The sequence below is a fragment of the Apus apus genome, chromosome 2, assembly GCF_020740795.1.
Source record: "Apus apus isolate bApuApu2 chromosome 2, bApuApu2.pri.cur, whole genome shotgun sequence".
In the NCBI taxonomy this organism is placed as follows: domain Eukaryota; kingdom Metazoa; phylum Chordata; class Aves; order Apodiformes; family Apodidae; genus Apus; species Apus apus.
In genome coordinates this window covers 16,643,912-16,914,413 of record NC_067283.1, presented here as the reverse complement: position 1 = coordinate 16,914,413, position 270,502 = coordinate 16,643,912, and the positions used below count along the sequence as shown (strand labels likewise).

The window sequence follows — 270,502 nt, the reverse complement described above, 5'->3', positions numbered from 1 at the left end:
GCCTCCTGGTAGTCTGTGCTAACGTGCTTATTAAGGGCTTGCTGCAGAATGCACAGCTCCAATCATTGCCATGCACAGCTGAACTGTTTAGGGCTTGGGAAGTATTGTTATAATTCTATTACATCAAAAGGAGACTGAGAAAGTGACAGGCTTAACCAAAAACAAAGCTCCTGAGGGCTCCGGCTCACTCCAGCAAAATGGAAAGGTGATCTCAACCATTTGCAGTCTCATACAAGTATCTGCCCTGTTGTCTTCCCATTCACCTCTCCCAGCCCCTTGAGCTCAGCCCTGGGGTAGGGCAGGTGCAGGCTTTGGCCCCCAGCTCCCAAGGGAAGGTGCGGATAGGGCAGAGCAGGTTTCTGTGGGCCTTGAGGTTGAGGCGGGGTCAGCTCATGCACTAGCAGGATAGGGAGCAGCTGCCCTTCTACCTGTCTTGCCATGGTGGGATGGATGCTCATTCCCTGTGTGGTGGCTCAGGAGGAACTGGTAAAGAAAAATAATCCTCCCCTTTCTCTTCTGATGATGGTGCTGCTTGGGCATGGACTCAGGGGATCACTGTCTACACTTGCAGGGTACATGGCTGTCCTCAAGGATGTCTGTGGCTCCCAGGAGTGACAGGGCTGCATGCTGCATGCCTGTCTGCCCAGAGCTGGGCAGGGCACAGGCAGCTAGGGCAGCAGGTTGCTGAGACCTTGGCGCATCCCACACCAGCACCCAGAATAAATCACAGCAACAGGAGCCAAGGGCAGAAATCAGCATTTGGAAAGTGGCTCTGGAAAAAACCAAAAGCCTGTGCGGGGCAGACGCTGCCAAGCGCGGTGAGGCAGCGGCAGGAGCAGTTGGCACCACGGCGCCTTACAAGCCTCTAAAGCAGCGAGATCTCCCAAATCATCACATGTAAATCTCACACATGCCCGCCCCCTCCATATTTTATTACTTAGATCACAGTTGAAAGCTTAAATGAAAACAAGGTTTCTATTTCCAGAGCTTGTTTAACATCGTGAATTTGATACAAACTGTAGGCTTCATGTTTTTAATTAAGGTTACTTACCCAACCAGGCACGGAAAAGTAAGTCAATAGCTGCTGGCTGCATACCCTGGCCTGCAGCTGGCTCCCCGAAGGACGGTGCAGTGCCGGCCGATGGGAGCCCTCAGTATCCCATGCATCCCATAGAGAGGCAGGGGCCCAAGGTGCAGGGGTAGTTGGGGCACCTGGGGCTGGAACTGCAAGAAGGCACTTGCTGGTCCTTGCAACACCCCTCTCCCAGCCCTTGCCCACGTGCTCAGCCTCAGGCAGCCATTAGGCTGGGCTGGCATGCCAGAAAGTGGCAGCAAGGCAACTTTTGAAGGAATATTGTGCAGAAAGAGCCTTGAAGTGGTGCTCTGCACCTAATCTGTCTTATGGGAGGAGCCAGGAAAAATTCAACCATGCTGTCAAGCTGAGAGGAGAATTTGCTCCCAAGGCTGCAAGTGATGGAGCTCCCCAGTGCCAGCCCTGCTCCAGCCAGTGGTGTGGCTGCAGCCCGAGTCCGGCTGCCCATGGTGGGTGGTCGCCCTGCAGAACCCAGCTGGCATGGCTGGGGCAGGCTGGAGAGCTGCTCTGCCCATTCCCCTTCCCCAGCAATACAAAGCCAGTTTGGTAGAATCCCATCTATGCTTCTAAATACAGTCCTCATTTCTGGTTTGCACTCCCAGCTAGAAGTTGCTTTTGTCCCTTGCTTTGTTCTCTGGTTATTTTTTAAATGCTTTCAGCAAACATTTCCTTGGCATTGCATTCTCACAGCTCTCCCCTCCAGCTGCAGATTCCTTCACAGCAAATGTGTATGTTTGAAATTCAAAGAATTTCCTTATGTCCCTGGTACACTCTGCACTGTGGCATGCTGGGTGGCTAAATAACTATGGTTGTGGATTTTGAAGGGCTTGAGAAGTCGAGTAGGTGAGAAATTGTTTAGGATTATGCAAAATGAGGTGTTATCTACACCGCAAAATAGCCACACTCGCAGGGAGAGCAGCTGCCATTCATGGCAGCAGCTGGGTCAGCGCCGACCAAAGTCCCGAGGCACACATAGACAGGGATGAACCTGCTTAACTAAGCTGGCTGAAATAGTGCCTCAAGGGTCTGCTCTGCTTCTCTGGGCAGACAGAGCTGGCAGAGCCTCGGACTTAGCAGGGGCGCTTCCTGCTCAGCCTGGCAGTCCCCAAAGCACTGGGGTGAAATGAAGAAGGACTGAAGCTAAATCTCATAATATGGAGTTTTGTTAAATATAGTCCTAAGGAAGGAAGAGGAACTGTCTTCTTAGAATATTATGCAGGACCAATGCCTAGAATTTCCCCTCACTTAGAGCAAGGGGGCTCAGTGCTTCATCCTTGGGAGCAAGGTTGTCATCATACGGGCATATGACATCTAAGGGGGGAGATAGGCTCTGAAGTTGCCACTGAATTACAGGCATTTTTGCATGCAAAGACGTGTGGAGAAATGGTCTTCGGAAGGTTTCTCAATAGCAGTGAAGGAACACCTGAAAGGTAAAATGTGTGCTTGCTTCTGTTCTCCATGGCTATTTGGTTTGGAGGAATTGGCAAGAGGGTGTGCTGAAATTGCACATGTATGCAGGAAGCAAACACACCAACATCATGTGTGACCATCCCTAAAGCAGCTTTGCTGGTGGTGCTGCAGCAGGTAATACTGTCAAACTGCAGGGCCAAAGGCTATGGGAGCAAGGACCACAACATCAGCAAGAAGGTGAAATGGGGATGTTGTCAAGAGGACGTCCAGAAGCTTGGCAGTTGTGACCATTAACCAAATGCTGGTTTCACTTCAAGCTCCAGCAAAACTAGGCTGAAACAAAATTACAGACTGTAGCTCCAGTGTAGCACTCAGCATAACTCAGGTATTTCCTTACCATTTACATCCAGGAAAGGTGTTCATGAAGGGAGCTCATCTGCTGTCTGCAGGCTGCTGAATGCTGCAGGTGGACCAGACTTGCCTGATGAGGAAGCTGAAAGCAAGAACTGCACCAGGCTTTGCACAAATGTGGTCAGGGGGCTTCAGCTGTAGGGAGAGGCTAACCATGAAGCTGTGCCTTGAACATGACCTCACACACAGCTGCCAGGCATGGGGGGATCTGGAGGCAGGGAACTGGGTTAGCAGACATGAGGAGGGGGCAGGTGCTGCAGCAGGTAGTGTTGTCCCCCATTTCTGCTAAGAAGCAGCATCCCCTGTGGAGTAGCATCCTTGGTGACACCCTCAAACTTTGGAAAAGGCACTGGGGTAAGTGGTAGTAAAAGCCCCAGACAAACCACAGAACAAAAAAAAAAACAACCCTTAGCTTAATCTAGGATGCAGGACCCAGTTCTGTTCTGCATCTTCTTGATGTGTTTTGTCCTAAGAATTAACAAACAAAAACATAACAAGATGTCGAACTGAAGATTAGATCTCAGTTCTTTCTACTTTCATGTGAACCCTCCAAAAAGCCAGAAAAACAAGGTCCTGACTGGTACTCAGGGGCTTTATTTTTCTCGCCACTTTGTTTCACCTCCATTTTTTATTGCATTTTTGAGATTTCCATCCCCAGGGCCATGCAAAACAAAGCACCCTCCAGAGGGTCTCTGCTGTGCCTTGGCTGCTGCATGCAGTGGACATGGGGAAGAGGAGAAGGGCTGTGATGTTTGAAGGAGCCACGTTTTGCCAGCAACCCTTCAGTCAAGCTCTGTTTGAGCTCTGTGAGCACCCATGAGGGCAGAAGGGCTCCAGAGAGGGGTCAGATTCTCTTCTTGGGTGTGACAACAGTGGTTAACAAAGTTTTAATTAGGGGGAAACATGGTTAGTAGGAGAAGCTCTGTAGTTTGGTCTGGAACAGAGTCAGTGGCTCCAGGTTTGGCTTTTTGGTTACCAAGGTTCATTTGTATGTGTGAACTGTTCTCCATTTCATGCCCTGACGACCCAGGTGGGATCTGTGTGTGCCCCACAGGACATCTCACTAGTGGGTCTTATGGTCCACCTGGTATCTTCAGTTCTCTGCTCTCCTTTGAGTCAAGCTGTGTGGGTTGCTCTTGTCTTCATCATCTCTCCTCTGCTGCTCAGTTTCGCTTAGCCCCAAGGAATATAAAGCCAGAGACTCAACCCTTTATTATGTACATGACCCCTAATTTCTGTATGAAGAAAAGTTAAAGCATCCCAAAAGAGACTGATTTTATAAATTATATATATCAATATAATAAAAATCTGTAATTTTGCTAAGTTATATATATATATTATTCTTTTTGTAAATATATTTCTTTTAACTAAGTTCTAAAACCTGTATTTAACACTCTCTGAGGAAATTCACATCTTCAGTGCCTTTACTGGCCAGGAAACAATTCAGTTCCATTTAATGTACTTTCTTAGATGGCTGGTGTCTGCTCTGCATTTGAAAAATGGATGTGGGTTTGTTTGGATTTAACATTAATGGTTGCAGGTCACATTGCAAAAATCATTGCTTTGAAAAGTTAAGGATAAACCTTGAACAGCTGATAACAATAATAATTATAATTCTAATATTTTTTCAGCCACCTGTGCAAAAGTAAACATTGCATGCTGTGTTATTAAATTCCTTAGTATTTATTCCTGTTCTTCCATCTAGTTCCACTGGAAAGCATAAAGTCATGTATTTTTACTAACGATATTCCTCAGTATACAGATATAGAGCTCAATCCATAATTTTAAATAATTATTTGCAGAATGGTTCAAACCATGAGGAATTTTTTCTCAAGTCTCTCTCTTCTGGGCACGGAGAGAAGAGGATGTGCATGTGTGTATGTGAGCAAAGCAGTTCAGTAACTCAGGGACACCACAATCCATGTGGCATCTGCCTGTCCCTTGAGACTTACTCCACCAGCCCCAACTCTCGAGTGTCCCCAGTACCTGAAAATGTGAACCCACCCAGCAAGGTGGGGAGACACGTGTGGGCTGAGGGGACTGAAGGGGCAGCTGCCAGGGGCTGACTCCATCCCTCACTTGAACTGCACACAGTTTTGTGTGACCTCGAGTGTTTCACAATCCCCGTGCCTCATTTCTGCAGCTGTAACATGGGAATAATAATGCTTCCTCCCCTTTCTCTGCTTCCTACTCTGCTTTTGGCACAAAGCTAATACAAGAGGGCTTGATCTCAGTTGGAATCTATCAGTGGTACTGACATGTTAATAATACCAGAAAAACGTTTCCTCTTTCCTTTGCACTGACAAAGCTCTGCAAGGGTAGCAGCTCCCAACATGTCATCCCAGAGTGTATTCACTTTCAACCCCAAATCTGAGGCATTTTCTGGAGACAAGACAGAGAGGATACAAGACACAGACTGACTTTTAGGATTTTAAACAGGGAGAAGTAGTCATAACATGCTTCAGTTTGATGGCCCTCCAGTTATTGCAGAAAAAACCTCCGAAATATCCTGAGCCTCTTGGCTGCTTCCACAGAGTATAAAACCTTGTGTGGTTGAATCAGGGTTTCGAAGATTTTCTGTCTAGAAGGTCCCTCAGTAGATGTGGGGTTCTGGAGAGGACAGGCAGGGTCAGCGTGTGTTGCTCAGGCAACACAGATGTAGTTGAGGGGATTTAATGTCTTGAAGAAAAACCCCAAAGTTAATGCCAGTTTCTATAAAAATTGTACAGGGTCGGCACCTGGGCTTGGGGAGAGCTCTCTCTGGGACACAGGATCCTTCTCTTCCTGGCTGTGCTTGGGAGTCACTCAGTAGTGGGTTGTTTCCAGCTGAGGAAGCCTGAGAAAGTCTGAGGATAAAATAAGGTTGCAGAAAGATTTTTCTAAAGATGACTTGCGATTAATGTTTTTGGCGTGAGTTTGAACATCTCCTTCCTTTTTGCTTGCAGTCATATAAAAACATCTCTCCAGTTGCTCTAGCTTTTACATAATTGAAAATTTATAAATCTCTAATGATTTAGAAGTTTTCTTAAAGTTTTCCAATAATAATAAATATGTTTATTCAAGCAGATTGAAGAGTCAGGCTGATCGTATTAATCTGTTCAACTAGTGCTCATAGCTGTATTATTTTCCTTCTTAGTAGAACTGAAATTAAAGCTCTGTAAATAGTTTGAAAATACACAAACGCTATTTTAGCAGAGGCTAAAAGACTAAAAATGCATTTTGGCTTTGACAGCTATTGCCAGCCTTGAATGTTGTTACCCAAGGAGAGGCAACAAACTCCTGCTCTGTCCACACTCTCCTGCTTGTGTACAGAATGGATGGGCCCTGCAGGGTGCCAAACATGAGGTGTAGCAGCATAGCTCATGTACAAACCGTTACTATTTATTATTGGTGAGGCTGAGGCATGTGAGCCAGTGAAGGAAATAGCTGGCACATCTTCATTAATTCCTTCTGGTTCTAAAGTAGTTTTCAGGAAATAATTCCCCAAGACCTTGGCTACACACACAGCATATTTATTCGGAGTTGGCAGGGGCACCAGGAATCCTATAGTTCATAGAGCCCTCGTTTCTTTGGATCCTAAAAGTGTTTATCAAGATGATTTTTAGACACACACGGTATCAGTCCTATGACATTCGCTGGCGTCATCAAGCACTTCAGGTTTAATTCCACCCCCCATCCACCCTATTAATAAGTTCTGAAAACTCTCCAATGGCATGAAGGGTTATTTTGAGAGGAGCCATTCACCTTGGCAAATCAAGTGAATATTGGCTTTTCAGGTGTTTTTTTTCCTCCAAGTTATTTGAATACAATTGTTATATTTTCTTCTGTATTGTGACTATTTGACTTGTGACCTCAGGGACACTTTTCTTGTTGCTTTGAGATGTAGCTGTGACTAAAACCAGAAGTTTAGATATATATTCAGTCTTTTTTTTTTTTTTTTGTCTGAAAAATAGACTGAAAATCTTGAATATCAGTCTCTCTCATGAGATGTCCTGATTTCATGCATTACAGCAGGGCCAGAAATAACATGGGAAAAGCTTTTCTCACAGTATTTTGGTAGTTCTTTTCTGGCCATTGCCAAAAGCAAGATGTGAAGACATGCACGAACATTAAAGCAAGCTCTTATTAGAATAGTTCAAGTTCCTTCAGCATTGTGGTAAAAATTTGTGTCAATTTTCATTCTATTCAGACTATTTCAACCCTTTCATTATTTCAAAAATCAGTCAGTGTTTTTTCATAATAAATCATTCTGCTAGCTTAAATGTGATTTGTGGGGTTTTTTCCTTTTTTTTTTTTTTTTTTTTAACACAGGCCAAGAATATGACAAAGTGCTCAGAGTGAAACTCCACATTTGATTGTATGCATAAGTGTTGACTATCTAGCTGGCTATCCCATTGGCTTTGCAAGGATTCCTCATTTGTGTAAAATTATGCATCCAGTAAGTGTTTGCTGGACTGGGACAGAAGCTGCCCTCAGATGCCCGGGGTTGGGCTGCAGCTGCCATCAGTGGGGATGTGCCTCAGGGAACAAGGACAAAATAAGTTTCAGGTTTTTATAATTAAATTGTTTCCTTCAAAGCTGTCAACAAATTCAGGTGCCCATCATCTCACAGCATTTCCACAAAGTAGCAAAACGATATAAAGTTACCTATTCCACTGCCAGGGTAAATACTGGAACTAAGTGCAAGCAGGAAGCAGGGTTGCAGCCCGGTCCCTTCACCGTGGGATGTGCCCAGGGCAGGCAGCTCTGGCAGGGCCAGGACAGATCTTAGGGCTGTGCCTGCCTTGTCCTGGCAGTGCCTGTAATGGTACTCAGGGCAATGGCATGAAGTGCTCCTGCCTCTTTTCAGAGCAACAGCCTACATATGTGCTTTGCCCAGGCAGTGGTTTGGCCCCACCTGGAGAGATGCTCTCCACCTGCACCAGTGTGGTGGTGGCATCAGCCAGGGCTATGGAGCTCTCCACAGAGTGAGGCTTTCCAGACCTCTGAACACGGGTGCTTCCCAGGCCGCTGCAGAGCTCAGCAGAGCCTTGTTAGTCTTTACCTTCTCCATCCAGCTGAAACAAGGCAGCCTGTTTTAATAGGCTGTGGCAACCCTTGCTTGCCTGTTTCCTCTTCTCCAGTTCAGTAAGGAAAGAAACATGAGGATGTGGTAAGCAGCTTCACGTAGCATCTGCAGGGACACCTGTCTGTCACCAGCAGGCTTTTCCTGATGAGGAGCCCATAGACTAGGTTCTCCAACCAGAGGGAGGTGAACAGCACTTTGCAGTGCCCAGGACAGGAGTGCAACCCCCAGTCTACTCAGCTGATCTCTTCACTAGCTGCTAACTCCAGACCACCAAGGTGGTTGGCTCAAGCACTTGGTTTTCTTAGGAAAGCTGTCACCCTGTTGGGTCCTGGGTGGAGTGGGTCAAGGCACAGTTACACATAACAAGGAGATATCTGATTTTGAGCCTAGACTATCCCTGAGGACAGCTGAGGTATCAGTGTCTTACTCCAGATGGGTGAATCAGAGTGTGAAAATAACTGCCTGGCAGCCACAAGCTGCCAAGCAATTCAGGGTCCGTGGATCAAGCCCTGGGATTATGAATCCCAGCATCTCAGATCAAGAAGACTTCAGGAGCAGCCAAATCTTACTAGAGGATTTTTCTGTTTGCCTTTGTCCAGACAGTAACAGGGCTAATACCATGTGGCTACAAAGTATTGGAGTTTAAAATAGACCTCCTTCTCAACATTTGTTGACTCTCCTTCAGGGGCCTATAACAGCTGCCTCTGGGTTGGGATGCAGGTATCTGGGCAGGAACAGGGGGCTTTTTGCAGTGCACAAGTGGCACACTGCTGGTTTTATTGAAAAAGCCCTTGAGGAAGACACCCTCAATAGCTGCTGGGCCTCCTGCAGTTCAGTGCACACAAGGATGGGACCTTTTTCAATGTTGTTGCAGCCACTGTCCTGTAAAAGGCTGTGACTGAGGTGTCTGGGCCTGCTTGCAGCACTTTACCTCAAAAAAAAGGCACTTTGATTCATGTCCATGTTTATGTGGGAAACTCTCCATAGATTGAGCTATAAGGTCCCAGTTAAGGTAATTCTGTCTGGCAGCAGGACTAGTTTGCAATTAACATTTACAAACTGTCCAAGAAATACGATTTCTTACACAAAAAAATCCAGTTTTTCAAGGTTCCTACCCATGGAGCTGCTTCAAGTAGTCCTCATGCCTTGGATGGACTCCGCAGCCCTGGACCAGGTGGCTGATAGTACAGAAATGCTCAAAATGCCTGGAAAGGACACAGTCGTGTCAATTGTCTCCAATGAAGGTAGCAGTCACAAACACACAGGTTTGCCAAAAGTCTCTGACTCATTCCAAGGAGCCTTAGTTTGTTTGCATTGCTAATCTACCAGAGACTGAGACTGCTCGGGGAGATATCAAGCCTTTTGTAAGCCTTCTTTCACCCTGCTTCTGTTGGGATCTGCAGGACAGCAGCCATCTGAGAAGGTTTTGGGAGACTGCACAGTTATCAGGCTGAGACAGAAGGAAATCGTCTGAGCTGCAGGCAAGGCAGCCCATGGAGCTAAATGCATGTTTTCATTCTGCAGGTCTTCTTGCTTCCCCTGTGGCTCAGCTGCTTGCCAGGGCTGGCAAACTCAAGGCCTTGCTGCAGCAGGGTCTGGATGCCCTCCTGATGAATTTAAGTGAACACCATGACACTAGGAGGGCATTCGACTCCCAGATCCTATTGGGATCCCCACTGCAAGAAAATTTCTGTAAGGTTTTTTTTGAATCTCCCTTCTCATGGCAGAGCGAAAAAGATAATTTATATTGCCATGTACTTTGAAGTCTTTTTGGAAAGGGGAGCAGTATGGGGGTAGGATATGGCGTATAGGACACAAGCCCTTGGCTGGAATAATTCCCCAAAAGAGGTGTTGCCTTTGGATCCTGACAGTCTGGGTTGCCATCCCACCATCCAGCATTGCAAAGTCTGCAGTTATCAAGCTAAGAAACTGACTCATCACTCTTTGCTTTTTAAAAAAATCCTTCTGTTAATAAATCTTTCTTTCCACCTCACTTTATTCCACACAGTGATATGACTGGCAAGCTCCTCACCCTGCAGCTGAGGATGCAGCTGCAGTCACATGGGCCCAGCAGCAAAGAGCAAGGTGAGAAAAACAGAGCTTGTGCCTTGGTGCTCCCAGGGCTGGAGGACGTACCTACACCATCAGCTGCACAGGTGGGAATCGCTGGAAGGGACTCCTCCACCCTTCACTTAAATTTTCCTTGGGCGAGAGTGATATCCTGCAGTCCATGTTTGGATTTTCATGCAGGTACCTGTCACCCAGAGGTGCCCAAGGGAAGTGTTCCTTGTCACAGCAGGCTTGGTTTGCAGCCCATCCTCAGCTGTTGGGAGCTCTCCAGAGGCAGCCTGCAGCCCCTTTGCCTCTCGCTCAGCTGTTTTCCCATCATCTCATTTGCAGTTATTCAAGTCATCTTTGCTCAAATCACACCTGCTGCTTGTCAATGCAAAATGTTACCTGCCTTAGCAAAGTGAGATTTCTTGTATTTTTCCACAGATCTTACTGATTAAAATCTTGAAGGGGTACCTGCAGGTGGCAGCCAATTTTTGTAACTGAGTTCCCTCCACATTCTTACTACTTTGTAAAACTGCTACTGGTTGATTACAGAATCACAATCTTGTTACTTTGTTGGCCTGTTTCATTTTAGAAATGTAAATCTGGTGGACTTCTGACAATTACTAATTTTCTCGTTGGATTAAATTCTTAGACAGTTTTATTGTTTCATTCTGCAGGGTTTCCCAGGGTTTTCTTTGGCTGTGTCAGCCTTTCTAAACTGCCACTTAGATTTGCTATGAAAACAGATGTCTCTGAGCATCCAGTGCACACCCTGCCAGAGGCACAGAGGAAGCCGTGAACCTCAGCTGCTCACCAGGCCCCTGTGTGGCACTGCAGGATGCTTACAGATCTCCAGCAGGGTCCATGCACTGGGAAACCCTACGGAGAAGCTCTGTCCTTGATTTCAGCCCCCTCAGGGATGTAGAGACTTACTTTAGGTTGCAAAGAGATGCTTCACAGCCCTAAAGCTGCTCCTGGAGTTGAGCATTTTGGCCAGCATTTTCTGAGGCCCCAGCACCACTGCTGAGCTTTGTCCTAGCTGCAGTGGTTTTCCATTATATGGAGCAGCTGTTCCCAGGTCAGGAGTGCCCCCTCTCATGTTGGCTTTCTCTGATGAAAGCTTTGAGGCTTCACAGAGTGTCTGAGGGAGCTATGCACTTGAGCCTGTATTTCCCATCTCCCAGGGCCAGAATGTGCTGGGTAGAGCACAGGGTATTTTCCTCTTAAAACTGAAATAGGTTTCAGCCCTTTGGGATGGTGTGTGTGGATGTGGCAGTCACGTAGGAGAGGAGACACATGATTCAAATTCAGTTCTAGCAAAAATTAAAGTGGTTTCTATTACACATTCCTACAAAGTTCAGAATGGATTAAGTGGTAATTAGATACCGGTAATTGCCAGTGGAACTAAAATAATAACATAGATCTCAGTAACTGTGGTGATGTAGAAACGTGGACAATACTGACTCTACACTGGTTCTTGTAGAGCTGTAAGACTGTTGAAAACAAACATGCTCACATAATGGAAGTTTCTTAAAGACACGCAAAAGTCCGAAAAGCAACATGGGGTCACAGAAGAGAGTTATATTTTGGGGTTTCATTTTGGGTTGGTTTGGTTTTTTCTAATACTGAGTTTGGAAATAATTAGGCCTCAGTTTCTTCAGAGAAATCATTCCTCTTTGTTTTGTACCTTTTCACACAACATCTGATCCAGTGCTTGGCAGTTACCTATATTCCTTAGTTGCTGCACTGGAAAACATTCACCTAGTTATTACATTCTAGGAAGCACACCAAGGCTGGCCCACAGATGTCCACTTTTCCCAATATTTTTCCTTTTACATGACATCCCACCACAGACAGTTGTGGAACAGGTTGGAAGGAGGCATCAATCTGACCATAACTCCTGCTTCTGAACATATTTTGCCCCTCATCTGCAAGTACACGTGCAGTATTTCTCACCAACAGTTGCTCCAGCTTCACTTCAAATATTTTCCTGCCTAACCTCATAGAGGAGTAAGGACTAGGTAGTCTGCTTTCCAGTTGTGTAATTAAAAAACAGTCGACCATAAGCGGAGTACAAAGAAGGTCTGCAGAGCAAGACTGGCAGCCATGGGGATGTGAATTTTCCATATACTGGGCAAACACAGCACAGAAAGTGGCAATCCTAGAGCCTCTGCACTACCGCACTCCTTGTGACCGAGCACAGTTACCGAGGACAGTGTGGTCTGGTTATCAGACTGAAGCAACACTGATCTCCTCTCTCAGAACATTAGGAGCTGTTTTTCCTTTGGGCTGGTTGCCCACTGGGAAGTGGGGAGAGAAGACCCACTGGTTCAGTACATGGTATTGTCCTCCAGTAGGTCTCAGCTTGGCCCTAATCAACCCCAGTCCCACAGCCGAGGTTCACTAAACTGCTGACCACCAACCTCCTTCCCTTTTGTTTTTGCTTTTTAAGTGTCTGTTTGTCCCAATATGGGCTCCCCCACCCTTCCGTCATTGGAAGGTTTAATGCTGAGTGAAAAACCACGAACAGCCTTTGAACGTGTTCTGCCAAGTATCTTTACAGTACAATACTGGCAGGGATAAAACACTGGGGCCAGGCAAATATGCAGGCTTCATCACATTAAAGGAAGCAGAGCAGCACGGTTATTGCATCATTCTATGGCTTCCCAGACGTTGTTGTTATTTTTTCATTAGAGCAACAGAACTGCACTTGGTGCTTTTTGCTGGAGAGCCAAGGAGGCCCCAAAAGGCTGTCAATTGGAGAAGAGAACGCAGCAACTGGAAAGATGAGTGGTTTACTGCACTAATTTTATAGCACAGCCTTTACCAGTCTGTGGTAAAGGGAACCAGCAACATGATCTGTGTTCACATTTTTTTAAAAAGAAGACACGTAGCCAAATGCTTAAAACTATTTGCTTGTTCAAGACAAGTTATTTGGAAATTTAACTACTACTGAATCAACCAACATTTTTCAACACTAAATCATTTCAATTCCCTATCATATGTTTTTAATTTTATCAGCATCTGTAACTTTTTAATTACCATTTCTATGAAAGCCTTTTTCTTTTTTAAGAAGCAATACACAAATCTCTAGTTAGTTAATCTGGGTATTAGAAAGCGCAATTCAAGGCTTGGCCATTGGAGCAAAATTCTGCAGCCAGAGGCACCCACTAAGTCAGAGGTGCTCTGTGCTGCTCTCCTGCATTCACCAAACTCCTTGGAGAAGTGAGGTGTGCCACAGCATGACAAAACCTGAGCTCCAAGATTTTAATGACCAATTTTGCCTGCCCCTTTCTCCCCTGCCCCGTGTTTCCAGGCAGATTCTCACCTAACAGAGAGTAGAGAAGCTTTAAAGGCACTCCAAGATCCTGGCGCAATGAGGAGTTGACTAAACACTGCTGGTTTATGACCTATTGTTTCATGGTTCAGTATTAGTATAATGTCATTTTTCTGGCCTTTCTCCAATACACACACAACATTCCAACAAGCAAAGGTTTTGACTGGTCAGCTACTATCATGTCACCACATCAAGATTCCCAAATGATGGAAGAAATCACAAGAAATCGGTTAAGATAGTTTTGTGCCACTGGAGCACTGCAAAGGTGATAGGATTAGGCCATATCATATAATTTGGTATCCAAAGTCACAGATTCCTTGTGTGGGTTTATGAACTTTTCAGGAAGAAAACATTTGTGTTTGAAGTAGACTTGATTACAGTCGCAAAAGAAAGATCAAGCAGCTGAGGGTACCGCGCTCCATGTAGCTGAGGATAAAACACATAACTTGCCAATGACATCAACTGGAAAAGAAAGAGGAACTTGCCAACTGAAAGGTGTCTGGCTGATAGCACAGAAACGAGTCAAGAGGATAAACACAAGCCATGGAGATGCTGTCCATAGAAATCCTTCCCAGCAAGTAATATTACTGAGGTCATAACTAGGCAAAACGATGAAAAGCACACATCACAATGTAAAAGTGTAGCAAAGGAAAAGATTCATCAAAAACAATTACTTTTGGCTGGCTTCAATAGCTGAAGCAGCAAAATATTGAACATTGAGGAACATCGCTGTTTAAGCAGGGGTTGGGAACAATAATTTGTAAAATTAACTCTTTCAGAAGCAGTGCAATGTAACTTCCCATGGCAATTGCTGACCTTGGCATGTGCCAGGTCACCCAGCAGCAGCAGCAGATTAAGTTGTGTGAATTGAGAAGTGGCCAAGATGCAGCATTGCTTCCTTCTGTTGTTCTGAGTCCCGAAAAGCGTGTGGCAAAGCTTAAGTGGCTAAAGAAGAGACAAACCACAATTTACAGTGGGGGAGCAGTTAGCTTCTGACTCTGGAAATAAGCTCTGCAAACCACCCGCATGGAAACTTGAATACACTGCTGAAGAAACAGTTTACATGTTTCCGTTGCAGTCATCCTGCTGCCGTGTAAAACAGATATTTTGGTGGAAATGTGCAAGGACCAACCACTTAATTTATTATGAGATGAAATTCTTAAACAAACATATTATCTAGTCAAGTCTCCTGGGACAATTCACATCTGATCCCCGGCATCAGCAGCTTGTTTGATTCATTTTAGGAGACCAGGAATGGAATAGGTGCTGTGCTTTCACACAAAGCCATCACTTAGCCTAAAGCAAATTAGTGAGCCAGTTTTCAAGACAGGCCTGTGAATCCCCGACTCATTTACTCGCCAAAGAAAAGTTTCAGTGACAGAGCAGAATAACAAAGCCCCTAATATATCACAGATCCATTACACCCAGGCCGTGAAGTTTATATTTCCCTAACAACTTGGAGACAATATTGTGTGTCAGAACACATGCACTTGTCATTAGCATGAACGTTAAGAGGAAATGAACATAAATCCCAGATTCAAATGTGCAGTTTGAACATCCTGGGACAATTAAATTATTGATAATGGTTATCTGTCAGCAAGCAATAAATCATAAAGTCATGGAGTGGTAGAAGAAAAGCTATCTTGCTGCTGACAGACGTGTAGACTGAAAGAAGTGGTGGGCCTTTAGGGTTCCAGAAATAATTACATAAAGGTGAAAGATTTCTTCTCTTGCTTTTTTCACATCAACTATAGTATTTCTATACTCAAAACTTTTCTTACTTGGCCTCAACGTTTTCTGATATTTTAATGAAAATGAGGAATGAAGCTGAAAACCAGCAGCAGGTGAAGAGCACGCCTGGCTTTATGGCTGTAAGTTGGAGGATGGTGCCCCACACAGAGCTGGGTGCTGGCTCCCAAAATTCTAAAAAGTGATGGATGCTCCCTGCTGATGGCAACATCAATGTAAATCAAATTTTAAAAGACTATTACAAGACTGTGAAAATACAGGAATCACACAAAGAGAGCAAGGAGGGAGCAGACTGAGCAGGCATTGGCAAATGAACAGGGTAGAGGCTGATCCTCCTTTTTAAGTCACTTCATTTTTGTAAATGAAATAAGAGCCTATATTGAATTTTTACATCAAATTGCACTGTGCTGGATATAATACTGAGCTCCAGTGCTAAGTATAACCTTATTTCCTTAGAGGCTACAGGTTTCTGTGGACAAGTAGTAGCTGGTGGAAAGAGAAAGGAGTGAAGGCATTTCTCTTCAAGTCAGGGAGAGGCAGCTGCCTGGAGCCTGGCTACACACAGTGGCAATGCCGGGTCCGGCTGGCTGCGACCACTCAAGTCAGTGCCAGGGCTTGAATAGGTTGTCGGGTGCTGCCAGGAGGGGAGTGAGCAGCAAGGGGCACCCAGCGTTGTAAGGATCCATTTTCAGAGGGCTGCAGTGCTGTGAAACTCAACACAGCCTTGTGGAGAAAGTGGAGGCTTTTCAAATGTACACCCTGTACTGCGCTGTTCAGAGAGGCCAGGGATCACATTCATTTATTCATCTTCCAACAACTAAATCTTTTTGTAGTAATTACATGGAATCAAGCAGTTTTGGCCAAAAAAAAGATGTATTTTTAAAATACTGATCCTTTGCCTGTGTGATGATCTGTATCGATTGCAGCATTTCTTCACCTTGTACCGAACTTAAGAACTGCAGGCGTGGCAGAGGAAAAGAAAACAGCATAAGTAAATCAGTGTAAGTCTGGGATTAACTGTCTGAGGCCTTAAAGTAAAGACTTCAGATCAACTGCTCAGAGGCAAAAGGGCTACCAGTGCAAGAGAGGCAGGCTGAGGCCATCTCTGTCAGGAGCATGACATTTATTGCCCTGACACCTGTATCATAAAATTAAGTTTACTTGAGAATTTACTCCATTTGAAATCTACACTAAATGGTCAAGAGTGCCTTGACAGGTCATGTTAAGGACAACAGTTATTGTCAGGGAGTTTTTTTCCCCTCAACAGTTAGAAAAATAAGCCATCAGTTTATGTATTTTTCAGAAGCAAAACTGTGATAAAATATGTCTACAGCTTCTCACACAGAAAAGACAAAAATAAAATCAAGTCTCTTATCTTCCAAATGAATTTGGCAGTTACTATTTATTTTAGATGTATTTTTGGGTATAGTGATGAAGCACATGATACCACTACAGCTGTGACATCAATATAACAATATGGATATATTTATTCAAAATAACATAGCAGGCCTATGGGGCAGAGCCAGAAAATGCCTAAAATAGTATTTGCTTGGTCACCGGTTGCTGATGGAATTGGGACAACCCCATGACTATGCTGCTGTTTGCATCGATCGAAAAAAACTACTTGGATTAATATTTTGATCTCCACACTGTCAGCACTGGTACGTAGTTTTTTTTCCATTAAAACATTCTCTACACCTTCCCTAAGGGATTAATGCAATCCTCCTTTTTCAGAATTGCACCATTCTAAAATGAAATCTAAAGTGAGCCTTCATGTCTGTTTCAGAGAAAGCACAATGTTCCATTTCCATTATATTTTCCCTAGAAGCTTCTGTGAGCAGTATAAGTAGTTGCCTTGAGCAGCCATGCTAGTTAGAAGAAAAATAATGAAATTACAAACTGCTTCCAAAACAATAAAATTGTTAATTATAAGGGAAGCAAAAAAATAATTCAGAAGTGAGTACTTGACAAACACAAGTTATTTAAACATTCAGGTTTTTCCAGTTCTGTCAGCAGTCTATGCTTGTAATTAAGACATTACAGCTCTCAAGGAAATGCCTTCATGTTATTCCTTGAGCACGGTATGCACAGTGGGTCTGTAATCTATCATATCAATCATTGTTTCTGTGGTTATTGAAAGCAACTCTAATTCTGAATATAAATTTATGCAGAAAAATAAAGTAACTACCTCAATACAGTGCTGTCCTCAGTTTAAAAATGCAAAAAAACCCAGTAAGACAATGTGTAGATATAAGTCTAATTCTCCATTTTTTATTTACAGCTGGTAAATTTAAATTTGAGTTAAACAAGTGTTAATTAAAACACATTTCACCAGCTACTTATAAAATCAAGCACTATTTTGTTTGATGTTGGTAGAAACAGGAAATTTGGAGTGATGTCTACTGCTACAGCTGTTTGCAGTCCTTATATCACGCCAGATGTGAGACTGATGTATCTGTATTTTGTCCTCTCCTGTGAATTGCAAGTGATCAAACAGGCAAAAACATAATGACAAGATGACTGGGCAAGTTTAGCACTCAGGGAATTGTTCAAGACATTCATAAATTACTGCCCAACCACACATGCAGTGAAGGAAAATCTACTGTAATGTCACAGATACGCAAAGGCATTGCTATCTACAGTGACTTGCAAATACAAGTGTATTAATTGTAGAAAATATCTTTCACATGTCTTAACTGATATTCTATTGAAAGATGTAATACTAAAAGACACAGAACTAGGTATGACTGTTTTATAAAACCTAGGCGTGACAAATGAGTAATGTAAAAACAACCATAATTTTCCACAGATTTATTTGCGTCGTTACATTATCCTCATACACATAAGTTCTGCTTTGAAATATGAATGTTAGAAGGAGTCATCGTGTATTTAAATGTAGCTGTATTGCAGAACAAGTGTGTTGGTAAAAGCTGCTGAAGCATCAGCCATACTTGGCTTTTTCTGTTGCTAGAGCCAATCTGCGAATGTTTGCTATGCAACCAGCTGCTGACTCCTGCAGAACTTCATCTGTAGAGCTTACCATTGTCAGTAGGAGCTAGCAAGAACACAAACAAGAAAAAACATAAGAAAAACTAATAAGCATGCTATTATTTCAATAATATTCAAATAAGATCTAGGACAATCACATGAATGTATTCACACACATAATAAACCACTAAACATCATATTAACAACACTGCATTATATCTGTATGTATACCTATTACACATACTTTTGTATACCTCTATGTATTAACCCACACATAGACCACAACACTTTATATTTTATCATATTTGTACCCGCAATCTGATATTTTTGTGCCTGATTTTCTGATTCTTGTATCATGCCTGTCTATTGGTTGTGACTTGGATTTTTTCTTGTGAGTAGAAATTGCACATGCTTTCACCAACATGCTGGTTTACCCCCCAGGTACACTAGTATGTTTTACATATATTTGTACATGCTCAAGATTTTTAATAAAAAAAGCCGTACATATATATATATATAAAAAATATTTTTTTCCTTGATCATGAAACTGGATCCCTCTGAAGGGGACCCTTGTGTGCCATTGACTGCACGAGGTCACTAGGTTTCTTTATTGTCACTGCAAACCACTTACATTCAACTGCTTGAGGAATACAGATCCAGACATATTACTCTTAAACATTTGCATCTGAAGTGAAAAATGAAAGCTCAAAAAAGGCACCAAACTTTTGGATCTGATTCAGTTTTTCAGTCATGTGGAGCAGCTCCCTTTCTCTGGAAGTCATTCCACTTTTCAATGGAAATTCCCTTGTAGTAAGGTATTGTTAAACACAAGTATGACATAAGACAGGCCTTCATAATAAAACATTTTCACATATCAGAAAACCATTTAAAATGGTTTTGGATCTCACTTCCCCAGTGTGTTGCAAGTCAGTGATGCAACTGCAAATGTAATATACACTGGAAAACAGAAGACTCTTGCTTAGCTTAAATCAGCTCCATGCAATCCTCGGATTTCTGAAAATCTGCCAAGCTTAATGGGAGTTCAGGTATTTTGAAGCTCAGACAGCTCTAATTAAAACCTCTATTTTCAGTCTGCAATACTTAGGATTCTGTGTTCACCCAAACAATGTTGAGTCAAACCACAGAGAAATCTGTTATCACTCAACTCCAATGCATGTTTTTCATACAGCTAAAATATTACACAAAATTATGAACTGCTAAATATAAAAGCAAAAATTGAATGCAGACATCAAATTCGTATGCTACCTTTTTCTAGCCTTCCAGCAATTGTGAGGCATGGGCCACAGCTGCACACATATGGCATTTGCTTATAGAGATCAAAGCATTTTATACTTGAGGAAGTATTTGTGTTAGCCAAATGTACAAAACAAGCATCTTGCCAGTCACCTTTCACCCTTTGACCCCCACATGCAACATGTAAAGGTGCCTGTGATGGGTCTGAAATACGTCAAAAAGAGTATTATGTGAATTAAGCATAAATTGTATTTTTTCTTGCAGTTGTTGCTATAATTTTTATTAATGTAACCAGGTGTCCATGTACCAACAGATAGATAAGAACTCTTGAAGACTGAACACTCCTAAAGGGATATGCCAGACTTAAAATTACGTGAGAAAAAAATTTATTATAATGCTTTATATTCTTGTATATGATTTGCTTGCAAATGTTGGGCCAGGGTACAGCAAGCAGCAAGACCAAGCAGCACATCACTGTGTGGTGATGAAGCTTCTCTACACAGCACCAAGGCCAGAATGCAAGTCTTATCAGATGCTTAACTTCTTTTTCTTCGTCAGAAATATTGCTGCACCAAGACAGACCTTTCTTCCTTGCTATTTTCCACCAGCTGATTTCTCATCAGCTTCAACTATAAAGCATTCCTCTGGGTGCCTCAAAACTTCCTTGTATAACTTACAGAGGAAAACTGGTATAGATCCTTCATACGCCTGACTCAAACCCAAAAATATGTATGCACATACTGTTCATATAGTGGTTTTGGTAAAGCTGTCAGTTTCAGATTTGAGGGCAAGGAAACTTCACAGATGTAGTGGAAGGCTTTTTCAGCATAATGAGTGTGGAACTCAAACTTTAATCATTTCAGTGTAAGACTTGTTATCAGTTTGTAAGAGCAGAATTTCTGCTTGCTAATGCTTTGGAGATACATTATCTAGTAGAAATATAGCAAAAAGCAAAAACAGACCTCTGCCTTTATTATGACTACATGTTAGGTAGGACTCAAGTCAAGGTTATTTATTTCTTTTAGCCAACACTGCTTCCTAGGCTCAGAAAACTTAGGAAAATAGATGTGTTTTTTTTTCACTTTCCATGCAGAGCTCAATACTAAGCAATGCTCTCTACTGCAGGTGCATTTTGGAAAATCAGAGTTAGGTATCAAAGAACAGCTTATGTGACACTAATTAGAAGTACTCAAATAGATGTCTAAACAGTTAGTGGTGCAAACAGAATCACTGCAAATAGCAGTTTTTATAAGGGTATTAAATACTGGGTTTTTTCCGTCAGAGTTTGGGAGATCAAGGATTAGTTCCTCCCTAACTCATTGTTCTGAATCACTTGCCAGTGTTAACAGCTGTAAGAACTGCCACATCACACCAAATCCTGTGCTACCCTGTGCCTCAGGATTTTCACAGTACGACTTCAAAGAAATATTCTTGGAAACACAGTCTGATACAGTAGCTGCCTCTGCAGCCTGAGGATATCCAGCAACACTTGTCAGTCAGCCTACTCCTTTTGTGCTAACAAAGAGGCAGCTGAAGAGAAGATTACTGAAAATACAAAATATTTCAATATAAGTAGGTAATTCCGTATTTAGAAATCTAACTTTGAGGATTTTCATATAAATCCTGCCTTAAATGCAATTAAATTTTATTATTTTTTTTTATGTACCAAGAAAGTTGTAATTCTTTTCTTTCCTGACTGCCACTCCTTGACCCTTTCATGGGTTCAGTTCCATTTACTGGCAATATGGGTCATCCAATTTAGGTATGGAAATGTATTTATAGATAGTATACACAGACTATACCCACATATTAGATATATTGGACAAGTCCAATAAATCTTTTCTTTTTATTCGAATGCACCACTGCAATATAACATGTTCCTGATGCAATGCCCTTGAACTTCATATATCCCTTCCCTTTACTGTTCAGGTATTGTTTTCTGACAAATGTAAATGTTAACAGATGTGAGAAGCTGTAAAAAAGCATGTGGTATAAATGCTCCTTTCTGGCACGTAAGAGGCACTTTCCATAACAGAGAAAGCATTTGCAGCACTATGTAGCCTTCATTTTCTGTTGGCAGGTATCTATATTCTAAGGCAAGAGTCCAAAATTTTCTGCACAGTTAGCACGTCATACCAGCAAATAAGCACAAATACAAGCTGTTTGGAAAAGGTACAGAGCATATGTAGCATCTCTGGGTTCCAAAAGCAGGAGCAATGCACAGCCAAATCATTTAAATATTCAGAACAATTAAGAAAATTTTGCTATTACTATCCCAGCTTTAAAATAGCACAAAATTGTTACACTATATTAGAATTGCAGTCATAGCGTAATTCAGAATAGAAGGGCTCTCAGGAGGTGTTTATCCAACGTCATGCTGAAAGCAGCACCAGCTACAAGGCTGGATCAGGTTGTTGAGGGTTTTATCCAGCCTGATCTTAAAAACCTCTTTGGGGAACCTATTGCAGTGTTTGACTGTCTTGTAGATAAAAAGGTCTTCCCTACCGTCAGTCATTCTTGTTCCAGTTTATGCCTGTTGACTCTCATCCTCTGGCCAGGCACCCCTGTGAAAAGCCTAGCTCCACCTTTTTGATGACTGACCTTCTTGTAGATACTCCAAACATGCTATTAAAGAAGCAGCTTGAAGCTGTCTCTTCTCCAGGCTGAAAAAGCCCAGTTTCCTCAGTTTCTCTTCACAGGGCAAATGCTCCAGCTCTTGCCCATCCTGGTGGTGCTCTACTGTACCTATTATCATCTATCCATGTCCTTCCCATACTGGAGAGCCAAAGCTGGGTGCTGTATTCTAGGTGTGGTCTAACGAGTACTAAGGGGAACAATCACTTCCCTCAATCTCCTGGCTGTGCTCCTGCTCATAGAGCCCAGTATTGTGTCTTCCCTACTGTTAGGACACACTACTGGCTAATGTTCTTTCCAGGTCACTGACAAACACATTAAATGTGACCAGTACGAACAGAGAGATCCCTTTCACAGAATCATAGAATGGTCAGAATTGGAAGGGACGTCCAGAGATCATCCAGTCCAACTCCCCCACTAAAGCAGGATCCCCTGGAGCACTCAGGGCTGCATCCAGGTGGGATCTGATTATCTCCAGAGAAGGGGACTCCACAACCTCTCTGGGCAGCCTGTTCCAGTGCTTTGTCACCCTTATAGTAAGGAAGTTCCTTCTCATATTTAAATGGAACTTCCTGTGTTCCAGCTTGTGCCCGTTCCTGTCACTGGGAACTACTGAAAAGACTCTGGCTCCATCCTCCTTGCACCTACCCTTTAGATACTTGTAGGCATTAATAAGGTCTCCCCTCAGCCTTCTCTTCTCCAGGCTAGAGTCCCAGCTCTCTCAGCCTTTCCTCATAATGGAGACACTTCAATCCCCCAGTCATCTTTGTTGCCCTCTCTGGACTCCCTCTAGTAGTTCCCTGTCTCTCTTGAACTGGGGAGCCCAGAACTGTAGACAGTATTTCAGATGTGGCCTCACCAGGTCAGAGTAGAGGGGGAGAACGACCTCCCTTGACCTACTGGCCACACTCTTCCTTGTGCAACTGAGGATTCCATTGGCCTTCTTGGCAATAAGGGCACATTGCTGGCTCATGGACTTACTTACCAGGACTCCCAGATCCTTCTCCTCAGAACTGCTTTCCAGCAGGTCCACCCCTAACCTTTATTGGTGCATGGGGGTTCTTCCTTCCGAGGTGCAGAACCCTACACTTGCCCTTGTGGAACCTCATTAGGTTCCTCTCTGTCCAGCTCTCCAGCCTGTACAAGTCATGCTGAATGGCAGCACAGCCCTCTGGAGTGTCAGCCTTTGGCACAACCCTTGTCACCAGCCTCCAATACAACCCCTTGACTATTACCCTCTGAACTGGATCATCCAACCATTTTTAATCCATTTGGTTGTTCACACATCTAGAATATAATACATCCTAACTTGGACAGAAGTATGCTGTGGGAAACAGTGTTGAAAACCTTACTAAAGCCAACGTAAATTACATCCACTGCTCTCCTCTCATCTGCAAATGTAGACACAGAGGGCAATCACTTTCCCTTTGGTAAATCTATGCTGACTGTTTCAAATCATCTTCTCCTTCATGTGGCCAGAAATGAGTTCCAAGAGGATTCCCTCCACAACATCCCCAGAGACCAACGTGAGGCTGACCAGTTTGTAGTGTCCCAGACTGGGAGGAGGAATTGTTGCTCTGAAGACACACTTTGCAGACTCTCATTGTTGAGTTTTTTGCTTTCTGGCATACCAAAGGTGTAACAAATGGGGGAGGTCTTTTGTTCCTCAGGGCAACAGTAAGAGGTAAGTGGGTAAGGCATAACGTTTGCTTGGATATTAATGAATCATGAATGATGCCACTTTCCACTGTCTGATAGTACAGTTTTCTTAAAACACTATCTCTACAAGCACAAAATAAGCAATTAAAATTATTTCCAACAAGATAACATAAGCATCAATTTAACAAGTTATAAAGTATTCATTTCAAAATGGGTATGGATCCCTGGGTGAGTAAGATAGTAAGAAAAATGGGCTAGTAATTATCTTTCCTATTAAGATGTCTTTCTAGAATTTTTCACTTCTACAAAAGAAGTAGCTCAAGGGGACTTTAAAGCAGAAAAAGCTTAGAAAAGTTTTGTAACAGTAAATCCTGAATCTGACAACATCTCAGATGTTAGTGATGCTCCATGTACGGGTACAATAATTTATAAGTACTCAGATTCCTTTGGTCACAGTTATTGCAGGTGAGAAGCAGGAAACATAGGAGCTGAGTATTTCAGAAAGAATACCATTTTTCATGGATTAATCTTAAATAAGGGGTTAGTCACGAGATGTTCCTACCACAAGTTTTCCAAAACAGTGGAAAGTGTAGAACAATACTGCTGGAAAGAGCTTCCTTGCTCATATAAAACAGATAAAAGACCAGCCTATTCAATACTCTTGAGTCCTGTGAACATGAATGCAAACAACGAATAAAGAACAACTATAAAAAGAATATTTAATGCACTTTTTTTCTTTTTTTTTTCCTGGCTTCTTTAGGTTTTCTGCCCTGTAAAACAAATGCTATTAGTTTTTTTTCTAGTCAGAGGGAAATATGGACAAACTCCTTCAACAGGATTCCTATCTATACAGGGAAGTTAGTCAGAGTTCACACCGAGATTAGCATTCCTGGAAGTAAAGACATTTACTTCAAAACAAATGCTGCTTCTGTCTGCTGTGATGACATCTTGTAGATTGACAGCATTTCCAGTTGGTGGTAGGACTTGCCCTTTTTTTTTTTTAATTTAGATTTAGTAACTGATTTCTTTTACATGCAATATTTCCTAATGGATGCTAAATATCTAGCACTGTCATTTTCTAATTGTGTAACACTTCTTTTCCAAAAAAAGACATTTCTCACATACTTTTTATAAGTCTAACTTAAAAGAAAAAAAATACTTTAAATAAAAGCATATGGTAGAAGCTTATCCAAGACAGAATCAGTCTAGATCCAGCCAGCATTTTGCTAACTTTCAACACCATATTGCACACTGGAAAATATTAAAGCACCTAGTTTGAGTGTTATGTTACACATACTCCTATGAAAATACTTCTCATAAAATTAAATTATAAATAATAAAACATATTCCACAACCAAAGCATAATGAAGGTTAAACGAAATCACTGTTTTTAAACTAAAATTTGGGTTGATTTCCTGATTTCCCCTTTCAGCTGAGTGAAAAGATAAGACAGCATGTACCATACACGGCTTTCTAAGAAGATGCTTGTGTAAGGTCTGCTGTGTTTTCTGTTAATTTTGTTTTTCTTAGGTGGCACAAAGAGAACAGATTTCAGACATTAAGTCCTGTGAGCCAGGGAACACTTTGAGCTAAGAGATACAAAATCTAGTACCAGGAAATTGCAGTAAAGGCAAAAGATGGGCAGGGCAGACACCTACTGTGCTGATACCCTCTCATACAAGGTCTTTCCTCTCTGGGATTAAAGTCAGAGCAGCCCCTGGTGTAGCCTGGTTCTCTCATTTTGAATGTAAAGAGGTGGGAAGTGAAGCTCTTGGGCTGGGGTGGGAGAAGTCCTAGTAAGATTACACCTGGCTTCTTTTCCCTTCCTCTTATTCCTGACTTCTTTCTCCCATGAAACACATATCCATATATATTCTGGCAGCCACGGCAGAAGGATAACAAACTTTGGGAGTCACGCAAGCATGGCTGGTGGGATGAAGAGGTCCAAAGGAGGCAGCTTGGTCTAAGGTACACCTGGACGTGATGGTGGTCAGCAGACTGGTCAAGAGCTGCCACTTCTTTCTCATCTTTCCCTTTCTCCCTCAGGAAACAAGTGAAAGAGCACAGGGGCAGGCAAACCTGTGCACATTTTGCAAACAGGTGCAGGACATGTTAGGATGAGGACAAACTTTTCTGTCATTTCTGGTGCACTTCCAGACATGAAACCACTTCACCTATCTCAGGACTTATGAGAGATGACTTGTCCTTGACTATGTTACTTCTTGTTACTTTTTCCTGTGTGACCATCTGTGACAAAACAGCTGCTGGTGAGCTGAATCCCACAAAATGCTGGAAAACATAGAAGAAAGAATAGTAGGGCTTGATAGATTCAGTGAAGTATCCTGAACATCTCATTACTGGTACCCTATCATGAGATGTTTACTATTTCTTTAAAATATACAGCTTCAGTTGAAGTTCAACTGAATTTATGATAAATTTGAAGTTGAAAATCCTTGAAAAAGCTGGGTACAGCTTCATTTCTTTGTTTTTCCTACATGCTGTCTGTCCCTTTTTGTCTATTTGATTTAGTCACCTCCTATATTACAACAAAACCAAAAGGTGTTTGGGACAAGGACTGTATTTCTCTGACTTGTGCCTATTGCAGTGGGGTCAGCACTCCTGAGAAGAAATCCTCTTGAGCACATAGTAGTTCTCATACTCTCCAGCCAGGTTAAATGTTGCATTGCATCGCTTTGGAGAAATACATTCAACCTGTATGACTAAAGGGAATTATAATACAGTGCACACTTCAGCTACACATCCATACTTCCAACTTTTTTTATATCTACAAAATATTAATAAACCCTATAGCTCTCTCTCCACCTTGTCTGTATTAATTGCTTATTTTTTATAGAATTAAAGATGCCCCTCCTGCTGTGTAGAGGTGTAATAAATAGGCAGAGAAATCTGAGTATCATTGATAAGAAGTGAACAAAACGCCAAGTTGTGAAATGTAAAATAGTTTAGAAACTGTAAACTTGCAGGTCACTTTAAAATACACAACATTTAAAGGTCTTCCCATCTCAAGTTGTTACTCACAGGACTTCAGAGGGGTATTTCCAACAATTTCAGATGTAAGTCTAAGGACATGTAAACACACTATGCAAAGGTAAGGTACCAAAATAAAACTACTAATAAAAAATATTTCTAATCTTTGTTTAAAAGGTATGATTACATGTAACCAGTTGGAGTCCTTAAAGGCAGATAGTTTGAATCTACCTTCAGCTGTAAGAAGTTTGGTGCAATATTAAGAAAAAATTCAATCATCATGAACATTCCAATGTACAGAGAGTCTTACGGGATATGAAATTCATCCCACGAAAAGCAATAGGCAGATCTGATAATCCAGAAGTGATGAAGCCTAGGGTCTTACAGCACATTTTTATTTGAACCACTTTCTCAATTTTCTTTTTTTTCATTGTAGTTTTAAAGAGAAGATTAACATATAAAAGGCTTTTTATGGGAGAGAGAGAATAAAGAATTTTTTTGTAATCTCAATAGAGTGACATTTTTTAAAAAGCTTTTTTCAATTCACTTGAAATTAATCTTATTAAATCAGGAGTCTGCTTACTTACTACATGTAATGGTCATTCAAAACAGTAAACTTATGTCGTGAATGTTCCTTTCCTTTCATAATTTAGTTTGGCTCAGCAACATGTTGGGGATTATCCTTCCGTTATATGGCTGCCAGCCTTATCAATCTTTCATCTTTGTATGTCCTGCTTCTTTTCCATCCTTACCAGCTTTTTCACATGTTGCTTTCTTTTCCAGTTTATGGGACCATGACTTTTACTTTGCTTTTCCTTCCCCCAAATTACTGAGGAGGTAGCATGGGAAATTTAGAAAGAATTGCTAATTCAGTTTTGGTTAACATTTGTAAACATAATTTGTTAACATTACTTTTGGTTTTTTTTTTTTGTTAACATTTGTTAACATTACTGTCAATCTGAATACTGTGATTTTGTCTATCTCTAGCAGTCCCAGTGAAGACTGCACACAAGTTAAGAGGGCGTAGTTGCAAATAAACTACCAGCTGCAAGTCAGAGGAAATAAAGGAGGTTTAAGCTGTCCATGAGTCTGCACACAGTGAAGGGTTTTGCCTGACTTCTCAGCAATACCCTGAAAACCTGGTATGCTTTTTTCTGTAGTTTGTCTGATATTCCTGAAGTGCACTATAACTAGTCTGTCTTTGAAGACAACATTGCACTGCAGCAGGGGCAACACAGTTCCCAGGCTATTGACAAATTTTGCAGTGTTTCTCTCAAGTTGCATCTTATCCTAAGAACAGGGTACAAAATCTGTACTAGTATGTTAGATCTACTGGTATGTGTGAACTGACTTCAAACTCTCTTTTGTATTCAATTCCAAGTACTGATTTTGATCTCTAAAGTTAATATAGCTTTAGGTCCAACGGTCTAAGTATCTGTCCCTCTGCCTATATATGATCATTAAAATAAAAATCAGTGGGGTGCCTTTGCTAGTAAACCTTACATAAAAGTCTGGGTGTAAAGGCAGGATATTCTCACTGTATATCCATGCTATACATTTATTTCAAATAATGAGCCAGGATATTTTAAAGCTGTTTTGTTTTGTGACATGCAAAAAGACCGATCTATAACAGAATATTTTTAGATGTGTGGGTGGCAACTGGGTATACATTTACATAAAGTAGAAGATGAGAGTTATTGTTCAACTCATAGTCTGTTTTTAACTAGTAAATATATCACAAATCTTTCAGTTAGAACAAAGCATAAATAAATGTTTGTTCCTACAACTATGAAACTCTGAATGTCATGAAGCAAGAAATGAACTGGGGCTTTTCATGGGCAAGGGTCCATGTATAGTCCATATATTCATTCCTGTCTGTAGATTTGGAAGTATGATAATAGAGAATTAATTGCATGATATCAGAAAAAAAATCAAAGCAATGATGAACACAGAGTGAAAGGTACTTTTCAAGATTGTCAAACTGCTTCTTTTTAGTTATTAGAGAAAAACATATGGAATAAATTATTTTAAACTGAGAAGTCAACTTCAGTATATGACTTCAGGTGTTCTAAATACCTTCTGGAGATTTTTATCCTTTCTGTATTGCCACAGAGCCCTAATTTATGTATCTTAACCTGAATCCAGTACTCAGAACTGTCATATCAGCATGGAAGCACCATTGTGTGTGCCTGCTTTCTCAATCTAAAGCCATGGAGAGTTGGGGGTTTTTTTATTATTTTAATCTCTATATTCAACACAAATGCAATGAGTAAACTACATACAACCTAAATTCACTTTCCGTCTAGCTTTCCAGTTTCCCCAGATCTGAAGATAATGTGTAATTTGCAGTGTGTTGTATTCTTTTGATGATTAATTAGCAATACTGACCAATTAATAAAAATACAATATTTTTCTTTAAAAATTCCAGAGATTAAAAATTACTGTAAACTGTTGAAAGAAATCCTGTACTGATTAGCTGCCTGTAAATACAGACAATTATCATCCCAGGAAATAAATGCAAATAAAATTTCCAATTAAATGGAATGTATGGACTTCCATTCACGGTCTAGGAGAAGATACATTTTAGCTTTTACATACAATTATTAATTGTATGTAAATTTTAAATAATAATAATTGCACCTGACCCTGCCCTCACACATGTCAGAAGGGAATTCTCACTAGCCTCATGCCCCATCAAGTCTTTAGGGTTTATGCCAAAGTACAAAAAAGTGACCAGGACCATTAACACTAGAGCCCATCTCATAATCTACATACTGCAAAAGGACTTTTCCCTAGCACTTTTACCTTGAAAATGACAGCAATAAGATGTGCCATAATTCCTGAGAAGATACCGTAGAGTGGTCTTTGAAATGGCAACATAAAAGAGACAACAATGACCAGGGCTTGAAGCCAATTTGAACTGAGTGAGAAGGTAAAAGAAGTTTTCAATTATGACAACAATGAATGCATAATTTGGTACAATAAGGACTCCTGAGTAGCAATTCAGCTTCTATTTACACATGTATGTAGATATATGTGAACATTGTTCTTGCTATTTCTTATGTTCAGCTTCTTTGAATAGGAAACTATTTTTGATCAGCTGCATGCCAAAAATAATTACATGGCATTCTGCCCTTGTACATTAAGCTTGGTATCTCTCAATTAAGAAAACTAATTTTAATATCTGACAATTTAACTAAGGCATTATTCTACAAACATACAAATATTTTAACATTATTCTTTCTTATTATTGCCAAATTTGAAAGAAACATTTTGCACAGTCACAAGGATAAAGCTGGTGCAGGAAGCTAAACAATGGCAAGAAGCTGCTCTGTGTATTTCTGTGGGTTGGAAATAGTGCCAAGTCGGAAGGAAAAGACATTCTCTGCATTTTCTAAAGCAAGATAAATACAGAATAGAAATATAGATGAAAGATGGAACTGCTATCTATGAACTCTGCCAGATTCCTTGGCTTTTTGGCACACCTATTGGAGCTGGCAGACTTAGCCAGTAGCAATCTTTTCCATTAAAAGAAGCAGCATATATTTTGCTTTAACATACTTTGTTTGTGCATTTTTAAGCTTCAAAAATGTCTTTTTTTTTTAAATGATTCCTTCTGCACAGTTGGCTCCAATGGCACTTATTTGAAGCAGCCCATTTATCATTAAAAGAGCTGCAGGGCACAGCTACTGTTAAACAGATCCAACAAACCTACAGCTTAGTGGGACAAGCTTCTTTTTATAAGACTAAAAGATGTTTAAAATGTGCCAAGAGGAGCTTTATGCCAGGCTCTAGGTTTGCTATCCAAATGTTACTAAATTAGAGGTCTCCTGAAGCATAGAGTTTGGGCAAAGACAAGCTGATCTCCCTTAGGCTGCTGGGTTTTGCCATCCAGGATCAGCCAGATTTTAACAGAACACTTGCTACGTATCATAAACTTCACTAGTGTGAAATTTTGAAAAAATAGTCTTAAATCTGAGGGTTAATCTACACTGAAGCCAAACTTCATTACCTTTGGCAATGATGCAGAAGCAAAAATCTTTTACATGGAAATACCCCTACTTTATGAATGGTGAAATCCTGCTTATTCTGAAGGTAAAGGCTTCCTGGTTTCTGCCCCTTGAAGCTGAAACTGTAAGGAAAGTGTTCACACCTGGCAGCCGCTAACACAACAGAAATTGCAGTGGTACAACATTGTCAATTTTCATTAGTCCTTCTGAAATGAAACAAAACATGCCAGTATTTGACTTAGTTTACGGAGCCTTGTATCTGAAATTTTAAAGTGTGATGTGATCAGCAAATTTGTGGGTGAAGGCATTGGGCATACCTTCTGTAGTCAACAGACATGCAGAATTTTTGCCATCTAGTGCCCTCTTTCTTGACGACCAAGAACTGTCACAACCAATTTATAAAAAGAACAGACATCAGCTTGGAGTATGTGCCAAACATACTGCATACCCAGCCTGAACTGTGCAGCCTGATTAGAGCCAGCCATGACAACTGAAAAGGGGGTTCTTCTGAACTAAAACAAAAAATATGTACAATACGCAAATACATATTATTGTACCCTGATAATTTTACTATGCAGATATTATACATTTTTGATTGATTTATAAAGATCTTAAGCCTTCCATAGTGATGTAAAACTCTGCATTCTCTGTATTCTCACTAAATGCTCCCCACAAAAAACAACCAACCCCATAGCCAAATACCCCCAAAGAAATAGGTGCCAGTGCTTTTGTGTTTTTTTAAAACTTCATATATATATATATATATATATATATATATATGTGGTTTGTAACAAAAAGCTGGTTTTAAAGTATTTTCAGAAGTTACTAGTAATTGTCTTCCACATTTTTTCATTCACAACTATTTATTTTACAAAGATATGAAGGACTTCAGCAAACAAAGACCAATATTTTGGAAGCTCAGCACAATAAAATACACAAAATGTATGCTTTAATACAGTCATTATAAGAAACTCTAAAACAACTCTACAAATATTAAATCTACATTTCACCGTAAGTTTCATTAATCACGGTTAAGAGAACTGTTTTTTTATCTTAGATTATTACAAGGGAATGGAAGAGCCCACATATTAACCTTTCTACTATTAATAACAGAAATCAAAAGGCCCAAATACCTCATTAATTCATCACAGAATTCAGAAAATACTTTCTAGCCATTACACCTTATTTGCAAAAACCAAACCAAACTGAACTGAAAAAACACCCATGCATCTCTTCAGGCTACAGTCTGATGAGAAGACAGGAACAAATCATAGGACAGGTTTTCAGCACCCCTGGTGAAGTTCCTACAAGCTACAACAACTGATATTCTAGAAGGCACCCACTAATATTTTGTAAAATTAAGAAAACAGAGCACATCCATGTTATGCAAATAGTTCAATAAACCTGATCACAGAGTCAGGTTAAAGATCAGTTCCATGGACTGGTAGGTTGGACAGATTCTTTCAATATTAAAAAATGTCAGAACATCAACAGAAAATCTGACCTTCAGCATTTCAGATATGTACTGTAATCATTAAGTTAATGGTTCCTCTAGCTCAAAAATAATTAGTTTTGTACATACAATGGAATAAGAACAGGAGAAAATGGACTTGTTCATAGTGCAACACAGCAATACTATCTTTAAATAAATGTGTTTGCACAATAAAAGCAGCTCAGAACAATGCAGAGCTCAGCAGAGGCTAATTAACTTTGACTTCATCTAGCCTTCAGCACAGATACAGACATGCAAAAAGCTGCCAACAGCACCAGTTATAGTTCCCATATGCTATAAGTGCCTTAAAGTCTGGGTGATTGGCTCCCATCCAGTGGTCCTGTTCCCTCAGTTTTCACAAAAAACTTACAGTCAGTGTTTGGTATTTATGCTTTTCTTATGATAATTGAGTTGCAGTAATGAATTAGAAGTAATTGTATCTTGCTTTGCTTGAACTATCAAATATGATCAATACAAATTTTTTATTTATTTTTTTTCTACCACTCCACTCCTATCTTTGCTCACCTCCACATAATTGTGTGCCAGATTTTAATTCAAAGCTTTTCTGGTGTCTTCTTCTCATCTAGGCATACACCACTGCCTAGCAAAGTGAGCTACTTATCTGTGATCAACAGCTTTAAGCATCATTACAGTATAAAGCAAAAAATAATAAATGCATAAAAAATAAATACTATTTATTATTTCATTATTCAGAATTCAAGCACAAACTAAGTTGAAGCATCATGATGTCCTCCTACGAGATACTGAAAACTACCTTATTGGGAGGATTTCCCTACATGTTCTAGAACATTAATGTATCACCTGAGCAGGTACTTGCAAATGAAGAATTTCATGGATGAGCAGAACAGGCATTTTTTAGCTTCATACTTTACAATCAAGGCCACAATTATTATTTTTACCAATCTTAATGCATTTGCATCTACATAATTCAAAAGTATTTTCCACTTTCTCAGCCAGTGAACAGTTTTCTGACTAATAATATCTCTGTTTGACCTAGAATCACCCATTGTGGAAAGGCAATATTTTGTTTTAAATGCATTTACAAGAAGAGTCAGTGTCTTGGTCTTTCATAATTTTCCTCTCTAAAACAATAAAATGCTTGAGTAAATTTTTTGGCTGCTTTAATTGTGAATTATTCTTATAAAAATGAGACCTAACTCATATTGACAACAATTCAAATCCGATTTAATCTCCTGGGGAAAAAAAATCAACTTGTATCACATGGTCTAAATTCACTGGTGATTTACATTAACAACATTACCTATTTTTTTACTCCTGTGCATGAAGGCCAACATTATAGCATGTGAAGGTCTAACCTGAGGAACAGTTTCCAAAAAGACATGGAAATCAAAGTAGAAAACTGGCTGAATATGAACTTTAAGGGCAGTACTGTGGCCAAACAGAATAATGAAAAGCTCTGAGGTTCAAGCAGAGCTTACATAGAAACAGGGATGTTATTTTACCTGTTTCAAGTATTCATACAGATATTACTGGAATATGGAAGCCTGTTTTGAACTATGTTGGAATTCAGTCCAAACGGGAAGTTCAAAAAGAAAAAATTTAGAACTGACACACAAATATAATTAAAGAATTAAAAAGACAGAAATTCCATCCCATATTACACTATCTTAGCTAATTTAAAACTTGACAATGTGACAATTTTATCTTACTCAATAAGAATGTATCTGAGAACAGAAGTTACATAGGGCTTTTCAGTTTACCAAGCAACAGTATCATACATGGACTTGCATAAGATAAAGTTAGACAAACCTTAGACTACAAATAAGGTGAAAATGTTTTTATGGGGAAGGTATTTAACTACTGGAACAAGTTCTGATGGCTCTAGTAGATTTTCCATTGCTGGAATTTTTTAAGTAAAGAGTCAGTGTTTTTCTAAAAGATATACTCTATTCCAAACAGAAATAAATTGAAGCAATGTCTTTGGTTTGTATGAGCAAGGCTAGTCAGACTAGATCAATAAAATGATCTCTTCTTGTATTATAATGTATGTACCTACAATTATTTAATGTGAGAACACTGTCCAGTTTACAGGGCTATAATCTTATTTAGGCTTTTAAAATATTGGCACATTACCCTTCTTCCAGCCCTGTAACTTCCCCTGTACTGCACGGCTTGTTGAAAAACAACATTCAGGAGGATATTAATTTAAATTCAGCTGTCTGAAAGCTAGATGTTTAGTCTGAGCTCGTCACCTAGGTCCTTTCTATACTCAGTGGAGAAAACTAGGAACTTTCATAAGCCTATTCCCTCCAGATATCTTGAGCATCTACTTTCAGATAGCACAGGTTTGCAGGTGCCTCCCTCACTTTCCACCGACTACAGGAGGTGTCTTAGTTTAGACTGCTTTAAACTTCATACCTAAAAGTGGCCAAAGTTAGATGAAAGGAATCCATCCTTAATACTCCAAAGATCTTTTTCAAAATCCCTGGACTCAAGTTAGTTAGATCCACTGATTTAAAACATCTGGCTTTATTAGAACATGTTCAAAATGGGCTTCAGTTACTGCTGGGCAGATAGTGTATCATCACCATCACAGCACATAAATGCACCTCATCTGTATTTTTCTAGGAAGAGAATAAATTATTTTTTAATAGCTCTTTCTTATTGCACTATTATTCAGAATTCTGTCATTCCTATCTAATAGTGAACAGGACTGTATAGTAATTTAAACAAGTTCTTCACTGCCCTGGGATTAAACACAGATAACTACAGTGTGGATGTGCAGGGCTGCACTTCGAACTTGCACTCCCATTATAGCCTAAGAAGACTAGAAAATACTGCCAGTAGAGACTTAGATGCCTATCTTTTCATAAATGTCTAAATTAGGAGAGATGAAGCACAGTAAAGAATCTATTCCTCTTCCTTGACTATATTATAAGACTGAGTAAATTTCAGTTGGGCATGTCCACAATGTAAGCATTTAAAATGAAGATTAATTATGAGTTTGATTAATTTTGTTCTTCCACAACTTGATTTTGGGTGTTTATTTTCCCTTTTCTTCATTTCTTTAATAACCTCCTCAGAGGGCTCATTAGCCTTATCTTAAAAGACTGGCCTCAACTCTGTAGGTAATGAGGCCATTCAACTTTCCTATGCCTTCTTTACACAGAAATAATGATATGCCACAAAAACAAATGCTTTATATCCCTAACAAAGTCAGAAATCAACTTCCACAATAGATTACCTTTTATCTTTCCTCATTTTCAAAGAAAGAATGACCCATAATAATCAGTTATATGGTTTTCACTTGCATATACTTTGGATCTTCCAAAATCTGTGGTATTTTAGAAGTAATATTATGAGCAGTTTTGTAAGGTGCCTATACATCCCACCATCCTCTCCCACTCACTTCAGACGCATATCCCAATCGATGCCTTGCCAACATAACCAAGAAAAAGTGTGACCAACACAGAGAAGCACTGGATTAATTTAGAAACAGTGACTTGGTCTCTAGGTCAGTGATTTAAGTATTCCTTCAGGATCTTCAGATGACTCGAATTCGTTAAAACATGCTTAGACTCATTTTTTCACTAATAAAGAAGTTGCACCTTCTCATCTGTGTGTGCCTTGCAGAACAGTTTTTCTACAATTAATCTTAAAAGAGCTTCCCCATAAAAATTCTGTACTCTTCAGTGGACAGCTGGAAAACTACATGAACAAGTTTGATTGTTCTAAGGTTTCAGAAGCAGTCAACAACAGGTAGATATCTTTGTTCCTTTGCAACAGCTACATTTTAAGGGAATTTTTCTGCTGTTTCCCTCCAGAATGTGGTGATAGCTGGATACTTTCAGTTGTCTGTGACTTTTCCTATTTCTCTTTCCTCTAATTGTGACAGACTCCAAGTGTGAAGAATGTTGCTGGTTAATCCTCCTGATCTTGGCTATAAACTGCCAGTCCCCCCCAGGATTTCTCTTCTCCCTTGGTTTGTGGAAAGCTATTTCCAATCTTGAGTTCAGGTTGATGCCTCTTCCTTAGTCTGATGTCTAAAAATTTCTCCTGCTTTCTAGTGTCACACATGTCATTACTGGGTCTTTCAAAATACAAATCTCTTTTCCAGCACAACCATGAATTTTTACTTCAGAAAGAGGAAACATTTTTTGGTGTTTGGTTGAAAGAAAGCATTGATTCATCTGTCACAGGTCATAACTATTGTTTCATTCCCAGTCATAAGAATATTGAGTGTGGAACTGAACATAAAAGAAAAACTCCATAAACTGTCTTTTTAAACTTCCTCCAAAATCACCCTGTTTATCTACTCTGAATTTCATGTGGCAGATGATATACAGCAGTATTTCCAATATTTTTGTCACATAGCCTTGCTTGAGAAAACAGAATGTGTTTTGGATGTACTTACAAATAGGTGAAAGCTTGGAACCCTGGTTTTCTCTCACAACCGTGCACATATTCCTGTTGTTTTGGGATTACCAAATATGTCTGTAGCAGTGGCAAAATGTGAAATTAGAGAATCTGGCTGAAATTACTTTCCCTATGTATTTTTATTCCTGGTTTCCTGAATAGTAACATGTATGTACACATTGTGTAGCGAGTGGTCATAATGTCTGATGCTTTTAGAGTCTCTGACCAATCGTTCAAGCAGTCAGCAACTGTGTCATTCACACAGAGTAAATGTTTCCCTGAAGCATCAGGCTTTCTGTGCATATGAACACAGCACATGAACATGTGCTGAAGAACACCTGGGATTATACATGTATTGCAAGCTAGTCAGAACCACACCAGCTGAGACATTAATCCAACCAGGCGTGATTACTGAAACACCAGATATCTGGTAAAAGGATGAAAAAATATTAAAGGAACCCAGGCAAATTTTCCAGAAGGAAAAATATTATTGGTCCTGGAAAAATCTGTACATAAAACCCCCTACATAAATACAAAGTATGCTTTCAGTCAACTATTCACTGAAGAGGCTAGAAGAATGAAAACAACTGGGCATTCTGACATCACTGGGAAGTGTGGTGCAAAGCTCCCCAGTAGCACAGACCCAGCACTGCTGTCCCACCTGTGCCGGGCAGGACAACTGCATAGGCCTGGCAAGATTCAGCACTGTAGAGACTCTAGCATTTGAGCAACTAAATCTCCTCCTCCCACTCTCCTTGCCATCTGGGAAAGCCTCTTTAGCCTTTCTGAAAGTCCAGCACTTGATTCTTGATGGGAATTCCAACAGTGCCAGCACATAAGCACTGGTGGATTGGCCAGCTATGCCCTGAGCTGTCATGGTGTGTGTGTTGATTTGCTTCATGGTTTGCTCAGCTCTGGCTACACAGAACAGAAGCACTTGGACTGGCACACCTGGAGAAACTATTGTAGGTGCAACAGAACATATTTTCTCAGCCTGCCCACCATGCTTCTCTTAATTATATGGGCACCCTCACTGGATAGGAACCACTATGCCTCACTGGTCTGATACATCTTCCAAAAAGGCCTGTTTGTTGCTACACTTTGCTTGGCAGCTTTGCCATTCTAGGTATAATACAACATACAAGCATTACAGAGTGGTTTGGAACATCGCAGCAGGATAATTGCTAATTAAACTAGGCTTTATTTAGGGTTAGAGGCTCTAGACAACCACGGGTATTGTCCTCTTGTGCGTGGGAGAATTCTATTCCCCAAAAAATCAGGGCAAAACCAAACTACTCACTTTTTCCAAAATGGATATGCCTATAGTGCAGTCATAGTGCTAGAATAAGGTGAATCACCTGATACTGAGCTCCCTGCTGCCAAAGCTAGACTGCTAAGAATGCTTAAGATAGCTCAAGAGAGTTAGCTTTGATGACCTCTCACTGCACTTCTGTCACTTTATGGCCTAAGGAGAACAGGTTTTTCACAGTTTATTAACATGGATCTCCAAGCCTTCTTAACTTAAACACATACACTGATAGTGGATTCTCACTGGCTACATCCTAGTTGAAAGGCAAATGCATTTTGCAATATGGCTACATACTGTGGTTCCAGTTCTGCATCTGCTTTTTTTCTTTTTTTGCCACAGACCAGAATGTATGCATCCAGGTTTAGTCCTAATGTGCAGTCAATATGTGGCCAGGCTATGACACTTGGACATAAGAGCTGGGAACTGCTCCAGAGTCCTACTGCTTAGACTTATTAATTTTATCAATTTGCCTTTGTTAAGGATTTCTTAAAGGCTTAAAGGAATAAAGCTTTAATAACAGCTCCATTTATACTTACTATGTTAGAAAAAATGCTATTTTAAAATATCTGGATAATTAAAAATACACAAACATTATTTGTGAAGAATGTTTTTGTTTGTTTATATATAATCACTTCATATTCTCCAGATTAATGTCTGCAGCACTTGTAATTAAGCACTTCCATGAATGTTCACTTCAATATAATTGAACAAACACAGAAAAATGAAATATGTGCAGGTGTTGAATAAGATAATTCCATGTAGCTTGAATACTTATCTGTAGCTCTTATACTAATTATGGCATGGGTTTAAAGAATTTCTTCAGCTGGATGGATTTCTTAAAGTAATTAATATATTCTGATTTTAGAAGTACCAAAGTTGTTTTCAAGGCTCAATTTACAATTGTAAATTGTTACACCTCATTGTTACAAATTTGTTGGGTGACCCTAGGACATCCATTTCTATGCTATACAAATTGACTTCAGGAAGACACGGAACAGAACATAGTTTACTTGAGGAGCTGGACAGATCTCTTCTTAATCATCATAGAATCATAGAATGGTTTGAGCTGGAAAGGACCTTGAAGATCATCTAATTCCAACCCCCTGCATGGGCAGGGACACCTCCCACTAGACCAGGTTGCTCAGAGTCCCATTCAACCTGGCCTTGAACACTTCAGGGAGGGGCACCCACAATTTCCCTGGGCAACCTGTTCCAGTGTCTTACTTAATGATTTACCCCTACTCAGGACATTTGTCTGTAATTGGCTGACAGTCTTTAGTATGAATGACATCAACTACCTGACTAGTTTGATTTAGTTTATCTGAAAACACTCCAGTGAACTTCAATTATTTTTACTTTTTGGGAGACTAGTGAGAACTACTCCTTCAGGTAAATTAGTGTCTTCCAATGATATTTCATTGTTTGCTGTCAGTAAGGAAAATTAATAGTAAGGAATCATAATGTTTCTTTTTCCAGATATGGATTTGGTTCAAAGTAATCTCCTGGCTATGAAGAGATTTCAGTCTACCAAACCGAATGGCTTATGGTGTGAAGCAACGGTGCAGCCTTTTAAATTTAGAGATTTCACTGATATTCTGAACCACTTCCAAAAATACTTCCCAAGACTTATGCATATTGTGATACTTAGCAGGTATGAAGAATTATTCCAGGTCCTTCATGGCAACGCACAATCACAGGTGTTTTTTATCTTAACACTCTTTAACCTCTTAATTCTTGATCAGATTTGGCTGCATTTTAAATATTGACTACAGAATGAGTTTTGTTTGCAGTCAGTTCACAGTAAAGAGCCTGCCTTTGTCACCTCAATAAGCTTCTCTTAGGTACCGGCAGACTGCTAGTAAGCACTGCTGCCCAAAGCCCTTTCTCAAAGCCAGACAAGCTCAGTTCCTTCACAAGTCCTGTGCTTCAGTCCCCAGCCATCTCCATGGCCCTCCACTGGACTTGGAGCCCAAACTGAACACAGTTCTCCTGATGTGATTTAGTAAGTGCTAAGTCACTAACCCTGACCTACTGGCTGTGCTCCTGCTAACACAGCCCAGGATCCCATTAGTCTTCATCACTCCCCGGGCACCCTGCTGGCTTGTGTTCAGCTTGCTGAACCTACTCTCCAGGTCCTTTTCAGCAGAACTGCTACCCTGGCTGTTAGTCTCAACACGGACCAAATGCAGCTGCTTCCCATCATACTACTAATGCACATCTGCTTATATGATACAAATGGCACAGGTGATGAGAACTGGTCATATATCCTCTTATGTGTTCAGACCATCCACCAGTTATGAAAGGTACTACTACTTTAGTTCTGTGACAGACCCACATAAAAACCCACATCCGTTGCATTAGAAAAATATAAGAGATGTGCACCCTAGACAGAAAGTTTAGATGCAATAAACATAACCCAAGTTCCTTCATTTTGTAGTTTTGCTCTTCTTTTTATCAGTTCTCTTTTTTCTGTCCCTTAAAATATATAGTAATTCCAGAATACTGTGAATAATAAAAAATTAAACACCTGTGATACTTTTCTGTACATCCCTATTTGTCTTCAAGTGCAAATAAATGCTTTTAATTAGTCTAAATATTTTAACTAGGACTGAAAAATAAAGATGAACCTAGACTCAGATGGAATTATTACAAAAGTATATCATAAGAATCAGCTTTATACAGTATGTTCAGTGTGCTACAACTTAGGAAACCTAAAAACTCCAAATAAAATGAATGAAAAAAACAGATGACTGGAGGGCAGAAAATGGGTTATGTCAGTTGACTGAAAAGATAAGCAACATTAAAAAGCCATCAGACACTAGTTTCAAATTGAGCTGTTGTACAGTACATATTCCCCTGTGTTGTGTAACCAGTGCAATGCAGCTGTGATCTGAGTCGGTTCAAGTAACTGGCATTTAAACTGAGCCTTTGAACATTTTTGACCAGTGGATCTTTTTAACCTGACTACAGATACAGCAAACTAAAGATATCTGTATGATAATGCAGGACCATTAGACTATGCCAGAATTGAAACTGCTCACAATAAAGTGCACAGTCATTAGTGCAGGCATAAAATGAATATTAATAGTAACACTACATCATAACTCAACTCTTATTTTCAGTACACTTACCTGAACATGAAGTAAAACAAAAGCCTGCAAACAGTGAAACTTTCAGGAAATTTAAGAAAATTGAGAGCTCCTGCAATCTCCAGCTCCAGGCCATAATACTTACCTCTTCTGTGCCAAAGGAATAACTCCACTGGCTTCAACTAGTGAGATGAAAATTTGCTAGAAAAATCTTTTTGAGAAAAAAATTATTTCTAGAGTAAGGTCTTTGCAGATGGGCCCATACTTAACTCCTAAAATAAGATTTTTTATTAGTAAATGCAGAATTCATTGAAACAGGTGCAGACGAACTACGCTGTTCTATTATTTTATCTTAATTTGTCCCCAAATCCATTTACACTCAGTTCCTGGATGACTTTTTGCCTCACTAGGCAGCTATCCATTAAGATACCCTAACTTCTTTTGCTAAAGTCACTTGAGAATGACAAAATGGTGATGTGGCATCACTACCATCCTAGGTCAGAGACAAGTTAAGTACTCTAGAGGTGAATGTCCACATTGTGTTTCCATTCCTAACAAGCACCCAGCTGTAATCTTTAGCACCGATATACTGCTCCCTAATTCACTACTAACCCAAACATTTTTAGGATAAACTTCAGAAAAACTGAGGTAAACAGCAGTATTCAAGGACTACTTCAAATATAAGACCTCTTCATTTAACCATGCCAAACCTCTTCAATCATTTCAATTCCAAATAAGAAAAACCTTCCATCTCACCTTCACCACTCCGTTTTCATGCATGGTGATACAGTTGTTGGGATCCTCTGAAAGCTGGTACAAAGCCTGAGCTGTAGCTCTATGAACTGATGGATCATCTGACTTCAAGTAACGAACTAGCGGGGCTACAGCCTTGGCCTCTCCAAACACAGCTCTGTTGTTCCCCCACACAGAGCAGTGGGAAATGGCCTCGGCCAAGTGACGTCTTAATTTGTTGTTTCTCTGAAGAAGGTAAAAACATAATAAAGTAACAACAACACATCATAAAAATTTCATGGGAAACAAAAATTGTATTCTCAAACATCCTTAAGGCATCCCGATTTAACTGCAGTACCTGAAAACTGGAGAGAGCTGTAAGGCATGGAGCTAGTAGTCCCTATTCTCTTTGTAAGAAGTGCTATGAATTTTTATATTATTTCAAAGGTGCTTTTAGACTGACTGGAAATTAGATAAGATTAGCATTAAAATGTAACATACAGCCTTATCATTGAGATTCTCTGCATGGTTTAGATTTATTACTCTCTCGAACCTTTGTGCACTTTTCATACAGCAGCTGTATCTCTCAAAAGCAATATTCAGCAACAGATTCAATTGAAATGAAGCTCATCTTCCAAGGCAATTTTAGTACCAGCCCCAGAGTGGCTTCCTGTCCAATATGCATCTCACAGAGGAAGGATTCTACAGCTCTTCCCTGTAGCTGCTGCAAAATCTATCACTCTTGTCATAATGTTTTAATTGGGTATAATGCAGTGTGACATAAGAAACTCATATACTTAGTATAATATGTTTAGCAGTTACTTACTGTGTTTGCTAGCTTGGACAACAGAGGGATGACTCCATGGTCTGTTAAAACAGCTAAATTTTCTTCATCTTTAGCTATATTTGTAATGGCTGCACATATACTTGTTAAAACTTCTTTATTCTTTGATTTTAGCAAACTGACTACCAGTTCCAAGCCACCAACAAAGGATCGAACCATTTCCCTAGCATCCTAAATGAAAATCAAAAGAAACATTATTTTCAAATATTCAATCTGTATTTACATGCAATTGTTAAAAAAAAGAGATTGGCATGACATAATTATTCAAAACTACAGCTATTGGTGTGTTGCCTTCACCAGAAATATGGTTAATTTGGTACTCAGGGCTCTCTTGATTGACATATGAGAAATAAGGCTGTCTTACATGCCATCCTCTAGGCAGAAATGCAATGCTTAATTAAAGGCATCTAGTGTCATTTTAGATAACATAGGGCATACTTCATGGCCTCCAGCTGTCACTCCAGAAGCATGCAGGTCTCCCTTACCTGCTGTATCATATTTGCCAGGTGGGTGGGTGCCTCACATACCTTGGGACAGGTAATATAGCAACAAACACCCCTGTTTAGGCTCTCATAATGTCTTTTATTTCCTACATTAAGTCTGACAGCTAAAACAAAGGAGTGGTAATATTATTTTCTTTTATCAATGCAAATGATTATTCAGGAATATTTAAGAGAAGAGGTCACACAAGTCATGACAGCAAGTGTGGGAGAACCATGGTGCATCTCAGAGTACAAGCAATCCACATAAAATGTGACTACAAGATGGAAACACGACTCTGGGAAAGTGGCCAAGTATGCTCTTAGAAAACAAACAGAAAACTAAACAGTGTGCCTTGATCTTGAATACTATATACAGATCTGGTCCAACTTTTCTATCTTGAAAAATCCATAGTAAAATTAGAAAAGGTGTAGCAAAAGATGACAAAAATCATCAAAGGTAGGGAGCTGCTCTGTAGAGGAATGACTAACCAACTAAGACACTCAAGGCTATGAAAGAGACAAACAAGGAGCTGTATGATAGAGGTGTAGAGAATCTTGAGTAGAATGGAAAGGGCACAGAGGGATCTCTCTTCTAGAAAAAGACCTGGGAACATCACGTGTTCAAAATAAAACCAAGTTATTTTCAAACAAAGTATAGTCAAGATGTTGAAGTCCTTGGAGCAGGACTGCAGTAGCTCTTAGAAGTTTACATGTTAGAAATTAACTAGACAAATTCTAGAAACAAAAATCCATTAAGAGTTATTCAGTACAGAAGTATTCCCTCTGATTTAGAAAGTTCCTGAGTCATGGATTTCTTGAAGGTGGGAGAGCATTCTAAAGAGGGGAACATGGCTACAATTTGCCCTGTTCTTCTACCTTAGGCATCCCTTGAGGGCCACTATGAGAAACAGAACAGTATGTCAGTGAACCTTCGGTCTGACACAGCATTGGCTGTTCTCACACTCTTGTGTTAATTAGTCAAATTATCAAGTGCATGTTTACAAGTCAATGTGTAAACCAGAGAAAACCAGCAGCTTTGGCACTGTGAGACTGAACTGACAGGTATGCAATTAATTTGGCTGCCTCAAGCAAAGAGGAACTGACAGCATTTCATAAAGTGACATGCAGCACACAGTGCTTCATGTACCCTTAAAAGCACACAGGTTATAAGCCTAATTTTTGTTTAAGTATAAATTCTTAACTGATTAATTTACATAATCACTGACCAACACTGTACACCAAGATCCATTGCACTCCATTAATCTGAGATGCTTGAAAATAAATGTATCTCTTTCTTTGGTAAGATGTTCCACTGAGTAAGATTACATTATTTTAGACAATGTCTTTTCAGTTTCCTTGTGGACAGAAACAATGCCAGAATAGAAAAACACCTACTTTGTTGAGTGATTTTTCACATGTTCATTCAATCTGTGGGTAATGCTGAGCAACATTTTGCCAACAACCATCTAGAAGGGGTTCTCAGGATGCCTAGTTATATAGAGCTGGAAAGACAACACTGCAAAATGCACCAGCACTTTCAAAAACTTAATTGTAAACACAATAATTAGCAAAAGGGTGGGTGATACTTCAAGTGCGTAACCTAAGAATATCAAGTATTGCAACGTAATTTGGAGAAATCACCTTTTCTACTTGAATTGGCCCATCAGTTACTTTAATTGAGAGGACCTCTATACTAAGCTTAGATATTTCTGTTTATCAAGACTTCTTTATACAATCTATAATCCAGTTCAGTATTTTTGAGAGATTTTCAGCTTTCAGATGTGGATCGGGAAAGATGAGTATTTATCTTAGAGTTATTTGCCTAATGAATACATAAACTAGCAAATTACTTAAGACAAAACACTTAAGGAAAGCACATGAACTATTGCTTACTACATAGTTACAGGCCAGAAACCACCAGGAGCAAGAACCTCAGGTGCTATTTGACAGTAATCTAATTTTTATGGAACTATTTACTAAATTAGCAAATGCCATTAGTGCCTAAATCATAATCTTCACAGAGCCAACTGAAAATAGTCAAGAGGAGATTCTTGGTGATATTGTGGTGACATTGCAGGTGGCTTCAGATGGCCTGGTGTCAAACTGTTATTACACTGCAAAGATAGAAAAAAGTGACTGACCAAATGATCAGCAGTAACTCAGAGATGGAATGTAAGGTCTGCAAGTGTAAGTCCTTTTGCTTGCTTCCTTCAACAGGTCAACAGGACAATTTTGAGTAAAAACTACCAGACTGTCTCCTGAAGCTCTTTTGGACTGAAAGGTTTTAGGACTACATGAAAGTGCAAACATGGTTAGTATGAACTTTCCCAGGGCTAGGAAGTCATCCTGAGACCAAGAATGGTTTTGATTACATTTACTTCTTTTTGGGGGTGGATTTATGGACAGAGTGAAGTCCAATTGTATTGTGTTAGCTTTGCTGAGCAAATCCATCAAATTGCTCATGGACTTGGTACATAAAAATTCCAGAGGATGCTGCAGTTCATCTTCTGTATTTCTGAGTCCAAATGCCAAACAGAACTCTTAGCTGTGATGTTTCCTTCTAACAGAAGGCAAAACCAGTGGGTAGGGCCACCACAAGCAGTGCAATTCTTAGACTGGAACTGAGAGGTTAAAGCCCTATATTGTCAGGGTCAAAACCAGAAGCCACAGCATGTGGAAAAAGAATAGTATCCAAGAGCAAACTTTGTGCTGAAGTCCTACAAAACCCAGAATAAACCCATAACAGAGATCCTTGCGCAAATTAAAAGAGGATCTAAATGCTTATGCAGAAGATGGACAATAAAGGTTTGTGACTCAGCAAAGCAGCTGAGAGAAACAGAAGGAAGGGTAGTGCTCTGCCACTTCTGTTACCATGTGAGCTGCACGTGAAAGGAGGTGAGTTACAGCGTGTTTCCCATGGATACACTAAGATACAAGTTCCTCTATCATTGCTAGTGCATACATAGCACCATGTAAATGTAGCTACAATCACTTGAATAAAAAAATATTTCTTCATCTCAGTTTTCATGGGCAGTAGACGGTAGGTTTCTACACAGAAATTTCTCACCTATGACAGCTAGAGAGCTAAACTAGCAGACACAGGAGAAGGAAAGAAAATAAGATGTTTTACATTTACTTAATCTCCTTAAAAGTTACTGCTGGAGCGTGCATTACCTTGAGTCTAGATACTGGCTCAACAAATGAGAAAGGCTTCTGTTAAAGGTAAAAACTCCCTAGTAAAGTGTTTAAGAATCAAAAGGGGCCCTGTTATACATGAAAATTATTTTGCTTTTCTGCATGGATCAGATGTCTGTGTATTATTATTATTAATGTTCTTGAAAGATGTTCCATGAAGAGATAAGATAATTCATCTTAATGAACTAATATGCATATTTTATATTTTCCTACCTGTACACGTTTTCTTTCCAGGTGATGATAACCCTACTTGTCATATTTCTCTTCTGTCAAGCTTATAATCTCCACCATTTTGCAAAGGAGTGTGGTCAAATTAAACTGACAGTATAATATATAAACAATCCAGCAGTAAGTAAAAGAAAAGAGTTTCAATAATCATCTGTGAAACCAGCTAAACACAAGGATGGAACCTTTGACCAGTGATGAAAAGCAGAGGGAAACTGCAGAAACCACATGTCAGGAAAGTTTCCCAAATGTGATTGTGGGTGTAGTCTGGTGGTCTGTGCAAGACAAAGAGAAAAGTAAAGAAGTAAGAAATTTGGAGAACAATGAGCAGAAAGGAGGAGAGAAATCAGAGCTATAAAATCTGTTCTGTTACTTACAAGATTATTTTTTTTTCTCCCCCCAGAGAAATTTTAACAACAAATTCAATCTTTTTGGTATCATTTAGCAAACCCACATACTTGAATTTTAAATCAAATTTCTATTTATTCTTTTTTTTTTTTACTGATAGATGTGTAATTATCCTATACAATTGCCATATTTTAAAGCTATTTAAAGAAGAAATTATATTAAGTGTCTGTGACTGCAGGGGTCTGGATTTAATTATTTTGAATCTATGTTCTTTGAGAAAACTTGTATTAATGATCAGATAGCTGTTCATATTATAAAGTCTAAAGTAATTTCTGTGATTTTAGTTTCCAAAAACTCTTGGACATTTTCATGCATATTATTTTTGTATCATAAGGGTAGAAAAAGAATATATATAACATGTCTTTGGAAATCTTTTTTGTACTTTTTGTTTCACATAGGAAAAAATTACAACCTTTACATTCCCCCTTATAGACTAATCAACATACAACTTTTTCTGGTGAGACTTAACCCAAAAGGTTTGTCATGTCCAGCTACTTGTGTGAGATAAGATTTCGTATTTAACTGTAGTCTTTAAACTTCATTGTGGAAATGTAAATGTCATTCTTTCAAACACTGGGTAGTTGACTATTGGGTTATGACAAGACTTCGATATGGAACTTGAAGTGGAAAGTGTTTCATTTCCAGTTCAAGATTATGCTTACACTTCAGTATTTACATACTGCAAGCTATAATCTATTAATATAGCCATTAAACTGCATTAAACTGCATTTACTTCCTTGGATGTTCCATATGAAGTTATTCAACAAACAATGTGTTTCAGAAAGCTTAGAGAATCTTAGAATACAGCTAGATAAAAACAAATTGAAAGAAAAGAATTTAAGTGAATTTACATAATTCTTCTTAGAATCATAGAATCATTGAATGGTTTGGGTTGGAAGGGACCTAGAAGATCATCTAGTTCCAACCACCCCGACAAGGGCAGGGACACTTCCCACTAGACCAGGTTGCACAAAGCCCTGTCCAACCTGGCTTTGAACACCTCCATGGAGGGGATATCCACAACCTCCCTGGGCAACCTGTTCCAGCGTCTCACCACTCTTACACTAAAGAATTTCTTCCTAATACCTAACCTAAATCTCTTCTCTTCCAGTTTAAAACCATTAGCCCTTGTCCTATCACTACACATCCTGGTAAAAAGTCCCTCCCCAGCTTTCCTGTAGGCCCCCTTCTGACTTAACAAGGCTACTCAGTTTGAGTTAGGCAGGGAAAAAAATTGTATGGTATGAATAAAGCCTAAGAAACACCCTTTATAGATAAAAATACTGATAAAATCACTCCCACTGATAAACAATAAAATAGACCATTTTATTGTATACATCTGAGTATATGTGTTAGCAATAGGCCGAATGCTTCTGTTTTAACAATAGTATTTCCTGAGCTAAACAAAAATGAGAGGCCAAACACAGACATCTAAAGAAGTAATAAAAATGTTTAAAAAACTGGGGGGGAGGAAAGCAGTATTAATAGGAAATCTTTTAATTTTAAACCTTCACTGTTATTATAACTTTTAATGTAATATTTAACCTGAGGTGACAGTTATAAAGAAATATAAATTGTTTAACTATATTTTAAGTAGCTGAAAAAGATGGGCAGGATTTTTCATGATGTCACATAACCTCATCTTCTAAATAGCAGGCAGCAAAGTTTTAATACTCAGAAACTGATAAATATTACTTCAAAACGTAATTCAAAGGGAGGAGTTTTCAAACACAAGCAGTAAAAAAACACCTATCTGGCAACTACTATCTGCTGAGGTCAGCAAAGTTACCTGCTATGCTAACGAAAGCCTCATCCTGCTACTCTTTAATCCCATATTTTCATCTTGTTGGAATTCATGACCACTAACAAAATGTAGTTGACTTTCCTTTTTCATTTATTTCTACACTGGTTTCTGCCTAGAGCAGAGATACTGTGAGATAGACCAGCTTTACATGTTTTGTTTTTAATTAGGAGCAGAAAGCATTATGATATTTGCAGAAAGACGGATTTGGAAAAAATCACTTGATCTTTGCAGTATTTATACAAAGAGAACATTCAGGATTTTTGAGTTCTCTTGTCATCATATTATATATGTTTTTGGTGGTTATTTTCATGAAGTAAATAAAGTTCATCCGCCTTAAGTTGAGACATAAAGTTCTTGTAAAAGAACTACTGAATTCTCTTGTAATATAATTCCTTTCTTATTTCTTACAGAGTGAATACTAGTTTCTTTATTTGAAAGATTTAAAGCTAAACACCATATTACAAAACCACATTGTGTTTATCTTTAAAAATAGTTCACTTGAAAGATACACGTTTCTCCACTAAAAATAAGTAGTATTTCTCTCTAAGAACATCTTAAAAAGCTTAAGGTGTCAAACCTAATTTGTCAAATTGATTTGCTTTTGCCCAAAAAAGTGATGGTATGGCTCTGCAAATAAACTGTAGTTATCAGGAGTCATCTTTAAACTACCATTTTTACTTAAGGAAGGAAGCTATTTCCATCACCTGTTGCCAACCGAATAACTTTTCATCCTAATGCACAACCCAATTTAAAATCCAAAATAAAGACATAAAACAGATGAATTTCTATATTATAGGGAAACACAAATTATATAATGAAGCTTCTATTCATTTTTCTTATTAAGCAATTCAATGGTATTATTAATGAAATTATTTTATATTTAAAGGCTAATTTTATTCCTGTCTATACAGCTGTGGAGGTTTCCACTATAGCAGAACTGATGAAGAAAAACTTTGTAAGATGAAACTTCTTCATTACACCTCACGAGTCTTCTGTGTTGCAAAAATGCAATGTGTTGGGAAAACAACAGCAGACAATCAACATGGATTTTCCTGTCTTCTTCACCTCACTGAAGCAGCTAAAGCCAGAGCAGCAAAGGAGAGCAACTTTAACATGGCTCCAATGCTATTCTGTAGCCTGGAAGAGCAGAATTCCTTACTTCTGACCCTTCAGGGATGTGATCGTCACACAGTTACACACTTGCCAAATAAATTGCTATTGATAGTTTCAAGAAACAGAAGTACATTAGGCAAGAAAGTATGCAGTACATGTTGTCTAAAAGATGGTGAGGGGAAAAAATATCTACATAGTCACTCATGTGACCGCTAGTAGTCCTTCTGTCTATTGTTTTCCTTACTTTTCAGTCTGGTGACCTATACCCACTCTTCCTCCTCCTCCTCCACAAAACTCTCACTGAAGTTCAGTTCTGAGTAAATGGCAAAATCCTACTTTTTTTTTTTTTTTTTTTTCACAGAAGCAGTGAAACTCATATCATACTGTGCCCTCATATTTTGAGGGCACAGTAGGGAAAAGGTCATTATCTGCTTCAGGTTATTTTGAAAAACATTTGATTAATGGATGTATGAGAAACAGGTAATATTAAACAACTGGAAAAAAATAAACAAGTTTCAATTATTTTTTGATTGAATTGAATTTAAATAAGTGTCTGAGAAAACTTCTTATAATTATTAATATGTTTATGAGGTAGTAATCACTAACTCATAGTTTAATATTATAGAGATGCAAGACAGCAATATTGGAATGTTCTGATGGCAGTCTAAGTAAACAATCAATGCAGTGACAACACAAACTAATAAATTGTGTCTTTGTAACTCTGGCACATTTCCATAATTGGCCTGCTATATGAGAAGGCAATCATATCACATTTTACATGTACCATTACAGACCACTGAGAATCTGAGCAACAAGCATGAAGTATAAAGTATGTTTTAGTTCAATCAAAAGCTTCTGTGCTAGATAAAATGATTGCTTGAAAATTTCTGGTTTATATTACGCAGCAAATCAGACACAATGATCTCCATGCTCCTTTCTTGCCTTAAAACCTATGAAGACCCATGTGGCAAGTGAGAGGGTAAAAATAGGAAAAGAGTGAGATGGACAAGAAGCAGAAAAAAAAAGGATGAGAAAGAAAAAAGTGAGAAGGATGGGGTTTAAACATTTTATAGAGTTTTAACATCCAATTAGGAAGTCTAATTTAAACGTACAGAAGCTACATGACAAGTTGTTGACTAGCATGTGAAGCTTTTATAAACTAAGTTACAAGGAAAGGCGGTCAAATATTTTCCAGTGGAACAGTATTCCATCAGAAAATGCTAATGGAATGGAACCAAAACCTTCCATAAGAACACAATGACTTCTTGAAAAGTTTTGACAGAAACCAGGCAGAAAGGCAGGCTAAATTACCAACGTGCCTCTTCATCTTTTCTCTTGTCAGCCAGATGGCTGGTGAGTAGCCTGCCAGGCTGCTTGGCTTCTGGTTTGCACAGAATCCCTGACTTCTTGCCTGATGGGCTGCCAAACAGCTGGAAAGCCAGGTCTCCAGGAGCTCCTAAGCTATTTGGCTTTTTATGGTCTCCAAGCTCTCAGGAAGCAGCTTTGCATGGAACTCAGGATGGGAGGCTCCCCAGTGAAGGAGATACAGGTTGTGCTCTTCGTTTCCCTTCAATTCCCAGCTTTCCGGTTATGTGTTTTACAGGACCTGGAGTCCTACATTTGTAGACATTAAGAAGCTCAGGGCAAGTTATGGCAGTCCATTCAGGATCTCTGGGGTAACACATCTATAGGAGGCTGAAACTTCTCAAGATACTTGATTCACTAAAGTTCTCTGTGGCCTGTGTCGAGAACCATTGGATAGGCTGGTTCCACATGCACCCTGGCAAGCGTGCAGCCAGCTGTGCATCCACCAAGTCAGGTCTAAATTGCTGGGCTTCCCAAACCTCTGGTGCTCGAGAAGGCCTGAGGGGCAAGTCAAAAATTCCAAAACATTTTCTCTCCTCAGTATGCTTTTGAAGTTTACTTCATAAGAAACACTTAACAGTTGGAAAGTCTACATCCAGATACCAGGGACTAAAAACTGAATACAAATTAGATCAAATATAGAGATGTAGGTGTGATTTATGTTTAAAATTATAATGTTTAGAGAAAACAAGTAGGAATATGGAAAGTAAGCTTGAACTGCCAAAGTTCCTGTGTAGAATTGCAAGAAGCATAACAAGGAAAACAAAGAAACTGGAAAATGCTGCTCCTACTCAAGCAGGGAACTTCAGCGTCACAGGCTTAACAAAGAATGGTAAGTAAGCAAAAATGTATTGGTGCTACTCACATCATTTTTTTTTTTAAGTATAGAACAAATGAAGAGCAGTTTGTATTATGAGTCATGACTGTGTAAACAAAGCATCTTAATTAATTAAAAACTGTAAATAATGTTATTTGTTAAATACCAGAAGAATTTCCAAGTTCAACTACCTTTCTCTGTTACTTTTAGTAAAGAAATATTCTCTGTGGTTTTATACATATGGTTACATCAAAATTTCCATAACAAGCAAAATTTATGTAAGAATCCTAAATAGCATGGGTCATCAGCAGCATATTTTCCACCCACAGGTTAACACCAGACTGCTGGCTTCAGTAGAAGTCACTTCCTCAGTATATAATACTTTTGCAAGACTGAGGCCTGCTTGACCTTCACACACGCCCACCCTATGGCCTTTCCTTCTTCTACCTGGTTTAGTTTTGATTATTTTTTTTTTGGTGTCAGCATGGATGCGCTGTTTCCCTGTACAAAATATACAGACAACTTTAGATGGCTGATCATGCTTCATCACAACCATGACATTCCATTGCAGAGCTGAAAGGGATGCAATAACTTAGGGCGGGAATCACGCTTAATCAGAAAAGTGTGAGATGTCATTTTACAAGTACATTTTAAGAAAATAGGAGAACTTTCTCTCTCTCTCTTCCTTCAAATCCCCAGTCTCAGATTGTTCAGTTAAATAATTTTGACAGGCTTTGTACATAGCTGGCTCCCTGAAGTTCTTTAAGAAAGACTTTATAGTTGTAGCTATAACAAAGGCTAAAAATGAAACTTTGAAAGTTGAAAGCTGACACACAAGCTCAAAGCACAGAGGAAAGGATGAGGTCTGACACTACCATTCCTATTCTAATGCTCCCACCCAAAACTCTACTAAGTAAAAGGAAGGAAAATAACCTCTACAACTTTTTACTTGCCTTTTTTTTTTTTTTTTTTTTTTTTTTTTTTAAGACATACTATTTAAAGGTTACTCTGTGAGAAAATAGGTATTTTCATACAAACTCAAGCTGGCAGTGTTCCCTTTATTGGCAACATGCCTTTGGATGAATTTTATAATAGCCCAAATAACACCTTTGTAGAGTTTCTCTAAATTTTTCTGTTTGGGCTGGCGTACATTGGGAGAAGACTATAAATCCTGTTTTTCAAAGAAGCATCATAACCAAATATTGCTGTTCCAACATCAACAGAGTTGAGTAGACTTTTCTTAGCCATTTTTCATAATAATTTGTGTTTCTTGGACAGTGCACTTACACTTTGTCATTACCAATGTGCTTGCAGTAGTAATTTTTCCTTTTGGATGTAAGGAACTAATTAATAAGAACCTGCTTCTATTAAGATAATTCTTCTGAATAAATTACAATCTTGTCTCTATCTGTTTTAAATTTTAAAGAAATGCAAGGACTAATTTAACAAAAATAATGAGATATTTGTCTGAGACTCACAAGTAGCACTCACAGGTGCTGTGCAAATTTTCTCAGGAGAGTTCTACTACCCAAATTATATCACTGCCAGCCTACCTGTAAGATCGTTATTCTACAAGACATTCTTAAGGCTAAAACCATTTAGAATTAATGCTGGTATACAGAAGTAATGACTGATACTAAACCAATATTGAGGCTGTCAGAGCTGTTACAGTTTATGTACTACAGTGTACAATTTATATCCTCTGTTTTAAAAGTCTTAGATCTGTCATGGACCAAGTATCACTGAGCTGTATCATAATGCTTTAACAAATAATATCACTTAGCTATATCATACTGATAAATTTTATTCTATGGGAAGTAGTCTGAACTAGCTACTGTCATGTAACTCTAAACATATGTAATCTAGGGTTGCAGGAATTTGGATTCTGCTCCCTTTCCAATCAACTTCCTGTGTAACAGCAGGCAAACAAGTTAGACCCAAAAGTTCAAAACTGACTAGCACTTGAACATCTTAGGAATTCAAGTCTTGGCCTTTTGTGACCCTTATCTCCTAAGGGTAAAACAGAAATGGTATAAACCAGAAATGGTAGACTTTCCAATCTTAAACAGATTATGGTGAGAGCAAGTGCATGAAAGATAATAATGTACTCGCATACTATGACAATAACAGCGCCATCAATATGATTAGCTTCCAAGATTTTACAAATATCCTACAAAATAACCTTTGTTATATTTACAGAAAATGTCTGTACAGAAATATGGATGGCATATTACCTTCTTATAAAAGTTTATTTCTGATACTGTTAGTAAATTCAGTTTCATCTATTAATCTCTACAGTACAGAAGAGAACCACTACAGCTTCCACAAAAGAACACAAAGAGAAACCAAATCCAGATTCCAAGCTCACAGCTATTTGAAACATGGTTTGCAGTCCCAAACACAGGCTGGGAAAAGCCAGAAAACACATAATCCTTTTAAAGTAATATACTTACTACTGCTTTTTGAATCAAGCACTGCATAAACCAAACTGCTTCTTGAAAGTTCATATAAATTGTTGAATATTTCTAACTTTGAATTAAAAAAATCAACATTTTGTTTTGATAGAAATAGTTACTGATCTTCCACAGTGTGGCTATAATAGCTGCTTTCTACATATTTCTTTTCCATTCAGTGTCAGAGGAAAGGGTATTATTGGTAGGTTTGTTTCAGTGTGCCATTCTGCCTCAGTCTCACACAAAGAACTCTTTGTGGGGTCACAGATTAGCATTTGGGCAGGCAGCCAAGAGAGATGAAAGGAGGATGGCTACACTAAGGATGTACATAGCTTACACTCATCAAATACCAAGGGGGAAAAAAAAAACAACCACGAAAAAACCCATGTAGTCTACAGTTTCAGTAGCTGTCCTCTATCTCCTTAGTTTCTGAAAAAGTGCTTTTGATGGAAGCTCTAGCAATGTGGAGTTCTACTCTGGCACTACAGGTTGCAGAGTCTTAAATGCAACAAGTATTCAGTTCTGAGATAAAGTAATATTTTAACATCCAGTTATAGCAATATTGTCCAAGAGAGGGCAGGTATAGTCCTATCTTGACAGGTGAGACATGTGTACACAGCACCATTATGTAACAAAGAACTTTATTATACTAGAGTGTATACTTTTTAAAAAAAGATGGAAAGATAATTCACAATAATCAGCATGCTTGAAAAACAGCAAGAAAGCTGCCATTTTAGAAATCATTGTGAAGACACAGAAAATGCTTAAGTTATCAAAATCAAGACCAAATGTTCTCAATATCATCCATATGTTTGTATCCATCTATATAAATCAGTATCAGTGCTCAGTTTCAAACAGGAAACACTGTCTGCTAAGTATATCTAGCACTTTGAAGGAATTCCTATTCTTTAGGACATAGTCAAATGGTATGTTAAAGGATTCATATTTGTGGAACAGCAGAGAGAAGACGCAAAACCTGCATTAAATATGGAGGTAAAATAAAACTGGGAGATATTACTATACAAGGATTAAGGATAGAAGTCTACTTGGTATTCCAGGAAACTTCTAATGGGAAACAAAACCTTCCGCGTTTATTTTACCACAGCTCAGTGGTGAGAATTCACTGAAGATGACTCACAGCTTATACTCACCATTTTATCTCTATTTGGAAACTGACATGAAATGAATTAATAGCTCAGACTTCTGTGTACAACTGACCTGCACAACAACCACTATTCACAACTGGCACTTTTTGTTGGCAGTCTGAGCAGAAATTCTAAGGACTACATTGGCACGGAGTCTGAAATATGCTCTGAAATCAAATTATGGCCTCTTGAGGACATAGCTGAAGTTCTTCATAGTGGTAAACAACTACAACTACCTGTGCTATAAATAGCCTGTGAGTAGAAGTCTTCTGTTCTAAGCATTGTCAGATATTAAGCATGCTTTACTTGGGTACAGTAACTTTAGGTCCTGATAAGTTACTGACATATACTTTCCAAATAGAGTAAGCACTATAAAAGCAAAACAGAATGCTATAATTAGTGCTAGATGGATGGCTATTTCACTTTTGAAAAGTGAATACGTTTTTTTTTAAGCAGTTAACTGAATGAAATAAAGACAGTGTAAGTGGCAAAAGGGAAGAATTATTGGAAATAATACAACTATAAAAATCATATGTAAGTATATGTCTCTTTCTCTATATATATATATAAACCAAAACTATTACTTTAAATGCTTTCTTACCTTAGCATTTTCAATGCAAGGACAAATAGCCCAAGCTGCACTTGCTTGAACTTCTGGATCAGAATGTTTCAACAATGACCATAACAAACGAACTCCATCAAGACGGTCAATTATTCTATTGCAGAAACAGACCCAAAAAATATATATAATTAATTATGGAGGAGACAATGTTAAATTTTAAATTGTATCAGTTTGTTTGGAACACTGCTTAAATAAATATTGGTATGAATTTCCTAAACATACTGCTTTGCTTTATGTAAGTGCTGTGTTTTACTGTCAGCTAATCGCCATCAACATAGTCTAAATATACTATAGTAGTAAAAATAGTGATGTAAAGACAAAATATGTTTTCTAACCAAATCTCATTAATGCTGTTTACTTTCTTGCTCAGAACTGTCATTAAAAGTGCTTATAGAAGATAAAGTAAACTACATTATAAACTACAGAACTCATATAAATGTGAAAACAAGCATGTGACTTTTTAATGATCTACATGCAAAGTGAAATCTGAATTCAAGCATACTGGCTTCTTTCATATAGCAACAAATACTTTCCAAAACAAATATTTATGCCTAAAACTATGTACTTAAATTTTTATTCAGTCTCCGCTTAATATATTTACCTTACTCTGTGACATATTTTAAAATACTGTTTCTAATCTAGCATTAGAAATTAAAATGGTCACACCACAGTGCATCCCTTGTTGGGAATGAATAATGTGTAACTTGTTTCCCATGTGTTTCTTACCAACAAGACTTACACTGAACACTATGTTATAATTACTTAAACACACTGTAATCAAAGTATCTTCGTGACTAGCTAAAAAATGAATTATCAGAATCATCTCTACACCATCTGTGTTATGTTTACATATCAATCAGGCTTGAGATCATAAGTTCACATTAGGGTCCAGTGAATACCTTAAACGGAAAAGAAGATCAAACAAAACTTAATAAACTCTACAAACATGCCCTTTTCCACACAGATACGTTAAATCCAAAGCAGATGAGCTAAAGATAAAGAAAAGCAAAAATATCTTCATTTTCTGATTTCAAAAGTAAAATTTCAGTTCTATAAAACTATATGTAATTGTATACTACCCAATTTATTTAATTCAATATTTAATTGCAAATACAAGAGAAATTTAAATACCCATTGTGCTTGAAAACATCACATAAATCATCTCATTTGAGTTCATGATACATAGGTTTGCCAGGAAATTTTTATATTATAAATTCAGCTTCATGTGTAATCATACCACCATTTGAAGCAGAAAACATAATTAAGGACATGAACTCTGTAAATGTAATGAAGGATTTTATTCATAACACTTTTATGCAAACTGGTTAAACAATTATGTTTTTCATAACAATACTTCTTTGCACAAAGCTATGGTTGAGACACGCTAAGTTACTTAAGATCTGATTATTTCAATACATCTTATTTTACATACTTAGCTCCAAATCAATTGCAAGAAAACCATCAAAGGACAAATCCAAAAATCTTAAGCCACCAAAATAAAACAGCATAATCACACATTACACAATTACATATATATGTTTAACACAGTATGGATGACTTAAGTAAAAGCTTCAAAACAAGATTTTAGATCCTTCCAAACTCCCAACACTTTAAGCAATTTTAACATTACTGTCATTTCATTAAGGACAAGGATTTTTTTTCCTATATTGGAATTAATTAAAAAAGAACCCATGAATCCTTCTTCTAGTCAAGCAGAGTACTGACCATTTACCAACATAAGGTACTTCCTCCCGAGGGGCTACATATAAATGACCCAGCTCCAATGAGTATATAAAAATCAAGAGATAGAAGCCAAATACTGAGCTTAGATTTTTCCACCACACTTAAAAAAAACCCTCTAAGCTGATTTATCTTTCCTTTCTATTTTTTGAAAGCTTCCTTTTCAATCTAAAGTTTACTTGCATTTTCTTTTCAGTTTTCTTATCTTCTCTTCAGCTTTTCAATGTAAACTAGCCTCACTCTATGGTACATTTTCTAAAGAACAGTTTTGCCTTTTGCTTGAACACCAGAAACACTGGTTGTCTTACAACTAACGGAACAGCTCAGAATATCTGAAAGTGCAGTTCTCTGTCCATTCAATATGTATAAAATCAAACTAAAAGACAGTGCAGACAAAATATAAACCTCTAAAGTACATTGGTCATCACTGATTACTGCTTTCTCTCAGTTACACTACATTAATTGAAATGCAAAGAACTCTAGATACTGGAATGATGCTCTTAAATTCTCATACTGGAAGAATTATCATTGTGTAATCACCATAACAGCACAAATCCTTTCAGTTTCATCTTGTTGAGAACATATATTTGTCAATTAAAGAAAGCATTGCTAAACAAGTGACTAATGTTTTCTCACTGAAATTATTTTTCTTTCTATGGTTTCATATGGTTGCATTCTGCAAAATGTAGCAGATGAAGAAAATGGGTGTTAAATGAGCAAATATGCTGTAACAGTAAAGGGAACATTAAAATAAATGGCCTTGAAAAACGTTTCCTCTATAAAAGTGATTTGACATTAGTTTCCTTTTTATGTCAAAAAACCTTTTTAAAGTGGACAAAAAATACACATTTAGGTTTCTTCACAAATAAACAAAGAGATGAGAAAATCGATGTGCAATCTTGAAAATTGCAGCTCTGATGGCATTACACTAAACAATATTGATTTTGTATTTAGTTTTTCTCTTAAATTTTCTTCAAAAAATTGATTGTAATATTATCAGCAGGATGCTGTAATAAAGCTCCTTAGCACAATAAATACAAGCAAACATATCTTAAAATTTACTTTTGTTGGCATTCAGTCCTGTATTTGTATTCATCCATAGCTAGTATATTAGCCATTCTGTGGTTAGCCACTCAAATTATATAATTTTTAATAATTTGTTTGCATTATTATGATAAAACTAAACTACAGCTAAACCTGTACTAAACAACCACTCACAGGACTGCTAGAGGACAGTTCTTTCAATAAAGATGCAGAGATCAAGGGGAAAGCAGCTGACACCACTACTACAAAAAGACAGCTGCAAGGTGTGTGAGCAAAGCATCTTCCTGGTTTCCAAACAGAACAGCTGAAATACTGTGTATCTAGAATATGTCTTATAGGCAAATAATTTTAATGCAATTAAACCCATTCAGAGATTACTGGAGTGTCTAGGACAGCCTCTGGGAAATTTCGGGCACAGTGAATTTATATTTCCTATTTGACTAGAGAAAGTAATTTAGCAAGATAATGTGTTTGATTATTTTTGTTGCCTGTTTACAGTCAACAGTTGTTTAATAAAGACTTTTCACATTATTTCATTTAAGAACCTTGATATCATGACATCATTGAACATCATGAGATGTCTGTGCAAGATGTGTGTTACAATTCCAGACATTTGCCTTGGTTTTTTATACATCTGAGACTAGCAAAACTATTAATCTGAAATACTACTTCTCTTTCAAATTCAAACATAGTATTGAACATTTACAGCAGAATTTTCATCATATATTGCTTAAAAACACATGCATATACACAGTCTAGACATCTGTTTGTCATATCTATAATCTTTTTCTGTTACTGTGTCATTTGCCAGAATTTTTGAAAAGTCTAGTTTAATAGCATGCCAATTTATGCCACAAGTGCAAGTGTAAATAAACAAAGTTATACTGATTCTGTATTGTGCTGTTAAAATTATAGGGTTTAATTCTGGCAGAATGTAATCTTGTCTTTTTTGCAACCATAATTTAGCATCTTTCTTAAAACTTTCACTAAGTTGCTGTCAACTGCATTGATAAACAGCATTATATACTGATATACCAATGACTCAAACTCCATCTGTTTGGCTAAAATAATTGCACATTTTAGTTTACAGGATTCTAAACCTTCAGTTTTGAATGCTAAAGTGTATGGGTTTTCAAATGAAAAGGGCAAATGAAAATCTAGTGGGAGTGAAAGAATATGTACTTATTAAAAGTTCCTCAAAAAGCCAAACATACATAGAAGATGTTCAGCAGCATCTCTGTCATTGGCCATGCAGCAGACTGAGTGTGGAGAACAGCTTCACACTGTCCACATAGTAAGGAAGTTCAGTGATAGTTATCCTTTTTTAAGATAAGCCAATTTAGCTTTTGTTGTGAGAGAAGCTGGCTGCTGTTCTTTGTTTTACGTAGCTCAATAGAGTCAATAAGAATAACTTAACTGCTTGAAGATGCCTTAAAGTAAAGGCTTGGTGCAGAAAAGTAAAATTATTGTACTTTCCACTCCGTAGTTGTAGAAGTTAAAGTGTCAGCTAGGAAACATGGCAGAGATAAAATACTGTAGCAGTAGGTTCACCTATGCTGATCTACTACTCTTTCTTCCTCCATGGAACATATGATAAACATACAATACTGCCCTCAGAAGTTAACTGCATTGTTTCATAGAAACCATGTATTTATAATCCATAATAATATTGTATTTCTTATATTAATCCTCCCTTGCATCATTCACAGAAACTACACGAGCTGCACTCTTGGTCTGTATGGATTCCATATACCTACTGCTGCAAGTATAACAAGATTCAACATTCTGCTCAACTGAGTATTTAGTCTCTACATCTTACTTCGTTAAGCACACATGCAGCTAATGAAATGTAAGAATATATCCAAAATTCTCAATCCTTATGAGGGTTTAATACTCCCTTTAAATATTTCTACTTTGTTTTGGGTTTCTAGCACATACGAAAGTCAATGATAGCAGAATCCAGAAAAATCATCATTGGTTTCAGAGTTTCTGTAGTGTCAAACTAAAAAAGTAACTCCATAAACAGCGCTCCTCTCTACCAGATGACAATGAAAACAACCCTCAAAACCTGCCAGCCAAACTTATCAGGAAAAAAGCTAATAGTTTAGAGAAACTGATCTTCTAGACCCTGTCAAGCCATTCTAAGTTATTACAAAATAAGGAACATGATAGGGGTCCAGGTAGATGAACCAGGAAGCCCAGAAACAGCAAAGGACATCCTGCAGTACAAAGTTCTCATCACAGGCTACAAGCGGCTTTGCTTTCCTTCCTTCTAGCAGACACTCCTGGCACATATTCACATCCTCCTTAGTATGTGTCCTTTTGGTTAAGAACTTCAGAAAATGTTTCCAGAAAGAGAACGAACTCCACAGTAGTTTCTAACAAGGCTACTTACTGGTTTAGTGACAAATTCTACAAATGGAACAAAGTGATACTACAGACTATGTATCCTTTATGTCTTTGGTGAATTTTCCCAAAAAGGAGGAGAGAAGTTCAGATAAGGACCAGTAACTTCAATTCCTGCTGTACTGGTCAGAAACAAGGGAGAAGGGAGAGGAATGGATGTCTTTTTTTTCTTCTTTTTTTTCTTTTTTTTTCTTTTTTTTTTGGGGGGGGGGGGGGTTGGGGAGGGCAGGGGGAAAGGAGAGGGGTGCTCTTAAGTGCTCTTAACCCTGTGAGAGGCAGGAGGCAGAGCACTCAACTAAGTAAATCTTACAAACATCTGAACAGTTGCACTTTTTAACTAACAATTGTTCTTAAATATTTTGCTGGTATCAAACTTATCCACACCTGGATGAATAAGGAAAAGACAGTAGCATTATCTCTTCTAGTACTACAAGTCTAACTAGCATAATACATCAGCTACATGTCATAGTCTTGCTAATAATATTTATTTATGTGTAATGTTTTTTAATGATAGTAAAAAGTATATTTTGCTCAAAGATCTTGCTTACTTGTTAATGTTTTATAATATTTAAAGAAAAACAACAAACATTTTAAATGTTGAGAACATTCAGGAGATAATTTTTTCGTATGAACCAAAATTGGTATTTTATTCCTTTGCCCACTCTATAAAACTTTGTCCTAAGCAACCTGTACTTTCTCCTTGCTAAAAACAAGATGGATTTTGTTGTATCGCAATTTTAGCAGCAATTTGTGTTATTTTTCATGCTTATACTGATCACATTCCAGTATGAAGCTATCCATGCTGGATACTACAAGTGACAGCCCTGAGTACTGGATTATGTTTGAGGTTTTACATAAACATTTTACATTTACTGGCATTTAAATCTCTTAGTTGATTTACAGTGTTAATTCTGTTAGGTTCATACATTACTCTAAAGGATGATTTTTAGTGAAATATGTTCTGAAAGTGATTTCTTTAATTTATAGTTTTATGCTACATGACTAACTGTTCATACAGCCCATGTTTACAGTTGTGTACCATCTAGCCTTTTGCCACTGGGTGACAGCCAAAGCATGAAAACAAAAGCCCTATTCAGGAAAAGAATCCCCTGCACTGCTATATGAATATCAAGTGAATTATGCAAATCAGAACAGGAGGAGCTTAATAAAACTCTCTTTCTGACCTTCCTTATGTATGAGGAGGAAAATATGCAAAGAATCTTGAGGTAAATATCCCTGTAAGGGAACAGTAAGCACAGTAAATGCCGATCTCAACATTTAACTGAAACACTTCATCATAAAACTCAAGGATCTTTGTAAATTGTACCAATCTACACCACAAAACCAAAGAGGGCAGCAACTCTCTCAGTAAAAAGACAGTTGTTTTTTTGTCGTTGTTTACTAAAAGAATAAGAGGGGAGAAAAGGGTCAAAAAAAGTCTGAGCTCATAAAAGGAACGATGTAGAGGAACAAAACAGATAAAATACAAAAAATACCCTATTTTAAATTTTTTTAAAATTAGATTTCATGACATTAAATGTGCACATTTCCTTTTATAATTACTTTTGCTAACTTAGGCTATTATACATGATTTGAGAACAGATGTAAAAGGAGAAGGCAAGACAGGTACCCATCATAAAGCAATTTAAAATGCTTTAACTTGAAATTTTAACTTCAATAAAAAGCAATTCACTAAAGGTTTAGCTGATTGCATCCCCAAAACACAAAAGCTTTATGTTCTATATATTTCCTTAGCGATTTTTTTAATACATACTGCACATTTTACAATAGGATGCAAATAATCCACACAGCCCTGTGGAAAACAAAACATAAAATGTCTTTTAAAGCCAGATTAGAATCCAATATATTTGTGCTAGAAGTACAACATTTTTTTTTTTTTCAATATTTAAAATGCTATGTACATGAATGGCTTACGTCATATTTTCAGGCTCTGTTGCACAAGCTCCCACTGTTCTGGAGGCATTCACAAGTAGTGACTGATTAGTTCCAGTAAGTAACTTCACTAGAGGTGGTATTCCACCACATCTACGGATAATAGATCGATTTTTTGGCTCTTGGCAACATTCTGCCAGTGCTCCGACAATATTTACAAGGACTTCTTCAGGCTGATCAGTAAGCAGTTCTATCAAAGCTTCTACAGTTTTACATTCGTGAAATCTAAAAGACAGCAAAGACAGCAATGGAATCAAAGTTGTTATCTTCAGTAAATTACCATTATAAGTTTAATCTTATGATTAAAGTAACATTTACATTGAAGTACAATGTTTAATTTCTGTATGTAAATTATCTTGTTGAAGTAATTATGAGACTGGTAAACCATTCCAACCAGTTCTAGAATGTGTGACATACGCCATAATTTCTTACCCTACCTTTTAAAACACATTTCTCTAATTTAGCTTATCTAGGAATCTGCAGAGTATTCTGAGGGTTTTTTTAAAACTTTACATGTGAATGCAACATTTATAAATAGCTAAAAGCAGACTGGAAGACTGGCAAGTACTGCAGCATCCTAACTTCCAGTACTTTTTCCTATGCAGTACTTAGAGGACTTTTAACACTTAAAAAATACTGTATCTTCTTTTCATGTATTTTCTATGATACACCTGAACAATTCCATTTGGTATATCAAGCCAGATCTAACCTGTATATTATCTAATAACTGTGCTTTGATTTATACCTTTGTGTAAATACACATTGTTCCTCCACTAAAGAGGTAATTTTTCTGAGGGTACAGAGTTCTCATTTGAGCTTTCCCCACAGTCCCTAGCTTCTGATGTGTCTACTAGAGCTACAAATATATTGTACATGTGGCTTTTCTTTCATACAAAAAAACTGTATTTTTTAGATTTTGATGGCAGAACTGGAACTGTTTCAATAAAAGTTAATTTCTGGCTTATCAGTATCACAGGTAAAGCAACAGAGAAATGAGGAGCTTCTTTTTTAAATCATTCAAGGCTTTGCTTAAATAGGGATCTTCCTCTCTCCGTTCACTACAATTTGGAAGTATCCCTATACATTTTTTTTTTCAGGAAAAAATCTTCCACATGAAAAAAAGAGCAATAAAACAAGCAAACAAATGATTTTAAACCAAAACAAACCCCTGATTTTCTCTGGCTGCTGTATCTGTGCTGCATATCAGCTGCTTCACAGACAGAAAGAATTGAGCTGGCTCTGCAACGGCAGCTGCCCTGACAGAGCTGCTGGCTCAGCCATCTTGTGTCCAGAAGCAGTAGGGCTGCTTGCACCAAACTGGAATCTGAGGGTTATCAGCTCACTGCTGAGTCAGCACAACGTTCTTCAGGTACAGGAAATCCTGGGGAGTCCTTTGAAGACAATTAAGTGGAACTGCAGGAAGCAGCAGGATTTCTTAGTTCTAGTTTCTCGCCAGACTCAAGCTCATCCCTCTAGATGCAGTAGATACGTGTTTCATATCATCCTCCCTCCCTCTTCTGTAGTGTCCTCCCATCCTGAGTTTGAATAGGGTTTACTGCTTCAGCCTCAGCACTGCATAAAACATTAATTCAGCTCAAGCCTGGAGCTGTGCCTGGCTAGTAACCTTTGTGGAGTGTCAAGCACTTGCCAAAGATATGCAAGTAGCCCAGCAAAACTCTGTTTGCATTTGGACAGAATTACTGGCTACAGCTACACTAATAAATAAAACAGGCAAGGACTCATTCTCTGGCCCTGAGGACAAGAAGCTCAACATAGCATCCATATGGCTAAAATCTCCTATCCCCACAATTCAGGGTGGCCTCACCCATTCTGTCTAATGGAAGCAATCTGTTGCCTGCACTGTTCCCAAGGAGTGTCTGGGCATTGTCTGGGAGAGTGTTTGCTGGCACAGGCCAAATTGGGTAAGGGACTGTACTAGCAGCTAAACGGTACAGATAATCACAACACAGTGCCTGAACCATTACAGGCTTGGCCTTCTTTAGTTTACTAGGATAGAGAGAGCCATTCAGTCCATCTCATCACTGACTGATCCAGAACCAGGGGCCCTCTGTGCAGATGCCCAAAGCTCACACAAAAGAAGGATGAATCTTTCTGAAAAGGCAGGTTGCTGTGCAATCAAAAATGCAAAAAGTAGTAGGATAGTGTTAGAGTATGTAAAGACCATGGCTCTGTATACCAATACTTAGGGAGCTCATTTAGGACAGTAAAAAGTCAGACTGTAAACCTTTATTACTGGAATTATTTCTGAGTTTTATCCAGCAGTTATCTACCATATCTGCAGCACAACTTCAGCAGGAAACCTAGCACATACTCCAGCAGATCAGTTTTGGGCTGTTTTTTTTTGTGGTAAGGTGCATGAATCTGATTAATTTTAGATAAGGGGATTGAGTATTCTCAATCATTAAGCTGAAAGGTGGAGGGTAGTAACTCTTGCTGTTACATTCTCAGATAATCACGGAGGACCCTGATACTGAGAGGTTGTAGGTACTTGTGGTAGAACTCTCATCAGTTAATTCCATTCAATTAGAAGCTGAGTGTCCAGATAATCCTAGATTCCAGTATATTTCTAAAGCAGGTGGATCTAATGTGTATTAGGTACCTACCCTAGAAAGAGATAACCTGCTTTTGTCTCTCTTGACATAAAACATTAAAGCTAAATGGGCTAATAACTGTCTCTACCATGCAGCAATGATTCCAATTTGTAAGCTACAGGGAAGAGCGGGGTTATCAGATATGCTTACATGTCAAACATGTAGTATGTCCTAGTACACCTTCTGACTCAGTGTCCTACATCTTAGCTATTCTTTAAAGGCACCAGTTGTCCCCACTGACTCTTAAGATTCCAGGACATTAACGCTGTCTACACTGTACACAGATGAGGTCAGGTGCCAATTTTTTAAGTACTATAAAATCTAAGTTGAAAGCCCAACTGATTATAAAGTATGGTTTGAAGAATCATTACAACAATTTTGAAAACAATAGAAGCCCATAAAATCAAAACACCATAATGTAAAAAATGTGTATAAAATTAAACTGTTACTTTGACACATTTTCTCCGCTGATTGCACATTTCCAGATTGCTCCTGTCACAGCTGCTAAAAGTTGTTTGTTTTCAGAGTTATCAAGCAGAGCAGATAGTAGCTGTAGACCTCCATGTTGTCTAACCAGGTCACGTGTTTCTTTATCTTCTGCACACTAAGAAAAAAATTTAAATACATATATGATGTTGCAACTAGTAAAAGCTAATACAGAAGAAAACACATATTTTATTAAAGTATCTGAAAATGCTAACAACTTATTCAGGGAGTTTGACATTAAACTGCTACTGTATAGGCAGCACTGCTTGTACTGTCAACATCGTCCACCCTGTGGGCAAACAAACAGCAAAACAAAAGCAGCACTTTGCACAGAATGCCTGGCCTCTCTCCCTTGATTACCTCTGCACGTTAGGCCTTGCACACAAGAAGAACAATTAGGAACTTAATTATAACAGTAAATATACAGCTGAAATATTGCTGCAAGAATTATCCAAAGACGATCAACATTTTTATTAAGTGATTTCTTACGCATTAGAGAAATAGTAAAACTAAGAAGTATTAAAACTGACAACCACATGAAAACAAAGGGCTAATTCTGGCTCTGATCTCCTGATTACAATAATACAATTACCTTAAATATGGCACTTGCACAATGCAGCTGTAGCTCCTCATGTTCACTACTCAGATTTTTCACAAAGTATTCAACCATTCCTTCTGTCCTTATTGCAAGTTTGTAACTTTGCTAAAAAGATAAAATGCATCTTTTAAAGTCTGCATATTAACTAGGCAAAATAATAAAAGTGTACTATAATTCTAGGCTTTGATACTAAGGAGTCTTATATTTTTTTAAGCAAAAGTCATCCGCATTGCCTTGAGAACACTATTCCTGTTGTCAAAATTAATAAAACAGATGAATTTTCTACAGTGCTCTTCAAATCTCTGTAAAACCAGGTGCTGTAATGCCAATTTTGTAGCTGCCTGGCTTAAACAGAACTCAGAATATTCTGAAAGGTGTCCAGACTCCTTGTTCAGAGCCAGGGAAGAAAGAGATGCTTCAAAATGGGCTCAAGAAGTACCCACTCACTCCACTGAGAGCCAGCAGCCAAAACAACAGATCCATTCCCAGAACAAGACTAGAAAAACATGTTCTTAGAATTACAATATTTAGTGATATTTTCTTCCAAATTTTAACCCACAGGCCTTGTAACAGGGGACCATTATTAAAGAGAGAGGAAACATCCATGTAAGAAACGTGTTTAGTAATTTCCAAATTTGGCCAGATAAGAAACCCTCAAAAACTTCACCTTCTCAATACGGACTTACTGATGCTATAATCTGCCAGGTTACTCTCTCATGGAGCATGCATAAACTTGTGTAATTTAAGAAGCTAATTTTGGAAATACAAATTGTTTTATAATGCAGAATCCTTTGAAATGTCTTCAATGTCTAAAAATCATCAAGAAGACTTAGGTATTTTTCAAACTTCAGTGCAACACACTTTAATTTCAAATAGGCTACCCCAAAAGGAGAAACAACCACTCATCTTATATGGAAATAGCAAAAATACTTGTATTTAAATTTAAAAACTGAATACACTCAAAGATGTGAAACCTGCCAAGGAAATACATATTCCTTTCTCATTTTAGCATTGATCAGACAACATCTTACCCACTTCACAAGGACATTGTAAAACACACCGTCCTGCACATCATTGGATTTTCTTGGCCACAGCTGCAGGTTAGTTTTGTAGAATTTAAATGCTCTGGTTAAACAAAATATAGTATCTTGCTAAATTTATGAAGAATTATGAAAAAAATCAGAAATAAATTGAAACTGATTAAGGATTTAATGTCTATATATTTTCTTTCACAAACTACTCCTACTTTTTCATAAAAAGTATGTGGTCTTTACTTCATTACAAGCTGTGACCTTCTCAAAAACACTTTGACCACACAAACTTGTACTTCCTGATGGGATAACTGGCCTGGTTTGAATGACAGTAAAACATAAAGCTTCCTTTTAGACACTGATTAGAAATAACTTAGCTATATGTGTTCACCTACCTCTGAGGCACATTCTTGCAGTGTCCCTGCTACAGGGATTAAGATGTCTGCAACTGAACATCTGAGCCATCTAGCTAGTAATGGAATGCCACCAGCTTCATGGATTGCTTTTTTATTTTTGGTGCTTTTGCTGCAGCTCCAGAGTGCCAAAGCACCACAGCGTGCCATTTCAGTATTTCTTGCTTGGCATAGTGTTAGATTGGTTGATGCCACTGAAGTACCTTTCAACAGCCCAACCTAAAAAAAACCACCATTATAAAAATTACCTACAGGGAAGTCTGATATTACACTGCTTTTTAATGATGGTAAACACCACCACAAGAACCATGTAAACAACACATGACATTTTTTGACAAAAATATGATTATGAGAAGGGTACACATTTCAATTTCTGTTTACCAGTTTCTTGATTCCTGCACGCTGCCTTACTGTCTTTCGGGCTTCTTTAAATCTAGCAACATAAGCAATTGTTTCAGCTGCCAAACATTTTACTTCTTCATCTGGAGAGTCCAGTATTTCCACCATGATCTCTAAACCCCCAAGATCTGCAATTGCATGTCTGATCAGTATATTTCGACTAATTTCCTTCAGGATTTTTAATGAACCAATCTAAACAATGGAAGAAAACAGAAGTCAAACAGCATTTAAGTATACATGAACAGAAAAATTATTTAAAATGCTTTATCTTTTACATTTAATCAGAAGAAAAGAAGGAAACTGAAAGTCAAATAAGTAGATTTTTCGAAATAGAGCAAATACCAAAATAAGGAAATAAATCAATTTTCTTTATACTCTATAACTTCAAAAATTGAAAATATATTCTAATAGAAAAGGCGTATTTGTTGCTCTATTCAAAAAAGCTACTTACCTGGCATCTAATTTCTTCTGTATCAAGTAGATTAATTAACACTTCAAGACATCCAAGTTCCCTGATGGCCAGCTGACAAGTTTCTTCAGCCAGATTGAAATCTCTCAAACAACACAGTGAGATGACAGTAGCTGTTGGATTACCTCCCTAAAATAAACCAAACAAATAATGTTCAAAGTGCATATAATTTACAGCTTGATCTCTTCTACCAGTACTAGCAAAACTACTACCAAAGAAGAAAGATGTTACATTATTTTCATTCTATGGTGTTAAATAATGCAGACATAGTAAGAAATTGAGTTATTAATAAGTGTGCAAATGGCATAACGACTGAAGGGATAGAGAACAGCCCAGGTGACAAACTACTAATGTGGCTTGCTGTAAATGGACCAGTAAATTAGACAGTCAAGTACTGTGAGCTTTGTATGAGTGTTTGCAGATATACACAGTGAAGATACAGACATTTCAGAGAAGCCATCTGGGTTCTCTGCGTTGGTATTCATTCTGGAAGAAACAAGATGTTCCAATAGGAATCTTCCATTGTAGATATTTCAGAGGATTTTTCTGAAACTGAAGCCACTGTAGAAGGTTTTATTAAAATAAACCCTGATATTGTGAACAATAAGAAATTTATGTTATTAGTATTCAACTGTGTTATAAAGGAAATAGGGTAAAATAGTTGATTCAGTAGAAGTGGCATGTACCCTCTTGCTTCAAACTGCCTTGATATCAATGTCCTGAGAAACAGCAAATGAAACATCAGCTTGGAAAAGAGTTCAAGGTTTATCCAAGGCCTTTTAGCCAAATATCTGTGATGGATAAATTGGTACTGTAATAAAGAACAGCACTAGCAGACATCTCTCTAAATATATTATTGCAAGAATATGATATACTTAAGAGTCACCATGGATCTGCTAGAGGTGTCCTACCCTACCAAACTTATCAAGCTTGCAGCAATGGTGATCTAGCAGCTATGTCTAACAGGACTCCATAAGGATTTTGACAAAAGGACCAAAGAATAGGAAACTGAGGGCATGTAACGATAGGACAAGGGGTTATGGTTTCAAGCTAGAGAAGGGTAGATTTAGGTTGGACATTAAGAAAAAGTTCTTTAGTATGAGGGTGGTAAATCACTGGAACAGGTTGCCTGGAGAGGTTGTGGAGTCTCCTTCGCTGGAGACATTCAAAACTCGCCTGGACACGTTCCTGTGTGATGTGCTCTAGGTGATCCTGCTCTGGCAGGGAGGTTGGACTAGATGATCTTTCGAGGCCCCTTCCAACCCCTAAGATTCTGTGATTCTGTGAGAGGTGGTGGGGGCTCCATCCCTGGAGACATTCAAGGTCAGGCTTGATGGGGTTCTGAGCAATCTGTTCTAGTGTGAGATGTCCTTGCTTATTGTAGGGGGGTTGGACTAGACAACCTTTAGATGTCCCTTCCAACCCAAGATATTACATGATTCTATGATTCATTATAAATTAGAAAGGATATCTTCAGGTTAGGGTAAATGGCAGTCAAAAACATATGGAATATTAGGACTTAGGGGGAAAAAAGGTAACACAGAATGTCAGTATAAATCCACAGTTCACATACACCTTAAAAACTTTGTGCAGTTCTGCAGCCTCGTTTCAGGAAAGCTACTACAGCACTGGAAAATGTTCAGAGCTAGAACAGCAAAGATAATCCAAGGGTTTTTTAAGATTAGAAGAGAGGTGTCTGAAGGGATATGATAGAGGTCTACAGTGTCAGGAATGACACTGAGCAGGATATACAGGGATTGACTGTTCAATGTCTCCTTCAATACAGATACAATCTATTTTCATAATAAGGTATAGTAGGATTCAGATTAAAAATAAACAGAGTTGGTTCTTCAAATGAAGTCACAGACCAACAGAACTAATTGTGAAAGGATTCTGTGAAAGCTAAAAGTATTCATTGGTGGTCAGTAAAAACATAAATATCTCATTCAATTTTAAACTCCCTGAGGGAAAGACGAGTGGTGGCTTGGAGACTATTGGAAAGCTGTGTATTTGCCCTCTTCTTACTTTGCTCTAGGCACTCATTTATGGTCCTGGGCTTCTTCTGCCTTGGTAGAATATGAACAGAGTTTCACACAACTGTAATTTATGCAGTCAAGTTTCCCACACTTGTGGAAATCAGAGGTCAGGACATCTGGAGTGCAAAAGATGAGCTTTAACCGCAGAAAAAAAAGATTAATTTTGGGATATATGATTGAAAGTATTGGTTATTGTCTCTTCCTAGGCATCTCTGCAACTACTACTGACATTCTGTGTCTAGTTTTTCTTTTTACAATTCTAGAAGGCAAATGAAAACATGGAGATTACTCAGAAACGAGAAATAAAAATGATGGTAGGCCCGGAAGATAGTTGCATTAAGACAGACATGAGAAACAGTATTGAGTTTATTAAAAAGTAAATTAAATATGATTTCCTCACAGTGAATGAATAAATCTACGAGGAATAGGAATGTGGCAACAGAGAGCTCTTCTGTCTAGCACAGAGGCTTGATAATTTGAGGTTAAAAGGTAGTAAAATTTAGATGAGGAGTAAAGTGCAAGTTTTCCATTGTGTGGTTAACTATCCTTTGGAAGAATTTACTTAGAGTGATGATAAGTTTTCCAGCAGTGTAAATTCTTCAGTCAAGATTGGATGTTTTTCTAAAAGATAAAAGTTCTGTTTCAGTAATAGCAACTAGACTAAAGATCAAAGAATATACCCTACGGTATGCAGAAAGTTAAACCGTTTGATAACAGGTTCATTTGAACCTATAATATAGATTTACTATTAATCAAATCAGGGATGAACCCAGCTGCACAGAAATTATGAGGGCTGAGCTACCATGTAGCTGCCACAGAAGCTGGCACGCATGAGCAATGCCAACTGATGCTAATGAGGAAGCTACAACTTAGAGCACCTAGTAAATCAAACTACAGTATCCACCTCTCCCATGCCTCAGAATTCCACGGAAGCTTTGGCTCCCATCCAGATCCAAACTATGCTGCCCAAACCCATCCCTTTCAAATGGCAGTTTTGACACTAAATTGTGCACATCATACTGAAATAGAGAATATTGAAAAACTGAGTGCTTGCTAATATGAAACAAGTAGATCTAGCAAGATCTAACAGAACTTTTGCAGCCTATTTCTTAAATGTAAACAGAAACAGTAAGATACATACTATTTAAAAGTCTTCAAATTTAACATGCTCTTAAACAGAATCCAAAGTGATAAAATACATCCAAAAGGAATGTGAGAAAAACACTTCATAAAGTTTCAGATTAGTAACTTACATTAGACAAAACACTTCTGCTAATCAATAAAGTTTCATTGAGAATTTCTTCTTACATTTCTAGTGACTATAGATATCAACAGAATTTCCCCACAGAAAACTGGTTAAACACAATGGTAAATTTTTAACATCTGTGACATATAGTACCCTAAAGGAAGACTCCTACAGTTTTTTTATTATGTCTTTTTTTAATCACCGTTATCATCTTGACTTCAGAAGAAAATGAAATGTGTCTTGCTTTAAGAACATATTTTAATCTACTTTGAAAATATGTCGGAGGGAATAAAATATTGTATCAATTTCTCAAATATTTTCCTAGAGAAATCAGATTATCCACTCATTTCAAAGTCTAAATTATTTTTTTTTTAAATCCGTAAGATTATTCCAAAACTACACAGAATATTCTGTAGCTCAAAAGGACTAACAGCTGTCCTTTTATGAAGTTTGTGGTCATAGACTCTTAAGACTTTTGAGATTTACTTTGCTTTGTATTGCAAAAATTTTGCAACAGGTGTTTAAAGAGAAAAACTTTTTATTATTTTACATAAATGCAAGAAGCTAACCTGACTAGCAGTCTCCTTCTGAGACAGCCAAAGTACGTTTATACATAACATAATAATTCATCATTCGCTTATCTTACATGTATAATGGTTGGCATATGACATTTAATATGGACCAGGATTTTAAAAAATAAGCAACTTTGCATTCTCTTATATTAAATAGATAGTAGAACTTTATATAAATATATATGCATTTTAATTTTTCAGCTTAAAAAATGCACATGCCACTTGGTGTGTTTTTAAAGTAAAACCACAATAAAATATTTTTCATATGTGCTGAAACATCAGTTCTACAAAATAAGAAATATTATTGATGGTTTCAACAATTATTTTTTTCTTCTTGAAGTTATCATTACAGCAAGTCTTGCAGTACTTACAGTATGTATTTTAACATGTATGGAAATAGTTACCTCTTCGTTAAGTTGACATAAAATCTACATCATGTTGTTACACCATTTGAAATCTGATATGTTGGATGCAAAATAAAATTTACTGGCAGATCAACAATCAATTTTAAGGCTTGAAATTAAACACAGATTTAGTTTAAAATGTGCTTCTCTTCCTATATAGTTATAACTTATATATCCACAAATTAAATGAAAATAAAACAGTATCACTGCTTCATATATCATATCATATCTTGGGTTGGGTTGGAAGGGACCTTAAAGATCATCTAGTTCCAGTGGTTTTATTATGATACTCACAGCTCACAACTGAGAATTACAGAACTATAAAGAAAGTGTAGCAAAGCCTGTTTGCCTCTTATTTTTATTTTTGAGACGTTTAGTAGACTCCTTGTCTAATACAATAATGCACAGATTAATCTATTAAGAACATACACAAAGACAACTGGTTTAGACAATGATAAGATTATATACAAATTTGGTATCTGTGAATCCAGATTTGGATTTGGAGTGAACACAGAATCACAGAATTGTCTGGGTTGGAAAAGACCTTCAAGATCATCAAGTCCAACCATTAACCTAACATACCATCTAGTCCACCACTAAACCATCCCCCTAAGCATCACTCCTACACATCTTTTAAATACATCCAGGAATGGTGACTCAACACCTTCCTTAGGCAACCTGTTTCAGTGCTTTGCAACCCTTTCAGTGAAGAAATTGCACCTAATATCCAATTTAAATGCCCCCTGGCACCTCCTGAGGCCATTTCCTCTTGTTACTTGGGACAAGAGATCAACACCCCCTTCACTACAACCTCCTTTTGGGTACTTGCAGAGAGCAATAAGGTCTCCCACCAGCCTCCTTCTCTCCAGGCTAAAGAACGCCAGTTCCCTCAGCTGCTCCTCATAGGACATGTTGCCTAGACCCTCCACCAGCTTTGTTACCCTTCTCTGGACCCTCTTCAGCACCTCGATGTCCTTCCTATACTGCGGCACCCAAAACTGAACACAGTACTCGAGGTGTGGGCTCACCAGTGCCAAGTAAAGGGGCACAATCACTTCCCTAGTCCTGCTGGCCACACTACTGCTGATAGAAGCCAGGATGCTGTTGACCTTCTTGGTTAAGCCAGCTGTCAACCAACAGCCCCAGGTCCTTTTCTGCCGGGCAGCTTTCCAGCCACTCTTTCCCAAGCCTGCAGCATTGCATGGGATTGCTGTGACCCAAGTGCACGACATGGCACTTGGCCTTCTTGAATCTCATACAACTGGCCTCAGACCATCAATCCATTCTGTCCAGGTCCCTCTGCAGAGCCTTCCTACCCTCAGACAGACCAACATTCCCACCTACCTTGGTGTCATTAGCAAACTTACTGAGAGTACACTCGATCCACTCATCCAAATCCTTTAATAAAGATTTTAAAGAGAACTGGCTCAATACTGAGCCCTGAGGAACAGCACTTGTGACCAGTTACCAACTGGATTTAACACCATTGACCACAACTTTGTGGGCCTGGCCACCCACCCCGTTTTTTCCCAGCAAAGCTTACACCCATCCAAGCCACAAGCAGCTGGTTTCTCCAGGAGAATGCTGTAGGAAACCATGTCAAAGGCTTTCCTTAATTCTAGGTAAACAACATCCACATCCTTTCTCTCATTCACTTAGCAGGTCACCTTGTCATAGAAGCAGACTAGGTTAGTCAAGCAGGAACCCATGCTGACTGGGCCTGATCACCTCATTGTCCTGCATGTGCTGTGTGATGGCACCCTTAAACCTTCCCTGCACCAAGGTCAGGCTGACAGGCCTGCAGTTCCCTGGATCCTCCTTCCAGCTCTTCTTGTAGATTGGCATCACATTTATTAACCTCCAGTAACCTGGGACCTCCCCAGTTAGCCAATACTGCTGGTAGATGATGGAAAGTGGCTTGGTGAGCACTTCCATCAGCTCCCTCAGTACCCTTGGGTGGATCCCATCCAGCCCCATAGACTTGTGTGTGTTTAAGTGGCATAGTAGGTCACCACCCATTTCCTCTTAGATTATGGTGGTTCTATTCTGCTCCTTAACCCTATCTTCCAGCTCAGCAGGCTGGGTACCAGGCTATCAACTAATCACTGATATAGACTCTGGTGAAGAAGGCATTAAGTACTTCAGCCTTTTCCTCATCCTTTGTCAGTGTTTCCCCTTGCATCCAATAAAGGACAGAAATTCTTCTTAGCCCTTCCGTTGTTGCTAATGTATTTATAGAAATATTTTTACTTGTCTTTTATGGCAGTAGCCAGAATAAGCTCTAGTTGGGCTTTGGCCCTCCTAATTTTCTCCCTGCACAACCTAATGGCATCTTTGTAGTTTCCGTGCATTGCCTGCCCCCTCTTCCAAAGGCTATAATGATTTGTTTGGTTTGTTGTTGGGTTGTGGTTTTTTTGTTAGACCTATGCCTGAAGTTTATTTTGCCATAGTAAAAGTTAATTTTATTTCATGTAGTAAATAAGTCCTGGATAGATACCTTAACATGCATGTCTGTCATAATAAGCCTATGACTGAATAACAGGAAAGAAAATTGCTGTTTGTGGGCAATTTTCTCATTCTTATATATAATAATACTCTACTGATTATGAGTACATATGATCTGAATGGTAATTACAATATACTTGACAAAACTAAGACTAAATATACTAAGTCGTATTTTTAGAAAATACTGAACAAACAAAATAGTTCTATGTGATATCCAAAATAAAGCAGGTCAAATTGTAGAAGCCTTTACAGTCATACAAGAAATTATTTCATTAAAATTCATCAACAGAATAAAAAAACTCCTGGAATAAAACTATTTAGATGGCATCCCAACCCAAAATCTTATTCAAATATTGCCACTTTTATAAAACAATAAAGTAAAAATAAGTAGTAAAGTGTGAAACAAAATTACTCATTTACACCTTTCTGACCTTTTGATTTTCTGTTGAACTTGACTCTCTCAAATCACACACGATTTTGTAATTTTCTGCTGAAAAATACTTAAAAATTTAAATACATTTTTAAAAAGCTTAATGCAAGACTGAGGATTGCATTGTAATTGTAGTGTAATATGTATAATACACTTCAGCGAGACAATTTTTCTACGCTAGTGAACCTCTAACCACTCTGAGTTTTGTTTTGGTTTAAATACCAGTTCCAATTTTTCATTTTAGTTTATAAAACATACAAGCTGCAACTTGTTAAGAGATGAGTTATGGACAAGTATAACTGAGTTATGGAACAATTCCCTGCACCACTTCCTGAATCTTCTGGCATTCTTCGGCTACAGCCTGGCATTATGTAAACCATACAGATTAATGTAAGTAAAGCCAGTGGAAAATCACGGGCATCACAGAATCACAAAATTCAAAACCTTCACATTGGACTAAAACCATGCACAGAAGCTGCATGGGTTTAGTTGCAGATTAATACGCTGACCCTTCACAATGGCAGAAGTGACATATGTGTTATGGCCCAGACACAAAGAGTACACATTTTTACCATATTTTACGGAATTGAAAATAAATTAGTTCCCAAACAAAAGAGTAAGTCTATTCTCTGGGTGAATCAGAAGATTTTGTTGATTCTCCCAAGACATATATCCATTCTGTTAGCTTTCCTTTTGTGATTCATAGTAATTGAATTTTACTAAAGCAGAGGTAAGAGTCAGTGTAGTTCGTACACAAACATTTGAACTTTTACTTCATTGGACTAGGAATAGTAGAATGTTTTTCCCAGTAACTTCTCAAACCTCAAACTTGGAAAGAAGTGAAATGCTGACCCATAAAATACAGAAGAGCTGGCCAAGGTAATACATAATACCTTAACAGTAAAGGTTTATTTTCTCATTTGTGAAATTTTCAGTTTAGGAGTGTATTTGTTCCCCAGTTGCATCCAGACAATTTTGTAAAGACAATAGATCACACTCTTTTCAATTCTAGATAAATTTGGAGGGAAAGATAAAAGATTGTAATGTGCACAACAAATCCACAATCCTACTGTAATTTCCATATGAGATGATTGCAACAGATGCTAACCTGGGATTTAATCTAATTTATCCATCAGGAACTACGATTACTGCAAAATGTCACTATTCAAGGCAATGTGTGAGCCCTGAGGTAATTCTGTGTTTTAGCTCTGGTTTAGGTTGTAGTTACCACAGGCCACCTGAGGTACTTTTGTTAGCCTTGCTGGAGTACTCAGAGTGCCTTGAGGTAACTGTACTTACACAGTAAATCTTTTATTGTATCCAACTCAAACCATAGTCTCCCAATGACATTCCAGTGTAAATGAACTCAGCTTCAGCTATCATACTTGACTTCCTCTGCCCACCATGACACTCCCTTTTAGCATATGCAAATTGCTTTACTTAATGCTCATACCATGACTTTCCACCATTCTCTTTAAGAGAAGCCACCCTCCTTGGTACCATCTTATCCCTCCAGCAGGACATCGCCTGCAGCTGCCACTATCACCAAAACAGATGTAGTCCCTGAACAGGTGATTTACCTTAGCAGCCTTAATGATAGGGCCACATTTTTGAGATTCACAGGCCACACATTTCTTCAGCCTCAACTGAAGGAAGCCTGCTCACTCATTTGTTTGGATTATGACGTACTGAATCTTGGTCACTGTCCTGGCCTCTCCTTGCTTTCCAAAGAGGTTGCTTGGGAGAACAGAGACTTACACACTTGATAAGTCACACACGATAAGAGAGCTGATCCGTTCAATACTCTCTGGTATTGAAATGCAAAGCTTTCTGCATCTCGTGGCCCAGAGGTCAGGTAACTCCCTCTAGAATTGGTCATGCTAGCTTCTACTATCAAGTAGAAAATTGTGTTGGGGTGGGAATGCCATTGCCACAATAACTGTAACAGCAGAGTGCAACAAGCATTCTTTGTACACTCAGCCAGCCTGAGGGTGTGAAGATACTTTGCAGCCCACTACCTGACAAGCTCCAAAGACAGTGCAGCATATGGTGATAAGAAAGTCAAGAGCTGTGCAACGCCAGTAGGTCTGGTCTACTGAAACCCTTCTGAAGAAGGAGAAGCAAGATAAACCTATAGGATCCTGATTACATGCATATTGTCTGTGTAACTCAAGCACAGTCACCAAGCTGGCTAGGCTGAAGTTGGAGCAGATCTATCTAGCAGATGCCCATCAATTAATTTTCCCATTAACTGCTAATTAGTTTCTAAAGCTGTTAACAAGAAGGCTGATTTTTACAAAGTACTCCAAGAAAGTGTGCAAACCCCTATTTCCAAATACATTAAGAAACTGAAGTAAGAGTAGGCCTTCAAAAGACTACTGCACGTTACACTCAGATTATTCACAGAGATTATTCACAGAATCACAGAATATTAGGGGCTGGAAGGGACCTCTGAAGATCATTGAGTCCAACCCCCCTGCCAGAGCAGGACCAAAACAATCTAGGACGCATCACTCAGAAAGGCATCCAGACAGGTCTTGAAAGTCTCCAGAGAAGCAGACTCCACAACCTCTCTGGGGAGCCTGCTCCAGTGCTCTGTAACCCTCACAGTAAAGAAGTTCTTCCTCATGTTGAGGTGGAACTTCCTGTGCTTGAGTTTGAGTCCATTGCCCCTCGTCCTATCACAGGGCACAAGTGAAGAGAGGTTGTCCCTGCCTTCTTGATGCCCAGCCAGTCTTCTCCCCTCTAGACTGAAAAGCTCCAGGTCTCTTAGCCTTTCCTCGTAAGGCAGGTGAGAACCTCCCTCGATCTGCTGGAGACACTCCTCTTAATGTACCCCAAGATACCATTGGCCTTCTTGGCCACAAGGGCACATTGTTGTCTCATACATAGCTTGTTGTCTACCAGGACTCCAAAGTCCTTCTCCATGGAGCTGCTCTCTAGCAGATCACCTCCTAGCCTGTACTGTGCATTTTGTTGTTCCTTCCCAGGTGCAGGACTCTGAACTTGCTCTTGAATCTCAGTAGGTTCCTCTTTGCCCAGCTCTCCAGCCTGTCCAAATCTTGCTGAATGGCTGCACAGCCTTCAGGTGAATCAGCCAATCTTTCCAGCTTCGTGTCATCAGCAAACTTGCTGAGAAGACACTGTCCCATGACCAAGGTCATTGATAAAGATGTTGAATAGGACTGGACTCAGCACTGATCCCTGAGGAACTCCACTAGTTACAGGTATCCACCTGGACTCTGCACCATTGACCACCACTCTTTGGGTTCTATTGTATAGCCAGTTCTTAATCCATCTCACTCACTCCATCATCCATTCTTTTATCCCACATATTCTGAGCTTGCTCACAAGGATGTTATGGGAGACTGTATTAAAAGCCTTGCTAAGTTCAAGGTAGACTACACGCACTGGTCTCCCTGCATCCATCCATAGGCACCGGACTGTGGGGACAGGAGTCATCTGTCTAAATTCACTCATCTACACCCATCCTACATTCCTGATAATTAAGACCAAGTCATCTACAGCCATCCTATGTTCCTGTTAAGATGAAGTCAACAATGAAGTTGAAAATATGATCCATCTCACTCTGAATTAGATGCTTAAAATATCAGATGAATCACATCCTTAAAGTGCCTATTATTTCCATATCATAAAGGTAGCCTTGAACGCCCAGCTCAGCTACAAACACCTACTCTGTTTACATTTAGAGCTAGGTGAGATGAATCCTGATCTAGGTACTGCCTTTAATGTCTGGGCATTAGAACAAGAATACAACCCCCTCCTTGCCTTTGGCTACTTTATCTGAGGAAAAGAAACCATTTTTAATTTCATTTTAAAGAACATGCAGAAATTAGCAAGAAATGAGAAAAGAATGAGAAAGGAAAAGTCTAGGATTTAATTTTTTTAGAAAAATCACTACACAAACAGCACTATTATTTCTTAATTTAGCACTGATCCTTGTAAATCTTGACTGCAGACTTGAAGATGCTGCCCATTATACAAATGTACTACTGACCTGGTGTGACAGTGCCAGACTTACCGAAGCAATTTTGATTTTGCCTAGTACTTGGCTCACAAGGAGGAAAAAAAGCCTTAATGTTATTACAGCTATTTTATTTTTATGGATCCAACTCATATGGGAATCCAATGGAAGTGAATCTGTGAAGGAAATTTAATGAGGTTGAACTAGGAAGGACCTGTGCCTGTATAGACTCCTGGAGAGCTAGCATGCTGTTGAAGCTTCATAAGCACCAAGCAAACAGAAAAGACTGTGTCATTTGAAACCAGCCAAAAAAGATTTTGCAGGAAAAACAAAATTCTATCAATAGTTTTTGAGAACGGAGACAAATGTTCTCTGGAGAAACAAAACAAGCTTCAAAATCTGAGCAAGGAGAAAGCATGGGAAAAACAAATACAGATGAAGACATGACAGAAGCACAGGCATGCTTCTGAAATAACTATATGTATAGTAAGCTGTGATTAAATTGAGTTTGGATTCAATGTGGAACACTTAAAACCAATGAAGAATGCTGTTCTCACTTCTTAAAACTCTTCGTAGCTTTCAGACACAACCATGTTCTAACTCTTTAGGAAAGCCAACAATTTCATCACCATCCTCTTAATTATTATAAAGTCTTAAGTCAGATTGAGAAAAATGTGGCAATTTACAATTATTTTAGTGGTACAATAGTTATAGCATCAAAACACTAGGTCATTAATTTAATTACCTGCTTTTACAAAACAATACAATTCTGCAGAAAGAGGAGAATCAAATATCAGTTATTTTACATTTTTTTCCCCAGCCCTTATTTTTTCACATACTACCTTTTCTCTCTATTTTTTTGTTGAATTCTACTTTTTTTTACTTTTTAAAAAATTTCTGTCTTGTCAGCTATGAAATTACTAGGAATGAGTGATCCTCAGAACATTAATTAAACTTCCACTACAGAGAAATTCATCCGAGTTGCTGTTAATGGTCAAAAATCAACTGGCTGTTACAAATTTTACGTGTCTCTTGTGATGAAGAATGATTGTTTGTACAGTATTTTGAGGAGAGAGTTATGCAAGTGCTTCAGAGTTGCCAATTATAATAACTTGAGAGTCCACCACTTGCCAGTGTTTCCTACCCAGTAAATTTATCATAAAAGATTTCATGATCAGCACTGGCTAGGTTGTTAAAAATACATATCTTAACTCCAAAATGCAGTTTTCCTGTATTTTTATTTCTTTTTTTTTTTTTCCCCACTAATCACATTCTTTACTGAAATTTAAAAAAATAACCTTGACTAATACTGGAAGACAGAAACAAGATATGCTCATGAACAGTGGAGAAGAGAGTGATATGAAGGCTGACAGGCTGGCCAAACATGTGCCTAGAAACACTAGCAGGTGGCACATGATTATGTCTCATGCATTTGGTATTTTCTGAAAAATAAGTCTACCACTTAGCCAATGACAGCAACATATTATTTTTCACCTTCATCTTTCAGTTCAGTTGAATAACCTCCTTCATATTACCCCACCATACATTTTAATAAGGGAGAAGATTTATTGTTAGATATTCTACTTGTAAGGTCAGATAAATTATCTGCAAAGTTCATCAGTCCTGGAAAAATGTATTACACAGTGGCAAAATTATTTTATATACAAAATTATTTTATATGCACTTCTGTAGCTAAAATATAATCTCATGCAAGTCTTGCTAACATAATATTATAAAGAAAAAACAGTTAAGTCTTATCCACAGAGTATGGAAAAAATAATATAATGTTCAATATATTTCCCACAGAGATTAGATACTTCTCCTTCTATAAGATTCTAGTATTTGCATGTATGCCACACCCAGGGCCAGATTTTAAGATTACAGATAAATGTCTTTGATAATTTTGCACACAAAATAATATCTAAATTGGTTATGCATCTGATCAAATTAATAACTTCTTTGTTAATAATCTAAGGATCTGATTACAGCTGTAAAGTTCTACCCATCAGTAAGTCTTCACGGGAAAACAGAAGCAGAATAAAGAAATAGAGTTAGTTCCTCAGAACTTAAATTTGTAGACCTCTGTGCAGTACATGGCTCAGGAATATCCAAAACCACCAGATATTTTAGACTTTATCTATGACTACCACAAACCCCCTCACACACACACACACACAGAGGCAAGTGCCATATAAGATTTGGTACTCAAATGCTCTGAAATAGGCTCCCTGTTTCTGCAATAGTTTGGACCTTCCCTGTCCACATTCCTACTTGGATTTCCTGCACCCTGGTTTGCTCCAAGCCTCTAAATTCCAACCTCTAGATGTCTCCCTGTCTTTTCCTGTAGAATTGTGTTACACTGTTTATCAACAATATCTACATGAACCTCTCATTTCAGATCCTGCATCTTAGCTCCTGGCAGAGCCTCCCAGCATCATTTCACTATTTGACTTTCTGCATTTCTAACCTGTGCCTTTCTTCCCCAAGAATGCTAGTGCCCTTCATGTTCAAACAGCTTGGCTGGGGATCCATTATTTCTTCCTGCTAGCAAACAGTTACATTTCCCACACTGATAAATTTGTGCTCCCTGAGAAGAGGAAATAAACTCTGCCTGCAGTGCAGCATCCACACTACATCCTTCTTGCTCAGCTCTACTTGCACAGCAAAGGGGAAGCAGAAGTCATGGGCAGCAGGTCTGGCTGAGTCAATGCTCACTGCAACACAGGCACTGTGAGAACTAGACCCACAGCTTTGATCTCTCAAGGCTTTCATTTCCTTGACCCAATTGCTTAGAAATAAGTGAGGCCTTTTAGAGGGAGCTGGAGAGAAAGAAGGGAAGAGGCATAGACCAGAAGGAATATTGTAGTACATTGCTACCTCCCTGGTCTGTTTGCCATCTTTATATCAAATAGGGCCAATATAGAAAGGCCTCCTGACAGCTACAGAAATGTTGCTTATAACACAGCAGTCTTCCAAAGGTCTTGCCAAAATGCAGCTGTGGTGCAGACTTGAATACACCCAGTGTATCTTGCAGCTCTTTCAAACCTTTTCCTTGTCTAGGGAATCAGATTTCCCTGAGTCATGACAGACTTCCTCCCTTCCCAGCCATCCTCTGCTACACAGCACCCAGGCATGCGGGCACCCGGGAGCTGGTGTTCAAGGCCATACCCAGGACACATCCTCCCTAGCTCCTATGCAGCACCATTGTCTTTCCCAGGCTCCTGGACCTGGCACAAGATGCAAGCAGATGGGGAGAGACAGCAGGTTTGTCTACCTATGATTCCAAAGTAGAAAAGAAACACAGTGCTGTTCTGGGAATGAGGTTGTTCAAACTGGAGTAATTCAAAACAGAAATTAAATTAGTGGATGCTTTACATGAAGTGTGAGATTTGACCAGTTTCACTAGTGTACCCTTGAAATATAGCCAGAAGTACAATGACTTTCGAGGTAAGAAACTGCAGGAAGAATTCTGTAACTGACATGGTCCTGCAGAAATTAATCCAGAGCTCACCCTAGCATAGGTGTACATTTAAATCACACCCTTACAGGGAACCAAAACCTAGCAGCTCAAGGGCTTAAGGGCTTGAAGACTTAATCTGGAGACTGGAGTTATTCCTGGCACAGTCACCAGCCCCAATTCACCTTTCAACATCTCAGTTTTATCTTAAAACTGGCAATAATCAGTGCTCAACAGCAGGCAGCACAAAGTATTGTGCCCAGCTCTCACCTTTTTTTTTTCCTTTTTCTTTTTTCTAGCAAACAGCTACAGCTCTGCTGCAAAGAAGATTCTGCATTTCTACCTAATTTCTCCATTTCTAGTAAAAAGATCATTATAAAATGTGACCTCTTCACCCTATTCCTAATTTTCTTTTGTATGTAAAATGTAGTCCTTCCTCTAGAAATCTAATACTTCAGAAGCACTACTTCAATAAATAATGTGGAATTTGAAACAGGCTCTCCTGAGTGAATCTCACTTTTACAAACATAAACAGAGCACTTCATGCCAATTTTATCTGCTCTAGCCCTAAAAGATGCCATCACCAAGCTCACTGATCTCTTTGCTGCCCACTCTTAAGTGGGTGGAGAGATATGGCAAGAGCACACATGCTCTATCTTCTGTTTTACAGCCCTGGGAAGGAAGGACAAGGAGCCAGACCACAGAAGCAGCTGCTTCCCAGTGGAGCAATTCCAACATGGCTGCTCTTTCTTAGAAAGGAGGGGGAATCGAGAAGGGCAAAAAGTCAGAAGGGAATTTTACCCTGCACTGGAATTTTCTCTCCATGAAGAGGTATAGCCTATAGGCACAATCCACAGGAACTGGCAACTTTGCTTTATACAGGAAGCAACCGTCTTTTTAAGTTTTCGTGACAATCTAACATTGGTACAAAAACCAGGCAACTTTCAGGTTTTCTGGAAGCTTTGTGTTTGCAAATTGTCTTGCTGAATTGTGACTCACATTTATTTTAATAGACATTTAAAAAATTGTTGAACCTATAAATTACTATATTTTGTAACTTGGTATCTCAAACATCTATCATTTAAGGAATGTTATTAAATTTTTAAGATGTGCAAACAATGTATACAACCTTTGAAGACACACCAAACCCTCCAAAATTTGTGCTTCTATATAAATATGCTTGTAGATATTTAAATATGCCAGCTTTAAATTTATTTTTTCTTATGTTCCATGTGTCATGAACAGTTGCCTACATGAACAACTAGAATGCCAAAAAATCTTCTAAGTCTGGCCAGAAGTGCAGTATTTATACTTGAATTAAAATGAATTCCATGTGCAAGCTGAAGTAGCACTCCATCAATAAAACATTTCAACCACTGTCTGTGGTATGGCACTGAGGCATCTCTTTTCAGCTTTATCTGACACTAGGGATTTCTTGCTTTACGTAGCTAAGAATCAACAGAGAACTATTTTAAGTATATCTTCAAGTACGTTGTTTAATTTATATCTAATTTAGAGAACTACTGGGAGACTCAAGTATGTATGAATATCTAAACAAGTATACATTTGAACTTTCATAACAAAACTTCTTCATGTTATGGAATTTTGTATTGTAAACACTTCTTAACAGGTACTTGTAATTTGATAAAAAATGCTCCCCTTTCTTTTTATAGTTCTAAGTCATTAAGTAATTTTGCTTGTTGACTATTGGAACAAAATATACTAATTTCTAAAACCAAGCAGTATGAAAAATATATTTTCCTGTTTGTCATGCTCACTTTATGTTCAGAATGGTTTCATGCAAGTTTAGATATGTTTCAGTGTTGAATCAAGTCCAATAGTACAATCTAAACATGGCTATATGAAGGATCTAGAGAGGAAAGGGAGTTTTAGAATTATGGAACCTGGAGAGAAGAGCCTTGTCTGTAAAGAGGGTGGTCCATAGATGGGCCAATGAAATGAGTTTGTCAACTGTAATGAATTTCCAGTCTCCTCTCCTGGAAGACCTTGGATCTTCACTAAAAAGTAGCATGGATATTTCTCAGAGCTCTCAGTAAAATAGAAAGAGGTTGTCCACACAACAGACAGAAGCAAGCTATTAGTAGACTGAAAGATTTGAAAACAATGACTTGAACAGTAATTACGTGCAAATAGAAACAACTGTATTGTATAAAATGTATATATTGCGTGTTCAGCATTAGCAGATAGGCTGAGCAAGTCACATGCTGAATGTTACACCAGATTACACTGGTAAAGTGTTATTTTAGCATAGCCACAATGACACAAATATGTAAGTCCAACCTAGCAAAGCTAAGGCACAAATTGTAGAGACTTGTATTATCCATGCTTTTCTGTGTCTCTTTGGCTACAAACACTAGCACAGGTCCCACACACCTGTACTGAGAACAAGCAGTGTGAATGCACTGAAAACTGTCTAAAAGACTGAGTCATTCTTCTACAATGGTTGAAGGACTGCAAGGAGCCAAAGATTTACTTAATACTCACAAGTGTTCCTGCTGCACCAAATGCCAGCATCATCATTTTATCAATCGATGTGTATACTCTGTAGCTGTACTCAAGAAACCAAATAAACCAGCACTTTTATTAGTAACTTACAGTACATAAATTCCAGTACAAACTTGTAAAGGAATTTCTCCTGAGGGAAAAACATCATTAGTTCTCGACTTTTCCAGAATAGTAGAGGGTTGTTGGTTTTTTTAATGTGTTTCAGACATACTCAGAATTCTAAACATCTATATTTATAGGTTCCAAAAGATTTTCAACAAGTCTGTGTAAAAACCTTTTTTTTTGCTTTAGAGGATGCCTGTTTATCATACATTTTTTTGTCCACTAAGAGCATCTATCCAGACACAAGACCACGTTAGAATTACTTCAGTCATGCATTAATCATAGTTGATGAAAGACTTTAGGCAAGTATTCAGTTTTAATAAAAACTCTTGAAAGTTATTATCCACATAAAGAAATATCTTGGAAAGTTTCACCCAAAAAGCAAAACAGAAACTCAATAATTAATAAAAGAAATGATACCATCTTAAGTTTTAAATAACACTGAACAGATGGTTTAATCTAAGGTTATAAATAAGCCAAAAATAGCAGATAAAAAAATGCAAGAGAAATGGGTGTGTGATAGGAAAGTCCACAGTTCCAGGATTTGAACATACTACATAGCCTGGCTATTCTAAAATAGATGGAAGATGCAAAGCATCAGGAGCTGGTCTGGTGTCCTCAGATGTAGAATTTAAAGAGTAGCTTGGGGTGTTTTTAATAAAATTTGTTAAGGCTTCTTACTTACCTTTAAATACTTTGCAAGTTTCTGAATTCCCCAGTATTCTGATGGCAAATCGGAGCTTCCTTCCTGATGATATACAGGCTGTTCTTCATCTTCCTCAGTCTCTGAGGAACTTTCAACAACATCTTCAAACCTGCCTGGTGTTGTACTAAAAATAAACAAACAGAATCACCCATTTTAAACAGCTATAAATTAATATGAACAAGCACATTATAAACAGGTATGAATACACTGTGTAATAACAGAATTAGAAAAAATATAATTCACATTACCAAATACTAACCATGGTGACAATGACTGTTGATACTGAAAATAAAAATAATTTTAAAATTTAGGAAGAAAATATAAGTAACACATACCATTTTGAAGATGGTCGTATTCCAACAGGTTCAGAAGAAATGGCTTTAGTTTTGGTTTTACGAGACGCAGTACTAATTCTCCCTTCTTTTTCAGTAATTTTTCTTGCGGCCTTGACTCTAAAAGATTTGGGTTTATTTACAAAAAGAGAAATTATATATAGACGTAGAACCAAAAAGCTGTGGTTGGACATGTTATGTCAGTACATACAACCTTATGGACCTACACAATGAACTTCATCAAAAAGAAAGTATCCTGTGTCTTAGCTGAATAATTTTGCTTTAATAAAATAGTGGAATATTAGAAAAAACTTACTATCCTGACCTGTATGTGATATAAGAACAAAGAATGAATACATGCAGAGAGATGACAAGTCCATTTATCCTAGGCTATAATCTCCAACTATGACCAATAACAGTAGAATAACAATGAAGAACACAAAAGTTGTTTCTTCCAGAAGATTCTTTAGCAAATTGTGATTTAGGAAACTTCTGATCATCCCTGCATTTACAGTTTTGAATGGATTTTTCTTTGATGAATGTGCCTGATTGCTTCTTGAACTCACATAAACAAGTGGCCTCTACCATCCTGTGGCAAAGAATTTGAGAGCTTAGCCACGTGTTGCATGAGGAAGTTGCTCCCTTTGTTCTGAACTGGTCTCTGGCTCATTTTCATTTGATGCCCTTTACTCTTGTAGCAAAATGGACAATTACTATCTGTTCCCTCTTTACTATTTCCAGTTACTACTTTTTATAGCTGTCTTATTGTCCCCCAGTCATCCTTTTTTCCAGAAAGAGTACTATTCTGCCTTGCTCTTCCACACACTGAGATGTTCCATAGCTTTGATCATGCTGAATACAATGTATCTTGCTTTCCTCATATTCCAAGAAGACTCCTAGGCCTAGCTGGGCACAATCTCTGGTGCTTTTTTGTCCCTAATTTACAATGTTGTGAAAACAATTTTTTTTTCACGCCTGGGCTGGTCTTACTATCACTGTAACAACAATAAAAAAGAATACTACTCATTATTACAGCCAATTTCACTACATCTAGATTCTAACAATGACTGTGGGAAAAGATAAGCTTTTGTTCCTAGAAAATCACTTTTTTTTAACTGATAAAAGTAGGTGACATCCAAAATCTCATAAAAAGTTTCTTGCAGCATGTCAAATTGGCGGACTTGAGACGACACTGCCTTTCCTTCAGATACTTTTCTTCCTTCATTAAGACAAAATCAGGACACATGAAATCAGAACAGAATTCCAACAATGTCCAATATATGGATTGTCTATTTTTGGGTGTCCAAACTTTGAGATAATCTCATTAGTAAAGACTGTTGCTAAGCAGAGCTAGACAAGAGGCTCATATAACATGAAATAATTAAAAATTGGTAGTATAAGTAAGAGTCATGCTGATTTTCCATCCTGGATCTCCAAAAGTGGGGTTTAGAATAGATTGTCTATTCTGTCTTGCTTTAAAGGGCATTTTACAACAAAAAATATTACAATATCACAGTCTTGGAGGATTAGTACTGCACATGGCTGCAAGATATTTCCCTGCCTTGCTGTGGAAATGACAAAACATCATCAAAGTTGTTACATGACACAAGAAAATGGAGAAATCTCTTTGGTAGTCTTACTGTCTTGTTAGAAATGAACATGTAGGAATTTTAGTTTTCTTGCTGCTAACTTGAGATAATAATGCAAACGTACAGCATGCAGTTCAATCATAAGCACAGTTTAGACAGACCCACAGGAAATTTCAATTATAAAGATAACTGCTTATCTGTGGGAAGCTGAAAGCCCAACATTCTTCCACTTCGTAGATGGTTCTAATTTCTTCTTCTTTTCAGTGGTTTTCCTTTCTGCAGAACTTTTCACTTTCTCACTTTCATTATTTTCTTTAAAATCATGAAGGCTCTTGGATTGGCCAGACTCGTCAGCATCAGCTCCCTCCGCATGCTGGTAACTCTTCTCGTATGTTGGCTCTTTAAAAAAATTATATTCCTAATAAAATAAGATGTGATTTGTCAGTCATATTGCTATATGAATAATGCATATTATTACAATAAGTTACATGCACAAGTGCAGGATTCTGTGCTTTAAAAATTTATGTATTAAATGTAGAACTAAATTATAAGCATAAAATCAGATTGCCTTTAAAAGAATGAATGGAAATCTAGAAAGTAGCTGTTACCATGTGCAAGTTTAAGTTTTTGAAATAAAGGAACTAGCTAAATTTGGAACTTCCTGGACAGGCTTGAATACTGGGTGTTGTTCAATTTCTAATCTTTTAAATAACTTGTGACATAAGCACTTTTTTTTTAACCTCATTCCAAATGAATTTTAAAATCTAGAATTGCAAAGTCACACACTCTGCTTTCAATGTGTCATTTACATAAAAACTACTTCCCTGCATAAAGGATTTTAAAAGATTGCCACAAAAAATAATGAACAAGAAACTGAAAACAGACTATGATAAACTGCTACATTTCAGTTCCAAATAATCTAATTTGATATAGTTTAGAATTAATATAAACACATTCCATTTCATTTTTTTCATCTTCTGTCTCTCAGGACAAAACATTTTTTTAAAAGTCACATCCAAGAATGGAGCTGAGTGGCACCGACCAATCCTTCAGCTGTCTGTGTCTAGTACCACGGCTGATCAAAAATACCCAGAACAGAAAGGACTCTTGTCAACTCTTATTCTCTGCTGGAACATATTCAATTTTTACAGGAAAGGCAGCATACAATCATTATTTATTATTATTATTGCAGCTGTCACTACCAGAAAGGTGAAGACATTCCTCTATGTATCTGATTTAAGGCACTTTTGAGGAGATTGTCACAGTATGGTCTGTTTTCGACTCCTCCCTGATGTGAATCAGCTGGTCCAAGCTTGCTGACCCTACCATCTAGCCATAAACTAATTCATGCTAATTATCTTATTCTGAAAATGTGCTCTAGACTAACACATGATAAACTAGACAAATCACAGGGGAACTGATGCTGTAGCTTGACCAGCTAAGCAAATGTTTAAAAGTATGTTTCCTACAGCACTATATGCCAACACAGCAATTCACAGCAACTGCCCTTAAACAAGGCCAAGAAGATATTATAAAAATTAATTGATTTTGCAAAATATGTGTACATGACATTTTTGAAGCTCTCCTCTCCTCAGAAAATAAATCAAAACTATTTCCAGTCATAATTTATTTTATGTAGGCAACCTTGGAAATACAGCTTTTCTCTGCTTTTCAGAGTTCCGGAGTAGAGAGCAGTTTCCCTCAAATACAAACCCTCTGCAGCTCTACTTATTATCTTGTTCCAATTCTAGTTTTGGAATGCAGAATGTACTAAACCAGCTCTTCAGCAAGGTAGTATGACATATTCCTAAACCATTAAAATGGTGTAATTTATACTCTTCAGCATTAATTTATTTACACAGTCAGGGAATAATAAGGAATTTATACAACAATTGAAGGAAAATAGGATAAATTCTATTTATTTACTCTTAATTAGTAAGTGTATACATTTCTTGAATAGCTGCAGTACCTTTATAAGAGCAGAAAAACAGTCAAGAAAGGTATTCCTGTTATTAACATGAACAATAATCTATATTAACATTTAGGATTAGAATTGTAAATATATATTACCATATTTTACCTTACATGACACAAATGAAGCCAAAACACTTTGGAAATACATCAAACTAGTAATTATGTCCAGAAACATTAACATATTGTCACATTTATAAAATGTAAACCAATATATAGATATAATACTAAAAAAATACTTGCCTTTGAGATAAATAAAAAACATTTTGGAACTTACTGCACTTGAAAACAGCACAATTTACAAAATTAATTCATTACTGTCGATATAAGCTGTTACAACTACACTAGAAATCTGAAAAAAGAGATTTTATCACGAATGTTGAAACAACTAAAATTGCAGTGGCACTGTGTGATTCTAGCTAATATAGAGCTCTAAATAAAAACCAAAATGCTTGCATTTTAGAGGATAAGCTGGATGCTAAACTCTCTGCTCTGACATTTAAATCAGGCAGTGCTCATTTAAAAGTTGGGCTACTATTTGTATTTGGGTTACAAAGAATGAAGATAAAAATTCAAATGCTTTTTATCACAGAAAAATATTGTCATAAAAAGCTGACCTTTCCTGTAAGGGTATCATATTTTCCTGCTTTAACATTTCCAGTGCTCCATAAAGAATAACACCAAGACGAGCAGAACGTTTTATGCAAAATAGAAGTTGACCTTGCATGTTGAATCAAACCTCATCTTAAACTATGATAGAACGATACGTGAAATAGTGTATTACTTGCTATTTTTAAAAGGAACATATTCAGCAGAAACTGAAACAAATCCAAAGAAAAACAATAAATGCATTTCAGAGTCTTCGAAATTCTTCAGTTAATCAGAAATTTATCTTTGATAAAGAACATAAGCGACCAGTCAGGTTTATAATGCAATTCTCAACAATGTACAGTGTATATTTGTAACAAGTAGAATATAGACCCAGTATCAATAAATACATACCTGTTTAGCCATATTTTCTACAAATTTAGGTGATCTCTCCCTTAGAAATGTGACAATATCTTTATATACATCACTTTGTCTTTCATAGTCAATGTCATTTTTACCCTCTAGCTGACCCTTAAAAAAAGAATAAGTTTAAAAAAATTAATAGTATTGCCTTACACAGGTAATTTAATCTGCATCATAAAAGAGTCCTCAAGGGCACAGAGGTTCTACTGCAATGAGTTAGGTACAGAAGTCTCATGCTCAGTAGAGTCCATCAATCTTCAATAATGCTTTGTAAAGGTGCATGGATCATCCCCATGGATCCCAAAAGATAATTAAGATCTTTTGCAGCACTCAGCATGTGATTATTATCAGTTAATTGTACTGTGTGTAGTTCCACTGCAAAGAAATTTATGGCTTACAGCAAACAGCCAAGTAAACACGAGCTTCCAGTGCAGAATGGCAGATGTCTAAAAGGATCAGAAAATAATGACCAGCCTAAGCTTTATGAGCTTCATCCATTAAAAATGTGCTAAGTCAAAATTTCCCTGGATTTTTTAAGTCTTAGGAAATCAATTTGTGGAGTTATGCCTGATGGACATCATTCCCTCTTCAAAAGGAATGTAAGAGCTTTGGTTACTGCTTAATTCACACCAGGGATTATTATATCTAAATGAAACCTATCCATAAGGAAAGAAGTAACCAAAAAGAAAAGTAGAAGAGATAAATAATTTCTAAAAAGCTTCCACCAAAAGGAGAAATAACTGCTTGTCATTTCACCCCAGATCAAGTGCAATGAGGCACTAGAGAGACATCAGTACCTTTAAATATGAGCAATATAAAGGACTGTTAGGTCCTCTTTAAAGACTAAACAAACACTGCTAACAAAGAGTACGGAGTACCCTCCTAGAATAAAACTTACAGAAAAAGCACTCAAAAGCATAGGGGAAAACTAGAATATGGTTATAACTGTCTTCTCCTTCTGTACCAATAAATAAGCTCTGCAGGTCTTGCAGCCTCAACATCACTATCCTAAACCTGATTGAGTTTTTATTTTAGCACATAAAAATACTCATTACTCCATTGTATACTTTATTGTTACTTACTCCATTTAAAAACACTCCTGCTGTGCTGCAAGTGATGGACAAAGGATCAGTGTCATGTGGTTTGATGACTAAATAACAAATTTCTCCATGTACTTGTCTCCAGGGAGGCGCTCGGCATCCATTAGAGAATATGTAATCTGTAACCAATTAGTGTTAGTGTTTTTATCCAGTTTGAAAGTATTTTAAAATAGTTATGCTTGATGATAAATATAACGTGTATAAATCAAATTCTGAAAACAATACCTTACACTTCAGAATTCATACTGTTAGGAATTAATAATGGGAAGCTCTGTTAGCCGTGGCTCAAATCAGACCAAGAACTGCAACTGTGCTTAGCACTTTTCAGGTTCTGAAAATACTTGTTATGTTACTTTCTAACTTTAAAGTAGGAACACTTCAAATTTATTATTGAAATTAATTTAGCAAATTTCACACGGAAGTCGAGTACTTTAGTAAGGGCACATATAAATGTAAGATATAATCAGATCTGAACCTGATGTATATTCCAGTGATTCCAGTACTGTATCTTCTCCTTCTCCAGAGAAATTCTTGAGAAGATTCACTTCATCATTTACAGCAGCTGGATTTAGTCTTACTTGTCTGAAATTAATAGAAAATGGTCTAAAAGCTTTCATCAAAAAAGGATATATCCAGAGAAATAGAAAATAATATTACATTTTTTTTTCTTTTACATTGAGTCTTAATAGCAGCAATAAAAATCTAGAAATGGGTCATCTCCCATTGTTTTTCTTAATTTTATCTGCTAGTTTAGTGAAATTTTAGTTCCACAGCTAATAAGATGTATAAGCTATGTAACTAAGATACAGGCTCAATGTAATACTTAATACACTTCCATGAAGAAATAAACATTTCCTTGAAAATAATTAACTGTAACTTTGTTGTTTGCACAAATTACTTCAATTTGCTACCAAAACACAAAACATATGCAATAAAAAAACCACATTTGAGGGCACATACTTGCATATCCACCTACAGCAAAATCTTTGGAAAAAAAATGTTCTTTCAGTAACTTAGTGAACAGTGAAAATTATTTCAATAAATTTATTTATGTTGCAACAAAAGCACATGTTATGGGTTGAATCCAATCTGATTTAAGAATTAAAGAAAATCCAAAAAAAACCCCACTGGCTGACATGCTTAACTTCCTTATTTGAAAGGCACTTACTGTGAAATCTGTTTCAAAGCACTGTTAAGCAGTTGCATATCAAACTGATGAAGAAGAACAAGGATTTTCATTTTCATCTCTGTTTCAGGGTCATCATCTTTTTTCACTTTTTCAAGTAAATGCAACACGGACGTATCTTCTCCTTCAATAGTTCCATATTCAGGGCCAAGAATTTTCACTATAGGATCTCTGTTGGCTGTAAATATGAAATAGAATCATATAATACGACACTATGTTAAAAATATTGCACAAGACAAACATTTTATCTCAATTGCTGAATAATTTTGGTGATGTTAATTTACAACAAGACTTTTAATAATGTGCCTATTTATTAATCAAATATTACTGTATAACATCTTATTTCATATTCCTGTGTTGTAACCTGAAATGCGTTTCTTAAAATATTAAAACATTAAGAAAAGAATCTTTTATAACAAACAATATTTTTTTTCACAGCAAAGATTGATTCATTCAACCAAGAGAGCTATATTCAATACTTTATAAACAGCCTCCTTTCCAGAAAATATTCCTGGCTGATGACCAGAACAGGAAATCAATGGGTTTAACTCACTGAAAATTGATAATTTTGGAAATATGATTTAGTGTTAAAGAACATCTTTATCGTTTTCTAGCAGCATTCCCAATGGCCCTGTTACTTCCTCAGCTATGCCAGCTGTTCTTTTTGGTAAACAGCAACATAACTGCATGTCAATGGGTTATAAAAAAACATTTTGCTCTGTTCCTGCAAATGAAGCCCCGTGCATCTGTAAGTGCCTCTGCATGATACCCTGTCCATACTATTCTTCCCTATTAGTCATGGTTGATCACAGTCAGTGACAGGACCCTGGATTAGGTGGATCTGAAGTTTGATCCAGTATAAGCATTTATATTCTAGTATTGCAGATGCAATTTCTATTAATATTACCAAATAATATTACTGATCTTTTCTTCCTCCAAAGAGAGGAGGATATCCAGTCTAGCATTCCAAGGGTGTTCCTGTCAGTTTGAAAATCTAGGACTGGAATATGACACAGTAGAAATTCCCATACCTGTATTTTAAAAGCCATTGTGAGAACAACCTGGAAGGGCTCAGTGTGAATCATGTGCAGGTAAGAGTGTCTTAAGCATGTAAATATTTCTGTGGCTATTTTTAAAGGATGCAACATTTTAAAAATGATTAAACTACAAACATAGGAAAAACTGCTATTAGCTTCCAATAAGACATTGTCTTTCAGAAATTTAAACCTACTGTCTGTTGCAATACCTAGGGTATTACACAGTATGCATCTATTTGTATATGAGACTCAACAGTTTTATTTTAACTTTATTCCAGCACTTCTCTGTTACTGATTTCTATGAAAATACAGGAAGAAATAGAAGCTTCATTAAGCATTTTTAGCCACCTTCATGAATCAACACCTTCACATATACTTAAAATGGAGGCATGCCTTTCTTCACTTTTCATAAAAATGAACTGAAGAGGAAGATGTTTTTTAACAGAGGAAAGATGAAAAAAAAAAAAAGAACAAAGGAAACCTTCAAGGCATGCCTGTGCTTCCTTTAACTTTTTTTCCATAGCAATTTGTAGCAAACAGGACAGCTGGTCAAAACTGCGAACTCTCAGAGTTGATGCCGTGAGGAGCAGCAATGGCTGGCCATCTTTACCTTTGGCTTCAGACTGAACAGTTGCTTCACTGGAAAAATTAAATTATATATATTTTTTAAAAGAAATGTAATAAACAGCAAATTTTAGAGGAGAATCTTGAATGTTATTCAAGCTTCATATTGTGGGAAACAGTTCTTCCCCACATAAGTCTAAACAAAACGCCCACACGATAAAGCACACACATTTTCTTTAAACAGTAAAACAGTTCCCATTTATTCACTGCAAATCTGCAAGGGGATACATCTGAAGCAGCCCGGGATCCCATGAAGAGCCTGCCCTGGAGCAGGCTCCTGGCAAGATCTGTGACACTGTGGAGAGGAGCCCATGCTGAGGCAGGTTTGCTGGCAGGACTGGTGAAGAGCATGAGGAGGAAGGACCACCAGAGGCAATGCATTATGAACTGACCACAGCTCTCATTCCCTGTGCCACTTGGGGTTGAGGAAGCAGAGAAAATGGGGAGTAAAGTCAAGGTTGGGAAGAAGGAAGGAGTGTTTTAAGATTTGTTTTATCTCTCATTATCCTACTGTGAATTAAGATTGGTAATAAATTACATGAATTTCCATGAGACAAGCTTGGTTTGCCTGTGACGGTAACAGGTGAGTCATCTCCTTGTCCTTTTATCAACCCACAAGCTTTCTGTCATACTTCTCCCCCCTGTCCAGCTGAGGAGAGGAGTGATAGAGTGGCTTTGGTGAGCACCTGGCATCCAGTCCAGGCTACCCCACCGCAAAGGAGCCGTGTCTTAACACCAACAGAAGTCACAGGGTTAATCACTGTTAGACACACGTTGTGAAAAGTCTGAGGAATAGTCAGTGCAAGTTGTTTAAATCACTAACCAAACGGGTCTGTATCACAACCAACACAGAATAGTTTCAAACTCACCAAAAACCTGCCAAATTTAGACTAAAAATGTTCAATATGTTATCAGTAAATATCCTATCCATTTCAGCCTCCCAAATACACTAAGGTTTTCTTTATACTAAGTGAGCACAGTTTTCTTTTGTTGTTCACTTTAACACTTCAAAAGACACTGCAATTAAAACTTACTTGATCTCATACCCCTCTCCAAACACCGAACAGTCCAGTTGTGTTTTCCACTCGAGGGGCTCTCTGAAGACAACTGCTGCTTCCTGAGGATGTCTAGCGCTAAAGTCCTCCACAAACTTAATAATCTGATTTAAAAGAGATTCGTTCAAAGGGGTGATTTCAAGTGTGCCAGTTCCAGAACCAGCAGCAGTCCACTGAGCTGCTCTTGCCAATGCTGCTCCCATGGTCTCGTCTTCTATCAAACTTACACACCTTAGCAAAGAAACCGAGTCAGAGAACAATCCAACTGAGCTCTCAAACTACAAATGCAGTATTTTGTGGCTGCTGTAATTTGACAGAAACTTATTATTAGATTCTTTTAACTTATTTAAATCCCTGAAATGGGGAAGGGGGAAGAAGACAAGTAAATGTCAAAGAAATAGGGATGCCAGGTTATAACACAGGGTTTTTTTTCATCCTGATTAATTCCTGGTGCTATTAGAAACCCGGGGAGCCGAAAGCAGGTGGCCTCTGTTGTGGCTGGAACAAAAAGCTCCCAGGTTCTCCTCGTAAAGTTGATGCCACTGCTAAGAGCAGTGTAGGCGGGCTAACAGGTACAGCCCCAGCAATGACGCCCCTTCCCCCAGTACCTTCTTTAAATGGTGGAAGGGCCGAGAAGCCACCGAAGCGGGGCAGCCGGGGAGAGGCCTCGTACCCGAGCAGAGCCCGGGTCAGGGCTGCTGGGGGGGGCGGGGGGATCGCGGAGCCCGCTGTCGGTGTGAAGCCCCCCGGGACGCCGGGAGCCCGGCGGACGGACTCCCGTCCCCTCCCCGCTCGGCCCCGTACCTCGGCCCCGGGGAGCCGCGCCGGGTCCCGCCATCGCCGCTCGGGCTGGCGGCGTTGCTATGGCGGCTGTTACCGGGAGCAGCAGGTAAACACGCCCGGGGCCCCGCGGCGGGGACGGGCCGGCCGCTGCCTGAGCTGGGCAGCCCGGTGCGGGGCAGGGTGGCCGGGGCAGGGCGCGGGGTGCCCGGGGCGGGGTGCGCGGGGTGGCCGGGGCAGGGCGCGGGGTGCCCGGGGCGGGGTGCGCGGGGTGGCCGGGGCAGGGCGCGGGGTGCCCGGCGCGGGGTGGCCGGGCAGGGCGGGAAGGCCGAGGTGCTGAAGCGCCGCGGGCGGTTCGGGCTGCGGCGGCAGAGCCGCTGGCACAGCGTCCTTCCAAACCCGGTGGTGCTGAGGTAGGGGCACCTTCGTAAGGCTTGTGCTGTGGAAAACGCGGATTTCTGGTTTGGGAGAGGGGGCTTGGCAGCCGAGAGAGGGAGGCACTTGCTGCTGCGCAGAGGGGTCTGTGAGCGGGGCCGAGGCTGAAGGGGTGGGACGCTTCTCATGAGGCGGTCAGAGGACTTATATTTACAGTATAAAACAGACTATATGTTTTTGGTGTGGACTTAAGTAACGTATTGAACAGAGTTACTTTGTTCCGAGGTTTAAAGAAAGACCACGTTTTTAGCTTGAATTTTAGCCAGTAGAGCTTAAACCTTTCACTGGCTTTCAGCCACTGCAAGACAACACCTTTAATTAATAAGGTTAATATTGGCTCGTTTTAGTTCTTAAGACAGCGTGACAGATTATGCTTAGCTTATATATTTTATTTTATTTATTTGTTAAAGAAAATGTCATGTGAAATTAGTGGCTCTTGAAATTAGAGGAAAACAGATATGGACAGTGCCAATGAATAAAGTCCTTTCGTATGTGGAGGGCAACACAACATAATAAACACTTGAATAGAGCACCCCAAACCCTGTTTGGTAATTTGCGTTATTTCCTCAGTCCTGTTCTTGATCCAGAAATGTGAGTGAACTGTCACTCTGGATCAATTTTTTAAGTTATAAAGCTGCTACTCAACTCTCACTTGCCTGTCTCTTCTCTTGTACTGCTGAGCAGGTAAGAAAGCTTTTTCTTTCCAGAGGCACAGGAAAATAATCCTTTGAAGGACAGTCCAACAGAAGTACTCATCTGTCCCAACACCATAGAGATAACATAGCCGAGACTTACTTTACCATCTCAAGGCTCAGCTGGGTAAGAAACCTTTAATAATGAGGAAGGCCATGGAATGTATGCGGGATGTATCTCACATAAGAACAGTGTGGGATGAATGCATTTTTTTCATGGAGGTGATTGTTCGTAGACGTTTTATGTACTGAAACTTTCAAACAGGAGCTATGGGTAAATACATGCAGTCTGCACAATAAAGACTTAAGAATAGCATTGGCTTTTCTTGTTTCAGTGCACAACTTTGAGAAGATAGAAAGTCAATAGTTTGATTAGGTGAAAATGCAGGAGCATTTTTAGTAAAAAGCCTGAGTAAAGACTTCATGCAGTTACTTTTCTTTATTGAATACTACGTATAAAGGCATTTCCAGAGAGGATTAAATCTCTTCTTTTTTACTGAGATAATGACTATTAAAGAGTTGAATTTGATGGGCAGAAGGTGCCAATAACAAAATGTGAAAAGGAGTAAAAGTATCCCCACCATGGGTGGTGGGGAGTGAAGACAGTGAGTTTTCACACACGGCTGAGTATTTTAAGCAAGAAGTCGGTGGAGTAAGAAATAGAATTCCTAAATGAGATCACACTGTTCCACTGAACAGCAAGAAGGAAAGACATTTCAGTGAAGATAAATGGGATGATTTGCCCTGAATAAGTGTGCATCTCCAAAGAGTACAAAACTCCATAGAAAGCATTTTGCTACCTAGCTTAGGGATTAGTTACCAGCAGAACTTCCCGTGGACAGGCAAATAAAAAAAAAAAAAAAAATGCAGAACACATCCTGCAAGCCAGCAGGGAGGAATGCTGCTGGATTCTGGCATTAGAAGCTAAAGGGCTAGGGATGGTCTAGAGGTTGGAGGTGGCTTTCTGCTTTCTTCTTTGGGACAAGCAAATACTGAGATTGAAGCTCAGCTGTAGTCATAGGAAGACTGCTCTGACTCTTCTGAAGACTAGAAACCATCTGATGCAATGATTCTATTATTTCAGTCTTTAAGACTTCACTTTGCTAGGCTAAACAAGGTCAGTTCCCCTAGTGTTAGCCTGCAAGTTATACATTTCTCTTACCATTACCTTCCTTCTTACCATCCCTTAATTGTAAATGTTCTAGTCTGAGCTTGTTCTTAAATATATTTGACGCTATTTCTAGGGTCACTTCACCAGGGACCATTACAATGGCGTTAATATTCTTCTGGAAGTTCCTGTTACTATGTTCTAGGATTGCATTTATTATTCAGATTATATTAGGGATTGTTTTCACCTTGCAGTTGAATAATACAACCAATTATTAATCAGTTAATTTTATATTCAGCTGATGAGTTTGTAGTTTCTTACTAGATTTCAGCATGTAGTATTGTGGTTTGCCCTTACATAATCAGACTCCGTTTTGTAAGGAAAATATTTCTAGCATGCAGTCTCTTATCTTTTGGTCCCCATCCTCTTTCTCTTTCCAGAGTAATTTTTGAACCTGACAGCAAATTTGAACCATATTTCACAGGGAGTTGTGGACTTGGAAATAAGCTTCAACTAGTTCTGTAGAAACCTGAGGAGTTGAATGAAAAGGAAAGCAAAATTAATGTCCTTGCTGAGGCAGAGGTAGGCATATGAGCTGCAGATCATGTTCTGTAGCCACTGGCCAGCCAACTGTTTTGTTTATACTGAGCTGGCTAATTAGAGCATGAGTAAACTCAGCCTTGTCCAGTGGATGTTTTATGGAGAAGGTGGACAACAGAGAAGTAAGGGACAAAACACATAATTCTGTAAGAAATCAGCTCTCATTACTGTTTCTCTTCATGAGCTCTTCCCCTGACTTTCAAGTGAAAGGAGAAGGTTAATGAGCCTAGGGCAGAGTTTGTGGTCTCAGGGACTTCCAGGTGGTGTCAGTTCACACACAAGTACTGTGCCGTGCCTGCCCTGCACCTTGCTGGGTTCTGTGAACTGCATTCTCCAGTACAAAACCTCTTCACTCATTCCCTTATGTGATATGAACTATTTCTGTTCCTGCTCTCTGCTTGTGGTCTTTGTGCTTTTACATGTTTTCAGACATGTATTTGCTGTACCTAGGCATTACTGCAGTTATTGCATTGGTAGTTAAGCTCTGGGTAGCATTCAGGCTTGTCTTGCTCGATGACAAGAAGACATGTCTTCTTACATCAGCTGGCACTAACAAATAAGCATTTAAGACCTCCCTTACTTAGCCAGAGTGAAGGATATTTAATACCACCTTTTGCTTCTACCAGATTTGATTGATCAATGCTGTTAGTACCTCCTAGCATGAGAGTATAAATGGTTATCTTAGAAAATTCTGACTGAAGACTAAAGTGTTAAATAAAGTAATAACTTAAAGAACTATTTAAGTATCCTCTTGGTCACTCAAAATCAGTGGGCAAAAACTGCCAGGCAGTAAAGTTATAATGTATTCTCAGAAGCAGCCTACTCAGGAGCTGGGTCCACCCAATAATGGCATTTGCACCATGTTTGGCTAATTCTATCAATTACTGGTTATACATTTAAGTACTAGGGATTTTTTTTTTAGTCCAAGTTATTTTTGCATTTTTAACGTAAAAGACATTTTGTAAAACAGTAGGTGAAATGTTTGCTTGAGCGTAGTCAAAGATAAGATCACTTATTACTGGCACAAAGAAATGGAGAATATGAAGAATTTGTTAACATGGAGAGAAGGGGAATTGGAATTTTTTTTTTACAATCTCAGAAGTTGCAGCCAGAAAGTGTAAGCAATTTTTGGTGTATATTTTTTCTCACATTATTGTAAAATAGGCTGTAGATTATTACTGTTAAAGTAGAATGGTAATACAAGTTGTAAAAAACAGTTGTAGAGGCTTATACACACACAAAAATATCGAGGTAAATAGTACCAGCTATTCCTTCTGTTAAATAACAGTTTGGCTGATAAGCTTCATGGGCACTTTGTCAGACAAGCTGAAAATCGGGAGAAAACAAGATCATATTTGTGGATTTCCTTTTATTGTTCATTAGCTTGCTTTTGTTGGAAATTTTACATTTTTGGCATTCACAAAGCAAAAGTTCTACTGCTTTGGTGAAAAGGAGTTAGAGAAATAAAAAATCCAATTGTACTGCATTTATTTAATTCTGTAATGGTATAAATACACTACTTAGGTGCCTACAGTTATCAGTGAATATTTTAGTGCATCTCACATTCCTGTAATCCATTGTTAGTTTGTTGTGGGGTTTGTTTCAGTGTTTTTAGGGTTTTTTTTTAATTAGGGAGTAGTGTCTTGTGGAAGGGCAGAGTTTGAGGTCAAGAGATGACCTACATGTAAAAACAGGGAGAGGACATGATGATTCTGTGGATTTACGCATGATTTTATGGACAACAGTGTTCAAAACCTAATGCTTAGAAAGCAAAGAAGTACTCCTTTTTCACTGAGTCTCTGATTTCTGTGTCACGATCTCCTGCTTACCTCTTGTTTTCTGGGTAATTGTGTGCTCCACAAAATGCCAAATTACCTGAAGTGAGGATTTTTACAGATTGGACATTGTGCAATGCACTGGCTTGGCCCTAGAAATTAAAAAACAGAAAAGAACATTTTTCAAATGGGACTCGATGCAAGGGACAAAGAGATATGCTAGAGGTGTGCTGTGCATGGGCATCTGGCAAAAAGGCACTGACTGCAAAAATCTCCAAGGAAAATGCAGCAGATGCAGCAGGAAATATTTTGGTTAAAAAGTTCTAGATTAATAATATCAGGATAGTTATTTTCCAAACAATGACAATGAGAGAGGTTGCTGTTCTTTTTTAGAAATGGCTTCCAGATGGGAATCCTGGTTTACAGTCCCAAGATTGAGTGTGATCTAATAAGTTTTTATCAGCAAAGAATATAATATTTCAGAATATGAACTGTATTACTAGACTGTGCTTCCCTCTATTTGTAGATGGTTGTTATTCCCTTTTGTTGATTTCTATTTACTACTGACCAGGTCTTTTGGATATAATTTGGAAGAAATAATCCCTGTGTTGTAATAACCAAATGACTGTGATTGTGTCAATAATATCAGGAGTGCCAGGTTAGAAGGCTCTGATTTTGAAAGATGTAGTAAATTCATTCACATGTTTTCTTTGTAGCATCAGAACAAGATATGGGTCAGTTTATCAGGTGCCTTAATATAGTGGGCTATCTTTTAAGTGAAACCTGTCCTGGGTCTGTAATACTTTACTGGGAGATAATTACATTCAAGGATTTTTGATTTTTAATTTGCATTCTCTTTCTGCATCTTCAGCTTTGATTATCTCTGTGTAATGTTTTGTCGTGAAATTTCTGCCATTAAAATATATGTGCATAACATTGAAAGAGAAGTCTTCAGAGAACGATATTCTGGAGCAGAGTTATTTAAGTATATGAATAAGTTTTGAATAGTTTTAAAATGCTGACTCCTATAAGAGTCATCACCCAAGTACTGACTCCATTAGACACCCTAATTTGTTCAAGTACCAGTACAATCCCTTAGACACAGGATTAATGGCTGATTCTCTTTATTTTCCTGGCTAATTCTTCCCCACATAAAAAATGGTATATTTTGCTTAATTTTTCCAGAGAGAGAATGTCCATGCATTTTGATGTTTATGTAAAATGCTTTTTCTTAAACTAGTTAATCATTATGACCTTTATAGTACAGCAATTCAGTATTCATAGAAGCAACATCGTTTAAAACACGCTCACTGGTTAGCTAAATCAGTTTTATGAGTGGATTATAACTAAAAAAATAGTTTCCATACAGCCATCAGAAAGATGCAGAATCCTTTTAAGGCTTTAATGTAAATCAGGCATTCTAATTTATAATATAAAAATAATGGAATTTCAACAATTTTTTTTTTTTTTTTTTCTTCAAAGTAGTAGAGATTCAATTAAAACAAAACCAACAGAACATTTGTCCAAAGTAGGGTGTTCCAAGTGGAACGGACAAAGTGGTAACCCAGCAAATAGAGCACCCTGCTCTAAGTCAAGGGTATGTTTTCCACCTTTGCAATTCAGAGAAGACTTTTACTTTCTGGCTAATGAAACAAAAAAAAAAGAGAAATATTTTTAAACGTAGGAAGAGAAATTGCCATCTATACTTATATACTTATACATTTAGCCTGTGGTGCTAGACGCTGAAATAACTTGATAATAAAAGTAATACTTGAGACTGTGTCTTGTACTGTGATTGAAGACAGTGCTTTTAGTATTCAAGCATAAACCCTTCACAAGCAAATGCTACTGACTTGCCCAAATGCCTTTTGCTTTCTCTGTGCTTTCTAAAAATTGCTTCCTCTTTCAAGGAGAAAAAGTGAGAAGGGATTGGGCTGTTTGCTTTGGGGAGGGAGTGTGAAAGGGAGATTGTTTTAAAATTAGAAAGTCTTAAGTAGTCTCCACTTATGGATTTCTTTTCCTAGAGGAAAAATGAGAGGTATTGGTGGAAAGTATCTTGGACTGTAATGTGGTGGGATTAATTGGGAAAGAGGGTGTGGCTGTTTAAGGAAGACAGGATTCTCACACTAGGTGCTAATACAAGTGTGCAGAAGACACTGCATAGTTAATGAGAATTTTAAATCCTTTTCAGGTGTTCAGCTTCCAGTTATTACTGTGCTGGCCCCATTTCACTACTTAGGCAATCACTAGTAGTAATTCTGGGTAATTCTCTGCATAGTTGTTATTAAAAGTAACAAAAAATAAAATAATAAGAAAATCCAAATATTTTTTTCCCCCATTATATAATCAGAAAGAAAGCCGATACTGACATGAGGGCATTTTCTCTTCTTTGTAGGTCATTTTAAGGCAGAAATTCAAGCACCTTGCAGCAATCACTGGTTTTGAAGAGGCTGCTTCTATCATTTATGGTGGTATGGTAATATTGTATGAGAAAATGTGAAATTGTTAGAGGAGAGGGGATCAGTATAAAGGCAAATCGCTACAAGGTTTGAGCAGCAACTGTCTGTAAAATTAATATGGACCAACAGTTGGATGTTGCAAGGTTGAGCGTTAATTCAGTGCCTGGTAGAAAAATAACTTATCTAAATTTCTGTTTCATAGTGGTTGTACTGTGTGAGCTATTAAACAAAACAAAATAGTACCTCTCCTTCAAGTCCACAGAATGTATTTGATGATACTGACATCTTCACTTAACTTGGAGGAAGAATAAATCCTGTGTGGATAATAGAGATTATAGCTCCATTCCAAATCCCTTTACAGTAGAACTTCAAACTGGGGAGGAAAGTTGCCTTTTTATCAAAATTATTTTTATTGAGAGAAGCAGAAATGCGTGTTACTTATACACATCTTCTCGCATAGTGTACATTCTGATACAGTTAATTCAGCCAATTTTCTGGTATTATTCTCATGATCTGTGCTATGGCTATTAGAGGCCTCCATATGGGTACATTTTTTCCTCTGATTTTTTCCATTTCTTCTATTGGCAATAACTGTATAAAATCAAGCATTTTAGTTGAAATTTAGAATCATTAAGGTTGTTGTAGAGGAACTGGAGCTCTCCCGAATTTTGGTAATTTGTGTTATTTTATTGTACATAGAGTTGCATCTAGCTGTTATATCTTCATTTGTTTTTTAGCTTAAGCAGAGATGAAGTTTAAAACTATTTTTTAAAACCCTCTATTCTTTTTTGCATCAAATTTATGCAGAAATCAATATTTCAGTTTACTACAAGAGCTGTTGATTTCTAGCAAGCCTTCAACTCTGAATGTAAAATCTGGGGGATGAAGCAGGCCACTTTTTCAAATTGCAAGTGCATGTGCTCTGTTTAGATTTGGGAAGAATAACACTGAATAATTTGAATGTATTTTTTCCTGGAATATCATGTTAGTATCGATAGCTTTTGTTTTGAAAAGGCTGCTGATTATGATGCCAAAAGACTGGTTTACTGGGTGGTTTGGAATAATTTCTGAGATGGAAGTGGATTCTGTCTCTATTGGAAAATCCTACATGGCAAAACTTTAGTACTTAGTATTGTCATCAATAGATTTCTGTCATCAATTTCATGGGAGGAAAAATTTGGCCCATCAGCAACACTGTCAGCAGACAGTTAAGCTTAATTTTTACCAGTCTCTGGAAAAATAGTCTAGCACCTGTGATATTCTAAAATACAGTTTAGTTACATTAATGACATTTTTTCTGCTGATATTTCAGTGTAAAAGGTTTGTGACTTGTTCTGATTTTGGCAAAGCTTTTCACACTGGAAATGGGAACAGTCTTTGCATGCCAGGGGTCAGAAGCAATTAGGCTTGAGATTCTGAAGAAATCTACCAGCAATTAGCAGTTTGCTACTGCTGTCAAGGAAATGGAAGCATATTTAAGCATGGTAAGCCCAAAATAATATGCTTTAGTGATTTATAATGGTATTTTATTCTTTTGATATTTTGGTTCAGTAACACCACTGAATTTGAAACAGTGACATTTAAGAGTTACTGAAAGTTTTGCTCTGTTAAAATAAGTGCAGAATAAAAATTGAGGATCTAGGTCTGCAAATGTTCATGCAAGCAGTCCTTTGCATCTCCTACTAGATGTGCTGCTATACTGCACAGTAAGTACAATGTGGAAATTGGTGCCAAACCCGTCTCGTGGACTGGAAGCCAGTTAGCCTGTTTGTGCAGTGCTTTGCCAAAGCTGATTTACTTTGCTAAAAAACAGAGTAAATTAGACAGTGTGTAGCATTAAGCAATGTGGTTAGACTGCTTCCAGTTACCAAGCTGGCCCATTTTGAGCTGCTTTGGCTATCTCTCCACAGCACTGGGTTGTGCAGGACAGACATGCTTGGACTAAAATTGATGTGTGTGAAATTTTATTCATGTAAGGAAGGACTGACGAATTGTACCCATCCTTTCTGCTCCAGAAATCCTGCCCTCAGATACATGCAGAATGTACAACTAAGCATGTCTTCAAATAACTACAGTATTACTGTCATTGTATTTGACCTCAGAAATGTGATTCTCTGAGTAAACACAGAAAATGGAGGCACTGCAACTGATTATAATTAAAGTGGCTAAGCACAGATCTGTGGTATAAATAGATGTTACGGCTGACAGTCAAAGTTTGAGTTCAGCTTACGTGTGAGCCCTTGCATTAGTCATGTAAATCAGTGTTCTCACTTACAAGAGAAACCTCATAATTTACCACTACCCATAAAGTATCCTCTCTGTAATCAATAGTGATTCCTATATGGAATTACTGTGCAGAGCAACCTTTCTTCCATCCATATGCTCAGCATGATTGCTGTATGGTTTGGCACAGTGACAGAAAAATATCCTGTGAGCTCAGTAGTGTTTTGCATGGAAGGACTTAGCTGTCCTAATTTGGTACAAAAATTCCATTCAGTTTAAAGTAAGCAAAACTGGAATTAAATACTCCACATGGTGAAGGATTGAGTAGAATCTTCAGGGGGAAATTGCTTGCAATCTCACTGTATTGAGACTCTACAGTTCTGCTTAATTTTATTCTATATAGTATAGAGCTATAGTCTATGTTGAATACAGCAATTAAAAATACTTTGTCTGCTCCGTTTCATTTCCACTTTTGGTGATAATTACGTATGGTGCCCTTGAGACCAAGAGCAGACCATATTCAAATAAATTTCAAAACATTATACACCTTTCTAATTATGTGAACAAACAGATGTGCTGTGCTTACCTCTTCAGCCTGTCAAACAGGAATGCTGAGCACAGTGGTGTTTCTGAACCCCTCGTCCCCTCTCAGGAGCCTGGTGGTGCCCACACAGGGGTGCAGCACTTTCCCAGAGCACTTTGTGGAGCTGCAGTCCCTGCCTGATAGGCTTCCTGTCTATAAAATAGGCTGAAGCTTAAAATAGTAAGGCAGTGACTCTGAAGCATACAGGAACCTGTGTATTCCATAACTCCCTACTGTACTAGGCAACTCCACAAGTTCACAGGAAATCGTGAGTATCCGTGAGCCCAGGATATCAGCGAGATCCTTTCTGGAAGTGGTGTCAGTGCTGTGTATGCTCAGGGCATCTGGACTGGAAGTGAAGCCTTCAGGGAACCAAGTGTAGACTTGTCTTTTAATGGGGTTAAAAGAAGCTGGAGATGGAAGTTCAGAGTTTGATGTACTCGCAGAAACCTGAGCTTTGGAACTTTGGAGACTGACATGACCAAAAAAAATGGAGCAAAGTGAATTCAGATTTTACAGTCAGTAAAGCAGAGGTTTTCTGAATCACTTTTGTGGATTTGGATTGCTTGAATTCCACTTTTGGTGGCTTGTATGCATCCTGTGTGCATGGCTCTGTGTTCCAACAAAAATATAGGCTACATCTCAGATAAACAAAATCTAAAAAATAATTGGTTTTCCATTTTAGTATGTGTTTGCAATTACTAGAAATAAAAAAATAAATCCTGTTATTTTCTAGTCACCTATGTAACTAACACCTCTGGTGGAACTGAGAGTACCTCTTCCAGTTACATAAAACAGACACTTCCAAATGTAATGTTCTATAAAGCTGGGATTAAATACTGGGGAATAGAAGAGTTTCTAAAAAAAATATGGTAAATATTATAAATAAATGGCACTTAAAAAAATTCTGCTTGCATTGGATTACAGCATCAAGAAGTGACAAAATATTTAAACTGAGAAAGCTATTTATGCTACAGAAACAATGAAGTTATTTGATTTTCTGCTCTCATTTTTCCAATTCTCATATGAAAACTACTTATTTTTGGCCTTTCCCATCTTGATGTAAGGATAGATGTGCACTTACACACTGTAAATTTTTAATATAATTTGTGATTTATAAGCTACACCACATTAATCTTCATGTCTTATTTTGAGATTAAGCAGAAGAGTAACTCTTCAAGAAGTATCTCCCATGAAGTATCTTATGTGTCTTTTTTGACTTTTACCAACAGAACAGTGTAGTAGTTTTAAAATGGGTTGGTTTGGTTGGTTTTTTTGCTGCACAATGTTAGAACTATGGAAAAATACACAGAGGCTATTGAATCCCTAATGATTGCTTTGCATATAATCAGTAAAAAGATGCATGTACTCACAGTATTGCTTTATTTGTGGATTCTCCAGTGACTGCTCAGTGATACAGTAGTACCACCACTTAAAGCAAGACAGATGAAAGGCAAGTGCTAGACAGTAACTTTACTAATGCTCGGATTAGCAGAAGTATCGGAAACTCAGCAATTGTTTGCAAATACTGCATTTTGCATTTGTATTTAGCTTGACATTTGCTGTTCTTATTTTAGGAAGGACAAGTTTCGGAAGGACAAGCCCCTTCAAGCTCTTCTACAGCCATACAAATTGAACTGAAGAAGGGTGATTTTTGTAATCCCTGCCTCTGCTTTTCTGACCACCTCAGTGAGATGCACGGTGCCTGATGTCCCAGTACTGGTGGCACCGCAGCGCTCCCGGCGCAGCTCCCGCTCCCACTGCCTGCACTTGTAAGTGCTCAGCACCCCTGCAGGGTATGCTTCGCCCGACCAAGCACCAAGAAAAACACAGGTAACAACCACATGTGCAAAGTGACTAGTATCACACAGGAAATCTGTGGCAAAGGCAGGGATACGATTCAGTTCCCTGGGGCTGCACTTGTGCCTTAATTATGAAAACATGTTCTCTCTCTCTACAGTTGTCTGCTTCATTCACTCCAGACTTCCAACGGCTGCAACAAAGAAAGCAGATTCCCCAGGGCACACTTGCTTTTACTGTGCCATGAGTCCTCCAGCACAGGTCTTTTCTATGCAGTTTCTTAGCAGAGAAGACCCACGGAAAACTTTGCTCTCAGAAGAATCACCTGCAGTTCCCTCACTCTCGCCACTCGCATAATCTACCAAGTCCATGTCCCTTTGTCTGCCTCCTCTACCATCAAAAGAGTGGGGAGTGGGATGCACGGGAGTGACAGGTTTCCTGATCCAATTCCTGTGCTTAATCGGGCCCCACATTGCAGCAGCACTGAGCAGCAGGATCAGGGAAGACTATTTTGAATGCCAGTAGCCCCAGGGCTGGAGCATGCCCAGATGTTTCATGGAATGGCTCCACAGGCCAGTCACACACAGGTGTTTATTGGCTTGAAGGAAAAATCAGGAACACTGAGAATAATTCATCCACCACTTGGCTTTTAAAACAGAGCAGGAATGAGGACAATGTGCAAATCTAAATGGCAGATAACAGCAGCTATTAGCTAACAAATGGGCTTTACTCAGAGTTGTTTGTGTGATGAACTTTTCCTGGATTTAACTCATTTTAGTATGTTAAGTGATTATATACTTTTTTCACTAATATCTGTAATTTTTAGGAACAAAATAAGCTGCTACTAACTGTAATAAGCACAAATCTATTTCTTAGAATTCTGATTTGTAGTTTACTTTCTCTTTACACTTAAAAGCTATTTAAAAGCAAAGCCGATATAAGCAAATCAAAAGCAGCATTGTGCACTTAGATTAAATACCTTCATTTTCACATCAAAATTACTTGAAGGGGCAAAGAATTGCTATATGTGAAAAATCAAAGGAGAAAGGTAAGAAACTATTCCAAAGAGGTTTGCTACGTTGCACAGCAAAAGCTCTGCACAGCCTCTCCATGACCTAGACCTCAGCCAGCTCTGCACCGTTTATTGGTTATCTCTAATAAAGCGAAATCCGAGTACCTTTTCTGTTTTGTTACTTCCATTTTAACACTAGCAGTAGCAGACAGACAGACATAATTTCGTTTTAGCCTGGGAGCTAAAAGAAATACTTCTAACATATATATGTACTGTTACAGTCTGCCTTATAAACCCTCAGTAGTAAAGTCAGCAGGAATTGAGCACTAAAACTGGAGAAGAGTAAATGGAAAGAGACTCTACTGTATTTGCAGACTCGTGGTAATAAGGAAAGCACTCCTGACTGCTCTTGGAAACTTGTCATGTAAGTGAGCGAGGGGAGAGGTCAGGCAGTGACAGACTGCTCTTCCAGCCTGAAATGGGGGGTTGCACCAACTCTGGAAAACCGAAAACAGTTTGAAACATGTGTTTAACTAAAAAAGAATGTTATTAAAACAAATTATACCCATAATTTAGAAATGTAATCTGAAAGTACCGTCGCTCCTGGCTTCCATTCAGATGATGTCTGGCAACATGCTGTGTATCATCCACAAAGTATCTTCCAGAATCCCCAGCACCCTGGCTTCAGGGACTGTGCTAAATCTCACTAAATTCTGATGATTCTGATGTCATTTTCTAAGCTTACAGTGTTCTTTCAAGTGACATCAATCATGACTCAACCTGGCCTCTCGTGCCATATATGACAAAGGCTCCTATTTTTAAACTCTTAGACAAATAGAGTCTGTATAACTTTCTGTTTGCCAAAAATATGTCAGTTCAAATCTCACTCTTCCAAGCATATTTTGTTCTTTTGGGCTACTTGTCAGCTGGCCTATTTATATCAGGTTTGTAAGACATAAGATGTTTTTCTGGAAGTAAAATAACAGAGAACAGAGCTTCCACCTTGCATTATTAATAGAATTCATGATAATCTGTGGTTATATTGTCAAGAAGCACAGAGACTAATTGCACAGAGCCAACAATTCGTTCAGCGTAGTGGTTAAAATGGATAAATGGATAAAAATGATTTGTTTTAGTGCCTGCAGTCTCTAGTAAATGTCAAATACTTTCTTGACATTCTAAAACCCAGGCTGTACAGCAAAAGTGGGAGAGTAGCATTTTGTATTAATTTAAAAATGCATAAAACTGATTATCCTCTTCTAGCACTCAGTATTTCACTGTTTCATGAAGACCCTTGATACTGCTCATAACTGGCTGTACTTTTCAAGTCATGTCTCTCATTTTTCTTTCAGCAGAGGAGTGAATGTTTTACTTCAAATATATCGATAAAATTTAACTTCCTGCATAAGATGATCTTTACAGAGATTCTCCACAACCAGTTCTCCCACTTGGAGAATGCTGTAAATATTCATCTGCCCTATTTCCCATGCATGGCAATCTTGCCAGTCGCATGAACCTGCTGTTCCTTTTGTGTCAGTCCCAATCACATGCATGGATCTTCATATATTTCAGTATTATCACTTCAGCTTTTTATTATTCACTTTAATGACCTCGGAGGGTTCAAAGAACACCTGGACATACTCTCATCTGCTAGTCTTTAAAACATTCACAAAATGTTCTAGTGTAAAGAATTTATGATATTTCCTTTGTTCACCCCATTTGTGTACTTACATCTGCTAGACTTTTTTTTTTTACTCTGCTGTAAGATGATGCACAGGTGTAATGGAACTGACAAAAGTGTGAATATTTTTCTGAAAGAGATCACTTATATTTAGTACTACTGACATTTTACTCATTGTTCTTGTTAGTACCCACATTTATTCCAAAGGAATTGTGAAATTAAATCATCAAAAAGCTACCACCTGCACAAGTCTTCTGAAACCTTTCGTCTGTCTTACACATTACAAAACCAGGCAAAAGGGCTTAGAGATAGTTTAAGAAAAAAAAAGAAAAAAATACGAGAAACGGAATATCCAGGTGGCTTTTTAACTGGGATACAATAAAATAGAGTTTGGAAAGTATTGCACAGAAATATAATAACAAAAAAAACACAAGATACGCAGTTTACAAGTTGAAATATGTAGTGCTGGCTGGCTTCAGCTGAAATCAGCAAAGCAGGCAGAGCTTTTTATGGGCCTACTAGTTGCTTGACAGCTCCAAGTTTACAAAGGTATGACTGGCAGCTTACAGGTGTGCTGATCAACACTAGAAAATCTTTTAAGGCTTATGGTTAATTAAAGTTAATTATTCTGAAACACTGTTCTAGAGATTTCAGTAATAATTGCTTAAAGTGACAGAGATTAATTGCTGCCTCCATTTTGAGAGCACTTGGGAAATTAAACTGTGAGAAGATCTATCAGGAACATGTAGGTGTAAAGCAATGAAAGCCTGGATGAAGAGCTAGGCAGCAAAGGGCTGCCAGTCAAGCCCAATCCTACAATTTGAAGTAAATAATTTAGAAAAGGAGTCAATATATTTAGCAGCAATACATATTTACAGTAACATGCTTGGCAGGACTTAGGTGCCTTTGCATTGAAATTCACTCCCAGATATTAATCTCAAGATACTAATGCAAAGATAATAACTTGCCAGCTCTTACGTATTTGATTACTCACCGAAATATTTATCATCTTTGCTGATTGCATCTTATCTCAAAGCCAGACCCAGAGAAGTCATCAGCTTGGTTCCAGGGCAAGAGCTGCCAGCCCCATTGTGAGGAGTGTTATTGAAGTCAAAGGGACCACACACGAAACAAGGCACTGAAGCTCAACAGTAAAAGTCAGCAAGACCTGGCATTAGATTACAAGGTCTTCCGAGCAAAGGCATTCCTAATTTCCCAGGCATGGAAAGGCAGGAGTCACAACCCTGATAACTGTTAAAATGCAACTTTCCTGATACCTTCACTAGCCCCGCGGGTTTATGCCCTGCCACCTCGGCTGTGCCGCGCTCTTTAACTGCATCAGCAACCCTGTGTTTCCAAGCGGTACAGATGAAAGTGACTTGAGGCGAGCTATGGGAAGAGTTCCTACTATCACTCATTTGGGGGCTGAAGTGGTGTCAGCTCTCTGCTGATATTTCATAGTTATCCCATATACATAATACAGAAAGCAGCAGCAGCTGTTAGGTTCTAAGAGCAAAGCAATCCAGGCTAAGCACTTTCCAATAGCACAAAATGAGGCAATTTACCAGGAAGAGAGGGAGTTGCATTAGCATGAAAAAATTCTAAGTTATTCACAAGATGCTAAAAGAGAAGGAAGAATCATCAATCCTCTGAACACTGGAACCATGAGGATCCATAAGGATTTTACATGACGCTAGTGAGCTCAAGCCAAGTAACCACTGCTCTAACCAGAGCTGTGCAGGGAGCAGAGTAGTAGCACTGACTCCCTGCAGTGCTCTCTCAAATCTCAAGAGAATCTGGCCCCTTGTGTTTTCCACTTAGATTTTGTGACAGACAAGTTTCTGTAGCTGGGACCAACCCAGGAGTTTCTGCAGAAAACTGGAGCACGAGTGTCTCATGGAAGTACTTCAATGTGGTTGCAAGGACGATAACAAACATCAAATCTATAAATGCGTCACAGTTTTCCAGCAGTAGTGGTGTTAATACCAGCCACCACCTCTGGTACAAAGTAGGTGAACGTGAGGAAGGCTCAGGATTAAGAATGTACCCACCTTGTCAGCGATATGCAGACACTTCAACCACCCATGTCTCAGGACTTTTTGGACTTGAACAGACTGTAAGAGTAGGCAGGTTTAATACCATTTTTCAGAAGATTCCTTCTGGAGTCCACAGTCAAGACCTCTGTTCAGACCATGACACTGAGAAGGGAAACCATATGCAGTCTGCCATAATGGAATAAAGAACTGCCCACTGGGAATGCTCCACCTGGCACAGAGGGTAACTTAACTGCTCCTTGCTAAATGCTTAATGCGAAGGGTACAGGTGTGAAGATTGCTCCTTCTTATAGTTAAGAGGGAACACATGACACCTTGCTGCTTAAATCATCTTCCCATGATGTTTTCACCCATGGGTTGCTCAGTTTTGTGCCTGCAGACTTCCCAGTGGTTCAGAGCCTGGCAGTGCCCCAGCTTCTCCCTTCCAGCCATTCCTGGCCAGGCTCTGCTCCACACCACCCGTGTTAAGCTAATGGCTCCTGACATAGAGAGGCTTTTTGAGAAGACTGGTTAGGAAGAAAGGAAACAAGATTAAACAGAATAGATCACTTGAGAACAGTTGCAGAGGCTTTGTCTTTACTTGCTTGATCTGGTAGCTTTGGAAGATACGAACTCCACATCGTTTATGGTTACATTGATAGAAGGAATAAAGGCTTTAATTACAGCAACTCTTGCTTTCGAGCAGGCAGTCAGGAAGCCAAAAGTCTGCAGAGTAACAGTGTCTGATAATCAGAAGCGTAACACAACATTCTGAAGATTAGAAATGGAATAATAAAGTATTTGCCTCTTTTACTAAGTTACTGTATAATCTTACAAATAGCATCTCTCATTTCAAATGCTGTGGTGTCACCTGTCACAGTCTGTACCATGGCAAAGAGTGGCACCTCATGCTTTGCTTGGAGCAGCTTCCCTGTAGCCCCCCTGCAAGGGCAGCATCCCCCCAGCCCATGCAATGGGCTGGCAGTCAGGGAGAGCACAGTTTCAGAAGCAGGGTACATATGTAGTTGGACTTTTGAAAGGAAAATAGAACTTGATACTTCAGTTCCCACAGGATGCCACCACAGAGACTATTTTCTGTAAAATGAAACCAGTAGAGTGGTGTTTTACACCACAGTATCACATATAAGGCAAGACAGTTGGCCCACTGATACTCCTACACAGACAAATTCCTGTGTGTCCTGACAGGTTCACATTTCTTTATCTGGCAAGCATAAAATTATAGCCTATGTACAAAGCAGCCTTTTCATTTAGGGAACAATTAAGCTAATCCCAGCAACATTTCATGTTTAACTGGGTTTGCAGTGAACACGTTTGCAGTCTGCATTTAATCAAGCTCTTCTGACTTTCACAAAATAGGGGCAAACAGTATATTAGAAATGTAACGTTCTCAGCTTCCTGAGATGTGAGTCCTGCCTGAGTAAAACTATGCATCTGTTTGCTAAAACTTTGATACGGCATCAGTACACTTCCTTTCTTTAGTTTGTCATTAATTGTCCGATTAAGCAATGAGCTGTGTTTTTGCAAGTCTTTTTTCATCAAATAAATTGGTATACTCTACAGCACTTGAAGAATACATAAACATACATACCTGTGCAAACATGCACAGAGAAAGTTGCTATTGGCATAAAGGTAACATCAGCTGCATTCATTACAAGATGCAGACTCTTGGCCTTCAAAGCCTCACCTATTCAAAAGCATGTTAGAGTCTGTGTTTTTTCCACTCTGGTTGGAGCTGGGGTTGGATCTAGCTGTGGCCAATGATGATCTGAATTCAATGAAGTCAAAATAAGACAATAATTCAGGTTCAGTTCTGGTTTTTGACAAAACAATGGTTCAAATCAATCTTTGGTTTTGGTTCTACTTCCTGCTTAACAGCTGTGCAAAGAAAACCATCTGGAATAATACCCCAGCAGGGCCAATAACTGAGGTTGCTCTTTCATACTCTCCAGATAACACCATTAATAACAAAGCTTTCAGGCCAGTTTTCAACAACAACAAAAACCCAACCAAACAAAAATACTTATTTTGTGCCTCATTATCAATAGTAGCCAGGACTGCAATCAGGAATTCAAACATTCTGCCTCCATCCTCACCTGTCACTAAAATGGGCCAAGACTTGTTGTTCTGGCTCTGGAGGCAGAACACAGCTCATGTATACACAGACACATTTTCTCCCCCAGTCAAGCTGGCCTCACGACTGCTGGCACCAACCTTTCGCTGCCCCTCAGCCGTGTTGAGCACACCCCACCAGGGGTTGAAGCTCCTCCAGGAAGCCTCCAAACCACCTGAGCCTCCTGTGAAATGCTAAATCCCAGCCCCATTATGCCAGCACAGCCTCTAGTGCCAGTTGCTGAAGAAAAGTTGCATTCACTGCATCCCTTTGAACCTTCCTGCTGGTCTGCACTGCTCTGCTGTCTCTCTGGCCTTTTTAGTTTCTTGGAACCTGGGACTAATCTTTGTTCCATGTACATATGGTGCCTAAAACAGGGCAGTCTGTATTTGGGAGTGGGGCTCCAGAAGCTGCATCAAAGTAGGTTTAATGGGGAAGCATAACCCATCCATGGCAAAGCTCTCATGGAGAGTAAAACATGCAAGGGCCTATATGCACTATGGAGAGGTCTCAACCCCCACTTCCACCTGGGCAATTGCCCCAGCATAAATGTGCACCTTGATTGCGAAACATGACCATTCCCACCACTTGAAGCCTAGACCAATTTCAGGGAAACATCATTTCTTAAAAATAAGCCAGTATTGCAAATCTAGGAAAGGAAGGGGAGACACCATGGAATGTCAAGAGATGCCACAGAAAACAAGCAGAACTGCTCCCAGTTGCCATTTTCTTAAACAAAAATCCCTGCAGCCAACAATGGCTGCATAAAACTTAGAACTGGTTTTGGTCTCTTTCACCATGTGCTGCTCCCATCTATGAAACAAATGCTGTTTTCATGGGACAAAACACCGTTCATGTGCTTCTCCATGTGGATCAAACACTAGCTCTTCACCGCTGCTTCAGAAACACACCACCTCTAGCATCCACTGGGAAGGAAATAAAAAATGTCCTTGTATCAAATTTTTGGTGTCTCACTGTTTTTTCAAGACACATTAATGATGTATGACTGAGATTACTAAACTAAAGCTGGATAAGGTCCAAGTGGAGAAAAAGAATGAAATTATTAAACACAGATTGTGTAGTTTGTGTTAAAGCTGTGATCCCTGTACTCTTGCTGTAAAACATAACAAAATCAGAAGAAAGTAAAGCAACAGCTTTGCCAACATCACCAAAATCCAGAGTACTCCTTCTGGGTACTACATTTCTACTCTTAATTCCAACAATGTTGGCTTTGCTTACCAATAAAGATTTACTGGCCCTTATTTGTATTTATACTTACCGAGGAGGGAACAGAAACCACAGAGCATTTGCAGCCAACTTGCTAACCTCCTTGTTCAGTGTCTTACAAAAACAAAGATATATTTCCAGGGCAGTACTGGTGTTTGCAATGTTCTCAGTCCCTCTCTGCCATACCCACAGACTCTGCCTTTTAAACATGTACCAAATTCCTTAAAACTAAGTTTCCATGAGCCTGTGTATAATCCTATAGAAAGCTTGTAACATCTTTGTTAAACCACTAATCTAGATTTCACTTGAGGAAACTTACAGCATGTCTTTTGTTTTTTTAGCATATTCAAATTGTGAATATTAATATGGTGGCTACTGAAAAGAACTAGACATAATTACAAAAGACATTGTGACCCAACTTGCTCTATTTATTTCTTATCGAGAAGTTTTCAAATACTGTTTGTGCCATTTGAACTCTTTTGGAAATCCTGAAGATATTTTTCGTGTATTGAAATGTGAAGCTGGCAGCTTCGAGCCACTAAGCCTTTAAAATTTTGTTTAAACAGACACATAAAACTAAAATAGAAGCAAAACAAAGTCTCAATAATCACCAGGGTTTACCCTCTTCATTAAAATGTTGGATGTCCATGATGCAAAATACCATAGTATTTTATTATAGAGATGTAAAATCATTCCATACAGCCTTCCAAATACACAACTTGTATTTCAGACACAGATACTGAGAGGGGAAAAGTCTGCAGCTGTCTAGCGCTCCAAATTCCCTCATTTGTACTGTCATTTAACATAAGACAAAATTTAAGACCAGACTTTAACTGTTTCCAAATGTTTTTGTGTATGTTTCTGCTGAAACCTTTAACCATTATCAAGCACCAGCACTCTTAAACAACAAATACACCCACTGTTTTCTTTTACTTTTGTGTTCAGATGTTTTCCTGCTGAATGGTTGGTATCATATATTAATCACGATAATACATAATAAATACTTAATGACTTTGAGAGCAAAAGGATCTTGGACAAATTTCAAGTACAAATGGTTTTAAGCATTGATACATAGAAAATTCTTAATCCTGTAGAGAACGGACTGTAGATACTGCAGTAGCAAAAATAGACTCAGATTATAACTTGAACTGTAAATCTCTGAAGAAACTATTCATCCTTTGAAACAATCTCACAAAAACTAAATACGAGCTTTACCAAGAAAAAAATTCTCCACGCACAGTAGAAACCTGAACCTAAGTACATGTGGGAAATGCAGAATACTGCACTGAAACAAAACAGAAGGGGCTTAAAAGTCTTCTCTCTAATCCTAGTACGTGTTAGGCTTCTTTCTGGAAAAGACATAACACAATGCAAAGAGTAACTTAGCTTAAGCATTACTTTCTTTGAGTCCTACAGATGCACACAACCTCCCACTGGACTTGTGAGTGGCCTAGGAGCATCCGTGACTGATGAAACACTCCAAGCAACTTCGCAAGCCCAGGTGACCTCATGTCTCGCTTTGACCCACTGACTTAAGCTCTGCGTCTCAGAAAGAAAATGGTTTATTTTGGGGTGGGCTGCAGGAATATTTGGAAGGGAAATTTGGTCACAAAAATGAAAAATTAAGAATGGTAGTGCTTGTTCTATGTTGCTTTATTTTAAAGATATTTGGAGTATTACAGTTAATAGAGAGACCGATCAAATAACTTACTACTTAGGCATTTTACCTTTTAAAGTCATTACACCTAGATATATTATGGTGCAATTTACAACAAAATAAAAAACACCTTCAGTGATATATCAATAATTTATTGTTTTGCATAAGAAGGTAAGATCAGATTTCAGGTAAGACATCAACAGAAGACCTGATGGCAAATTCAAGTACAGAACTTGGTACAATATTAAAAAATACTACCATTTGTTTGACTATGGCAAACAGCTAAAACACAATAAAAACATCTGGACTTGACTGTCAAAACATACAGTTCTCTAAAAACCCACACAGCACAACTTGAATATGTGGAATATTGGAAACATGTTTAGTTTTCTTCATTCCCAAATTCTTAGGAGTCAAAGGAACACTTCCCTGCCCCCCTTACCGCCCCCTCCCGCCCCCAATATCCCAGAACAATTCAGCACATGGTCTCAGTGTCCATCACGATAAGCAGGCTCCTGTCCCACTGAAACTGTTGGGTTAAGGTATTTTTCTGCCTTGACCTACTAGTATCTCTGCCTGCCTCATGGAGGCCAGTGGCTTTGATTGGGTTGTTTTTTTATGCAAACACTACAATAATGTTGATTTTCAAGAGCAATCTAGTAATTTCATTAAAACTACTTCTCACTCCTCAAAGACTGTGTGCACATTTTACTCTGTTGGTTGGGTTTGCATTTATGTTTTTGTGATTCCCTTTCTTTTGCAGGTGTTACAATTCAGGAATTAGCTCCTGGCTTGGAGATGGGGCAGGCAGCCATCAGTCTAGGAAACTCCTGCCAGGACTGCACTGAGGATCAGAGGGTCAGTGTCTGTAAATGCAGCAAAGCACTGCACTACTTACTGCTGCCCAGCACAGCAAACCTGTTGGAGAAGGTCCTCCTAGACCACACTGACCCAGGAATGGGAATGAAATTAATTTCAAAAGGACAAGAAAAACAGCCTGCAGGACCACCAGAACCGTTTCTAACAGGGAGTTTGTCGATTATTCTAGCATCTATTTCTTAAAGAGAAAAGCAGGTCCCCTATGTGAGTGGTTTTGTGCACTATTGCTCTGAGACAGCCCAGGTCAGAAGCAGTGTTAAGTGTTTCAGTAAGGACTAAAGCCCCTCCTGTTGGAAGTGGCCAGATCCTGAGAGATGCCGAGTGCCCTCTCGGTTTGGGTTCGTTGCAAGAGATGGCGAGGGCACTTGGGATCTCACAGGCAAAGGCAGACAGACCCACCGCATTCCAGATACTCTGAAAAATAGTTTGATTTTCTGTAATGAAAAAAAATAGAAAACATTTTGTCAACTCAAATATCTCCATGCAATTAATTTAAACAACAAATTTCTATGTATGTTACAAGAAAAGTCTAAGTCCACCAGGGAAACAGTGAAATATGACAAAAGTTACGCGATAGCTGCTCAAGCAGAGCGTGTCTCCATACAGGGATAGAGTACATCTGTAACTCTTGCATAAGCATTCCCAGACTCCTAGGGATTTTGCTGTTGTTGCTTGCATTTCATTTACTTTGAACGACTCTAAGCCAAATGCAATGACCCATGTATTAATTACACATTTAGAACAAAACTGCAAAATCTGATGGCTTTATCAGCATATGAACTGAAATAAAATATTTACATGGAATGTTGAGCTCCATATACAGAGACAGTGTTTCAAATGACAGACTTAGTAATCTCCTTAGCAAACAAACACATTGACAAGAAATTAAAAAAACTTAACATCCCTTTTCAACCCTTTCATAAATATATAGTTTCACTAAATTCTTTGTTTCTTTAAACAAGACAGCTCTATTCTCTTTACAGATGAACATGAAGTCATGGTTTCCTGTTCAAATGCCACAGATGTGACGATCTGAAGGCAGCAAGTTCCTATACACATTCTGTACTCACAAGACATATTCACAACACAACACACAGGTGTTACTTGGTCTTTACAGATGGACTCATTTCCTGCAGATCAGTAGTAAATAAGGAAAAATACCAAATTATGTCTATTAAAATACATCATCTAATATACATTTGCTTACACTGTGACATCAAATTTTAAAATGAAGTCTCTAACTGTGTCTGATCAGTGACAAAGATGTTTTTTACAGTGAAGTCTACAGCATTAATTTATTTTTGAGTGGAGAGAAAATATCAGTTGCACTATTAAGAAGCATCATTACATACTAAACAACATAAAGAATTAATCTCTTGCAATTGCTTCCCAAATCTCCAAGGTTTCCTCACTAATTGTTTGAAAATTTCTGATGGGAAAAACTGTTCTAATGGATACCAAATATGTTTTAGGTAAATTGAAGGGGAAAAAAAGTTACTCTCTCCTTTGTTGCTATTCATACCACTTTGCCACTGATTTTACAAAAGATTAATCCCAAAAACTTTGAAATTATATACATAGTAACTCATATTTTTCCCTATTTAAAAATAGTCCCATGAGTTTTCTTTGTTGTGCCACAAAGCATGCATGAAAATATTTTCAGTCCATGCATGCTCACAGCATTATATTTCACAATTAAGCCACTGAATACATCTCTCTTACCATGAGTAAGTGCAAAGGAATACTAAAATCACTCTGTACATATAAGACAAGGTCCACATCTAGAAAAGTAAAAACACTGATCTTGATACATAGTTAAAATTATGATGTCTTCCTCATAAAAATGTTGGTCACTTTTGTCTATTTCAGTTCTTTCAAGCACTTAATGGGTAATAACTTCCAAGTGCTGATGTGCTCTTTACTGGAACAGTTATGCATAAACCCAGCAAAGTGATGATCTCCAGTATTAATTAGTATCTTCTGCAAAATCTCTTAAGAAAAACTTAGCTTGGAAATACTCAGATAATGATTGAGGTGTTTGGCAGGTTTTTTTGACTAGTATTAGCTCCTTTTATGGAGCACAGTAAGACTTTGGTTTAATCTGACTGGGTTCTGCCGAAAATTGAGGACAGGATGATTGAAGACAGGAAAAGAAGACCAGTTCCAAGTGCATGAAGAGTGTACCTGCTGCTCAGGTGGAGTTAGAAAGCCTACCAAGGAAATGTCCATCAAGTAATGCCTAACCATGCCCCGCATTTAGATGCTGAGACAACAGCAGATGTTTTGTCCATTTAAACCATTATGAATGGAGCCAGCTGACAGGAACCCAGAAGGTCTCGGTCTCCAGCCTGTCAAAAGTTGTCTTAAGCTCACTGTAAGCTGTAGCAAGGTCATCGTTGACTATCACCTTATCAAAAAGGTGGCCATACTGGCTCTCCATCACGTGGGCAGATTTAATCATTTCTTGAAAATCTTCTTCCTAGTAAGATGAGTGCAAGGCCACAGCAATGTCACATAAACTCATTCATGTGGTAAACATCACACTAACATTATGTGGTAAAAGAAAAGCTACTTGCTTATTTCTCATCTCATTAGGAGATAGAAACTGTATTTTTAATAAAAAAGTCACAGAAATTACCATTACAAGTGATCTCAGAGAGCGTTGCTAATGAGCAGACTTTGTTTAACAGGCAATTCTTTCATCTCTCCCCTTGCAGTGACACAATTAGGTTCTGCATCGTAATTACAGGGACATTTTCTGTTAGCAGTGCTGGTGGAAAAAGTTTCTAGCTGTTTACTTTGATGATATATTTAAAGTTCCATTACTGAAGACTCAGCTTGCTATTAGCATGTGGTACATTACAGTGCAGCCTTGGTTCTTTTAAGAGCTTGGTAGGAGCATCTTCCTGTGCCTGGTTCCACCCAGTTCAATGGATTTCTCGTCATGTTTGGGGAGGGAACAAATCTTAATAATTTAATTGTTTACATAACTCTGAAAGATGAAACCCACCCTAACTAAGCAATATCCTGAAGGCTGCTCTTGAATTTTTCTTACATTTTATGTACCACAGAACATATTCTTCCAGCACATTATTTCCAAACTATTTCAAATGCATATTCTACACAGATCCAGTCTGTGATTATATCCATGACTCAGTTTGAAACAAATCTAAAAAATCCTAAATAAATCTGAATAAGGGAAAATGAAACATAATGTAAATGCAGATAAAAATTCTAATGATTATCAGCTTTGCTTTAGCTTCAATGAAAACACAATTTCATTATATTTCAAGGAATTAAATAAGTTACTGTTGGGTAATCTGACTAATTTTTTCGTTCTGACTATTGGCAAAAAGTAGGATTTGCTACTTGCTTAGATTCTTCTCCTTTCTTACAGTGTTCATGTAAAAAAAAGTTTTTCTTATCCACAAATACAGGCTTTTCATTAAAGTAGCATTTACTTTTTAAATGGATGCTTTATACTTTAGCTTTCCTCTAAAAGTGGACATAATACACTTCATGGAAGAAGAACATACTTGAATACAAACATCTTAAGCCCACACGCACATTTTTTAAAAGAAATCCACAGCATTATTTCTCACACAAATATACTTTCATGGTGGGGGTTGTTCAGTGACATAAAACCAGAGGACCTCAGATACGTAAATACCCATAAGCAAATAAAACAATGAAACCACCACAGTAAATTTGAGATGTGAGAGAGACTGGGGAAATAACAAGATACTACATGTAAGCCCTGGCAAGTGCTGTCAATAAGACCCAGTGATCACCTTCATTTTCAAGGTAAGCTGCTACAACAAAACTAACAAGTCCTCGTGTTTTACCCTGTCTGTATATACTCACTGTAAAGGGTTTTGCAGTTCCCTTATCGTCTTTACTTGAAATAATCTTGGCATTTTTTCTGGTCTCTCTCAAGCGGTCAAGTGATGGAGGCTTTATGAATATAACAAATGGTTTAAATTCGTATGTCCGTAAGTGTTTCACTGTCTGGAAAGAGGAAAGTTTTTAATTAATTAGTTAATTTTACACAATAGAATTACCATCACAAAATAAATTCTCCACTAACCAAAATAAACCTGTGAAGCACTTCTGGAAGGCTACTTTTCATTTACTGCCACCCTCCCTGGTGACCAGCACTGATTCATGTAAGGAGATTTTTCACGTGAATGGTGAGAAAACTCCCCATTTCCACACAGGCTGTTGGTGAAGCCCGTTGGTCTGGAAAAGGCTGGGCTGTGCACACCAGTGCTACTGGCAGAAGGAGGCTGGGGGAAGGGAAAGTTCAACAGATTTTAGCAGGAATAACACTTTTTGTGCTTGTGAAAAGAAGCAGGAAAAGTTGCCTGTGACACTCAGTCACAACAGGTCAGTCATTTCTTTTCTTTAATACTGTGTGTCCACCACATAACTCCTGCTCTTTGCACTTCATGAGTCAATCCAGAAGTGCTACGTATGGAGTTAGAGCCAGGTCTACAATTCAGATTGCACATAGGTTGAAGCAGGGATGGGATGGCCAGTGGTTTCTGTCCTCTTCACATTGCCTGGGCCCACAGGAACTTTCTATGTGGAGAGTGGAATCCCAGAAGGGCTCACAAGTGTGGGTCCCTAAGAGAATTTGGTGGTGCTTTGGAATACAGAGCTGTGCTGGACAGGCAAGGGTCTCACAGAGCAGCCTGGCAGTATCAACCAGTAGGGCCCCTACCCAGCTCCCCTCCTCCGCTGGCAGGGGGTCTGGCTTCCCTGGCCACTCCTCTGCCAGTGCACCCCCCCTCCTGCCCTGCTCCTCTGGCACAGCCCCACATCCAAAACTGCCCCAGGAACTGTTCAAAAGCTACTGGGGTTCAGAAGTCACAGGCTGGCCACCCTGAAATACTTTGACTGGGTTTAAACAAACTAGTCCAGCTCCTGGAAGTACTGTGGTTATTAGTACCATAAAAATTCCCAGCAGAGCTGTTCAGTGGGGCTGAAAAGCTAGGTCAAGACAAGAACAAGTGGTTTAGAGAGGAATGTTCTTAACCATTATCCAGCCAACAAAACATTTAGTGTGTTCCTTGATGCGTGTCCATCCTGCATGGAAACCCTTTGCATGAACAGTCCAGTTAAACGTGAGAGAGAATTGCTGGGCTGGAGGATGGCTCAAAGTCATCCTGAAATTGATGTTTTGGAAAGAACCTCTAACCCAAACCAGCAGAAAGATCAATGACAATACAGAAGCATATAGTAATTAAATCTCTGGTATTATGTTGCAGGCTTTCAATTCACTTAATAACTGAGCTGAATAATTGCCAATATGTATTGAAGTTTCCTTCCTCTCTTCCTTTCAGAGAATCTTGCTGTGATAAAGGTACCCAGCAAGCCCGCTCAACAGTCATTCAGTGGGGAGTAAAAGATACTTTTTTAGAAACAATTTTTTTTTCTGACATCCCTGTATATAATATGAGGAACTACAAGAGTCCAAAAGACATGCTTACTTACATGAGGCTGCACATCCAACAAACAAACTTTGTTTTTAGCTAGAACGGATCGAACAGAGTCTAAACTTGTACCATAGTAGTTGTTCTTATACTCGCCATACTCGATAAACCTGTGGCAGAAGGTGAAAACAACTGGAATAATTTCCATTTTCTCCAGAAAAAAAGCCTTACCAGTCTGGTTTATAAGATCTAATTCAGGAGCAAAAAGTATTTTACGTTACACGAGAGTTTTACCATGTTTTATAAAGGAAATGCTGTCAAGTACTTCAGCATGTCAATTTTAAGAAATCTTCTACTTTACCACTTTCAAATCAGTAACACCTGCTTGTGTTACAGTTAAAGAGAAAAAAGTACTGTAGTCCAACAGCCCACTAATGTTTTCCATCACCTCTTTTTCTGAACTAATGCAATGCAATAAAACAGTGGATAAGCTAAACAATAGAAACTACTGAAATTTCACTGCACACTACAGAATACCCAAATTCTCTGTCTCAGAAGAGGAGGAGGAGCGACAGTGGTGCTAATGGAACCAAGGCGGCTGGTTATGTGCTATAAAAGTACAAGCACTATTTGCCAAAAAAGCAAAGCACAGTTTGAAGTTTCAATAAAACCTGCAGTTTTGTGTCTAATACACTTTTGCCCTCTGAAACACTGAGGCAGGATTTCAAGCTATGCTATTTTACAGGCTGCCGGAGAGCACGATGCTACCATTGTCTTCACTTTAGTTTAATTTCTGGTGGGTTTACAGGCAGGGGCTTCACTGTAGATCTCTAAATTCAAAAGCAGGGGAAGTGCCTGGCCTGAAAGAGAGCAGAACTACGCAAACATTGACTCAGGCATGTTTGCAGCACTTCCCGTGCCCCCCCCCCCCTCCTAGAATTGCAATGCTTTATTGCTATGACAGATGACACCCTATTAAAAGAGTGCTCCCCCATCCTGAACGTCTACAATTTCAGTGTCTTCTTGATGAACTGAAGTACTGGAAATACTTGAAAGCTTAGCCAAAGCAGTATGTGTTTGCACATGTTGCTTTTTTTCCTCTGTGTTTTTGCCAGCTGCTTTGAAGTGCTTATATATCAAAATGTAATTTTTAACACATCTTCAAATCACTGCAAGTTATATCCACTTTGACTTATTATCTAAAATTACAACCAGCCCCATTTTATAATAAAGCCCTTGTTTTCACAGCGTTTCTAGTGAAAATCTATTCAACATACTTGTTATTCTGCACGTCTGTCTCAAACAAGTGCTTAGAAATGAAAATGTATTCGACACCGTCACTTTCTTGGCTTCTCTTCGGTCGGGTAGTGTCTGCAGTTTCATTAAATGACAAAAGAAAAAAAGAGGAGAAGCTGCACAAAACAATATAATGCAAACCAGTTCAGGAAACAAGCACTGCAAAGGACACAACCCTTGTGCAATACTAAGCATTGCAGTTCCCTCACTTCTGACAGACAGAAGGCTGCTCTGGATCTGGTAGGCAGCACACAAGCACATGATAGGGCTGAGTTTAAAAGCGTGCAGGAAAAGCAGGAAAAAATGTACTGGATAAGTACCAGATTATCATTTTTATTCACTATGGAAAAATCCAATAAAATTAGGACAGCTGAATAGTAAAAGGAGCAGCAGTCCATAACAATTACCCCAACCTCACGACTTGTTAAACTTATTAGCATACAGGACCATAAAGGGAAACAAAGTTCACCAATCTGATTTATAAAATATTACATTCATTAACAACACTTGTAGCTATGGTATGTGAAGCATGATAATAAAAATATCGGGTATGAGTTTTATGTTTTAGTGCTTTTTTTTTTTTCTGGTGATCAAAAAACAATTCCCTTTTCTTTCAGTAGCCTCATAGTATTTGCATTTCTTACTTTCCTTCAAGTACTAGGTACAAAGGTTTTGCTTGTAAATGAAACTTATTTGTGGCATTGTCACTTATGGATGATGAACTCATTCAAAAGTTCTGCTTAATACAAGTTATATGTAACAGCATCGCATATTCTCCATCACATAGGAACATACACAATGTGCTTCCAGAATCACAGTCCTGAATGCTGTTTGGTATCACACTGTCTTTAGCTTGACATGAGGAGGAACATTTCCAGGACAAGAGCCCCAGTTCTCCCTCTAAATCCTGACTTACTGAATTTTAGGGAGAGGGATTCCTTAACGTGTTTGTTTTAAATTATAACCACAAAATTGGAAGAGAAAAGAGAGAAGGCAATACTGGCAATTTTTAGAGAAATATTTTTGGGCAAATGATTGCATATGTTTCTGTGTGTGAAATATTTGGGAACATCTGGCTTATTTTGTTGTTGTTTTCAATACCAAGCTGAAGCAAATATGTGCAAATGAAATGACTTGCCAAAACCAAATGCATTCATTTTTCTACGTAGGAAATAAATTCAAATAGGTACTTTATAGAAAACCTGTACTTGCAAAAAGCCTGTGACAGTATCTCCCAAATTCAGAATGCTGGACTCTGTTTTTGAGAGACCCATACAGGAGGCACAAATAGATGTAGAAACCAAACAAGGAATTAAAGTCTCACTAAAACTGTCAAGTTCTTCACATAAAAGAAACCCAAACAAGGTGCTGTAGAATTTAACACAGAACAATGCTATTCAATGTTACACAAAGTAACACTACTTGATCATATAGGGGCAAAGAAAAAAATCCCCACATCAAATTTTCTTAGGCTAATCAAAGGTATTTAAATTCATTTATTCACAGGATTAAACTGTTAATCATCAGTCTTAATTTTGCAGCCTAATCCATAAAGGCCATTTTGATGAAAGCAAGCATTGGTAACAGAGTATGTTCCACTGCTTCACAGCCAAACCCAGGGTGTTCTTCAGCTGAGTTTCATTTACTAAACTCACTGACATCAATCATGTTAAACTTGTACTAGAAGTCTACTGCAATGCCTCTGAGCCAAAACTTCCTATCAGTTTAATCGATGCTATTTAAAACACAACTGCAGCAGCACTTTTAAAAATTAGAAAAGCCATTTGGATGCCAAGCATGCATTTAGAGATGCAAATTTTCAAGTGCCTTAAGGTAATGCAATAACCAAAGGATAATAATGCAAGTATAGCATTAGAAGAATAGAAGGATATTTTTACTTACGTGGCACTGTTACCCCGTAGTGCTGGGTGTCACTGATCAGCAATTTCCGTTTAAGTTCATTGAGTCCAACCCCTACAGGGCCTGAAAGAAAAAAACCCTTGCTGTTTCCCAGCAGCCAGCTTGCTCTCGTCCTCAGGTGTCAGAACTCTCCCAGATAAGACCTCATAGCACATAACTACAATACACACTGGCTTTTTAATCAGTCATTTGGAAACGCCCATGGTTGTAGCCTCTCCTAGAAAACACAGTGCTGACACATTTCAGGGATGTAGTTGGCAGTTACTCTGCTCTGAATTTATTACTGAGGAAAAGTCAGTGAAAAAGCTGAAAGCAAAGCTAACGTTCTTTCCCACAGCAGCTACCCTCAATTTGCACCGATCTCCAGACTCAGACCCACTGCAGACCCTACATCCTGATGTGCAGCTTGCCAGCACAAAACTGGTTTTTGCTAGAATATCCCCAACTCACGGACCAGAGGATCCCAGCTGGCATGCACAAGGTCCCCCCAAAGCCTCTGCACTGCATGTGTCATCATAGCCTCTTCTCCTCACTCCCTCCAGCTGCTGCATCCCTGGTCTGCACCAGACTCCCCTGAGGAGCATTGCTCCCCCCTTCTCCTGACACCCCGGAGTCCTGCTCTCCTTCCAGCCCAAGTTGCAGGCAGGAACACCACCCAGCCTCTGGCTGGCTGTAGCTGGCACTGCCCACCTTTTGACTGGGTCACGGTGGTATCACACAGCGAGAGGATGAAAGGAAGGGCAGCACTCCCCAGGTCACAACCCATTTGGGATGTTTGGGTTTCTTTGTTGTTGATTTTCTTTTAAACTATGCTTTGTCCAGCCTGCTGTCTGAACGGGTCCAAAGCAAATGTTTCCTTCTTCATGTGGCTGCCAAAGAGAGACCACTCTAGGGAAACAGTATGGCAGGAAGAAACAAAGACTGCTTGGAATTTTGTTGACCCATCTCCTCCACCTCTACTGCTGTCCTATAAACTACCGAGCAGACTTTCCTCTTGGCTTTCATGTGGTCCCTAACTCTTAGCCATTTGCCAGTGGTGCTTTAGGTCTCTGTGAAGGCACTCTGCCCTGTGAGGTCTCCAAGGCTCCATGAGCAATGGCTCCCTGCCCCAGGAGCCCCTTGCACGGTGCTCCAGCCTGCCAAGCCCTTTTGGTGGCAGGGACACAGCGTCGTGTGTGAGAAGGGAGCTGAGCTCTGTGTGCTCTTGAGTTTCAGACAGTGCAGTAGATTTGTTTCCACAGAGCCAGGTCAATGCAGCACAACACAAGGGAGAGTGGCCAGTGAAACCATATCCCAAACAATACAAGTGGTTTTAAAGAAAATTCCTGCTCTTCTAGTAAAAGTGGCACATTAATGAACAGAGTGCTCCTTAATAGAGATGTTTTATACATTAGATACACAAAACCTAATCAACATTTTAATGAAGTAGTGATACGTTGGTTAGTTACTAGTTAGAGTCAAAAAGCAAACACTTCAGCATCTTCAGATGCCTGTTTCAATAAACGACTATGAGCCCTGTCTGAAGTTAGAAACGTAGAATGATGAAAAGGAAGTGTTTGCTACTTTGCTACTATCCCAGACTATGGTCTCTCTGAAAAATCTTAAAGAGTTTCTGCATTTCTAATTTTTATATGTTTACATAAGTTAAACACACAGCTACATTTCAAGTTCCCTCTCTGACCTGCCTGTAAATTAATCTATCAGTATGTATAAATGTTTATTTAATATGGTGTACAGCAGCCTCTACTGGTGCGTGTCTGCAGAGGAAAGCAATGTGTCATGAAGACAATGGCATTATTTTGTTCTTATTTAAAATAAATAAATAAATTATTTTTTAATAGTATAGCTATTTAAGGCAAATACAATTTTTAATAAGAAAAGTAAATAAAATTCTCAAAATATCCTACCAAAGTAGAACGAAACAAGTGGAATTTAAATTTAAAAAATCATTATATTCCCTTCAAGCAGAAACTTATTTCCATCACATCAACACAAATATTATTTCCTCAGTCTACATGCTGTCAAATCAACAATATGCTTTCAGCTCTTTATATATATAAAGAATCCAGGCTTTGCTTCCTGTGACAGATGCTTTAGAAACTTAGATCAAATCTGTTTCCAGACCAGAATCTCACTACTACGCTGCCTTCTCTTCCAGAATAACATTTAAAAATATTTAAATTTAAATACTGAAAAGGTGTAGATTCTTCTTTTTCAGCCCTGTCTTTGCAGAACTCTGGTAACTGCAGCATATGGATACTGGAGACTGAACCCTAATTAGCAATGCTATCCATGATGCTGATTTTTACACTACAATTCCCAAGTGTAATGTACACTCTATTCTGAATATTCTTTTAATTTTGATGCAACTGAGAAAGATGCTGCTTTCTAATAAATATGAATCTGAACATGATTTGGACTCAAGAATAAAGGATTGAATCAGGATCGAATGGAATCAGAATCAGGATTGAAAAGGGCAATCCAGAGGCTTATAGTAAAATGGCAGGTATGTGGGATTCATGACTTTTGATTTACTATAAATCAGTCCAGGGCAGAAATATTTGGAGTTATGAGGACAGGCTTTGTTTATTTTTTTAAAGAAACATTTATGCTGCTTGCTGTTGCATGCTGAGTCATGTAAAATGGTCCAATCCTGCACAAATGGACTGTAGTACTTAACTCCCTTTATTGAGGGACACCTGCAGAATTATATCACCAATCACTAAATCTTACATTAAATTTTGTACCACTCAGACATGTCTGAAGAAAACTGAAAAAATTGTTTGATACAAGTTCAGGTCTCAGAGGGGCATTAACTCAAGTAGCCATTCTTCACCCATAGATACATACTGAGCTCCTAGAAGTCTAATTGAAAGGAAAAGGGGAAAGAAAAGAAAAAAAGAAGAAAGAAAGAAAAAAATCTGCTGGATGACAGAGGTTGTGTGGCTCAGCTACTAGCACAACTGATTCCTATAACGCAATGACTGCATATTCATGTCCAACTGTAGCTCAACAAGATACCCAGCAGGAAACTAGAACCTCATTTATTTTGTGTTACAGTAAATTATAACTAGCAGTGGGAGTATACTGAGAGTTGCTGTTCACTGAAGCAGGATCAGTGAGTTCACACTGGTGTTCTCCTGGGCAAGGCTTGGCAGTGTGTTACATTCTATGTATTAATTATTGAACCATGCTGACCTATTCATGCCTTCAACCAGGACAGGTTTAATGAAGATAGCAATTCTAGGTCTCTTTCTTCATTGTCCAGACAATTTACTTGAAGTAGTGTGGCCATTTTCCTGCACTACTGCTGTAGATCTGTTAAGTCCCTGCAAGTCACTACTGAATACATGTCAAAGGTGAGTCAGGAGACGTAGGAAGTTCCATTTCATCCCCCTCGGCTCTGAGGCAGACCTGGCCTCCACACAGCTCCTACATAATAAAACCAGAAGTGATATACAAAAGTAGTATAACAACAGAGAACTTTTCTGATCCCAGATTCCTTTTCTTTGCAGTGGTGATCAGAAGGACACCATTGTGAGGAGTACTAATTCAGAGACAGGGAGACTTTTCTGATTGTGTCACATACCAATAATAACTGCTCCTTTGTGGCCACACACCTCTGGTATTTGCTTCCACCACTTCCTACTTAGGAGAGATGCATCACCACAGGAGACCACAGCACCTGAAAGGCTTTGCAAGCCTTTGATGGTAACTCTGCATGCATGTAACTGTGTGCACTCTGAGGGACACATGGTTTGTTGCTGCTGAGCTTGCCCCATCCTAGCACTGTCCCTTCAGAAAGCTCTGACTTAGCTGATACTACCCTGTGTAAAGTTACAGTATGCAGCATGAACTTAGGAAATAAAATTTTTGCTTGTCTGACACTCACAAGTACTAAAGCAGAAGCCTTTGTGAGCAAGATGTTTTCCTCAAAGTAAATGAAAATTTGTGTGTCTAGATAATACATTTTGTACTAAAATATTCTGCCTTTGCCTGACAGGACTGCAAGGTATCAAGCTTGGGATGCAGGCAGTATTTGTGAAGGAAGACTTCAAAGATCTGCTGGCAGGCAAGGAACAGTGAGTTACCAGAAGATGACTGGTGACATGATACTGGATAATTTTGTTTTTAACAGGCTCATCACATTCATAACAACTAAAAGCACAGCAGAACCATCTGTATCATTTCTGCTTCAGATGATCTGGTATTCCAGCCCCAAGGATATGCAGGACTTTATTAATGAATCTGCATTTGCAGGCAAGGTAAAATCTTTACAAACAAATACATCTAGCTGACCTAAGACTACTACACATCACACTACAGGGTGCTAAAAATTACCGTGTGCGCAATTTGCATTCTGTAAATTAGACTAGACCAATTTAAAATGAAGCCAAAAGAAATTTCCATTTCAAAGTTGTAAAACCCCCTTCCCATAAAAAGGGCAAAACACAACCTAAAACACTACAACAGTAAATTATACACTTAGGCCTAGCAAAACACAACAGACATTTAGTGCCGTCACCAATTACAGCTATAAATTAGTTATCTGTCCCTTTATTTCCTGGTACTAATACCCAAATTATATTTGACAGGTTATATTGAATACTGCTACTGGCACACAAAAAGCTTTTTAAATGTGTTTGCTTCTACTATACCTGCATTGCTTAGCTCTGCTAGTTTTTCCACATTTTGCCCAAGACATTTTTATGGTATTGGCCAGACTTAAGCTGCTCTTAATATCCAGAGAAAAACACTAGAATTACTAAGTCTGCAATAAATTTCTGAACTGCTTTTGTTACTGAAAAAGCACACTTTCTTCATTTGATTTATTATAACAAAAATCAGATAAAATCTCTAGGTATTCCTTAGATCAGACATATGCAATTTGTTATAAAAAGTCTACTTATCACACTTTCACACTGCACTCTGTTGATGTAACTGTAAAATCAACTCAGCCATGTTATTACTTGTATATAGCCCACAATCTCACAGTGATCACACTAGTAGGTGGCTGAATTTTAGTGCTGGAGAGTGACAAAACTGTTTATAAAAACCAAATTTAATGTTCCCCTGGATATAAGCAATATAAAAACACAGCTACAGTTCGTAACAGTCCCTGATAGAGGGTCACATTTCTCTGCTCTGCTGCTTTTAGTATGGAAGCAACTTTACTAATGAAGCATCAGCCTATGTGATAGTGCAAAAGAAACAAAAAGCAATGAGACATTACTCACTGGTAAGAATGTTACTCATTACTCACTAGTACTCTAATGTTCACCTTTTAAAAATGTAAAATGTAAGATAATGTACTTTCTCCTTTTATTAGGAGACCGAAGCCATGTATTTTGATTAGATTAGAAATGCTGTGGGGAAGCCATGGCAGTGACAGGTTATAGAAGAACAGAAAGCTAAGGATGACCTCTGAGTCTTCTGCTTACCTTCATTCTTGGCCTACAGAAGTCCACTTTTCATCCACCTTTCTCTCTACATGTCTATTTACTTATTCTAACACAGTAGATGGTTTTCTTTCTTTCCACTTATATATTCTGTCTTTGCTGACCACAGGTATTTATTCTGTTCTTTATTTCTTCTTTTTTTCCACACAGATAGAGTGATTGATCTCTGCGAGCACAACACTGACCTAATTCTTCTGAGTTTTGGTATAGCTTGACTGCCAGGTTCAGACTAGTAACAATGGTAGCTACACTTTAATGTCATCTTCCTTTGGTTTAGCAAGGATTTAAACATGATCTCCTAAAGCATCCTTATATGCAGGCTGGGATATCCTGTCTAGACAGCTGGACTACTAGATAGGTGAAAAATTAGATGGATGATCATGTTCAAAGGGAAAGGATTATTGGTCTGTACTCTACTAGGTGGCTCACTACAACAGGAATTCCTCAGGTGTCTACCCTGGACCTTACACTGTTTCATATCTATATCAATGACCTGTTGGAGGACACAGAATGGGCCCTTACCAAGTCTGCAGATGCCAAAATGGGTGATGCAAGTGACTTGCTCAAGAGCAGGGCTTCCATTCAGAGGGACCTTGATATGCTACAAGCACGAGCTGGCAGAACTTTGTGAAATACAACATCCTGCAGCTGGGATAGACTAAGCCCCACAGCCCCTAAGCTTGAGGAGCAGCCTGGATAAAAAGGACCTGGGGCTTCAGGTGGGTAGTGACCAAAGCATGAGTCCACAGCACATGCTGGCAGCAAGGAAGACTAACAGAAGACTGGGCTGTATCAGCAAGTGCCTAGCCTGTAGCGAGACAGAAATTATTCTTCCCCTTTAGTCAGCCCTGTTAGACCCTGTGAGGAGCACTCTGTCAATGACAGGCCCTGCACTACAGCAAAGATGTTGATAAACTGGAGCAAAGCCAGCAGAGGGCCCCCAAGATGGTAGGGAGCTGAAGAACACAACCTGCGAGGAGAGGCTGAGGGAATTTGGCTTATCTAACTTGGAGATGTCTTCAGGGGGACTCACTAGCATCCTTCTGATACCTGTTGAGAAGGTGGAGGCTACCTCTTTACTGAGGCATGAGGGGGAAGACAAGATAAGACATGATGGAATGACAGATTCCATCCTGTTGTTGTGATCAGCAGCCTGCTTTGAATTCAGTGCTAATCCTGCTGAGTGGGAGGCAGGACCAGGTGACCTCCTAAGATCCAATCTAAACGATCTTGTGGTAAGCACTGTCTTAAGGAGCAGTCCTCTGCTGTCTTACTAGGTTGGCAGTTTTACGAGATAAAAATAAAGAAAACAACTTACCAACCAAAACGACGAGCCTGTATTTGTCATGAGGTTGCCGTCTGTATTTTGCAACTTCTTCGTACGTGGGGATATCTGCTGTATCATACTGATCACTCCTCTTGCACTCATACATTGATTTGTTTGTTTTTTTATCTTTTCTGCTAAGGCGAAAGCTTCTTCTAAAACCAGCTGCAATAAGAATAGGATTTTTTTTCAAAGTAAGAAAATAAGTCTTGTCAAAACATTTGAAATCAGTCTCTTCCAAACATTTGAGGATTGGTGCATGGGATAAAAAAAAAATGCAGTATAAGTTTAATAAGCCAGGTCACTAGAACAGTATTTTCCTGCAATTTTAAACGGTAGCAAGTGCTTATTTAAAATGCAAAATAAAGACTAACAATAAAATCATAAATATTATAACAACAGGCTGTAAAATATAATTACAATAAATTGTTAACATATTAAGATAATTTGAGTAACTTACACATCAGTCTACATACATAAGGAAATCCATGCAGTCTGGACTCTCATACCACACTTAATGCATTTCTATTAAATCACCATGGCACACAGACATCAAATGCAACATATGGTAGAAACACATCTGGTGGTTGAAAGGGTTAATGAGAATTAACTCCTTAAGTAATTTTTTATGCTTAGCTCCATGCTGACAGTATTAAAAAAGGACACAAAACCTTTCCCAAAGATGTTTAAAAGTAAAACCAAACACTACAAGTTAAATTCTGAAACACTATGAAGCATCTTAGACAATACAGTACCGACATCATGGATATATCAGCATGAATTTAAAAGCTAATATTCATACTAAATTTGCATTTACAATTGCATTAACAGAGTGACTACAGTGCCTACCAAGAAGACTGGAAATTTCACATAGTACTCTCAAAGGAGATGATCAGCATTTTCAAGCAGAACCGCACCAAAAAACCTTCTACACTGTATGTCAAGAACTAATTAACATCTGTACTAACAATTACTTTACAGTTTTTCAAATAAATCCTTTACATCACATTACATTACATTTTACTGGTATCAATATGGCACCACTTTTCTTCTAGAAGGAACTACTGCAAGGACAGCAAAGAAGGTCTGCAAAGCTGATTTCATTATTTAGTGCTAAAGTAAAACTAAATACTGAGAAAATCCCAACACCTTTTGATTCCCAGAACATTTCATAGGACAGTAAACATGAGTAAACTGTTGGTGACCCCAGATTTTTCAGCAATATGTCTTTACAAACTTGTAATAGCACTTACATTTTAGGTGTTTGAGAAGTAATCATATGAGAATTTTTTCTTCAAAGGTAGTATCTGGCAAATTCATGAGTCAGTTCTGCAAACACTTAGAACCCAATCTGAAGCAAAATCCTAAAAGGCTTAGTTATAAGCTTAGCATTTTGCACACACACAGTTCCACTTAGCATAAATCTTTGCAGAAGCTGGATCACAGAGGATGTTAACCAAGCTATTTGATTGATGTGCACCCCTACACCTACGGGAATCTACAACATATGCATACACACAAAAAGGCATGAGAAATTTCTTTGAGAATTCTGTGATGTTGACACACTCATATTCAAAATATGAAAAAGTAAAACGAAAATCGATGAAAGAGTTGGAGAGCTAGTATTCACAGAAAAGGCTGATGACATTTTTAAGAGCTACAGTACTGTCTAGACTGAGAAGGACATGGGCTGCAATAGAAAAGGGACCAAAATATGAGATACAAAAATAAAATTAAATAAATTGAGTTATTTTACCATTTAGAGAAGTACACTAACACTAAAGTGATTGCAGTCAGAAAATCCCTGTTAGAGCAAGCACTGATAGCTGTGAGCTTACACACCCAGGAGACAGCTTGGAGGCCTTTTCTGCCCTAGGGTGAAGTCCATTATGACACAAGGATGTTTTCTCACTACATTGTGGCACTTGACAGTATAGACAATTATACAGATAAAGGTTAAAAGTAACATTACCAAAGAGACACATGAAATGAGTTACAAGTTTCCTGAGGCCTCATCTAAAAGGGACCAGAGAAAAAAAGATCAGTTGCCCTAAAAGCAAGTGAAAATTGTTCTGATGGGGGAAAAAATAAATAAGAAAAATAAGAAAAACAAAGAATAATTTTCCACCATTCACTACTAAATGGTTTACAGAATAAAGAGCTTGGTCACAAAACCCAGAATCCACATATCTGGAAAAGGTTAAAAGGAAGCCATCAAATGAAGCTAAACCAATGATCTGAACTCCAGTTTAGTGTTGACCTTACAAAGACCAAGAGCTCAGTGCCTCTACGTAGCTTTCTCAGAGAGCCTTCACCAACAGCTTCTTAGCCTCAGCTTTCATGTTGAACTGCAGAATCTTGAGGAAAAATATTCTTTCTGCAAAATCTTCATAGCAATTCAATCTCTGTTGTTGGGTTTCAGTATGACCATTTGTAATCTGTTCCTCTTTGATCCATTAATTTATTCAGATTTCACTATCAAAACTACCAGGTGGTGCGTTATTTAAGAATTTTCATCCTTTCTCTTAAAGAGGAAAGAAAAAAGATGTATTTTTTTTTATCAGAAAGGAGAAAATCTTTCAGTGCTGTCCTTAGGCTGATTCATCCCTTGTCATTTTTACAGGCTGTGTTCAAAGAATAACACAGCTAACATGGGTTTCCTTGACTAAAAAATCTGATTTATCTGTGACTGAAACATGGTATAATGAATAGTAATATTGTCCTGTATATTCAGAAGGCTCAAGACCAAGTTCAGCTAGGACTTAGACATTATGTAAAAGCTATTTTAATAATTCAAAAGAGCAAATACATGAGCTAAAGAATGAAGCAGATTTCCAGTATGGCTGATTTCTCTGCAGTGGGCTGGTGAAGATGCTCTGTGAAACTACTGAATATTAAAAACCTGCGATACGCTGATTGCTTTGCCTTTAAGACTATTATAAACTTGAAAGCTGTTTAAAATATTCCTCAGGGCCCATCTGTACAGCCCTATAGAGAAACCCCAAAAAGCCTGCTTTAAGCAGCTTTCAAAACCAAGGAAGAGGCATAGTTTGGAGAGGAAGGATGAGACTGTTGCAAACATATCCAACGTTTTTATGATACTGCTATTACATTACTGCAAACATGATTCTTCCTCTCTCGCATCTGCCATTGTATGTCCTTAAATATGTGGTTTAACTTCAGTGTGACCTTCAGAAGCTATTTTATAAAGCACTGTTAATTAATATTTTCTATTGAACTCTGCATTTAGAATTGCATTATATGGTGGGCAGAAAGATTAAGCTGAACTGAAACAACACTGCACGTGCAAGGAATAAAACCATGTATGAACAAAAACCAGTGATTTGCATATTTTACACATTATGTACTAGTGTTTGCATATTTTACAATTTAGGAAAGATGAAAAATAAACTTCATTTATTTAAATTAACACCAGAGCATTATTATATATATCTTCAAAATCACTACAGAAAAAACAAAACCAATCCTGATATGCAATAGAAAAATAAATTTCTATAAAATAATCAAGCTTAAAAGTAAATTCCTATAAAGAACAAAGGAAAAAAGCATTACTTGCCCAGAACATTTTATAATATAAACTGAGATGAATATGAAAGGACCTGCAGGCTACACTGTCTGTGGAATATGGATATCAGCAGAGATTAATCTTAGTTGCCAAGAATGCAGACTATAACGAAAAAGGGGAAAATTTTGTCACTAAAACAACACACAACTCTGAACACTGAGACGCTTGCACCAGCTCACTGGTTTCAGCTACATGACTAGAAGCTTATGGAACATGCAAACCCATAAACTACTGCTGGAATGTAACAGATTTGGTGAAATAAGAACAGCCTCTGGGAACTAAATATGAGGAACAAATGTTCACAAACTACAGATGTCTCTAAACCTTATAACACTTCTCAACATGAAATAAAAATCAAATGCCACTACTAATAAATTTATCTAAGGGCCAATGACAATCCAAGAGAAACTACCTACCTATCTCTACGAAAACAGAATGAAAAAGCCCATACCAGAAATGTGATTATTCTTTTAAGCACCAGCAATACACATTTTGTCATCTCAGAACAACATCCTTATATTTACAAAGCGAAATCCACTTGGACCTCATACACATATCCAAACTGAAAACAGGCAACACATGAATCTGCCTCCCTTCAAATATTTTAAATGGATGCTGATGTAAAAAGCTGTGCTTATTTAGATTTAATTATAAATCTATAGAAGAAGTGAACAAAAGATTGTGACTATGTCTTGTGCATATAAATCCAAATATATTCATGAAAGTAGAAAGTTATTTTCTCAAATTCAGAGACATTACACTAAGAGAAAATATTATAATTTAAATTCAGTGATGTTTCATATATTCACCAGTAAGGCTCCAGAATTGTAAAAAGCACTCACACATGCTTTTGTCTATTTTAATTCATTAAAACAAGTGCTGAAGTATGTGTTTAAATTACATATATTCTTCACTGAATTTAGTCTAATCTAACATAGTTTAGAGTGAACTAAGGCTATAATTGCAAATGTACTTGTAAGTACTTTTAGTATTCATATTACTGACAAAAGTACATTTGGCACCATGGTCATTATCTAGGTTTGTATGAACACAGTATTTTACTAGGTATTTCTAGATATTCCTCCCCCCAAAAAAAACATTGATTTTTTTTTATACTGGCTCATATACCCAGTATTTCTATTGTTACACAGGAACTGCACAAATACTGAGCAGACTTCTTACTCTGCTTTTCTCTGGACAGATTCCCAGCTTGCACATGTAGACAGGGTTAATAAAAATGTAGATTATGTCTGGATTTTTAAGACAAAATTGAGAATAGTAAACAGATGATATTCATCTATATTTACTGTATGTTCATAAAGGTTCAAGTAATGTAACCAGAATTTAAGTTTGGCAAAGGCAAACTTAACATTCTCCCTAGTAATTCCTCAGGAAATTACTGCAGAAACATACAATACTACACTATGACTTAAATACTAGAAATTGGTGAAAAATCATTAAATTTATCTCAGTCAGTTTAGAGGGGAGGGTTCAATAGCAGCCTAACCTTGGACATAAAAGATCTGACCCAAATGGTACATTCTGCTTTCTGAAATCTGCCTCTTCTGTTGTTCTTCATGACCATCTTGTGTGTATTTAAAGTACATACCCTTTCAGAGCGGGTCAGATGTTCACAGAATATCCTGGTTCACGGATTGAAATGCCAACAAAAACAGAGCCCTAATCCTATAGCAAGCCATAAAATCAACTAAAAATTCATCAACTGATACTAGAATTGTTGTAGTCCACTTGATTTTACTACATACTATCAAAATCAGCATGAAACATGACTTAATAATTTTGGTTTTAGGAAGTGATCAGAACAACTATACTTTGAAAACTGCTTCTAGAATCTAGACATATGAATAGTTTACCATACTCCAACTTACATCATACTAACTGTCCATATATGAGAATACATCCGAGGTACATACAAACTGCTCCTTCATCAGCAGTTAAACTAATCCAGACAACCTTCCTCTTGGAACAGGTCGCAACATACAGACTCAGGTGCCACTGAAACACCCTGAACTTTTTGGTGTGATCCAGGTCCTTCGGTGACAGTATTTTAGGTTTTGTTTTCAGTGAAGTATGTTTAACCAAGACTTTATGTTTTAAGAATGAAGATAATTACCTAGAAACTAGTTACCTAGTGATCACAAGGTGTCATAAATGTCTTTAAGAATGAAGATAATTACCTAGAAACTACTTACTTAGTGATCACGAGGTGTCATAAATGTCTACCACCTTTCAGAACACGCACGTTCAGAAAAACGGAGATGTTCAGGATTCACTTAAAAAAATAGTACTGCAAAACAGAGGTGGGACATATTTGTTTTCCCACTCTCCCAAAAAGCAACTGGCGGGGAAAAAACTATATTTGAAGGCCTTCACTACTCTTAGGATTGAAGGAATATATACTCAGATCAGTGGAAAAGAGGCCCTCCTAAGCAGGAAGGTGGACTGCAGCACTTAGATATGGTATTGGTTCCCTTGTACCTAACCTAGGGTTTATAAAGCCTCTTTGCCTAGAACTCCTTTACCTTATAGACTATCTGAGTTTTCTACCTTGCACAGCACATAGCTAAGAGTTGTGTGTCCTCCCTGTACTTGCTCAACAATTTCGTTCCAACTATTACACTTCAGGCAGTGGCATTTGTCCAGCCCAGGAAGTTATTCCACAACACTTCATTCCTTGAGAAAATACAAATATAGAGAAAAACAACCCTAAATGTGTCTGAATAGGGTTTTTCTCCTAACGGTTATGAAACAAGAAGACACTGGAGGGCAGGAGACAGTTTGAATTACAAACCACTGTGCTCCATTACAAAAGAATAATAACATCAACTTTCAAAAGCCTATCTGCTTGATCTTAAGCTATGACAATTTTTAATTAATTATTCCTATTGAAGAGCTCCAAGGAACCTCTAATTCTAAGCCAAATAGCTAACTATTCACAACCAGTGAACATACTTATATCCTTACCCTAAAACTGGTCCTAACCTTAGACAAGTCTTGTTCTCCTTGTAGTTCTTCTGTCTTCTGGTGATCGTCTCTGACACCTCACTTTCAAACAGCTAAAGACCCAGCATGAGAAGAGGGAAAGTACCATCTCTGAACCAATGGCAGCACTCCACTGCTTGGAAGCTCTCAAGAGATTAAACCACTCCCTGAACTGTAAAGTAGTTCTCCAATAATTTTTGTTAAGTTTTACCTAAGTAAACTATACCCCATCTTGCCTTTCTGTTCTTTGCATCTAGAAGAACAGTAGCCTCTTCTTCAAGACATCTCCTTCCTAGATTAAGGTAACTGTAGACAAAAATGTTTTACTAAAAGGGCTACAACACCAAAAAAGGTGGTTTTGCCACCTTTATTCTCAAATAAAGCAGCAGCCAACTAAGATGTGACTGCAAACCCGGGCTAGTCTGTCTCAAGAACAGATGCAACCTGTATTTGCAGTCAGAATGAAAAGATGGGGGGGGATGTATTTTTTGCTTCAAAGAGGTTACTTGATAAGGAAAATGTAGCTCATCTGGAATCACATAATTTTCCAAGCATATTTCAATCTCTCAATGCAATTACAATTCAACATTAATTTAGTTAATTAACAAATGTAAGTAATTTCTCTTCAGCATGACCAGATGACCACTAGTTCCACTAGTAAGTGATAAAACTATACCATAGTAAAGATTTGCAACAAGGTCAAAATTCTTTGAATTATATAGTTTGTGCATTTCTGATGTAGTTTACATGCCACATTTAAAAACAGCATAGTGCAATATTAAAACCATCTCTAATTTACAATACTGGTCTAGGGTGTTTCAGTGAACCCAGTGGCTTGGATGTACTAAAGCACTTTAACAAGTTTCCTCCCATTCCTCTTGTAGTAGGAGGATGAAAGCCTTGGGAAAGGGCTGGTTGCCACAAAATCCGCTCCAGCCAGCCTTCAGCTGGCAGGAATTCTGGACAGTTTCAACTAAAATATTTTTACATAGCTTTTAAAATGGCACAAATTTAAAAGCTGAAACACATCATGGAACATTCACCTTTTTAAAATGTTACTTTTGTTTGAAATTTGGAATCTTGAAGCTGAAGCCAAAGGACTCCTTCCCGTCCTCTTCCCCCTCCCCGCAATGATACATTGAGCTCAGAGTAGCTTTAAAGCTAAATTTAAGCTAGTGAGCTATTATGCCTTATTTTATTTTGTAATGTGGAAAAAGAACCAGTGCCTGCAAGTTTGCTCTGTACTCTCACTGAATCACCCCACAATAGTTAAGAGCTGTAGAAAGAAAGTGTAAGCAAAACTTGCATAAAATCTCACAAGTGTGGTTTAAAGATTTAATAAAACTTTTCACAATGCAGAAACCTTTTTGTTTCACTAAACAGATAGCTTACTTGATGTACTTGAAAAGCCAAGATTTTTTCCCAAATTTCTCTATATTTTTTATTTTGACTTAAAGAACAAACCAGTATTTTAGTAGCTTATGTTTAACCAGATAACAGCATACGCTACATAAACCCTTTATGTCAAATCCAATGAGCCATTTTTAAAACCTTAACGTTCATGCTTTTCTCATGCAGAGTAAGGACGTTTGTATGCAGATTACCCCCAAAAGCAAAGTAGACACAGTAGTTCCAGGGAAAAGAAGCTAAAAGAAAGGAAGAAATTGTCTTTTGTAACCAATTGCTCACCTAGATGGGATCCACTGTTGTGACCAGCACATTCAGCATCTTCTGGACGAAGGGTAAAAGCATACAGAATAAGAGCCAAGAAATAAAGCAGAGAAGTTAGAAGCCCAGCAAAAAATACAGAAGAAATTACTTTAAAATGACAACTGTACAAAGCATAGCATTGAAAAGCCTTCAATAAGCCATTTTCTTAAAAACATAAAACAACATTTATTGTTTTATATTTTAGCTGGAGTTATTCTGGAATTTTGCAGCATGCACACTGATCTTTTTTACTGTTTCAAGCAAAAATTGTGATGACAGCAAACATTCTAAAAAGAATTCTAACACTATGATTCACACTTTATTGGTTAATAGAAAATATGCCACTCAAAAGAAAGCAAAATGTATCAGATGTAGATCAAGCTTTTTTTGTAAATTTTACATTATCAGACTTTAGCTTTAAGTTTTGGCTCACTGGATTAGACAGAAAGGTTTTTGATCAAAAACACACCATCTCATTTGATATAAAATAGCTACAATGTATATTTTTACATGCCAGAGGCCCTTTGATCAAAAATACAAGCTACAATTTCTAATGCCTTTATAAACAAAGGCCTCTAAAGTTTAAAAAAAAAATAAAAATACAAGAGATCAGCTGCTATTACTTTAACATATGCTGCAAGCATAACAGTAAGTGGCTACACTCAGAGGGAAACCAGTAAAGATGATACTGCGTGGATGAACTTTCTACCATCTCAGAGAAATACTTCGTCAGCATTAATTAGAAATGCAAGGCCTCTCATGGCCATGTAATTAAGTCAGAACCATCTCTTTCCACCCCAGCCCACTCAAATTTGCTAATATTATTTTATTATACTACTTTTCTATACATGTCTTCCAGAAGTTGAAGAGAGAGAAAGCAGTTTAAAACAACAGTTCGAATTGCTGATCTCTATATGAAGCAACTAGGAATGTTTTGGTATTGTTATCTACTTTAAAAGATTATTCAAATTATATGGCAGCAATATAAAAGCATTATATGTATAACATCTCTTAGAAATGTTGGGCTATATTCTATTTAATTCTAAACACATGTTCTCTAAATAAAATTATTGGGCTATGCAGGGAAACTTTTGTACAAGTACCTTCAATTTCCTCTGAGAAGCACAAAGGAAAAATAGGAAAGGAAATCATTAAATGGAGTGAAAACCTAAGTTAAGAAAGAAAAGTTAAATCGAAGAAGAAAAATGCACCTACCACACTCAACCGCTTCCTCATCTTAGAAGCCATAAAAACAAAGTATTATTGTTTAATACTTCATAAACAGGAAAAAAATCAGCTATGTAACCTACTCTAAAAATCCTCTTGATAGCACCTATTGTATTGAGGCATATACCACCACACCAGCACTGAATTTAACTTACACGTTTCACTATATTCAGTAACAAAAGGACCTAACTGAAATACTACATGCACTTTAGATCACCTATATGAGATTCTTCCACTATTTATTTGTTAGCAACGACCTTGCCAAGCTGTCATGGAAGATCCCTTGGTATTAAATGCAGAGTTTGTTGATTCAATCCACCTAGAATTTCTAAGAATCACTTCCATGAACGTGATCTTGGTGTTTTTCTGCACTTAAAGTAACAGCTGCTACTGCCCTTGGAGACGGGTTTTGAAGAGGTTTTTGTATTTTTTTTAAATGTCTATACTTGTAGCTGAAAAAATAATATATATAATAAAAGAATATACGTTTTCTTTTAATTTGTTTTTTCTAACACTATCCTAATACAATTGCCTATAATAAATCAATAAATTTCTGTCTCCTTGACAGGGGTGAACCTGAATTGTTACAATCATCTGTGGGCTTTTATAGGAGAGCAAGATACATATATAATGAATTTTTGTTCACAAAGTTATTACACACTAAGGTCTAGATGTATACAGAGATTTCACAATCTACATGTCATTCAAATTTCCTTTGGAATCTGGATAAATATGCCTAACATAAATATTTCAAAGAGTCTCCATGAAGCACTTGGAACATGAAGAAATTATTGAAGAGATACTTTACAATCTTTCATGCATAACTGATATACCAAACTAAGGCAAGGTCAAAACTCTCCTGCCTATCTGATTACAGTGAAAAGCTTTTCCCATTTCATGTCAGGAAATGGATACAAGAGTCTTTTCTGTTAGTGGAAGAACACTGTTTTGCAGAATCATTTCTTAGTACGTTTTTCTTGAGGACTTCTGTTTTAACATACTAATTTGGAATATTTCTCAGAATTCTATTTAAAACTTATTTCTACACTCAAGGTGACCATACAGTTTAAGTAGGCTGGGAAGTCCTGTAAGGTGAGTATTGCTTGGTTGACCACATCTGGTGCCTTAAAAGAGTGCCGACAGTTTTGTGAGTTGAGAGTGGAAGTGCTGGATCCTTTTTCCTCCCCTGACCTTAAAAGCTCCCAATTCTTGAAGTGACAAATGCCCTAAAGCTGGACTCAGAATGGCAGGCTGGCTTCCAGGTGCTATTTCTTTCTCCTTCTCTGTGCTGAGAGACTACTCACACTTCCTGATACGTATGATACGTTTTTCTGTGTTTCCATTTCCATGACTTTCAATAGGCTGCAAATGTATCTCCTGAAAAAGTCACTAAAGCTCGAAGTCATTGAACATAAATATATTTTAAATATATTTTAAAAGTCTCCTAAATTCAACACAGTCATGTGACTTCACTAGTGACTGCAAATTTTAAAGTATTCTGTTTGGTATTTTATCACTGGAAACAGAAAAGTCCTTGCTTACAAACATGAAAGACTGGACCGAAGAAAAAGAAGTCTGTATGTACACCCAGCAGTACACTCACTCAACCCACACCACTGCAGACCTTCAGAGGAGACCTGCAAGTAAAGGAGATGGTGCAGCAATGTTGACAGTGCCCCCCGGGTTTCTGGGCTGCCCCTGCTAGGAAAGGGAACGGTCTTTTCCATCATGCTACAAAGACATTAGGATTCCCAAGTGGGCCAGTTGATTCCAGGGGGCACAAGCCAAAATGGCTACAAGATGAGGTTTAATGCTGAGATCAAGTGAAGGAGTTCTGAACTTTTTGTGTTTTGGTAAAAATCTTCCTTCTTAATACTACTCTTGGCTTTCCTGGGCTACTCCTAAGGTTGAACAAAATAAAAAGAAGAGGGACATCAGTGGGTTGTCATCGCTTAATGTAGCTGTGAAACCATCATCACGTAGCTCCAAATTTGAATTTTACCAGGAATTTTACCAGGGCTATTGCCAGTCCCTAGTAAAGCCAGAGATTCTTTGTCAGGAAACTTCATATCACAATTCACCACTAACTAATATAACTCTGAGTGTTGGAAGCACCCGTACACATGTAGCAGACATGGGCAGATACACGCCTAAAGCTTCAAAGTGTAGAGACATGAAATATTGGGGTAGATCTTCTCAGGCCAATATAGTTTCACTAAATTGAAGCAGAGTGAGAAAGGAAATAAGAGGTGTTTATCTGGCAGGAACAAATAAGACACTAAAAGAGGAAAGAGAGGAAAGAGGAGGAAATCTGATGGGAAGCAGGAAAATAAAAGCAGTGACAAAATGAAAAAAAAAAACAACCAAGCATAAGGTAACATGAAGCAAATGAAAAAAGAGACAAGAAGAAATAATACCAACTAAATGTAGTGTGGGCAGAAGGGAGAGGAAGTTGCAGATAAATTAATCATGGAACAGGCTCATGAAACAACAGTGAAGCAGGACCAGGACTTAAATGGGTAAAAAGAAATAGGAAACACAAGTGCAATGGAAGCTTAGGAAGTAGGTATTTTTATTCATTTGAGAAAGATTTCAGTGTAGCCAATATGTTGTACTATAACAATGCAAGTATTACATAAACTGGGGGGGAGGTTTGTATAGATCTTAACTGAAATATATTTAATTTTGATTTTGGAGGCTTAAAAATGATAAATTATATCACTTATGAAGATCTAAACCAGTGCCACTCCAGGTACTTCCTCAAACTCTTTGGAACAGTCCAGCATCAAATTAATATTTTCAACTTCTGCTGATTTCTTCCAACAATATTTCCATAAAAGAATCTTACTTAAATGTCTCTCAGTGTAAAATTAGATCCAGTAGCTCTGTTCTAGTTTATCATAATTAAGTTAATCCTTTAAATCCTACTACCCTCTAGTAAGCAAGAACTTTTGATGCATAGTGATCTGCATTACACTAAGTATATTAAACACTCCTGATATTTGAAGGACCAACAGCCCTACGTAGCAACTGACATTTATACTGTTTTTCAGGTTTTTTATCCTATAAGCTTTTGTAGATTGAACAATATATATATATGCATGCTGTAGAAAATACAAGCTGATCTAATTGAATCCTCTCATAACATCATCATGTAACAGTATCTCTACCAAGATAATTTGGAAAATGAAGGATAGTCTTGCAGTGAAGGACAGGACAAGAGTTTATGAGATCCGTTTCCACTTCTGTCTCATGTGACCTTGGCTCAAATGTCATCCAGCTTCAGGTTTCCTTAATATCTCTGTGGTAGCAGGAAGTGAGTTTTTGTAAGGACAGAAGACTTCTGAACAAAGATGCTAATGTGCTCATTTAACTCTATAGGTCTGGTTTGTTTTTTTGTTTTTACTCATAAATACCTGCTGGTGGGCAATCAAGTTTCAAATATGAACACAGAAAAATACTAAGAAGAAAGGCATGGTTAAACTTGTGCAGCAATTAGAACAAGCAAAAGAGTCCTACTGTACAATTATGCTAAATGTTTGGTCTTCAAATACAAGTGGTACAAAGCATTCATTCTTTTAGCATGTTTAAATTCTTTTGTTGGCAGAACACAGTCTTCAACTCACAAGACATTCATCTACAGATAAACTGGGTTACATCTTGTTTTAATGAACACCATTTGGCTGCAGTTAAATATTTCCTCTTGCTCATACAATGCCAATCACATATGGTAAATAAAAATTGAAAGTAAAATGGGTTTTAAGCCCTAGAAAAACTACATGATGATGACTTTGCCACAGTAAGTATTTACATTTAGCATAAAATATACAGAACAAATGTATTTTCAAGGAAAAGACATCTCTGAACAGCTCTGCCATACATGCTACATACAAATACATATTTATATATAACTATACATGCAGGATATGGATATACACATATGCACGCACTGCACAAATTAACAGAACTTGCAGGCTACACTAGTATAAAATATAAAGTTACCAGTAATTTTCATACCAGAGACAAGCACAAGAATAAACAAAGTAACCACTGTGAAAGCAAAATTATGCTGAAGGAGTATAATGTTTTGGCTGATTATTGTGGTTTATAATAACTGCAGAACAGTAAGCCACTTGGTTGTTATTCAAATTCATTTCCTTTTTTCTTTTCTCAAAAAAATAGGTGATCAGTGTTTTATCTGCAAATTAAAGTAAGCTACAAGTGCAAGAATGAGAATGTTTGTTGGGAATTACTATTACAGTCAAAGAATGAGTAGGTATTTGTGTTCAAGTTAACAGATTTGGAACTATTAAACAAACAAATTCTTCCCTGTACTGCCTCGAGTCAGTCCTAATGAGCTGGGATGCAGTGAAAGGAGAACTCATAGATCCAACACTAGCTACAAAGTTGTGCCCAAGGTAAGATGACCTTCTACAGCCATGAACGCTGTTCAGTATGACTCAGGAACAGCAGGTGAACAGGTTTCTGCAGAGCTCACAAGCTCAGACGCAGCAAAGCTGATGGCAGGTGGCCAGACACACCTCCACTGTACCCGCCTCTGCATCCCACCAAGCTCCCTCACACCTCCTGTCAGGTACACTGCAGGTCCTCTGTCCCAGCAGGTGGAGGGTTAGTCCTACTCACACAACTTCATGCATCTCCATTATTTTACTTTCACTCAATTTGCCTTTTTTCTATGCTGCTTTTTCTTCTTAGTTTTCCCCAGGACCATTTTCTCACAGTACTACTGCACAAGCAACACTGCTTGTTGCTGAAGTCACTGTTATTAAGTTTTTAGAAAAATGCTGGAAATGCCTGAGATTTATCTCTCCGTCATTTCTGCACTAACTCAGAGGCTTGAAAGTAACACGGTCAATCTTATCAGCAGGTCAGCACATCTAACTGCCACTTATCTCATACTTTTAAAACGTATCAAATATTAACTTCGAACTTGCTGAGGTTTTCTACCAATAATAAAAAACTGAAAGAGGTCAGAGTTTATATTAATAATTTTTGAATTCACTGTTCCAAAAACTTAAACAAAACAATACATTAGTGTTTGATTTTATTGGAATCAAAAAATAACTGAGCTATAGTTCAAATAGTGACTATAATAACACTTATATAATACTCTGGAGCTTTGCCTAATGGAGTTTATGGGCAGCTTTTGTCCATCTATTCTTCCATTGTTCTTTTTGCAACACTTTCTCCTTCACACTCAACATGAAAATTTACATCCCTGCTTTTATCTTAATTTCTTTGTTCCTACTTTTTCTGCATCTTCCTCTCAATGCAAAAATCATCTCTGGTGAGCGTATCCCCCACCTGTATAATCAGCTTCCTGCCACCTCCTAGATACCACCAAACTAAGCACCTTCTCCATCTGCAAATGACTAGTGTGATTTCACTTCTCCTTCAATATGGAGCATCCCCTCCTCCAGTGTACACGACATGTTAGAGGTTTTTTACTTTGCCTGGTGCAATGTGAGAATAATTCTGTTTTGTCTTTCAAGAAAACAGCTAAATTCTGGTAGCAGTGTATTTATGTGTATTTCACAAAGCTAAAGTATTTACATGTACTTATATTCACTTTACACATAGACTCAATGAAGCAGCTGACTTGGCTATTAAACTGAAACTAAGAAGTGGTATTTCCATTATAGATGGATACTTTTAACAACTGTGAACTAGGCTGGGTTTCTGTTTTATCAGTGCAAATAATTCTTTGCTGAAAAAAGTTCTGTGGAAAGTATCCTCTGCTCTCTTTCCTCAATATAAGCATACATACAAGCATCACCAAAAAAGCCCACTTTCATTTTGTTTCCAAATTTATGATACACAAATATGTGTACAGATTAACTTTATACAACATGCCTTGCTAAGCTAAAGAGTAAAAAATGTAAAAAGTAATCCAGTCAGGTTCCTTTCAGGTTTTGAAAAATAGTTAAATATCAAAGCAAATCCTGATGGATGTTAATGTTACTATAATTACAGTTATTGACAACATTTCAGAGAGCTCTTTTTCTAGAAAATTACAACAGTCCCTCCCAGTTCCAGAACCAGCTTGAGAAGAGAGCAAAAAAAGAAGTTGTAGGATACTTCTCTTATGTTACAAGATTTTGACTAATTTTTAGATTAAATTGTAAGCAGATGGACACCACCACCTTGGAAGCCCACCTAAGAAACCAGAGCTGACTCACATTTTCTGGGTATCCAAGGAAACAGAATATTTCTCTGGGATTCTCCCTATTAGAAACAAAGGCATGTACCCAGGTTTCTTCCTTGTTATGAAATATGGGAGTAGTGGAATGAGTTGACTGAACAGAACAGGCCAACACCCAGTGCTACTTACCATGTCTCAAGAAAGCTTCCTAGTGCAACTCCCAGTCCTGTCAGGAAAGGGACTTTTATAAGCAGCTCTGTTGAAGTCAATAGGTTTTCATATTTGGGAATCTATAAAAGTATTATTTGGCAAATTGCCCTTTTCCTCCAACCTGCTCAGGAAATTCAGATCATACAAGTGGATAGGATCAACTGTGCTAGCAAGCAACTTCTCAAGATACAACTAGTTCAGGAAGATCTACAGAACATCAGTTTCCCCACACAACTACCTTTCCAAATATTAGAGAACCCTATATCCAGCTGGAGGCCTGTAGTACAGGATTAAAAAAGAATCAGATGAAATCAAACATTACCAGTTTCCCACCTCCTTATACAGGAACTTGTTAAATAAAACTTCAGAAGACAATAATCAGTGGGCCATACCCCACAGTAAAGAAAAGGGATAAAAAAATCAGACCAGGCAGTCCTTTCCCATTTTCTCTTCTCTATTCCACCTTCCTTACATTTTTCTGATACCCAGCAGCATGCTGTTTGTTCAGCTGAGCAATGCATGACGTTCCAGCACCTCCCAGTTTTGGCAAAGTGATTGTACAAATACAGACACGGCCTCCTCATCTCACAGCTTCACTGCTGTTTTTGGTCACATGCAAAAGCTGCATAACTTTAGAAAGGTCACAAGAGCCTAGAGTTTACCAGCTTATGTGGAATCTTCTTGAGAAGCCAAGCAAGTAGAAGGAAAGTTTCCCTCAGAGCAACTTCATCAATATCCTAGCCACAAGATTTTTTCTGTAGCTGAATTCTGGTTCCTTAAAATGTCACCTCTGTGATGGATCTGAATTCCATCCCAACACTAAAAGCACATTTAGACTTTGAATGAAGGGATGAATCTCTACTCAGAGTAGCACCTTCCCTCTTCCCATGGAAAACTGGCACATGTAACAGAAGACTGAAACAACAAACCTACATTACAGGCTTTCCTCCTTCAAGAGGCACCCCTGCCTTCTAGATGGTATTTAGCTGGATCTTTCCTTGTTTAAAGAAAGTCTAGAAGGGAACAATACTAGGCATACTGCTTGACCCTAAGGCTCTGTCATGCTTTAAAGGAAAGGGGATAAAGAGAGGAACTCTTCTCCCTTATTTAAGCTAGTTAAGGCAAAGTCAGTGGAAACAGCAGAGACAACAATAATAGACATAATATTGTGGGTCTTCTTTGGGTTATCATTTTGGCAATTCCTAATCAAGTTCAGGCTGCCTATTCAGCAGGGTGGGATGCATCTTGTAAAACCCTTCACTTGAAGGTCACTAAAAAGATGCAGTTCATTACACAACAAATCATGCAGTTTTTCTGCAGCAGCTGCTTTACCTCTTCAAAAGCACCACTGCCACATTAATTGAAGGCTCTTGTTGTGGGTATTATCCAGATTGGACAACAGTGGGCAGAGAAAAATAGCTATACCGTGGGATCACACACTTTTCTAAAATTGGGGAAGAGCAACTTGACCTAGAACCTAGAAAACAACAGATTTACTACAAGCTGAAGGAGTTTCTCTTAACAAAGATGTATGTAAATTAGAAAAGCTATAGTGCAATCATTTAGTCTGTTACTGTAATCATAAAGGTAATCAAAGGTTTTAGAGTTAACAACAGCATTAGCACACACTATCAAATAGTGAAAAGGAATGAGAGATAGAAAATGCAGTTTATTAGAAAACTAACAGTAATTGTCAAACTTCAGAACCAAAAAGCCACAGCAAGGAGTTAGGAAAATTGCAACAGAAACCTTGGTAAGGGGTTTTTAAAGTGAAAAGTTAAGATTTAGTTTTGCATTTAGTGCTTGCCACAGTAACCCTACTTTTTGTTCTAATGTTAAAAGAATGAAAGATGGTTGGAAATTTTAGACCATTGGCTTGAAAATTTCTATTGAACTCACAAACATGCTTGTATTTAAGATTTAGATCCTACTGAAGCATGGTAGTTTCTTACATTCTACTCACTTTGTTATAAGACTGTACAACTGAAAGAAATAACAGGTCAAGCAAAATACGTAATAATACTTAAAACAGATGTTGATGTAAATTCTAGTGGAAAGAAAATATTTGTTTCTATATATGCACTTTCTTAGAGCTTATTTTCTTTACACTGTGCAACTACTGTATTTAAAAGCAGAGACTATCAAGGATGAATTTGTTAAAACAACAGGAAGAAGTGGTTCTGTGAAAGCCTGGCAAAGAACTGAATGTCCCAACTTAAAAATCTGTTCTGCTTCACAGGACACAAAACATCACAAACTATATATAAACTCTAAATAAAAATTTCACTTTACTAATGCAGTCCCAATTATATAAGCTATAAGCCTATTCTGTACCATTTAAACAGGAAAAGAACAGTCTTCAACCTTTCAAATACATATTAAAAAATTAATTGGACTTGGTGCTTCAAAAATAAAGTCAGAAGGTTGGGAAAAATTGTTAGCTGCTTTTCAAGCTTTTAATTTCAGCTCTTGTATTTATTTTCCTGTTTATACCATGTGATCAAGAAGCTATTGTGCTCACAGGAAACATATCCTAGAGTCACAGGGCTGAAGCAAACTGCTGTTTTATAATGTTAGAGATCTGAAGTATGAATCCTATTCCAGGTTAACAGACTTACATGATTTTCTGTTGGAAATTTTCAGTGGCTGAATCTGCACTTCTGGTCTTCTTAGTGCAAATCTCCTATAAAATGGGAGGTGGTAGGGGAAAGACACAAACTCCTCAGTTTTCACTGCAAGTTTTGGATTAATAAACACGTAACATCATGAGGCTATTGCAAAATATCCACAAGATTTTAAATGAAATTAACTTAAAACAACACAAGCTATTCACAATCTAAAAAATTAAATCCCAAGCCTAAAATTTTTGTAAGCTCTCCAAAACCTGCTGCAGTTCTTATTCCTGCGTAGTACATCAGTGTGAATATAGATACTGATGTGCTATTTTCCATATGTTTTTTCTTTCAGTCTGAATCAGTGTTATCCTATCAGTTTTTGTCATTATTAATTCTAGCCAGACAAGTAAGGAAATCAAAAGTATTTCAGCAACAGGTTTCCAAGTTCAGTTGTCTTGCTGCAAATGCAGGTTTATCATACCAATGTAAACTATGAGCATTTCATATGACAATGATGCGAAGTTAAGAAGTCGGCAAATAAGTGTCCTTTCTTACTACAAAAAATAATGAAGCCATGTTTGTCAGTAGCTCACCTCTCCTGGAAATGCTTTGAAGGGATCAAGCCTGCTCTGGGATTGGCATCACCTTCATGTTTGGCCTGCCACCAGGTTGCATCATCCTGGCTCATGATCTGAAGGATATCTCCTTTTCTGAAAGCAAGTCCAGCTTCTTTACAAGGGATTGCTTTATCTTCATTAGGATTATAGTCAAATAGGGCTCTGATAAACATCTGGAACAAACCATGTTTTATCTTTAGAATAAAAATTTTGAATGTATTAGAAAGTCATCTCCCCTTTTTTTTATTTTACTGTTCAAAACTATTGAACTAAATAATGCAAAGCAATTAACACTTACTGCTGTAAAACATCCTTATGGATGTCTAACAATAGAAGTTTATTTGGGAATTTTTAATTCATTGCTCCAGCAACCACAACCTCAATGTAGTAAAGTCTCTATGATCCAAGGTGAACAGGACTGTGCAGGTGAAGAGTATACCCAAATGGGGAACAGAACAGAAGGTACTTTTGAACCAAGGTGCTACCAAGTGTCTTCTATCCAGTGAACAACAGAAGAAACAGAGTACTTGGAAGTAAGCCAGGTCCTTGCAGAAGACTGAAGATTAGCTATGACAACTTCATGCTGTAGAGTTAGGATTTAAGAACCATGTTACACCCACTTGTAAATTCAGCACTTAAGTATTTAAGTGTACGGTGCACTACACATTGTCACATCAGAAAAACTGAATCCAGAGGCATAAATCCAAGCAAACAATGGATAACCTCAGTGTAACACACATTGCAGTAGCTGATGAAATAGTCTTGCCTACCTTGCCTTCTTTCACTGGCATTTCTTCCTTCACACTAGGTATAATTTTAAATGTAATTGCTCCTTGAGACTGAGCCTGGTGAACATTTAAAAAGAAAATGCACTGAGAATTAAGCTGTACATTTAAAAAAAATCTTAAAAGGAAAACAAATTAAAATTACATTTATAATACTCAAATATATTGAATCTATCCTCTCCCAAGCATGATCAATGGAGTTTGACAGCTTCACTCTACCACAATTTGCATTGCAAAGATTAAAATACCCACTTGAAATGCTCAGTTTTATTTGCTTCACTGGTGGGCAGAGACAGACTGTCAGAAACTGGGACCTGCATGTTTCAGAGGTCCTGCTTCTGCACTGAAAGGAGAAGCAAATGCTACAGCTAAAATGTATGCATATTAGAAGCAACTACTGGACTCCTGGCACATTTAGAACACCCCTGGAAAAATCCAACTAACATTTAATTTAAAAAAAAAGAAGATAGAAATATTCAAACAGGCTTGTGCCATATTTATCATATAAAACTACTGGGGGGATTTATTCTTTTGGCAACTTTGAGAAGCTAGAAAAGAAACACATTTTTGAATAGACTACGTGTACTAAATGGAAAAAAAGCCCTGCACTATAAATCTTAAAACAAGTTAGCCATCATCAACCACCTCATCCATTCATCTTCCCCTATATCCCACTTAAAGTATGTCTGGCTGCATTTTACTTATTAACTAGGATATATTCCCACTGCCTCAGTGACATTTTGCTATAGAAGGAAGTGCTAATCAGCTGGAGCCCCTGCTACCACTGCATGCAGCCGACAAGTTTCATAAAACCAGCAGAGTGCAACAGACAGCCAACGATTTCAGCAAAATGGAAACAGGCCTGTCCACTACCAATCGAGACATACTTCTGCCGGCGTGTCTGCGATCCAAGAGCTCCCTGTTTGACAAGCAGCAGCCAAGGTCTTATTTCACCAGCCATAGGACTGGAATCAATAACTCTCTTACTATTGAAACAGGCTCTAACTACCTTCTGATGTTTATATGGTACCTCAAGGAGGTAAATGGGGAAATTGTTCACACCATGTCTAGTGCCATTGTGTTTCTAGAGATTTTTAAATATCACTTTTTTGCAGGGAAATATATTTCTGTGGGGAACACAAAACCATAAAACAAGCATGAATATCAGTGAAACTTGAAATGAAACATCTCAGAAACTATGAGACAGCCACTCAATTCAGCAGGACAGCAAGGCATTTATGGATACTGAAATGCCTACACCATTAATATAACGAGCTGTCATGACCCTCTTTGGCTTCTTTGCTGTTTCAATGTTTATTGAATATTTCTGAAAAAGTCTAAGTTACTTAATTTGCAATAGTGCTCTACAAGTGAGTAACTAGGCTGGCTTTAGGGATTGTGTAGATCAGAGGAGTGCAAACAATCATATATATGGCTATATACTCCAAATCAATATTATATAATCTTAATGTACTTGTTAGTTCATTCTATCGAGTACATGTATTATGAATTAATTTTCACATGGAGTTATCACATTTATTAATTCATACATTTAAAGTAATTTAAATTCAACTGGTCATCGTGTGCCATGATTATATTATTGTATAATACACTTTTTTCTAAGAAATACACCAGAAATTTTAAGCCTCTTTACTTTTTCTTGACTCACATGAGCTAATTTTAAAATGCTTTGTATTTACCAAAATGTGTATTATTTCTTCTGGTTTTTTATCATCTACAGGAATCCCATTGACTTCCCTCAGTTCATCACCAACATGAATAAGACCTACAGAGGTAAAGAGGAGGTGTTAAATGGTAGCTACATATTACGCAAAAAATGCCATTAACGTTCAGCTTTTCTCTCCCTTGCTCATCCACTTTAAGCTCTAAGTTAAAAGCAGAAATATACAGTAAACACAACAGCTGCTGTCCTCAAAAAGAAGTTTGAGATGGTTGGTTTACTCTCCTCCTTCCTTCCTACTGAAAATTAGTACCATTTCTCTATGACTTCTGCAGACTTTTATGCAGATGTCTGAAAAATGTCTGTGCCAATACTTCTACTCATGCTATTTTCTTACTGCTACACAGCTGCAAGTACTGCAAAGATCACTTAGGCTTTGAGTGCTAATTTGTGGCACAAATGCTTCTTAATGTAACAATATATATCTAGATATACTCCATTATCCCATCGAAGTGTGAAGCACAGCTGTCCTAGATTCTCTTAAATGAAAAGAGGCCCTTTAGAGTATAACTCAGTACTTCTTGCTTGAGTTCTTTCACACTTTGAGCATCCCAAACTAAACATCTGCAGTCAAGGACATGCTGGCATTTTGAGATTTACCAGCTGAAACTCCAAATGTAAAAATATTGAATCCTGCTGATGGAGGAGCTCAGGACAGCTGAATTAGTTTATATCAGTACCTCCACTAAGTGGATGTATCCAGTTGGAAACAAACCATGGTGTATCTTCAAAAATCCTGCACCTGCCAACTCAAAGATACCTGGTTGCGAGCGAACAGGGGAAAAAATTCAGCATGAATTCCTCTACCAATATTGAAATATCACTTTGGAAAGCTGCCTAAACTCCAAACACTTTTGTTTGCGTTAGTGATGTATTTTGTGGGTGCAAAATCCTCCCATTTTATTTTATCTTTTTCTGAGTTATAGAACTTGAATGGCTAGTGGAAAACAGCAACACCTTACCACTTCTATCTGCAGCTCCTCCACGCATTATCCTGGCCACCACAATTGCACCAGTCTGCTCATCCCTTTTAATTGTAGCCCCCTTTAAAATAAACAAAAAAAAAGTTATTTGGTTAATCTTGCCATAATTTTAATTAACTACACTAAAAAAACGTTTGCTAGGTAAAATTGCAAAAAGTTGAAATTGTAGCAGTGTATGAACAAGCCACAAATGATATTTGCTGATGAAAACAATATACAAAATACATCGCTCTATTACCATCCTGTAAAAGTGTGAATTCTTTTCTATTCAGAATGGACTCATACGATTTAGACAAATGATACAAGAAATTTACTTTTCAACTTAATTAACTTGTAAACTGCCACACACCTCATTGGAGTCTGTGGCTAAAACTGTACTAAACCATTAATAACTGATAAATTGTTTTTCCTGCATTAAAAGAGGCCACATTACATACTATGGGGGAAAAAAAAAAGTTTATCCATGTGAGTCACCATTGCACTTCATGCTCCAAGCTGCCTGTGTATCCACTAATCATAGTTTTGCTTTACAACATTACTAATAAATAAACACAAATTTGAGAAATGTCCCTGCACGTCAAGGCTCACCTGGAATACCCGCAGGACAGAAATGCAGAGGAGGAACATTTCCTGAGTTAGTCATGACTGTTTTCATACACTACGCAAACGCATCAGTAAGGCATTTAGGTAAATGATGTCATGTAGTTAAATTTCCAGCAAACAGCTGTCTAGATGAGAAAAATGCCTTTATGGCTAGAACCACAAAGGTGCCGGGAAAAGAGGCAGAAGATGATGGGGAAGCAGCAGCGCTGCCGAGTGAGAAGGGAAACAGAGGCATGGAGCTGCTGTCTCAGCTGCAGATCCCTCCTTTCAGGCAGATGGGAAGGGGCAAGGGGGGAAATGCTGGCCCTGCTCTGGAAAGCAGAATCCACAGAATAATAAGGGGATTTTAGCTAGATAAGTTGTACTGTATAATCACCTTCAAAAAGGTGATTTGATCCAGCATTTTTTAAAAACAACACAAAAAAAGCACCTCCTGGCCAACAGCTTTTTATCTGCACACAATTACATATCAATGTAGTTAGTGACCTGTGATAGCTCTGACTTTGTTAATCAAGAGAGGTATTTACGACCCTGACAGGTAAGTAAATTTTCTAAAAATTTCCATGTTTTTCATTAGCAAATAAACTGTATTACCTCACCTCTGACTCCAACACAGTAGTTAGAATTTCCTTCCATCAGAGAAGTGCTGTGCTTGAAGTTAGAGTACTTAATAAAGTTCCCTGAATAATTAAATTGCTTTTACAGCTAGCTTTCTGTATTTCTTTAGATTAAACATGAACATCATATTTATCACTACTTCTGTTTTTAGATGTTCCATGGATGTGAAGCTGAAATACATACAAGGAAATAAAGGGGGTGAGATTTTACTGCAGTTTAACAACTTTATTTACTAAATAAACTTGTTTCCCTTTCCCTCTGCCTCTAAGAAGGAAATTTAGCACAAAATAAAAATGAGGGATTAATTTATATATTACTATATGCAAGCTGCATTGATTGCAAATAGAGAAAATTAGAACAGCCACCACACAATATTCTCTTTGACTGAATCTTTTAACAGTGGCCAGCACTCCATAGCAAAATAACAGTTAAATCAGAATTTTCAAAGCACAAAATCAAGTTTGAATTTACAGGGAAATTATTTAACCTGAGTTACCTCACTGTCAATAACTCCTCTATGACAAACTCAAAGTGAATGGGCAGGCCCATGAAAAGCACTATTGGAGTTTCAATATTTGGGTGTACCTGTGGTACACAAAGTAAAAAGGAGGTTCCTTAAATTCCCCTTCCCTCCCAATTTAGAACACTTAAAAAGAAATAAAACACAAGTAGATTTCTTTTTGAAAACCCAAACCAGCTTCTCTGTACTCCTGCCAGCCCTGCTTAAACTATGGGGTAAATATAATCTGGCAGGATTTTCTCCTTGAAAGATGTTCAGCTCCAGTACTTCCAGTTACATGTGCAGTGCAGCTCCTCATTTAGAGATTTAAAAATGGAAGAAGGTTAGACTGGACCTTGAGAGCTGGAAAATATTTTCAGTGTTGCGAGCCAAAAGTGTAAGTTACCCTAAATGAGACATATACAGATGTAATAGCATAGCTTGGTTTAAAATGCTTCGAAAGGGAAAAATAAGGACTTTCGGAGCCATGTGGTGATCAGACTGAGAAAATGTTTAAAAGTATACCATGCAAAAGCACTAAAAATAATACAAGCTCCTTCAGCAAGGCTTTTTTCACTGTTTTTTTGGGTTGGTTTTGTTGTTTGGGTTTTTTTTTCTTTTCATTTTTAATGCAGTAACACTGATTGGTAAGCATAACTCAGGGTTTCGCAGACAGGAGTTTTATTAGTTTTTCCATGGATCTGCTGGTTCCCGAATATAAACATTATAAGCCTTTATTTTTAAAGAAAGTACTAGCCTGTAAAATAAATTACTAATGAGAGAGTTTGAAACATCAGTAATATTTTTGCATACCTTTTTGTTAAACAAAAGTACATGCAGATGTTGAATGCAAATAAGTACTTCAATAAGCCTTATTTTAATTCATTCTCGACTGAAAATGCAAATACAAATATTAGTTACCTACCTTATAGTGAGGAGTTATTTAAAAGTTGATGCCCACATACATGTAGGCTATGCACACTAAAGCTGTCACTAAACCTAAATTAATCCTACCTATAAAACACTCAGGTTCCTTCACCAATAAGGCCTGAGCTATAGGGACTCAGTGAGAGGCAAGCAAGAGCTGTATAATCTGCATGGGCAGAACATGTAAATGACTCTTTTAAATCACGCCAATTCATTTCATCCAACTTCAGGTATGGAAAGCAGGTATCTAGTTCAAGCTGGGTGTCTAGGCTCCTCCTGTATGTTTCTTTTAATGAAAAGAAACAGTTTGGGATAATTAATCACACATTCATTAAGGCAGGCATCTTAAATAGATGGCATGGTTCGTTCACTTAAGCTGCCTATTTTTCTTCCTACTATACACAAAACATAAGATTAGTTTTCAAATGTGAAATGAATCTGTGTGATGAAGAAGCAACCACCTTCATGTGAGGAAGTGTACTAATTAGAATAACTGCATGACAGCTGTAACAAACCTGGAATGTTATTTGGGACCTCGAAGTAGTGAAAAACCAGGAACTAAACTGCTGGTTGTACATTTGGATAACAGGAATGCTAAGCCTAGTTATAGCCAGGTGAATTTTGGACTATCTCTAAAAAGAGATATTTCTACTTAGGCCCAGAGCTCTTCTAAATTACTTTCTTCAGATAAAACCTCCACAGTTTCACCTCACTTGAGTGAGACGCTGCTAGAACGGCTTGTGCTAATAGAGGAAAAAAACCCCACAACAACCTGTGGAAGGATTAACCAAAAGTTTAAATCGTCTCTTCCAAAAAACTGGAGCAAAGTTCCGTACTGACTTCTGAACTGATGAAATCTGGCAAACAGAAGGCCCTCCCACAAACCGTATGTTTCCCTCTCTTTTGAGATGATTACTCTTGGGAACTCAGGCTTTATTAATATGCGATTAACACCAGTTCAGAACACCAGTGAGGTGCTTAAATCACAGAAAAGCACAAACAAGTAGAAGTGGAAATGTGGTGCAGTTTTATATTAAAATGGTCACTAGATATATTCCAAAGAAGTTAGGAGAGAGCCTAATTTGCTTCAGAGAGAGTAGTGCTCAAAGTCATCCAAAGGAGATATCCAATTCAAGAACGTCCAGGCTGTGCAACTGATGCAAAGCTTACTGCTCTGCAGAAAAACAATCTCTACTCTTTGTGTACAAAGACAGAATGGGAGTGTACCTGAGGTAAAAGAAAAGTTCTTCAAGTCAAGAAACCAGACAATCTCCATCACAGAAAAAATATTGTATCGTACCTCCAGTCTCAAGCTTGGTAGCAAAAATACCAACATAATGATGCAAGTGGAAGTCAGACTTTTGGCTGGAGGATAATGAATAAATAAAAATGAACAAGTAGAGACTCTTAGATCTGTACAAAGAATATCGAAGACTTGACAGCAAGCTTTGAAGAAAAAGCCATTAAAAAGACATGGAAATAAATAGAAAATGAAATTTTAAATAGTTTAGTAAACATAGATAATATCCTTTCTTTAGTAAAGTAACTTCAGGAAGCATAAATGCATTAGATCAAATATACCTAACATAAACCTGTCTTTATTCTGCTGTGCCATATTTTGGTAAGACCTTATCTGAATTACTATCCGTGTTTCTTCTCATCCCTACCTAAGGCAAAAAATACTCTAGGGAAGATAAAGACATAAATAGTAGGGGTTTTTTTATTAATTGTGGTTATGGTGTCATAAGTCACTATAAAATTGCCACATGGAAATTAATGTTTAACAGTTAAAATGGAATGAAGGTGGGTTATGGGAAGAGGAGGACACTATACACTATTCTTCGAAGTCTTCCTGGAGAACAAGTAACTTGCAAAACAGAATTTAAAATAAAACATCAAGATAGGCTGGGAATTTGGAAAGACCACAAATACTCCTTTCCCATACAGACAAGGTACAATATCAGAAATGTTGGTTAAAGTGCAGTTTTTGAAAGTCATTCAGGCCAGTCTTCTGCTCAGGGCAGGACTAATGTCAATGTCAGATCAGGTCAGCCATTGTCTTATTCTATAGGTTAGAGATTCCACATCTCCAGTTTGTTCCAGTGCTGGACTTCCCACCTTCCCACCTAAATAAATATTTCTTTGAATTCTCAATTTAAACCTCTCAGGGCTGCAACTTGTGCCCAATGCCCTGTGTTTTAGCATTTTTCACTGCTGGGAAGAGTCCGACTCTACTCCCAACTATCAAGTAGCTGCAGGTTGCAATTAGCTTATGCCACCCTTTCTCTCTTCCTAATAATATGTATAACACAGATTCCATTATAAGGCTGTTTTCACCTTGGTAAATAAACTAAGCACTCTTAAACTGAAGAACTGAGTTGTCTCACATTTGTTGTATTTTTCATGGCTGCCATCCTGTCTAGTAAAAGTTCTAAAAAAACCCCATTCTGTTACCTGCTGAGCACAAGAGTTGTGCTAAGTGTGGATACACCACTTATTTTGGCTGGGATAGAGTTAATTTTATTCATGGTAGCTCATATGGTGTGATGGTTTAGATTTGTGATGAAAACAGTGTTTGATAACACAGGGAAGGTTTAGCTATTGCTGAGCAGTACTTACACTGCCTCAAGGACTTTTCTGCTTCTCACCCTTACCCACACCAGTGAGAAGGCTGGGGGTGCACAAGAAGCTGGGAGAGGGACACAGATGGAACAGCTGACCCCACCTGGCCAGAGGGATTTCTCACAACACAGGATGTCATGTTCAGCAATAGAACTGGGGAAAGAAAGAGGAAGGGGGGATGTTTGGAGTGATGGTGTTTGTCTTCCCATGTAACTGTTAGATGTGATGGAGCCCTGCTTTCCTGGAAACGGCTGAACACCTGTCTGCTCATGGGAAGCAGTGAATTAATTCCTTGCTTTACTTTGCTTGTGAGCATGGCTTTTGCTTTACTTATCAAACTGTATCAACCCCTGAGCTTCCTCACTTTCATCCTTCTGATTCCCTCCCCGATCACACTGGGGAAAGTGTGTGAGTGGCTGTGGGGGGCTGAACTGCCAGCCAGGATTAACCCACAGACTGGCTATCTGGAAGAGCTCAGTATCCCACTGGAGTGAATGGGCAAGAGTGGAATTTGAGGAGATAACCTTTGGCTTAGGCAACTCTATTTGTCCCTTTAAAAGGGTTTAAAAATCTCAAAAGCCAATATAAAATGTATGTATGTCGTAAGTTTTCCGAAAATCCCTCCGTTTTGTTTTCAGAGTTGCTATTTACCCAATCCACTTTGAGATAGTATTAACTTACAGTATTTAACTGACAAAAGTATTAGTATCAAATCATGTTGGAAACATGAAACTCTAAAACAACTCCAGAGGAGGGCCATGAAAGTGATCTGAGGGCTGGAGTATCTCTCTTATGAAGACAGGCTGAGAAAGCTGGGGCTGTTCAGCCTGGAGAAGAAGAGGCTCTGGGGAGACTTCCAGTGGCCTTCCAGTACCTGAAGGGGCTACAGGAAAGTTGGGGAGGGGCTTTTTACAAGGGCAGGTAGCAACAGGACAAGGAGTAATGCCTTTAAACTGGAAAGAGGGTAGATTTAGGCTAGACATTAGGAGGAAATTCTTTACTGTGAGGGTGGTGAGCTACTGGAACAGGTTTTCCAGGGAAGTTGTGGAAGCCCCATCCCTGGTACTGTCCAAGGATAGGTTGGACAGGACTTCGAGTGACCTGGTCTAGTGGGAGGTGTCCCTGTCCATGCAGGGAGGTAGGAACTAGATGGTCTTATAGGTGCCTTTCAACCCAAAACATTCTATAAAATTAAGATTTTATTAAGTTTTTTTCTAAACAATTAAAGAAAAAACAGTGTTTTCATTAACACTAAAAAGAAGCTGTTGAATTAGAGTTAATTTTATACTACATGTTCAAATTTCTTCACACCTTTCAGAATAAATACTCTGATACTAAAGCCTACAGCAAGTTTATTTTCATCTTTAAAGAACTTCTAAAAGGAAAGCTTAAAGATGCATATTAAACTATAGAAAAATAAAAGGGTTTAAAATGTTAAAGTAAAAACTTTCCATATGGTCAAACTTTTAATTATGCCCATGGGCACCTACAGTCAGTCAATACCAAAACTTACTTCTTGTTTATTGATGTCAGAAATCCAACAAGAGTAAGAGTGATAGTAAAATCTACTGTGAGACAAGCTACTCCTGTATATCTAACACAGACATCGCTCTCCCACTGTCAGCTCAAGCACAAAATCACGGCTTTCTCAAAGTAACTTTGCAGATATTTCTTGCTATCCCTTAAAACAAACATCCAGCATAACATAAAACAAAGCTCTTACTGGTTTGCAGGAGAAGAAGCATATAGTTAAACTTTATACAAGGTGAGTCCCACTCTACAGCAAATAAAAATAACCAGATCAGTAAAACATTTTAATATTCTTGTAATACAACCTAGGTTTAGTCCTTTCATTTTTCCAGATATCCCCATGAAGATATTATATTTCTAGTATTCATAATCCAAAGTACAACAACAGACATCTTAAACTTACCCAGATTTCAATTCAAGTATTTAAAAATATGTTTTTCTGCTTTCTTTTCAGTGTATCAAAAGGTCACATTTTTTACATGAATGCTAACAGGCACAGTTCACAGCAAAGGTCAAGATTTCTCTGGGGATTCATTCTCCCTCTCTCATCTTAAAAGCAGTTAATGATTCAAACTAAAGATAAATGATTAATATATTATTGATCTAAATGCTCAGACTGGCCCACATATATAATGCTCAAACACTTGAATTAACACATTCTTGTTACTCATTTCATGTGCTGTTCTAATAATGACAGTGAGTGGAACTCAGAGGTATATTATTGAATGCTATGAATAAACATGCATAATATCTGCCTATCCACATTTCAAGTGAATGTTACTCATTCATGTTCACAATCAGAACACAGCCCACCCCGTGCACAAACACAGAACCCCAAAACAAAAGACAGGGTTACTTACTAATGGCTCCCTGTTTTTGACGAGCCTGATTATTTTAACTGAATCTTCTTCCTCATCAATATCATCAGGCATGGGGGGCAAGACAGGATCGTAGTTCTTCTGAGCAACAGTATCATGTACAGAGAGCAAAGCCTGGAAACATTATTAGTCAGTATATTATTTAGCATCTGAAAAGTTTATGAAAGACAAAGCAAAAGACACTCTTTATAGCCTGAGTCTACTAGTGTGATACATGTAGACTGAATGTAGTTCTTGTATACAATTTTAACACATTAAATGGATGAAACCACTACATAAAGTGTTTTCATATACGCAATGTACATACTTAGCATACTGTGGATACAGACCAGTATCTTCATGCACACAAAAATACCAAGTGTTTTGCACAACAGCTTGAAATTACATTAATTATAAACAGAAGAAAATTCAACTCTCCTACAGTAAGAACACTGTTCTACTTGTCCTAGATGAGGATTTTCTTTGATACAGTCCTATGAAACAAATAAGCATCTTCCACGACTGCTGTTCAAACCCCAGATGCATGACATTGAGCTGCTGTCCAGCCCTTTCCTTCAGAGGAGCTTTGGAAGCTTACCTGGTAAGGGAATCCTTCTCATACCAGCTCCCTTTCATATGAGCTCCAAATTATCTTAGGAATTTTTAATTTACTGTGGCAGTCATTATTGAAATGGAGGAACATACTGCTGAAACAATTTAGTTTAGGCGGGTGCTTATCAACCACCTGTCACACGCCTTCTTTCTTTCTCTGTTGCTTCTCCAGTTCGTACACAGCTCAAACAAGGTTTTTCAAAGACAAGCCTAACAAAGTCTGACAAAAGGGTCAATCTTAAAAATAAAATAATTTATAAACATGCAGAAATTAAAAAATCTTGGAGGCCAAGGGAAATTAGCTCATTCTCCTGAGGTTCTAAAAAATCTAGATACAAACCCCTTATTTTCTATTTTGAAAGCCCTTCACTATTTGTAATACCTTTTAAACTGGTAAAAATGATTAAGTGATGCTTTTACTTTTATAGTGAAAACTTTGCACTGTAGCAGGAATAACAGCAACAGCTATACATATAATACTATCTACTGCTTTCAGTTACTTCTGTTTTCAAGTAGTTGCTCATAAATACTTCAATATTTTACATTTTGACTTGATATCTTTTCACAAAGAGTCAATATTACAAAAGCTGTAGTCTGAACAGCAGAAGTAATTTGCAAAATGATAACCCTTCTGACAATAAAAATAAAGCATCTTGGAAAACACTGAGATATTTAGGATAAAGCAGAACACATCAACATTGTTGACATGGATAATATAAGACAGTATCATATCAATGACCGTAAGAACAGATGTATAAAGAACAGAAAATGGCTACATTTCTCTGATGCTAGTTTACTCACCACTTAATAAAAGGCAAATATTATTTGACTACACATATGAACATAAATTGCATTTTCTCAAGGATAATGCAAATGTTTTAAGAAAGCATGACACTTCCACTACATTATTCCAGGATATTTTTCCTGAATGGAGGAGACTGTAACAACAGAAAACAACTTCCAGGCAAAAGCAAAGTGTATGGGAATCTTGACATTCTGAAGTTTAAATTTGAAGTTAGGTCTTCAACAAAATAAATACAGAGGAAGATCACACCTCCTTCGTGATAATTTGCTATTGTTTTACTAATTTCTATGCACATTGTACAATTTGATATAAACATTTAAACACACACTAATTATTTCTGGAATTCTTCACAAGACAGTTATTAATTTGTACTATTTACCATCAGAAATTACCAGCTCCCTCCCGCCAAAGATTAGTTTTACTTTAGATCTGAGCTAAAAACATCAGGCTAGCAGTGATGATTCCTCATGGAAATTTCGGTACTGGGACCGGTGTTGTTCAACATCTTCATCAACGACCTGGATAAGGGTACAGAATGTACCCTCAGCAAGTTTGCTGATGACACCAAGCTGGGAGGAGTGGCTGACACACCAGAAGGCTGTGCTGCCATTCAGAGAGACTTAGACAGGCTGGAGACTTGGGCGGGGAAAAACCTGATGAAGTTTAACAAGGGCAAGTGTAGAGTTTTGCATTTGGGGAAGAAAAATGTCATGCACCAGTACAGGTTGGGGGCTGACCTGCTGGAGAGCAGTGTAGGTGAAAGGGATCTGGGGTCCTGGTAGACAGGAGGATGACCATGAGCCAGCAATGTGCCCTTGTGGCTAAGAAGGCCAATGGCATCCTGGGGTGTATTAGAAAGGGTGTGGTTAGTAGGTCAAGAGAGGTTCTCCTCCCCCTCTATTCTGCATTGGTGAGGCCGCATCTGGAGTATTGTGTCCAGTTCTGGGCCCCTCAGTTCAAGAAGGACAGGGAACTGCTTGAAAGATTCCAGCGCAGAGCCACAAAGATGATTAAGGGAGTGGAACATCTCCCTTATGAGGAAAGGCTGAGGGAGCTGGGTCTCTTTAGTTTGGAGAAAAGGAGACTGAGGGGTGACCTCATCAATGTTTACAAATACGTAAAGGGTGAGTGTCAAGAAGACGGAGTTAAGCTTTTTTCAGTGATGACCAGTGATAGGACAAGGAGTAATGGATACAAATTGGAGCATAGGAGGTTTAAGGTGAATATCAGAAAAAGTTTTTTTACTGTGAGAGTGACAGAGCACTGGAACAGGCTGCCCAGAGAGGTTGTGGAGTCTTCTTCACTGGAGACATTCAAGACCTGCCTGGACGCATTCCTGTGTGATGTACTCTAGGTGACCCTGCTCTGGCGGGGGGGTTGGACTAGATGATCTTTCGAGGTCCCTTCCAACCCCTATGATTCTATGATTCTATGAAATATGTATTATAAAACATTATGTATGTAAAAGCCATGCAATCACATGCAGTCCTCTAAAGATGTATGTGAAATATCAAAGATATACTAAAACAAAGATAGGGTTTGCTTTTACTTCAGGCTACTTACAGTTAAGACTACTAAACTAGTCTTCTGCCATTATGTTTTTCCACATAAAGCTAGGGCACATTCATGGACTGGTTCAATTTAATGAGGTTCTATACTACAGTTTAAAAACAATTAAGCAGATAGAGAAAACAGATGAAAATAATCTCAAGCACCATTTCCAGAATAAAAGGCAGCAACTGAAAACATGTCCACTACTACACTGTATTATGCCATCAGTGCTAAGATACTTCCCTCCTCTGACTGCCAGACCAGGCTCCTGGACATGGCACGCAGAAGAATCTTGCAGCCCAAGCAGTATAAACCAATGCCAACCAATGTCTGGTATTTATGATGCTTTTCTTCACTCACAACAACTGGAACATATCAACCCCTTCCAACCTCCTCCCAAACAAACATATTAAACTACAATGTACTAAAGTTTTCAGTATTAGGTCTTCTGCCCAGTCTTCTGCCCAAGCTCTGGTATTATTTTATCTTGCTGCAAAGATGCATATTTTAGTTAAGAGTATGAACGCCAGAAATGACGTGCTTTTTCTCAGCCAAGTTTCCAGAAGAGCTTGTGTCATCACAAACTTGTTTATGCTGTATACTGAACACACTAAGATTTCATTCCTGCTTTTCTTCTGCCTTTGCTTCTAACACACCACTCTCTGTCCACTGCAGTTGAAACAGTCAGGAGCATAGATATCGAGCAATAAACAATCTGCAAGCAAAACTTGTAAAGCAATTTTAATTTCACTTAATGTAATCCACCAGAGATTATCACAGCCTGTCCTTGCAAGAACTTCCATATGTTTTGAACACATGTAGAAATGACCATGTTCAGAGTAAAGAGACATTTCTTCAGCTGATTTTTGGCACTGTGCAATTAATATAATGTATTCATAGTCCAAAAAACCCCTCCATACCAGACTAGACTTTTATATAAAAGGTTGGGACTTCTTTTAAAAGCAAACAAATTAAAAATGCCAAAAAACCCACCTTAGATTCCATCAAGAAAAAGATTTACCCAGAATAATTGTGCAGTAAACATACAAGGCAATGTGAAGGTTGTCATGTGCTCTTTTTGTACACAAGAAGGGATTGATTTATTTACTGCAGTTTTATGATCCATGATACTAATTTTGCCTATCACAAGAAACTACAAGAAGTGCTGATGACATTTTATCAGTTTTTAATGTTTTGGGTTTGTTTTCAAACAGACAACTCTTCAGAACTATGCATGTATGATCCAAGATTAGGGTCATGTATATTTAAGCACCTCTGGAGAAAAATATTTTATTTCAGCTCTAAGTTCTATGCTTATGATTCACTAATGTAAACACGCTCCATATTTAGAACTTGAAAGCAGGTATGACTCAAACTCCTGCACTACCTAAATATAAATATTGATGTTCAGCTAAATTCTTAGACATGATCTAGCTGGAAATGAATACTTTCATCAGACCTCTGAAATGTCTAATAACTGGCGCTGTATTTTTCATATTAAAGTTATCACTGTTCAGGTCACAGTTTATAAATTGAAATTTTACACTATCAACTTACACAAAGAAAATCTGACATTGGAAACACTCAAAGTTCTTTTTCTTAAACTGCTCTGAAACTTTAAATGTTTATTTAAAATGAGAATGTTATTAATGAAAACAGTTCTGTATTTTGAAAAATGTGTATCATTTAACTACATTACTACATTTTTCCTCCTCTAAAACAAAGACAAATTTTATATTATTTTTTGCTTCTATTTGTATTTTGAGATCTGTAAGAGTGAAAATACTCCATGTAGCCCCTGAATTGTGAACACAGCTCCTTATGTTTTTAAAATGTCACTATTTAAAAAAAACATAGCTTTACTTTTCAGAAATTTTTTGCACTTAATAGTCTAGAAAAAACATTTTAGAAAACATTAAATTAAATAAAGAAGCCGGATTGAATGGACAAAGGAAGAAAAGCAGCCTCGTTCTTTATGGCACTTGAAGAAACATTAGAAAACTAAATAATTAGTAGTCAAGATTATCAACACAAAATCTGTAGGGACTCAAGCCAACCTTTATGAAAGCCAAGAGCCCAGCTGACGGTTGCCCCACCTATGGAGTAGATCACTGCCCCGGCAGCAGTCGGCGAAATGGAACAAAACAGCCATGACTTTGCTGTCCCTCTCCACAACCTGGCTCACTGGCACAGGACACCACTTCTGGCACTTCCACTTGAACTCCACTGGGTGAGACAGAGATATTTTCCTACCTCTTTGCTTTGCTATGGGGACAGTACTTTGCACTGAGGCTGGCACAGAGAAGTTACACAGAAGGAGAAAATTTACCTTCATGAACAACTGCAGTAATGTGCCCCTGAACTTCCTTGGCAGAGCTCATCCCCCAGAGAGTTTTTCTTTGTGATAAGGTTACAGGAGAAATACAAGAAGACAAGATGAAAATGTTGGTGGAGAAAACTATTCAGGACTGGCAAGACTGATTTATGCGTAACTTGCAGAAAGTTAAAATCAAATGAGTGAAGTCATCCAGTGACAGCTATCAAAGGAGCTGGGAGGAGCCTGAACCCACTCAAGGAGAGCTTGTCAAGGGCATCAGAAGAGAAGGAGCAGCACAGGAGTCATAACAGCCAAACGTGCAAGAATTCAGCAAGCAGGAGAATAAAACCAGCAGAGAGCCAAAGTATAATGGTGTTGGCATACAGGCTCTCGGCACAGAAAACCAAATTGACTTGAGAACAGCTTGGAGAAGAGAGGGATAAAAAGATAAGGTTTCAGAATCAAGCTATGCATTTTAGAACAACTGGTAAGCAGCACAAAATGAAGAGGGAAAAGGGAGACAAGAACTTAGATGGGCGGCAGGGAGGAAGAAAACTCCCTCCCCTACAGGAGAATTAGTCTTTATTTACATCTACTATCTTGAGTACATAAGCTAGATTTTACATTGAGGTACTGATGAATTCCATCCTGTGAATCCCCCTCTCTAGCAGATGCATGTTAAAACAGCACATGGCAGTCTCTTAACCACCAACACTGCCTGCTAAGGGAGTACGTGCAACCTTAAGTAAGGGTTAACAAGAGAACAAAACGGCAGTTGAGAATACGCTTTTCAACTAACCGGTAAGAATAACCACATTAGCTGAGTTCTCCAGCTTCGCTAAAGCATAAAGCATAATCTAGAAGCAAAAGCAAGCAATCAAAACTACAGGCAGGAAAAGCTCAGTAGTGCTACTGAAGCAACCAGAGGATGGTTGAGATAACAGTGAACTGATTTTTTTTTGGCAGTAGAACCAGTGAGTTAGTGCATATGCTGCAGTAACCACTTATCAGGCAGAAAAGTAATACTACTCCTTCTGATGGCACAATAATCTACTCATTTTCCTATAGTAATCTGAGATGTTCTGAAAAAAAATTCCCAAGTTAAATACATACAGTAAACGATGTTAAAGACATCCGTTAAATTATAAAGAAATGAACACGTTTTACTTTGCTTACTGAAAATAATTTATACTACTCAATCAACAGAAGTAAAACGCCTTTGACAGTGATGACAAAAAAATTAAATAAGGCCATTTTGATTAAGCATAAATTTCTCTTTGCAATCAGGAAACCAATGGGTGTACTAGTTCATGAGGGAAAAAATCAGGGTTAATATACTGCTTTCCATCCCTCAGATAGTATATTTTTCCTTGTTATTTTCCATAAAATCTACAGAAATCATACATTGTGTAAGAAGACAGCAGTTACCTATGTACAAAAGAGAAAAAACATTCCATGCTTGCATCTGTCTCATCTGTGCTAAAACAGGAGTTGCTCTCTAGTTCAAGCCTGTCCAGTTGGCAATTAAATCCCTTTCTCTCCCAATTTGACTTGGATGCAGTTGGGTTACAGAAGTGATTCAAAATATTTAAATTATATACTGTACATGTGTGGTTTGTGTTCTTAATATCTACTATATATTAGTGCTCTTAGCACAGCAACATCTCAATTGGATAAATATTCAGTACATATTACTTTTTCCTCTTTCCTACAGAGGACTGTATTCATGACTATGTGAACTTCCTTTCAGAAGATTGTAATTTCCTTGCCTGAAACTGTGGTTTGTTGGTTTCAGATTCACCAGTCTGAACTGATGGGTTTACCTGCAGCTGATAGCCAGACAGCAGTAGCCAAAAGAAAAGTGAACTTTCTGCATCTTCAGACTCCCACTTCCTCTCACTCATTGTTTGTAGCCCCTGAAGACACTTCCAAAGTTGGACTGTTTTCAGTATTCACAGAAACACAGCCCATCCATGTCATCTGGTAAAGGTGTCAATATTCTTCCAGATGAAAGCCCTATGTTTTCCTCAGTAGTGGATAATGTCAGAAGGAGCTGTGATTTTAAATCTAAAGAATCTAAACTAAGTTTATTTTACATTTGCAAGGTGATTCATGCAGCTAAAGTGTTCTTGGAGATTGAAGTCCTATTTCAGTCACTTCCAAGAGCCCAAATAGATTATTTTAGAGTGGAAAATACCAAGAAAAGAGCACTTTTCCATTATCTTGGCAATCCTTGGTCAATTCCTTTTTTTGAAGAACTGGCAGCATTCTGGCAATATTGTTTACAGCAGTAGCATGCATCTTTTCTTGGTAGAAAACCACCTGAAGACATATCCCCTGCCCCCCAAGAAATAAAGTGAAAACAGAAACTGAAGTAAAAGCTGAGGCTGCAGTTACCCTTCCTGAAAGAGCATCTCTTAGAAATGATCCAGCCTTTACTTGACAACAGCAAGATGTATAAAGTCTTAGAAAAAAATCAAACAACAAAAGTAAAACCACAAAACAAACATATACTTAATTCCCCCAGAAAATAATAATACATATTTGTTTATGATAAGAAGGTCAAATTCAGCTATAGCATACTCATACTACTTGGACATCTAACAAAAAATATTGAACCAATTTAGTTTTTAAAAATAATTACTTTTGCCTGCTTTGGACTCTTCCCAAATTGAACACTAAAAGGAGTATTTCTGTATATCAGTTGCACAAATTGAAAAGCTGCAGTGAGTGTTATCTTCACCATTATAAGTAAATATTCTGTAAGTACTTAATAAAATAGTAACTAATGAATTATAAAATATTTAAAAATATTGGAGAAACAGAATAAATCCTGCCTCTTGAATAGTAATTCTTTTAAAAGGCCATCAAACTAGCATGTATAAGAAGCTTATGATTTTCTAAAATATTTGCAATATAGTTATAGTTAGATACTTACAAGTTATATAACAGTCCTGTTAACTGCCTAGAAAACCAGGAATAAGCAGAAAGGGGGGGAAAGTTGATTACAAGACCATGCTGGATCACTGTTGAAGATTCATCAATGAACTAGAAGAGGAGACTGCTGAATAAATGAATGGAGAGTTCAAATATAATATGGTCAGGCAAATGCAAGGGAAAGGCACCTCTGAAGGAAAAAGCAGCATAAGAAGATGACAACTAAAAAAAGGACTATTTGCTTTATACTGTGCATTTTCTCCATTTTCACAGAACAGAATTTCTACTTGAACGGGACATGACTATATCCATAGTGGGTTTTTTTCTCTTTCTAAATTACCAGCTTTAGTAATGCTGCCAACTATTATGCCCTGCATGTGAACGCTACAGTTACGTGCATGCAATTCAACATTCGTACATGGGCTAGAGCTGGTTCTTCCATCTGGGTGAGAATGTACATACAGCTAAAGCATTTCCTCAATTTACTTTCCAAATCTTTTCTTTTCTGCTGCCAACCTGCCTGGCTTCAGTTTTGTTTATTATATCTATGACTTTGTTTATTATATGTTGGCTGCTAGTGAGCATTCTCATATCCATATATCTAAGAAGACTGACAGACAAGCTGTCCATTGGACATCAACTAAGGTATCACATGAGATGGACATGAAAGAATTTCCAGGGTAACATGATGGTCGACACTTTAATATATATTTATGCCATATTTTTTCATCTCCCTTATATAATTTTATATCTATGTTTATGATATGTTATACATTCTTGTATGTATGCTCTGCCAGCTCCTACCACATTGAGTGCCACAACTGCTTTCTGATTTTCTCTGCCTGTCAGATATGAAAAATCAAGGCTTTTCTTGCTGTTTTTGAAAGGCCTACTTTTTTCATTTCATTTTACTTACTACTTTCCAGAAACATAAACATTAAAAAAATAAAGACACTAACATATTCTGCCAGAACTCCCCACCCCAAAAAAACTTTCTGTAAGAAATTCCCCTTATTACAGCTGCAAGGAGAAATGGATATAGGAAGCCAAGCTCTAAAGCAGAAAAGACTTAAGAATACAATCTATTTTTCCTTTAAAAATGTTGCCAAAGTGCATGACAGAGGGCTTCCTAGAGTGGCAAACAGTTTAAAGGCCAGAAACACTGGGTAGAGGGATCTCATTTGCTTGCTAACAGAAGTCTCCTCAGCACTGTCTCCTCCAGCTTCATGGCTGGTATGCTCAGAATATCTATGAGCTATCCACTAACCAGCACAAACAAACTATCAGTGCTATGGTCTGTGCTTTTTGTTGCAGTAATTTGCATATCTCACTTTGGATGAAAGTAAATATTTCTCAATTACTGCTGAAATGTCACTGTATGCCATCCAAAATCAAGCAGGCTCTTACATACAAATTAATGGCATCTAATTTTGTAAATGAGGATCATGCAGGTAGCTTTTCAGATTACATAAGATGTACAATGCAATTCAGCTCAATATATTAACAAAGTTAAGCTGGTTTGTATAGTAAAATCTCTTAATATATAAGCTCCTGTAACAGTTCTGCCAGCAAACCTCAAAGACCACTGATGAGTAAATAGTTACAAGTCACAGGAAACTGTGCTTCCTGAACAGATACTTTTTGTTACTGTGTGTAAGCATGAGTCTTTCATAAAGAGGAGGAGAATAGCCTCCCAGGACATGAGCAAAAATGGAAAAAAAACATCAGTGCATTTGGGAAGACAGGTCTTTAAAGGGACAGGGTCAAAAGGTCCTCCAAGTGCCTGGGACACAGTAACAGCCCAAATGTAGCTGAGATGTCAACTGACTTGAAATTTGCTTTTGGGTTCTCCAGATACAAAACCTGAACAGCTGTAGGCAAACCCCAACAATTTCCAGTGGAAAATGTTGACACTGCTGAAACTCCGTATTTCAGTGGAAAAAAAAAACCCGATGGAAAATTCTCAGTAAGTCTAATTATAAAGGAAATGCTGGAATGAAGACAAAGTTTAGATTAAGATTTTTTAAACTACACATGATAAGGAGCGCTTCATGAACTTTTCAAAGCAGTAACAGATTTTGTTTTATATTATTATAGCCCAATATTTTCTTTGAGTGCTTTGTATGTTAAAGTTGTAGAAAAATGCCTACTGTTTCCCACACAATTAATTATATTGTCGTTTTTTGCCAGTGACTGTAAGACAGCTTTATAAGGGTCATCTGATAAAGGTTTAAAATGTTTGTGGGTTTCTAACAGAACAAGTAGCACTTTTATGAGAACAGTCTTATTAGGCCACTGTGCAAATCTAGTAAGCCTCAGATGGTGAGGGATGATGGAATCAGCAGTTGTTTATCAAATAAAGGCTAGAATTGACACACTTCCCAGTAAATATAATAAATACAGAATAGGACAGGACAACAGCAAAGGTATGCTTCAAGCTAAAAGCAGCACTGTTTCTTTTTTCAAAGAAGCAAAAACAAATATAGGAAACATATTAAGTATAAAGTGCCCTAGCCTCATTATCTGCAGTTTTAATTTTAGTCGGAATTCGTAGTTCTATTCCGAAGGAAAACCCAGGAGGTACATATTACTAAAAAGGTTTACAAATGCAAACTGTTCATGCTTTGTGAAACTGAAAGTTAAGTACACCTTGAAAGAAATGCAAATAAAACAGTAAGAGTAAATCCTCTTTACAGCTTTCTGGTGTATGCATCTTTGTCATTTGAAATCAATTTAAATAAACCTGAAAAAAACTTAAAGAATCTGTATTTTCTCTGAACAGCACACTGAGGTTGTCCATGCATAAATTAATCTGAAAACATTGCCAGTCAGACAAAAGCAGTTTTCCCTTCATTTTGCAAAGTATCTTAAAATTACTTCCAAAATCCTATTCACTCCAGAGTAATGAAAGAGAAGCCAAGAAAAATACTTCAAGATGTCCACTGTTTGTTCCCTCTACAGCTACAGCGCCCAAAGTGATCCAAATATTTGACGTTCTTCTCCACCGTGATGCACTGAAGTCATTCACAGTCCTGCCCTGTGCTCTTGTTTAGGTACCTGGTTTATGCTTCAGACTAGCAGCTGGCAAACCTTTCAGCACACATAAACAGAGGATAAACTCTGCCGAAACAGGCAGAACCACCAATGCCACTCTTAGGAGGTTAAAAAAGCTTAACTTCCTCTGAGTCATAAAAGGTATAAACATCCTTCAGAATAGTTTTAGCACAGTGGCATAAGCTTCTAAAATAATTATTGTTCTGCACATTACCCCAGTGACCACAAAGGATATATTTTATATTAATTTGAACCACATTAAATTTACCCTAATAGGAATTAACTTCAAAAGGTAAATTGCTTATTTCAATATGTAATCATCAGGAATGTAACTACTGTTATAAACATAAAGTTAAGAGCTTGTGAGATCTGAATAACATATCCTGAACCTGTCTCAAAGTTAGTGGAACTGAGCTAATATTGTTCAATGGACTAAATGATAGTCCATTTTTTTGGTAGCATTTTTTGTTTACAGCCACATCTACAAAATAAGTGCCTAAAATGTTAATTCCTACAGTTTTGTGGGTTTGGGGTTTTTTTTGTTTTGTTTTGTTTTGTTTTGTTAGTTTTTCGCATTTCAAATAATTTTAAAAATAAATAACAACTACGTTCTTGTGCTATGGCACTGTCCCAAAAAGAACACAGCTTTTTCCAACTTGTTAGAAAAGGAACTGAGACCCACTATTCAAGAAGGCTTTTTAGTTAAAAGTGGAAAAGAATCTGGAAGCTTGAAAGTCTTTCATTCTTAGTTTGATCATGTTGTATTTACAACATCTCCTTTCTTACAGTGTCTGTCACTGGGGTTCTGCCCCAGACTGACAGAGTAACTCCAGTGCCCACTTCCTTTCTTCCCATTTGCATTGCTACTGACAGGTAAGAACATTTGGCTAATTTTGTGACAAGTGCATTAAAAATCCAGAATTAAATTCTCTTTTCAATATATTTTGTGTTAACATCTTTATCTCTAGATAATATAGCTAATATATATTTTTAAAGGTGAGGTGTTATGAGACAATAGCAATACTTCCAGATTCATAAAAAAGACAAATTGCTCTTTAAAGACATCTGCCTCATTTGCACTGCTGCCTACCTGATACATCCTAATTTTTAAAACTTTTTGTCAGTATTTTCAAAACTCTGTTCAACTCCCCTCATCATCTACATACCATTTCCTGTCACGTAAGTTTCTTAAATTTCTCCAAATTATAAAAGATCAAGGCTGAGAATACTTATTTCTTTATGCTATTATTTACATGTTTACAAATGCACACACAGGAGTGTCTTTCTTAAATCAGAAGCATCATTTCCTCATGTATATCCCCACTATAATTCCAGTCTTCATGAAAGTGATATGTGTTATCTATCCACAACATACATTAAGTAACTTTAATGTTGTTATTAGATGTGGAAGCTATGGGAAAACAGTACACTACAGAAGTTCCTCATTGTGTTTCACTCAAACTTGTACAATATCATGTAACTTCAATGTAAATGTAAATCCATCAACAAAATTGGAACGTAAAACCTGAACCTGAAATCATAAACCATCTTCTAAATGCTTCCTTCACAAAATAAGCAAAGTAGGCTTGAAATAGGGTTAAAAATAATGTAATTTGTGGTTACACTTCAGAGATTACAAAAATCACAGAAGTCACTCCAAGAACTGACAAAAAAAACAGGAGTGGGTATGGCACCAACTCCCACACAGGCCAGGAATTACCCCTTCAAATGCAGCCCAGTAACCTGAATTACACAGAAAAAAACCTGCTACATAGCAGCACAGTCCTTTCTCTGTTACTTGTTCGTGTGAGGTTGTAACAGACATACCACTCCTGACATACCACACTCAGACATACCTGAGCAGGAGAGGGGAAGGTCTGGAGGTGCTGCCAACCACACAGGCTTTTCACAGCCTGCCCCACTGCAGGGGCGGAAGGCTCAGGAAATACAGCGGCAGAAGAGAGAAATTTCACTTTCTGAAATCTAAAATATGCTTAGGGAAAGCTACAGCAGGTGGGTCTCAGCTTGATCTGCTGGCATTTCAAATCACCCAAGCATGTCCTGGCTTAGGTCCACACACTACTCAAAGTACAGCCACGCAGCACTGCTCACAGGCTAGCTGGGCCTGACCATGAATTCACGTGTCTTTATGTTTTGCATCTTTAACGTATGTATTTTATTGCAACTTAATAAAACCAACCAACCAAAAACCCCACATACATCACAGCTTTAAGAAACACAAACACAGCATAAGTTTCAGTACATCTAGTTCTGGTTATTTACTATCATCATAACTTTGACATGTTAAACTCTTCAGCTCTTTTGTAACAATGAACTCAGCAGATCTTGAATATGGATACCCCGGAATTGCGTTTATTAACAGTTATCTTCCTCAACAGATTGCAAACATTTGATGGCACAGTTGTGGTTATGACTGAAAGAGCTGAAGATGTACACTGTTGTACATCTAAGCTTTCTTAATGAGGTAACAAGATGCATTTCAAACAGCTAATTTCTGCTCTGCTTAAAAATCGAATACTGCATTCAACTGGATTTTGGTTCTTAGGTATGGAAATACTGTTCTATTTGTTGATCTGTTTAACAAGATACAGCAGGATTACAGAATGTGAAGTATAGATCTTTATTCAGCATTGGAAGTTAAAAACAATAGATGTGGCTGGTCTGCATTCATGGAACTCTGCCATTATATTTTAATTTTAGAATGCAAATGCAGTATCTCACACACAGATAAACAAATCCACTTGATTTCCCAGAGCTACGTGCTCTGTTCTACTCCCAGAGTTCTGTTGTAATCAGAAAAGACAAACCACTACCATTATGGCAAAGGATGCCACATCATAGAGCAGGAAAGAAACCTCTCAGTGTAAGTGGGTATTGCATCCAATTTTTTTTAAAGACTAGAGGCATCCAATTTGTTTTTTTCCAAAAACAAAACAAAACAAAAAAAAACCTGACAACACCTTGGAATTACTTTGAAAAACCTCAAGTCTGATAAATATAACTACCTCAAAGGTATGGATAAAAACCTTGAAAACCACAAACACTTGAAAATATATATGTGTATAAGAAAGTAATTTTGTAACACAAAATGAAAAGATATGCATTTGATCAGAGAGTCTCTGGAAACCTCTCAGCTTTTTTCGGCATGTTAACCAAACCTGCAATGTTATAATCACATGGATAGACCTGTCTCTTAACACCACCAAACTTTTGGAAGCAGTGATGTAGTGCAGTAAATTAATCCTAACCATCCTCCATCGTGTAATTAACATTAGAAAAGAGCCGTAAGACAGTAGGCTGGCTCCAGATAACACTGCAGTTATACACTAGGTGAGGAAAGTTTCCCCCACAGAATAATATACAGCCAGTTTAAGTCAATCCCATATTACGCTATATATGCAAGTTTTTAGATAAAGCCTATGCAATATCATTGGAAAAGACAGACCAGTTATCCTAAGTAATTTCACATGTGTAGGAAGGAGCTCTTCTCAATACCATTTTGTCCTAGGAATCTAGAAGGAAAGAAGCAAATAAACCCTTTCCAGCTATCAACCTAAAAGTGAAGGGCTAGAAAATCTTATGCTATGTATGGCATAAGCTCAAATACAGCTTAACAGACTTCAGGGCATACCTGGGAAGGAAATGGAAAGATTGAGTCTAGCAACTTCCTTCCTTTTCTGCTCGAGAGAGAGCAGGGGAAATCAACAGAAGAATCTCAACTAAACAGCCTCTGACTGAATGCAGTATGCTTGCCTGGTCAACATGATGGAGGAGGGAGCAGTGACAATGTACCATCTCTCCCAGGCATATTATGGGAGACACATGGAAAAGCTGATGGATAGGCAAAAATACCATGCACCTTGTCAGTTCTTTCCCCTAACTCACACAAACACCTGTAAGGTATTCAGGGCAGGGAAACGTGTGACCTTGTGAAGGATCAGGCAGTCTGGCTAGGCAAAGGGCTTGGCACCCTGCAGCTGGCCATCTCCCTGCAGTCAAGACAGACATCTGCCAAATTCCTGCAGTTGTTCAATCATAGTAACCACGCTGAAGGTAAAGCACTTGTTTCCCTGAAATCCCACTAAGATTATCACATTGCATTTAACTGCTTCCAAGGAACAGAAGGCAAGAGTGAGTGAGTGAATGAGAAAGAGAAAAAGGGAAGGAGGGAGGGTGAGCAAGTCAGCAAAGGGGGGGAGAGTAAGCAAGAAAGGGAGAGGTGCAGTTGTGGCAAACAACCTGTCTTCAGACTCAATCCACTAAAGCTTCAGAACTATGAATAAATGTGGACAGTCACTAAGGAAATACCTACAGTGAAGTTTAGGATCTCTGCAATTTGACACACCAACAGTTCCTCTTGTAATAAACTCCTCGCATTGCTTACCATTTCAAAGAAAAACAGTTTGCCACTTTGCAAACTACGGAATAACTTACTGTGCAAAAACCTTAGAAAGGAGGCATAATTGATCTTTAAAATTCTGTAGCACTTTGAAGATATTAGAGAGTCTCAGGCTTCGAGATCAGTGTTTTACAGGGAATATGAAGAAGCAACTATCTTAAAAAAGGCTCCTTTCCACTCTACAGTCTTCCTCTAAACTTATCAACTGCTGCATTAATCACCATTGCAATATGCATCTAGAGCACTAAGGTCTTTCTTCTCTTCGGAGTGGAAAAATAATGTGATAGTGTTCATTAACAATGATACACAAGGGAAGTTCTGATGGTACATAAGGAAACAGTTTTCACTAGGAGAATGCTTATGAATTGGAAGAGGCTGCAGAGAGCATTTGTGGAATGCCTGTTTCCAGGCATTTTCAAGACCTGAGCAACCTGCTCTGAACTCAGTGTTGACCTGCTTTGAGCAGCACATTGGACTAGATGACCTCTTCACAAACTAAGCAATTCAATGGCTCTATAGCCTACTAGATAGGTAACAAGTGCCCCAAAAGCACCACGGAGAAAACCCCAGGAGTTTGGCAGAATTTTTTTTTTAAATCAGATTTTTAAAAGGAATAATATCCATTGGGAATTTTGTTCTAAGTACCAGATTGCACTACTTAGGCATGGTGTAATTAAATCAATGCTATGATTGAAAACTTTTTAGTAAAAGCACATTTGTTAAAAATTTTTTGAAGCACATGCAATGAAAGTTAGCAAAATACAATAATATCCACTGTATATCAGAGACAGCTTTCGAATGAATTCCTTTTATAAACATCAGTAGCAGCACAACAATTTAAGAGCAACATTAAATGTGTTTCTTGATCACAGGTACTTCCAGTTAACATTGCATCTCTTCTTAAAAGCACAGCCACTCATTAAACAGACAAACCCCCACACAGCCTGAGGAAGCAGACGCACACACCCATGCAGAAAGCACTTCACAGGTGCAACACATCCTCACCTTGAGATTGGGTTTTGAGAGGAGTTTCAACAGTTCTCTGATCTCACTGCTCAGTGGCTTGCTCTGCAGCTCCTCAGCCAGCTGGGTGGGAGATAGAATCAACACAAAGACCATTAGCAAAGCATTGTTTTACCCAGTGCATCGGTGAAAACCCAGCATCTATCTTGTTCAAGGTTATTACTTTCCAGCATGTTCAAACAGGAGCCAGCATGAAGAAAAACACCATCAATCACTGCGCTTCTTTTTCTGGCCCTCAGTGGACCAGATTTAAGCCAGGCCTTTTGGCTCAGTTTAACACAAGTAATCATCTCTGGCAAGGGTGCAGCCAGATCACATTCTGATTTATAGCGATGGGGGCAAATCCCAGCACTTCATTTAAGTGAATGGTCCTTTGCGTGCAGACAAAGGACTGCTTGTAAAAATGACTGGATCAAACTTTGACACTGTCTATAAAAAACAGTTTTGAATGAGGTGGTGAAATCCACACTGCCTCCAAAGCCCCACAGTAGCTGTGCTGTTTAGGACTGGGATAAGAAAGCAAAGTGCCCCTACGGTTCAAGCAACCTGAACCTTTTATTATGTTTACACACACACTGGAAGGAGCTTGTTAAATGTGAAGCGAGTTAATCATAATATAGTTTATAACAGGTCATCAGCAATTCAAGCCCCTAAAATGCACGAACTGTGTCCTAACAACAAGATCAGTAATTTATGTTTGGTTATATTACAAATTTGTGGTTTGGTGAACAATAGAGCAGCAGTCTGATGTTTAATTGCACGGCTATTTGGCTCATGTCTTGAGTTTTTCTTATCACGACATTCTCAACTAATTTGGACTCAAGAGGCATATTTTACTGCAGGATTTCAGACTCGAACTGTTTTTCCAGGAGAAGTAAAAGCTAAAACATATTTCACAACTCTGAACTTGAGTTTAAAATTCTGAAGCTCCATGGCTCATAATCCAAAATGTGATTTCAGATAATCACTTATTTTCTTTGCACTAAATCAGCATCATAAAAATGTCTCAAAGAAAGACTGGTTATTTGGAGCAAGTAGTTTTATTAATCTAGCCTAATTTTAAATTTGTACTTCCATTTTTTCTAGATTTTCAAGATACATGGATAGAAGCATCTTTCATGTAATTATATATAATAGACAATTCTGGAAGCAATTCTAGACATCAAACCTGGTTTGAATACTTTTTTAACCTTCAAATTAACACAGGGTAGCAAGATTGAAAGAAAAATTAATCACCTTAAGTTCCACAGCCTTTTAACTATAATTCATAGATAAAAATGTCCATCTAATACATCAGTGCTAATCTTAACAATATTTGTGTCTTAATACTGAAAGATTAAAAAACTATTTCTGTAGAAAAGGTCAAAATTAAGCATTTTAGGCACACAACACCAAGTACTGAGGTAATCTGACTGCTATCTAGTTTGCACGTTTTATAGAAAAGCTCTGCAAAGATGAAAATCATCTGTGATGAACGACAGCAGGTATGTCACCACTTCCCCTTCACTCTCTTTTCATTCTTTAGCTTGTACTACTCATCATTAGAGAATAAAATCTATTCATTCGTGTTTCATTGATGAAGACTGGTAATCACTCAATAAGAATGACTGCTTCAGCTTTTCTCTCTCAGATAAATTGTGCACGAGTATCTATTAACTTTAGCAGAATTGGCATTTGCTTTAGTGGTGCAATTATAAATGCGGGCACATAAGGTTTAGAGCAGTGAGCAACAGAAAGAGTATTTTTTTAATTGCTTTAACAGACTTTTTAATCTCATAATTTAGAAAATATTTGTTCAGAGGTGAAACAAAAATTCTTTTCTAATTTACAAGGTTTTTCCAAACATTTCCATAAAAGTCTTAAAGGCACATGTAACACCCTGTGATAGAAGAGGAAAAGAAAGAGGAAGATGAAGATTGACAGAGAGGGAGGAAGACAACACCATGTTCCAGTTTAGCAAACAGGTATCACCAGAGCTGCTTGTTGTGCTTCTAGCAGTTTTGGACTGGATTTTCCCTTGTTGTTAAAGTGCCAAGATGTGGGACAGCTACCGACCGCAGTACAAGCTATATGGCATACTTTGGGAACACTGATACTGTGCTGATCACCTACTATGCCAGAGACTGCAGGAAAAGCTGTCTGAGAAACTCTTCTATGATTCTCTGTAGAAAAAAACTGTAACATTTCACCAAGTTCTTTATGGAAAGCTGCCACTATAGAGCGGAGGAAACAAAGCAAGGGAGAGGGGCAGATACAGAATGAGGCTGGAGAGATGAGGAGCACTGGGGCCTGGGGGTTCAAAGCTTCTGGAGAAATTTCTGAAACTTCTTTTGCCAGAAAGGTCTTTCTAATAATCTAGAGGCCCTATTTGCAGTATATAACTATACTGCCAGCAATGTTTAGATCATTTGTATGAAATCAAGAGTCCTATGTCAGACATCGCTGCTCCAAGAGGCAAACAGAATCTCTGACAGGAAATTCAGTCTAAAAGTCGCTGGGAGTGAGGAAAGACAAGGTACAGCAGCTAGGAACATGAAAATGTTTCTAAAAAGAAGCCTCACTACTTTTGTTACCTGTGCAATTGCTTTAAAAAAAACCAAAGAATAAAACCACACTCCCTTAAATAGTTTTTTTGTTATGTTAGAGCAGCACCTCAAATTTAAGTTTGAAATCAAACAGGTAATACATACCTGTTAATATCTCCCTTTTTTAACTAGAGTGCAGCTGCTATAACTAGGAAAATAAAACATTAATTTAAAGCCTATTGAAATACAAGTGTGTTTTACATCACCAACATGCTCCTAAATCCCTGAAGCTGACAACTAGTTAGACACTTTTGCCAAAAACTGAACAGCAATTTAATCCTGGAACTTCAAGAGTTTTGGAGTTACAAACCCCACTGCATGTAAATTAACTCTCAAATGTTGCTGATAACTGTTGAAACACAGAACATCCTGCAGCATGCTAGCCTGACTTCAGCTGCCAAAGGACGTCCTCATTCTATGGGACAGTGCCCATAAAACCAGCTGTTTGGCTACACAGAAGCAAAAATGAAGAACCAGCAAGAGGATCTTTAAAAAGAAGTTGTGCTTAAAAGTAGTCAGATGTCTAGAGACTCTTGTGTCCCAACATATGTACTTTTTAAAAATACTACCATATGTACATAATCTGACATTCATAGGGTTAAAAACTCCAACCTCTCTCAACTGAAGAGTGACAGAATACTTCAATTTGGGGATTTTCAAAACTATACATTTTTAATGGGGCTGAACAAAGAATGAGATTGCTCAGCATTTCTGAAAATACCAAGAACTAAGTTTTGTATCCAAAAAAAAGAAATTATTAAGTATTTTAGCCCAGAGATCCATAACATAAATGTTAACAAGGATTATTAATATGTCACCAAGAACTTAATGAAGAGAATTTCAACCAGCTTTCTAATTTTCAAAATTACTATCAACATTATTCAAAGCTACTTGAAGGTTAAAAAAATAATAGTAATATATGTCTGATGTCAAATTTAATGCTTTATTATATTTGATATGTTACAGGATACAGCTCCACTCCTACTGAAACATGATTAAATTACATTATAGCCTTTTATCAACAGACTTCAAATATGTTTAATTTAGTTTTTTGTTAAAATGTTATCATTCTCAATTAATAACACCTAACAATTTGTAAAATTGAAAAATCAAAAGTGATTAATTATATAAAAATGTAATTAAGATTTTAAAACATCCATAAAGTATGTGAAGTTTCAAACATGTATTTGAATTGGATCCTAATACACACTGCTTTTTCCAAAAAAACAACCTGAGATCATCAACTGCAACAAAGATTTCTGGATTTCACCTAAACCACAGTTTATTAAACATTTCTCTATCCTGGCCTACCTAAGGTTCAGTCACAGTTTATACAGGTGTGTGCACAATTCATCTGAATCCTAGAATTAAATAGCAAGAAATGGCAGGTTGGATTTTTTTTTTTTCTTTAAAATAAAAATTATAGTAACAGGAAATTAACTACTCCATCAATGCCGACTACTTTTACAATTTATTTTTTGGTTATGAACGTAATTTGGAAAGCTCCAATATAAATAAATCACTACGGTACTTTTTCTTAAATAGTTTTTGGTGGGTTTTTTCCAACAAGCCTCCTTCCTAGGCATTTCATGGGCTTCATTTCTGTAGTGCTATCTATCATTTTTCATGTTCTGTCAGCAGTGCTGGTATCTCATTTGTCTTTATTTTTCCAAAGCATTCCTCTTGCCTATGACTTTCTCAAAACACTAACAGTTGACAGCTTTTCCCTTCCCAGTAGAGTTCCAACCTGTAACTTCTATTACATAGTTACTAAAGCAGAACAAGAGGCTATCTAGATGCAGTGTTTTTGTAACAGGCAAGTGAATGAAAATCAAAGTAATATCAGCAACAAGCCCAGCGATGACAGCACCTTTGGAAACATTGCAGCTTCTTATGATTTCAGCTCAGAGAATTACATTCATATGTTTGCACTATGAGGAGTTCTGCTTGCAGACAGTTTTTTGGGAGGCTTGGTATCAGTGATCTCAGCAGGGGACACTTACATCATCTGCCAAGGCTGCTGCACCATGGAGTATGGGCACTGGGTTCTGTTTTTCATAATAATGCAGTTTTTCATGAACCTGGAAGACAATAGCACAAACTGTAAGTTTATTTAGCCACACAACAAATGGTACAAAATTACTCTGCTGAGCTAACTGATCTGTTGAGTGTCTATAACTAAAGAAACATCCTTACAGTAACCTACAGGCAACAATTATGTAAATATAATTCATCATCATCCTCTGTTGAAGTGCTAAGAATATGAAATCAGATGGAAAAAATGCTCAGTACGTAGACCAGCCCACAGAAAAACTAAACATTTGTGATTTTTCTCTCCTGGCTTTCTATGTCCATATTTCTAACATATTGTTTTAAGTATCAATTACATTTTATATTGCTGCTGAAAACACAAAGCATAAAGTGTTTATCCCCAGGATGGATATAAAAAACACTGTAAATTATGATTTATGAAGTGAAATAATAGCCTGCCACCCACATCTTGACAGACAGCTTGGTGGAATGGCTGCCGTCACTGAAATAATTCAGAAACAAGGGCAGAGTAGTGCTAATATGAATTCCAACACATGTGAAAGAAAAAGGCAGTACTTCAGCAAGTTAAAAGTCATTTAGGAGCATTTAATATTTTTAATGAGGAGTTATCAACATTAAAAATGCAGTGTGCTTTGGTTCTTTCAAAAGGGGAAAGGATGCACCATCATTTAAATACCCAGCCTCCTCCATAAGTCATGCTATTCAAAACTTAGATTTTTCCACTGTGAAAGTTTAAAAGAGCCAAAATATTTTAAAGCTTCTAACAAATTTTTAAGATCTTACTTCAGAATGGCACAAAATAATATATCAAACAATTTTATTTACATTATTTTCCTGAAGATACACAGATTTACAACTGTTAATTAAAATTTTTAAAAAGAAGACAACTGATGCAAACACACCACTTTCTTAGATTTCTACTTTAGTCTTTTTGCTCTGAAGGAGGCATGGACTCCAGATGGTTGGAGGAGTTGCAGAAGGAGCTAAATCAGGGACTTCTGCACTTGGCAAGGAGAGGAATACAAAGTCTGGTAGAGGCCATGGGGCTCATGACTTGGCTGGGGAGCCCCTCTCATCCTCGGGGTACAGGAACCCCAATGACACCTTACCCCTTCCCAGCAGTGTGCTGGGGAGGGACAGGACAGATGCCAGGCAGCCAGGACAGCTGTAAAGAACAACCAAACCAATGGTCTGACCACACATGAAATGTCTGGAGTTTATTGGATCTTTTATGCACTGACTGTTTCCTCCAGCCTTTCCTCCTCTTCCACATTTGCTTTTCTCCACTTAATTTTACCCACAGAAGCACTCACTCGTCTCACTGCACAGGATTCCCTCTGCTTTTTCCCCAGCCCTTTCTTTTCAATTTAAACTGAACTCCAAACAACTCTATCCATAAAGAGATGCCATGACAATGACACTCGGTCTTACCGTTTTTCTTGGCTCCTACTGTGCTTCATAACACTTTCTAAGTTCACGTTTTACTCATGTGCACTCTAGGTTCTTTGAAGCCATACCACACTCTGGCAATGCAACATGACATAGCAAGATCTAAGTCTTGCTCGATTTCTTTGTCATTTCTGTAATCTTTGTAAGATTATTTCTGTACATCATTGGTTAAAAGCATATTGAAGTTCTGAAATGTCAAGGCAAAGCATGAAGACAACACAGTTGCTCAGTTGCTAAGTTGGGAAACTATTTGTTCTGAACAGCAAGTATTTGTACTCCATGTGAAAACTAAATGCAAAGCACTATTATCACCAGAACATAAGTCTGAATTTTACATAGCTTATGTAGACATTGTTTACTCAGCAAAGTAAGATTAATCTATATTGGATGTCACCAAAAGTATGACTGTAAATCTTAGTATTTCTAGCTCACAAAGCACAGAAACTAAACAAAACATGGAGCTTCAGCCCCTGAGTTTAGCAGAAATGTGTGGTTTACTTAGACTATGAATGTGGATAACTAAAAGGCATAATAAATAAAAAAGTCTCAAATCCATAACTTCAGCTAACATCTTGATTTTATCCCAACTGAGTTTCTGTTAGCTCTGAGGTTAAAAGCAGTCACCTATGCCACCTTCTACTTCCTCAAAGAAAAGAGAAGTGCGACTGTGAATGAAGCTGTTTTTATCCCAAACAACCTGCAGGAGTCTTTGCCAATGAAATGCAAAAAACAAAAAGGGGGGAAAAAAAAAAAAAAGGAAGAAAAAAATGCTAAGGCACTCTTGCATAACCCATCTTTTAAAAAAGGTTATAAAACTGTAAATTCATGCAACAAAAGCATAGAGTTTTAAGAGGAGGTACTGTGTAACATTAACAAGTTATTGGCTCTGCCTACAACCAGCCAATGGCTGAAATTTTTATTTTCCAGTAGATATTGGAATCCAGAGATATCTGGATTCAAGAAGTAAAAAAGAGAGCATTTGCCTATTCAGGATAAAACATTCCATATTTGCCACCATTTATTAGAGCTTCATTTTGAGTAATTGTATGTAATACAAAAAGCAAATATAATCTGGGGCTACACAGGATGCCCAGTAACTGTTATACTGTTGCCTTCTCTCTAGTATGGAATGTATGGACAGTACAGGGCTGTATCATGCTGAAAACCAGAAAATATGGTACATCTGTTTTAAGTTCTTCTGATATTTAAGTGTAAAGCTTGAACCCTGAAAATCTCTTCACAGATGAGACTGAGTCTGCTAGAGCAAGAGTTATGTATTGTAAATAAAACATACAAAGCTGTTCTGCTGAACAGATGACTAAGTTGCTGCGATTTTGGTTTTTTATATTTTTTTATGACTACCTGTCCTTTTCACTGTAGGATACTTTGGGTAGACTTACAAGGTTCTGTAAAAACTGACAATCTACTGTGAAGATATGCCCCAAGAGGGAAAAATAATCATTTGCAAATTTATACAATTTTTGGCACATTTATAAGCAGGGGGAATGTTTTCTGCATTTTCTTATAGAGACTGAATAAAGCTTTCTATAACAAAGTATAGTAGAAATATGTTTTCTGCAGTGTCCCCAGCCTGGACTGTTTTAAAACCCAAAGGAAGCCTTCCAAGTCAGAAAAACAAAAATCTAAGCAAAGAATCCTACAAAATAAGCTTAATTTCTCCTTTTACATTTCTTAATTTTCAACAGTTCTTCTATCACCCTACTGAAAACAACAGAGGGGATGGGGATAAGAACATACACTGAATATCATCAGTTTCCAATATCCCAGTTAATTCTGGGAAGCAATCCCTGTAATCCCAGAATAATTTAACTACTATTTAGTGGATTCTAGTGCAGTTGTGTAAGCAGGACTTTTCTAAAGACTCCACAGAACAATACCACACACCTACAAACTACATATCGGGCTTCAGAAAAGGCAGATTGTCTCAGTATTACCGACCAAGATTTATTAGCAATATTTTAGGAAGTTACTCACCTGTAAAGCTTCTAGGAAATTCAAGACAGATCTCCAAGATGGACTATTTTCATCACAAGATGATAAAACAGAATAGACTATTTCAGTTGGAAGGGACCTACCTGGTGTGGCTATGATTTTGCTGAGAATGGAGAGAATGTATCTGCAAAATTTAGCTAATTACACACATGTGATAACATGGAACACCATCTTTGCTTAAGGCAAAGAACAATTTGCACTGAGGACCTCGTCACCACATCATGTACATTTCTGGGATTTTACTCTGGACTAGCCTAGTCTAGTATTGTCTGCTGAATACCCATTAGCAGCTAATCTCCTTGTTTAGTTTCAGCAGGAAGGAATCCATCTCATGCACTGGTCTGCTGATGCTCAATGATGTAAACAAAAGCAGCATAAGTTGAGAAGATGGGAAATTGCTTTAAGAAATGCACTCCTGACCTGAACTAGAATGCCAATATAAACACATGTGAAGCACCAAGACATGTCTAGAAAACAGACATTGAGTTTATTATTGCAGAACATCCGTAAGAGTAGGCAGAACATCTCTGCTAACTGTTCTCTCATTATATTCTACTGTATCAACAGCAGAGGTGTCTGGAATCAAAGCACTGACAAAAGCCACACAGCTCCTGGACTTAGTGGCTTAGTCACTTGCATGGACGCATAATGAAAGACCCTCTTATATACAGAAAGCCTCTTCAGTGTCCACCAAAGTTACTGTTCGCAAAAAAGTCTTTAACTCCACTAGTGGCAACAGAAACCAGGGAGGGGCTACTACAAAGAGGACAACGTTTACAATAAAAAGCCTCAACAGATTAAGAAAATGGAAAAAGAAAAGAGAAACTAGTGAGGCAGTAAGTGCTGATTTTGGCTATGTTTTTACAAAGCAGTCATTGCTTGGGGGCTGGAAGGACATCAGTTGGCTGGTGGCAAGTGTTTGCTTTTGCGTCATGAGTTTCCAGCCCCTGCAAACAGTTAGAACAAGAATAACCAACAAGGCACCTAAATTCTTTCATGGAAACCCAAAAATGCTGACTCTTCAGCTTAACCCTTATCTCCTGCTAAAGGGTGTTCCCTTTTTAAGGGAAAGAAGGAGGGCTAGAACTGGAAGTACAGTTGGAAAAAGGAGATGCTTCTAGTCTTGGTAAAACTTGGTAACTAGTTCATTTAGCACTCCTTTAAGTGACCAGCTCATTCATAGAAATGATATGAGGCACAAGAGCAAACTCAATAGAATTTCGTTAAATTTTATCAGCTTAAAACATTATATCCTTTGATAGTTAAACCCACTCATGCAAACACTGCAGGGAACATTTCAGGTATCACAGGAAAGAAGCCTGTTATTAAGATCCTAAAGATGCAAAAAACAGATATTATTTCTGCTGAGTTCAGTTTTGTGCTACAGCAGAGCACATGAAACAAGAGACAATCAACATTCACTCTCTTTTCCAGGTCATACACATACTTGAAGTCCACAACCTGAAAAGAGCCAACAAATAAACATGCATATTGAGAACAAAGTGCTCTAACATTATAAAAATCTTTGCAGTTGTGTTAAAAGAAAGCATGGTTTGGGTAGGAAGGATCATCTAGTCCAACCCCCCTGCATTGGCAGGGACATCTTTCACTAGATCAGGTTGTTCAAAGGCCCATCTAGCCCTGGACCTTGAACACTCCCAGGGATGGGTTATCCACAACTTCTCCCATGCAACCTGTTCCAGTGTCTCACCACCCTCATGGTAATAAATTTCTTAGGTCAAATTTAATCTTGAGTGATTTTAGGTCAAATTTAAACTGACACTACCATCTGTTCAGCCCTTAAAGATAACAGATAACTTTGCTAAAGTCCAGGATTGCACTGGATGACACTTAAAAAATGTCTTTACCCAACATTCACCATGACCCATATTGCATACAGAACTCCTCCAGAAATTTTTAAATTGCATTGCCAATTTCAGAAATAAATCCTCAGAACTGTATGCTCAATTATGGTAATTTTCTAAGCTACAAAATGTGGCAATAGAATTATATTTAAGGGAGCGTATTCAAGGGTGTTTTTCTTGTCAGGTTACATTTTGTAAAAATTATACAATGGTGTGTTATCTACAGATTCACAAAGTTATTGGAGCAGCATTATTTTAAATCAGGTGCTATCAATGCAAATCAGCAGCGTTGCTTGGAGAGTCACTATACACTCTCAAGAGTGTAAAGAAGATGGACTCTCAAGAAACACTCTCAAGAGCCAATTTACAGCTTTAATTTACAGTCTCAACAAGCTCTTGCTGCTTGAACTTTGATTCAACAAGAACTTGGTTAGGCAGTGCTTATAGGTGTGACAGTATTGTTATGGTAGAACTGCCCAGTTAACAGTGATGGCAAATATGTCATTATCATTAATTGCTAAACCGATAAAAGAAGCACAGCATGCTAGAAATTAAATAAAGCAGCCTCATGGGGAAAGAAGGCAGCTTTTATCAACAAGCAAAATAAAATGATGTACTGATTTTGTTAAGGACAAGAAAGAACTTCGCTAAAAATTCAGGTCATGTGAGTTACTAGTCAATCCAGCCAAATACCTAGTTTTTATTATCTAGCTAGAAATTGCAAGATAGGAAAAATGCCTTTGCACATTGCAGTAAACTGTACAGTAAAACCATATTCTTTGTGAATTATTGTGGGGTTTTTTTATCTGTGGTTTCAGAATTTCCTCCTCAGTCATTTAACACTGTGCCTCACTACCTCATTTGTTTTCCTTCACCCTTGAGGGACCTTGAGGAGCAGGGCACATCTGAGGAAGATGATCACAACAGAGAAAATCCAGTGCTTCAGGAAGGGGCAGGAAGAACACTTGTACTCAGGGCCTTACTCAAGGCAGTCTTAGAGATGAAGCAGCTCTGAGACTAGTCTGATATAGTCATGAATTAGGTCCTTGCCAGATTTTATTTTGTCTTTAAGAGATCTAATAAAAATCTCAGGCCTGTAAGGACCCACCTCTTGATTTTTGTTGTAAAATGAAAAAGCATCTCTTCCACTTCTTCTATATTGAGAAAAACAAGACAGATACTAAGTGAGCAACAGATGAGCCTGGTGATCCTGCTCTTGCTTCTCTGTGCCATACAAACTATCTCTATGTACTTAAATTGCACCTCCCCATCACATTTTTTTTTAATTGGAAAAAGGACTTCATTATCTGTTCAGTACCTGGTTACTGACACTTTTAACAAACACATCTCCATGAACAGCGGGGTATACCTGCAGATCTATGTCTTATACTATATCTAATTTAAGAATTTTATTACTTTATGCTAGGTCACCAAAGCATATGAAAAAAATCCTCTATTATGCTCATATACTGTGCCTTCTCCTTAGCTCAAAAGCAAAGACAGATGTTAACATTAAATTTAAAAAATTAAATTCACTGGGAACATTTCAGAGCAACAGCTATAGCACTAGAGAAGTTTGCCTCATCTGGAGAGCACCTTATAAGCAAGCAGCTGTTTACCTGTCAGTAAGATTTAAATGCAGAAAAAATACACATGACAGGAAGGCCTGGTGAGGTTGTTTTTATTATCCATTTTGACAAGAGACAATAACAGGTAAGAAAGGAAAGATGTGAGTGCAGTTAAGTGGGAGATTAGTGGCACAGAAGTTCAGCATTAACATTTAGTCCAGACACAGCCATTTTCATAGCAAAGGTTCTAGGGTATGATTGACCAATTTCCTGCTTCACTACCACCTTCCTAAATGACACTCCATCCATTCTCTATTTGTAAAATGGAAAAATAACATTTCCTTGCTTAACGTGGTTAAAAACAAGATCAGGTAAGTACCTTGAAAATAGTGTACCACATAGCTTAAATTCATTTGGGTGCTGTGGAACCTGCTGGGGTAGTGGATGAACACCAGACACTTTCACCAGGAAGAAAGGAAAAGATCTATCCTGAAGCTTTTGTTTAATGTGGAAATTTGACTAACACAACCTCTCTATATGCACATACAGAAAGTGAAGAGAACAATCTGAGAAAACGACAGAGGCCATGTACACAATGACACCACCTCATCCAACCCCTTCTGCCCACAGCCAAGTAACAAGAGGTAAGTTCTATAGATTTCTAATGATAGAAAGTGCTCTAGGTAAGGCTTGCTCATGGAACTGTATTCTCTCAATGGTCTTTTGTAAAAGGCTCTTCAGGGGGGTGAGGAGAGCCAAGTACTGTGTGCAGAACAGGCCAGGCACCTCAACACAGCAGGAGCCAGGCGTCCTTGCAACACGCAGAATCCAACCAGTGCTCAGCAAACCAACAGTTTGGTCTAGTGCCTGCAAAGGAGTGACTTTTAGCCTGGCTCCCAGCCCTGTTTGAGATCCTACAGCCACATGAACAGCAGCCTTGCACAGGACTTGCATGTTGCTGTAAACGGATTTCCTGATTTCTCATCTGATCCTGGAGAACAAATTATGCATGTTGTCTTTGCGATTGTCTCTTCAACATGAAAACAGGTACTTTTCCAGTCATTTTTAAGCTAAACCCAAACTCTTCCAGCATTCCCCCATGGATCCTGTTTTGCAGCCTTCTCGTCATTGTAGCCACTCTCTTTGGAAATTTCTACTTAATTAGTGGCCTTACCTGCAATCTACAAAAGATCAATACATTTTTACCTCAACTACGGATAATCCACAGCATACCATCTAGTTTTCATACAGTGATAATTATTATTCAAGTAGCATCCTAAAACTATTAGAAGGTTAAAGATTAAAATAGCAAATACATGAAATGTTAATTTCCTTATTCATTCCCATTTACAGAGTACTCCAACATGCTTATTTATTTTAACCCCTTTGAAGCTTACCTTGTGAGATGCTGCCCTTTCTCTTTCTCAATTTTAAAAAGCTTTTCCTTTAAATTATATTTTAATACCTCTGAGGTTTATTTTGTTTAGCCTATATCACAAAAGAAAAAAAAAAAAAGAGAAAGGACTCAAGAATAAGAAAATTCTGGTCTGAATGAATATGAAAGCATATGGTAATAAGACTAATGCATCGACTATTTTATTTTTGCAATGTTAAGCAAAACAGATTAAATACTGGCTACAAACCCAGTTTTTCCTTGCAGAGTTTCTTAAAATGTTTATTTTTCTGTTAGAAACACTTTTCACTTTGAAATCATTGTTCCTTATATAATAAAATAAAGCTGCTATTATATGAGAATTCACAGGCTTCATTCAAATGCACTTTTTTTTTTCAGTAATAAGAAAAAGTTTTGATGACTTTGCTTATATCAAGAGTGTCCCTGGGTAGGTAGAGGAAGTTCAGACCAAAGCCAAACAACTTGTATGTGGTCCAAAATAAATTTCCCTGCAACTTTAGAGCCAAACAGGCTACATGGCTACTGTACGCAGTATTTTCAACATTGTTTTTCTGTACTTTTAACCCCATTTCCAAAGGAAGGAGCATCAGAACAATTCCAAATGTGAATGAAACCACTCTCTTGTGTGAGCTAAGGACATGAAGTCCTTGAACAGAAAAAACAGAACATCATTAAACATTTTCTCCTTTGAAACAAGCAGTCTTCAAACTGGAGTCCATGGATGCTGAAAGATCCCTAACCTTGATAAATGCATTTTCAAGACAAAGTCTGAGCAGTAAATTCATAAATTACCAGTCTGAATTGTGCCAGCCTGAATTAGCTAAAATAATAGTAAAGCAATTCTATTCCAAAAAGCACATGCTGATATATAGATATAGATTTAGATATAAAAATCCTAACTTTGGTAAGAGCAACACTGAACTCAGGTTTTCAGGTCACAATCTGCTCTTTCCAATTTATGGTTCTTCATCCTTCTGTCTACACACTCTCAGAGGCAATCTTTGCTCACCCACATCCAGCATTATTACTTTAACAAACACACTTTTTAACAAAGCATTCAGATTTAAATGAAACACAGAATTTAAGCTGAGCTCACATGAAGTGTCTGTATTTGTCTCTCTTCCTTTCATTAAAGAAATTATAAGGATTCATCATTCACAACAAAATAAAACCAAATCTTTCATGAAAGATGGCCCAACTGTCAGGAAACACTTCTGTGCAGTTCTGCAGACATAGCAAACATAGCATACAACAAAACTGTTGAAATCATAGATAAAGTCTGCAATTTAAAATCGTAAAAATACTCAAGATTATAACACAATTTTTATACAAAGGTTTCAGAGCACATTACCACAGGAACTAAGCATCAGTTTCTTCATCACTGAAAGGAAACCATGGACTAATCACAAAGTGCACTTTATTTTCAAACCAATACTACTAAAATTACTGCAATCAGAAAAAATATTGTAATCTTATTTTTTTTTGTATTCTAGCTACTGATAGTGTGATACTTCCAACCAATTGAAATATTTTTCTGCTATTATTGTAATACACGCCATTTACTTTTCAAATATACTTTTATTTAAAGAATATTGATGCAAACAAGAAAGGAATTGCAACTCCCACTGTAGCCCTTTAGTTTTGAGAAAGAGTGCTCTTGCACTGTTATAATGAAATACAGATGGAGATGCAATGATCAAACAGCCAATGTTTTTACAAACTTCTTGAGGAAATATTTATTTCAAGACACTAATGAACTCAGATTGCTCAGAAAAATATATACACATCTACAGTATTTCAATCCCACATTACAGCAATAAACTTCTTCAAGGCAATCTTCCATTTCTTCCCACTTAAACGTTCTGTTGATACTACCTTTTCCTTATTACCTGACTTGACTAAATAATACAACAAAGACTTGCAAAATGTATGCCTAACCAATTTGAATTATTATATGTAACAAATAGTAGAAAGAATTGATCTACAACATCAGAAATTAAAAACTTATAGTCTTGTTATTGGTCAGATTGTAAGAAATGCAGAAGTTTCCTTAGCTTTATGACAAAGCTTTTTTAAACAGCACAAGTATTATGTTACTGTTTCTCAAAGCAAAAGTGTTTCTTTATTTGGGTTTTGATACTTCAAATTAAAAGATCTTCATGAATTTCAGAGGGGGATTTTTTCTTAGAAAAGTCAGCTTTCTGTTCTACAGATAAAAATAATCCTTCTTGCTCTTGACTATCAGATTTGAGCATTTCAGAGAAAAAAATTACCAAAAAGAGAGAAAAATAATTGTCCTACTACATATGAACTGAAAAAAGAAAAATAACCTGGATGCAGCTCAAATGTAAAGAACAAAGATCATGTCAACAACTGATTGGGCTTTGTAAGCTATCATTATCTGAAGCCCTTCTAAGTACAAAACATATCAGCAACTACTGTCATCTTATAGGTGAGACAAATCCAAGAAAACTGCCATCCTGAACATTTTATGACTTGCAATTAAATTTTATTATCTAATTCAACAATTAAAAAAAAAACAACACCAAAAACCAATCCAAATGCAATATTCTATTATTTCCTACAGCTTTATGCTGGTATGTTGATTAGCAAAGAAAGAGCCATAAAGTGAATTCAAACATAAATTTACAATACTTTCTGTGCCAATACTAATACTTATTCACATTAAATTATTCCCAGAATCCAAACTAGAGAACTGAAGAGGTAACTTGCTAAAAACATGGAGACAGCACTTTAAAAAAAAATAATAAAAAAAAATAATAAAAGAACACTTTTCCAAAAAATGAAGCTATTGGGACGTATTTTAAATGAACAATTGTACAGTCCAGCTTTGTCAAATAAATACAGCTGAGAAAGTGAAACAGAACTGAAAGATGAGAGTTGTCTGCTAAGCATGGAAAGAAGCTCTGCACAGTAAGAGCTGGTAGTCTCAAATTCACTGCAAACAGAATTCCATGAAGGGCAAGTTCAAGCTTTCATTTAGATGCTAGAAACAAAACAAGTATGTGCCTAGGTTTAATAATGCTCTTAATAAATGCCTCATCCATTCCTTCAGAAAACACAAAAAAACTTTATAAAGAGTAAAAGATTCTCATTTGCCCACAAGTATGTTTTACTAGTAAACAATTTGCTTTGTAATCTTGATTTCTCCTGATACTGTTTTTAAACACTCGTCACAAATTTGAATCGAGGTCTTTACTTTTATGTCCTTATACAGAACCCGACTTCCTGACATTTTCCAAAAGTAAGTGATTTCCACTATTCTGCTAACAATACAAAACCAAAGGAAAGAACTTTGTGAACCTGCTCACTAAGTAAATAGATTTCTAATATGAACAAAAGCTAAACTGCTCTTCTTGCTGTTAAGACAATTTTTTCCCACCAAACCCCATTACTCCATTCTCTGCATAGCTAACATTTTACAGAAATTACTATTAAACATTCATTAAATAAAACAGATAAAAAACTACCGTTTGCTGCATACAGACTGAGAAACCTTGGCACAGACTTGTGCTTTTTCACTTTCGTTATTCAGGCAGAGCCTGCTAAATTTAATCCATGAAGAGTTTGGTTTATTCTTGCTTAGCACAGTAAATCCAAGATCCAGTTCAGTTCAGGTTCTCCGAGTTCCCACTAACAGCGAAGAGACCATTTCTGTACAGCCCAATGATGTAGAATTAACCCATTCAAAACACCAACTTTAATTGCAGACAGGGACATCTATCCTTTGAGCTAAAATTAAATAGATAAGTATATACATATATACACACAGACATACATTTATCAATTAGCACCATCTAGTGGGGTCAATACAATTTATGTGATATGAGAAATATGTAGCTCACCGTTCAGGTTTCTCTACATCCTGTGCAACATGTTATGATACAAGTCAAGTAATTAATAAAATTCAGATGTTAAAAAAACCCAACACAACAAACCCCAAATGTGCATAGGCACACTATTACAAATATTTTATTGCTTCACATGTGCTATGGTATGATTTGTAGTTAGCCTCTAAAGCCACACCAAACTTAAGGTGTATGTGAACCATGGATTTATACTGACATTGTGCTCATTTTTTTTTCCCCAAGTAAGACCTAATATTCCATATGGTTTTTACTGCCATTTACCCTAACCTCAAGATATCCTTTCTAATCTGTAATTAATCATAGAAACATGTAATGTCTTGGGTTGGAGGGGACCTCTAAAGGTCATCTAGACCAACTCCCCTACAATAAGTGGGGACATCCCCAACTAGAACAGATTGCTTAGAACCCCATCAAGCCTATTTATGGTTTGATCCTGATTAAAGCCCTGTATGTCTATAGTGTGATTACTGGATTATTTAAAAACTAAATCTCAACAAAACCTGCTCTTTTCCATGAAATCTAATCTGGAAAGCACATAAAAAATCTAGATACTTTATGAAGATGATATCCATACTAAGTGTAAAGCAGTACTAAAGTACTTAAGTGTCCTGTACATAATCTCTACTGTTTATAGCTGGCAGGTTTGGAGGCTTTTTAACTCTGTCAAAATAATTGAGGCAGTCTTGTTTATGAATAATTGACATCACTGGCATTTACCTTGCACAGGTTCTAGCAAAAGTCACCAGGAAAGTTAGAGATAGGGACAGAATACAGATTAAGGCCAAGGTCTTGAACCTGGGTTGGAGCAATCCCAAGTACAAATACAGGCTGAGTGGAGAATGGATCGAAAACAGCCCAGAAGAGAAGGACCTAGGGGTGATGGTGAATGAGAAGCTCAGCATGAGCCAGCAATGTGCTCTTGCAGCCCAGAAAGCCAACTGTGTCCTGGGCTGCATCAAAAGAAGTGTAGAGAGTAGGTCAAGGGAGGTGTTTCTTCCCCTTTACTCGGATCTTGTGAGACCCCACCTGGAGTACTGTGTCCAATTCTGGAGCCCCCAGCATAAGAAGGATATGGAGCTCATGGAGCAAGTCCAGAGAAGGGCCATGAAGATGATCCGAGGGCTAGAGCACATCTCCTATGAAGACAGGTTGAGAGAGCAGGGGTTGTTCAGCCTGGAGAAGAAAAGGCTCCAGGGTGACCATAGAGCAGCCTTCCAGTACCTGAAGGGGACCTACGGGAAAGCTGGGGAGAGACTTTTCAAGAGCTTGTAGTAAGAGGACAAGAGGTAAATGATCAAAACTGGAAGAGGGGAGATTTAGGTTAGACGTTAGGAGGAAATTCTTTAGTGTGAGGGTGGTGAGACACTGGAACAGGTTGCCCAGGGATGTTGTGGAAGACCCATCCCTGGAAGCATTGAAGGCCAGGTTGGAAGGGGCCCTGAGCAACCTGGTCCAGTGGGAGGTGTCCCTGCCCACGCAGGGGGGTTGGAATTAGATGATCTTTAAGGTCCCTTCCAACTTTAACCATTCTATGGTTCTATTATTTACTTTCCAACAGACAAAATAAAGACTGTTTATCCCACAACATCCCCAGTAAACCTTCTTCAGGAAGGTTTACACTATACCTGACTCACTGAGACAGAAGAGAGTCAGTGGCTCCAAGGTTCAAAATCTCCTCCTCTTGGGAGCAGTGATTTCATGTTTAGAGGTCTATGAAACAGGGTGAAGGAGTAAAGCAGCAGGTGGGAAATCAGAGGAAAATACACCTAAAATTGAAGAGGAGAGCACAAAGTGTCTACTTGTCATAACATTCTCTGAAACAAACAGTTCTGAAGCAAAAATGTGTCCTTGCTAACCAGCAGATGCATCAAAAGAGATGTACTGATGCATCATCCCTGGAAGGACTTAAACAATCAATGTGTAGATGTGGTGCTTATGGACATGGTTTAGTGGTGGACTTGGTAGTGCTATGTTAATGGTTGGACTTGATCTTAAAGGTCTTTTCCAACCAAAATGATTCTATGACCTAGTACAGTGAGTGGAAGTACAGATATTAAAAATAAAATAAGAAATAGGATTCAGAAGTCAAAATTGGATTATTATTTTATTCCTTTGCTCCAATAATGTTGGTGGGTTTATGTCAGTGCATGTCAGAACCAAGTCCAGAAACCGATGAGAACAGATGACTGTTTATATTTCCCTAAAGAATTTAATCATGTGTGTACTTTGCTAGAAAACTTTAAGCTGGACTAGCCAGTACGTAAGAGGAGACCCATATCTGGAAGGATTTGTCTTAATCAGTGGCTGGCTAAAGAGCCCAGGCATGGCCATTTAGTTGGATTTTGAGCCCATGGTGGTACCTGAGGAGTCTGTAAATGCTGATTTACTTATAAATCTGGAAAGAAAAAGTGTTATGTGTTCTCAGCAGTGAACTTCAGCTCTCATCACCTGGAGAGGAGAAATAGGCTTGCTTGCTTGTTTTTATGAGCCCCATTGGTGCTTACATGGATAAAGGGGTTGCTCTGCCTGTGGTAGACTCCCTGGCCAGCTGAGCTACTGACATAGGCACTCAGCCTCACTACTGGTTGCACCTGCATCCACAGTGGCTGCATCAATCTCTCAATATACTGGACTGAGCTTCTGTAGCCAAGAGAGGAGTCCTCAAAGTCCTGGGGCCAGCTACACTTGGCAACTCTCATAGCACCTTCCAACTCCAGCACTGATGGAATATAAAAGATATATATTTCATCTAGCTTGCATGTAACTAAACAGCCTAACTTTGTAAATACATGCAAACTAGATGAGAGTAAACTTTTCCATAGGAATTTATATAGCTACATTAACATGGTGTACAAATATTTAATCTTTATACAGTTACTGTCCTCATCTCCCTAAGAGACAAAGAATGAATCCAGTCCTTATTTAGTATATGACAAATAGAAGCCTGCAGGCATACACGGGTGGGACAAATTGAGGGGAAAAACTGGGTAAGAAAAATGGAGTGAGGGGAAGACAGATGCAAAAAACATGACCATAATGTATGCATGTGCAACTCTAAGTGGTCCACAGAGGCACCAGTGTTTTCTGAAAACAAATCCAAGACAGCTCTAACCTTAGACAATTCAATGTTTTTAAAACTGTCACTACAGGAATATAAAGGATTTTTACAACACAGGTACCTTAGAGTGGTTCAGCTGGAGGAAGAAAGCACAAAACTGTGCATGTACATCTGTATTTCATACAAAAGGAGGAAAGATAGTGAGGATATATGTAACATTATGAAAATTACTGAACACTGCAAATTAATTTCACAAGGATTAACTGGAGAATGTATACAACCAAGATTTTTTAAAAAATAAGACAGGTTAACATGAGCAGTAACAAAACCTGCTGGCAGGAAACAGAGGCAGGCATTTTTACTAAATCTTATTTTTAAGATTTTAATTAAATCTCGTATCAGTTTCCATGCTTCAGAAAGATTTTATAACTATCCATCCCATCCTTCTTAACTGTTATAATGTTTTTGCACTGCAGAAGCTTTTTTGGGTAGTTCTAAGTCTGTTCTCAAAAAAGAAAAAAAAAAAAAAAATTGCCCAAGACAGTAAAAAAAAAAACAAAACGTTTTAAACACTCCCTCACATGTTCTGCCGCAGAATTTCTGGTCCAAATGAAAAGCACACTGTAGAAAAACAGTTTAAAATTACATTATCCTTGGATGTCTTGAATTTATCAGACTACTATTACTGAGCGGCTTATGAGACCTTTGATTGGCCTCGGTATCATAGAAAAAAAATGTATCACTTTGGTTAAAGAAATTCTGTACAAGCTTCATAAGACAAGAAAAATCTGGGTATGAGCATAGATTTGGGTACTAAAACTTTTCTTTGAACTGCTGCACCAGTTTTGTCACTAGGCTGGTACAGTGCCCCCTCGGTAACAATGAAACTACAAACTATTTGTTTTAGAAGGATTGATTTACTTCTTTTATGTCCAGTACATTTTGGCTGGATTTCTGCTACTCTTTGGAGGTTTCCCAGCAGAAACTTTAAATCAATTACCACTGATCCAAAAAAATGCCTCCGTCTGGATTTTAACCTAAACCAAAGTTTTTTCACATTCCAAAGCACTTATTTATTCACAAGTTTCAAGTAATAGTCATAGACCAACACTTCACACCTCTGATTTAACAAGCTTATCTGCTTTATTTTTAATTTCAAAAGCTTGTTGGTGCACCATACCAGTAAAGACTTCTGATATCAACCCAACTTCAACAGCTTTTATGAGACTAAACTGTCACAAGACAATTTGATACTTTAGAAATCTATCTTTGAGTTGTTTTCTTATTATTTTTAACAAAGTGGGCTGAAGGAGAAGTTGATGTAGAGAACAGAATGTTCTTATACAAATCTAGATGAAAAGTTGCAAGTGTCTATTACTAAACACATTAGCAACTCTGATGTAGAAACCAAGATGCTGGAGAGACCAAAATTACACTAGATATCCTGGTAAGACATCTGGATAATAAGAACATAAGAAAAACATATTAAAAAAACAAACAAACAACAAAACAACAACAAAAAAGTATTTACCACAGCAGGACCCATTCAACAGACTTCAGGAAAAATACATTATTTATGTCCAGTAGCTGTCTGTTTCCAAGTAAGGTATTGACTAGCTACAATTATAACAAATACTTCTAGTTGAACCATTATATAGGATCCATATTTCACCACAACTGCATTGACCCATCCATTTGGCAATAACTTTACGTGCATTTTCTGACCAGCAAGGTTGCACCATCCAAAGCTATGCCTGACCACTTTTTCAAGAAACTAGAGGTGCATTTATTCACTTTATTAAAAGCACAAATTAGCACAGGTATGTTTATTTGGTCACACATGGCAAAACAACTTTGCCTTTACTCAAAGAAGAAGCAGTAAACCTGCTACATGTTTTAATATGTGGGAAGTTGGGAGTTTAGCTATAATTTAAAACATTGATCTATTTTTATTTTTGCTTATTTTTGCTTAGTTTTTACCTAATGTACTGCATTTTTATGCCATAAGCGCACAAAGAAGCCAAAGAGTTCAACAGACACATGAACCAGAAATCCTCCCAATCTCAACAAGAGACACAATCGTTTGCTAAATACCTGGCTGCTAGCTTTTTTCTCTGATGTTTCTATGGAAACAGTATCAGCCTGAATAAGTAAGATCCTGTACTACTTTCTATAAAACTTCAATTACCTTATTTTTATTAATCTGATCACTGTTCCCATGGAAATTAAGTTTAAAGGCAGCTGACTGCCTCCAGCTAAGTGATCTCTTTACTTGCAGGTTTCAGCAGCTGGCTATTGAGCAAGTCTCAAAAAAATCACTTTGGCTTCAAAAGTAACACTTTACATTTATGTGGCATTTCATAAGGAATAACACCTTGCTATTACACTTTTTTGAATGCAGTAATTTCAATGGAAGCAAAATGACTCATTGCTTCACTGGTAATTACTTCAAATGTGACGGCAACTACTGTCAGTAATCAAGAGGCCTTCTTACAGAGCATTATTTGTTCAATAATTTTCATCCTTAGGTAAGCAGGAAGCATGCAGCAAGTTTGTATTTCAGTATATGAACTTCCTCTCCAGATAATGAAAAAAAGAAAAGCCTAAATTTCTTCCATCCAGCTTTTGTATTTCTTTGCAGATTTGGTATGCTAATACTATCGATATATAGTTTATTGCTAGATAGCTCTGTAGGGTTGAAAACATTGTATTTTATGTGTTTTATCAATAGGATTTGGGACAAGATTGCACCATGCCTCTTTCAACAAGAAACTTTTCACTGAACAAAGATATTCTTACAAAAATGGAGATTTTCTTGTTCTATGATGCTCTGGATGTAAAGAATAACTGCCTCCTATTTTCTAGTACATCAATAATAATGAATTAAACTTAAGTAAATTCCTTCTCTGCTTGCCAGAAATAATAGAGATTTTCAAACTGGCACAACAGACCACATCTGTGCATTGTTTGGACAATCACTCTACTCTTGCCATCAGTAGATTTTGAATACTTTCTCTGACTGGAAGTTGTAAACGTAAGAAGCAGCCTTGCTTGAGTCTCCTCTAGAGCATGAAGAACAATTATTTTTCATTGGCCATGAATTGTTCTCAGCTGCCAATCACCACACTCACACCTCCTCCTCTAGATGGCCAGGTGGCAAATGCTTACTCACACCGTTCTTTTCCTTCAATTTTTCCCATCTCCAAAGCAAACAGCACTTCAGACCTCCACATGAATTTACAGAACTGCAGCTTATTCCCTCTACCGAGGAGGCACAGCTTTTTAAAAACAAATGCGGCTCAGAACCCAGCAATACAGAATCTTAAGGACTTCAAGTATCAAAGCAACATTTTAGTGAATAAGCTATCAGTTTCACCCACTCCAAGGTGGTCCATGCATCTCTCCAACACTTTCCACTGAAACCACAACCCATCCACTCCATTAGATCTGAGGTTAGGTGCCACCTATGTTCTACCAATCCTCAGTCCCACTTCCACTTCTAGTACACTTTCCAGTCTTGCTACTCTTGAGTAACACACTTCTTCCGAGTTTCCTTCTGAGGTAGTTGGTTTTGTCTGTCCTGAAATCAGGAACCTCTCTCACCACTCTCTTAACAGGTACAAACATACTAGCCATCAAAATCCCCTCACAAACACACTCTGCTCTCTTCATCTTCTATATAGCATAATGATTAACAGGAAAAGAAAGAGTTCTTGTGACCCACAGAAAGCATACAATTGAACAATAAATTATGAAGACTGTATAAATATTAGTTCTACAGAAAGTATACATGAAGAACAAAGTCATGACAACGTAAGTAACTTCCATATGCTCAGCAAAAAAATATTACAATATCAGCTTCAAACCTGAAGTGCAGAAGCAGTCTACATTAACATTATCAGGCTCCCATGAAGAAAGCCAACTCCATCTCAACACAATGTCTAACCTTCATTCTGTACCATTTGTGTCATTCACAGGTCTTATACTATCTACTACATTCTACTCAACTACCATCACCCTTCCAGTCCTTTGACACATACACAGACATCATTCCCTCCTGCTATGGGTCACCCCCAAACAAAAGTTCAGAACAGTATGTTCAGAAAAATCCACTCAATCAGTTGTCACATACGACTCATCAGAACAAATCATATAATCTAAAATCCATTTCCTCTACCTTCTTTCAGGGAAGAAGATCCAAATGTGTTGACGCTTGAGTATATGCCCAGGCAGGAGCACTCACCATTTGAGTATATGCCCAGGCAGGAGCACTCACCATTTTGATGCACAACACGGGAGGTGAACACCCATGATCTGTGCTGCATCCATCTGGATGTTGGCTACAGGATGTCTGACACATTACAGGGTAGAGGAAGCTGCACCACTAAACCCCTTCAGGAGGGTGAAAAGAACCTGCATAGCTCTTCCCAGGTGAAAGGTTGGGCAATTATGAGTTAAGTCTATCCTCTAATGTAAAACATGCCATGAAACCTTATGGAAATTCTCTGATTCTACACTGTAGATGCAAAGTCACTAATCCTACAGATTAACAGCTCTCTTCATGGAGTTTGTGTGTAAAGCTCTTGTACATTTCCTGGTGAAACTAATAGAGAATTAGTACAAATTAAGGTCTCACAGGGCTAGCTTCCAAAATATTATGCAGTTATAAAAAAACAGACTAGATTAATCAGATATTCCTTAGGTTTGCTGTAATTATTTTCTCTCCCAGTGCCACATACTGCTTTCTGGATGTACAAACTCTTCCCCAATACCACTTGCTGTGCCTTCTTTTTCATAATGCAAAGTGGCTATAAACTCTGCATCCTCTGAGCTGGCCAAAACCAATCAGTAAAATTCAATTGGTTAAGAAATACTTCAGTAGCAGCCCAACAGATAAGCTTATTCAATTCTTGAGCATTACATCTCCAACCAGAAATGTTTAAGGCAACAGTGCAAGTAAAAGCTTCATCTTGGCGCTAAACAAACAGTAAAACATGTCTGGTTCGCTAACAGCAAGTGAACACACATGGAAATTCTTGCAGCTCCTCTAAAAATAAGCTAGAAGAGTAGTCAGAACAGATATTTATTTATCCCTTCTACTCGTCTAAAAAAAAATCTAAGTAGAGCACATGTGTACTATTTCAGGTTTCAGCTATTTTAGTGCTCATAATTACCCTGAAGGATCATCTATTCGTGTTTCTTTTCTATAAATCTCCACATTATTACTGGGATCTCTGCTATATAAAAAATAATGAGATGGCTGAAGATTTTTGGTAGAGCTTCAGAGAGCAGTATAATCATAAAAGGAAGTAACAAATTGAGGGAAGCAGAGACAAATTTTAAACATTCACTATGCAGAGCCAGTTTTCTCTTCCAAAACGTCAACAACAGTCGTGGTCTCCCTCTTCTCTATACTTTGCAAACTAAAGTCAGATCAACAGATTCCTCTATTGAGAAAAAAGGACAGCAACAAAAGTTGCATCAGTTTTTGCTGGTTTTACTTACTACAATAGGAATGTACTGTAGAGAACAATCCAGTATTTGCAGGGGAATGGACTGGATGATCTAATACAACTTTTCCATTTCAGATTTCTTAGAACAGCTCAGGCAGATCCAAGTTCACAAAGAGATTTCTGTCCAACAATACTGAATGAAGAGAACTCCAAGACAAGGTTTGGGGCTTCTTTTTTTTTTTCTCCTCCTTTTTTCCTTCTTTTCAACATTAAGAGAGTCAGAATAGCAAACCATGTGGCACAGTATACAACCATAAAGAAAACACCATGATCATTATGTACCAATAAAACTTAGAATATCTGTAGGAAAAGTAGAAAGTTCATTTTATACTCAAACCTTTCAAGCAATTTGGAGCATCTTATCCATTTTACAAATTAGAAAAAAAAAAAAAAAAAAAAAAGCACCACTTTTCTAATATTTGAAATGATTAGACAGTAAAGTAACAAGATCAGCTTAGAAATTTTTATAAAGCCGTGTGTCTATCTTAAATACAGAAATGTTAGTGCCTAATTAGTAGTATACCCATGCTCATTTTCTTTCAAAACCAACACATGCCAGGATCACAACATCTTGGCTCTAAGATAGTGCTTATTTTTTGTTTTGTTTTTAAATTACAAAATATCTGTCAATATTCTCTGTCTGAGAAATTAAAAACATTTGTCATTACAAGAACAGTTGACTTTAAGAAGTTACTGCTAGGAAGAACAGTCTTTCAAATAAGACACCAGAACCCAGAAAGAAAGATTTGGTGCTTCTGAAGCCTTGTAACAAAGGAAAAATTATGGCAGCTGGGTTTCTTTCTTCTGCTCCTACAGCTGTCTTCCAAAAAACTTATGGTCTGCTTTCTCTGAAACTTGATAGGATAGTGAACAATTCTTCTATTCTTCTCAATTCTATGATTCTATGATTCTATGATTCTAAAAAATGCATTAAAGGTCAAATACCATGAAGCCTGTCTTAGGGCAGGGATATGAACTAGGTTACCTTTTGAAAGCTCTTCATGCCCTACATTCTATATCTTAACACCACAGAAATCAAAACATGAGGTTCTGTGATATGCACTGGGTCAGATCAGATGCTCTTATTAGTGTCAATTTGTTATAATTAAAAAACTTTGTCATCTGAATGAAATTAGTATGGCGCATTAAAAAAACTGCCACCAGTGAACACTAAAGGTGCAGTTTCAAGAGTTAAGTCATTTTAAGATAGTTTGAGACTTAATAGGACTTTAGCAGAACTGTCTGCAGGATCAGTTACAAATGTATTTAATCCTTGGACCTAAAACCAACAAGATACTTCAATGCAATACTTCAATGCCTTCTTCTTGCAACTGCAATAATGTGACCTTTCACAGATCCCCAAAACTTTCTATCTCACTCAAGAAAGCTTTCTGATGAATTCTTCCTTGTTAAAAAAAGAAAGACCATTCCACCCGGCAATAACAAACAACATGGTAACTAGGGCACGCAACTAGGAGAGCCAGTAGGAGACTAAACTTTTCCAAACACAAAGTATACTCAAGGTGAGTAAACTATATTACTGTTTCCTTTGGGGGGAAGAGGCAAAAGGGAGCAAATGAAGGAGTTTGAAAAGGTTTAAGTTTTGCCTCAATATGTCTTTTTAATTCCCAATCCTGAAAGAAAACCAATCTAGCAACAGGCCTAACATTTTGCTTAGATGCATGCACTGCCAGCCTATATTAGAAAGATGACCAGTGTTCCTCTTGCAGTGATCTTCTGAGCCACCTGAACAGACAGTTGCAGCAAAGCAGTATGAATCCTGGGAATCACTGCACTTAGGAAATTCTAATTAAATTATTTAGACAAGCAAGTATTGCCAAGTGCTGTTCCTTTGATTGTTGCTTTTGTGTATCAACTACTAGACAGTACTCATGTTTACTTTTAAATGTAAATTCTCAGCTATTTTGAAAATAATTTTGACCAAGTGTCAACATTTTTCTATCTTTTTCCAGAATAAAATAACCAAAATAAATAGAAGATTACTCTTTCAAACCTACCCTGGAATAATCCCAGTTTTAAGCTTCCTCTAGATCAGTGACTGACAAGGATAACATGTTCTCCTCAATTATGTGCGAGTCTGGATATAGTCACGACACGAGTTATTATCACCTACTGACTCATTGGAGACCTCAAAATTTCCTTCCAACTTTAATTAGCTCTGCAGTAGAGACTGAACACATACTTAGCATTTTGTAGGAGTGGAACATTTCTAACCAGTTGACTGGCCCCGTTTTTCTGCTATAAGCAATTTTAACATTATCAGGGTAGCTCTGCATACTCCCATGGCATGCTTTGATTTCTTGTTGCTGATCATTTTCATTGCAGGACACTTTACTGAGGTGTTCTTTCAACTTTAGTCCAACATATTTATGTGCAAAACACAATTTTAAATGGAGGCAAGCCAATAAAAGAAACAGCTTACTAGAATTTCAGTTGACTTTGTTAAAGGAAATTATTTTAAATTAATGTGGCTACTGAACTGTTGCCATACTTGACCTCAGAAAATATATTCCTTCTAATTTTTGCTGTGAACATTTATTTATTTAAGCTAAACTCCAGGTCCTGAATGTTGACCATAAAGAAGTCTCAGATTTCCTGCTACTATTTCATACTCTTTTTTTTCTAAACAAGGGCAAATAACATATGTTTGCTGCATTAACATTACACTGCCAAAACATCACTCTTAAATGAAATCATCTATGTATTTTTGGTAGAATCTTATTTAACAACTTCCACCCCTGACAGAAACTGAGTTAAAACAAGGCTGTTTTGTTTTCACTGAGCAACAGTTTGATCACTGGTTTACTAGATGGCGCTCAAAACATTTTTCCATACGCTCTTCTCAAAGAGAATCTGACTTAAATGTGGTTTACCTTCAGCAGTGAATGAAGGCTTTTTTCACTAAACATATCCCAGAGGAAGGTCAGGTCTTCCTGGCTGTCCACATGTGGCTGCAGCTGGGCTGGCAATGCAGCCAGCAGCTCGTACAGACCTATAAAATGAAAATAAAACACAAAGTGTAATCTAGAGGTGATCTCATTAATTTCACTTAACAGTTCTGTGTAATTGGCTGCCTGGAGCATGTCATTTTAACCGAACAGTGAGTCTGGAGTATCCAGCATAATGTTAACTTGTAGAACCAGAAGGAACTGTATTTTTAACTACTAACGAATCAAGTATTAGCAATGCACTTTTTACCTTGTCACAGTTTTGAACTTCTACATCCATATATATATTTACACAAGGATATAGAGAAAATTCATAAAGGTTTTGAAAAAAAGGACAAAACCAGAAAAAAAACATACATTCTTTCACTTAATCGTTATTCCATTTCCCTTGATGTTAGCCAAAGAGTGAAATGACTCATGAATAGGAAAAACTTCCTTAAAAGAACAGAAACTGGATAGGGTGGTCCATTAAAAAAGGGCTCGTGGTTTCTCTCAATATTTCTTGTTAATATACTGCTTAATATTTTTTTATCCCATGTTCAGTAGGAATCCACAGCAAGACAAAAGGAACTGCTCTGTTTTGCAGGATTAAGCCTTAAAAAACAAAACCAGCAGTTTTCCCAGACACAGTCACACAGAGAAGTATTTCAGTAACATTTTTAACTTGCAGGTATTTGAGATTTCTCCGTAGGGTTAAAGCAATTGCTGTTCCCAGTTAGTTGTGGCACACCTCAGCAGCAGTCTCCGAGGGGCAGACAGTAGCACACTGTTCCACAGTAGCATACAGCATAAAATATCCATCATGCATGCAGGCCATCAAAATGCTGTCCAAGAAATGTAGCAACAGTGTTTGCAGCAGCCCTCTTTAGGGAGGTAACCTGGCATGAGCTGATATCAATTCATAGCATATGTTTAATTTTCCAGTGGGATTACTTGGGGTAAAAAGGACAAAATGCCTTTTTCTCCTGTCTGCTGTCTACAAAAGCACCAATAGTCTCCTGGGATCCACGATACATGGTCCTGCTATTATTTTTAGTCTGAGTAAGTGCTGCTGTTGATCACATGGAAGGATTTACAAGATATTCTACTGGTAAAGAACATTGTTGTAAGTTACAGGTTACCTATCATTATTATGCCTCTTACCTCCCTAAAACTTTTTAGAATATTTGTTTCACAGCCTTTCCAGGAATTACATATCCCTTTCAAAATTACATACAGCATCTTCAGAGTCTGATTAATTAACATTTTTTTCTTTTCCACTGCCTTTCCATAAAATATTCTGGGGAAAAAAATGTTCCTTCCAGATACAGTCCTTTTATGGTCCAAGCAGTTTTAGTGGTTGACATTCATTTCTCTTAGAATCTTGCTCTTATTTATGCTTCAGAAATACTGCAAAAAGATGATACAACTCAAACCACTAGAACTTTGCACAGATAGAAAAAGAATGCTGAGCCTTGCCTAGCAAGACACAGTCAGTGCCTGAGCTGACACCCAGAGAACAGAGACTTGAATGGGACTCTTGGCTCCAACTATTCCACACTATTACAACTTCAGCACTTCACAAAAATGGTCATTATCACAAAATTTATGCTGCAAAAACATTTTCATTTAGAAAATTAAACCATTTCTTTACACTTGTATTTCTGCATATAGCCACTTTTATTACTACAAATACATTTACCTCAGAATAACCTAAAGGTTGTTAAAAAATAGAATTGAGATTTAATGTAATCTTATACTGTGGCATAGCTGCTCAGGAACAATTAATCTGTGCTGTTCAGAAGAATGAAAATATTAACTTGAGCCACTCTCTTCAAATAGATGTGAGACAGTAAGGTGGTTTTTTTTGTCCTTGATCCACCAGAGCTGCTTCATTTGCACATAAAATCAACTATGAAACTATTCTATCCTTGTAGCTATTGCTGCTCAAAGCTTTGATAATTAAATCCCTGGTGAAAATAAAATGAAAGTTCGTGTTTCCTGATGGATTAACTATTACAGTAGTAACACTGGGTGAGACCAAATCTGCCTCTAATGAGACTTAATTTTTATGCACAGAACTCCCAGAGAAAAATCCCACCTGCTGGCATTCCAGGACTGACTTAACCCAGCAGGTGCTGGTACACATTAAGGTTTCCACATCCAGCTCAAAAGTGTCTGTAGGCTTCACTTGATCATAGACCCCCGAATTGCCCGTTCTAGGGAAATGGGTGTCTGTGTCCCTAGTGCGCTACCGATATCTACGGCAGCAAGTCACCCCATCTGTACAACTCTCCTGCAGAAGGGGAGAAAATTACATGGGTGCAGACTGATTTTATTCAGTATCATGACTGTGTTTCTAGCTCTGTCCTGCTTTGGCTCTACATTTCAGTGTTTATAGCTTTGAGTCAGAAAGAAATCAGAATCCTGCCCTTCTGCACAATAGCAGAACCCAAGGACTACACAGTGCAGTGTGCTGGAGAGCACCCCACTCCTGCTCTTCAGACTCCTCTTGAAACTGAGCACTAGATAGCCAGGAATAAAAAGACATTAATCGAGGAGCCAAATGAAAAACAGGCAGGAGGAGGATGTAGGGTATTTAACTGGGGACAACAGATGATACAGAACTACAGTATGTCTAAAGTTAAAATTGTGCCATTCTAGATCACCTCCTTCCAAACAGTAGGTAATAGCAGCAGGAGGTGCTAGGACCTGTAAAGACTTATCTTTACAGAGTCTAATTTTTTCTTGTTCCTTCCATGGTGCCCAGTACCACAAAATAAAAAATTTTCAGATAGCAACTCATGTTTATACAAATAAAGAAACCTAGTATGTATTTCTTCTACATGCATCCCTTCAACCAAAATGTTGCATCTTATTTGTCTTAATTACACAAAGTGTGTTGTTCATTGCAGTGTAAAGAAACAGTCAAAATTGTGGCTGGCATATGACTTTATTAGCAAATGAGATTTAAAATAAAGTGCTTCTGTGATATGGACAGGGACAAAATAATTTGTCAAGTTACTGTAAACTGGTAACAAAGTTGGAACCACTCCATTGGCAACTACACATTGGCCTAATTTAAACTGTCAGATCTGATAACTTGTCACATCCATCTTTTCAACACCTGAAGGGCTGTAACTCAAATCTCTGCCCTGTAAGGTGCCACTGTACAGAGATGCTGCCATGTGGCAAAGGAAGTAATCTGGATTGAACAGCGAAGACTGCTTCAGCCCAACCTCCTGCAAAACTTCTAACTAGTATCTCAGGTGGTTATGCCAGCCAGAGGCAAAGGCCACTGAAATAAATGCAAGTTTCTCACTGTAGCAATTATAAAACCTGAAGTGATGCTATACTGAACACTTCTGATCACTTCTAAAAACAAAAATTAACTTTCAAAAAGGTCATAGCTATACCCCTATATTCGAATGAACTGTTTTATAAACTAAAAATGCATGTTTATCACGTAAGCCTCAGAATAAAATGTATCTCAGCTTGTCCTAGCTGAATACTACCATTGTAAGCACATGGCTGCCAGGCCTCAGTTATGCTCTTGGTCTCAGTTTGATGTTCATCCTAAGAATCCCACCTCCTTGAGTCATACCACATGCATGGACCTCCTATGAAAAAAAGTATTTTGCACACTTTTTTGAAAAATGTCCACAATTTAAATAAACACACACAAAAAAACTTTCTAAAAAGCATCTAGAAGTTGTGTTTAAAAAAATAATAATAAAGAGAAAAAAAAACCCCACAACCCTCTCTTTTTTAATGCCTGGTGTTGGTAACACTGTGAAGAGTCTCGGGGAAAAAAAAATAATCCTTCTTTTAATAAACTGCTGCAATTCTGCTAGTAATCTGTTTTAGTCTAGTTTGCCTAAATTTAACCAGCTTTTATATTTAAAAGCAATCATACGCCCACTGGGATTTTCTAGTATCAAAATACTTCAGATGTCAAAATTCAGTAAAGTAAATACAACTTACACAAAAATCAAAGTAAATGAGTTTTTCTTAATAGTAGATAATTTATTTAAAGGTCCCAGAAGACTTGAGCATACATTAAAAAAATTAACAGTAAATTTAAAGTGGAGATGAAATAGTATTTTGCAATTACAAGAGGGAAACTAAGTCCAGTCAGTTCTACAACTTCAGAAAAAAACCCAAGCAGATTACAATGTAATAATACCTGGACATTCCCAAATAATTGAAATGGAAGAAAAAGCACCCTTTCTAGATTTAAAAAGGTCACATAATCTAGCGGAAGTAAAAGAATCAGAGAATTGGTTTGGTTGGAAAAGACCTTTAAAATCATTGGGTCCAACTATGAATCTTGCAGTACCAAGTCCACCAAAGGAATCAATTGCAGATACACAAACGACCTCCTGGGTTTTAGACACTTATATGCTGCTATTTATATTGATGTTACATAAATTAGGTACAGTATCTAAGACTTATGTGAACTCACTAAAAGCCTATAGTATGAAAACAGCAGTAAAAGGAGAAAAGCATTGCACACAGGAATACTAGAAAACTCTTGAAAGAGCGGAAGGGAGAGGGGGTTGTTTGAAGGTGCTTATATAGTCTATTGAATCTGACTACCTGACTCAAGAAGATAGGAATTTAAAAGTAATGAATATTGGAAATACAGTACATTTAATGAAATTCAGTTCAGCCAAGAAAAGTGACACAGTCAATTAAAACCCAATGACTAGATAACCACACCTACAGAAGTACTTCATATAAACTATACAAATGTAGATAATGTAAATACACATACATCATCTGAAATTTATAAAAACTTGCCATGGATAGAGAAACTACTCTGAAGAATCTGTAGCATTCTGCCAGCTTGGACTAAGGAAATAATTTAACGGGAAAATCCAGCTATGTTTAAAAACTCAGAACTGTCCCTGCTTAAAAAGGTGACAGATAAATTTCAATTTGTTCTTTGAACACACTTGAGCAGTCTTTTCATCTTCAGCTCTTCCTAAGCTTAATTAATACAATTTACCTCTGATCTGAAGAACAGAGTGTGCAATAATGGCAATTCCAATTTAAAAATGTGTACGCTGAATTTGCACATGCAGTAAGATTTAAGACGAAGCAGCAATGGAAAGCTTTTAAATCAGAAACAACGGGATAGAAAGAATTTTTCCAGTTCTAGAAAACGGCTTCCTTCGTAGTGTTATATTCTACAGAAGACTGCTTGTTCCTAGGAGGAGAATAAATGGCTAAGTAGTAGATGAAAGTGTTCCCATACTGAACCACTCATACTGCAGATTCCAGATGCTCTACATTCTTGACATCAGAATGGAAAAATTTACTGTTAGTCTAGAGAAATTTAATATCACCATTCTTGTCATATCCTTCATAGCTTCATTATTAGGACAAGTCTGTGGAAGCTATAAACCAGTGCTAAATGATAAAAAATATGGTCTCTGCGTTCCATCACTCTTGCATATTACAAGAAAACACCAACTTTGTTTTGGTTAGCGTAAGGGAAGAAGTGAAGGCAAATGGATGTACATTTGCTTTCATATGTTAATTAATTTCCTGAATTAGCATTCTGAACAATTATGCCAGACTTCAAATCAAAAATTTTTACAGTAACTGAGGGATAATAAACACTAAAGAACATACATCTAAGCCCAGAACAACACTGTAAAATTTTATTGTATTAATAAAATGGGACACGCCAACCTTTAAATTTTCCACTTTGTCAAAGGTAAAATAATCAGCACCATTTGCTGCCACTTATAACAAGCTGACATTTTTTCACATTTGAACTGTACTTTACAGTTCTATAAAGGCTCAGACAACACTTGCCTTACACAAAAGCAAACAGCATTGCAGCAGAAACACTCATTCTGACATCATTGGTGCTGCATAATAAAATCAGTCACTAACACCAAATATTGAAAATAATTTTATTTGGAAATCTGAGATCAGTATTTATGCACAGGTTAAATAAAAACATATGCAGTGCACATATGGATTAAGGCAGACATACTGCACTGTCCTATCAGACTCCAGTTGTAAAAAAGACCACTTTATGTGCTACAAATAGTTCTTCTTTATGCTCTCTTAAGTAATTCCGCTGAATATATGGGCTTCCTGACACTGCAAAAAAGTTTAAGACTAACAGTTTTTCTCCTCAGAACCAGAGTGATGGACTCATTTCTGCATGTAGCTTTTTTAATTTCGCAGTTTAGCATTTTTAAAAGATTAGTCTAATTTTCAAAGGTACAGAATACAGCATAACTAGGTAAATATGACATGCAAGTGATCAGCATCTTTGAAGAAATATCCCTTTTGATTCATTTGCTAATTCACAAAAAAAATAAAATGCTGAAATCCTTACAGATAGCACAGCAATAAAAATGTCAATGTTCTATTTTTTCATTATGAAAATGAGAATTTTGCCACAAGTGTCCTCAAAGAACAAGATTACATACTTACTAAGGGCAATACTTTCTTTTAACTTAGAAGTTGTACCTAATTATTATTATTCGCCAAAGCTACAGTAATTTGTTAACCCACCTTAAAACAATGTTATGACAGAAAATGTTGAAAGGGAGAAATCATTTAATCCCTCCGATTTTAAAAATATTATTTCCTTCAAAATGGAAAAGTCTTTAGTTTTGAAACTTGGCTCCTGAAGCTAAAGAATTCACAGTTGTTTGAAACAGTTACTGGTCTTTCAGGATTTGTCACAACATGTGTATTTCAGATTTAGGATACCACATACCGTTATGTTCTGATGTGCTTTAAATAGTTGATCTCTATTTGCATGCATATGGCCCAAGACTGTTGCTGCAGAGTTCTTGATTGTAGAGCTCATCACAGGTACTTCAAAATCAAAAACCCTCAAAATGTAGTTACTAGATGCTGTGTCAACAAGGATATTTTTAAAGTTCCTAAAATGTACTCCCATGAGAATTCAAAAACGCTCCTAATAGTTTAAGAATAACACATACATAAAACTGATTTAAAGTGACCTATCAAGCAAAAATTAATAAGCAGCTCGTGGAAAGCTCATACAAAGCTCTGACATTCACATTTTTTTCTAAACCCTATGAAAGAAAATCTTCTTTGAAAACCTGGCTTGTCCAACAAAGCCTGCATACTAGGACACCTTGAATAACCTTGACTAATTGACTGGTCCCTTGTAGAGACAACAGTTTAGTATTTCTATCTAGGCCTTCATCAACACTAGAGGAGGCAATAGCAAGTACCTGGCAGTCAGTCAGGAAAGAAGTCATTCCAGCACTAGGATGTCACTGGGCACACTCACCATGTTTAACTCTTTAGTCACAGTTTGCAAGGTCAAGAGACTTGGCTCTGAGGAGGGATGGCATGGAATAAGAGAAGTGGCATTTTACATCTGCAAAATGAGGCCCCAATATCTCATTAAGAGACTGAATAAAGACTTCAACAACAGAAGCTGAAACTATTTTCAACTCAGTTGTCCCTAAAACTGATAGAAACACCATTTGATTATCATGCATCACAATGTTTCAGACTGTGTCGTGTCCCGCAATCCTAAGCAGACAGCAAGCACACGATAGGTGCTGTGCTAGCTGTGCCAAAGCTGGCACAGTGACACTTGAGCGGTGCAGCACGACAGTCTGCTTTTGGCAAAGGACGTCTGACATCACTAGGAACTGTCAACCCTTTGTGTAATTACACAAGCTTTTGGTCCAACCAATGTACCTATACATTTAAGATTCTATTAGAAACAATACAGGCTGTCCTACTTTCAAACTGAACACAAAACTACACATTGCTCACAAAAAAAAAAGATTAAAAATTGTTGCAGCTGCCAGACCACATGATTTTAAATTTGTGTCTAATAAGGGTAACAGTTTTAAAGAGTTTACCATCAGCAAATATAATTGCACACATTTTCTGATTCCACCCTGCTGAATCCATCTAGCATAATATAAAATATTAACCCAAACCAGACCAGTTTGGAGAAATTTCATTCTACTTTGCACAAGTTTTCCAACAGTCACCATAAATATGTTGATACCAAAATAAATACCCTCTCCAAGACCAGCAAGTTATATTTTTAAAAATTAAATCTGATATCAATTAAGGCTAGCCATATGTCTAATATTTTCCCAAATCTTTCATATTAATGTTAACCTACAAGCCATTTAATGTCTCTGGCAGCTGGAGATGGGCAGAATTCAAGAATGCACAGTAAAATATTGCCTCTATTTATTAATTCAGTATAAATTTTGCCTCAGCTAGCATAACGGTTTTCATTAAAATCTAGCCCTATCTGTGCATTTCTATGTGGTGAGAAATTTCAGTAGCCTTAAAACCATGATGCAGCCAAAGGCATTTAGATACTACACTTGTGGTGACACACCTGTGCCTAAGTTGCAAGCAGCAGTGTGAAGCAGGCAAACGAAGCCTCTTTCCCCCTGCGCCGTTTCTACTGCAGCACAGCACGTCAGCAGGGAAGCAGAGGCAGTTTGGAGCAGGATTCAGTCACCCTGCAAGCCTTCACCTGGCAGCCTCCGACTGAAGAGCTACTCCCAGAAATCTTTCCTTCATCACTCTCCTAAATTTCCTTCATGACATAACAATGAGCCCAGATCTTATGCTGGCAAGCTTATTAAAATGCATTAGCAGTAAATAAAGGGAAGATATCTACATGAAAACAGTAAAAGCAAGGACAGCAACTTTTGGTGTTGAGAAGCACAAAACAGTCTCTGAACTTCATACTGCTTGCGGTGGTCTCACTTGACTGGGAGGTAATCCATACGGGCTATCAAAATAACATCATATTCTAGGAAAATATTTCTACCAGAATTCACTACATCGACATCAATAGCATGCAGCTTCAGAAGTTGAGATAATTCTTAAAGAATCACAGAATACACTACTACAAACACAGTGGGGAAAAATATCCAACATTTGAAACAAATTTCAGAGCTGTATTTTGTATCATTACAAAACAGAGAAGAAAACACAAAACCTGAATATTTTAAAGGCCACCTGAACTTCTAATTTGGTTAGTAACAAATGTATTGTTTGATTTTTTTAAAATTTAAAAAACTAACATATATTCAGTATTACAGGCTTGTAATACTGAAAAAAAATCCACTACCTGGCACATCATTAGTTCCTATACGTACTCAAGAAGTAATTAATGTAAGCCTAGCACATTTTTTCTATGATTTACAATATTCAAAATCAAGAACTGCTTGTGACTCATTATATTTAAGCAATCTCACACAATTTTCCTTGGTGGCCAAACTTGGCTCGTAAATGTGATTTTCCTGCTGACAATACGTGAATCAAAAACACAGTCTGCTTTGCACACCCGTGCGCTCGTTTTTAAGAACAAACAGAAAAGCATTTGTAAATTTGTCAGCCGAGAAAGCTCAATACAGGGTTGAGAGGAAAGAAATCTGTAACAATTTTACGATGTTTTTCACACTAAAACAACACTTAAAGCATACTGATGTCATCTTGGCTCCACCAAAGTCAGCAACAAAGCTGCCATCAACTACTATGAAGCCAGGACTGCAAGCTTCTATCTTCCTAAATATATCAGATAAGTCAATGCCACATCTCGCAGACTTGCCTTCCCTGCAAAAGAGCAAGGCTTCTTTCTCACTTTTCAGACTTACTTGATGGGCTTGCATACAGAGTTCAGGGAGACTTGCAACACAGAAAATACTTGAAACTTATGATACAGACTCAGGCAGGAGCTCAGCCATCCTTTCAAGATTGTTGCTTTAAGATAACTTTGACCTGACAGGGATGGGACTATAAACCTTGAGGCAGGAGCAGGATCATGCACATGTTATAAACAACAAGCAGTTCTTTTAAAAAAACTGTTGTTATTATTATATAAAAACAGGGTTTCTATACAGTTGAACAGAAAGAACCATGTGCACACAAGCCTTTCCCTCTGTCTTAAAGTTAAGCCGCCAAACCAGGCTGGTAAGGCACAAGATTAATTTCAAAGTCACTTGATAAATCTAAATTAAAACAAATGTTTTAAACAAAATATTGCAAATATTGTAGCTATGCTTTTGATTTATCATACTACAAAGTCTGGTAAATGCCTCTCTTTTTTTGTAAATGCCTGTGGAAGACTGGTAAATGCCATACCTAGCCTGATCAAATGTGGCCCATCATGAACACTATCCTGCTTTTGATAGTCGCCTAAAGCCTAAGACTATTAAAAAAAAAAAAAGAAAATAAATGCTTGCATACTAGTGTCTGAGTTTCCAACAGTCCATGACTTGGCAACTTTCTGATATTCACAGATATATTCTATTTACAGTCCTCAATGAAGTCTTTAGCTCATTTTTAAATCCAGGTTCACTTTTACTTCATCCGGATATACCAGACAAAAAATAAGCTAGGTTGTGCTTATGTTTGAGTGTGTTAATAAAACAAAGTTGCAGCCCTACACTAAAGGTGCACTTTTGTTAGGTCCCCAACTAAATGTCTTGCTAACTCCACAGTATCCCAGATAGTCCTCTCATGGACTAAGCAGCTTCAACTCATTACGCGTCACACCATCAGCTTATGTAGGCAGGACGAGAGGAAAACTGGTCTACCCACCAAGGAATGACAGAGGTAAGAAAATAGTTTTTGTGTGTGTTTCTCTTTTTTCATTCTAAGAGTGGGGGCAATAGAAGAAAAATATAGCTCTGATTAGAAACCACCTGTATTGTAACCAGGACAGAAAGCACAGTTTTGATGTAATCATCAAAAAATAGTTTAATAACCTATCATCCCCATCAGAAAATACAATAAAGAAAGTGGAAGAAGAGAAAGAATTCTCTTTTCCCTCCCAATGAAATTTTTTATTTAAAGAAACAATTTACAACTTGCAGTAGAAAAACAAATTGGATTTAACAAGCAGGATTATTTAACAGCAAGATATTCATGTTGCATATATTTTATTACAGATTGCCTGGGAGAATGGAGATAGTTGATCTTTATCTCACACTATAGTTATCAAAGATGTACTTGGAGCATTCTATGCATTAAATAGCACAATAAAACATGTTTTTAGAGACACTTTAACACATAATTTTAAAACTGGAGTGTTTTAAAATTATTTTATTTTTTCATTTATTGAAGTCCTTTATTCAGAGACTATGTTCATGGTTATTACTTTTGGACATATTAACAGTCTTCAAACAATAAAACAATCAAAACTGTCAGCATCAGACACCAGTCATCACACATCCCCCTGCTGTTCATCTCAACATGTTCTTGAGACTTTTGGAATGTCAGAAAGCATTTGGCCAAGTAAAAATAATTTAAAAAACAAGTTTTCAAAGGACACAAAAGGCTGCATGACAAAGAAAGCAAAACTTCAGAGTGGAAAATCAGCCCAGAGCAGACCCTGACAAAACTTCTCAAATTCAGCTTTAGCATACTAAACAGCTTCAGCTGCACTTAATTCCATGGGAGAAGGGGGAGAAAAGACAGGTATGCAGAGGTAGGGTTTGGCAAGATGATAGTCAAATCCCTTAAATACAGGAATAGGGCGGCAAAAAAACCCCACATAGAATTTACACAACCCCTGCCTCCCCATGGTAATAAATAAGTAAACTCCAAACTCCAAAGATTAACCTTTTCATTTAAAACAAATTTTACATGAACCAGAGATTGGAGGAAAAAAAAAATATCACTCACTGTACAGTCTATTTCAAATAATAATCAAATGCAGTTCATTATATACATATTCTTTGGGTTCCTGAATTGAAATCTCCCTCTGCATTTTCACAATCCTGCTGTTACTTCTTGTGCATAAAACTATGTGATTTCAAATAACAATGACAGGGGTAGAAAATGGGAATCTTTGTATTGTAACCTCGGTTGGATCACCTATTTACCAAACATAGTGGAGCAAAAATACTACCTTTAGCTGTCCCTAAAAAAGTGACAAAAATATTGTCAGACAGAGAGAATGTATACATAATAGCAAGGTGAGATTTAACCTTTGAATATAGCCTGATATTGCAATGCAGAAGGTGAAAACTATGGAAAGCTATAAATCTGCACTCCCACCGCCTGCCGTCGGTGATACGAACTGGACTCTGACATGGATGGCAAGGGAAGGAAGACAACTTGAGACAGTATTTTTCTTCTCCTAATTTGTTAAAGAAGTGTCAAAACTACACAGTCTGTGTTCAGAAATAACTTCACTGATAACTGTAACTCACAGAGGGGATAGTCTAGACTGCTGCAAATATTAAGGCATGTATGATATCATCTTTTTTTTTCCTCCTCCGTTTTCAAGTTAACATTATAGGAACCATGCTGAGAGCTGAATCCAGACTCTTCAGACCCATAAACAATGCCTGTTTGGAGTTGCCATGTCCTGGGAATGGAAGGGAAAAAGATGGCAGTGGGACTTTTTAAAATTCACTTATTTTTCCTGTAGTGTTTCATACAACTAAACTAACTTCAGGGAGAAAAGGTTATGCTTAAAGTGTTAAATTAAGCATCTGTTGAGATGTTCATTTCTTGAAATAGAGACTGCAGACTTAACAAATGAGACCTGGAGGAAACATGCAGTCCCCCTTGGCTTGCGTACCTGTGTCACTTCCAGATCCAGCTGATAACGCTGGCATGATTTAGTCTGCAGAGTGTCAGGCAGGAACGTCAGACTAGCACTCTGCGGCCAGAAGGCAGAAGTTAATTTCGGTTTAACTGCTTGCAGCCAAGTTGTCTACGAAGATTTATGCTATCTGTAAGTTTCTCCTAGAAAGAACAGAAACAGAATTTTACAATTAAGAACACTGTTAAACTGTAAATTACTGCAACTAACCAAATCCAATCATTATCACAAAATAAGCTTTTGATTTAAGACTCTCAAAACAAAATGTTTTTAATTTATTTCTGACTTCTGAGGGTTATTTCCCCTAGATGAAACAAGTTCTGTTTTCTTCAGCCTAGCCTACAATCCCATTCTGCTGGAAGAATAATTTAACACATTTCTCTCCTGTCAATTATACTCTCTAGGTAGTCAGGTATTTTGGAAATAAAGTTTGGGGTTATTTTATTAAAACAGTGAATAATTTAAGCCCCTCGAATTTTGCTACTACCTATCCCAGGAAAAAAAAAAAAAAAAAATTACTTACTAGTATGGTAACACATTCAATAATTCTACTTAACCTCCTTTCAATTGTTTTCAGTTCATTTAAGATCTGACATGCTACTTTTATTTGTAATCTGAAAATATAAATTTTATATGAAGTTGTAAAAGCAAGACTGGGACAAACACTTCTCTAAGGTAAATAGCAGCTGGATTAATGGAGTTGACAGAGCCATTTTCATGCAGACCTTATAAGGTATTTTTCTGTAATTGATTACTACTAAATCAGTATATTTTTAAAGACATTTTTTAATTATTGCACAGGCCTACTGATACTAAATTTGGGGTCTTTCTTTTAACCTGTACTTGAGGAGAACAGAGTAAATGTAACAAAAGAATTAATCAATTTCAAATATAAATTAACATTATTTAAATTATATATTAGAATATTAAACTGGAACACAAACCTGTGAAAAGAAATTCAGAGTTCAAGACTTAAAATTATTACTAATAGTTGGGCAGGGGCTGATATGTTTGCAGGGAGAAGAACGGGAGAGAGGAAAGTATAAGTCAATAGAAATCAAGGGTTTTCTCCGGATTTCGGAAAACTAAAAAGGGATCCTTGAAGAAAACAGCAGCGTATTTCTACTTTAGCATAAGAAAATAAAAAAATAGAAGAGCATTTTACTGCTGCTGTTGATTAGCTTTTTGTTGCCTTTTTTTAAAACACATATTCATATTAATCAGAACTACTTTTGAAGTCATCTTGGCTCTGAAAGTGCACATTTTGGACACATTTGTACTTGGCAACAGTCTTGTGGAAGAGTAATATACAGGTGCTGTAAACACTGTACGCTCTTCAAAATTTTGTTTTTCACCAAAAAAAACCACAAAAAAACCAACAACAAAAACACACATTGCTAAAAGTATTACACATATTAAGGACCACCCATAAGGTTTTATTTAGTAAGTTAAGTTTTAAATCAATTAGTAGATATAAGCAAGTGGTTAATTCATCCCTAGGCATTAGTCTATAGTTTAAATAGCCTGGCAACTTTTTAAAGCTTTTTTTCCCTTAAGTGTTTACCCAAAGAAAGATTTTTGCATGGCAGCTTTCAAACTCCAGTGAAACTGGATTATTTTTTATTCTTAAAATGGCAAATATAGCAGAAGTTACAGCCTAGATAACTACTTCTGTGATGAAAAGGAATGAATAAAACTTTTAAAAATATCTATTAAGATTGCTTTGGGATTTGGGGGTTTTTTAGGTATAAGAGTTTGGGCTAAAGATAAATGAAGTAAGTTTTCACTAAAAAAGCATCAGTTTCCAAATAAAATTACAGTAATCAAATCAGCACAAAGCCTAATAACTAAATCTCTGTTTTAAATTTTAAGTGTTTCAGAGTGAAAGCTCATCTTCTGATGACAAAATTGTAAAACATCTATATGCAGAGCTAGCCAGGGCGCAGTTTAAGCAAGAAAATAAGACTCTATCATAGCCAAGGACACGCTGTACCAATTAAGAAGGAACATACTCACTTTGCATTAATTCTGCTTGTTTTCTTTTTAACACATACAACTGCCATAAAGGAGAAGTCATGTTCTAAGCTTGCTCTGCGGTCCCTGATGAGTTCAGCCACAGGAAGGATGGGGCTATTTTTAGTTTTCATATGTGAAAGAAACTGGCTAAAGCAAAATTACTTGCTTTTAATGGGACATATTTGATTTATATGCAGCTTAAAGTGCTAAACAACTAAAACACGCAAGGCATTCTCATTAAAGGTGTGTTATTATTAATTAGAAATTCAGGTTCCTTAAAAAAAAAGTTGACTGCAAAACATGGAAAATCTTGTTGATCTACATATATGTCATGTATTTAAACTCAATAATTTTCTTTATTTTTCTTTATGTCATGGTACATGATTCAATATTTTAAAAATCAAGCTCACACATACATAGCATAAAGTTATTCCCCCCAGATCCTAAATACATATTAATGAAAAATAAATGACCTGATGAAATCCTTACCAGTAAAATGCATAATATTTTGCTGGAATGAAATGAGGATTTTTAATTTTATTTTTTTTCTAACTTGCAAATTGAGCTACATTTTTGCAGTGACGATGTTATTTTCTTTGGCTCCTTTTACTTAAAATGCTTTGGAATTTTTTGCCGGAGCCCAGCCATAGGCATTGCTGCCTGCAGTATGGAATCGATTTGCTGCAACACAGAAATACCAGCTGTTACAGTATGTCCTGAGAGGGATTACCGAATATTCTTAAATTGAAGTTCAATCCATCTTTCCATAAAAACTAGAAGCCAAGGCCAGGAACGTAACAGCAGTATCAAGTGCACCTGAGGCATTTACAATACCCAGCAGGACTGTTACAACCAGCCTTTAAAAAGGGCTTATTTTTGAAATTTCATTATTCCAGTTGTGCCTTGCTTCTATACCTCGCACCGTATCGGGTGTTGCTGGCACCCGCGCCGTGCCGCGGGGAGGGAGGCAGGGACGCACCGCACCCCCCGCCCCCCGCCGCCGGCCCCGCGGCTCCCGCGCGGCTCCTGACCCCTGGCGGCCGCGGGCGGCACCGGGCGGGGCGGGGCGGCACCGGGCGGGGCGGGGCGGCACCGGGCGGGGCGGCACCGGGCGGGGCGGCACCGGGCGGGGCGGCACCGGGCGGGGCGGCACCGGGCGGGGCGGGGCGGCACCGGGCGGGGCGGGGCGGCACCGGGCGGGGCACCCACCTCCCCTCCAGGGCCGAACCTCCTTGTCCCGCCCTTCACGGGTTTCGCAAGCCCTGGAGAGGAGCTCCTCGAAAGGTATTAACGCGCTGTGATTACCTCTGCTTTTAATTATGTGAAGAAATAATAGTTCATGTAAATGAAATAATGAATTACATCATTTTCGTTATTTTCTGCCTGTTTACTTGCATAATGAAAGACGTTTCTATTTCCAGGGCTTTCCGGTTGAGTGGCAGATACTAAAAAACCAAAAGGAGGTGTCAGTAGAAGGAGCAGACGTGCTTCCCTGCCGTTCAGAAACTCTCGCTCGCTGCACAAGCACCTTCACCCAGCCAGACCCAGCTCGAGCCCAGCTTCATTCACCACCAGGTTCATTAAGGTGACACAACTTCGCAGGGTGCCAAAGCTCCTGGTTCTAAACAGCCATCAGCAGGGCAGGAGGCTCCTGGGAACAACTTCTAAAACTGCAAAATCCTAGAATTACAGCTGTCCAAGAAAACCAACTTTCTGCATATCCCACAAATCAGATGGGCCCCTTAGCAAGGCACAAGGGGATCTCTCGTGTTCCCCATCACCCATGTTGTCAAGGCAGGAGGACTAGTAACAATGGACAGAGGCAGTCAAACAAAACAAAAGGGTGGGAGGCAGTCAAAGAGTGGATAACCTTCCACAAAATTATAGCTTTAGTAACCTCTTCCTTGCATCCTCTGTTGCTTTTGAATAGAGGTGACTGTGTTATTCACAGATACAATTTATTTTAGTCAAGTTCATTTTTCTACAGAAAACGAGGTAGGAAAATGGATTCAAATTTGTCTCTATGGCAAGCACCACGCATCAAGACTTGGTTCTACCTTTGACTCCCCGTCCAAACCTCAATAAACTGCATAATATTTATTTCTGCAATATTATTTTACAAGACACTTAATATTTTTTGGCACTTCAATGACTATAAATTGATTTTCGTCACATTTAGAAAGCAGACCGAAGACTTTTGACTGATTTAAAACAGGCAAAAACATAAAACATATGAACTTAGTGACACTACAAATTGCGGGGGGGGTGGTGGAAGGGTGGAACAGGATGGGCTGAAGGACATAAAACCAGTTTGTTTGATAGAAGAAACATTCAACTTATTTTTCTGAAGGATGCAACAGTTATGAAGACTGTAACTTTGATTTCCAGAACTAAACCAGCATGCCTACAAATGGTATTTGAACTACCAGATAGAGACTTCATGTGGAGACAGGAAATGTGATGGCCATTCAGTCTTGTATTCACCATGGGGCCTCAAGTAATTGAATGCCTAGGACCATGTATACAAGTCTCCAAAACCTAGTTAATACAGGAAATTGCCAAAGGAGGTTTTCTAGACCAGGAGAAGTAAATCTGTTTTGGTAGACAAAATCGGAGTTGAAAATGGTGGTCTACGCTGTAACATAATGTGATCTATTATTGAATCCCTAAACTCCTCTGAGGAACTTTCCACCTCCTCAGTCACAGGGTCTCTGACAGGCTACTGGAACCCCCTTGCCAGGTCCTGACAGGCTTCTCAAGCTGGTCAGTCACTCTTACAGGTGATAGAAGGATGTTGTCAACAGAAACTTTCAAAAAATCTTTAACTGGAATTACTGCACAGAGGACACGGCACACAAACATGATGGGACTTCAAAGGCACTGAAGAAGCAGGAAGCTGTCTCTGACTCACTCAGCTGTGGGTATAATGGAAAAGAGTGGCAAAAAAACTCTTGAGTACAGAGTCCAATAAAAAAAAATAGGAATATCTATGGCAACTACCAAATGTTATTAAATAACACAGCAACATTGAGAAGATGGACTGTCCCAAGCTGTAAAGGACAACAGCTGTCTTCCCTTTCTCCTAGTTTTGCCATCATCATAATGTTCTATCAGGGCTCTCAATTTTGTTTAGCTTACACCACAGGGATGTCAGAAACAACTTCAATTTGTTAAAAGGCTTTGAGAATAATAGATGAGAATTTGCGAACATATAACTTCTTGACTTTTAATTTATACATTTGTGGGGACATCTTTAACAAACGCTCAGTTTGGAAAAACCACACCTCTGAAGTCATTATATCTTCCAGTCTGCCTTCTACTTCCAGGGTTCCAATTTAACCATGAAGCCCTAAAGCATTAGAAAAGAGATCTCTCTGTTTTCTACTTACTGGAAAATTTTTACAGATGGAGAAAAAGCATGATCTAAATGATTAAGCTTACAACTACTATTTAAATTAGAGAGCACTGAAGAAGCCACATGCTGAGAAACATTATGACATTAGAAATTAATCCCCATTAGTCTGTGGTGGTTATTTGTGAGAGTACTCAGATCTCCTAATAATGAGCAGTCTGATCAACACCACAAGGAAGCAAGGCTGATTTCCAGTGGCCTTCCTGACTGTGGTATCTAGACTACATGATTGAGCCTATATAATTTTATTCTCTTCCTCTCAAAGGATAAGCTCACATTAGTCCCATCCCTCACTGGGTCATTAACACAAGACACACAGCTCCAATCACTGCTTGGATCACCCATTTCCAAAACCATGCCAGAAACTCATAGATTGAGATCTCCTTTCTTCTATCATTTTTGACTCAATTTGCTCAAAGGCTCAGAAGACAGGCACAAGAGGGAAAAGAAAGCACAGCATAAGACTTGTTTCCTTTACAACTTCAGATATCCTTTACTCATACGGGGACCATAACACAAAGCCTCTATCTAGATACCACCTTCATCTGAATCCCCTCTAAATACAATTGTGAAGCACATTCTTTCAATAATGAGCTAATCTAATGTTGAAGAGAAAAATAATATAAAATATATTAGAAATAGAAAATATTGCAGTTAATATAGTTGTTGATTTAAATATTAATTATAACCCATTGTACATTAAAAGTTTCAGACAGATCCTTGCTGCCTTAAAGCATCGCCATGCTACAAGTGAAATACACTCAATAAGCAGCATTAGATAGAATTTACAACAGTGGCAAGACTGTTTGCAACCTGCACTTTTCCTGTCTTTAACACAAAAATCCCTACATCGGCTCTGTTCAGACTCAGATTTTAAACATCACTGTTAGATTGAGCACATTCCTTTACATACATGAAAATCTTCCTTTAAATACATACGCTAAAGCTACCAGTTTAATTTCAAACAGCATAATATCCCTGTAGTTAATGTCAGATACCCTTACACAGATCAAATTTTCTGCAAATAAAATGTACCAAGTGACAGAATAATATTAGTTTAGTAAACTAGTTTAATAAAACTATTTTATTTTGATGAAGTTATTCGTTAAAGTGTCTAAACTATGTCTCAGATCAAAGGTTACTCTTCTAGCTTGAGTTACTGGTTTGGGCACACTTTTAACACTTTTCCCTTGGTGCAAACCATTCCTTTTCTTGGAAAATACCTGTCAGCAGGTACCACAGCCTCTCCATTAAGTACTTGCACAAACACTTTTGTTCTGGCATGATTTCTTGACAGTCTGAGAAATATATGTAACTGAAGTAAATTATAAACCTTACCAGTCCCAGAAAACACTGAAAAAAAAAGTGACAACTTTAACATTTTCTATGAATAAGAAAGTTCAGCAAAACCTGCTGCAATGAGTCATCTGATAACTTTAACAGTCCCTTACAGATAATTACACATGCTTGGCACCAAAGGGTTCTGCAACTCCAATTTTTTAAATATACTCCTTATTTTAATAGTATTATAATGCAGTTTGATTCCACATCTACAAAAGCCGAGGGAAAATCTGACTGAAATGAAAAGCAGGATTAAGGTCATGCTTCATAAAATAGTAAATATTTAATTTCATAGTTTAGCCAAGAGATCGTGGCAAAAGCATAATCTACTTCATAGCCCTGTGGCTCAACAAAACATGCATGCATCAATTCTGAGGTCTGTTAAACAGCCATGTCCAAAAAACATCCTCAGAAATACAGAAAAATTCAAATACTATTATTTCAAAGTCAGAATCATCTCCCAAAATGTTAGAAATTTATTTTTCTAACTCAAAATTTTGTACACTTCCAGAGCACGATAAGGCACGGGTGTTTCACAATGCTTCCACATTTCGTTACAGAAGACAGAAGTTCTGACTACCCCTCCTCTTGCAGATGAATTAATCTTCTCCTTTGTTCAGCATAACTTTCATAAGCCACTTCTGTCAAAACATGGTATTTTTTTTTTTTTATGGAGAAGATAAGCAAAGGGAAAAGATTAATAAATGAATTATTAAACAATCTGTATTCTTTTTTCCCAAGACCAAAAAGCAGGATAAACCTCTCTTGATGTTTCTACAAAAAACAAAACAAAACCAAATAAACAAAAAAACCAACCACCACCCTCACTACATTTTCATTTTAATCAGTTTCAAGTTGCTTTCTTTCATGTCAAGCTTTAAAAATTAATATGAGCAAGCTGAAGGGTGTATGCCTTCACCTCAAGTTTTGAAAAAACTTTACTTATTAAATGGTAATTTATTAGTTGCAAAGTAACAAAAAGCTTCCTTACGTGTACATGTGCACCATAAAAGCAAAGCACCGCACATGGATAGAGAGCTAATCAGAGGAAGTGTCTTTGATTTCCAGAACTTTACAAGCTGAATTTCTCTGGGATGCTAAGTTTGTAGAAGAAAAAACTGGTTAAGCTGAATAGCCAGGCAATCACCCATTCCAGAGCCTCTGTACTGCTGGTACATCAAGTGCACCAGACACTCCTCACAGTCTTCTGTTCTTCCTCTAACCTAAGCTCCCTGTGGACATTCTTCATCTTTGAATTCTCCTGTTTCATCCAACTTCCAAATACCGTTCTCCTTGTGCTTCACACCCTCCCCTCCGCCTCAGCAAATTCTGGGAGCACCATTGCATTGAGCCCACTGAGATTTATCACCCAGGACACATACTTCCTTCCACTGTTCATTATCTTTATTTTCTCCATGTCCCTCTTTCTAGAATTGAAGCTCCTCTCAAAACCCTACTGTCCCAATACCACCTACCAGTTTCCTGCTTCACACCTATATCCATCTTACCCCTTCCCTGGGTGACACTGCTATGTACTCGCTATTCTTGTCATGAACTCAAGATCATCCACTAACAAAACTTGCTTTTACCCCTCTTTACAAACACTCCCACCTCCTAACATTTTGCTTTTACTTCCCCTGAAGTTTTTGCATTCACTTATCTCCATTTCCATCCCTGTCCTACCAACGCCACAGTCTTAACGGCCCTCTGTTTTTCACACTATTGCTTTCCAAACCTCAGTTCACTTTCCAAATCTATTCTTGACCAGCAAGTCCTTGCTTTACTTCTCTCCAAATATCTCCTTTAAGACTCTTGCCATTAGCCTAGTTCACACTGGCAAGAAACCTCAGGTTTATGACACATGAAAGCAGTTGCAAATAGGAACAGATCAGATGGGGAGATTTTTCTGCCTGCAGCTCTGTACCATCTCAAGGCTGGAACCACCCCCAAATCAGGCCTTTTCTGTGTTCTAACACATATAATTAACACTCAGTAACATCTGGATTACTCCCTAAAATTTTTTGAACCAATCATAGTTTCCAACATTATACATTATAATTCAAAGTGATACGGTTAGAGATCATCTTTACTGCAACACTTTAAGCTTGATTACTCCATGACTACACTCTCCACACTTTAGTTATGTATTGATTTAATTAGCAGAAAACAAATCAACTAGAATGAATTGTAAGATCTGTCTTGCCACTATATATATAGTCTAAGTAACATTCCTGCTGCAAAGAGAATGTCAGCCTTTTAAGATTCAAATCGTATTTTCAAGTTTAAAAGCCACTTAATTAAAAGATCTGAGATACAGATGGATGAAGAAGAGTCAGATTTGAGGCAAAGGGTAAATGATATTTCAAGTACACATTGTAGTAGTGAAGACAAGCTCCAAGATTTCATTTCATTTGGCCAAAAAGCCTCCCATATTCAATCTTCATGAAGAAAATAATTTAAAATTATAAAAGGTTAATAAACACAAATGGTAACAGAACTTAACTTGGCAGTGTTACCTACATGAATAATTTTTTTCTGTTTTTCTTGTTCAACTCACAGCTTAATACATTACTTTATGCCTTAATGTATACCAGGAAAACACAGGATATGCACAAAGTCCAAGTTAATGTTGCTGTTGGAAACTTAATGTTTGCATTTCCTGGATTTTGTAATTTTAACTAGATGAACAATACTGCATTGATTCCATTTTGGCATTTGCTACAAATACCCAAGTATTTTTTCTTATTTTGTCTGAAACTGTTTAAATCAAAGCTAAGCAGTTTGACAGTGAACCTCTGATATTTTTTGTTGCTCATAGTGGCCTCTCCAACTTCCATATCTTGCAGTTTATTAGGCAATGACAAAGGTAATGCTATACCAATCAATAAGCATACCTGCTAAGTGTAGCTAAATAAAAGTGTAGAAACATTTTAGAAAATCTCATACTTTAAAATTAAAATACTGTGAACATAGAAGTTTTGCCAAAGTGATGGAAAAATATTGTACAGTAAAAATGTTTCTTTGAGATGGTGTCATTGAAGATTCCCTAATAGCTCCAGAGAAGCTAAAAATGGGAATGTGCACTGTTTCTGTATGTCCTACACTGCCTTGTGCTCCTATGGGAGGGTGTACCCAGAGGCAGTTCAATCCTCCCTCTGAATTAAAAAAATAAAATACCTAGGAAGTCCAAAAAATAGAGGGATTGTAGGTTAATTAATTCAGCTAGGTGTATCTACTTGAGGAACCACATATATTCATAGTCAAAATTCATAGTCACTGCAAAGTAACTCTTCAAGTACATATTGATGTATGTTCCTAGTCTTTGTACCCTTGAGATGTTAAGGAATGGAACAGTGCCGAGGTCTCACCTGGTTTGTTTGGGGTTTTTGCCAGCTAAGGAAAGAAATCTGTCACCAGTGCCATCTTTTCCAGTCAGGTTCCTACACTTGGGAATGACGGCACATGAAAGACGCAGTTGCTGCCCTACCAAATTTAAATACCTACACAACTATAACATTTATCTGAGGATTTGCAACACTGAGGAGGCTGTGAAAGGAAAATTATTGGAAAAACAAAAACAGAGAGGAAGCCTCCACTCCCCATATGGATGGTGGAAAAGGGGTCATCACCTATACATCATCTTTAAAGCCCATTCAATATCCTTAAAAAAAACCCCAACTTCTCCTTTGAAAACCTATGATGATTTATAGGGGTTTGTACCAAGTGACCATCAAGGACTCACATTTCTATTAATAGTTGTGGACAGCTCAGATGGGACTTCAAGGAAAAGATCGTCTTGGAATTGCAACTTACACTTACTATTACAGTTACACACTTACACATTAACTATTGCTGTCGTGACCAGGCCAGCACTAGCACATTGACAGAGAGGAAATCACCTGTCTATGATGGTACAGAGCAAGGCTACAGAAACGCAGATAATGCATTTGAAGCAGAATCTAAATGGGCATCTGAGGGCCGAAACAAATTTTACCATGACTGCCAAGCTACCACAAAAAACATTTGTGTGTAAGTATTCAAAAGATATTTTTTAACGTCCTGAATTGAGAACGTTCCCATGAACTTTGCACTTAAAGCACTTCAAGCCAGAAGAGGGAGCTCCTGCACTTTTCAAGTAAGTCCACAGCGATTTCATCTTACCTCTAGTCACAAAAATCGGGTCTCCTCATCTCATGCCTCACACAAGTCTGCATCTGGTTGCTTACAGAGCAAATATACAGAAAGAATCTAATCAGAAACTTTAAGATACATAATGCTCTAATTTTACAAGACTGATACAGATTTTAAAAATCTGTTAAAATTAGCTTTATTTCCCCTCCAACTTGTAAAAGTAGTAATTTCGCACTACATAAACATAAAGCTGAAATAATTGTCTACAAACTGTTTCATGAAGTGAAAGTACGTTACTTATAAACAATGACAATAGGTATGAAAACACACTGAATTTCCTAACAACAAAGGGATGTTCTTCCTATCTGTAAGTTGAGTAAGTTGCACACATCTTCTTCAGAATTACAAGAAATGAGGAACTGGAGTTTGGTAATTATAAGAAAGTTAGGAAACTGGAGACGTGCTAGTTAAAGCAAATACTTGCCATTTCTTGCTGTAGAATATTGCTGCAGTTCACAGCATCACAGAATGTTAGAGGTTGGAAAGGACCTCAAAAGATCATCTAGTCCAATCCCCATCCCAGAGCAGGATTCCCTAGAGTGGTCACACAGGAATGTGTCCAGACCCATTCTGAATGTCTCCAGAGTAGACTCCACAACCTCTCTGGGCAGCCTGTTCCAGGGCTCTGTTACTCTCACAGTAAAGTTTTTTCTGATATTTACATGGAACCTCCTATGTTCCGGTTTGCACCCACTGCCCCTTGTCCTACCATTGGACATCACTGAGAAGAGCCTAGCTCCGTCCTCCTGACACTCTCCCTTTACATATTTGTAAACATTAATGAGGTCACCCCTCTTCTCCAAGCTAAAGAGATCCAGCTCCCTCAGCCCCTCCTCATAAGGGAGATGTTCGACTCCATCATCTTTGTGGCTCTGTGCTGGACTCTTTCAAGCACTTTCCTGTCCTTGAACTGAGGGACCCAGAACTAGACACAATACTCCAGATGTGGCCTCACCAGGGCAGAGTAGAGGGGAGGAGTACCCCTCTTGACCTACTAACCATACCCCATGTAATCCCGGGATGCCACTGGCCTTGGCCACAAGGGCACATTGCTGGCTCATGGTCATCCTTCTGTCCACCAGGACCCCAGGTCCCTTCTCCCTTACGCTGCTCTCCAACAGGTCAGTTCACAAAATCTGGAAATTTGGCCTCATGGTAGAGAAAAATTATGTTCAGAACTTTCCCATTGCATCTGCTATGACCCTCAACTAGGGTGGTGAATGAGGAGAGGAAGAAAAGCCATAAAAAGCAGAGCAAAAGCAGCAGTAATATTTGCTGCCAAACTACACATCACTGTCAGCTTCTACAGTATAGCAGTATAATTATGTAGTCTAACTTTCACACAGTTTCATAATTACTCTCCTCTCACTCATCGATAGGCTTCAGATTTGTGGAAAACATTAAAGAATAACACTATTTTTCATGGTATATTATTTGCCAAAATATCCCTGTCACAGCTCATTTCAGGTATGACAGTATGATTAAAGCCATTTCGCAAATACTGTAATTGCTACTTATAATATTATAAACTTGTTTAAACAAATATTAGGACCTAGAAGTTAATTCTCTAAAAGTTATTAAGTGGACATGAGAAGATATTTCATCATTACGTAGCCCACCAGTTTGAAACAAAATAGTACCTTTCAATGGAAAGTAACATAGCCATCATCAGCAAGGAAGTGGCAAGGAAGTGGTAGTACAAAAACACACAATGACTTTGGAAGAGATTTTCTGTGCCCTCTAAATTCTTGCATCCAACAGCCCAATGGAAAAATCAACGGAACACAGAGAAAACACTGACAACGCACATCTGGTGGTCTTTGCGGTTCGGCAAATGGACTAACAACTTTGATTTGCACTGGTCAGACAGAGATACATGTAGGACTTCTACTGGCTAGCATTTTGACCAAATGAGTACTTGTGCAATAGTTACCAATGTGAAAATACACAGGTATTTGAAAAATATACCACTGCTGCATCAGGGGGAATTTAAAAAAAAAAAAAGCCTGTAGAAATAACAAAGCCTCTAGTTGTAAATACAACTCTGAATAAAAAAATTAAACACACCAACTAGGCACTCAGTAAGTTCTTCAGAACCATTAAAAGCACAAAAACATGCTGTTCAGCATTGAGTGGAGGAGATGGGCTGAGTTTGAGCTAGCCACCACTCACTATTCTCCCTTTGTTTTCTGAGACCCAAGAAGTTTGTCAACCCACCAGCATTAGCTGATCAGCTTGACTTTTGTAGCCCAATGCCAGTAGTGATGGAGTTCAACCACCATCTATAGTAGCTGACAACACCAGAGAGAAACCACCCTGTTACACTAACAGGATACTTAATGAAAGTGTCTTGGCAGGAATCAGAAGCCAGCGTCACCCTCTTCACTGAATCACGATAAGCAAGATCTGTCTGTGATAAGCAGCTATGCGAGGTTAATTGTTTTGTCTTATCTTTCAACCCCAAATAAAACTGCCCTTGCCTGTGGCTTTAAGGCAATCTACAAAACAAAGTCTTCATGTGTGCAAGGGATAGAGAAGAGTAGGAAGCTAATGGGCTGATTAAAAAAAAAAAAATTTTGTCCTGCCCCTCTTTGAGAGCTAAAGAAAGCACTGAAAACACAGTGCAAACAAGCATGATCAGTGAATTTGCTGTAAGTTTACTTCCAAACTTTGCTAAAGATACCTGGCATAGCCAATAGTTAATCTAGCTTGGAAGTGGAAGGTTCCTCCTTCTACAAAAATCTAAGAAGTATATCTTGAAACAACATATGCTCTCCATGAGCTTCCCCACATTCAAGCCTAGTCATCATTCTCCCTCCCTTCCCACTCCCCAAAAAATACCTCATCTCATTCGTTGTACTGGATAAATCATATTCATGTTCACAGAGTGTTTCCCTTTCCTTCCAGTCTGATGCATTTGCCTTACTTGCTGCAAACCCTCCAAACACGGCTCTGAAGACAGGATGATCTTTTCCTTCTGCATTTCCACAACACTTGCTCATTATACCACGAGATATTGAAACACGTGGAGTCTCCTCTGGAGACTTTCAAAGACCCATCTGGATGCATGCCTGTGTGATCTGCCCTAGATGTTCCTGCTGCAGCAGGGAGGTTGGACTTGATGATCCTCAGAGGTCACTTCCAATCTCTATGATTCTACGATTATCAAAGTTAATTTCAGTTTAACAAATAGAAAAAATAAATGCATTTCAAAAGATACTTGCTAGTACAAGTATCTAGCTATGGCCCAAACTGACAATAAGCAATAATCTATTAAAAAAAAAAAAACCCTGTCCAATATAATTGTCTCAATTCAAAATCTAACAACAGAATTAACTAAAATAGGCTCAAATGGACTGAGTTTTCTGGAGTATCACAATGGATTACTAACAGTCTTTTTACATATGCAGAGAACATTTCATTGATTTTAAATTACTCAAGCAGTTCAATTCAATGACTAGCCTAAAATCCAAGTGAACAAGTAGGAAATTCAGTACAGGAAGCTTGTATTCATTTTCCTGTATACAAATTAAAAGTAAGCATGACAGGAAGATCTGCTTGTTCTACTCTCTCAAACGATAGTAAATTGGATGTATTCTTTCAAGTTACCAAAGAGATTAGTATTTCACTTTTTAAATGAGAATATTTTCATACATGCTAGGTAACTGTTCTCATAGGAACACATAGCTGAATTTTAATTGATATATAAAATTACTTATGAGAGTCTTTATATTTTCCATTCAGCAATAACTGGCTACTTGCATAGAAATTAAAAACAAGAATTTATATTAAAAATTTAACAGTTTCCCATTATTCTTAGCAGTAAAAGTACAAAACAGACTATTAATATTAATACCTATCCAACTGCTTAAATAAAAAGATACAGAAGTAGATTTTATAGTACTGTTAGCAAAAAAGCTGTGTTAACTAATGGGAATGGACGTCTTCAGAAAAGGCCAAGATACTCCAGGGCAAATACAATGAGAATTTACTTGAAAACAAATTTCCAAATTCTTACATGAATTATTCTTAATGCTGCTTATGACAAAACAATTTCCTTAGGGACATGGTTTAGTGGCAGACTTGGCAGTGCTTGGTTAATGGTTGGACTTCATGATCTTAAAGGTCTTTTCCACCCAAAACAATTCTATGAATTTGTGAATTTGATTTAAATAAGTTCTCTGCACTATACTGTTGTTCTGTAAGTTTTTTGTTTTCAAAATATTCACTCAAGAGAGCATCACTGTAGTTAATCCTCAAGTTCAAAGAGAAGGCACTGATGGTCTTAGGTCAGCAGTTCTGATTAATCCGTACTGCTCTTTTTGAGATACTCTAATATTTAAGAGCATTTTAATGAAGACCCATGTGCAACAGCACAGTTACAACTAACTTAAAACACTGCTGAACAGAGAGGACTTTGCAAGCTTCCAAAGAATGCACTGGGAACTCAAACTTAGGGACGTCTATTTAGCAGGATCTCTTGAGAAGTTTTAAATTCCCTAGAAACACTCATTAAAGTGTAATTAAACTCACTAGAACAACTCAGTTGCAGACACAGGAACACTACACAATTCTCCGTTCCAGTTATCCACTGCTTTAATATCTGACCTTCCCATTCTTGCAATCTTTTGCAATAGCTCTAAGCCTTACAACTTAGACAACAATCCAGAGTGAGGCATTTGTTAAAAGAGCAATATTGTGTCATGTAGAACCATAAAAACATCTATATATAAGGAACTAATTAAGCTGTAAGTGCAAATCTTTAAACTACCCTATTTTAGCACACATGACAATTGTAGTGATACTCTTTCAAACCTGTTTGTGAAGAAATACAGTTTCCTACAGTCTTCACACAAAAAATACAAACTTTACCATAACAAATCATCAACACCTACATGATTCATCAGCTGCATGAACCGGAGCTTTCTGAAAGCTTTGCCACAGGAGCTTATGGTAACCAGCAGCAGTCACTTGCCACCACCCTGCAGGGACCAGTAGCAAGAAGGCACTGAACCTGGACTTCAGAAAAACCGGCATTACCAGCTCCACTGTATCTCCTTAAAGACCTTCATAAGCCCATTGATATTTGGCATGTCACAGACACAAAACTAGCTTAGCAGAAAGAATGAAAAATGGTGCAGTCTGAAACACAGAAAGATAGAACGTCCCTGGCCTGCTGCTAAGTAATACACAGATATTCCAAAACTTGAGTGTAAATACCTCTGTCTCCACAGCTCTACTTGTACTAGAAAGGAGAATTTTTCCAAACTGAAGGGAAAAAGCATGTTTTTTACTGTATTTCTAGAAGAGAACACACAAATCAGCCTAACACCAGAGGGAGGAAAAGTCCTATACTGAGATATGTTTATATGCCATTAGCATGCTGTCCTATTTGTCAGCACACAATGTTCTGCCCACTGTCAAAAAACTGCATGTCTTCTTTAAAAGACAAGATCAGAAAATATCGAGTCATGAGCAATCAGCAAAATGAAAGTCACATGTAAGGTTATGAAAGGACCAAAAAAACAAGGTGAAACTTGCTGTCTTATTAATCTGCAATAAGGTGCTGGGAGGCTGCCAAGTTAGTTAATCCAAATACATAAACAAGTTAATAATGACCTGAGGGAGCAACACTGAATTTATATGTTGAAGGAAACGCCATGCAGGAAAACATTAAGAAACTGCAAGTATTTCAAAGCTCCATGCTATTATTTCAAAAGCTCTTTAAGTCACCAGATGGAACTGTGTAATGAACACAGAGAAGCAGAGCCTCCCTAGGGAATCCTACTGTGGTCCCTATTCCCACCACAGGATGGGAATTCACAGCAGAAGCTTCAAAGCAGTAAAACTAAGTACAGCCCTGTTTGTAAGTGCTTTTGGAATACCCTACCACGCACCTTCTCAAGACCAAAATGACTTATTGCATTCAGCAAGTTCACATGATCTAAACAAGAAATACTTCATTTTTTCTATCACTGAAGTTTAATGAAGACACAAAAACATAACCTGTTTGGAGTTTCAATTCAACCTAGAATTTCCATATTTAAATACCAGACAGCCGAACCTCTAATTCGCTAAAAGGGAAGGAAAGACAATTGTTAACTCCTGGCTTTAAGGATGCATAGGAAAACATTTTGGTTCAATTGCTCATGTTAAGTTACAAAATTTGTCAGTCTCTCTGAGAAGAAATAATCCACCTTCTCAAAATGTTTACAAATTTAACAGTGGAGTGAACCAAAAGAAAAAAAAAAAAATGTCACTACTCTTTCATAAGTAGAGAGATCAGTTTACAACCTAGACAGGATCAGACTTCTCATATAAATCTGGGACAAAGAACTCTACAAATCCACTGACAAACAATTCTCAAAATAATTATAGCATGTACTGGATTTTTCCTAAGCACTTAAATTAATTCCCAAAAATAATGGTAAAAATTTTGCCACTTTGTTCCAGGAAAAAAAGTAATTCCAGTTATCAGAAATCATCTGACATGAACAGAATCAGCTTTTTTGCTGCTACCTTCAACCACATTCAGGCTCCACTGAATTTTTATTTCATTTTGAAGATCGAAAATCATAGACTGGCTTGGGTTGGAAGGGACCTTAAATATCATCTATTTCCAGCCCCCAGCAGGGGAAAGGACACCTCCTACTAGACCAGGTTACTCATAGCATTACCCAGCCCTGATTTGCTCAGCCAGTCTTTGTAGGAGAGGTGCTCAAGTCCTCTGACAATCTTCATGGCCCTCCTCTGGTCTTGCTCCAACAGGTCCATGTCCTTCCTGTGTTGGGGTCTCCAGAACTGGACACACTACTCCAGGCAGGGTCTCACGAGAGCTGAGTAGAGGGGAAGAATCAACTGTCTTGACCTGTTACACTTCTTTTGATGCAGCCCAGGGCACAGTTGACTTTCTGGGCTGCAAGAGCACATTGCCAGCTCATGTTGAGCTTCTCATCCACCAACACCCCCAAGCCCTTTTCCTCAGGGCCGTCCTCTGCTTAACTTGTATTTGTGCTTGGGATTGCAGCAACCCAGGTGCAGGACCTTGTACTTGGCCTTACTGAACTTCATGAGGTTGACAGGGGCCCACCTCGCAAGGCTGTCAAGGTCTCTCTGGAGGGCATCCCTTCCCTCCAGCATGTAGACAGAATGGAAGCATGCTTCACAGAATGGAAGCAGAACTGAATCCAGTATTGACATTTAATTTATTATGAATCAAGTGTCTCCCCACTAAGGCAGCCCCTCTGCAGAATCAGGAAGTTCAGAATCCAGCTGCAAAAAGATTTCTACATTTCATTGTGGACAGCCTACTCAATAAAAACAAATGGATTTTCTGTCAACATTATGTTTTTACTGTAGCACAATCTCAAGTACCCTCAGAAACAAATATACATTTTACATGCTGAACAATTACCCTTATAAAATAGATCCAAGTATAATTATTTAAAAGAAGTCTCTAGTCTCCTTTCTTTTTTGTTGCTGCTACGTCAAGCATGAAAATACTCCTTGGCTCCATTTTTCCTTAACACACAGCCACATTCCAATATTTTAGGGGCTATAATTCTGCTTAGCACACAGAAGCAGCTGTCCCAATCTTCTGTACTTCACATAATTCAAGTAATGACATAAGAAGCTTTGCTTTTACAGTTGATAGAAGCACCACAAAACATTCTGCTGAAATCTTAAAACAGGTACATCTCCATCCAGTGATCCCATTAGACCTCTCCACACTTCCTAAGTATTTTCATCAATGTAGTTGTATTTGTTTGGGTAGAGAGACACAGTTGTCATTCAGGAGAAGTCAATCTGTCGCACATCAGTGGTGGTATAATTGGCTTACAGAAATGAAAATGTTCTATTTTAGTGAGTGTAACCCACCCACATTGTCTGCTTAGGCAGCACTCATTAGCTACCATCAAGTCTGAACCTTTTTCTCAGTCACTTATTTTAGGCTTCTACCAGCTCAGAATGTATTTGCAATGTTATCACTACTCTGTTTTGCTGTTTCTGACCCAGCCATGAGTAACAAGCATATAGCCTTAAAGTTAGCTTTGTCTCCTCAACATGAAAGTCACTGACAATCTAAAACTGTTTGATGACCCAAGTCCACTAAGACACATTATTCCACTACTAGCAAAGGCCTGACACCAGCTTCCTGCTTTTCAGTCAACTTCACAGAAGATGATAAAAACAGTAATTAAGAACCACCCAAAATCCTTAAATACTTAGCCAGAGTAAAGGTGCATGTAGTACAGAATCCTGCCTTCACGAGAGCTAGACAGAATATCTAACACACATTGAAGAAAATGCAAGTAAGAGATATTTTTCCCCCAGCAACCAGCACCACAGCATCTGCCTGACTTCAGACTGTCAACAGTAATACCAATAGCTTTGTAAAGTTCCTTGTGGAGCCCATTTTTTGGTTTTGATTCTTCACAGCATCTTGAGAGTATAGGTTTTGTAATTTGTAATTTATGCCAAGTGTAAACCACTTTTTTGTGTTGTGTTAGGTACCTCAAATTCTCAGAAATAGTGAATAAATAACTTCTTATTAATTTCCTCCCACTATTTATAATTACCTTTCATGTCTTCATTCAATCACCTCTTATTTAAACATTAATTTAATTTACTTTAAAAAATTAATTTACTTTTTTTTTTTTAATGGTGAATCCATTCCACATTTCTGATGCTACCTGTTACCTCTCTTTTCATTACACTGGCTAAATATCCCAGGACATTTAGAATTACATCAGTCCTGGAAAAGAAGTAAAAGTTCAAGCATTCACGAAATTTTGCAGGAAAATAATTTTGCCCATGATTTCAGAAGCAAACTGGATTTTTCCATTTCCTTTCTGTCTGTACAGAAGCTCAGGAACTTACCAGCATCTCAACAAGTATCTAGGAATCAGGGCCCAACTCCTCATACACAAGAACTGGGTCACACAAACACCCGTCACATCATATGACTTGCACTGGGTGATGGAACAGGGACACATACTCTGCTGCTTCTTATTCTTCTGTCATGACAACATGCTGCACCTCCTTTTGTCTTTCTCTATTAGGGAAAAAGAGAAAACCCACAGCCTCACCACCCTACTGCAGTTATCCTCCTCTTCTCTAATTTTTATAAGCCAAGCTATTTCTTGTCACCCGAACAGCAAAAGTGAGCCTTTTCTTCATAGAAAATTTCATTTCTTTTCATGCAAAAATATGCTTTCATAGTAACATTAAGTGTTTGTAAAGCCTAATGCATGTACACAACATTTTTCTGTGCTTATTCAAAACCATGTACAGCAGCATGAGAGATGACATAACAGTGCCAAGTGCAGTAACTCCAAGCTGCATATCAAACAATCAGAATCAGAAAAACTGTAACATGGATAATATCCTACAGGTTGTCAAAATTGATCATCAGCTATGAAATAAACATATAATAAAACAGCATTTTGATATAATGTTCAAGGAGAGATGTGTAAGTCTGTTTTCCCTGGCATATCTGTTGAATCTAGCAAAGAAAATGCAAGATCCCCACCTGCAGCTTGTGAACACTCTAGAACACAACAACCAATATAATTTATTACAAAAAGCTGTCTTTCCAGAGGATTTTTTTTTTTTTATCCATGGCAAAACAAGGAAATTCTTATTTGGAAACAAATTAAGTTTTGACATACATAATATCTAGCTAACTCAAAACCCTAGAGCTACCATTTGATACTTTCTATAAAATGTTTCTGCCAGATTTTTCCCTTTTAGAAAAGACTATGGTAAGTCCACACACTAAAGCACAACTCTCCAACACATAACAAGAGTCAAATTCAACACCACCTTAAGCTAGTCATTACAAGTTACACACCACAATCACTTCTTAATTGATCTTGAAATAAATACAAGATTGATTAAAGTGTTAAGAAACACATTTAAGACAGTAAATATCTAATGAAAAACAGAAAAAGAGAGAAAGGATTCAGAATGCTCATTAAAATGAAAAATGCCTTCTGTGATCACTCAATACGAAGCTGAATACAACTATTCACTAGAATTAGCAAATTAAGTTTCCCTTCTTTTCTCTGAATTCTATTAATACACAGACATGACACAAAACAAGTCTACACATGAACTTGCATGCATTTTTATTTTGTTTTGAACTGGAACATCCTGTCTTTGCAAATATATGTACAGAGGCAAAGAAGCGTGAAATAAATACAATATTGATGAAAGTGTTAAGGAACACATTTAAGTCCACCATTAAGTTGACATCAAGCTTTCCTTCTGGTTTAAGAACATTAGCTGCCTTGTCTTCATCAAGGCCTTTTTTATGTGTAGAAGGAGGAAAAAAAAATAGGAAGGATGATCACAAGAAATGCATTCATTTTACTTATATCTCAGGAACACACTCCTCAGGGCAGTATGAGAGAAAGGTAAAAGAGATTCTTCAAATGAAGAGCTAAAGGTAGTCATTAAGGGCTGATTAGAGGTGAACCTCTACATATTAACATGTTGCTGGTGAGTTAATGACAAGGGAGGATAGAAGAAATGAAATGACTTTGAAGGGAGGTCTGGCACCTTGTACATAACTTAATGAGAAAGAGGAATCCTGCAGAAGAGGAACGACAAGGCACAAGCAAAAGCCTTGGGAAATCATGGCAGAACTGTGTTGCAGAGAAAAGCATGTCTAGGTACTATGAATTACAAGAAGAGATGAATGCTGCAGTGATCAACAAAAGTGATTATGTGATCCAAAATATTTTCAGTGTTTAAATCCATTAGAAAGACTATATATTATAGCTATTATTACATGATTCGAAATGACTGAGAATTAAATATAGCCATGACTTGACGCTGAATTTTCCTGTTTATGAGCTCAAGTGAGAGACATAATAATGGCATCATTCACAGAAAATAAAGAGAGGACATAAGAGGAATTTCAGAAATGTTGATTAAACTATTGAATTAATTCTATTCTTCAAGAACGTAATGTGCTTTTTTAAATTACAAGTGAAGAGTTTCCAACCATTTACTTGAAAACTAATAGTAATAAAGTAATAGTAATAAGCCACTTTCCAATGCAATTTAACAACTTTTTAAAAAATTAACAACACATTTAGGCATAGCAAGCAACGAAAAATTTACTTTGTTTTTGTAATTCATACAATCATAGGTTTAGCTAGTTGAGTGTATGTCAGAATAATTAATCCTAAGCAAGATGGCAATGGAGAAAAAACAGTTTTGAACAAGTTATTTCACAACCTGCAACCAAAACACATATAAAGAAGATAAGTGCTAGTGTTGATCCCAAATAACAAGGCACAAGTAATTCAACCTAACTTAAAACATTTTTGTGCACAAAATTATTTTAAAATATAATTGTTATTATTAATACTAACTTTTTAGTTTTTCATTCAACTCAACTACACGTTTAATAAAAACAAGGGATTTTTTTACTTGTCTCTGACCAAACTAGAATTCATTACCTTCTCATTTTTGCCATACCCCAGCAGATCAACTAGTACAACACTTACTTCCTATTGTCTCAAGTGAGCAACTGAAAAAAAGGGGAAAAAAAGGAAGAGGAAGCTCTTCCATTAAAGTAATCTTGAAATAGTATCTAGAATGACCCATTTCCATTAAAAAAAACCAACCAACCAAACAAAAAACACCATGACACAACACAAAACACTAATGCTGTGTTAATTTCAAGTAATTTGACATTTGAACAAGACACAACCAGGCACAAGTAAATCAAACTGCAGTAAGCTCAGCTTTTGATGAAGAGAAAATGGGTATTCTACCATCAAATAAAATTTGGGAGAGACCGGTTTCTTCCACTCCATTGATACCAATGAAAGCAATGAACATTCATGAGAACTTATAAAACAATGTTCTTCAATGTTGGTGGTTGTTGGACTCTTCTACCTAGTGACCAGTGATAGGACAAGAGGAAATGGGGTCAAGTTGTGCCAGGGGAGGTTCATATTGGATATTATGAAAAATTTCTTCACAGAAGGAGTGGTGAGGCATTGAAACAGGCTGCCCAGGGAGGTGGTGGAGGCACCGCTCCTGGAGGTGTTCAAAAAACAGGTAGACGTGGTGTTTCAGGTTTAGTGGTTCAGGGCTATAGGGTTCAATGTGATGATCTTGAAGGTATTTTCCAACCTTGATGATTCTATGATTCAACTATAATCACTAGTTGTTCTAATCCTTTTCTGATCGCTTCAAGTGATTTCATTATGGTTACAATGAGATGAAGGAATTGCACTGTCATATTAACTTACTGGCTCTCCCCTCTTATCTCTGTACTCCCCAGAAGATTTCTTTCACAATTCACCTATTGGAAAACCTGTCTTGTTCATCATATTTCTCAGTGCAAGGTAGACAGCACCCAACTTATTTATTATTCCTTTGGATCACAAAGAAATAATTTTGAAATTATAAAGATGATTTGGAAGACGGTAGATTTGGGCTAGACATTAGGAGGAAATTCTTCACTGTGACACTGGAACAGGTTTTCCAGGGAAGTTGTGGATCCCCATCCCTGGAAGTGTTCAAGGCCAGGCTGGACAGGGCTTTGAGCAACCTGGTCTAGTGGGAGGTGTCCCTGCCCATGCAGGGCAGGGGAGGGGGGGTTGAACTAGATCTTTAACGTCCCTTCCAACCCCATCCATTCTATGATTCTATGATCTCTCTTGGACCTTGACAACAACTTTGCCTCCTTTTCCATCCAAGGAGCTGCACACTGTTCATTCTGAGCAGCAATACAGAGGACCCCTCTCCCCAGTCATCATCTGGCCTATATCCTAATAATCCCCTGTCATCTCCTTCACCCCACACTTTTTTCTTCCCATTAAGAACACAACATATCTTCATGGTCCTTTATCTACCACTCTAGAGAGAAATTCTGTTAGAGAGTCCAGAACAGTTGGGGTTTTTTTTCCCAGATATTCTTCAATCTTAAAGAAAACATATTCTTTTGAAACAATATTCTGAAAATACAGTTATGGTGTTAGAAAAACAATTATGCATCTGTGACATTACCCTACATTGCCCATAGCAGTAACAATCACAGATGTTCACTGCTTTTAATAGTTTCTACACCGCACAAACGTAGCACTGAACTCAGTAAACTCAGTAACGTTCATTGGTAGTAGCAGCAAGAAATCTTTGGTTTGCCTTTCTACTGCAGAGTACCAGAACAAATGATTGCTGACTACAAAAGGCAAGCCTTGGCCTAATGTTCATACTTACAGCTGCTATTCTTCAACTATCAAATTGAATAGGAATACCAATATGCTACACAACTCTGTTAAAGCTGATTTAAACAGAAAATCAGTCAACATGCAGAGGAATTGCAAGCTTCCAGAAAAACACTTATCTCCCAGCAAAACAGTGATGTTCTAGTGTGTTTCAGGTTATCACTTAAAAACATTTGAACTGAGTATCAGTAAATATCAGCTCATGGAATAAGATTTTAGTAAAAAAGGCATGTGCTAAAATTAGAATACTGTTTCTGACTTCTAAATAAAACAGTAGAACACCTCCATTTGAAACATTTAATTAGGCAGAAAAATCTAAATCTCAAATCCAATTTTCTTTCACCAAAACCTTTTTATCCTCAACATTATATTAACTTCATTTATTCTTAACATTAACAGGTGCTGTTTGAATTCAGTGCCAAAGACAGGACAGGACACAAGCATAATATTACATTTGGAAACATGAGTGAAATTTGGCAGAAGTTAACATGTTGAGGTATTCAAGACACTGCACATATGCTCCTTGCAGTGAACTGTGCCAACTATGAAAACTAAACCACTTTAAGGTAAGATGCCTTGAAGATCAGATGTATGGTCTGCACTTACTTCATATTCCAGACAATGCAGGGCTCAAAACCCTACCTCACAGTGGCCCTCTGCCCATATTTTCCATCCATTTCAAAGCCAACCCCAAAATCGTCTAATCGTATCAGTGTTCAAGACATTTTTCATTATTTCTACTTTATAGCACCCAGGAACTGCATATCCAAAGAAGTCATTCACACATGAAGGCAGACACTGCCAATTCATTGAGGAAAGTTTTTCACAATTTTTTTCACTTTCAAGGTAAATAACTCATTAAGAGCCAAAGTTGGCTAAATTTCATTCTTTTACAACTTTGCCCATCTGGAAGAACAACTTCTGAGGGTTATCACACAGGGAGCATGCAACATGGAAACACACACAGGAAGTTTATTTTTCAATGCTTTTGGAAGTTTAACACCCAGTAAGTTTCCCAACTAGGTTTTCTCCTTCTAGGATCTCCCATCTTCTGTCATTTTTCCTTCTTTATTGAAAGAGAGAAGGAAATTTTTGTACAAGTGTTATGCCACCACTTATAAACAAACAAAAAAATTATTTCACTTTGTAAATAGATTAACAGTTGTGTCTCCCAGTATAGCCTGGACATACAGAAAACATTTTATTTATTTTAAATCAAAACAGCTAGAAATTCCCTTTTGTTCTCCTGCATCAAGATCCAAAATCACAGTATCTGTCTTAGAAAAAAAAAAATATACATATGAGTAGCAGAATTTCCTTTCCTGGAAAAGAGAGCATGGAATCTATGTTCCAAGAAAATACATAACTCATCAGTCTGCGGGGTGCTTTTCACAAGACTGCCTCATCCTTTCTGATGAAGTTGACCATAATGCAGCCAGAAATACAAGCTGATGCATGTAAAACAGTACACAAGAAGTTTGAATCTGCAGTCTGCTAATTAGGTCATTTAACTATGCATGAATGACTGGGTTATGATGCTCTTGTACGAAGAGAAAGATGTGGACTTGAGCCTCGCTCAGGTTGGAAAGGACCTAGAACCAAAGCCTCCTACTTCCTGGTCAAATAAGCTAATTAACTGCTACTTTGCTACATAAAAGATAGGTATCAAAAGCACCTTCATAAGAGAAAACTGCTGAAAGTGGTATGGAATTTATTTTCTGATTAATATAATCATTATATGAATGTCTAAGGTATACCCTGGTTTCCTACCAATCAACTTCATTGCACCAGTACTCCACACTATGGATTCCAAGTTCTAACCAGGAAATCAGAATCTCATTAGCATGCGTTCCTTAGGTGCCTGCCTCCTTACTTTCTTAGCCAGGAGTCTAATCTTTATGACCTGCAGTGCTGAACATGAGAAGGCTTAAGTTCAGTTTAAACCTGGAATTTAAAACCTTCCAATGCATTTCAAACAGTGTCAAGTGGTTGTTTTATTTTTTCTAACACACCAGGCTTTAGGATTTTGAATGGGAAGAAAGAAGCTCATGTCTTCCTACTGAAGCTTCTTCAAACATGTTTATTATTTTGGTAGTTAAATTCCACAAAATATATCTACCTTTTACATCTTTCATTAATATCTTAAAAATATTCATCTTTGAAGAGTACTTTGATTTATCAAGAGTCTTACAAGTAGTAAGTATCTATAAATATTAGAAAAATACTGGATATTCATTCCAGTTTTTTATTGCTGTGTAATAGGTCCGACTTTAATCAGATTTTTGCAGTAACTCATTAAAAGCACACAAAGAATTTGTCTGCACAGATCAGCCACAGAATACTGATCTGAACATTTAACAGCCTCAGGAAAAAAAAAAAATCCACACACACCAAGTGGAACCCACACACCTGAAGCAATCAAACATCTGCCCATCTTTTAACACCACTTTCCTAGATTGTCTGCATTCCTAAATTGGAGGACATAGATTTGAGTTCCTACTGTTTGAACAGCCCTGCCACTCTAAGACAATGTTCAGAATTTAAAATATGAAATTTTCTACCTTCACGTTTCTGTTAGTTCACTGCAATAATAAGGAAGCTACTATTCACTTCTTTTATCAGCAATAGTACAAAGAACAAGACACACCCATCTCAGGGAACTGGAAAAACCTGCTATGTGAAAGCTGAAAAGCCTGAATACCCATACCTTCATTTTGGTCCTCATTTCAAAAACAGAACTGAAGGGAGACGGCAAGAACTGGGCCTTAGCCTAGCAAAAATAAAGCTGACTGGAAAAGCAATGGCTGTGCATACACACACTGAGGTAATTATAAAATAGTAAGAAAAAAGTCTAATTTTAAATAAGAGGACAATCTTGGCACAAGAACTGGTTATTACCAACTGACAATTAATAAATTTATGTTGAACATTACAAGTGGCTTCCTCATGTACAAGGTAATTAGCCCTGGAACTGGCTTCTAACTGAAGTAGTGAGGGGAAAAGGCCCAGCTGCTTTTAAGACAATACTCCATATGTCCATGACTGTATGACATAAAGCCTACAAGAGCATGAAAACTAGCTTGAGGAATAGGGAGGTTCTTTCCTGTCCCAGACTCCTAAGACAACAATGACTTTCAAGCAAATAACATAATTCTGATACAACTCTAAGATATAATCATCTGTCAGGCAATACCTAAGAACAACTATATCACAGAAAGAAAAAAACAGGTATTATGCTAGCAGGACAAACTTTTGTCAAGAATAAACTTCTGAGTATCTTTTCACAAAATGTTTTAGACCTGTAACCTCACTTCTTGTAATTTCATGCTAAAAATGTTCTCCCTTTGCAAACAAGAACTGCAGAAAGCACACCTCTCATGCAGTACTCACTCCCAAATCAGAAAGACCACAGCTTATTTGGTCTCCGTGCAACTAGGCAATTCTGTCATCTGCACCCCTACTACTGTGAATGCATGAAGCAGATCATCTCATCTGAAACAATATTCCATCTAACATGCTCAACAAGCTTCTTATTTGCTACAGTCATTACTACCTCAGCTCAGGCAGTATGATTAAAAACTGGCTGTCAACTGCTTTGATACAGAAAGGTTCAAATTGCCATTTTTGTACACATATCATTAACAAGACATACTGCAGCAATCACAATGGTCTAAGACAATTGGTCAGACACAATTAGTCCACAGAAATAACCTAGTCTATTAGATTAAGCTTTATAGTGTGAAAGAGCAGATAGTCTTTCAGGCATCCCAGCATTTCAACTTGCTATACCTTTATGTCAAGATGCATGTAATTAAGTATACAAATTGGTCTGATAAAGAATAGTATCTCCAATTCTTTCAGGCTAGGACACGCTTTTACCCTACCAGATACAGGCCTGGTTAGGGGGATCTTTGTTTTATTATTGTAATGTATCTTAAATTGAAGACAAGACAAGCTGCAATGTATTTTTGGCCAGTAGACTCCATCTGCTTATTCACAAAGTCCCTGATCACATCATGCATCCATCCTGTTGTTTCCCTTCTAAAGGCTCATACTGAAATGCTGGTTGAATCACAGAAGAGGTGAAAGTACGATGTACAACTCTGAGTGCTCAAAGGCAAACCAAACACGATCATTCACTACTTTTCATAACACACAAGCTCAGGACACTCAAGGATATAGCAAGCTATAGGGAATATTTTTTTTCTACACAATACCTGGCTAAGTTCTATTAGCCAAAATACAGTAATACAACTAAGTACTTAAAACATATTTTGAGAACAGGTTCTTTGCCTGATAGCAAACAAGTGGTCCAGACACATACTGTCAGAGACAAAAGTTTTTATATCAATCTTTGTCAACAGCTAGACTGCTACACCAAAACAAGCGCTGCTTTACAGCTGTTTGTTATTCTTTTTTCTGTACACCGTTACTTACTTCTGAAGAAAGTATAACAGCTATTACATCCTCACCAGCAGACCTACAATATTTAGTTTTTCCTTAATTAGCACACAATTCTAAATTTATAATTCAAAGGTAATTTCCTTTTTTCAGTTGATTTCCCCTCTCCCTATTCTTGCAAAAGCACTGCAGTTAAATACCTAAGAGATTTGCAGAACAAGAAAACTTGTGTCTGAGCAGTAAATTTTATGTAAATTAATCTCAAACTGTTTTCTTAGCTTTAGTCTCTTAGAAAAGCAGAGCATGGTATCTGCAAGACAGCATTACAATCCGTTTTTAGTTCATTTATATGACACCACATCTTCCTACCACTTACACTAGAATACCAATGCTTTTTAAAACTTGTCATCAAAAATAGCATACACTTCCATTCACTGTGACAGCCTGCAGATTTGATTTATAGCATATTCCAGACATACGACTGTATAATTCAGACAAGTTTAAAAAAAGTATGCTGAAAGAAGATACCACGAAGGACTTCCCGCTGGCTCTGCTAAACAGAAGAGGACATATTTTACTTGACCTACCCTACTAATCTCTGCAAGTTGGTCCTTAGAAACAGATGCAAAGCTCAAATGACCACTTGCAAATCCTTGTTGCAGTTTTTGATAATTTTTTGTCTGGAAGTAATAAACAGATTTCTGCTCCTTGGCCTTTGTTACAACCTCCTTGTAATCCACCAGCTGATCTCTCTAGTAGGAGCAAGTGGAATTACTCATCTCAACTTTAGCTGCATTTCTCCCTGTCATGTACCAAGAGGGATTTATTGGACACTAATAAGAAAAAACAGTTATTTTAACTGTTTACAACCTGTTTTGATTTGTTCTTTATTTTGCTATAGGAATGAAGTACAGAACTACAACAATACAATATAAACACATTCTGACATTTAAATTTGACATTCAGCAGTCTGACACAAAAGTAGATAAACTGTAGGATGAAATCTACTTGAATCGGTTTTCATTTGTCTAAATATTACAAATAGCAAACACAAATTCCTTGAAGTGTAATGCACTTTTGTACAAACTTACCTTAAACTGGAATAAAGTTAGAATATTTCATATCACAAAAAGGTCTTTACCTCAAGATAAGCATTAAAGAAACAAACTGAACTCCTCAGAAATACTGTAAGCTCTGCAAAGCATGCAAAAGGAAAACCTGCCTATACAAAACTATCTCAGAGCAGTCAGAAAGCATGCAGGCTTTAAGAATTGCACCTAACTCCAAATGCACTCACTTTCTGTCTTCTGCTTCTTCCAAGCTGCACCCACAGACCATTTACAGAACTCCCTGATATCTCCTACGCTCAGCCCTGGCCACTTTCCAAGCATTATGAATGATTTTGCTATGCTACTGCAATTACAGCAAAGGACTCTTGTGTCCCCAGTAAGAAGAACAGGACTTGTCAAGTATACTATTTTGAAACTATTTTTTGAAATACTATCTTGGAAATATGACTGGGGTGATTTGTGTACACAAATTCTGGATCTCAAGTGTAGTTGTTTATGTCATTTGACTCCTTAGAAAAGAGGCTTTTATTTCAAGTTTTTACCATCCATCTTTTAGCTACCAGATTCCTGTAGGATCCAGTAGATTAGATGAGGTTTTCCTTTAGTTTTACACTTCCCAGGAGTACAGTACTATTACTCTACTCCCTTCCAACAGAACTTCAGGAAGAATTTTTCCTGAAAAATGCTGATTCTTCTAAAAGAAGGGTGAGCACCTGACGTTTGCCTTTGTTCACCTTATCATTCTTTTTGGTTTTTTTCCTTGGAGTAAGTAAGGTTTCACTGTCAAAGGAGGTAGGGAAGACTCAGTAGCAAGACAGGTTTGCTGCGACAATTATCTGAAAGTCCAGCTCAAATGTTACTCCTAGTAACACACATCCAGTCTTCATGCAGAGAGCTATTGTGGAGTGCAAACACTATGAAATCATTTTTATGTATAGTAAATGTGCATATGAGAAAGTTTATGCAAAAAAACACATACAACCTCCAGAAAATAAAAAAAAGAACTAATTACAAATAAGAGGAAATATGTAGCGTCCCATGTTTTTAACTTCTAAACTTGTATGTGGCTCTGCAACAATGTCAACATTGGGTTTTTAATTCCTTTCCCATTACAGTCTATATGGACCAAAGATAACAGAACATAGTAAAAAACATAACATTTGGCACCAGGTAACCAGACACGAAGCTTTCAGTCAGACTGCAGTACATTCTTCTCCACTGGGGAAGCAGGCTATGTGTGCCTGTCACAAATGCCTGCATCTAAATTAATCTCTCTAGTCAAGCATTCAAGTGGGGAGGCAACATTTCAGCACACTACTCAAGAATGAGTTTTGGAGAAGAAAAGGTCATGTAATTACTAATTCAGAAAATATACTACTAGTCAGGTCTTTAAGCTGTGCTCCAAGAACTACAGAGAAATCTGTTTCTTTCTAAGGGCAGCAAAAGAGATAGAGAGGAAGAGGACTCAATTTCCACTATCCAAGAGAAGATCAAAGGCAGCAAAGGCAGCAAGATGTTAGTTAACATTTGTTAAGGCAGAATCAAAACCAAACCCTTCCTGAAAGAGGAAGAGGGTAACCTTATGCTTTAATTCATGTATGATGGCAAGCATACAGGCCATACGGCCAGCACTGACTGCAGGGCACAACAGGAAACCTTTCCTCTTTGCTTAGTCTCCTCTCAAAGGCTTACCTAAAGAGAATGCAAATTTGAATCTGACCAGCCAGTGAATGAGAATCAGCCCACTGCAAGCGAAGGGATGAAGACATTTGGCCTCTGTAGTGAGGACATGGCCCTTATAGACTGGGAGCCCGGAGCAACACAAGTGTGCTGGAGTCCTGCAGGCAGACAGGCACAGCTCCAATTCTGTTCTGTGCAGACACTGGAAGAAGGACACACTCTTATTTTTATCCCAGTGCTGCCTTACAAGCTGCCAACTAGCAGGTAAACAAATATTTAGCCTAGCCATAAGTACCACAATACAAGACAAGATTTGCTTTTGGACAACTGCGGATAACTCAATTTATTTAGATCTTTACAATGTGGGCAAATATAAGAAATCTCAACACATGTAGCTGCTCTGACACACTGGAAACTATTAATATAAATACTGTAAACAGCCACAGAAGGTCCAATTACTTAAATGAATACTTTCCTGTTTCTGCAGTCTGTTAGACTATTAATGTGCATGTCATGTTTTCTTTTCAGGAATCTAGAGATACTCCATTCATGTAATGAAGGTGTTCTTTCTTCCTGAAGTACCACCACCATTTCAACTGACCAGCTTGTGAAAATGTACAATGCACCTGCTGACATCACATGTCATTCCAGAGACTTTTACCTGTGATGACAACAGGTTTATTTTAATAAGCAGCAGTGTTTTGATAAGTAATGCTTATGTCTATTAAACTGATACATACATTTTAAATATTAATGCTCTATGCAAGCTAGATGAAAGTACTAGAGAAGACAGAATATGTGATTTAATAAGGTAGGACATTTAATCCCCTGATGTAAGCTAGCAGCATTTAAAATGGTGAGTTCAGTCCTTGGATAAAGCAACTAGAATGCCTCATGTTTTCTTTCAAGGTTATTTGCTATAACCCACAGGAAGCCAAAACCACTAGCTGGAAGTAATTAAATACTGTGATAAAGCTGAAAGAGGAGTAAAATGTAAATTCAACATTAATGAAGTGCATTTACTCAACTGTCATTATCAATTACACTTGTTCACCTACATAATAAAGTTACAGAATTAAATGTGGTGTTAGAGCTGCTGTATGCCACTATTCATAGAGCAGTAAAAAGAGTATTTAACTAAAACCCATCTTCCTAGAGGATGTTTTAATTCTGAACAAAACCAAACAAACAAACAAAAAACCACCACACAACTAGTATCACCTTTGGTTTGTTGAGCTATAAGTGAACCACTGGTAAAGAGTTACTAGGACAAGGCTACCTGTCTTCCTATTACAGATGCTGGTTACTATGTTTCTTTGTACTTTTTTTCAGGTAAGATGATGATAACCAACCAGTAATGATTTGGATCACCCTCTACCATCTCTTCTCAAAATATGAAAAGTAGCATTTTGCAAGGCTTCTGAAGTTTCCTTGGTATTCTATGACTTATTAATTAGCAGATCAGCCAGGTCCTACTGTGAGAAAAGGTTTTTGAGTTTGCAAACTTTTCCTAACAGGTATCACCTAAGATTCCTGTGATGTGTGGAATGTGAGGGTCTGTTTCTTTCCAAACTTAAAATATTTGTCATACTAATGTCTGTGCATTACTTTACAATTAGATATCTAGAAGGAAAAAAAAAAAAGGTTTTACAACTTCGCTACAACATCCTTCTGTACCTAAAATACTTGAACTCTTCCTCCACAGCCACATCAGCTACAGATTCTTCCTTTTAGTCAAATTTCTGTACTGGTTTCTAACGCCCTTCTGTACCCACGCCAACCATTTTTTTTCCTTTGGAAATGAAGATGTTTAACAGTCTTCATTTACCACCCTGAACAAGTTCAGTAAAAAGCCCTACTGAGAAAGAATCTTTATTATCTCTATTAAGTAATAAATGCATATTCATCATTAAATCAGGAGTTAAAATAATTAAATTTGAATACAGTACATATTAGAAAACAGTTTTTGTAGCTTTTAGGAAACAAAAGCCATTTACAGCTAGCACAAAGTTTCCACTTTTCTAATTGTCATTCTGTTCCTTTGACTCCCCTTTCCTCCAAAAACTGCCTTGCTAATCTTTCCCTTTGGGACACTCACAGCAGAACTTTCCAGATCTAACTGCCCAGGAAGATACTTGCCTCTACTGTTGTAGTCCTGAAATCTGCTAATTCCAGTCAAAATTTTTCCTTTGGTCTGTGTACTAGCATGCCCACCTTCCACTACAAGTAGTTATCTTCCAGCAGAAACTAACAGAGGAAAACTACAACAGTATTCAACAGTCCACATTTGCTAGCCATAGCCATGGTTTGGAACAAAGGACATCTGTGTTTTCTACACTCCTTCCAAATATATGTGTGCTGAATTCCTGACTTCTATCTTGCCTCAGTGCTCCACTGCTGCACATTATTTTTGCTCTCCATTTTAACCATCAAGATTTCTTTCAAGAATCCTTCCTGAGAAGCACCCGGGGTGTCTTGCCCTCCAGGTTCCAGATCTCAGGGCCCAGGCACATGACCATCACAGCAGTCAGATGAGGGACTAAAGGCATCACCCAGCACTCACCTCAAAGCATGCCATTCACAGTTTTATCCCCTGAGATTTGTTTGCCATTTTGAAACCCTTGCTCAGACTGGTCCTGGCAGCTGGAAGGCAGTCCAAGTCACTGTCTGTATCATATTTCGAACAGTCAACAAGCTTTCAAAGCAAGGAACCATGCACTGCACTGCAGTTCAATCGGGGCAGTTTAAGACTTTCTGGGCTATAGTACTTGTAGTGCCTTCTTAATACCAATACAATCTTTCTAGCACACGTAATTTTGATGTTATTAAAATAACATATTTGGATCTTCAGAGAAGCAATCAATCTTTGAATAGAAAACCTACACATCTTGGTGATATCCTTTCCCCCATAGGAAACTGAATGCTAGAACTTGGCAGGACTGAACTTACAGGTTAGCTATATATGTACTGGAGGTAACAGACTTAGTGAAGCAGTTAACCATGGAGATGAGCAAAAGACTCTCTTCAGGATCTCTAGGATCTACAGATGGCAAGAGAGCACCAGCAAAGCTGGAATAGCATGTGCAGCAGGCAAGGCAGCTAACAAAGGGCTGCTGTTTGTCCTGCCAGTGACTGCCTTGGGCTGGCGGGACGGAGTGTTAGAGGAGGAACAATGACTTGTAGATACAACCTACGGAGTAGAGATTTCATACCCTCATTAGACTTTAGCCTCTATTCACCTCAACAAGGGACCAAGCTGATAATTCATAAATTGGTTTTACTCACTTCTCCAGTGCCGCTAGTCTCAAGATGATGCAGCTTCAACATTCCCACTTCCACACACACTGCATTTACAGTACAACCCTAACACAAAACTTAACTGTGTTTGCAGCTTCCCAAATGACCCAGATTACAATGAGATAATTAACTGCTCATGAGCAGCTATTCATTGAAAATCTCTAACACAGTATCTGTTCAGCCATTGAAAACCTTCATTACTCTATCTGTCAAATCTCTGAGAAGAAATTTAAGACTGTTTCTTTAGATGCCTTCTTTTTTTGCAACTCTTCTGAACTATGATAAAAAAGCAAGGCTTTCTATCAGCTGAACTTGCAAGGTGTTTTCTAAAAACACAAAAAACCCCTCTCCATTCGCCAGTTGAAGCTTTTGATTTAGCCACATGTGTGAAATAATTATACCCCACTCTCATTTATTTATAATCAGCAATGTCATGTCCATTTCTTTAGATAGCACTGATGGCATATTGTCTGTGAAACAGCAGCTCTTCATTTCACATTTGAAACTACACTGTTCCTTTTGCAACAGCTTCACTTGCTAAAGCCAAGCTCAGCCTACGTGATTAACACAATAAAGATTTTCTATGCTCTTTATATAAACGGATGTTTCCTAATTCTGAGACACAAACAGTAGCTTTGAAGCAGTTTTACTCTATTCTTAAACTTGTTATACTATTTATGGTGTAATATGTTTTGTACTCAGTCATCAATAACTGTTGGCTGTATTAGCAATACACTTTCCTGTTTTTTCAAAACTTATACAATCATATATAATAAGAAAATTTAATCATTCTTGGCTCAAAAATCAGACTGTCTCTATTAGACCATAAAGCAACACAATTAAGAATACTTAAACCACATATTGGTACAATGGTGTTTCACAGCTTAATTAATACTAAGTGTGATATAGAACTATTCTTGGTCTCTCACACTAATCCACACATTGTTCGGGACCACAAAAAACATACAAAAGTCTATTCCAGTATCAGAAAACAATGGGCAAAAGAATAATCATGGTAATCCTACCTGGATGACCGTCTTTACTTCAACAGGGACTTAATACAAGTGTTTTCAGGACCATGGAGCCGAGAATGTATGGAGCCTGAAGGAAAAAGGAAAAGGCTAATAGTAATATGACATTGGTTCTAGTTAGTGTTGGAAATACTATGTATTTTCATGTTTTTATTCTACATGTTAGCAGTAAGTTTGAAGTAGTTAACCTTCCAATAGCTGTTTCTCTACAAAGCCCTAGAGAAATAAGTAATATCAGAAAAGACTTATTTAAGCTGGGGGAGAGAGGACTTCCAGTTGCCAGTTTGTTCTGCCTCCATGCCTGTACTAGATAAACTGGTCTTACAGCTGTAATAAAGCAAAATAAAGATTTCAAAATAGTTACAGGTAAGCTTTATCTAATATATAAATATCCATAAGATTTCACAGACATATAATCATATTTTTTATGTGAACAACAGGTACAAAACTTCAGGTGTAAGCCTTCTCCAGTTGCACTTAACGGGTCCATACTGAAAACACTTTGTTACAAGCGTGAAGTTAGAAGTACTTAAAGATGCTCATTTCTTTGCTTCATGGTAACTAATCACTCTGCTTTGGAAAGTCAGCAATAACCTCAAAAACATTACTAGCTGCACACACTGGCATTCAGCAAATGTCTTTTTCAATACTCCACCTGGTATTATACACTGCCTGCTCCTCCTCCAACTGAAAACACCTGATGTGTCCTCTTGGCAATAAACGGCAGGAGCAGAAATGGAGCAGCAGACCACAGAACGCACGTGGGGAACAGAACCACAGAAACCCTGTTATATGCATGGCAAGTACCTAACAGTCAAAACAGGGTTGAAAATGTCAAGACAAGCCTATTCTTTCTGTGTTCATGTCACCATCATTTTTGCATACTGCAAACTTCAATGTTCACACCTCCAATTTCAAAGTGCTGTAGCAGAGTTGATAGTTATAGTTTATAGATTGGTTCAGTGATTGAATACTGATGTCACTGAGGATGTAAACTTTAGTTTTTGGTTGCAGGCCTATTACATCACTGACTATACTGCATATGGCTCAATAACTAAGAAAGCTTAAATTTTTTTTCTTTAAATCTAGCAAACAACTGCCAAGGTTGATTTTTTTTTTCTTCTAATAAAATATTTTATTAGAATATTACAGACTTTAAGGGGGTAGTGTCTAGGATGGATTTTAACTTGATCTGTTATTTCATATAAGTAAAATAAGAATGGTAACAGTGGGATCACATTAGCCTTCACAGCTGAATGGAAAAGTAACAAAACGCAAGATGTTAGCCGTAGCAACAAGATGTGATCCCAAGATCACAAATATACTGAAACCCTTTTTTTATGCTACTGCTTAAGAACACATGGAATTTGTTAGCCTTCCAAAGTGGGGGGAAAATTCAAGTTGTGTTCTTTGGCAGTTACGCATAGAATCACAGAATCATCGAGGTTGGAAAAGACCTTCAAGATGAACAAGACCAACCATCCGCCCTAAAACCCCCAACCAATAACCATCTCCTGAAACACCATGTCCACCTATTTTTTTAACGTCTCTAGGGACAGTGCCTCCACCACCCCCCTGGGCAGCCTGTTCCAATGCATCACCACTATTTCTGAGAAGAAATTTTTCCCAATATCCAATCTGAACACCGAAGTAAAGTTTTGTGCATATTCAGACATGCACTATTTTTGCTTTCTGCTGGTTTTCCCCTAAATGCAAGACTGCTAACTGAAATAAAAAGCACATCAATGTTTCTCTATAATTTATTGCTGTCGTTGGTAACTCACTTATCAAACAACGTTGCTGAATACCTCACAGTAATGCTAAAAATGGCTCAGCAAAACACACTAATTTGGAGTCAAAGTTGTTCTCAGACCTGCCATACAGCCAGTGTGACAAAGGATAGAGCTAGTGGGCTGAACTGCCAAAGGATGTTAAGGATACTGCTGTAAAAGTTACCTGAAGTAATGAGTAATCAGTTATTTGAACTATTAAGTAATGTACTTAACTAGTACAGGGCCTTGTCCTGTATTAAAGAAGTAGAGAGACATCTGTTCCTTAATGAACTAGAAACAGTGACAACCAGGATGAAAACTTTTCATGAGATGGGGTCAGGAAGAGTATGTGCACCACAGGCTGGAATTCAGCTGCATTAGCACTACTACGTAGAAAGCTTTCATGATTCCTACACATAATTCAAGTAGTTCTAGACAGTGAAACTTGCTTAATTCACTGCCACAACTTGCCAAAAGATACTCTAGAAGGCATCTAACAGACACCTTGCTAGCAGCAAGACTGGATTTTTCTCCTGCTTTTACTTATTATCATAGCAAGTTCTACAGTAAACCTTAACGCAGAAGAACCAGTTTGGAGGGAAGCTGCTACTGAACTACTTTTTATAGATCCCTTCTGCTCCCTTTCATATGCTAGAGACAAATTAAAGGCTCATAGGTGCCCAGGTTCTTGCCACAAAAAAAGGAAAGGTTCAGTGCAGAAAACAAGAAGTAAGGTTGGAGTTTCAGTGAAAGGTGACATTGCAACATCACTAGAACAGCTGGGAGTTGCAGAAGATACCAACAATAACATCTTCGTGGGAAGCACAGTACTCCCACAAGGCACTCAGGAAAGGACTGGAAGTTGCCACTTAGAAAGCAACTTGTGACCATCTCCTATCGGGAGCTGGGATGTCCTATAAATGTTAACAAAAATGCAAGCAAGCTCATTAGCTTGCCTTCTCCACACTTGGTACTGACTTTTAAACTGTATTTTTAAAATCTTACAGCTCTGGACACCTGCCTAATTTAAATTTTAAATTCCAAATGGCATGCTCCTACATAGAAAATATTTTATTACAAACACAAAACCACCATACTAGCTCAGTTCAAGGTCCACCTAACACAGTATCCTGTCTCTAATATGGTCTGCAAGTGGATGCCTGAAGAGGAGAACAAGAAAGAACATACAGCAACCCTTCCCTGAGGTACTCTGCCAGTTGACAGCAATTCACCACTATAGGACTTCCTCCTTCTTCTAAGAGTACACATGTAAATAGAAAAATGTTCACATTAAAGTCCAAAGTTATTTTGAGACTGAAATAATTAAAATCAGCTTTTCACCATTTAGCTTACTGCTTTACTCCTTTTCATTCTGGTGAGTAAACAGGTACAGTTGCAACTGGTGAGTCTCATTAATTGCCCAGTTCTACAAGATCAAATCTCAAAACCTAAGTTAATTGTTGCTTTAAGACATCTTATGGAAGCTGCACAAAATCACATTCTGAATATAAAAAAAAGCTTAATCCTAACAGCGGTATAACAGAATCTGTTATTCAGAATAACAGAAGTTATTCTAAAGTTCGTTTAGAGGGAAGGAAAGGCAAAGATGTGGTCAGCCGTTTAAAAAGAATCAAATCAAAGAAAAAGCTCTTGAAGTGTAGAAAGGTGGCTTGTTTTAAGTACAGAGTAAACAAAATGAAGCTAAAAATTCAGAGATGAAAGCACAACAGTAGCACGCAAAGGCGACTACTGCCCTTCCGAGCTCTCAGATCAAGTATCATCATTTACGTTCTCCACATGCAACAGCCAAATTAGTAATGCTATTTACTGCTCAGCAGGGATTAAACGCAGGCATTAACAAAATCAGCAAGGAGCCGGTTTCACAGGTGAATTAAATTATTCTCAGCCAATTAATAAAAACACTCCGTGATACCGATAACCTATAAATTGAAGCTTTTGGGTCTCCTGCGCAGTCTGATGTCACCTAATGCTTTAGACACATCCATTACTGGTATTAAACGTGCCTTAACCCCTCCCGACAGCCCGGCAGGTTTTAAAAGCGCGGCACGGCCGAAGCACTCGCCGGGATTAAATTCACCGCTCCCCCCGCCCTCTCTCTCACCCGCCGGCTGCGTTTCACCGCGGTGCGGGCGGGAGGTCCCCGCTCCGGGCCTGCCCGCCGCCGCCCGAGACCTCCCCCCGCGGCAGCCGGGGCAGCCGCCGCAGCCCGCGGGAGACCCGGCGCGGGCGGCGGGCACAGCCCGGCGGGCACAGCCCCGCGCACGCCCGGGGGGTCCCCGGGGCGGAGGCTGGGGGGCTGGGGGCCATCTTGGACCCCGCGCAGGGGTCCGGACCCTCCCTCACGCCCCCCAGGAGCCGAGCCCCCTCCGTCCGGCACCTGCAACACCGCCCAGCCGACCCGCACCGCTCTCCCCCGGGGTCCCGCCGGCACAACGCGACCACACCGCGCCCCTCGCAGCCCCGCGCTCCGGCGGCGCCCGCCCCGGCCCCGGCCCCGGCCCCGGCCCGGGGGGAAAGGCGAGACGCCCCCGGCAGCTCCGGGCCCCCAGGCCCCGCCCCGTCCCGCGCGGGCGCCCGCGGGGCCGCGCTCCCACCTGCGGCCGGGCCTCCCGCGCGGCGCCGGGCGCGCCCCAGCCTCGCTCTACCCGCCGCGCCGCGCGCCCCGGCGCCCCATCGCCGCGCGGGGCCGGCCGCGAGCGCCGGGCCCTCCCCCCGGGCGGGGCTCCCCGGCGCGCGGAGCCCAACGGCCGCGCGGCAGGCCCCGCCCCCGCGCGCCGCCACCGGCCGGGGGCAGCTCGCGCCCCATTGGCCGGGGCGGGCAGGGCCGCGCAGCGCGGGGCGCCGATTGGCTGCGCGGGAAGGCGGCGGCCCGCCCCGCGGGGGTCGCGTGACGCCCGGCGCAGGGGGCTCGGGGGGCGCGGGCGGCGGCGGGACCCGCTGCGGGGGGACCCGCTGCGGGGGGACCCGCTCCGGTGGCGGCGGCACCGGCTGCGGCACCGGCGCGTCCTTGGCCCTCACGCCGCCGTGTCTGTGCTCGCAGTGCGGGGTGGGGGAGTGGGGCGGGGGGAATGCGCGCGGCGCCCGTCACGGGCGCTGAGGGGAAGGGGACCTGCCGGTTCCCGCTGCGGGACCTGGCCCGGCCGCGCGGCGGGTGTCCCGCTCGGGTCCGGGCCGTGCCGTGCCTCGCCGCGCTGCCCCACGCGAGGCTCCTGCGCTCCCGGCCCTCCCTGACCTGCCTGCCGCCGCCGCCGGACACCGTGTGGCTGCGCAGCGCCCGGGGACGCAGGAGCCTCGCGGGCGGAGCGGTCCCGCGTTCGCTCTTGGCCTCTGCCTTGGAGAGCTGTGAAACCGCGCACGGAAGATAATTTTCGGAAGTTTGTGGGGGGTGAGGTCGGGAGGGGCAGGGCGAGGCGGCCGGTGGGTGAGGCAGCAGGTGGGGCTGAGGGGCGGGCAGGGCTGGGCAGGCGCAGCGGGGGCTTCGTGGGACAGACCCCAGCCCTGGCTGTGCGTGAAAGGGGGGGACTTTGCCCATTCAGTTAATCTGTTCTTGATGGCTTTATTTTTTGCGTAACGAAATACACTAAGGATTCTCCCGTACTTCCAAGTGAAGGAATACACTGGGCATTATAGATGCGTGTGTTTGCAGCAGCAGGGCTGTCTGCGTGTCCTCAAACCCAGCGTTTAGTGCCCTGGACAGCCACCGTGCAGAGTGAACTCCAGCTCTTGGCTCATCTCGAAATACACCATTACAGAGTTTTGCACAGCTTTAATTTTCACGTACTTGCTGGGACTTTTCTGCAGTGCTTCAAGTAGCATTTCAAGTGAAGCATTTAATTATGACAAAAATTCATTGAGATACATGAACAGTTCCAGAAGACTGTTCATTTCTTAAAATTGCCTCTCATTTCTTGGGGCAGATCTTTTATTACTAGACACGTATAGTTGTGTAGTGCATAATGCAACTAATCTCATTCAACCTCCTCTGACATTTTTTCCTGTCCAATTTAAAATTACAGTGTTTTGGCACAATGCAGGATTATGTGACTTTATTATACTGTCAATCATTCATTGTTCAGATCAGCAAGTCATTAACAATTACTTCCTTCTTATCCATATCTTCAGAGACCTGGGACATGATCTTTCCTTTTGTGATCCATCAGCAGCTGAAGCATTCCTGAAAGGAAACTGGTTGAACATATGTGGTTAGTTTTGGAATAAAGTATTATCAAATGCATTAGAGTAAATACAATGCCTAGAGGTGCTAGACACCTCAAAATACAGCCCATTTTCTGGATTCATAATTTATTTTTGAGATAGTATTTTAAATACTCATCTTGCTTTCCTTTTAAATAAATATTTCACAAGATTAAACAAATTCCAAGCTAACCATTTCCTTCTTTTTTATGCTGAGTACCACCCAAGTGCTTTTTCATATCTTAAGACTTAACCTCATTTTGAAAACTAATTTTAAAAAGAAAAAAAAAAAGGTTTTGATACTTTATATGCAAACTTTTAGTTGAAGTCAGGCTATTGTAAGAGAAACTTAAATTCCCCAGAATGAAAGTGCTGACAGACATGAAGCAAGCAAACTCCAAAACAAGGCTTCCAGCCAGAAAGATGAATTGCCATTGTACCCATCCAAGTATTACCCTTCTTTTCCTGTTGTAGAGTTTGGCAAGAGTGATTTGAGCTCTCCATCAGTTTTGAAAAAGGGCGTATTCTTCACAAACACAAAACAAAGCAACTCCTGTGAGCTGAACACTCTCATGTGATAGCAAATGAGATGAAACTAAGGAGAGAATGCAGAGCTTTCCACAGGTCAATGGTTTTTCCAAACCTAAGGGAGACAACCAGATCCAGAAGACATTCTCCAGCTTGAATTTAGTTAAGAACTAAACATTGCAAAACCATTAAATCTGTCCCAGTCTGAAAGTCTAAGGGCCAAACTAGCAAAAGGTAGCTAGGACATTAAATTTAGGCAGGTTAGATGCCCTTCTTCCTTTAATTTGCTCAAAGGGGTTTCTCTGCTGGGAAGGGCGGGAAGAAATAAGACACTTGAGGCTCTTTTGACGAACGACTGCCCTAAACATCCTAGACATGACTGGTATGGCTGGAGGATTTTCTTCTGTTTTACTGACATGTTTGGAAATCTGCAAAAGTGGCATCCTGCATTTGTCTCTCAGGGGAATCCAGCAGAAGAAAGACATACCAGATGGTACCACATCTGCAGATCACTGTAGGCCCACAGACTCTTCCTGGTTGCCTTTAAACATCTAGCAGATCACAAGGTGTTGGCACTTCTCTTTCCAGTTGCTAAGCTGTTGTTACAAGGCAGCTAAAACATATTAAATACTTTCCTAGAATTATTTTTCCGTGCAGGCAATTGCTGTATCTGGCACAAAGATGTTATATGATCATTAATGGGAAGTGAAATGGAGCCAGTTTCCCTAAAAAATGTGGCCAGCCCTATGGGACAATTTTGGAATTCCTGCTTTAAATACGTTTAGTTGTGTGCGTGTAGAGACTGTTTTGGTGTTCTTCACCTCCTGACACTGACACTTTTGCTGTGCATTGCTGAGATTCTTGCATAATTTAACAGAGCTGTCTCAGGTGTCTCCCACTCTGTTCTGCAGCATTTGAGCTGTGTACTCAGGATTTTTGGCACACAACTTGTATCACATTACATTTACAGCAGAGTTTGCCAAACTTGCTTATTTAGAAAATATCCTAGAGAACAGGTTTTTGTTGGTTTTTTTCAAACACATATATTTGAATGTCTCCCAAAATATTTGTGACATCTGCCTCTAGTCAGGTGTTGTATTTCCATTATTTTAGCCTGATATGAGTATAATCAATATTACTATTTTTTCTGTCTCAAACCCCAGCATTGTTGGTGCAAGTGAAATAAATAGTCATAGACTTTTTTTTTTTTTTTTTTAATGCACTGTACATGCTTGCTGGGTTTTTTTTTATTATGGTTTCATCTTTGTAGTGTTCCAGCAGACAGTCTTGTGGCTAGCACAAGGGACTGAATGAATGGAACTGGAACAAGCAAAAAATTTGTTTCAGACATTGCAAACTGGGGACACTGGAAAATATAATGTTTCAGTCATTGCAAGTTGAGGATACTGGAAATAATGTAATAATAGATTCATTTATTAAAAGCGTATTATTTTATTTTCTCACTTTTTCCTATCGTAATTGCAAAACCTGAAATCTGCTGTTCAGCAAAACCCTTAAGTATATTTAGGTAAACTGATTATGCAAATTATTTTATTGAAAGAACATGCACATTCATGTGTACACATGATTTGCCTGGTCTTCCTGTTACAGATGCAACCTGTACTAAAATCCTTGTTAAAGCAAGGAAGTGCTCTAGAAATTCTGAATTTGCCTGATCCAGTAGAAATCTGTCATGTTTTGTAGGACACATGGAGTTTAAATACATTAATAAATTAATATTAAAATATGTTAAATATTCTTTTTTGTTGGTTTATGTTGTTTTCCTGAGGAAGCAGGGCTTATGATATTTTAATGCTCATGAGCAATCTGTCTGTAAGTCCCCCTTAACAATTCTGAATTTTTCTAGCTGCACTTAAGTTAGTCTTAATTCTCTTCTTTCCCTTCAACTTGTAAACTTTTTCTGTCTACGGAGTTCTCAGTATTCTGGTATATGAGAATTTCTCCTCAGTGTCTAGCTATTGTAAAGATACATACATGATGTTCACAGACATCTTCAGGTCTGACCTTTTTATTCTTCTGCATGCTCAATGAGCTTGCCATGGTGGTTAGAGCTGTGCATGAGCTATTTTGAATATTCATACAGTTTTGATAAATAACCAAGCTCAATTTTGCCCCTTCTCCAAATATCTCTTTCTTCTTGTTCAGTCATACAGTTTTCTTTACTGGAAACCGTGTTGATACCCATCTGCCATCCATACGACCCACTTCTCACTTACAAAGTAGAAACTAAATAAAGTTGATTGAGCAGAAATACAACAATTTGTGTCACAACAATTTACCTGTTAGATTGATATTTCAAATTCTGTTTTACTTTTTATTCTTTTTTGCATGTCTTCCTCATTATCTTGCTTCCAAACTATATCAGATAAGCTGTCCTGTATTTTTACACTCTTTCATCCATTTTCATGCTACTGATACATATGTGTGAACTTGTCCAATTATCAGGCTACAGTCAAATTTACTGAGCTTTGCAATACATCCATTGATGCTACTTCATCCAACTTGAGAAGTTCTGTTAGAGCCTGCTCTGACTTGGAGTCTTCCTGTTCTGAAAAGTCAATTATATTAATTATTAATGCTATTTCAGATTTTAATGGTGGCATATATGACTCAATAGTTTTTCATACAATTCCTCTTTGTATAATCAGTGTCTGACCACCCCTTGTATTTCTTACTAGAATCTCACATGTTAATGATTTATTAATTCTGGTTTGCAATTGAAACACTTCCATTACTGTCATGCAAAAATCAAACATCTCCTCAGAGTTTTGCTGCCACCTCCTGATCCCTGGCACACCTACTGATACCTTATTTATTATTACAGAATCACAGAATCCTAGAGGTCGGAAGGGACCTGAAAAGATCATCTAGTCCAACCCCCCTGCCAGAGCAGGATCACCCAGAGCACATCACACAGGAACGTGTCCAGGTGGGCTCTGAATGTCTCCAGAGAAGGAGACTCCACAGCCTCTCTGGGCAGCCTGTTCCAGTGCTCTGTCACTCTCACAGTAAAGAAGTTTTTTCTGATGTTTACATGGAACCTCCTATGTTCCAGTTTGCACCCATTGCCCCTTGTCCTATCACTGGTCATCACTGAAAAAACCCTGGCTCTGTCCTCCTGACACTTGCCGGGAATTGTGTAATGGTTAAGGTTTGCTTAACTAAGACACCTACGGTCACCACACTGCACTGAACCAAAAGCAGGCATGTCCTTCATACTTCTTGATATTCATAGGACATTTTAATACAGTGCTTGGAGAGGAAGAAAAGCCTTGTATTTGAAACTAAGAACAAAAAACAAAAAGAGTTTGCAATACTGCTAAACAAAAGGATGCATATGAGTTAAATGATGATTTTAAAGTTTCTTATAAAACAACTTCAGGATTAGTGAAAGAACTAAAAACATAATGTATAGGAAATTTAGGATGTACCACCTATAGCACCAGGTTTCCACTTCATTTTGCTGAACTCCTGGGAGGGTGAACTGTTCCCATCACAAGATCGTTTTTAAGTGCCACTGCTTGCTTTATCTTTCCTGGCAGTTACAGAAAACTACTATTATTAATGAATTTGGATGTGGCTGCAAGCCAAGAATGTGCTTTTTCGTGAGTGTGAGCCTGCATGTGCATTCTAGTCTTCCATTCACAGACTAAGGAGAATTCTGGTGCTCAGAGATCAAAGTCAGGAGTTAGGGAGTGTGTTCCACCAGTCGCGCGTCTTTGAATGGCAGACAAAAGTACGAAGAAGAGAATTTGGTTGGATAAGCAGCTATCGTTTAATTTTTAATGACTATCTGATCCCCTGATCTCATTTCCCAGCATTTTCTCCCCTAAATCCTGTCTAATCCCCCCTTGCAGCCGAAGGGCAGAGTGGAGAACACCTGTGCAAACCGGAGCTAGGGCGGTGAGAGCCCAACCCGCAGCTCCTCCGCCTTCGGGCAGTGGCTGTGGAATGGAAAACAGCTCTTCCTTTGGTGGTAAGGGATCGTCATGGAGAGCTGGCAGCGTGGAACCTTTTAGGGAATGTGACTGCTCAGGAAGAGACAACACTAAGATGAAGAGGAAATACACCACTATAATCTCACAAAAGCACATCATCTTCGAAAGAAGGAGACTTTTTTATTTCACAAACTGGCATACTTTTGTGGCATGTTCTGCGTTTAAAAGTTACCTAACAAATCAGTGATATTATGCTAACACAAAAATGGAGTCACCAATGCTGAATGTCTTTGGCAAACAGAAGAAGCCTTGGAAGTTTTGGAGCTAACCTGGCCCTTGCTATTCACAAATAATGCTGTGTATGTGTCTGCACATTGGAGAATATCAGAACTGAGGAGCTGATAGCCCAGAACAGGCAAAAGTTATCAGCCCTCTGGGTGTCTCCCTAATTAAACAAAGTTAGAGCAACCATAATGCCAGAGATGTATCACCAGCACTTGTGTGTTTAATAAGTAGTAAAGAGGATCTTTCAAGCTAAAAAATTAGCATCTATTACTGATAAGATGGTCATTTTCAATTCAGCTGTTATCAGCCAGTATTAAGCATACTTGTTGTCTATCAGGTTGTTAAAGTAATGTTTACTAGGGTTGCCTGACAAAAACTGAAGAGTCATGTACTC

At 38.1% G+C, this 270,502-nt stretch overlaps 2 protein-coding genes and 1 long non-coding RNA gene across 5 annotated transcripts; 1 reads left to right on the top strand and 2 right to left on the bottom strand.

Moving 5' to 3' along the window:
• Positions 1-17,932: 17,932 nt before the first annotated feature.
• ODAD2 (outer dynein arm docking complex subunit 2) lies at positions 17,933-97,391 on the bottom strand. Its single transcript, XM_051612498.1, is given in 19 exon segments — positions 17,933-18,178; positions 41,701-41,922; positions 42,503-42,691; positions 56,129-56,243; positions 63,275-63,517; positions 66,354-66,508; positions 66,983-67,093; positions 68,415-68,651; positions 68,814-69,023; positions 69,283-69,429; positions 87,249-87,393; positions 87,605-87,719; positions 89,356-89,608; positions 92,164-92,280; positions 93,255-93,391; positions 93,748-93,854; positions 94,441-94,636; positions 95,977-96,134; positions 97,154-97,391. Coding segments are annotated over 19 exon segments (3,195 nt in total). The 5' UTR covers positions 97,378-97,391; the 3' UTR covers positions 17,933-18,064.
• An 8,954-nt stretch (positions 97,392-106,345) lies between these two features.
• Positions 106,346-110,998, top strand: LOC127380848 (uncharacterized). Its single transcript, XR_007888583.1, has 3 exons — positions 106,346-106,507; positions 109,407-109,662; positions 109,790-110,998. It is a non-coding gene; the product is annotated as an uncharacterized LOC127380848 (long non-coding RNA).
• Positions 110,999-119,506: 8,508 nt separating this feature from the next.
• Positions 119,507-263,836, bottom strand: MPP7 (MAGUK p55 scaffold protein 7). Of its 3 annotated transcripts, none has more exons than XM_051610352.1 (21): positions 263,737-263,836; positions 259,344-259,419; positions 223,637-223,803; positions 211,000-211,118; positions 187,287-187,364; positions 182,681-182,761; positions 165,983-166,114; positions 158,303-158,384; positions 157,300-157,385; positions 155,585-155,659; positions 154,791-154,987; positions 154,201-154,265; positions 145,198-145,218; positions 145,086-145,097; positions 143,962-144,003; positions 135,678-135,848; positions 128,883-128,963; positions 126,962-127,055; positions 125,746-125,854; positions 124,114-124,257; positions 119,507-122,728 (listed from the first exon to the last, which is right to left on the bottom strand). In XM_051610352.1, the coding sequence occupies exons 3-21, from the start codon at positions 223,671-223,673 to the stop codon at positions 122,549-122,551; spliced, it is 1,806 nt and encodes a 601-aa protein (XP_051466312.1). In that variant the 5' UTR covers positions 223,674-223,803; positions 259,344-259,419; positions 263,737-263,836; the 3' UTR covers positions 119,507-122,548. The 3 variants fall into 3 exon arrangements, with proteins under 3 accessions (XP_051466312.1, XP_051466313.1, XP_051466314.1); XM_051610353.1 differs by lacking the exon at positions 263,737-263,836 and adding an exon at positions 260,005-260,019; XM_051610354.1 differs by lacking the exons at positions 143,962-144,003; positions 145,086-145,097; positions 145,198-145,218.
• Positions 263,837-270,502: the final 6,666 nt, after the last annotated feature.

Bases quoted from the DNA above. Each gene is read 5' to 3' on its own strand.
- MPP7 (XM_051610352.1), bottom strand. From the start codon at position 223,673: ATGCCAGCGTTATCAGCTGGATCTGGAAGTGACACAG. The intron at 166,115-182,680 runs GTGAGGATGTGT...TAATGTTTCCAG, and splicing joins TCTCAAAACCCAATCTCAAG to GCTTTGCTCTCTGTACATGA. The intron at 127,056-128,882 runs GTAAGTAAAAAT...ATGAAACTGCAG, and splicing joins CTACGGGGTAACAGTGCCAC to ACACTACCCGACCGAAGAGA.